At 40.3% G+C, this 288,358-nt stretch overlaps 2 protein-coding genes across 3 annotated transcripts; one reads left to right on the forward strand and one right to left on the reverse strand.

Moving 5' to 3' along the window:
* The first annotated feature begins 82,177 nt into the window (after positions 1-82,177).
* On the forward strand, positions 82,178-101,667 carry PAQR3 (progestin and adipoQ receptor family member 3). 2 transcript variants are annotated; one of them, XM_044225692.1, is made up of 7 exons: positions 82,178-82,446; positions 85,703-85,865; positions 90,493-90,648; positions 93,495-93,692; positions 95,837-95,927; positions 98,830-99,004; positions 101,579-101,667. In XM_044225692.1, exons 1-6 carry the CDS (start codon positions 82,262-82,264, stop codon positions 98,970-98,972), a joined length of 936 nt encoding a protein of 311 aa, XP_044081627.1. In that variant the 5' UTR covers positions 82,178-82,261; the 3' UTR covers positions 98,973-99,004; positions 101,579-101,667. The 2 variants fall into 2 exon arrangements, with proteins under 2 accessions (XP_044081627.1, XP_044081626.1); XM_044225691.1 differs by lacking the exon at positions 101,579-101,667 and having other exon boundaries at positions 98,830-99,060.
* A 5,317-nt stretch (positions 101,668-106,984) lies between these two features.
* BMP2K (BMP2 inducible kinase) lies at positions 106,985-228,460 on the reverse strand. The gene is given in 17 exon segments (XM_044225690.1): positions 106,985-107,746; positions 107,749-108,342; positions 123,597-123,707; positions 130,374-130,531; positions 132,372-132,556; positions 133,328-133,426; positions 134,438-134,634; positions 138,056-138,216; positions 143,113-143,192; positions 145,166-145,269; positions 157,156-157,288; positions 161,288-161,369; positions 163,596-163,717; positions 165,880-166,022; positions 177,886-177,991; positions 181,442-181,560; positions 228,227-228,460. Coding segments are annotated over 17 exon segments (3,270 nt in total). The 5' UTR covers positions 228,396-228,460; the 3' UTR covers positions 106,985-107,039.
* Positions 228,461-288,358: the final 59,898 nt, after the last annotated feature.

A 288,358-nucleotide genomic window follows, 5' to 3' on the forward strand; every position in this document is an offset into this window, starting at 1 on the left:
GTGCTTGTGTGTACACACGGAACAGGGTATAAGTAAACCTTCTCTTGCTAGGATATATGGATTATGTCATAAAAGAGTACAGATAAGCGAATGGAAATCCCTAAAGAAAAAACCTAGAGAACAATCTACCCATTTCTAATATTTTATGTTTCTCTGCACTATTATGTTTCTCGGCACTATTATTGCTCCTGTCATTAGCCCACCTCAAATCTGTTTTAAACACTATTACACAACATAGACCCATGAGTGCTGCACACTGTATGACCTGAAGAGGAACTAGCCACAGGATAAATCACATATTTATATATTTATTTAAATAATAAAGCAACATCCTTTTAAATAAATCAGGGTATTATGATAATATTACATCAAATGATAGTAAAGATTTTGAGGAAAGCAGGCCTTTTAAGAGTATTTATTTATTTATTTGAGATTGAAGATTATTTATTTATTTAATGCTCAACCAATGAGCCACACAGGCACCCTTTATATTCAAAATTGCCATTGGAGCAGGTTGGTGATTGTTTCTTAATAATTCTACATAAAGATATATATATATATTTTTTTAAGACAAAAATACACTTGTTGGGGTGCCTGGGTGGTTCAGTTGTTAAGCGGCCAACTCTCAATTTCAGCTCAGGTCATGATCTGAGGGTCCTGGGATCAAGCACCTGTCAGGCTCTGCGCCCAGTAAGGACTCTGCTTCAGGATTTTCTCTCTCCCTCTGCCCCTCCCTCCACTTGCTCACTTTCTCTAAAATAAATAAATACATCTTTTAAAAAATTATACTTATTAATATTGTTATTGCTTCTATATATATGCTATAACTTCTTTATCCATCCATCTATTGATGGACAACTTAGCCTGCTTCCTTAGCTAGACTACTGTAAATAATGTTGTAATAAACATAGAGGTGCATCTATTTTTTTTTGAATTAGTGTTTTCATTTTCTTTGGGTAAACACCCAGCAATGGAATTACTTGATCATATGGTACTCTAGCCTTTAAAAAAAGAAAAAAAAGAGTAAAATCTTACCATTTGCAAAAATGTGGATGGATCAGGGTATAATGCTAAATGAAGTCAGTCAGAAAAAGACAAATGCCATATGATTTTATTCATATGCGGACTTTTTTTTTTTTTAAGATTTTATTTATTTATTTGACAGACAGAGATCACAAGTAGGCCGAGAGGCAGGCAGAGAGAGAGGAGAGAGCTCTCTGCTGAGCAGAGAGCCCGATGCGGGGATTGATCCCAGGACCCTGGGATCATGACCCGAGCTGAAGGCAGAGTCTTCAATCCACTGAGCCACCCAGGCGCCCCTCATATGTGGAATTTAAGAAACAAATGAACAAATAGAAAAGGAAACAAAAAAAACAGACTCTTAAATATAGAAAACTGGGGGGAGGAGTCAAGATGGCGGAGAAGTAGCAGGCTGAGACTACCTCAGCTAGCAGGAGATCAGCTAGAGAGCTTATCTAAAGAGTGCAAACACCTGCAAATCCATAGGCAGATTGAAGAAAAGAAGAACAGCAATTCTGGAAACAGAAAAACAACCACTTTCCGAAAGGTAGGACTGGTGGAGAAGTGAATCCAAAGCCAGGAAGATAGACCCCGGGGGGAGGGGCCGGCTCCCGGCAAGCGGCGGAGCAACGGAGCACAAAATCAGGACTTTTAAAAATCTGTTCCGCTGAGGGACATCGCTCCAGAGGCTAAACCGGGGCGAAGCCCACGTGGGTTCAGCGTGGCCTTAGGTCCCGCGGGGGTCACAGAAGGATCGGGGGTGTCTGACTGTCGCAGAGCTTGCGGGTATTGGAACGGGAAAGCCGGCTGCAGAGACAGAGCCGACAGTGAGCTCGCAGCTCGGGGTTACCTTGAACCGGCCGCAGGCTCGGTGAGCTCGGAGTGCGGCCAGAGGTCAGGCAGACAGGACTTACTGGGCGCTGTTCTCTGAGGGCGAACTGAGGAGCGGGGCCCCGGGCTCTCGGCAACTCCGGCCGGAGACCAGGAGGCCGCCATTTGTATTCCCGTCCTCCGGAACTCTACGGAAAGCGCTCAGGGAACAAAAGCTCCTGAAAGCAAAGCGGAGCGGATCACTCAGCCCGGCCCCTGGTAAGGGCGGTGCAATTCTGCCGGGGGCAAAGACACTTGAGAATAACTAGAACAGGCCCCTCCCCCAGAAGATCAACAAGAAATCCAGCCAAGACCAAGTTCACCTACCAAGGAGTGCGGTTTCAATACCAAGGAGAGCAGCAGAATTCCAGAGGAGGAGAAAGCAAAGCACGGAACTCATGGCTTTCTCCCTGTGATTTTTTAGTCTTGCAGTTAAAGTAATTTTTTTCTTTTTCAATTTTTTTCTCTTCTTTTGCTACATTTTTTAATTTTTAAAAATTTTTTTTTAATTTTAAAAAAAATTTTTTAAATTTTACCCTTTTCCAGCTCTTTGAAGAATGCCGGTGGAATTTTGATCGGAATGGCATCAGAAGAGACCCCGAATCGCTAAGGAAACATTGAAAAACAAAAATAAAGCTGGCGGCATCACCTTACCTGATTTCAAGCTTTATTACAAAGCTGTGATCACCAAGACAGCATGGTACTGGCATAAAAACAGACACATAGACCAGTGGAACAGAGTAGAGAGCCCTGATATGGACCCTCAACTCTATGGTCAATTAATCTTCGACAAAACAGGAAAAAATATACAGTGGAAAAAAGACAGTCTCTTCAATAAATGGTGCTGGGAAAACTGGACAGCTATATGTAGAAGAATGAAACTCGACCATTCTCTTACACCGTACACAAAGATCAACTCAAAATGGATAAAAGACCTCAACGTGAGACAGGAATCTATCAGAATCTTAGAGGAGAACATAGGCAGTAATCTCTTCGATATCAGCCACAGCAACTTCTTTCAAGATACGTCTCCAAAGTCAAAGGAAACAAAAGCGAAAATAGACTTCTGGGACTTCATCAAAATCAAAAGCTTCTGCACAGCAAAGGAAACAGTCAAAAAAACAAAGAGGCAACCCACGGAATGGGAGAAGATATTTGCAAATGACAGTACAGACAAAAGGTTGATATCCAGGATCTATAATGAACTCCTCAAACTCAACCCACACGAAACAGACAAACACATCAAAAAATGGGCAGAAGATATGAACAGACACTTCTCCAATCAAGACATACAAATGGCTATCAGACACATGAAAAAATGCTCATCATCATTAGCCCTCAGGGAGATTCAAATTAAAACCACATTGAGATATCACCTTACACCAGTTAGAATGGCCAAAATTAACAAAACAGGAAACAACATGTGTTGGAGAGGATGTGGAGAAAGGGGAACCCTCTTACACTGTTGGTGGGAATGCAAGTTGGTGCAGCCTCTTTGGAGAACAGTGTGGAGATTCCTCAAGAAATTAAAAATAGAGCTTCCCTACGACCCTGCAATTGCACTCCTGGGTATTTACCCCAAAGATACAGATGTCGTGAAAAGAAGGGCCATCTGTACCCCAATGTTTATAGCAGCAATGGCCACAGTCGCCAAACTATGGAAAGAACCAAGATGCCCTTCAACGGATGAATGGATAAGGAAGATGTGGTCCATATACACTATGGAGTATTATGCCTCCATCAGAAAGGACGAATATCCAACTTTTGTAGCAACATGGACGGGACTGGAAGAGATTATGCTGAGTGAAATCAGTCAAGCAGAGAGAGTCAATTATCATATGGTTTCACTCATTTGTGGAGCATAACCAATAGCATGGAGGACAAGGGGCGTTAGAGAGTAGTAGGGAATTTGGGTAAATTGGAAGGGGAGGTGAACCATGAGAGACTATGGACTCTGAAAAACAGTCTGAGGGGTTTGAAGTGGCGGGGGGGTGGGAGGTTGGGGTACCAGGTGGTGGGTATTATAGAGGGCACAGCTTGCATGGAGCACTGGGTGTGGTGAAAAAATAATGAATACTGTTTTTCTGAAAATAAATAAATTGGGAAAAAAAAAAAATTTTACCCTTTTCATTTTTAATGTTTTTTAACTAGTTTATCTAATGTATATATATATTTTTCTTTTTCATACTTTTCTTTATTTGTTTTCTTATTTTAATTCCTTTTTTTTTCCTTTCTTTTTTTTGAACCTCTTTTTATCCCCTTTCTCCCTCCTCACGATTTGGGATCTCTTCTGATTTGGTTAAAGCATATTTTCCTGGGGCTGTTGCCACCCTTTTAGTATTTTACTTGCTCCTTCATATACTCTTATCTGACTAAATGACAAGGCGGAAAAATTAACCACAGAAAAAAGAACAAGAAGCAGTACCGAAGGCTAGGGAACTAATCAATACAAACATTGGTAATATGTCAGATCTAGAATTCAGAATGACAATTCTCAAGGTTCTAGCCAGGCTTGAAAAAGGCATGGAAGATATTAGAGAAACCCTCTCAGGAGTATAAAAGCCCTTTCTGGAGAAATAAAAGAACTAAAATCTAACCAAGTTGAAATCAAAAAAGCTATTAATGAGGTGCAATCAAAAATGGAGGCTCTCACTACTAGGATAAATGAGGCAGAAGAAAGAATTAGCAATATAGAAGACCAAATGACAGAGAATAAAGAAGCTGAGCAAAAGAGGGACAAACAGCTACTGGACCACGAGGGGAGAATTCGAGAGATAAGTGACACCATAAGACGAAAAAACATTAGAATAATTGGGATTCCAGAAGAAGAAGAAAGAGAGAGGGGAGCAGAAGGTATACTGGAGAGAATTATTGGGGAGAATTTCCCCAATATGACAAAGGGAACGAGCATCAAAATTCAGGAGGTTCAGAGAACGCCCCTCAAAATCAATAAGAATAGGCCCATACCACGTCACCTAAGAATAAAATCTACAAGTCTTAGTGACAAAGAAAAAATCCTGAAAGTAGCCCGGGAAAAGAAGTCTGTAACATACAATGGTAAAAGTATTAGATTGGCAGCTGACTTATCCACAGAGACCTGGCAGGCCAGAAAGAGCTGGCATGATATTTTCAGAGCACTAAACGAGAAAAACATGCAGCCAAGAATACTATATCCAGCTAGGCTATCATTGAAAATAGAAGGAGAGATTAAAAGCTTCCAGGACAAACAAAAACTGAAAGAATTTGCAAACACCAAACCAGCTCTACAGGAAATATTGAAAGGGGTCCTCTAAGCAAAGAGAGAGCCTACAAGTGATAGATCAGAAAAAAACAGAAACAATATACAGTAACAGTCACCTTATAGGCAATACAATGGCACTAAATTCATATCTCTCAATAGTTACCCTGAATGTTAATGGGCTAAATGCCCCAATCAAAAGACACAGGGTATCAGAATGGATAAAAAAACAAAACCCATCTATATGTTGCCTCCAAGAAACTCATTTTAAGCCCGAAGACACCTCCAGATTTAAAGTGACGGGGTGGAAAAGAATTTACCATGTTAATGGACATCAGAAGAAAGAAGGAGTGGCAATCCTTATATCAGATCAATTAGATTTTAAGCCAAAGACTAGAATAAGAGATGAGGAAGGACACTATATCATACTCAAAGGGTCTGTCCAATGAGAAGATCTAAAAATTTTAAATATCTATGCCCCCAATGTGGGAGCAGCCAACTATATAAACCAATTAATAACAAAATCAAAGAAACACATCAACATTAATACAATAATAGTAGGGGACTTTAACACTAAAATGGACAGATCATCCAAGCAAAAGATCAACAAGGAAATAAAGGCCTTAAACGACACACTGGACCAGATGGACATCAAAGATATATTCAGACATTTCATCCCAAAGCAACAGAATATACATTCTTCTCTAGTGCACATGGAACTTTCTCCAGAATAGATCACATCCTCAGTCCTAAATCAGGACTCAACCGGTATCAAAAGATTGGGATCACTCCCTGCATATTTTCAGACCACAATTCTCTGAAGCTAGAACTCAACCACAAGAGGAAGTTTGGAAAGAACCCAAATACATGGAGACTAAACAGCATCCTTCTGAAGAATGAATGGGTCAACCAGAAAATTAAAGAAGAATTGAAAAAAATCATGGAAACAAATGATAATGAAAATACAACGGTTCAAAATCTGTGGGACACAACAAAGGCAGTCCTGAGAGGAAAATATATAGCGGTACAAGCCTTTCTCAAGAAACAAGAAAGGTCTCAGGTACACAACCTAACCCTACACCTAAAGGAGCTGGAGAAAGAACAAGAAAGAAACCCTAAGCCCAGCAGGAGAAGAGAAATCATAAAGATCAGAGCAGAAATCAATGAAATAGAAACCAAAAAAACAATAGAACAAATCAACCAAACTAGGAGCTGGTTCTTTGAAAGAATTAATAAAATTGATAAACCCCTGGCCAGACTTATCAAAAAGAAAAGAGAAAGGACCCAAATAAATAAAATCATGAATGAAAGAGGAGAAATCACAACTTACACCAAAGAAATACAAACTATTATAAGAACATACTATGAGCAACTCTACGCCAACAAATTTGACAATTTGGAAGAAATGGATGCATTCCTAGAAATATATAAACTACCAAAATTGAACCAGGAAGAAATAGAAAGCCTGAACAGACCCATAACCAGTAAGGAGATTGAAACAGTCATTAAAAATCTCCAAACAAACAAAAGCCCAGGGCCACACGGCTTCCCGGGGGAATTCTACCAAACATTTAAAGAAGAACTAATTCCTATTCTCCTGAAACTGTTCCAAAAAATAGAAATGGAAGGAAAACTTCCAAACTCATTTTATGAGGCCAGCATCACCTTGATCCGAAAACCAGACAAGGATCCCATCAAAAAAGAGAGCTATAGACCAATATCCTTGATGAACACAGATGCGAAAATTCTCACCAAAATACTAGCCAATAGGATTCAACAGTACATTAAAAGGATTATTCACCACGACCAAGTGGGATTTATTCCAGGGCTGCAAGGTTGGTTCAACATCCGCAAATCAATGTGATACAACACATCAATAAAAGAAAGAACAAGAACCATATGATACTCTCAATAGATGCTGAGAAAGCATTTGCAAAGTACAGCATCCCTTCCTGATCAAAACCCTTCAAAGTGTAGGGATAGAAGGCACATACCTCAATATCATCAAAGCCATCTAAGAAAAACCCACCGCAAATATCATTCTCAATGTAGAAAAACTGAAAGCTTTTCCGCTAAGGTCAGGAACACGGCAGGGATGTCCATTATCACCACTGCTATTCAACAGTACTAGAAGTCCTAGCCTCAGCAATCAGACAACAAAAGGAAATTAAAGGCATCCAAATCGGCAAAGAAGAAGTCAAACTATCACTCTTCGCAGATGATATGATACTACATGTGGAAAACCCAAAAGACTCCACTCCAAAACTACTAGAAGTTGTACAGGAATTCAGTAAAGTGTCAGGATATAAAATCAATGCACAGAAATCAGTTGCATTTCTCTACACCAACAACAAGACAGAAGAAAGAGAAATTAAGGAGTCAATCCCATTTACAATTGCACCCCAAACCATAAGATACCTAGGAATAAACCTAACCAAAGAGGCTAAGAATCTATACTCAGAAAACTATAATGTACTCATGAAAGAAATTGAGGAAGACACAAAGAAATGGAAAAATGTTCCATGATCCTGAATTGGAAGAACAAATATTGTGAAAATGTCTATGCTACCTAAAGCAATCTACACATTTAATGCAATTCCTATCAAAGTACCATCCATCTTTTTCAAAGAAATGGAACAAATAATCCTATAATTTATATGGAACCAGAAAAGACCTCAAATACCCAAAGGATTATTGAAAAAGAAAGCCAAAATTGGTGGCATCACAATTCCGGACTTCAAGCTCTATTACAAAGCTGTCATCATCAAGACAGCATGGTATTGGCACAAAAACAGACACATAGATCAATGGAACAGAATAGAGAGCCCAGAAATAAACCCTCAACTCTATGGTCAACTAACCTTCGACAAAGCAGGAAAGAATGTCCAATGGAAAAAAGACAGCCTCTTGAATAAATGTTGTTGGGAAAATTGGACAGCCACATGCAGAAAAATGAAATTGGACCATTTCCTTACACCACACACGAAAATAGACTCAAAATGGATGAAGGACCTCAATGTGAGAAAGGAATCCATCAAAATCCTTGAGGAGAACACAGGCAGCAACCTCTTCAACCTCAGCCGCAGCAACATCTTCCTAGGAACATCGCCAAAGTCAAGGGAAGCATGGGCAAAAATGAACTATTGGGATTTCATCAAGATCAAAAGCTTTTGCACAGCAAAGGAAACAGTTAACAAAATCAAAAGACAACTGACAGAATGGGAGAAGATATTTGCAAATGACATATCAGATAAAGGACTAGTGTCCAAAATCTATAAAGAACTTAGCAAACTCAACACCCAAAGAACAAATAATCCAATCAAGAAATGGGCAGAGGACATGAACAGACATTTCTGCAAAGAAGACATCCAGATGGCCAACAGACACATGAAAAAGTGCTCCATATCACTCGGCATCAGGGAAATACAAATCAAAACTACAATGAGATATCACCTCACACCAGTCAGAATGGCTAAAATCAACAGGTCAGGAAATGACAGATGCTGGCGAGGATGCGGAGAAAGGGGAGCCCTCCTACATTGTTGGTGGGAATGCAAGCTGGTGCAACCACTCTGGAAAACAGCATGGAGGTTCCTCAAAATGTTGAAAATAGAACTTCCCTATGACCCAGCAATTGCACTACTGGGTATTTACCCTAAAGATACAAACGCAGTGATCCAAAGGGGCATGTGCACCCGAATGTTTATAGCAGCAATGTCCACAATAGCCAAACTATGGAAAGAACCTAGATGTCCATCAACAGATGAATGGATAAAGAAGATGTGGTATATATACACAATGGAATACTATGCAGCCATCAAAAGAAATGAAATCTTGCTGTTTGCGACAATATGGATGGAACCAGAGCGTATCATGCTCACCGAAATAAGTCAAGCGGAGAAAGACAACTATCATATGATCTCCCTGATATGAGGAAGCGGTGATGCAACATGGGGGCTTAAGTCGGTAGGAGACGAATAAATGAAACAAGATGGGATTGGAAGGGAGACAAACCATAAGTGACTCTTAATCTCACAAAACAAACTGAGGGTTGCTGGGGGGAGGGGGGTTGGGAGAAGGGGGGTGGGGTTATGGACATTGGGGAGGGTATGTGCTTTGGTGAGTGCTGTGAAGTGTGTAAACCTGGCGGTTCACAGACCTGTACCCCTGGGGATAAAAATATATGTTTATAAAAAATAAAAAAATTTAAAAAATATATATAGAAAACTGGTGGTTGTCAGAGGAAAGATGGGTAGGAGAAAGAGGGAAATAGGTAAAGGGAATAAAGACTACATTTATCATGATGAACACTGAGTAATGTATAGAATTGTTGAATCACTATATTGTACACCTGAAACCCATATAATACTGTATGTTAATTATACTGGAATTAAAAAATAAATGAATAAAAATATTTTTTAAATATTGTAATTATTTCTTTTATCACAACAACATGCTTTTTACCTCTTAATTAAAATAAAATATATTCAAGAATATGCCTTTTTGAGCCAAGTTATAAAACGCATAAACCATGAAAGTATTCATTTACTTATTCATCTGTTCATCCAACATATATTTGTCAAATGTCTGTTTTAAGCCTGGCAACATGCTAAGTACTAAGTACGTAACAATAATTAAAATTCAAACATAAAGCAAAACTAATAAAATTAACAATGAAATTTTTTGTGCAGTGAGACAAATTGATATTAAAGATCAGATTTTAAAAGAAAACATGAAAAATAAGTACAAAAAAATAGAAAAAAGAGCTACTGGGGAATGAGACATGAAAGATTGAACATACTGTTAAAATAAAAAACCGAGACCAGCATTAAAAATTCCTTGAGCAGACAAAACCAGTTTAGTCACACAAGCTTAATTTAGCTTATTTTGCAAGACTAAGTTGGCCTGGACCATGTCTTGCTTAAGCCTCTGAAAATCAAAAGCAAAACATAAACTGTTTCTAAAATTGATATGAAATGACCATTAACCTATTTATTCTCTATTATCTAAGAAAACTCTAATATTATAACTAATCCCTGTGAGGAAGAAAACATCATTGCCTTCCCACCGTATAAGCTTTTTATAGCAATATGCCGCCAAGCTTCATTATTTTGGTTTAAAATTTCCCAGTATGCAAACTGCCTTTTTGGTGTGTGCACAATAAACTTTCTCTAATTACTACTTTGGTGTTTTGTTGGTTTTATTTCTGTTATTTATGAACTTTTTACACACTATAAATAAAACAGGAAGACTCTAGTGCACATAAAGTTAAGAAAGAAGAAATAGGCTCAAATATACATAATATATGTAACATTTCAAATCATTAGTGTACATATACTTTTTAATAAATCACTAGGTACTAGAGAATACATATTTTAAAAATAGGTAGAATATCTAACATCCTATACAAAAATAAACCCTAATGGATCAAGGATCTAATGCAAAAAATGAAATTATAAATATATAAGAGAGCATATAGTAAAAAGCATTCTAACTATGGCTTGAAATTCAGATTCCATAAAAGAAATAGTGATGGATTTTATTATATACACATTTAAGAAAAATACCATAAGCAAAACCAAAACACAAGCAGGGGGAATGGCAGAGGAAGAGGGAGAAACAGGTTTTCTCCACTGAACAGGGAGCCCAATGCAGGGCTTGATCCCAGTATCCTAGGATCATGACCTGAGCCAAAGACAGATGCTTAAGCGACTGAGCAACCCTGTAGGTGCCTCACTAATAAGTAGAATTCTTAAACTCAAGGGAAAGAAAGATTCATAAACCTTACAGAAGAAAGGGCAAAATATACAGATAGACAATTGACCAAAAATATTATTTAAAAATAGATCACAGATATATAAAAAGATGTTCAATGGCATACACATATAACTACACTGAATATTTTTCACATGTCAGAATGGAAAAAATTCAAAAGTCTGATAGCATATTCTTCTGGTGAGGCTATGAAGAAATGGACACTCATATATATTACTTCTGGGAATGCAGAATGGTGTATTGTGGGAAGGTTAGTTTAATAATATCCAAGCAAATTCCAAATGTTTTTGCCCTTTAACATGGCAGTATTCCACATATTAATAAGGAAAGGGAGGGGAAACTGAATGGGAAGAAATCAAAGAGAGATGGACAAACCATGACAGATTCTTAACCCTTGGAAACAAACTGAGCATTGCTGAAGGGGAAGTGGGTGGAGGGATGGGGTAACTGGCTGATGGGCATTAACGAGGGCATGTAATGTGATGAGCAGTGGGTTTTATATGCAACTGATGAATTAGTGAACACTACATCTGAAACTAATGATGTACTGTATGTTGGTTAATTGAATTTAAACTTTTAAAAAATGGCAATAACACTTCTAGGAATTTGTCCTGAAAAATGCACTTCTAACATTATAATAAAACTATATATATATAGTTTTATTATAATGTTATTAGTTATTATATTATTAGTTAGTTATTATATTATTATTAGTTATTAGTTTATTATAGTTTTATTATAATGTTATTAGTTATTATAATGTTAGAAATGCATTATATATATATATATATATATATATAAAGTTATTCACTGTGGCCTTATCTGTAATTGCAACATATGGGAATATCCTAAATGCTCAAATAAAAAAGACCACTGAATAAATGATGATATATCAACACAATGGAAAAAAGAATAAGAAAGATATCTATGAACTTTTAGGAAGAGATTTGTTGTCTATAATGTTGAGGGGGAAAAAGAGTATATAACATACAAAAGTATACAAAACATATAAAATGTGCAGCCTTGGGTAAGAAAGATAGAGAAAGAAAATATACTTGTTTTTCAAAAGGAAACAAAAAGAAGGAAAACTAAAAATCAATCAAATTGGTTACTAGTGAGTGTTGGGAATAGGGGTGGGAACAAGATAAAAGAGATGAAGAGAAAGTGACAATTTTCTGAGTATTTTATTATAGTCTTGATATTTTGAAACATATTAGTGTTTTATGTATTCAAAAGAATAATTAAATCAATAAGGATGAGAGAAACTACCAAAAATTAAATATAAACTTTATTCATTCAATAATAAATATGCAGAGATATCAGCAATATGGCAGAATAATAGGTTCCAGTCCCCAAGCCCCCACAGAATCACTGATTTTAACAATCAACCACAGGTGAGAAAACATTTATGGAAGCCCTGAAGTCCAATGAGAGGATCCAGCAACAGAAAAAAATCTGAGAATAGAGACACTGAGAAGTTAGGAAGTTCATTCATATTTTCCCTCCCCTAAGTCAGCATAACTCTATTCAAAGAGAGACCCCTTCAGGGTATGATTTTTGCCACAGAGCAAAGTAAAACTCAAGTGAGCATGTGACTTCTCCAGCCTTATGGGACACTTTGATAAAGGCCCACTTCTGTCTCACTCTACCAAAAACACATAGAGGATGAACACAAAAGAATAATCTGAGGGTAGCTGGGGGGAAAGAAACAGGGGCTCATAGTAACTCACTGTGGATCTCAGCTATGGATCATAGCAACAGCTCACAGTCAGCACCAAGAACCCCATCTATGAACCTCATAGGATGCCTTAACTATGAACCCCAACAACTAGTTTTTGCTTGCCCCCAACACTCCACATATCTACCCGATAGCCAGAACTCTATGCTCCTCTACAAATAGAGTATGGTAGCCTCCTCAGACAGTGCATGGATATCAGCCGCAACTTGATTCTGTTGGATTGGGAGGCATACAACCTTCAACATTTCAGAGCAAAATAAGTTGAAGCCTCTGGCACCCAGGTTAGTTTCATTGGACTGAAAGAAGGCACACAAGTCTATGACTTACCACTCAAAAAAAGAATAAGAGAAGTGAAGTGGCCACATCCCTGAAGAAATCTGAGAGACCTTCAGAATCTCTAGATGGGCTGATAAGTGAAGGTTTTTCCCTCCAGATCAGTCAGCAGAGAATGGAGGAGGTGAATGCTTTTCAAATGTAAAGTCAGCAACACAAGGAACATAGAGGAACATAAAAACTTAGAGGAACTTAGAACTTAGAGGAACATAAAAAGATCAAGTAAATTCAACACCAAGGGAAAAAATAAAGTTCCAATTACTGACCACAGATAAATGTAAATCTACAAGTTACTTGACAAAACAATTCAAAATAACTGCCTTAAAGTGGGTCAGTAAGCTTTAAGGGGACACAGTATGACAAATAAGTGAAATCAGAAAAATAATAACAAAATCACAGGTTCAACAAAGATACAGAGACCATAAAGAAGAACCAAATGGAAATTTTGTAGCTCAAATATGCCATGACTGAACTGGAAAACTCAAAAGAGAGCTTCAATGACAGATTCAATTAAGCAGAAGGAAAAAAAGTCAGTTAATTGAAGACAGATTACTAGAAATTACCCATTCAGATGAACAAAAAAGAAAAATGAAAGAGAGACTATGAGAGTCATAGGACACCATTAATAGAAGCAATGTACTTATTATGGGATTCTCAAAAGGAATCACCAGTTTCCAATAAACAGGGGACTCTGCTTTCCAGGGCACTACAGGACCTCTTCACAGGACCACTACTTTCAAAAGCAGATGTAGCTAATTTTCTTAACACAGAGAAACAGACACAGAGAAGTAAACAAAATGAGGAGACAGAGGAATATGTTCCAAAGGAAAGAACAGGACAAAACCACAGCAAGAGACCTAAGTGAAATGAATATCAGTAATATGCCTGATAGAGAATTTAAAATAATGATCATAAAGATTCTCATTGGACTTCAGAAAAGAGGAGTCAATGAGCCCCTTAACGAAGATTAAAAAGAAAAAAAAATCAGAGATGAAGAATACAGCATATGAAATTTAAAACACACTAGATGGAATAAAGAGCAGATGAGAGGAAGGAGAGGAACAAATTGGTGACCTGGAGGACAGAATAATGGAAAACAATCGAGCAGAGCAGGTGGGAAAAAAAGTGTGCAAAATGAGAGTAGCGTTAAGGAACTCAGTAACTCCATCAAGCATAATAACTCACACCATTGGGATTCCAGAAGAAGAAGACAGAGCAAAGGGAACAAAATATTTATTTGAATAAATAACAGTTAAAAACTTCCTGAAAAGGGGCAAAGGAAGTAGAAATTGAGATTCAGGAGGCACAGAGATTCTCCTAACAAAATCATCCAAAGGAGGTCCACACCAGGACACACAGTAATTAAAATGGATAAAATAGTAACAAAAAAGAAGATTTTAAAAGCATCAAGAGAAATGAAAATAGTTATATAAAGGAAAACCCATAAGGTTATCAGCTGATTATTCAGCAAAAATGCTACTTGCCAGAAGGGAATGGCATAATATATTCAAAGTGATGAAAGGAAAAAAAATCTGTAGCCAAGAATAGTCTATCCAGCAAGGCTGTCATTAAGAACAGAAGGAGAGGGCGCCTGGGTGGTTCAGTTGGTTAGGCCACTGCCTTTGGTTCAGGTCATGATCCCGGAGTCCCAGGATTGAGTCCTGCATCTGGCTCCCAGCTCTGCAGGGAGTCTGCTTCTCTCTTTGACCTTCTCGCCTCTCATGCTCTCTCTCTCTTAAAAAAATAAATAAAATCTCTAAAAAAAAAAAAAAAAAAAAAGAACAGCTGGAGAGATAAAGAGTTTCCCAGACATACAAAAGTTAAAGGAATCCATGACCATTAAACCAGACCAACAAAAAATGTTAAAGAGGAGTCTTTGAATGGAGTAAGAAACATAAAAGCAGTAAAAATAAGGAAATCTGTAAAAATTACTGAAGGGTCTCACAAAATAAAAAGATGTAAAGTATATCATATGACTAAAACATAGTGGGGGGAAAGGAGTAAATAATGGGTTCAAACTTAAATGACCATCAATTTAATATAGACTGCTATATGCAGAAGAGGTCATATACAAACCTAATGGTGACCACAAATTAAAAACTAGTAATAGATGGGGTATTTGGGTGATGGGCATTAAGGAGTATACATGATGTGATGAGCATGGGGGTTATATGCAACTGATGAATTACTGGACTCTACATCTGAAACTAATGATGTACTATGTGTTAGCTAATTGAATTTAAATTTAAAAACTATTAATAGATATGCAAAAAATAAAGAGAAAGGAATCCAAGTATATCACTAAAGAAAGTCAACTTGTGAGAGAAGCAAGGGAAGAAAAGAACAGACAAGAATTACAAAGACAACCATAAAACAACTGACAAAATGTCAGTAAACACATATTAATAATTACTCTGAATGTAAATAGATTAATGCTCCAATCCAAAGACACAAGGACATGGAGTGGATAAAAAACAAGCCCCATCTGTATGTTGCCAACCACAGACTCACTTCAGACCTGAAGACACACGCAGATTGAAGGTATGGGGATGGAGAAGTATTTATCATACAAATGGAATGAAAGCCAGGGTAACAATAATTCTATAAGACAAAACAGACATTAAAACAAACTATAACAAGAGACTTAAACAAGTACACTATGTAATCATAAAGGGGATGATCACACAAGAAAATAAAACAATGTAAATATTTATTCACTCAACATAAAACAGTTAAAATAAAATATAAAGAAACAAATTAATAGTAATATAATATTAATAGAGGACTTTAATACCCCACTTACATAAATAGACAGATCATCCAAACAGAAGTCAATAAGAAAACAGTGAATTTGAATGACACATTAGAACAGATTGATCTAATAGATATATTCAGAACATTCTATCCTAAACAGCAAAATACACATTTTTTCAAGTTCATATGGAATATTCTCCAGAACAGATAACATATTAAACCACAAAACAAGACTCTACAAACTCAAAAAGATCAAAGTTATCCCATGCATCTTTTCTAACCACAATGCTATAAAATGAGAAATCAACCACAAGATAAAACCTGGAAAGACCATGAATACATGGGAGTTGAATTACATGCTACTAAACAATAAATAGGTCATCCAAGAATTCAAAGAAGAAATCAAAAAGTATGTGGAAACAATGATAATGAAAACACAAAATCTTTGGGATGCAGCAAAAGCAGTTCTAAGAGGAAAGTATATAGCAAAACAGGACTACCTCAAGAAGCAAGAATAAACAACTTAACTTTACACCAAAAGGAGAGAGAAAAAGAAGAACAAACAACACCCAAACCAGCAAAGGGAAGAAAATAATAAATATTAGAGCAGAAATAAATGATATAGAAACTAAAAAAAAAAAAAAAAGTACAGATTTGCACAGATCAAGAAAACCAGGAGCTGGCTCTTTGAAAAGATCAACAAAATGGATAAACCTTTAGTCATATTCATTAAAAAAAAAGAAAGAGAGAAAGACTGAAAGAGAGGGAAGACTCAAACAAATTAGAAATAAAGAAGAGAAATAACCGACATCAGAGAAATACATAGGCTTATAACAGAATATTACTAAAAGTTACATGCCAACAAATTGGACAACTTAGAAGAAATGCATAGATTTCTAGAAACATATAACCTACCAAAATTAAAGCAGTTTTGGATCAGTAATCAAAAAAACTTCCACATGTGTCTGTTGGCCATCTGGATGTCTTCTTTGCAGAAACGTCTGTTCATGTCCTCTGCCCATTTCTTGATTGGATTATTTGTTCTTTGGGTGTTGAGTTTGTTAAGTTCTTTATAAATTTTGGACACTAGTCCTTTATCTGATATGTCATTTGCAAATAACTTCTCCCATTCTGTCAGTTGTCTTTTGGTTTTGTTAACTGTTTCCTTTGCTGTGCAAAAGCTTTTGATTTTGATGAAATCCCAAAAGTTCATTTTTGCCCTTGCTTCCCTTGCCTTTGGCGATGTTCCTAGGAAGATGTTGCTGCGGCTGAGGTCGAAGAGGTTGCTGCCTGTGTTCTCCTCAAGGATTTTGATGGGTTCCTTTCTCACATTGAGGTCCTTAATCCATTTTGAATCTATTTTTGTGTGTGGTGTAAGGAAATGGTCCAATTTCATTTCTCTGCACGTGGCTGTCCAATTTTCCCAACACCATTTATTGAAGAGGCTGTCTTTTTTCCATTGGACATTCTTTCCTGCTTTGTCGAAGATTAGTTGACCATAGAGTTGAGGGTCTATTTCTGGGCTCTCTATTCTGTTCCATTGGTCTATGTGTCTGTTTTTGTGCCAGTACCATGCTGTCTTGATGATGACAGCTTTGTAATAAAACTTGAAGTCCGGAATTGTGATGCCACCAACTTTGGCTTTGTTTTTCAATATCCCTTTGGCTATTCGAGGTCTTTTCTGGTTCCATATAAATTTTAAAATTATTTGTTCCATTTCTTTGAAAAAGATGGATGGTACATGAAAAAGTGCTCCATATCACTCGGCATCAGGGAAATACAAATCAAAACTACAATGAGATATCACCTCACACCAGTCAGAATGGCTAAAATCAACAAGTCAGGAAATGACAGATGAGAAAGGGGAACCCTCCTACACTGTTGGTGGGAATGCAAGCTGGTGCAACCACTCTGGAAAACAGCATGGAGGTTCCTCAAAATGTTGAAAATAGAACTGCCCTATGACCCAGCAATTGCACTACTGGGAATTTACCCTAAAGATACAAACGTAGTGATCCAAAGGGGCGCGTGCACCCGAATGTTTATAGCAGCAATGTCCACAATAGCCAAACTATGGAAAGAACCTAGATGTCCATCAACAGATGAATGGATCAAGAAGATGTGGTATATATACACAATGGAATACTATGCAGCCATCAAAAGAAACGAAATCTTGCCATTTGCTACAACATGGATGGAACTAGAGTGTATCATGCTTAGCGAAATAAGTCAAGCGGAGAAAGACAAATATCATATGATCTCCCTGATATGAGGGAGTGGTGATGCAACATGGGGGCTTAAGTGGGTAGGAGAAGAATCCATGAAACAAGATGGGATAGGGAGGGAGACAAACCATAAGTGACTCTTAATCTCATGAAACAAACTGTGGGTTGCTGGGGGGAGGGGGGTTGGGAGAAGGGGGGTAGGGTTATGGACATTGGGGAGGGTATGTGCTTTTGGGTAAATTGGAAGGGGAGATGAACCATGAGAGACTATGGACTCTGAAAAACAATCTGAGGGGTTTGAAGTGGCGGGGGGGTGGGAGGTTGGGGTACCAGGTGGTGGGTATTATAGAGGGCACAGCTTGCATGGAGCACTGGGTGTGGTGAAAAATAATGAATACTGTTTTTCTGAAAATAAATAAATTGGAAAAAAAAAAAAAAACTTCCACAAACAAAAGTGCAGGAACAGATGGCATCACAGGCAAATTATACCAAACATTTAGTTAAATGCCTATCCTTCTCAAATTATTCCAAAAAATAGAAGAGGAAGGAAAACTTCCAAGTTCATTCTATCAGACCAGCATTACCCTGTACCAAAACGCAGATAAAGATATCACAAAAAAGAGAATTACAGACCAATATCTGTGATGGACATAAATGCAAAAGTCCTCAATAAAATATTAGCAAACCAAATCCAATAATGCTTTTTAAAAAATCATTCACAATGATCAAGTGGGATTCATTCTTGGGATGCAAGGATGGTTCAATATTCTCAAATCTATCAACATTCAACACATCAACATATGTCACATCACATGAACACACATCACATCAACAAGATAAAGGATAAAAACTACATGATCATTTCAAAGATGCAAGATAGCATGTGACAAAGTACAATATCCATTCATGATAAAAACCTTGAGGGTTTTTAGGGTAGGGTTATGGAAACATAACTGAACCAAATAAAGTCCATATATGAAAAACCCAGAGACAACATCATACTCGATGGCGAAAATTGAGTTTTTCACCCAAGGTCACAAACAAGACAAAGATGTCCATTCTCATCTGTTTTAATCAACACACTACTGCAAGTCCTAGACACAACAACCAGGCAAGAAAAAGAAATAAATGGCATCCAAACTGGTCAGGAAGAAGTAAAATTTTCCTATTTGCTGTTGATATGCAATATATAGAAAACCCAAAAGACCCTATCAAAAAACTACTACAACTGATAAATGAATTCAGTAAGGTTGCAGGATACAAAATCAGTGTACAGAAATCTACTGCATTCTGATATACTAATAATGAAACATCAGAAAGAGAAATTAAGAAAACAATTCCATTTACAATTGCACCAAAAATAATAAAATACCTAGGAATAAACTTAACCAAGGAGATGAATGAATTGTACTCTGAAACTATAAAACACTGATGAAAGAAACTGAAGATGACACAAGGGAAAGACATTTCATACTCATGAATTGGGAAAAATATATATTGTTAAAATGTCTACACTACCCAAAGTAATCTACGGATTTAAGGCAATCCCTATCAAAATACCAACAGCATTTTTCAAAGAACTAAAATAAATAATCCTAAAATTTGTATAGAGCCACAAAAGGCCCTGAATAGTCAAAGCAATCTTTAAAAATAAAAACAAAATTGGAGGTATCACAATTCCAGATTTAAATGGTATGGTACCGACCAAAAACATAGACAGATAGATCAACAGAACAGAATAGAATACCCAGAAATAAACCCATGAATATATGGCCAATTAACCTTCATCAAATGAGGCAGAAATATATACTTGAAAAAAAATGTCTCTTCTGTCCCAACTGATGCTGGGAAAACTGGACAGCTACAGGCAAAAGACTAAAACTGGACCACTTTATTACCACTTTATTACACCATACACAAAAATAAATTCAAAATAGATTAAGAACCTAAACATGAGACTTGAAACCATAAAAATCCTAGAAGAGAGCATGGCGGTAAATTCTCTGACATTGGCCATGACATTTTTCAAGATGTGTCTTCTTAAGCAAGGGAAATAAAAGCAAAATAAACTATTGGGACTACACCAAAATGAAAAGCTTCTGCACAGCAAAGAAAACAACCAACAAAATTGAAAGAAGACCTACCAAATGGGAGAAAATATTTGCAAATGACATACCTAATAAAGGGTTCATATCTAAAATACATTTTAAAAAGTATATAATACCCACAAAATGAACAATCTAATTAAAAAATGGGAAGAAGACATGAACAAACATTTCTCCAAAGAAGACATACTGATGGCCAATAAACACATGAAAAGATATACAACATCACTCATCAGCAGGGAAATGCAAATCAAAAAACTACAATGATCTACCAACTCACAGCAGTCAGAATGGTAAAAATCAAAAACGTGAGAAACAACAGTGTTGGCAAGTCTGTGGAGAAAAAGGGACCCTTGTGCAAAATGGTTAAAATGCAAACTGGTACAGCCACTGTGGGTAACTGTATAATGGTTCCTCAAAAAATTAAAAATAGAGCTACCATACAAACCAGTAACTGCACTACTGAGTTCAAACCCCACACTGGGCTTCACACTGGGTGTGGAGACTACCTCAAAGAGAGAGAGAGAGAGAGAGAGAGAGAGAGATGTCTTTAATCAAAAAACAAAAGCTAACAAGTATGGTGAAGATGTGGAGAAAAGGAATTCTGGTAAAATGTTTATGGGAACATAAATTGATACAGCCATTATTTGAGATGCCCCAAAAAATTAAAAATGGAAATACCTTATGATCCAGTAATCTCACTTCTGGATATTTGTCCAAAGGCAACAAAACATTAACTCAAAAAGATATATGTATTCCATGTCATTTCAGCATTATTTATAATAGCTAAGATATGGAAACAACTTACATATCCACTGATGGATGAATAACAAAAACGTGATTTTATATATATAATTTAGCCATAAAAAAGAAGGAAGACAGAAGGCTGTTTGACTACAGACTTAAAGACTAAAGATAACAAGAACCACAAAGAAATCATGAACTCTACTTAGTAGGTTGGTTGTCAATGTTGGTGATGAAAGAATATCTGAAACTACTTTAAGTGTATAATGTGATTATGCAAATAAGTAAATTGAGAAAATAAATTTCTACTTGGAGAAGCCGAAGATCTCACTGTGAAAGAAAAGTGATACAAATAAGGTATGGGAGAAAGTAATGAATAACTCTGTAGTGTTGGATTGGAATTAAGAAGTATTGATGTAATGGAGACAGAACGGAAGAGAAAAAGAAAGATAGAAAAAGATTTTCTAGCTCTTTCTGAAGAAAAAAAAAAGGAGAGGGGATGTCTCAAAACAATGAGACTTCATTATCCATGAGCATAACCATAAGATCTTGGTTTCTAAAAATCATTCTCTACTAAAAAGAGCCAAGGCTCCTTACCATATGAATTTCCAGGGATGTCATTTTGCTCCAGAAAATAAGGAAGTCCTCAAAAACTATGGAAATATTAAACAAAAAAACTTAGGAGCCAGCTTAAAGGGACTCTCATTAGTCAAATCTAAGACAATTTGAGCATAAAAATGAAAAGCAATAATAATTAATTATAACCAATTAATTTTTTTAAATATGTAAGATCAATCTGCTAATTACTTAAGATGATAGAAAAAAAAACTCTTCTTTATTTTAAAATGCCAACTAATAACTATAGAGTGATACAGTCATAAAATTTATTATTTACAAACATCACAGTAATAACTGATACACACAAAAACCATAAGGAGATGCTAAAGACACAAAGTGAAAACTTGATGGGGAGTAAGATATCTAAAGTCGTATATTGTCTCCCCATAGATAAATCATTAATTAAAAAAGGGAAAATTATAGCTATAAAGTACAGAATCTAATGAATGTCACATTAACCAAGCAATCAAACTAGTATCACCAGTAATGGAACCAACTGACACTGTATGCCTCTGATACGATACACTGAGAGTTACACAACATCACTGGTGTTGTATCCGATTTCTGACAAAAATGCATAATGTAATCATGAAAAAACAAATAGACAAACCCCATTTGAGGAACATTCTACAATACAATTGGATCCCCTTAAAAAAAAATGACCATGTTATGACAAAGAAAGTCTGAACCCTGAACATACACTAAATTAAATGAGGCTGATAAGACCTGACTAATGAATGTAATAAGAAATCCTGTACTGGCTCTTGAAATTGGAAAATTAAGAACATTAACTGAACAACTAGTAAAATGTGACTATGCTAGATAATAGCATCATTTCAACATTAAATTTCTTGAATTTGATCAATGTATGTGTTACGTAAGAGAATCACCTCATTCCTTAAAACAGAAATAACTATTTGTAAGTAACTATTTATTTTTAGATGTAAAGGGGGAAGATGTCTGTAATGCATTTTCAAATTGTTCAAGCAAAGACAATAACAACAGTAACACGATCTTTATATCTGTGTGTGTGAGTGGAGAGTGAGTAGTAAAGCAAAAAGGGCAAAATGATAGTAATCAGCAAATCCAGGAAAAAGTTACACAGTAGTTGTTGTATTATAGTTTTTTTTTTACTTTTACTACAACTAAGCTAATTAACACATCCATTACCTCACGTAGTTACTTTATTTAGTTATTTACTTAACTATTCATTTTGGTATATATATGTTCAAATGTTTTTTTTTTTTCAAAATAAGAAATTACTTTCTAAAAGTGGACATTTTTTCTGCACAAAAAGCCTCAAAATCATTCTAATGAGAAAAAAATGTCAATTAAATAATTAAAGATGAGAGATCAGAAAGATTCTAGGAAGAAAGAAGCTGCAACAAGATAGTTATTGCTTTTAATATCCCTTAGACTCCCCCATGAAAATGACACAGAAAATACCATAGCAAAACCAAAAACTCCCAGACAACTTCTACAGCAAAACCAAGTAACATGGAAGCCTCAGAAACCTGAAAATATGAATAGGTATAGACAAACTACTGATCACCGTAGTAGGAGCTGCGAGATGCATGTGGAATCAGAAGCAGTTTAGGGAGAAGCCAAGGAAAAGCAATGGGAATTGTGATAGCTTTAGATTGAAGACTCGAGTTTCCCAGCCCTGTAAATGCAGTGGTGCAACAGAGAACAGCACCTGAAACTGAAAGATGTTCATAGAAGCCAGTTCATGAGTGGATGCAAGGGGACAGCAGTAAGATCTGATAGTGCTGGAATCAGCTCAGCCCAGTACAAGTTAGCATAATGAGTCTCATTTACAAGACAAAATCCCACACCAAGAAAAGAAAAAGGTTGAAGTAGAATTTACTTGAGCAGGACAGAGATAATAGAGGCAAAAGATAAAGGCCAGTGTGGAAGGAGAGCAGAAGCAGAATTAAGGAAGTAGGACTGACCCTGAACGACATGAGTTTGAACTGCACAGGTCTACCTTCACGTAGATTTTTTTTTTTCAGTGAATACAGTATGGTTCTGTAAATGTATTTTTCTCTTCCTTAGGATTTTCTTAATAACATTTTCTTTTCTCTAGATTATTTTAAGAATATAGTATATGATACAAAACATGTGTTAACTAGTTATGTTATCAGTAAGACTCCTGGTCAACAGCAAGCTATTAGTAGTTAAGTTTTGGAAGACCCAAAAGTTATACATGGATTTTCACTGTGCAGGGGGGTAGCACAATTAAACTCCACAATGTTCAAGGGTCAACTGTATACAGACATCACACTATGAGAACAACATGAGAGAGTGCTGAAGCAGTGAAGCTACAAAAGACGTCATGCCCTATCTGATCTCTCAAAATTATGAGAAGACTCATAAAATTAGCAATAGTAAAGAGTCACAGTCAAATTTTATGAAATTATATTATAGAAAAAATAACAATAATCAATAATATAACATCCCTACAAAAATGAAATGAAAAATCCCTACATGTCAGAAAAGATGTATCAACAAAATAGGTGGAAATTATAACCAAAGAGAGCAAAGAGAATTAGAAGAAATGATAGAAGTATAAACAAAAAACATAAATAAGAATTAGAAAAACAAACACAAATGTAGTGGTTAAAAAGGAGGAACATTTGGTGCCTCTAAAAAGAGAGCTAACAGGTCGAGCAATCTATACTTTTAATGCCATTCCGATCAAAATTCCACTGGCATTCTTCAAAGAGTTGGAGCAAATAATCCTAAAATTTGTATGGAATCAGAAGAGACCCCGAATCGCTAAGGAAATGTTGAAAAACAAAAATAAAGCTGGCGGCATCACCTTACCTGATTTCAAGCTTTATTACAAAGCTGTGATCACCAAGACAGCATGGTACTGGCATAAAAACAGACACATAGACCAGTGGAACAGAGTAGAGAGCCCTGATATGGACCCTCAACTCTATGGTCAATTAATCTTCGACAAAACAGGAAAAAATATACAGTGGAAAAAAGACAGTCTCTTCAATAAATGGTGCTGGGAAAACTGGACAGCTATATGTAGAAGAATGAAACTCGACCATTCTCTTACACCGTACACAAAGATCAACTCAAAATGGATAAAAGACCTCAACGTGAGACAGGAATCTATCAGAATCTTAGAGGAGAACATAGGCAGTAATCTCTTTGATATCAGCCACAGCAACTTCTTTCAAGATACGTCTCCAAAGGCAAAGGAAACAAAAGCGAAAATAAACTTCTGGGACTTCATCAAAATCAAAAGCTTCTGCACAGCAAAGGAAACAGTCAAAAAAACAAAGAGGCAACCCACGGAATGGGAGAAGATATTTGCAAATGACAGTACAGACAAAAGGTTGATATCCAGGATCTATAATGAACTCCTCAAACTCAACCCACACGAAACAGACAAACACATCAAAAAATGGGCAGAAGATATGAACAGACACTTCTCCAATCAAGAAATACAAATGGCTATCAGACACATGAAAAAATGCTCATCATCATTAGCCCTCAGGGAGATTCAAATTAAAACCACATTGAGATATCACCTTACACCAGTTAGAATGGCCAAAATTAACAAAACAGAAAACAACATGTGTTGGAGAGGATGTGGAGAAAGGGGAACCCTCTTACACTGTTGGTGGGAATGCAAGTTGGTGCAGCCTCTTTGGAGAACAGTGTGGAGATTCCTCAAGAAATTAAAAATAGAGCTTCCCTACGACCCTGCAATTGCACTCCTGGGTATTTACCCCAAAGATACAGATGTCGTGAAAAGAAGGGCCATCTGTACCCCAATGTTTATAGCAGCAATGGCCACAGTCGCCAAACTATGGAAAGAACCAAGATGCCCTTCAACGGATGAATGGATAAGGAAGATGTGGTCCATATACACTATGGAGTATTATGCCTCCATCAGAAAGGACGAATATCCAACTTTTGTAGCAACATGGACGGGACTGGAAGAGATTATGCTGAGTGAAATCAGTCAAGCAGAGAGAGTCAATTATCATATGGTTTCACTCATTTGTGGAGCATAACCAATAGCATGGAGGACAAGGGGCTTTAGAGAGGAGTAGGGAATTTCGGGAAATTGGAAGGGGAGGTGAACCATGAGAGACTATGGATCTGAAAAACAGTCTGAGGGGTTTGAAGTGGCGGGGGGGTGGGAGGTTGGGGTACCAGGTGGTGGGTATTATAGAGGGCACAGCTTGCATGGAGCACTGGGTGTGGTGAAAAAATAATGAATAATGTTTTTCTGAAAATAAATAAATTGGGGAAAAAAAAAGAAATAAAAGGAAAAATAGAATTTTTAGATTTTAGAATGCTAGAAGGCTAAATTTTAAAGAATGCAGGAGTGAATTAACACATGGACAATGACTTAGTAGAAAATGAAAAGAAGGAAAAGGTTAAAAAAAAACTTAAAAAGAGTAAAAAGGGTCAAGTAAAAAGGTTAGATATAAAAGACAGGAAAAGAAGATCTAATATGTATTGTATTAGTATGTTCCAGCTGCTGTGACAAAATACTATAGCTGAATGGCTTGAAGAACAGGAATGTATTTCTCACAGTTCTGGAGTCTGGAAAGTTCAAGTACAGAATGCTGGCCAATTCCATTCCCAGGTGAGCTCTCTTCCTAACCTGCAGACAGCCATTTTCTCAATGTAACCTCACATGGTAGAAAGAAAGAACAAACAAGCTCTTTCGTTTCTTTCTTTAAAAATAGGACAGTAATTTCATCATGAGGACCATATTCTCAAGAACTTATATAAAACTAATTATCTCCCAAAGGCCCCATCTCCAAATAACATCACATTGGAGGTTAGGGCTTCAACATATGAATATTGGGTAAAGCATATACTAGAAACTATAATTCAAGAAAACTTCCTTGAAGTCAAAGTAACCTGAAACTGTATATTGAAAGGATATAATACATCGCTGCTGAAAAGTCCGATAACAATCTAATTTTTCCCTTACAAATGACTTGTTTTCCCTTAGAAATAATTCATGAATTTCCTAAAGATAATTAAATATATTCAAACAGCAGTCCTGAGGTAGGAAAATAAGACAAAGGAATCTAATTTTGTATCTAATTAGTGACATAATCCCTACAAAAGTGTGACTTTGTATATTTGATGTGTAATTCCTTATAGGTTCTAAGTCTCACTCCTCCCTCTCTTCTTTCTGCCCCACATCTGGGAAAACTAATAAGAAAACCCAGGTGCTCCCTTCTTTGGCACCAGTGGGATGTTCAAAATATGTAAACCCCTATTCATGCACAGGAGCTCTCAGCACTTCCCATGCCCTAACCACAATAAAAATTCCGTATCAGTCTACTTTCCCTACTTTTTCAAGCCATTTTTGGACAATTTAGGGAGGCCTGCCCTTCTCTCCCCAGGAAGCTTCATAATATGATCATAAACCTTTTTGTACTCTCCTAGTATGCATATTGTGTCACCAGTGTCTGTGAACAGGCCATCTTTGAACCATCTCATTTCTGAGGGATGGTCACTACTCACCAAGAAAGTACTAGCCCAAGCAAGATACAAACAGAGTATGTAGTGATGTATTTCACTATGTGATAGATGGTAAACAGGAAAAACAGAAAAATCAGCCAACATAATCCAATACATTAATACAGTAAATGGGGGAAAATCATATAATCATTAAAAAGAAGACAAAAATGAATGATACAATTTAATACCCAATCACGATTTTGTTAAATACTAGCAAAAAGAATAGAAACTTCCTTAATCTGACAGTTATAGTAGGGTAACAAGAAGAAACCGCACACTCAATAAGGTTAATAGAGGAACTACTTATAAAGGTATATTTATAAGGAAACCCACAAAGAATGGCGAGGCACCTCCTAGCTAACAATCAGAGAGAAGAACTGTCACATCCGTGAAAGAACAGTAGGAGGAAACGGTTACTGGACTCTGCAAGACCATGTAGCTACCAGAGTCCTGCTGGAAAGAATTCAGAATGACGGATGAGGGCAGTTACTTCCTCCAGTCCAATAGGGAAGTGTCTGAAAGGGGGAAGACCATGCCTATTTCTGTTTTGACCCTCCTGATTTTCTGCCCCTACCTGTTGTTAACCAAACCCAACCAGAAATCACTAGATAGGGGGTCCAGATGATGCAGTACAAAAAACTGGAGTAAAAATGAGAGCAGAGAAAGATAAATGGTAGATCTGGGGGAGCAGGGAGGAAACACGGAAATTAGCTACAGTACATCTACAGCAAACGTCATATTTAAAATTCTGAAAGTTGGGGTGCCTGGGTGGCTTGGTCAGTTGAGCAGCCATCCAACTCTTGATTCCAGTTCAGATCATAATCTCAGGGTCATGAGATCAAGTCCCACGGCAGCTCCACACTCAGTGCAGAGTCTGCATGGCCCTCTCCCTTCCCTCTCCCCTACTACCGTTCCCTCACTTTTGCATACTCTCTCAAATAAATAAATAGATTTCCTTTATTAGATCAGGAAAACTACAAAATATCTGTTAATTATCCCTTCTATTTAACATTGTCCTGAAGATCCTAACCAGTGTGTTAGGAGAATAAAAAAGTAATAATATATAAGGACAGAAAGTAACAAATGAAACTGTCATTACTTACAGCAGGAATGCCTATATATGTAGAATACACAAAGAATCTACAGGTAAATTATTAAAATAATTTCACTGAATGTAGCAAAGTATTGCTTTGTATGAAATAAGTATTTCATACTTATTCAGTATGAATAAGTATTCAAAAGCAATATTCAACAACCAACTCTATATTATATGCCAGTAACAAGCTAAAGACTACTTTTTTTGGCAATCTAAAAAAAGATATTTAAAATAGCACCAACAGGGGCACCTGGGTGGCTCAGTCAGTTAAGCGGCTACCTTTGGCTCAGGTCATGATCCCAGGGTCCTGGGATCGAGCCCCAAATCAGGCTCCCTGCTCAGTGGAGAGCCTGCTTCTCCCTCTCCCTCTGCCTGCTGCTCTGCCTGCTTGTGATCTCTCTCTAATAAATAAATAAAATCTTTTAAAAATTAAAAAAAATAGCACCAACATTACTAAAATCTAGGAAAAATATCTTAAGGGACAACACATTCATAAAGAGAACTTGCTCTACAAGATATCAAGATTTTTTATAAAGCAGAGGTAATTATGAAATTATAGTATTTGTGTAAGGGTTGATAAATGGATCATGAGAATACATTAGAGAGTCCTGGAAGGACCCACTGTGTAAACATGCACCTGACTTATGACCAATGTGTGATAAACTGCGGGAAAACATCAGTAAGTGGAGCTGAGACAATCATATATCCACATGGAAAAAAATACACCTTACCTTAACCTCATAGCATACACTAAACATTAGTAAATAAAATATAGATGTAGATATGAATGATAAACAGTAAAGTTCCCAGAAAATACTATGAGAGGGTCTCTGAATGTCACATGAGGAAAGATATTAAATAGGGTGCAAAAACATTAATTTTTTTATAAACATGATGTTAAAATAGGAACTTCTGCTCATCAAAAAAAATACCATGAAGAGAACAAAAAAAGCAAACCATGGATATAAGATTATCAACTCCTTTAACTGACAAAAACCTGTGCATATGTACACAGAATTCCTATAAGTAAAAAGTTATATAGCCCAAAAGAAAAATGGACAGGAAGCACAGTATATAGGCCTTTCACAAAAAGACATATCTAAATGGTCACTAAACTTCTGAAAAAATATCAAGCATTAGCAAAGAAAAGTGAGTATTCAGACTCTGGTATATGGTTGGTGAGAATGAAAATTAGTACAACCACTCAGGAAGACCATTCAGCTGTACCTGCTAATGTTAACCCAGAAATTCTATACCTCCGGGTATATTCAACAGAAATTAATGAATCCGTACATCAAAAGACATGTCAAAGAATATTCAAAGCATGATTCACAATAGCCACATACAGAAAACAAATCAAATGTCTTTCAACTGTAGAATGAATCAATATGCTAATGAATGATACCAAAACCTTGGACATACACACGCAATTCACAGAAGAAACTAGACCAGCCAGGAAACTAATGAAAAGATGTTCTGCCTTAAAATTAAAACCATGGTGACATACCATTTTGCACCCATCAGATAGACAAAGAAGGTCAACGTCAGGAAATACACATGTTGGCACAGACACAGAACAGGGGCTGGCGCTCACTGAGGGCAGAAGCACTTACAGGTCTGACCACGTCAGAGGGTAACTGGACTATTTTAAGTGATACTGATAGGAACATACATTATAAACCAAACATTTACTTCTAGACAATCACCCTAAACAAACAACACCTTTTTCACACTTGTGTACAAGGACCTATGTACTAGAATGTAGACGGTACCATCGTTCTTAACAGTGGAAACTGAAAATGTAAATGTTTACCAATAGGAGAATGGAGTTGGGTTTGTGATATGCTTTTACCATGGAATACTATTCAGTGAAAATGAATGAACTAGAGCTATTCAGATTTATAGGCATAAATTTCAAAGAAATCATGAAAAATAAAAATTTACAGAACACATTCAATAATGGTACTATTTATATCAGGCTTGAAATCATGCAAATAATAACGTATGGATACATACATCTGTATTAAAATTATGATGAGCTGCATTAGGATATTAAACTCAAACTCAGGACAGTAGCTACTTTTGGGAATAAGAGGAGAATACAATGGAGGATGGGTTGCGTATTTGCAATATTTTATTTCTGAAAGTGGGTGATGAGTACAAATATATTCTTTAAATCATTATTTTGACATAAGTTACACATTTTACCGTTCGTTTTATCTAAGTGGTGGGGGAGGGCAGGCTATGAGTGATTTAAAATCCAGAAATGTTGTACTTGATGAGTAGGCAATAGGGAGTCACTTCACACCATGATGTAGGAAGATTCGGGGCAGGAGTTAGCAGAGCACCTGAGACAGAAAAAGCTATAACTGCAATAAACTAGACCTCAGGTGACGAGGGTTTTCTCTAAAATTTGAGAAGTGAAAAAGAAGAAAAAAATCAACAGACACTTCATGGCCTCCGACCCTTTACTGGGTGCCCCTGAACTCCGCCTCACATGTAGAAGGACATTCTAGGGAAAATTTGGCCAAGAGGACACTGGATAAACTTCATGTGTCAAAATCCAGCAGAAGGTTTTGTCTTATATCACTTAGGAAAGTTGCCTCGAGGGAATCCTGACAAATATATAACCTTTGCTTCCTCCAAGGTGGGAAACCTCACATTTCAGAGTATACCCTTTTATTCTGGGTACAAATATACTGAGTTTTACTTCTGCAAAGAGGACTTTTCTACTCTGCCAAACACATATTTATTTATTTTAGATCTAACCAGTTGGCAACAAGTTCTGCTCTCAGCATGGCTGACTAAAATTAAGAGTTCACGCAGAGTGTGTCTCTCCCATCCCGACTAGCCTCTAGCATTCCTGCTGTTCCTTTTGAATTCTGATTTTTCGAGAAAATTGTTTGGGTCTTTGCTTTATCTGTCTAGAAAGTACAGATACTTACACGGTTATAATTACATTTGCCAACAAGTTTCTGCTGACAGTGAAAAAGTAGGTTCAAATTTTGTGAGATTTTTACTGGTTGCTTTTGAGATTAAAAAAAAAAGACTTCTCAGGAAGTAGAAATTTTGTTATGTATGTTTGATTTTAAAATTCAAGTCAGTAACGATAGAACTGGAAGCTCACCTCTGTATTTTCTATTATACAAACTGCTGCCATTTAATAGAAACCTGGATGTTGGCAAAGCACGTAGCCAAATAGTAGATTATGCGGACTCACAAGTATGCCAAAATAGGACGATTTTTACCACAGATGAGAAAACCAAAATCCGAAGTGCTTTTTACCACCTGAAATGATAGCCTCCTTCCAACAAAATGAAGTTTTTTTTTAACAAATTCATTTTTTCTAAGATTTTATTTATTTGACAGAGATCACAGTAGGCAGAGAGGCAGGCAGAGAGAGAGAGAGAGGGAAGCAGGCTCCCCGCTGAGCAGAGAGCCCGATGCGGGGCTCGATCCCAGGACCCTGAGATCATGACCGGAGCCGAAGGCAGAGGCTTAACCCACGGAGCCGCCCAGGCGCCCCAAAATGAAGTTTGATTACGGAGAACTACAACGCGTCTGCCCGTCACGCATCTCAGGCCTGCTACGGCTCGTGGCCCCCGCGCCAGGGCTGAGGGCCAGCCCGACCATCGCAGCCGCCGTGGTCTTCCGAGGGGCCGCACGGCCATTGCCGCCCGGTCTACTGCCTGGTCTCAGTGCGCCGCTCTCTCACTTCTCCAGGGAAACCAAGTTACTTACCAGCCTGAAGAGTTTGGAAGGAGAAACGAAACACGACTGGCTTCGCCTCTTCGCTCTCCTCCCTTCGGAAAACAAGACCGGCCAAAAGGAGCGCACACACCCGTCCTCGCAGCACCGTCGGTCAGCGGGGCAGGCCCCGCACGGCGAGGCCCAAGACTAGTTAGTGCTGTCTCTGACCGCCCGTGTCATGTAGTTCCGGGCTTCGGAACCAAAACGTTCCTTACTGGGCGCCTGGGAGGGTCAGTCATTAGGCCTCTGCCTTCAGCTCAAGTCATGGTCCCAGGGTCCTGGGAACAAGGCCTGCATTGGGCTCCCTGATTGCTGCATATTTAAGCCATTTCTCTAAGTCAACTGGTATCAATAATAAAGCTGATATATATATTGAGATATATACACACACACACACACACACATATACATACACACACACATATACACACACACACTTTAAAGTACATATACTTTATACATATGAAGTATACGAAGTACATACATATATATGTGTGTATATATATACACATATACTTCACAATGGATGTTTGATAGACACATACATACAATAATTGTATCATTATATATTATGATCTCTGTGCTCTGAATTGGTCTTCAGGCAAGGAAGGTGGTATTATTCATTGGACTCCTTCAGACCCAGTGTCAGATCACGAGATTTCAGATAGGGAGGAGGGGGAACTCATGTATCGCGCATGAGAGCTGACTCTTTACCAAAGTCTTCTCGGTGAGTGCTCACAATTCTAATACGTAAAAGTGTCCCCATGCATATTTTGCTGCTATGGAAAATGAAGCTTAGAAATGTGTCCAAAGCCACTTGGCTAATAAGAATCAAACCCAGGTTAGCCTACCGCAGAACTCTTTTCCCCTCCTGTTTGAGGCCACCTCAAAACTCATAAAGATAAACAGCACAGTCCTGATTCTTGAGAGTTCCAATTCAGCTGGAAAGGTCTGTTCACTCTTAGGTCCCCAAAACACCTACTTCCTAACACAAACCTAACATTTTAATCTGCATCTTAAAGGCCTGGCATTTCTGGAATGTTCCTAAGAAGCATCCTGACTTAATATGTCTTCATAATAATTTATCTAAATGTCTACTACTAGCTTCATATAAGAGATGTATATGGGAATAATTTTTACTGCACTGGGGGAGGAGACTGGCTATTTAAAGGAAAAATTTTGTAAAGAATTCTTTCTTGATTCAAATAATTGTCCCTTATGTTTTTACAAATGTAAATACTTAAATGAAAGGTTTATTAGAGCATATGAATTTTGTAACTATTTTTATCAAAGATCTACTTTTTAATATTGACATGAAAACCTAAAGAGTTTACACATTTTTTATCTTTAAAATTAGAAGGTTGGACTACAACTGGATGTTTTAAAAGGTCACATCCAGCATGAAAATTAAAGTTTATTTAAATTACAGTTTGCTTTCTATCTGTGTCCTTTAAAGCTGTCAAGCAGATGCTGGAATCAATCAATGGGGGCTCAGGGAATCTTCCAGATAAAAGGAAATATTTAGAGTCTCAAATTGGATAATGTCACTGGTTCTACAAATGACTGTATTTTAGGGGTCTTTTTTCTTAACCAATACTCTAACTAGAGTAGAATTTATTATATAGAGAGAGCTTATTATATATTTTTACATATGTGGATATACACAAACACACACACACGTTATAGGTATATATATATATATATATATATATATATATAAAATAAACTTACTGGATCTTCATATGGTCCAGGTACTGAAGTGCATACTGTACAGAAACACTCAGAATAAAAAATCAGAAGTCAGGTGAGAGGTATGTGCAAAATTATTCATGTGATCCATACCAAAAAAGCTACAAAATTTGAAGAGGATTATACCTAAAATTGGAAGGCACATTACTATATTCTACATGTTTTTTAAATACGGTGTCCCCTGGTGATCTTATGAAAACAGCAGGAATTTGAGGGAACTTTTAAATTGAACTATATAGACAAGCAAAACAGTGGCCAGGGTGTGAACACCCTGCGTAAATCCTGCCCAGCTGAAGACACAGACCACCAGCAGCATCCTGGACATCCCGCAGCCGTGGCTGCGCACCCCACCGTCCCATCACCTCCCCACACCCCAGGAAACAACTATTCTGACCCCTCACAGCACAGCTGCTTTTCAGCACAGGTTTTCAAGGTACATCTTAAACGTGAGGATACTAGGGCTGGAGAAGTGCCGCGAGTCAGCCACAGTCACACAATTCTCCAGCTGCCGGACCCATGCCCTGTCTTCCACTCCACACTGCTACATTTTTTCTTTCCAGTTCCTGTAAAACAAAGGTGATTGTATGCCCTACTTACTACTCATGTCCTTTTAATACTGAAAGACAGCTGCAAAGATTAACCTAAGCAGGGATGTCCAAAAATGTTTTTTTAATAAGAATACTCCACGCAGCAAGACTACTCCTCGTTGTTGCCTTTCCACACTTTTTATGAATGGATTCATACTGAAAAAACAAAATTTGTTAGCAATTTTTAGTCCATATCCCAGAGCTAAATAACTACCTTCGTGTCATATTTGGGCCACAACATTTTTTCCCCAAGTCCTGGTAAAATAACTCAAATTTTACCTAAGGGAGAAAAACTTCTAAGCAAGTAGGTGCAAGAGAAACATAAAACAGTGTCATTCTGATAATTACCAGGTAATAATAAAGTTAGTTGTCTCTATAAAGAAATAATGCATTCCTTCAAAGAAGTTAATACAAGGGGCACCTGTGTGGCTCAGTGGATTAAGCTTTTGTCTTTGACTCAGGTCATGATCCCAGGGTCCTGGAATTGAGTCCCGCATTGGGCTCTCTGCTCAGTGGGGAGCCTGCTTCCCCTCCTACCCTCTGCCTACTTGTGATCTCTGTCAAATAAACGAATAAAATCTTTAAAAAAAAAAGTTAATACAATTACATTTCTAACTCCTTTCATTTTTCTCTGATTACCTGGTATTTAAACTACTTCATCTTACTCTCCAATTTTCCTTTGATTTAGGGAAAAAGAAATGGTCACATCACTGATGACTTTTCAAAGTTATCACCTTATGACTTCCAAGTACTGTAGATTAAACTTGACCCAAAGATCACTGTGAAGAACCGAGATATTTTGTTGAATGTAGAGCAACTCTGTTAATAACGTCAGTATTTTGGTCAACAGATCAGAACCCATATAAACCTTTGTTTTTTAAAAAAAGAAATGATGGCTATTCTGCTAACACATTTAATATAACTAGGGATAACAAGCCCACGATAGCTAAAGACTATTAAGATTATGCAAAAAAAAAAAAAATCCCATCCCTAAAAATGTGGGTAAGCAAAAGGCACCCCTTCCTTGTTAATGTCAGCATTAGAAAGGAACTGGAAAATAGACAAAGTAAAGACAACTTCTGAATGAGGTAATATAGAAACACCATTCTTACTATTGCACTGAATTATTAAAAAATATAATGAAATTCCAGGAAACATCAGATGCTGCAGGTACATGAAGATAATTTTGTTTTTATAACCAATTTCAGGCAGATAAATACTAGAATCCTTTCCAATTTCTCCCCTATGAAACTGAAGTGTCACCAAGATTTACAGCCCCTCAAGTTCCCTTTTCAGAGGAACATTCATTTACATAAACAGATAATCCTAGATAAAAATTTCCATTAGACAAAGGTGAAATGGATCAATTTTCTCTGCCAAGACAAATCTTAAATCTTGAACAGATAGGGTCATTATTACACCAGCCCCATTTCAGAAATAATGTATTTTTTAAAAATCAGCCGATAGCAGCCATTTCCAGCTTTCCAATTATCTTTAAGAAAAGCTTATTCTGTGGACAATAAAGCACATTACTGCACAATATGATACAGTCCATAAAGATCACAGTGTTTTATGAAAGGTTAAAGAAAGCTCAGCACATTTAGGGGAATGTCATAACCCGCAAAGTCTTTCAAGACTCAGCTGAAGCCACGGGCATGCTGTACAAATATTGTGCTAGGCAATGCAGTACTCCTTTTTCAGTATCAAAACAGTGAAGGAGAAAGCATATGCCGGGATGATTCTATCGTGAATCCTGGGATTCCTACAGATAAGACGGGAGAGGAAATCAAATCACGAGACAGACCTCTCCTGCTTTTTGAGGCAACGAGATTCTATGCTGACAAGAAGGCAACTCTATTTTCTTGGTACCCAGTGGCCTGCTTTGTTTTCGCTTCAAGTAACTTTTCTGTGCTGTTCCATTAATATTAATAAAACTACAGAGAATTAAGAAAAGAAGCTCTGATTTTTTTTTCCATTCTTTATTTCAAATGACTAAGGAGGGAGTGATGTGTTCAGAGACAGTCAGTGTTACAATTTAGTTAGGAAGTAAAAAATTCTTGGATGCCTGCTGTAAGATGGGTCCAGTGTAAGAGCAGGGAGAATTTCAGGTCAATCCATATTCCCTTCTATACTCACAAACCACTGCAGGAAAAACAGCTTCAGGGGCTAATTCTCCCTTATCAAATTAAGAGAAGAAGAATTCACTCTGTAGAGTGAATTGATCACCTATTATGGGCCAGGCTACAAAAAGAAAAGGGGATAAAGGAAACCCAGTCTCAGTCTCTCAAAGAATTTATATATACCGACCCGGTGGGGACTGAGGAGGAATTGGATCACTTAGAGGAATTTCATATTCAGACAAAATTAGAATGTAGAATAGGATAGAAGATGATCTAGTCAGATTCACTCACTTTACAAGGGCCCTAAAAACAACATGACCCACCAAACAACCAAAATTATAGTTTAAAATAAATAAAAGCTTCGAAGAAGCTTGACATTGTCACTGATACCTAGTCTACACTCTCCAGGAACGAGGGAAATAGCTGCATCTTTTACACATTATGAACAAGAAAAAAATTACCATAGAACCCACTGAAGTCCGTTACTTTAAAAACCTAGTTTTTGAATAAAATTCAGTTCCCTCATATCAAATGCAATCTTCTAGATTATACGACTAAAACTAGATTAAGTTTAGGAAATAAATTACCCTTCACATTATCATAGTCCGATCAGATATTTATGCTACATTTGAATATTTTATTGAGAGTAAACAGCAGAGGCTGAGCCAAATATGCTCGGTTTTTTCTTCTAACAGGAGAAATCACTTAGGAGATGTGCCTTAATCCATTTGAGCTACTATAACAAAATGCCACAGATCAGACAGCTTATAAACAACAGAAGTTTATTTCTCACCATTTGGGGGCTGGATGTCTGAGATTAGGGGGCCAGCCTGCTTGCGTGAGAGGGCGCTTCTGGAGCACGGACTTCTTGCCCCCACATGGGAAAGGGGTAAGGGAGCTCTCTCGGGCCTCTTTTACAAGGACATTGATCTTACTCGTGAGGGTTTTGTCCTCATGACTTGATTTACCTCTCAAAGACCCCATCTTCTAACACCACAACATCGAATATTAGGATTTGAGTTTGGCAGGGACACATGGCAAGATGTGAAAAGAGCATGAAGGGAGCGAAGAGGAAGAACTACTGTGTTCTGTGTTTCCAGGAGGATCAGCATCTCCATGTGATAAGCCAAAGTAGTAAGGGGAACAGAATTAAGTTTTGTGTTTGATGAAAAAGATTTCCAGGTCAAAAGTAGGTGAGATTGGAGGATGTGGAGAAAGGGGAACCCTCTTAAACTGTTGGTGGGAATGCAAGTTGGTGCAGCCTCTTTGGAGAACTGTGTGGAGATTCCTCAAGAAATTAAAAATAGAGCTTCCCTATGACCCTGCAATTGCACTCCTGGGTATTTACCCCAAAGACACAGATGTCGTGAAAAGAAGGGCCATCTGTACCCCAGTGTTTATAGCAGCAATGGCCACGGTCGCCAAACTATGGAAAGAACCAAGATGCCCTTGAACGGATGAATGGATAAGGAAGATGTGGTCCATATATGCTATGGAGTATTATGCCTCCATCAGAAAGGATGAATACCCAACTTTTGTAGCAACATGGACGGGACTGGAGGAGATTATGCTGAGTGAAATAAGTCAAGCAGAGAGAGCCAATTATCATATGGTTTCACTTATTTGTGGAGCATAACAAATAGCATGGAGGACAAGGGGTGTTAGAGAGGAGAAGGGAGTTGGGGTAAATTGGAAGGGGAGGTGAACCATGAGAGACTATGGACTCTGAAAAACAATCTGAGGGGTTTGAAGTGGCGGGGGGGGGGTGGGAGGTTGGGGTACCAGGTGGTGGGTATTATAGAGGGCACGGATTGCATGGAGCACTGGGTGTGGTGAAAAAATAATGAATACTGTTTTTCTAAAAATAAATAAATTGAAAAAAAAAAAAAGTAGGTGAGATTGAAGGGCCTGTTTCTAAGCCTGAGCCAGTTGGATTGAGTAGAAGCAAATCTCTTCTCTTCTCCTGACCAAACATTTTCATGTAGCACTAGAGAGAAGAAAACAAAACATTTGCATTTCCCCTCTAAAAGCTGTCCATCTCGAACCTCTTGCTGGTATATTTTCCTTTCTTCACCTGCCAGAAGAGGAAAACATCAATAGAAAATCAAGAGAAATTTCCCTTCCATGGCCATATAACCACTGCATGCCTATGAGCAAAATAGTAGAAATAGAAATAAAAGTCTTCAAACATGGAGTAAGATGGGGAAAGTAATTCTATACTTATAATTGGCAACAGAGTCATCATTGGGGGAGTGGGGGACAACACCTTGCTGAGTGCTAAAATAGGAGTTGAGACCTCAGAGGGCCAAGCAGTGCTCTGAGTAAGAGAAGGGGAGAGATGTGTTTGTTTTTGCAGTGATGGGGGGAAGCTAGGGAGGAAAGTAGGTAGGACCACAGAAGCGGCAGACGGCTATAGGGTGTACTATTTGACATTTTCCAAATTTTTGGTAAAACCCACAAAAAGGTCAGCAAATATTGATATGAGTGGGTTTCATATAGAAATCAATAAAGGAGCAAAATAGTAACTTGAAGAAAAACATCAAAGGCACCTTGCAAAGCTGGGGAGAGACTACTAAGCCATGAGCCAGCAACGTGACCAGAAATCTTCAGGAAGCCTAACCTCTTACAGGGCGGTGGGATTGGAGGGGCGAAGCAATCGTACCCTGCTCCCAAGTTTGGAGAGGTCCCTGGTGTCACCCTGGGCTAAGTTTTCCAAGGCACCCTTTGGCTTGCAAAGAACTCTTATAAGTCAATATGGAGAAAATGAATGAGGAACTTGAAGCATCACTTTTACAAGTATACTTTTTGGAGTGTAAGTACACCTTAAATATCATTTTAACTTTTTATGCTTGTGTAAATAGCTATTATTTCAGTTACTGGAATATTAGTCATAACATCTAATGATGTGGAGATTGTTGCCTTATAAAACTCACAGCTGGGTAGCTACATGGCTCAAGGCAAAAGCCTATTTTAAAATCCATTGCTTTAGGAGGAGAATGTTTATTAAAACATTATCTCTATTAAAAAAATATGATGCATCATTGGTCATTCCCTGTGTTGCTGTGCCAACGACAGTTTTTCCAGCAAGGCATTTTAAGTTGATACCTGAAAACCTGGCAAGGTCCATGGCCTCATAATTTACCAGTCCATCAAAAAATAAATAAATCCCAATAACCGGAAAGTAAATCACCAAAGATGCCTGCACAGCAGCCCATAAACTCATGTTTACACAGCCTTCATGGGGATAGCTGTGCTGTCCGTCAAATATTTCTAAGCTCGTAGGGAAGTGAATTTTCAAAAAGGAATGAATGCTTGATCTCTTTGCAACAGACGCTAAATGAATTAATAATAAAGATATGGTGGGTGGGTTTGATTTGTAAAACATAAAAGTGAGACGGCAGAAAAAGGAAAGGCTAACAACTGGGGTGAAAAGGACTTACCAAGTATGTGGAAAGACTGGTAACTCGATGTAAAGTAGTCCTCACGCTGCTACTTAAATTACAGAGGAAAATGGATTTTCAACAACTTAACAAACTAAATAACCTGTAGGGATAAAGAACTTCCAAAGAGAGTCTCCTGACCTTAATGTGCGTTCAATCCATTCTTGCTGCACTTTCATTTAAAAAGATTACTTAATCTCCAGATTTTCTACCACCTAAAATAATCATCAGTGAAGATAAATATTTGGTCTGGACAGAAATATATGTCACACTGAATTTAAGTCCATTACTTGTGTTCATTTGCCTTTTTTTTTTAAGATTTTATTTATTTGAGAGAGAGTAAGAGAGAGAGCAGGGTTGCCGGGCACAGAGCGAGGGAGGAGCAGACTTCCTGGTGAGCAGGGAGTCCTATGTGGTGCTCATTCCCAGGACTTGATCCTGGACTCCATCCTGGACTCGAGATCATGACCTGAACTGCAGGCAGACGCTTAACTGACTGAGCCACCTAGAGGCCCCTATTTTCCTTCCTTATGCCCAATTTTACACAATTACTTTGTTTAATACTATTTCAATCACAGTAGATGAAGAAGGGCAAAGCTGAAAATGTTCTAGGAAGGTAAATGCGAGAAGGCCCATGGAAATGCTTTTCATCAAGGTTGAAATTTGAGATTTAAAATAAGGCTGATCTTTGACTTTCGACTATCTGAATTCTTCCTTCTTCACCCTCTTGGTGATATACAAGCAATGAAAAGGGTGATTACTAGAAGTGGAATTAAGTAATTCAGCAAATACCTTTGTGAAGCCAATGACGCAGAACCTCTAAATCTTTCTTTTGATACTGATCTCAGTTTTGTGCTCTCCCCTTCTCCACACTCATTCACTGATCTGTACAATAGCTCTGGTGTAACCCCAGCCTCAGGACCAAGGCTCTCCTTTCCCTGCTGTCTGTTGTGCTAGCTGCCTGTGGGTCATAGCTGACTCTGGGGACTGTCCTCAGCAGAAGGGAGCTGCCTCACCCCAGATTAACCCCAGGGCAGCCAGACATCCAGTCACACTGGTCATTGTGGGGATACAAAGGCCCAGTCTTCTTTATGTGGTTTTGAAATCTAAGTGACATTTGGCGGGGTGGGGTCCGGAGCTAATGGCCAAGAAAAAATTCTTGAGACGCCTTCGGTGCAAAAAGGTGGCGTTATTAAAGCAAGGGGACGGGACCTGTGGGCAGAATGAGCTGCTGCACCCAGGATTGTGAGGGGTGGTTGATTATATACTTGGGAGTTGGGGGAGGTAAAGAAAAAGGAGGTTTCACAAGGATTTTCATATGTTAAAGAAGACATGGGATATTGGAGTCCTTGCCATTGTCTAGTTAAGGTGGTTTTTCCCTCTAGCGAACGTTAAGACAGTTGGGAGCTTCTGAAAGAATGTCACACATATCACACCCTGGGGGGTGGGGAGAGTGCACAGTGTCAGCGTGTGCTTTGCCCGCAGTTAGCCTTCTGCTCCCTCAGTACCCTCAGCTCAATGCAGGACATCTCTGTGGGGCCTTTCAAGCTTGAGAGCTTCACGTGGGATCAGCTGAGGGCTCTGTTGTAACCCATATTGCAACTGAATTGTCCTTCTGTCCAACCCTGCTTCTCAAATGAGTATTGTTCCTAAGGGAGTCTCCAGTAAATTTCATGCCCATAAATATCTGACTCACAGTTGACTACCCAGAATCCGACCTATAAAAGGATCTTTCTTACCTTACAGCAAAGTTAGACTGAAACCGAGAAAGGAAAAGCCCCACTGAGAACCACCCAGTGTCTGCCCATGGCAGTTGTGCTGTCAGTGACCCCTCCCTATTGCTCCACCAGACCCCCTGTAGCTAACAGTCTCCTGCCTCTACCAAGGGAAAGAAAGCTTACTAAGCTTTATAGAAAAGTGGGATTGGGGAAAGGAGATACGGTCTCAATACAATCTCGGTTCAATACTCAGTGGCCTTTCTGGGGCAATCTTGGTCATATTCCTGGAGCAGGAAGGGAAAATAAAGCTGAAACTGAAGAGCTTATAAGGATTCCCAATAGGAAGCAGATCCAGCCTAATTAATTTCCGCCTCACTGACTCAGTAACTCCCCTGAATGAAGCTTTCCGCTGCAGCCTACTGAGACCCCACAGCACCTAAACATTTCAGACCTTTTTTTTTTTTAACCTCAAAGTGTTGAAGAGTCTAGGTCTCCTCCACTCCCCAAGTCCTTTCGCCAACCACCAAGTGTTAATAGGTAAAACTATTCTCCCGTCCTTAGAGCTGTTGATGCCTCCTTATCCGGAAGAAGAATAAACGTCTTAGAGTGTTTCCTTTGGGGGCCACGGTGTATTACTTTCCTGTTGCTGCTTACTAAATTACTACGAATGCAGTGGTGTGAAACAATAGCAAGTTTTACAGGCTAAAATCAAGATTTAGCAAGGTTGTGTTCCTTTTGGAGGCTCTATGAGAGGGTTCATTTTCTTACCATTTCCAGCTTTTAGAGGCTGCCCACATTCCTTGGCTTGTGGACCCATCCTCCACCTTGGATGTTAGCAGGATAGTCTCTTCAAGCCACCTCCCCAACCCCCAATCCTCTCTCTCCTTCTATCATTATATCACCATTTACTTACTCTGACTTTCCTGGCTCCTTCTGGTAAGTACCTTGTGCTTTTAAATTGGGCCCACATGGATAATCTCTCCATCGCAAAATCTTCAATGTAATCACACCTACAAAGTCCCTTTTGTCATATAAATTAACATATTCAGAGGTTTTAAGCATTAGAAAATGGACATCCTGGGGGAGGGAGGGCTTTACTCAGTGCACCACACATGGGTATTCCTTTTTTCAAGGAAATGCAAAAGAATGATCTAAACCCTCCAGGAGAGCTAGTCTTAAAGTTCCTAACACAGTCCCACCCCATAAATACTGGTTCCGTCTCTTCTCCCCAGTGCTTCAGCTGCATAATCAAGCGTCACGATGCTAACAGAAGCCCATCCATTCAGCTGCCTGGGTTTTGTTAAGTCAGTTGGAGGCAACAAATTCAGTCAAGCTGTATTTGTGAAAATCTTTCCCGGGTGTATGGGGTGGAGAGCTTTAGATGGGCAAAAACTGAAACAACTTTGTGCCTGAAGGTACAGTCAAATATTTTCATGTGTAATTCAAGAATCAAAGAAAATAGAGTTGTAGAGTTGGATAAGCTGCAGGGCTCCTAGGAGACTCACTTAATGAATTCTTTCCCTTTAACAGTGAGAAAACTAAGGAGCAGAAAGATTAAGTCAAGCTCACCAGCCTCTGAGTAGCAAAGCTCAGACCTGATCTCCTTGCCTTCTGCCCTCCTGCCAGAAGGGGAAGAAGACAGGCAGGCAAGAAAGGAATTAAAATGATTTGACCATTCATCCTGTGCCAGACCTCACACAAGTTATTTTGCTGCATATTATTTTATGTCATCTCTACAAATATCTGGGCTGATTGGGATATTGGCTTCATTTTTATCAGAAGCCAACATTCAAAAAGATGTGGATAACTACTCCAGTTCAGACACCCAATTTAGTCAACTTTCCGTTAATGAGGATAAAAGGGGAGAGGAAAGAAAGTCATGTATAACCCAAAACCCTGATTAAAACTAAAACCAGTCAGAACCTGGTACCAAATGAATTTATATAAACATATTTCCTTGTAATTATATCTAATATTTAGGAACACATTTACCACGCCACAGATGTCCAGAATTGTAAAAATAATTTTAGGGCAACTCATTAGGAACACTAAATACCACACGTGTCACTTGATGAGAAACTGCTAAAAACTTGCTAAAATCTCATTTCTATTTGCTTCCTAGTTAATCCTTTTTTAAAAAAACGTTAGAACAAAACAGAGTTGGGCAAAAAGTATTCTTGGTGCTTCAGTCTTCTTCTTCTTCCTTTTTCTCACTTGCTCTCCCCCCCACCCCGGTCTTTACAGTGCTTGAAACCATGGCCCTCCAAATTCTCTGTCTTTACTCAGAGTAAATGACACCTTGCTCTTTAAGGGCCCATTGGCTGAGCCCAGAACCAAACTAATTACCTAGATGGAGGGGTTCGATGGTTACCAGACAGCTTAAGCAAGGTAATTTTAGGTAATTTTTATACTTCATGCATTTTAATGCATCTTCTATTAATCCAGAAAATAGAGAACACAACCCCAAATAATTGAGAAATGACCCTAAGAAGCTGGGATGTGGACTTAGCTTTCCAGGATTCTCAAGCTCAGCTGTTGACCATTCACTGCCGATAAAGCAGGAAACACCGTGGGTATGTATGCAACAGTTGGCTTAAAATCATATACAAATTCAGCAACATTCTGAATTATGCTACAAACTAGGACCTGAAAGCTGTACATGAAGTGAATTTTCTTTAAAAGCATCACAAGTTGCCATTTGCTTTGAAAATATTTAGAGATGTGTTCCATTACACGTCCTACAAATGAGCTTCTCCCCCGTCTGAAATGCTCCTGCAGTTCCTCAGCAGCCACCGACCCTATTACACACACACACACACACACACCCTCACCGGATAACTGTTTTCACCCTTCCTCATCTTCACCAGGCAAGTCTTCCCAGACCCTCCTGACTAGGTTCAATTCCCTCATCCTCTCACGGTCTCTGTAGTGCTCACCACACTTGTCAAGTGACTAATCACTCTTCATCGACTGGAGTAATTTTGGAACCAGGTTCTGGAGCTAGTCTTCCATGGTTCACATTATCAGCTCTGCCCCTTACTAGCTGCAGGATCTCGGGCAAGTTTCTTAACCTTCTGTGCTTCAGTTTCCTCATCCATAAACTGGAGATCAGAGTACACACCTCTGGAGATCATAGAATGGAACAGGTATGACAACTCATGTAAAGCATTTGGGGAAGCATCTGGCACATAGCAAGTTCTAATGCAAGTGTTGTTTGCTGGTATTATCCATGAGCTGTTGGTCTTTCCTCACTACACTGTAAAGCGCATAAATGGCTAGAGCTATCTCTATATTATTCCCCACTATACTTCCAGGACCCAGTATCTGCGTTCAATAACAGTTTTTGAAGAAAAAAAAATGTGTGACAGAGTATCCTCTGTCATCACTAAATCTGTCTACCTCATTCATGGACTCAGCCCCGTTCTCCATTGCCACCACTCTTGGAGCTACTACCACACTGTTACTGATATTTTTTGGTATCTTTAGTTCCGATGGCAATGCACTAGAGTCAGAAAATAGAATGGTAGTTCCCAAATAGAGTCATTCTAATAGCAGCCCTCCTAACAAGTGTTTTGTGAATTCAGTTTCATTTCAAAGTTAACAACCAGGCATTGGTAGTTCAGTGGTAGAATTCTCGCCTACCATTTCAAAGGTAATAAAAAGCTCCAGCTAAGCCCAGGTGACAATCAGGAAGGCAGAAGCTAAAATAGCCAAATTTAGAAACAGACAGTGGAATGGTGGTTGCCAGGGAGGTGGGGGAAGTCAGGAAATAAAGTTTCAGTCATGTTGCATGAATAAGTTCTGAGAAATCTAAGGGACAGCAGGGCACTGTAGCTAATAATGGTGTATTATACACTTGAAATTTGCTTTTAAAGTAGATTTTAAGTGTTTTCACCACAAAAAAAATAAATGAATAACCGTGTGAGGTGATATTTTAATTACCATGATTATGTTAACCATTTCACAATGTATATGTATATCAAAACACCAGATTGTTCACCTTAAATATATATTATTTTCATTGTCAAAAAAATCTCTTAAACTAAAAAAAAAAAAAAAAAAAAAAAAGAATGGCGGGGACGGGGGGGGGAGGCAGGAGATTAAGCTTAGCAAGGACCAAAGACTGTAGAAATCCAACAAATACAAGTTCACAGCCACAAACCAACAGAACAATAATAACAGACACAACAAGGGAAGTACTAAGATCCTTTCCCAGAAGGCAGCATAGCAGAGATGTTATGAGCACAAGATCTAGATCCCGACTCTCTGGGCCCCAAACCAGCACCATCACTTACTAGCTATAAAATGCTAATAAAGTTTCTTTGCTTTTATGTTCCCTAGCAAGAACCCCAACCACAGAGTACAGCTGCGTCTGCCTGTCAACACTCCACGTAGACATTCATCAAGTACCTGGGAGCACTACACTGAAGACTGAGGAAAGTCAGGAAATAGAAGAGGGAGACCCCTGAGGCATATAAGGTCTTCCCTAAATGCAAGCAGCATCCCGATAAAGGTTGGGGTCAGGGCAGAGGAGCTGGAAGAAATTTGTCTGAGAATATCTGAGTTTTCACCTAAGTCAAGACAGTTGCAACTGAAACCAGAACCGAGACAGAAATGAGAGGAATTCCTGGAGGCTTTGTGAACCTTCATTAAGCACAATGCGCTGGATGCCAAAGACTAGAAGAAGAGTGTCAGGAAGAAGAAAGACAATAAAACCAGGGTCAGGAAAACAAAGAGGACTCCCAAACAAACGAAACAGACCAAAGTGTTAAGGGATTTCTAAAATTTTGCCAGTGCTGAAACTATAAGCCCTAATTGATGAAAAAGTGCTGATTCTGTCTCAAAACATTCAAAATCAGTGGCCAGCCAATCTAAAACTAAAATAATAGTCACACATCTCAAACATATATCAGATTCATCAGCCTTCCTAAACTAAGACTTGATAGAAAAATGGGTGTGTCCTTTTCTGGGGTAAATACTCATCACTTCAATCTCTACTTATTTTTTCTTTCACTCAAAATGGCCAATACACAGTTTAAAAAATTATGACATACACAAAGAAGCAAGAAAATGTGAGCAATTTAGTAAGAAAACAGTTAATAGAATCACTAAAGAACCAGGATGTTAAAATTTCCGGTAAATAATTTCATCATAAATATGATAACTATGTCAAAGAATTTAGTGGACAAGTTGGCAACATTCATGAACTGATGGAGAATTTCAGCAGAGACATGGAAACTGTAAAAAGGACCCAAACTGAAATGCCATAAATGAGAATATAGCATCAGCAATAAAAATACACTTATCGGGGCACCTGGGTGGCTCAGTGGGTTAAGCCTCTGCCTTCAGCTCAGGCCATGATCTCGGGATCCTGGGATCAGGCTCCCTCAGCAGGGAGCCTGCTTCCTCCTCTCTCTGTCTGCCTCTCTGCCTACTTGTGATCTCTGCCTGTCAAATAAATAAATAAAATCTTAAAAAAAAAAAAAAAAGAATACACTTATGAACTTAACAAGAGACAATCAAGAGTAAAGAAAAGCAGTAGACTTAAGACAAGTTTATCCCCCAAAAATGAACTAAAAGGGAAAGGAAAAGGTGGAAAAAATGGAACGAGTCCATGATCTGTTGGGCAATATTAAATAGCCTAATAAGCTTCCAAGTGAATTGGGAGGAATAGAAAATGGGTCAAAAGAAATATCTGAGGACATGCTGGCCAAGAATTTTTTTTTTAATTAGTGAAAAAAAATATAATAACTCCAAAAGAAGATAAACACACAAAAAAACCACACATATTACACTAGAATCACAATGCTGAGCCAAAGATGGTTTAAAAAAAAAAAAAGTTAAAAGCAGCCAGAAGGAAAAAAAAAATTACATAGAGAACAATGATTAGAATTACATCTGATCAAAAACAATGAATTCCAGAAGAAAATGGAATGACAAAATTTCAAAATCATAAACAATCACTTTGTTAGGAATACATAAGAATCGTAAACATATATTCAACTCAACAGATTTTCAAAGTAAAGGAAACAAAAACTGATGGAACTAAAGAGAGAAATAGACAAATTTACATTCATAGTTTGAGATTTTAAAATCTCTCTCACAAAAAATTAATAGTATATATAAACCCCAAAATAAGAAGACCAGGAAGTATATAAAATATTTGAACAATGCTATCAACCAGCTTGACTTAACTGACATTTATAAGACACAACACTCAAAAATAGCAGAATACGCATTTCAGCACACACAGAACATACTCCAAAATAAACAATATGCTATTCCTTAAAATAAGTCCCAGTAGTTTTTAATGAGCCAAAGGCAGAGTATTTTCTCTGACCATGATGAAATAAGTTAGAATCAATAACAACAAAATATAATTATCTGGAAAATAAGCATTACACTTTTAACCAACCCACAGATTAAAGAAACAACACATGGAAAATTAAAAATGCTTTGAAATTAAAAGACAAACACAGCATATCAAAACATGTGGGTACAACTAAAATAGTGCTTAAAAATCTGTAACTTAAACAGGTTTTTATTTATTTTTTTTTAAAGATTTTATTTATTTATTTGACAGAGAGAAATCACAAGTAGACGGAGAGGCAGGCAGAGAGAGAGAGAGAGGGAAGCAGGCTCCCTGCTGAGCAGAGAGCCCGATGCGGGACTCGATCCCAGGACCCTGAGATCATGACCTGAGCCGAAGGCAGTGGCTTAACCCACTGAGCCACCCAGGCGCCCCTTAAACAGGTTTTTAAATAATCAGTGTAAAATCAAATATGAAATATTTAATAAACTAGAAAAGAATAACTATCTAAAGTAGATAAAAGAAAATAAACATTATAGCATAAATCAATGAATTAAAAGAGAAGATTAAACAATAAAGTCAAAGTTGGTTCTTTGAAAGGGTTAATAAATATATTCTTAGCAAGTTTGATCAAGTAAAAAGGAGAAAATGAAATTATCACTATCAGGAATTTAAAAAGGAATAGAAGGACAGATCTAGATTTGAAAAAAAATGATACTGAAATATTATGAAAAAGATTTATGTCAATAAACACAGTTTCTTTCTTTTCACAAAGAAAACGCTAAGCAAAGTTTGCTTGACACATACATCCTATTAAATATTAAGGAAGGAAAAAAATACAGAAAACTCCTCTGTGAAATAGCGTCAACATTTTCCAACTCATTTTTATAAGACCAGCATAATTCTGGAACAAAAACCTGACAAAGAATCTGACAAACCTAACCAAAACAAAACAAACAAAATCAAAGGCCAATATTCTGTGTATATCCTGAAAATCTCCTAAAAAACTCAAACCAGCATTATTTTAAAAAATCATGGTCAAATGGTGTGTATGAAGATAGCAGGAATCTGAAGAAATTCAAAGTTGGTTTGACATTCAAAAAATAAATCAGTGTAAATCTGCTTCTCGCCAAGACAGAGTAACCAGGGACTAGATTTATCCTCCCAAGTAAAATGAACAGAATACAGACAAAATATATAAAACAATGGTTTGAAAGTCACTGTCAAATAGAGAACAGAGATTCCTAGTGATTATGGGGGAAGAATGAGGCAAGCTTTAGGATTGGGACATATCTCAAGACAGAAATTCTTATGGGAGAAACCCAAGACAGAGACCAAGAGACACACTGAGTTCGGGAGATAGTCTTGAAGGCCCAAGACCCTTAAGGTAGCAAGAACTTGTTGCAGAAAAGAAAGAGCTACGCAGAGAGAAAACACAAGAGATCCACTATGGGTTACACTTTGTATTCAGCAAAGTACTGATCAGCACAGATGTGAGGAAATTACCCAAGACCGGGAAAAGAATCACTCTTAGGAAAGAGTACCTGGCTGCCACACGGGGCTGTAAGTAGTAATGCCTGTTCCCACCAGACAGACTGGAAAACTTCAAGATTCACAGGGCCTTGGATAGAGTATACAAGAAGGTCTTACCGAAGTAATGGAAAACAGCCTTAAAATGAGCACTGTTCAAGCCCTCACCTAACAAATTTTAAGAGCAAGACCCAAAGGATTAAACTATTTCCAGGTAACTTCATGGAATCCTAAAACAATATTCAGGTATATTTAGAGAAAAAATATCCAGGAAGCAAAAAGGTAAAACTCATACCCAACATGAAATCAAAATTTTCCAGGCATATAAAATAGTAGGAAACAGTTCATTGAATACTAATTAAAAATGGCACAGATTATAGAATTAAAAGACAAATACATTATAAGAGTTATTGTAAATGCATTCCATATGCTGAAAAATTGCATGTAGATGTGCAACATATAGAAAAGATCCAAATCAAACTTTTAGAGATGAAATATACAATGTGCACAGTGAAAAATATACCAGAGAGTATTAACTGCAGATTAAACAGTTAACAGGGAAAAAGTTAACAGTGAACTTGAAGCTATAACTACTGTTTAACATAAAAACAGAGAAAAGGGAATTTTTAAAATATGAGTAGAGCATCCATGAACTATGGGAAACCTTCAAGCAGCTTAGAATATGTGAAATTGGAGTTCACAAAGGAGAGGAGAGAAGCATGAGACAGAGTTTCAAGAAATTATGGCAAAAATTATCTAAATTTGATAAAAACAAACATCTTTAAGATTTAAGTAGCTCAAGAAACATGAACAAACTTAAGCATAAGGAGTATAAAACACTACAACAAGGTCTGTTATAATCTCACTGCTCAAAATCAGTTATATGGAGAAAGTATTAAAAACGATCAAAATAAATGTGCACACACACACACTACAGAGAAAGGTGCAAAAATAAGGTTCGTGACAGATTTTCCATAGGAATCAATAAAGCAAGACAATAGTGAAGCAACACCTTTATTAAAGAAAAGTGTGGATCTAGAATTCTATAACCGAGGTGCCTGGAAGGCTCAGTTAGTTAAATGTCCAGCTCTTCATTTTGGCTCAGGTCATGATCTCAGGGGCACAACATTGAGCCCTGTGTCAGCCTCAAAGCTGGGTGTGGAGCCTGCTTAAGATTCTCTCTCTCCCTCTGTCCCTCCCCCACTCTCTCTCTCAAATAAAGAAAATAAAATCTTTAAATAAATAAATAAATAATAATGAAATAAAATTCTATATCCGACGAAAATACCTTTCAAGAACAATGTGGAATAGAATTTTTCAATACAGAAAAGCTAAAAGAATTCATCACCAAGAGACCCACCATAGAAATATTAAAGAAAGTCCTTCAGGAAGAAGGAAATTGATACCAGATGGAAATATGGATCTATATAAAAGAATAAAGAGCACAGAAAGAGTAACCACTTGACTGAATATGTTAGATATGTTTCTTATTTAAAATCTCTAAAAATTTAATTGACTATTACACAAAAATAATAATGATGTAGCATGCAGAGTATAGCATATATGAAAGTAAAGTATATGCTAACCACCCAAAGATTAGTATTAAATTATACACAATAGAATATTACTTAGCCATAAAAAAGAATGAAATCTTGCCATTTGCAATGATGTAACTGGAGCTTGTATGATGCTAAGTGAAATAAGTCAGTCATAGAAGACAAAACCCCGTATGATTTCACTCACATGTAGAATTTAAGAAAACAAACAAGCCAAGGGGAAAAAAAGACAGAGGGGCAATGCAAAAGAGTTTTAAAAAAATTGTATTTATTTATTAGAAAGAGGACGAGAGGCGGCGGTGGGGGTAGGGGGGCGAAAACCAGCACTCGGGCAACTGAGCCACCCAGGTGGCCCCAAGAAACAGAGCCTTAACTCCAGAGAACAAACTGATGGTTACCAGAGGGGAGATGTGGGATGAGTTAAATAGGTGAGGGAATTAAGGACACTTGTGACGAGCACCAGGTGTTGTATGAAAGTGTTGAATCGCTATACAATAAACCTGAAACTAATATTGCACTGTATGTTAACTAACTGCAATTAAATAAAAACTTAAAAAATAAGAAACAGTGAACAGGTAGAACAAATAGAAAACAAATAACAAGATGATAAGCTAAAACCTAACCACAGTAACAATCACACTGAAATAAATTGTCTAAACGTTCTAGAGTTTGGCAAACTGAAATTTAAAGAAAAATCGAGTCCCAACTAAAATGTTGCCTACAAGAAACACTTGTTGAATATGAAGATATGAATAAGCTGAAAGTCAAAGAAAGTAAAAAGATAAAACTTACTAATAAAAATTAAAGTGGAGTAGATATATTTGTATCAGACAAAATAGGTTTCAGAAGGAAGAATATTACCAAAATTAAGATGATCATTTTGCAATGAGAGTAAAATAATTAAAAAGACACAATAATCCTAACGTTTTATAGAACTAATGACAGAACTTCAAAATGCATGAGGCAAAACCGATAGAATAAAAAAAAAATTTAGACAGATGCACATTTGTAGATAAAGATCTAAATACTCCACTCTCCATAACAGGAAAATTACACAGAAAATCAGGATAAGAATAGAGGAGTTTTGATCATGGATGAATATCAAAATAATTATACTTAATACAAGAAGCCAGACCCCCTCCCAAAAAAAAGAAAAAAGAAAGAAAGAAAGAAGAAGGAAAGAAAAGTTTAAACTATATGATTTTATTAAAGCAGAACTTGGGGGAAAATTAAAGCATTAAATATGTTATATTTGAAATAAAAATCTCTTGGGACAGCTGGGTTAGTTAAGCTAGTTAGTTAAAAAATCTCTTGGGACGCTGAGTTAGTTAAGCATCTGCCTTCAGCTCAGGTCATGATTCCAGGGTCTTGGGATCAAGTCCTGAATCAGGCTCCTGTTCTGTGGGGAGCCTGAATCTCCTTCTGCCTTTTGCTCTCCCTGACTGTGAATTCTCTCTCTAACAAATAAATAATTAACATCTTTTAAAAAATAAGAAAGAAAGAAAGATCTCAAACCAATAATTTAAATTTCCACCTTAAGAATCCAAAAAAAAAATATGAGTTCTAATTAAGTAATTTAAGTAGTAAAAAACAAACGCTAAATATTAATATTAATAATAAACACTAATATTAATATTAATATTAATATTAGCAATGATGTTATACAAATTAAAATAATACTCAGGGAAAATTCTGAACAACTTTATGTCAGTGAATTTATCAAATAAGATGAATAAAACTTCTGAAAAATATAAACTACCAAAACTTACTCAAGAAGTCAATAATCTGGATAGTTATATATTAAGTAAAGAAATTAAATTTATAGTTAAAAACCACTGTCCAAGGAAATTTCAGGCTTAGATGGTTTCACTGGGAATTCCATCAAGCATTTAAGAAGGAAATAGTACCAATGTTACATAATCTCTTCTAGAAAATTGAAAAGGAGAGAATACTTCCCAAGTTACACTGAGACCAAAATAAAAGACACTACAAGAAAACTGCAGATCAATATTCTTCATAAAAATACATAAAATTCTAACAAAATTTTAGCAAATTGAATCTAATAATATATTAGAAAAGGGAGAACAAATGACGTTTATTCAGGGATCCAATGTTGCTTTAATATCTGAAATCTATCCACATAATTTATTATATTAACAAACATAAAAAAAAGGAAAAGAAAATAAACCATATAATCTTTGCAAAATAGGCACATAAAACATTTGACAAAAATCCAGTTTCCATTCATGATAAAATCACTCAACAAAGTAGAAATTGAAGGGAGTTTCCTCAATCTGATAAAAGACATCTAGGAAAAACTTAAAACTAAACATCATACGTAGGGGCACCTGGGTGGCTCAGTTGAAGTGTCTGCTGGCAGTTGGCCATGATCCCAGGGTCCTGGGATGGAGCCCTGCATCAGACTCTCTGCTCAGCAGGAAGCCTGCTTCTCCTTCTCTCTCTCCCCCTGCTTGTGTTCCCTCTCTTGCCGTGTGTCTCTGTCAAATAAATAAAATAAATTATTTTAATAAATAAACAAACAGACAAGAATCATACTTAAAGATGAAAGACTGGAACAACACAAGAATACCCACTCTCCAACTTTTTACTGAAGAGTCTAGCTGATGCAATAAGGAAAGAAAAAGAAACAAAAGGCATACAAATCAGATTACAGAGCATATAAAACTCCTACTCACAGAAAATCTGATCATCTGTATAAATATTTAATAGGACCTAAAGTAAACCTACTAAAAAGTGAACTTAGCAAAGTTCTGGGATACAAAATTAGCATACAAAAATCAAGTGAATTCCTGCATACTAGCAAGTAACTAGAAATTGAATGTTTCAAATTCAAAAAAAATTTAAATACTTAAGGATTTATCACCCAAAAGATGTGGAAAACCTGTACACTAAACCTCAAAACACTATTGAGAGGAATTAAATAAAAACCAAAATAAACAGAAAGATAAAACATCTACATCAGCCGGAAGACTACATATTGTTCAGGTGTCACTTCTCCCAGATTCATCTACAAATTCAAGGTAACTCCAATCAAAATTTCAGCAGGCTTTTTGTAGAAATTGACAAATGGAATTCATAAAACACAAACAGAAATGCAAAGAACCTAAAATAGTTAACAATCTTGGAAAAGAACGGAGTTGAAGATTTAACACTACCTGACAGTAACACTTACAAGTAATCAAAAGAACGTGGTATTTGTATAAATATATACCAGTAGACCAATGAAGAAATGGATCAACACATACATGTTTTTCACATTGATGCAAAGGAAATCTAGTGGAGAAAAAATGGTTTTTTCAACAATGATGCTGGAACAACTGGATATCCCCAGGCAAAAAATAAACTATTCAAACCTTGTATCACATGAAAAAATTAACTCAAAATGGATCACTGACCTAACTATACAATCCTAAAATCATAAAACTTCTAGCAGAAAACATGGGAGAATAAATTCATGACCGTGTGATAGCCAGACTGCTTATTTACAACAAAAGCACAATCTGTGAAAGAAAAAACCTGATGAATTGGACTTATCAATATTAAAATTTTCTGTCTTAAAAAGATGCTGTTAACAAAGTGAGAAGATAAGCCACAGGCTGGGAGAATATAGTACCAAATGATATAGATGAATAAAAAAAAAAAAACCTGTATCCAGAATACATAAAGATCCTCAAAATTTATAAGAAAACAATTAACTCAGTTTTTAAAAGGACTAAAGATTTGAAAAGACACTTCAACAAAACATAAATATATGAATGGCAAACAAGCACATAAAAAGACACTCAACATTGTTAGTAATAAGAGAAATGCCAATTAAAACCACAATGAAATACTCCTATCCACCCATCTGAATGGCTAAAATTATGTATTAAAAGGAAGTAAAGAAAGATTGGTATAGCAAGTGTTGATGAAGGTATGAACTAGAACTCTTATACACGGATGCCAGAACTGTAAAATAGTACAACTTTGAAAAACAGTTTTAAAGGTTATCACAAATCTAGCCATTTCATTCTTGGGTATTTATCCAAGATAAATGAAAGAATATAGCCATATATAGATTTGTATATAGCAATATCTTTATTTTTGATCCCCAAACTAGAAAGAATCCAAATGTCCATCAATGGGTTCATGGACAAACTATGGCATAGTCACAGAATAGAATACTACATAGCAACAAAACTGAATAAACTGATACAAGCTACATCACGACCGAATCTCAAAATAATTATGCTGATGATGACAAAATGAATATAATCTATATGATTGTATGTATACAAAATTCTAGAAGTGCAAACTAATGTACAGTGACCAAAAGCAGATCGAAGATTGTACAGACATAAGGAAGGTAAGGAGGGTTTAAAGGAAGGAGCAATGGAAAACCCTGGAGCACAGCGTATTTCTTATTTTCTTTTTTAATTTATGCATGTCAGAGAGAGCGTGCGTGCACAAGCAGGCAGAGAGGCAGGCAGAGGCAGAGAGAGAAGCAGACTCCCCGCTGAGCAAGGAGCCCGATGTGGGACCCGATCCGAGGACCCTGGGATCATGACCTGAGCCGAAGGCATCGTCTTAACTGACTGAGCCACCCAGGCATCCCACACAATGTATTTCTATGTAAGCAATGGAAAAATAAATATTTTTAAAAGCAGTATCATATAAAACAGCATCAAATAATATAAAATACCTAAGAAATATATTGAAAGCTCTCAAGACCTCTACTCTGAAAACTATAAAACATTTCCAATAAGAATTAAAGATTTGAATAAATGGATATACCATATGCATAGATTTGAATTTTCAACATTGCTATTTTCCATTCTACCCAAATAAATCTATCTCCTCAAAGCAAATTCCTAGGATACTTTTTGGAGGAATTGAAAAATTGGTTCTAAAATTTACATGGAAATACAAATGACCCAAATTACATAAAATAGTATTTTAAAGGGACAAAGTTGCAAGGCTTGCACTAGCTGATAATGTATCAGTGTGTGACATTGTAGTATGACATCTGCAGTGTTGGCTTAGGGATAACATGGACAAAATAGTTCAGAAATACACCCACATGTATATGGTCAATTGATTACTGACCAATGCTGCATGAAAATTTACTGGGAAAAAAATCATTTTGTAAAAGGTACTAGGAACAATTAGATATCCTTGTAGAAAAAAAATTAAACCCCAACTCCTACATTGCTCTATGCACAAAAAATCTAAGAGCTCTTAATAGAACTCCACATAAATACTAGAACCATAGTGTTTCTCAAAGAAAACATAGGACAGTATTTTCCTAATCTTAGACTTGGTAAAGATATCATAAAAAGAACAAATAAAATCACTAACCTTAAAAAAGAACATCTTGACCTTTTAAAATATATAATATTATCAAAAAGTATATATTATTATCAAAAAGTTCCTCTGCCACCATCCAAAATACTGTCTCCCCACTCCCTTCTCCAATATAGTAAGCTCTTCGTTGTTGTTGATAGTGGTATCGGTATTGTGTTATTTGTGGTGGCAGATGCAGTGGTTATAACATTAGTGGAGAGGAGAAAGCAGAACCAGCAGAGCACTAGTAGAGGAGGAGAGGAGAAAGAAAAAGAAAGGAGGCAGAGGAGAATTTAGCTATTTGTTTATTAAAGGACAAATACAATTAATTCCAGTTTCTTGCTACTGCAAAGAAGACAATGAACAGCCTCATGTGTGTCTCATGTGTAAATATATTTACATAACAAGAACATCTTTAGAGGAGAAAAATGAAATCTGATGATCATTAAAAATTGCCCTCAAATGAACACAGGCAGAAATCTCTTCGATCTCAGCCACACCAACTTCTTCCTAGAAATATTGCCAAAGGCAAGGGAAACAAGGGCAAAAATGAACTACTGGGACTTCATGAAGATAAAAAGGTTTTACACAGCAAAGGAAGCAGTCAACAAAATCAAAAGAAAAACAACAGAATGGGGGAAGATATTTGCAAATGACATATCAGATGAAGGGCTAGTATCCAAAATCTATAAAGAACTTACCAAACTCAACACCCAAAGAACAAATTATTCAATCAAGAAATGGGCAGAAGACATGAACAGACATTTCTGCAAAAACATCCAAATGGCCAACAGACACATGAAAAAGTGCTCCACATCACTCAGCATCAGGAAAATACAAATCAAAACCACAATGAGATACTACCTCACACCAGTCAGAATGGCTAAAATCTTAGAAGAGGGAAAGACATCACATATCCTTAAAAGGGTGGCTGCAACTGTTCCTTCAGATGACAGCTGGCTACAGGTTCCCCAGTAACTTCAGGAAAATCAGAGATGCTAGTCAGAGCTGGAAGCTCTTCAGCCAACTTTACATTTTATAGATGATGCATCTGAAGCCCAACCCCAGACAAACCTTCCCCAAACCATAAGCTTATTAAGTAGAAAAACTCAAGGGAAGAATTCAGGTCCACTTATTTTTAGTCTACTATTCTTTTAATTTTTCAGTGCTCCAGAATTCATTGTTTTTGCACCACACCCAGTGCTCCATGCAATATGTGCCCTCCTAATACCTACCACCAGGGTCACCCAACCTCTCAACCCCCTCCCCTCCAAAACCCTCAGTTTGTTTCTCAGAGTCCACAGTCTCTCATGGTTCATCTCCCTCTCCAATCTCCCTCAACTCCCATCTCCTCTCCATCTCCCCATGTCCTCTGTGTTATTTGTTATGCTCCACAAGTAAGTGAAACCATATGATAATTGACTCTCTCTGCTTGACTTATTTCACTCAGCATAATCTCCTCCAGTCCCATCCATGTTGATACAAAAGTTGGGTATTCATCCTTTCTGATGGAGGCATAATACTCCATTGCATATATGGACCACAAAATCTTTATCCACTCGTCCGTTGAAGGGCATCTTGGTTCTTTCCACAGTTTGGCGACTGTGGCCATTGCAGCTATGAACGTTGGGGTACAGATGGCCCTTCTTTTCACTACAATCTGTATCTTTCGCATAAATACCCAGCAGTGCAATTGCAGGGTCATAGGGAAGTTTTATTTTTAATTTCTTAAGGAATCTCCACACTGTTTTCCAAAGTGTCTGCACCAACTTGCATTCCCACCAACAGTGTAAGAGGGTTCCCCTTTCTCCACATCCTCTCCAACACATGTTGTTTCCTGTCTTGTTGATTTTGGCCATTCTAACTGGTGTAAGGTGATATCTCAGTGAGGTTTTGATTTGAATCTCCCTGATGGCTAGTGATGATGACCATTTTTTCACATGTCTGTTAGACATTTGTATGTCTTCTTTAGAGAAATGTCTGTTCATCTTCTGCCCATTTTTTGATGTGATTATCTGTTTTGTGTGTGTTGAGTTTAAGGAGTTCTTTATAGATCTTGGATATCAGCCCTTTGTCTATAGTGTCATTTGTGAATATTTTCTCCCATTCCGTGGGTTGCCTCTTTGTTTTCTTGACTGTTTCCTTAGCATACTATTTTTCTACTACAATGAACTGCTTCCCTGAGGCAACAAGGTTTTATTAAAATAAAAAAGTACTCCTATTGTAATAAATGTCCTTTTATCCCAAATACATTGGGTTCAAATAAATACTACTATTTTCAAACAATATACAAAGATAATTTTTTTGGTGCCTCTGTGGTCCTATAAAATTCTAAAAAGTCTTTGATTCAAAATGGTTTATTGTTAAATATGGTTCTTCAGTCTAATTTTTAAAAACTGACAATCTGTGAGTGCAATGTAGAATAACTCTAGATTTATCAAAATATTATTAATAAGTAGAAGCTTAGTAAACTATTTTTAAATCAACAAATTATATATTGAATATGTAATATACAATATGAAGTGCTCTGGATCATACTAGAACACAAAAGACACTGTAGCTTGGCACCTGTTACCTACTTTGCAGTTTATTTGTGTCACTTGGGGCTTTAACTCATCAGACGTGACACCTGAAATATATAGGTGTATATTCTGGCTCCACTTACTTGCTATGGGACCTTGACCAAATAATCAAACCTCTTTTAAAAGCTTTGATTTCCTCCTCTGTAAAATAAGTAATACTGTCACCCAGTTTATGAGTTGTAGTGCATATTAAAAAAGCAGTCAGAGTACTGCTTGATGCATAGCAAGTAGTCATCACTAGGCATTGGCTGACATCACCATAATCACCATTTTTATCATCTTCATCTTTCCATGATGATCTAGGTGCTTCCATGTCTTAGCTTGGGCTCCTTAGAAAATCAAGCCTGAATCCAGATGAAGTGCTGGTACTTACTCTGGGGCATAGAAAGTAGGGCAGGGAAAGTGAGGCAAAGGGGGAAGAGGCAAGGAAGGACAGAAAGCCATGAGAAGGGCTTGTCATTCTGCTGGCCACGGCTCTGTAATGAGCTGTAGAAAGACACAGCCGATCTTTCAGCAGATGCTGCTTGGCTCTGCAGGGCTTCTTTAGATGTGCTTGTAACTGTGCAGCTGGAATCACCCATGGGAAAGGCAAAGAAGGGGACAGGAGCATTTACTTTCCCCTCCCCTCTCCATTTTCCCATTGGTCAAAGTTGGTTCCATGGGCATTAGCACACCACAATTCTGTGTTGTGTCATCTAGTGCTTTAGGTGGCCACTTGAGATGCCAGATACTGCACCACTACTGTGGGGTTTCTTTCAAGTCTAAAAGTGAAGGGAGGTGTCGGGAACCTCTGAGTTGCGGCCGGGAATCTGACGGCACTGCAGCCATCACAGAGAGAGAGTGTGCAGCACGGCCACACCTCTGACAGCTCGGCCCAGCACTGTCGAGAGAGTCTGAGGCAGGACATATGATCTGTGTCACAGAACACTCTTGTTCTCACATACCAACAGCCTGAAATTAGAGACCTCTCTAAAGGCGTATTCGTCAGGTTTTGCAGCAATAATGCTGCATAACAAACAACTGCCAAATTTCAATGGTTTTAAACAAAAAACTGTGTTTCTCCTTCACACATCGGCATGTCAACAGTGGACTGACTAGACTCAGTTAGGCTTGGCTTGATGCATGCTTAGGTTGGTTTCTTCTGTCCGCCCCTGGGCCTGCAGGCAAAAGGAGCTGTGGCTACTGGTGACATGTTCTTCGTATGGCCAATCGCAGGAGCACAAGAGAGGCCAACGGAAACTGGGCATGCCTCTTAGAGCCTCAGCTAAATGTTGCTACACTGTCACTTCTGTGAAAAACAGCAACAATAACTCACAAAACAAGTTTATAATCCACATCCACCTTCTAAAGTCCCTAGCAACACTGCTAGGAAAACTATCCCCATTGCTGATATTTTCCATTTCTTCAGGATGATCTTTTTATTAACAACATAATCACATTCTGAATCCTCTGAAGTACCTCTTCTTCAAAGTCATCTTTCTTGTACTAAAACTGTTGAACACAACTTGAAGTCTACTTCATTAGTGATACCATTTGTTCCTATTAACACCCTGAGAGACAGAGAACATCTAGAGAATTTCAGGACTCCAAGTCCTATGCATTCATGAACTGGAATAAAAAGTTCCTAAGCAATAGGATTCTTGATACCAAGAATAGCCTTGCCTGTTCCCTAGCCTTCTTCCAAGCCCCATGTGTTTGCCTAGTTAACACACTAAACTTTTTTTTTTCTTTTCTTTTTTTTTTTTTTTTTACTACTGCCAGCATTGCAAAGTCAAAATAGCTGTGGAGGAACAAGCTGTTCTGCCTCATGTCTCATCAACATTCCTTGCTCAGTGTATCAAAACACAGAGAGCATACAGAGCAAATGCAACAACTCCAGAAAGTTCCGTATTGGGGTTTTTCTTACTGTGAAGCCATCCACAGCTGCCTACTCTGAGCATAGAAGAAAGGTGGGTCTCCTACTCAAACCCAAATGAAGTCACAGCAAGCATTCATTTCAACTCCCATGTTGTCACTTGAAAAATAAAAACCTATCACACGATAGGCCTGCATGAATTAATCTCGAGATTAAACTTGCAAACGGGTTTACTTTCCAAAGGACTGATTTAAAATGATAAAGGGAAGTTATACTTCAGGTTGATTTTAAAAAGGGGCCACTGAACCAACAATAACCCAAATCTCCTTAGTCACCAAGGAAAGATTTTAATTTCAAAGAGCAACCATATCACAAGCTGTTCTATATCAAGTATACAAGATAGGTCTATTTAAAGAAAGCTAAAAGGAAATGTTGATAAGATGATCAAAACCATTTCCATTCAGATCACAGTTCAGCTAATCACCTTTAGCTTTTAAAACCAAAAAAGATCAATAAGAGACTAAACTAGTTGTCCACATTTGAACATATGGAAAAATTGAGTATGTAACTTCGAGTCTCTTATTCATGATCTTATAATTAAGTTAATATCTATTCCAATGAAACAGTTCCTGTTTGCATAGTTAAAACAAATGGCATTTTCATTAAACATGAAAATAGTTCAGAGTTAGAATTAGGTTAATATCTAAACTAATATTCAGTACTTAATAACCACTACCTAGTGGCAATGAAAAACAGCCAAAGAGAACATTTGATAGAAAGTGGTGATTTTTTTTTTTTTGAGAAGTTAAGAAGTTGCTGCCTTTCCAATAAAGGCCAAGCTGATGTAAAACACCGTTCCCTGCTCCGGGTGTGTCTACCTTCCGACAGCACAAAGGGGCAAGGTCTTTCCCAGGTGTTCCCAAATGTCCGCCAGGCACAATCTGTGCAGATCTTGGGAAGAGAGCCACACACCCGGAGTTCCAGCAAAGCACTAAGAACAGGGAGAGAAATAGCTGTAAGAGGAATAATACAATAGGAAATACAACAGATCTAAAATTTGAACGGTTCTAAATAGAAAAACTGATAATTCTCTGAAGGTAGACGTCATGCCTTTTTTAAAAAGGCCAATTCGGAGTGAATTATGAGGATTGTTTTTTAATACAGAACTTACAAGAGAAAATGGTACAGAACCAGGTGAGAAAAGAAGAGATTATTAACAAGATAGACCTTATCTTCTCAATATCCTCTTCTTGTTTTAAAGTATTTTACTTATATTTTAGTAATGAGGTATTAAGAGTAACACTTATTTGTGGAGCATAAGAAATAACACAGAGGACATGGGGAGATGGAGAGGAGAAGGGAGTTGGGGGAAATTGGAGGAGGGAGATGAACCATGAGAGACTATGAACTCTGAAAAACAATCTGAGGGTTTTGGAGGGGCAGGGGGTGGGAAGTTGGGCCAGCCTGGTGGTGGGTATTGTGGAGGGCACATATTGCATGGAGCACTGGGTGTGGTGCATAAACATGAATTGTAGTACACTGAAGAGTAATTAAAGAAATAAAATTTTTTTTTAAAAAGAGTCAACACTAGGACTGTATACTGAGTATATAAGAATCTAGTTTGCTGTTTTAGTCATTACGTGGAGAATTCCTCTATTTACTATAGTAAAGGCTATGTATGCAGCTATAATAAAAACATCTAACAATATAATAACTAAAAGAAAAAAAAAGTTTATGTCTCTCATCAAAAACAGTTCTGAATTTGAGAAAGAAGACAGAGGATCATAGGGGAAGGGAGGGAAAAATGAAACAAGATGAAACCGGAAAGGGAGACAAACCATAAGAGACTCTTAATCTCAGGAAACAAACTGAAAGTTGCTGGAGTGGTGGGGGGTGGGGGGATGGGGTGGCTGGGTGGTGGACACCGAGGAAGGCATGTGCTATGGTGAGCGCTGTGAATTATGTAAGACTGATGAATCACAGACCTGTACCCCTGAAACAAATAATACATTATATGTTAAAAAAAGATTTACATTAAAATTTGTCTAAATAAGCACCACTGATACATGAAAAAAAAAAAAAAAGAAAGAAAAGAAAAGAAACAGCTCTCAGATAAGCAATCCAATTTGGTGGGGCAATTCTGCTCCATTCCATCATTTGAGGTTCTAGATTCCTTCCGTCCTATTGTCTGCCCTCCCCAAGGACATCTTTGTCACCTACATGATTAAAGTGAAATGACCAGGAATTCTAGCTACAAGAAACAGGAAAGAAAGTATGAAAAGAGGAATGCCCACCACTTTCAGGACTAGAATGAGTTTAGACACTGCACTTTTCTTCACATTCTATTAGTGAGAATCTAATCACACCCAAATGTAAGGGAATATGGGAAATGTGGTCTAGTCTCATTTCTTTAAAAACACTCTTTTGCTGGGTCTTTCTAATATAGCAACTTATCCTTTTATCCCAGTTAATGACCACACAGAAGAAGAGAACAAATTTTGTTGGGCAACTAACAATCTCCTCCATATTTATAAAAAATGGTATGAAAAAAGATAATTTTATATTAGTGCCTTTCAGAATCTATATATGAAAGATTCTTTCTTTCCCATTCTGGTATAAATCATATGGGAAAATTCAATCGAAGGAATTTTTGAAATTATGTAGTTTAAATTTCTAACACATAAGGAAACTGAGGCCCAGAGAAGAGAAGTTGTCCGTTCAAGCACCTGGTATGAGAATCAAGACTGGACTCCATGTATACAGACTGCCAGCCCAATGTTCTTCCCATCCTGACATGAATTACCTAAAATATACTCTTTCCTAAGTCATTTGACACTCTAGACAATCAAGAAAGTCTGGGCTCCAAATGGATTTTTTCCCTTCCTGAATTAAGTGGTTTGGATTTGTAGTCAGTCCAGAAGTCCCAGATAACTGCTAATGCTCTACTTTCTATTTTAATATAAATAATTTATTTATGTGTAAAAGGAATTGGGAAGTATTTTTAAGTACCTCCCCTAGGAGAGACAGAATAATTTTGATGTAATGGTCAATCTGCCCTACCCAGTATTTCCTTTCCACTGTTGAATCTTTCACCATTCAAAAGCAAGACATTCTGTTCATTGCCTCCAAAGAATTTAACTGCAGAAAACAAAGTAAAAAAGACCTATCTTTCTGACTCTTTTTGTTTCAAGGATCTAAGCCTGGGGTTCGCAACAGTGGGATTACTGACATTTGGGACATCCGTTCTTTGTTCTAGAAGGCTAACGGGTGCATTACAGGATCTTTAGCAGCAGCCTGAGCCTATACCCACTAGGTACCATTCGCACCCTCCCTGCTCCTCAGATGTGACATCTAAAAATGCCTCCAGGCATTGCTAACAACCCTTGCAAATCTGCTGTGGTTGAGAATCACTGATTTAGGCTGTTAGGGAAACAGGAAGAAGCAAGGCATAGATAAAACATCTCATATAAGCAGGACGAATAAGCCAGAATTTGTCCCGCCTTCTCCCCCACCCATTCCCACCTTCAACACAATGCTAGAAAAATACCCCCAGTCTTAGTGATGGGGGAGAGAGAGGAAATGATAACAATATGCATCAGTAGGGAACTCAGTCATTGCTTTGACCAAGGCCCGGGGATGTGGCAATATCCCCAGGTATTGCCACAAAAGAGGCTCAAGAGCAGAGGAAATCTAAAATCTATTGTCCGAGTAAAGTCACGGGAGGGGTCACCACCCCAGAGAAGAAATAATGACCAAACTGACCTATGTAAACCACAGCACGGCATAGGAGCAGCAGAATAATGTCTGGCCATTCGAGAGTGGGCTGGAAATAGTGAAGTAAATGGCAGACCAGAAGGCCCACACGGATGGAAGCAAAGTTCACCTCCACAGCAACAAGTCGGAATGCTGACGGTGAACCGGGCTGGCCATGCAATGGCTCTGGGACACCAGAGTGGCCTGGAGCTGTGAAGGATCTGATAGTCCCCACCTCAACATCACATCTTGCTGATACTTGAGGCAACTCCGGAGAAAGAAGAAGGATTCCCCAACTTTTATTCCCCAGGGTTCATTTTTCTGCTATTCCAATTAAAAAGGGGCCATATATTACTTTCCTAAAATGCCATAATAAATTACCATACTGGGTAGCTTAAAACACCAGAAACTCATTTTCTCACAGTTCTGGAGGCTAGCAATCTGATATTAAAATGTCAGCAGGGCCATAGTCTCTAGGAAAGAATCTTTACTTATGTCTTCCAACTTCTGATGTTTGCCAGCAATCCACATTATCCCCTTATTTGTAGAGCATCTCTCCAACTCTGCCTTCATCTTCACATTTCTCCAGTTTGTGTTCATATTACCTTCTCATTATTAGGGCCCACCTTAACCAGCATGACCCCATCTTAAGTTGATTATATCTGCAAAGACCCTATTTTCAAATAAGGTCACACTCAGATCCAAGGCAGGCATGAATCTGGGGAGACACTATTCAACACAGCTACAGGTTATAATAGAAGTTAGGCACAATTTAGAAAAATAAAATTATATCTTTTGCCTGTCTGAATTTGTGGACTTATAGTTTGTACCCATTGTAGGCAATAAAGAAAAATTTCTCTGCTGTGGTTCTTTTTTTTCCCAAGATTTTATTTATTTTTGCAAGAGAGAGAGGGAGAAAGAGCAAGTGCATGAGCAGGAGGGAGAGGCAGAGGGAGAAGCAGGCTCCCTGCTGAGAAGGAGCCCAACTTGGGACTTAATCCCAGGACCCTGGGATCATGACCAGAGCCGAAGGAAGACACTTAACCGACTGAGCCACCCAGGTGCCCTTCACTATGGTTGTTAAGAAGACTTAGATTCTTCTTTCAGTATAAGACAGCTGTATCATAACATGTGCTAACACATCCACTATAAAGGAAATCACTGTTGGGGCGCCTGGGTGGCTCAGTGGGTTAAGTGTCTTCCTTCACATATATCAGCTGAATTCTGTGGGAAATTCTGATGGAAAGAGCACAGGTTTTGTTTTGTTTTTTTAAATAGTGTTCAGCCTGTTTTGTTTGGGTTTGGTTTGCTTACTTCTCTATTTGCACAGGGCAGGAGGATAAAAGATAGAAGTGCAGAACACAAAATTATCATTCCTCAACCAACAGGCAGCCTGGGTGGTGCCTAACTGAGGGCAGGGAAACTGCTCTCCCCACTCCACCCCGGCCAGCGCATGACTGCTACGTCCACCGTCAAAGACATACATGTTTGCCAATTGCATGTACATAAACTAGATGGATGGGATATAGTTGGTCAACAAATATTTTCTGAGTCTGTACTACGTACTGGGTCCTGTTCTGTACAGGTAAGACGGTAAAAATGGACATCGAGAGTAACAGTGACGTGGGAAAGAATCAGCCAAAGGAGAGGAGCCAGACAAAGCTGGGGGCCCTGCGCCTGGTGGAGACCCTCAGCTCCACATCGATACTGTAGTAAGTTGGCGACAAGAAGACTTAGTGTTAGTGGGGTTAACATTTCAATTGCAAATGAGCTCCACAAATCTTTTTAGGACTTTTCCTCACTTACATCACCCTTGATTATGTCACTGTAGTGTTCTAATCACATAACCTTTTCACTAAAGGGACAAGAAATATAAAGAAATCTAATGGAGGCTTGTGATTGTGTCATTTGCTAAGCCCTAGGTAGGATACTGGTAATATTTAAGACAAATGAATCCAAGGAAGCAGAGTTCATAAAATTTCTCAATCACATTCACCACTTATTTTGTGGTAATCCATCAGTCTGGTGGATTGTTGAAAAATGTGGCAAGCAGAATCAGTTTTTAATACATCCAAACAGAGCATCCAGATCAATTACCACAATCTCGTTTTCTGATCACCCAGATATGTCCTTAGTACCTGAAGTACGAAGTAGTAACCTAAGATAGCCTCCTACTCATAAGGAAAAACATAATCACGTGCTTTATCTATCTATCCAGCAAGACACCCAGACAGACAACAGTACTTATCATCTACTTGTTAAGAGCCAGACATTATCCTTAGCAATTAGGAATATCAAGAAGAAAAGAAATTATCTCTGTCCTCAAGTAATTCATAATATTGTATGGTAGTGTCAAATTTTTTTCTTGAATACCACCAACAGGAAAGATCTTCGAGCACATACACCCAGTACCAAAAATATGCACCTCCTTATTTAAAATTATAAATAACACTGTATTAATAAGGTGTGCATACATTATGCATAATAATATCACCATATTCATATAACTCTACATAGAGATAAATTACATCAGAAAACAATATGCACAAAAATTAAAGTCAAAAGGACTAAAATGAGAAATAAATAGTTCTAAATAGAGTAAGTGAGATCAAAGGGAAGAACCAAACTCTTAAATCAGTAACATCAGGAACTACTGTCCCTGTGACCCAGGAGACAGGCCACAGCTCTCTTGCAAGGGTACTCCTAATGCGTGCTCTACAAAGCACATCAGTGGACTCCCTGTGGTCCCATCTATTGTTTATGCCAGACTTCCCCATTCCATGCAGCAGACAACATTTCCAGGCATAAGAGAGTAATGTCAGTTAGCTTGACATAAATGATTTAGAACACAAACCTTAGGGATAGAGAAAAATAGTTTTGCTTTGCAAAATTCAAGACCACCTTAGTTTTAATTCTCTGTAGAAATTTAAGAGAGATTTCAGAACCCTGACTGAAGCCTAAGTAGAAAATAACATATTACCCACAAGTTCTTTTTTGCAGTCATTAATAACATAACAATGAAAAGCCAAATTCTGCCACATTATTGGCAACCATCCTCGTATCACTAAAAAGAATGATCTTATCATTGACAGATGCTAAGACTCAGTGGTTTGAATCACACCATGTGTTACAAATTAAAAGGGCTAAAATCACAGTAATGTTAATATGGAAAAGAATAGGAAAAAAAAAAAAAACAATCGTTAGGAGCTACAGGACCAACATTTAAAAAGTAAAGTACGTATAACCAACCCAAAAAAGCTGTGCAAAAAATTCAATGACACATTAGTCCAGACAGTACTCTGAGCAAGTCAAGGGTCACTCCACGTAAAGTTTGCCATGAAGGAAAAAGTAGCCATGCTATGTTACGATTTCCACTAGAAAGTAGAGGTAGGTTTATACACAGGAAAGACTGTAAGAATACATACTGAGTTGTTAACATTACTTGTATGTGAAGGGATTGGAATGAGGAAAACTTTTACCTTTTTAAACATCCGTGTCTCTAAATTTGAATTTTATAAGGATAATTTAACTATTATTGTAATCAGGAAAAATATGTAACTATTTTAACAAACAAAAACCTTATTGAAAGCAAGCATAATAAAAAAATACATAATAAAATATAATAAAAAACATACTGAATTAGTGGACTTGGGTTCAAAAAAATCAATGCTGCCACTCACCAGCCGAGAAAGAGGCGGTCATTGGTATTGGTGCTGGTGCTGACGCTGGCGCGGGGAGTGGTCCCGTTACAGCGAAATGCTTCAACCAGCTGACGGCAAAGGAGCCCTTAAATTTGCCCAAGGCCCCTCTCAAGGAATTCTGCCTCTTTCATAATATATTGTGTCCCAGCATTGCCCCCTACCCTTTACATGTTGCATTACAGCCTGCTCAAAAAGATGGGGTTTTTCCCACCTGCGAAAGAATAACACACATACTAACAGTATCGTTTAATGGGTTTTAGCCTTTACAAAAGCCTCTTATATCCCTCCCCTAGACTACAGTCAGAGGATGGGCAAGCAAAACTGCTTGGTGGACGGTGACATGTGTGTACTGAATGGTTATCTCTGGAGAGTGAGAACCACCTAACGGTCTCTCTGCTCTGTGTCTGAATAATTCCTCTAAGCCTGAACAGCTCTGCTTTCTAGTTTTCATCCCCTCTAAATAGTGCAGCACTCTAGACAAGCCCCTTAAACTCTCTGTTTAGGAGAACATTCCAAGCGCATATATAAAAATGAAGCTATCTTTTGTTGCTGTACTGCTTGATGTCACATAAATTAATCTGTGGCTAGCTTCTTGAGTTGTATTTCAACAAACATTTAGCCCATGTTATTATGTGCTAGATAGTGTGCCAAGAACTAGACATCAATAAGATACGGCCCCTACCTTTAGAGTTCCACACAATAGTAACTCAGGTTGGTATATGGAAAGAAAAATAAAAGATATACATAGGCTCATTTCTTCACACTAATGGACAAAGAGCCCAAATACCTAATCCTCAAGGAGCCTACTTGTTATTTGGTCTACATTGGTTTACAGGAACAGAAGTGGGAGGTGAGATTTTTAAAAATCCTTTAGTGAGTCAACACACATTGATTAAGCATTCCCTATGTCCATGCCAGGGATACAAAGGCTCCATGCCAAGGACACAAAGAAGATGAAAACTACTTGATGCGAAACTGATGGGAAACAAACAGATTAAAGAAGGAGGCAGTAAGTGCTTGGCTCTGTAACTGGTCAACCACATATTTCTGGAGGATTTGAGGAATTTCCCCAAGAACAGACACTGGGACAATCTTGAAAGCTCATTTCTTGCTAGGTAAAGAATATAAAAGAAAAGGGATGGCTGGGAATACCACCAGACTAGTGAAAAGAAAGAACAGAAGCAAGCATGAAGTTCTGACTGTACAAGCTTTAGTATAGGATAAACATGCCAGCACTTAGGGTCCCCTGAAGCTAGCACTGACAACATTATTAAAATGCACGGAACTGTGAGGGATTCTCAGATCATCTTTAGTAAATAAAGGCCCTGGGGATAAACTCTGAGGATGAAGAATGTGGGAGAGCCCTTAAGAGAACCCCCAGTGAGAAGGGGCAGCAGTTGGAGACAAGGACCAAATCAGATTTCTGATCTGTGTTTGGGGAACTGTTAGCTCCTAAGAACACTGTCTGTCTTTCAGCAGTTTTCAAACCTTAGTGAGAGAAAGAATTGATGTTGTTTCTTATAAATTATCCTGAGAATCTAGTTCTATGCTTGTGAAGAGAGACAGGTCTAAGGTTTTGCCCTCCTTTTTTTTTTTAATTTATTTTTTTATTTTTTATTTTAAACAAACACTCCCGTAATGCAGATGCAGACCATCAACAGAGCACACTCGAAGCACTGCCTCAGAGCTCCACCAAGGGATCTGAGGAAAGAGAGAAAGATTCCACAGAATTTTTCTCTGGGATATGAAACCTTAAATGTTTCAAAAATGTATCAGAGAACTAGAGGCTGTCACTCATCGTGAATACTGAGTACTGGCCAGCCGTGCAGTGCCACAGAGCTAAGACCGGTTCTGTGCATTTGCCCAGAAGCATCAGGAGAGTCATGTGAGCCGAAAAGCATGTTTTTGCAAATGCCATGAGATAGTAAGAAAGAAAAATGCTATTTTTCTGGGCATGTGGCTCATTCTGCTTCACTCTTCAATCCTGCAGCTGTGTGTTTCCAAAAGGCTGTGGAGATGGTGCCAGCTATGGCCAAGGAGGAAAAGCTATGAAGGAAAAGCTAAGATCTGGGGGGAAATAAGGCTGATGGCCTGGGCTTCCACGAAGGAACAGTTGGCTTCAGCCACTTCCCCAAGGTCAGGCGCATACCCCCCCACCAAAGGAGGAAAACAAGTCAGAAATGAGATAGAGAGGGCGACACAAAATGAAATACAGGGGAAGGGAGGAGCTTTCCATCCACTGTCTGAGCCAAAGACTGCCTTTCAAAAAAAATTCTTTGTTTACTGTTCCTGAGGGAAATAGGACAAAAAATTACCTTCTTTTATGATAAAGATAGAGGTAAAATGGAAAAGCCATTTAAAAAGTATATGAATTGATCACCAAGTTTTCTACTTTAAAAGAACTTTTTATATGTAACTTTCTAGTGGGAAGGCCTATTCTTCTTTAGGAATGTCAATTCAAATACAGATAACATGCTGATTTTTTTTTAATCTTAGTAAGTTGACTCTAAAATCACTTGTGTCTCAGCCCTATCTCAGTGCTAAGACTAAGGTCTCAAGGGGTAACATTCTGCGGGGAAAGAGTGACATCTGCAGGAACACTGTGTTACTACACAGTGAAATCCACAAGAATTCTCAAAAATCCAGTAACTCATCAGCACACAGATGACACACTCAGCCCGCTGCCTGGCATACATTTAACGCTCAACAAATGTTATTGTCGCTTGTGTGATGGTAATGGTATAGCTTTTGCATTGCATTTCTTGAAATTAAAAAGCAAAACAAGCCCCAGGAAAAAAGGGCCAGAGGCTATTCCATTTACTCAGATCAATCTTCTGTTTTTCATAGGAACCCTTCCAGACACATAAGAATCTATCTTCTTTTTAAAGACCTTGTAGAAGGAAAATTCCACAGCCTCCCACATCAGCACTATGGCTCTGTAATCTTCCACAGGGCCAAGCTTAGGGAAACTTAGTTAAGGATGTAAATTTAGTTTAGAAACTCCCCTATCTCTCCTTTCAGAATAGACACCGCCTTCCCATTTTAGAACATACCTTCCTTCATCTGTTCAGTGAACATTTGTTGTGCACCTACTATGTGCCGGGCACTGTCCTCTAACCTGAGTGCAACAGTGAACCAGATACATTTCCTGTCCTTGATGGGTTCACTGTCTGCTGATCATGCAAGATTTCAGGTGTTCCTGCCTCCTTTTCCCTGTCTCCCACCTCTTTTTTTAAAATTTATTTTATTTTTGATAGACAGTGAGAGAGACAGCATGTGAGCAGGGGAAGGGGCACAGGGAAAGAAGCAGACTCCCTATTAAGTGGGGAGTCCAGCACAGGTCTTGACCTTGTGAACTGAGAGATCATGACCTGAGCCAAAACCAAGAGTCAGCACGTAACTACTGAGCCACCCAGGACTCCTCTCGCCTCTTTTTCAGCTCCTCATTTGTTCTTCCTTATAAACACTGCATGTTGGGAACTTCTCACAATCTTCCTCACTCCCAGCAAAACTATCCTACCAAGGCCAACACTCCAGTGGAACACTAAAATAAAAATTATTTTCTACAGGAATAGAAAAAACAAATGAAAAGACTTATGGTTACATCTTGAATGTACATTCATGGCTAACAAGCTATGCATCATTTATAGGGGCTATTAAATATAATTTTCAATGCGCAGCCATTTGGAGATAAAAAATTTTAGTGTAGTGTCTCTATATCATTTGTGAGAAGTTAAACCTCACTATTGTTGTATACAATTTAGCCTAAAAAACCCTGACCCCTAAAGTAATGAAACGCCTATCACATTCAAGCCTTATTGATTTCTGCTCTGTGGTATCTTCCAGTATATTCAGGATGTTCTAAATTCTAAATGAAATGTTCAGAGCAGTTACATTTATAATAGCCCCAAACTGGAAGTAACCCAAATGTCCTTCAACAGGTGTCCGGTTAAACACATGGTGGCACATAAATGTCATGGGACACTACTCAGCAACTGAAAAAAAATGAACTGGTCATACACACAACATCTTGGATGAATTTCTAAGTGATCATCCTGAATGAAAAAGGCCAATTCCAAAAGGTTATATACACAGCATGATTCCATTTATATAACATTCTTGAACTGACAAAATCATAGAAATATCAGACAAGAGAGCAGCTGCCAGGAGCTAAGGAGAGAGTGAGAATAAGAGTGAAGTAGGTGTCGCTATAATAGGACAACAGGAAGGAGTCTGTGGTGATGGAAAGAGTCCAAATCAGGGCCGCATCAATGTAATATCATGATTGTGACAGTGTCACCACTGTGGCAAAGGGCACAGGGCTGTCTCTATATATTATTTCTTACAATTGCATGTGAGTCTACAAAGACCTCAAAATAAAGAGTTTATTAAAAAAATTATACTGAACACCTAAGGCAATGGAACTACAAAGACCCCTTAAAGGACATTAAATACCTGTAGGAAAGAAGGCAATTACCTTGGAGTATGGTAAATTCAATCCTATAGTTTGCACAGATGCCGGGGGACACAGAGGAAAAAGCATTTGAACCTATAACTGGAATAAGGGACACAAAGTTCCCCAGGGGTGTCTGGGCAGCTCTGTCCAGTGAGCACCTAACTCTTGATTTTGGCTCCGTCATGATCGCAGGGGTCTGAGAGTCAGCACCACATCAGGCTCGGCCCTGGGCATGGAGACTACTTAAGATTCCCTTTCTCCCTCTCCCTCTGCCGTGTGTGTGTGCGCGCGCGCACGCACCTCCTTCTCTTTCTCTCTCTTTCCCCTTCCTAAAAAAAAAAAAAAAAAAATAGAAACGTTTCCTAGAAAAGTGATGCTGCAGTAGAGACCTCAAGTGTTAGTGGGAGTGTCCTGGCACAGAAAGGAGAGAAAGGGTCAAGAGCATCTAGCAGAGGGAACAACATGTGCAAAGGAGACTGAAATAATGTGGGGCATTCAGGAAACTGAGTAGTTCAGTATCTCATTTGAGTGGTGGGTAAGGCAGCTGAGTGAGACAGGGTTCACTGTATTCCAAACGCAAAGTCTAGGTCAAGCCCTTATTTTAAAGGGCTTGAAGTAAATCCAGTAGGGTATAGCTAGAAACTACAGGTTTGTCTCTCTGCTCGTTTATAGCAACAAATAAGATTTAGGTTTTAAAGGGCACAGGGGAAGAGACTGGATTGAGTTGAAGATGGGGACCAGAAGGAGCTGGTGAGACACGGCTGAGATTTAAATGACAGCAGTGACGACAGGAATGAAAAGGGGGTAGAACTGAGAGACTCAACAGGGACAGAATCCAGCAGTACACAGCGATTGTCTGAATGTGAGAAGGGAAAATGCAGGAAGATTCTAGCACCCAACTGCAAATGAGTGAAACTAGGATGCTACCCCCAATCCAGGGAAGACATCCCTATTAATAACTGTACTCTTCACAGCTCAAATCAACTCTCCCAGAAGCCCCTACGTATCTATTAGGGTCAGCAAGTAAGTTGTACTTATTTTCTACCTCTTATGTTAGCTGACATCTGAATTTCTAGATGGATGGTGGTACTATCCATAAAAATAGGTGAAACAAGAATTGAAGAGAAAAATTTTGAACTTGTTTTGGTATGTTCCTGAGTCCAATGGTCATGAGAGACAAGTGGAAATATCTAGTAGGAAACTGGATATTGAGGTATGTAGCAAGGGTAGAGATTTGGGTATCAGTACCCATATACGTGGAAATTAAGCCATAGAATCCAGAAGATTAAAGTCTAATTACAGTGTACAAAGAGTGAAGGAAAAAAGGATCAGGAGCAGAACCCTCAGGAACACGGGTGTTTGTGAGACAGACAAAAGAAGTGACCACAAAAGAGAATGAGATAATCTGCTAAGAAAAATAAAAAGAAAACCAGGAGAGCATGGTTGCTGAAATCAAAGAAGGAAAGAAAGGCAAACTGGTTAGAAATAAATGCTGCAGATAGGTCAGTAAAATGAGGATTAAAAAGAACCTGTCGACAGAGACATAAAGAAGACGGCAATGGTGGTCCCATTACAGATTTTGGGTTTTCTGCAATCTTTACAGAAAATTAGAAGAGCTAGAGAGCAAAACAAAAAATACACGAAAAGGTTATAAAAATAAATACATACTATAATATCCCTACAAATCTCAAAACATGAGAAAATCATAAGACTTCGTGTCCTTTTACAGGTATATGTGAAGGAAAAAGCAGAGGGAGGCCACAAGGCAACTGACAGACCGAGAGATATTCATTGGAAGGGATGCAGAACAAATTGAAAGCCACAGCTGAGCCCAAGAGGGACTCTGTCCAGCCCAGGGAACATAAGAGGTGTGCGGGATGACACAGAAGAGCTGGGGCATTCTAGCCCTTACGTATGCTTAAGATTGACCCCCCAAGGCTCCCAGCCAGGACAGAGCTCCCACCCTATTTTGAGAGAGCTTGCCAAGAGCACAATAGAAATTAAGAAAGACAGATATAACCAGACAAAAAAAAAGAAAAGGTGCAGAGAAAAGTGCAAAAGATGAGCTGAGTCAGGAAAGGTCAGGAAAAGCTCTCCATTTTTGTATATAGAAACAACAGCAGAGGGAATTCCAAAAAGTTAGGAACACTGTCTAAAACAAGCAGCCTTCTAAAGTTCAGGAAAAATAAATTTGCATAAAAATGAACAATAAAAAATATAGACATCAAATCCCAAACAAAGTTACTGTAATAAAAAAAAGAGAAGAGGGGCACCTGGGTGGCTCAGTTGGTTAAGTAAGCATCTGCCTTTGGCTCAGGTCATGATCCCAGAGTCCTGGGATGGAGTCCCAGCATCGGGTTCCCTGCACCATACTGAGTCTGTTTCTCCCTCTCCCTCGGCCTCTCTGCCTGCTTGTGCTCTCTTTCTAATATATAAATAAAAATCACAAAAAGAAAAAAAAAGAGAGGGACAGGGAGAGAGAGAAAACCCTGTAGTGCTGAATTTTAATTGGAAATATCAGTATGAACTCGTATGGTATCTAATCTTTAAATATAAATATACCAATGCACCATATTGTAGTCTTGAAACACTATTTTCTACTAAGGAAAACCAAGGCTGTGTTAGATTCCTAGGGCAGCTGTAACAAATTGCCACAAACTTTCTGGCTTAAAAGGGTAGAAATGTATTCTTTCATAGTTCTGGAAGCTAGAAGTCTGAAATCGAAGTGTCAGCAGGACCAGACTTGCCATGAAAGTGCTAGGGGAGAATTACTCCTTGTCTCTTCCAAATTTCTGGTTCCTTCAGATCTTCCTTAGTTTCTGACAGCATAACTACAATCTCTACCTCGGTCTTCACATGGACTTCCCTATGTGTCTGTCTTATCCTCTTTTTTCTCTTACGGGGAAACGTATCACTGGACTGAAGGCCCAACTCAACCCAGAATGATCTCTTCTATCCTTTAATTTAATCGCACCTACAAAGATTACTTTTCCAAGTAAGGTCACATTCACAGGATCCAGAAGGACATATCTTTTGAGGAGCCACCACTCACCACACTAGTTTGCCCACTAAAATTCATGTCCACCAGCATACAAAATATGTTCACTCCATGCCAACATCCCCAAAAGTCTCATCCAATTACAGCATCAACTGTAAAATCTCATCTAAATATCATCTGCCCAAAAACCCCAAACCTCATCAAAATTAGGTATGAATGAGATGCTAGGTATGATCCATCCTGGGACAAAATTCCTCTCCATCTGTAGTCCTGTTAAAGTACAAAACAAATTATCTGCTTCCAAAACACAATGGTAGAACAGGCACAAGACAGACATTTTCACTGCAAAAGAGAGACACTGGAAGGACAAAAGGGGTCACCAGCCCCAAGCAAATTCCAAAACCATAGGTTTCAAGGCCTGAAAATAATCCTCTATGGCACAATGCTAAGCCTCTGAGCCTATGATGGGAACTAGCCAGCCTCTGTGCCATTGGGGCTCTGCCCTTGGAGATATTCTTCCTTTTTCTCAAAAAATAACACATGGGGGCATCTGGGTGGCTCAGTGGGTTAAGCCGCTGCCTTCGGCTCAGGTCATGATCTCGGGGTCCTGGGATCGAGCCCCACATCAGGCTCTCTGCTCAGTGGGGAGTCTGCTTCCCCCTCTCTCTGCCTGCCTCTGCCTACTTGTGATCTCTCGCTCTCTGTCAAATAAATAAATAAAATCTTAAAAAAAAAAAAAAGATAACACATGTTTGCAGCCAAGTAACTCTACTGGGCAGTTTCCTACCTGTAGGATCTTGGAAGTCCAACAGTCTTCCCTCATTTTGTCTCTCTCTGTGCCCTTCAGTCCAACCTGTCAGTGTTTCTGCTAATGTTACATTTTCAAATGTAGCCCCCGTGGGCCCTGGTAGGCCACCTATCTATGTCACTGAGGTCTCCTCCATTAGACAGAAGAGGGTTCTCCCCAGATGTTTCCTGGGTCATCTCATCCCTCTGCTCCTGGTTTCTGCTGAGTTGATTGAGTAAATTCACAAGTCACAAGCCTTTTTTTTTTTTTTTTTTAAAGCAAAAGGCTTCCCAGCTACATCCCTGGCCCTCTCTCTAGAATGTATTTTTCCAACAATGAACTTTCTCATTTTGGTATCCTTGTGACCTAGAGAGTGGGAGAACCTCCCCAAATCATCAGGGGCTTGAATCTTTTTTGCTTAACAGCTCCTTTCTTCCATTTATCTCCGTCCTTCACATTTGAAGCAACAATGAGAAACCAGGTTGGTCCTCTAACACTTCACATGCCTTCTTCTGGATCTCTGTCTTTACATGTTCATCCTCTGGGCCTGCATGTCTAAAATCCTCCTCTCCCTTCTCTCAAAAAGACACAGTCATTGAATTTAAGGTCCACCGTAAATCCTGGAGATCTTAAGCTTAACTGCATGCGCAAAGGTCCTATTTCCAAGTAAATTCACATTCAGAGGTACCAACAATTAGAACTTGTGAATACATCTCTTGAAGGCTACAACTGATCCCTGTGCAAGGGCTTTCTGGGGAAAGGACTGATTACAAATCTAGAGGAGTAAATTCACAAATCCACATGATAAGCCAGGACCATCTTGACACACCAGAAAGAAAGAAGCTATTAAGACTACTACAGTCACGCCATAAGGACTGAGGAGCCAAATCTGCAGAGGTTCCCACTGATCAAAGATGAAACAATTTGAGTATCGATGAAGAAATGAACCATAATGAATTAAAATGATTAAACACCCTTAAATTCATGGGTTCAAGGTCATGTTTTTAATTAAATTGGTCCTTTTGAAGATAACAGGAACCAACTTGCTCTCTTGAAACCTAGGCAAATAAAATGAAAGAATCAACAATCTCACTTTCCTTATTTGACCTATAACACTAAGTAACCAAACAGTAGATAAGGAGAATCTCCTTATGAAAATTATTTCAGTTAACATACGGAAACAAAGTCACAAAATTTTATCATCACTATTTTGCAAACACCATGAATGAATGGATGTAGGCACTGAACATCAATGGTTGATAACATCAAAAAAGAACAAAACCGGATATTAGGTGTCTTCAGGTGAAAGAACACCTTACCACCTATAGTCTTGCCAAAAGGATCAAACAGGAATCTGATCGAGCTTCTGGATCTCACTGGCAGTTTGCAGAAAATACAGAAGACAGAGTAACATATGGAACTGTGCCATGGTTGTACAAATAGCAGAATACAGACTAGGATAAAATGTATTAGTTCTTTCACAGACAAACGGTAAGTAATGAAAGGAATGGAGGAAAACCTGTACATTTAAAAAAGGATTAAAAGATCACGTTTTTTTTAAAAATGGGCGGACTAAAGCTACATGTCAAGGGATGTACACTTGGATAAAAAAACATCAGAAAACCCAAGGGGGTGACTTTTGCCTTTGGTTTTTTGGTTTTTTATTATGTTAGTCACCGTAGAGTACATCATTAGTTTTTAATCTAGTGTACCAAGATTCATTGTTGGACTATAACACCCAGTGCTCCATGCAATACGTGCCCTCCTTAATACCCATCAGCCGGCTCATCCACCCCCCCACCCCTCCCCTCTAAAACCCTCAGTTTAGGTGCCTCGTTAGCACAGTAGGTAGCGCATCAGTCTCATAAAACTCTCAGTTTGTTTCTGGGAGTCCACAGTCTCTCATGAAAAGTCAGGGTTTGATTACTTTAGAGGAAGGTTAAAGACTGTGATTGGCATGAGGAACATGGAATGGATACTGGTGTGACTGGCCATTTTGTTGTGGTATGTTTGTTCCTGTATTTTTATTTTAGAATTAAGAGAGTTTTATTTATTTATTTATTTATCAAAGAAAGAGAGTACAAGTAGGCAGAGCAGCAAATAGAGGGAGAAGAAGTAGGCTCCCCGCTGAGCAGAGAGCCCGATGTGGGACTCAATCCTAGGACCCTGAGACCATGACCTGAGGGGAAAGCAGTCGCCTAACTGACTGAGCCACCCAGGTGCTTCTAGAGGTTTGTTTTGTTTTGTTTTGTTTTTTAAGTGTCCAATGAGTTTAGCATTTCTGGCAAAAGAAGTTTCAATAAAACTGTAGAGCAAAAGTGAGACTGCAGTGAGATAAGGAACAAAAGGAAAGTAAGAAATGGGAACATTTCTGTTGGTAGAAGTGCGTCTGAGAATGGAAGCAGAGAGAGGTGTAAGTTTAAGATGACATAGGGCAAAGAAAGAGGTTTTCTCTTTTCTTTTTGCTCATTTGGTTTATTTTTTTAATAGTTTTTCTTAACATATAATGTGTTATTTGTTTCAGGGGTACAGGTCTGTGACTCATCAGTCTTACACAATACACAATGCTCCCCATAGCACATACCCTCCCCAGTGTCCATCACGCAGCCGCCCCATCCCCCCACCCCCCACCCCTCTAGCAAACCCTCAGTTTGTTTCCTGAGACTAAGAGTCTCTTATGGTTTGTCTCCCTCTCTGGTTTCATCTTGTTTCATTTTTCTCTCCCTTCCCCTATGACCATCTGTCTTATTTCTCAAATTCCTCCTATCAGTGAGATCATTTGGTTTAAAATGAATGAGACTTGAACAGGTTTATGTGCCAAAGAGAGATAAAAAAAAATAAAGAGCAGGACATTGGAGATGCATTTGAGAGAAGGACAAGTGACAGAGCAAAATCCAAGAGGAGACTAAAGGGAATGTGATACCAAAAACAGGTAGCAGGTTGACCCTAAGTAAGAGGCTAAAAGTGGTCATTTCTACTGAGACAATGGAAAGGAAACAAAAATCTGTGGTGAACTTAGAGATGGAGGGCTAACAGCAGAAAGTTGAGGAAATTCCCACTCTCTATTCTCTATTTCCTCTGTGAAACAGGAAAGGGGTTATCTCCTGATATCGGGGGGCGGGGAGGCATAAAGTATTCAGTGAATGTTTAAAATATCCAAAGTGGTGTTAGAAGTTCCACAGAGACGGAAAATGAATTTGTAGTGATAATAACCCATGCCATTTCGTCATTGTCTTCAGAAACCCGAGTGTAGGATTAAAGAAGATATAGTTAAATTGATGAACTCTTTGTTGTTCATTTGCATTTTCAGATCAGCCTAATGAGGCCGGGGAGATGACATCATTGGTGAGGAACTGCTAAAGGTGATGGGGAAAGGCAGAAAGAAAAATACTAATAAAATGCGGCCGGGGAGGAAATAACTCTGAGGCTTAAAACACTGAGTGAATAGGGATAAGATTTAGGAGGTTTAGGAGAAAAGAGAATGAGTTCGTTTTTAGTATTTCAAGTTTCTATGTCCAGTTCTAAATGTGAACCCAGATGCCCAGAAAGGAGATCTGGCCTGAAACTCCAAATGTGAGCAGCATTACCTTATAGAAAATATATACAGTAAAAATAGAATATTTTAAAAAACAAACAAACAAACAAACAAAAAAAAACCTGAAGAAAGAATCCTGAGAAACATTGAGGCTTAAAGATCAAGTAGAGAAATTGCACGTATCAAATTTTCTGGGAGGGACAAGCCAGAGAGGAAAGGGAAAAATCCAGGTGAAAGATGTTCCCTAAAATCCAGAAAGAGAGTTTGGGGGTGCGGAGGGTCAAAATGTCGATGCTGCTGGAACATGGAAAAGACGCCTTAACTCATCTGTTTTCTTCCCGTCGAGGAAAACGTGTGGCGCGTAGTTGGACTCATTGTTGTGCCCATTTCGACACCTGGAAGTCTCACTCCAGCGCCGTGAGGGTTGTAGAAAACGCAGAATGGGTATACAGGAAGGAAGGAGGAAAGTCAAGGGAAAGAAAAGGAAAAAAAAAGAAAAAAATCTCACTCACCCAAATGCTCCACGGCGGTGGCCCGTCTCCGTGCCAGCCCCGCGACCGTCGAGGCTCCGGCACGTGCCCGGACCGTGCAGACGGCCCGTCGCACGGCACAGACCCGCAGCGGCACAGAGCCGGGGCCCGGCCCCTGGCCCAGGCGAGGACGCGGGCCTCCAGCTCCCCCACCACGAGTCTCTCCACATCCTGGGACGCGTCTCCCGGGCGCAGGGCGCGCGGCTGCCACTTTCCCGCTGCGTCTCACTGGGTGGTTCAGTCCCCAGCCCGCCACCTCGGGGGCGCCGAGGTCTCCTGCTGCGGCTGCTGCGGGGGTTGCCCCCACCTCTCCGCGGGAGCCGGAGCCCCGCCGGGGGTTCGAGTCCTGCAGCAGGCCGCTCAGGCCGCCGTGGGCACCGGGGCCGAAGGTCCGGAGGCCTCCCAGAGCCGCCGCTCCCCCGCCCTCCGTGGGGCCTGGCGCCCTTCCCTTCCGGGCTCTCCTGTGTCAGATGCGCCCCACGGCCACGCGGCCGCTGCTCCCCCGCCCCGCGTCTCGCGCTCAGACCGTCCCCGTCTGCAGGCGTCACGCGTGACTGCGGCGCCGTCCGGCTTCGCCCGTCTGCCCGCTCGCCTCCTCCTTCCGAGCGCCTGACGGGCACGAGAGCTGGACGAGCCGCAACCGCGGGAGTGACCCGGAGGGGCCGAGACGGGGCGCAAGCTGTGCGGCCCACGAGGGAGTCGGTCACGGCACGCGGCTGCGGGCGGGGCGGCCGCCCTTCTCGGCTCTTCCCGCCACCGTCCCGCGTCGCCGTCTCATCCGCTGACCTTCTCCGAGCACCTTCTGCTTCCGCTTCAGGCACCGGACCACGGCCCCCTCCCGCGTCCAGCCCAGTGCCCAGGAAAGACACGGACTGCGCAGGCGCGGGCGCCGGGGGGCTCCGTGGGTTAAGCCTCTGCCTTCGGCTCAGGTCGTGATCTCAGGGTCCTGGGATCGAGCCCCGCGTCGGGCTCTCTGCTCAGCGGGGAGCCTGCTTCCTCCTCTCTCTGCCCTTCTCCCTGTCGACATGTGATCTGTCTGTCAAATGAACCAATAAAATCTTTTTAGAAAATAAATAAAAAAGAAAGAGACGAAACCCCAGCGTCTCAGGCTCCCCCGGGCGCCTCGGCGACTTGCCCGCCCCGCCCCGGCGCGGCCCGGCTTTGGCCTCGAGCCGTCGTCGTTCAGCGCGCATTGTGTCACGTCGGAGAACGCACCCGGGACGGCGGCGGCACAGACCCGCTGGCCCGGCCGCCGGGGCTCCTCCGGGGCTGGACCACACTCCGTCGTGGTGCGGGACCGTGCTGCGGTCCGGGACGGACCGGCCGCGGCTCGGAGAACCGGGTCCGTCGACGCTCCCCGCGGATTCCCACCATGCAGCCGGGAGGAGTCCGCTCTCGCTCTCCGTTCGCTTCCAGCGAGCGCTCTCCTCGGCCCCTGAGGAAAACGCCGCCGGTCCTCGTCCGCACGGCCCCGTGCTCTTCCCACAGACCAAGACAGACCCGCGCCTCGGCTTCGCGGGTCGGAAACCACCCGGACGCCCCCGCGCGCGCATCCGTTCCCGCGTCCCGCCGGCCCCGCCCCTGACCCCGCCCCCGGCCCGCTCCCGGCCCGCCCCCCCGGCCCGCCCCCACCCCGGCCCGCCGGCCCCGCCCCAGCCCCAGCCGGCCCCGCCCCAGAAGAGGCCGAGGGGTGGGGCTGGCCGCGGCGTGCTGACGTCAGAGAAGGCTGCGACGCCGCCGGGTGCGCCGGGGCGCAGGCGGCGGGGGCCGGCCGGTGTGATCGCCGAGCGGGGCCTGGGCAGCGGCGGGACCGTAGGACCTCGCGTCGCGTTCCCGGGCTCCGGGGCGGGGGCGGCGGCGGCGGCGAAGCCCCCTCCCCGGGGAGGCGGGGCCCGGACGAGCTCCCCGGCGCGGGGGCGGCGGCGCAGGGAAGGATGCACCAGAAGCTGCTGAAGAGCGCGCACTACATCGAGCTGGGCAGCTACCAGTACTGGCCGGTCCTGGTGCCCCGCGGCATCCGCCTCTACACCTACGAGCAGATCCCCGTGTCGCTCAAGGACAACCCGTACATCACCGACGGCTACCGGGCCTACCTGCCCTCCAGGCTGTGTATCAAAAGGTACGGGGTCGCCGCCGCCGCCGCGGGGGGCGCTGGGGCCCTCCTCCCCACCCGCCCCTTTTGCCGGGGGTCCCTGCGCCGCCCCGAGCCGGGCGTTCCCACCTGGCCGGTCCCTCCCATTCCTTCCCCCGCGTCTCCCCTCTCCTTACCTGTCTTCTTCCCCCGCCCGGTGCTCGGCCCACGGAGCACGAGTGACAGTGAGCAGGGCTTCCGTCGCCAGCGCAGCAGTCTCCCCTGCGGCGCTCCGCCGCCCGTACCGCGTTTGCTGCCGCTGGGAGCCCCCCCGTCCCCCTCCCCCCGCCGACGACGGCCGGGTGGTCCCTGCCCAGCGCACACCCAAGCTTTGTCTGTTTTTGGATGAGCCTTGTGGAAATTCCGGTGGTTTGGGCCCAATGTGACGTGTGATAGGAAATTGTATTAATATATTAGGACACAGGTCACGGTGCCATAGGCATATGCGTAAATATGTATATACATACACGTGCGTGTGTGTGTGTGTGTGTGTATCCAGGTAGATGGACAGATGTCTCAGAGCAGCCCTGATTCATTCATTCAGCAGGTACTGGGAGCCCCTCCCAGGTGCCAGACCCTGTACCAGGCCATGCCCAGAACAGCAGATATTGCCCTGTTCTTGTGAAACTACTAAGGTTTGGTCCGAGTGACACACATTTCAGAGTGATTACTCTCTTGCATAATAACCGCTGTGGAAAACGCTGTGTAGGGAAAGGACGGAGCAGAGAGAAGCTGTCACTGACACCGCCCTGCACCAGAGCACCCTAGAAGCACCTCTGAGAAAGGAATCTCTTTACCATCTAAACCTTTAAAACCTTGAGTCCCTTGAGTGCCTGGATTTTAAAAAAACAAAACCAAAAAATCAGTGTTCTGGTTGTTAGACTAGATTTATGTTAAAACTCACTACATGTACTTAAATATAGAGCCGCACTTTAAGGGAATGAAGGAACAGGTATTGGTTAGTTCTAGGATGTGGTAGTGACACACTGTGCTGGCATGTGGGCTGTTGAGTTGCTCCCGCATCTGATTCTTGGTCTTCTTTTCAGCAAGGGCTTTCCCCAGATCTTTCCGCCCTGCCTTGAAAGTGTTTTGGACTCATCACCACAAGGTGACATCACATTCCGCCCATCCCTACTCAGTGGTTGGCCCACAGGCTTTCACAATTTGAATCCTAAGTACGATTTGCCTCCCCAGTGTCTCCTTTGCATAAGTTATTATACAGGAAACCAGAGCCGGGCCCTGCTATGCAGGTGAAGTTCACAAGGACACAGCAGGTCGTGAATTCCCTTAAGTATTTTATTACCATGTAGCAGTCGTCCTCTGGATTCTGGTGCGAGTGTCCAAATCTCATGGACTGAGAAGTGAAATATGTGTAATGCTCTGGTCTTGGGCTGTGGAGTCAAAAAGTCCCCATCTGCCACTTAACCATTTCAGGACCTTGAACAAGGGCTGACCTCTCTGAATCTTACTTTACCCTTTTGTGAAAACGAGGGTAATCACAATTCCTGCTTCAAAAAGTAGTAAGGATTAAATGAGATTATGTATATAAAATGCTGCACAGGGCATGACCCCTAACAGGCACTCAATTAATGGTGACTTGTTACCACCCTAATTACTGATGTTGAAGCTGAACAGAGAAGCAGAACTTCTCACAGAGTAAGAGTAGATTCTCCACAGGCAGTATTCTTCCAAGTGCTCTTCCCACCAGCTTGGTCTTGGCCAAGTTCAGCTTTTGCCCTTTCTTAACTGTCAGAGTGGCCAGGACAGATTTTGGATGTAAGAAGAGGTTTTGCATGTCACAACTGTTCTGCCAGCACTCTGTTAGTTGGAAGGAGCGTGCCAAGGTCCTGCCTGTCGGTTCAGTCAGTCAGGTCACGCCGAGTCCCACAAAGTGAGAAGTTCTGAGGCAGAGGCAGAGCAGAGTGCTGACCATCGATCTAGTCCTGTAGTTAATACTCTCCTTCACATCCCTGCATCTCCACTCCTGCCCCAGTGTAAGTAGTCCTTACGCTTGATGCTTGTACAGGATAAAGCCCAAAATTCATGATAAAAAGATTCACCTTATTCTTGATGAGCGTTTGCTAGTGTGAGACCTTGTTGTGTTTATGGTGTGTCAAAACGGGAAAATGAGAACCATGGTGATTCCTACAAATTCAGTAGGTTAGAGGGATACATTGATGCTTATTAATAAGGAATGTGAACCAGCAAATGTCAAAGACCTTAATTCAAACAAAAAGATTAGATTTCACAAGAGAAATGCAAGAGAATTTTAAACAATAAATAATCAGTCGCGTTCTGTCTATAGTTAGAGAAACATTTCACAAAGTGAAGGAGCTAGAAGGGACTGGCAGCAGCATCTCATTCACCTCCCTTGTTTTAGAACTGAAGAAGCGGAAGCCAGAGAAGTTAGGTGACTTAAGATTGCAGAGCTACTTTGTGGCCGAAGGGGAGAGTGGAGGGAGGGGCAGTGAGCCTCTGGACTCCTGGCTGCTGTGGTCCAGTCTCCAGCCGCGGTGCCGCTAAGACTGCTCAGACCAGCTGGGCATTCAGTGAGCACACGGTACCAATACTCAAAGTAACCTATTGTTCCTAAAAAGGAGAAACTCATGCCACCTAGGAACTGGTTTGGTTTCACACAACCACAGCAAAGCTGTTCCAGCACGCCTATCGTAAGAGCCTTTCCAATGGAACAGTTTGTATTTATTCTGCTTCTCTCGCGTCTGTTTAGCTTTGCGTTCGCATGTAATGTGTGCTGAAAAGGTATTTTAAGTTTGTGGCTAACCTTATACTTAGCAGGTTTTCAGATACCTGCGTTTGAACATGAAAGTATGATAGCGAACATCCAGTTTTAATCCACACGTTCATTTCTGTAGACACCTAGCGTCCAATCTGAGCCAAGTACTCTGCCGGGGACAGTGGTGCCATAAAGACGGTCGGTGCCAGCTGTAGGGAGAAGATGGGCTGGAGGGTGAGATGGGATCTGTACCTCAGTACCTCAGGGGAGGAAGGAAGTAGTGACTATGATAATAGAGGTGAGCCCCAAAAAGCTCCAAGACCTCAGGACTGGTGGAGACGTGGAAGAACGTAAACTAAGCAAGAAATCCTATTTACAGAGGCAGAAACACGGTTAAGGGCTTCAGTAGCGAGTGTTGGCTAACTGCCCCCCAAACTGTCCCTAACCTTCTAGATGCTGATGGTGAGCCAGCCAGTATGAATCTGAGATGCATGTCTGTTTGTTTTCCAGTTTGTTTATTTTATCGAATGAGACCGTAAACATCTGGAGTCATTTGCTGGGTTTTTTCCTCTTCTTTACTCTGGGAATATATGACATGACATCAGTATTACCTTCGGCAAGCGCGTCCAGAGAAGATTTTGTCATTTGTTCTATTTGTCTTTTCTGCTTCCAGGTAAGTCATTTCAGAAACATTATTACTAGTAAAGAGAGCTTTAGTCAGACAGGCTTGGGCAGGTGATCTTACATCACAGCTACCACTTGATTTAAAGAGCCCCCAAAATAGCACATAGGTTAGCTTACTCATTTCCATAATACAAGCAGCAAGAGTGTTTTTATGAGAGTATATTTGGGCCTTACTGTTAGAGTATACTTGAAATCCAGTAAATTTTAAAGATTGAGAAAATGCCTTTCCTTTTCTCCTTCCCTTTTTAGAGATTTCTGTTTTAAGACTAATAATGGGATCGGCACCTCTGTACTCTATTTTCTGGCTGAGATAGAACACTAGTTACTGCTTAAAACTTTTTTCAGAAGATTTCCCATCTTGTTCTTATTTATATGTCTGTGATTTCTTATTTGTCTTAATTTTATCTTTAAATTTAATAAATTTATGTAATTTATATACATATATAAATGTATCTGTCTTAATTTGAATGTCTTATTTTGCTGGTAGTGATCTTTTCCGTTGCTTTAGTGTTCATTTCCTTTGGTCTTTTTATGCTTGCCTGGTTTCAAATACTTTGTTTCTCCTTTCTACCTTTTATATTTGTTAGTTCCCTAGCACTTCCAGTTTTCTTCAAGGATTGGTAAAATTCCTTTAAAAGTTATATAGAATAGTTTTAAAAACAATTCTAAAGAAGAAAACAAATGTGGGCTGAAATCCTGCTGACATTTTTAAAATTAAAAAACAAATGAAGTGAGTACAGAAAGCATACGCATTTAAAACGGTCACCCCTCCCTGCAAGTGCAGGCCAGCGCCCCCTGCAGTTAACCTGTGGCTCCTGCGCGCAAGGTGCTTCTGTACCAGACTGCAGCTGCTCAGATGTTGCTTTTGTGAGACATCATTTAATTTCAGACCATCATTCAACTCAAGTTCACACTTCGGAGTTAAAGGACTAAGAACACATTGGGAACATCACCCTTCCCCTTTTTTCCTAATTCTAGTTTTTGGAATGATATGTTGAATTTTGTTGAGGGAAAGAATACTGTTGTATCTTCGTTATTATTATTATTTGATTATTTATACTTATAAGTATACACATTTTGTCCTCATTGCAGCCTAAACCTCTCTTAGATGCCATCTCTGGTTTTAAAATGGAAATCAATCAATTTCTTTATACTTTTATTTTTAGATGTATCTTACAGACTAAGATGCTCTTAATAACCATTAATAAGCAAAACTGCTTTATACTCTCCTGTTGAGTAGGATCTCCTTTGATAATCCCACATGTTTTCCTCTACCCCCGGGCCTGCCCTTTATTCCTTTACCATCCAGCCACGACTGACAGTTCAAGGAAAGCATATTAATCTTCATACTGTTTTAAGAAAACAATGCATTGCCGAACTGAAAAACAAATAATTACAACTGCCAATGAAGAAAAACCCAAAATATGTTACAGCGACTTGCTCAGGATTATTCAGCAGGATGGTATAATAGTGCAGTGATCTTTGTTACACACTGCAGAAGTTGCTAAAGGCAGCAAGGTACTAAAGACAGCAGATTTTCCCAACTGAAAACTGCCATCTCCATTATTTTTATTTTATTAAATTTATAACCTGTTGACTCAATTTTCTCAAATTCTTAGAGTCAGCAGGCGGCATGGTAAACCACAAATTAAGATTGATTTACATTTAGGGGCTCCTGAGCGGCTCAGTCAGTTAAGCGTCCGACTTTTGATTACTGCTCAGGTCATGATCTCCTGGTCTTAGAACCGAGCCCCATGTTGGGCATCTGCTCCTGGTGTGGAGCCTGCTTAGGATTCTCTCTCTCTCCCTCTCCTTCTCTCACTTTCCCCTTCTCTCTCACCCCTCGCTCTCTCAAAAAAGGAAGAAAAAAAAATTGATTTACATTTAGTTTTAATTTAAAAGATACATTTTTTTCTCTTTCACTTCTACCATTTTATTATATGCTTAGTACCTTCCCACGAACCAGATTTAATAGAGTACATCCTGAATAGTAGAATGAAATTTCAGGGGCTTTGAACTTTCCTAATTCTAGTTTTTGGAATGATATGTTGAATTTCGTTGAGGGAAAGAATACTGTTGTGTCTTCGTTATTATTATTATTTGTAGAACCCAGGAATGCCTTTCCCTAGATTCAGTTCATTTGCATTAAGTTCCATAATCTACAGCTAGGCATTAAGCTAGGCGTCACGAATGTAGAGCTGAACAAAACCAGCCTGTCCTAGCGACTGAGTCACTTAGGTAGGAGGGCGGAAGGGAGCGTGAGGCAGGGATTTAAGCAGATGAGAGTAGTTTGTGTAAAGGCCCAGAAGCAAGAGACTGTCCAACAGTTTCTGGACTGGTAGGGGTTGGCCTTTGTGGGTGGCTCGTGCGAGAATGAGAAAGATGAGGCTGCAGGGAGGAAGGAGCCCGAGAGTATTTGGAAAGTATTTGGTTATCTTGCCAAGGAGATTAGATGTAGGATGTCGCCCTCCAGTTATCTCTCTGCCTTGATGGAGTGAGATAGTCCGCAGAAGGAAAGTTTCCAGAAAACTTTATTGTCTAAATTCAGTTTGCCAGATCATTTTTCAGTTTTTTTTTTAAGGAATGCTGATAATAACACATTTCTTTTAAAATGGATTTCTTTTAATTTTTAGAACAGATACTAAGTATAGGTTTACTTTTTAAAAACTCAGTGCTCTCTGTTAACACTATGTATTTTAATTTCCTTTTAAAAAGTGTAACTTTTCTCTTTGTTTTCCTTTTCACAATGAAATTAGCCTTATTGTTGTTTCTTACTATTACTGTAAAATATGCTCACGTTGGAATTCAAACAAAACAGTGTATGCAGAAAAGTAAAAGCCATTCCGCTTTGCAGAGGTAGCCATATTTGGCATTTGTGTACACACAGCTGCCTCCCATCTACCTGCCTACCTATTTCTGAGCTGTGATCATCTCTGCTTGCTTTTTTGTGTCACTCAGCATTGTGACAATGAGATCTTTCCTTGTCAACAAGGATACACACCGTGGTGTCCTCTAGACTTAACGGTGTTTAATCTCAAGGGTAATCAGAGAAAACAATAACCCAACTTCCGAGAGTTGTGTTTCATTGGGTCAGCGAACTCGGATCTGTGGCTTCCTAGCCTAAGCCACAGACTGATGAAGACTTCCGACTGTGGACGAAGAAATGACCTTGTGGTAGGTACGTTGTTTTGAGTATTGATATTGGAGCTGTGGGGCCTGATGAGGTTTGTTTAATGACCAGACTATACACTGGCTAGCTGACCATTTTTCTACCTGAGCAGCTGCTTACAAAACATTTATTTGATCTACTTCCTGTCACTTATGCTTCATATTACTTTGTGCCATTTGCCGCACCCCTGCCGTCACTGGCTTAGGAGGCTCTTGTCGTTGCCGGAGCTCCAGGCTACTCCTGGAACCTCCCGTCTCAGCCTTTCTGTAAGGCGGCACTTAAAATCTTCAATAGTATCACACTTTGTCCATAATATTGACGTTAAAACGCTGTCATAATTGTATTATGAGGGGCCACACGACATTCCTTAATGGTTCTGTGTCTCTCAACTCTGCTTTGCCTGTGGCCCCTCCAGCACACACGGGGCCGCCTGTGTTTGTATTTATTCTAGATGACGGATCCCGCTCCGCGGCAGCCCTTCTGTGAAGCTCTTCTTCCCGCCACTTCCCCAACCAAACAAGGGCGCACACACACCCAGACCCAGGCCCCTCCCTCCTCTGTTCTCTCACTGTGACTTCTTAGAGCGCCACTCCGGTTGTCCACTTGTTTCCCCGAAAGTCGAGGTCTCATCCTTGTACCCGCAGGGCACGACTCACAGCAGGTGTGGAATGGCTGGAGGGAGTTCGGCCATGGGAGCCTGATCAATCTTCAGAGCAGCTGCTCCAGTCAGACTGGCTTTGCTCTCAATTTGGCAACCTAAAAAGGCAGCATAAGTCAGTTATTTTTTTTCTTGGACACAGCAAAGCTGTGCATAACCTACATCCCAAAAGTAAACTGTAGACAATGAAATTTCATATGGACACGGAAAGTCTTAAGCGAAAAAAGCAAAATTGTAGAACAGATGTATTATGTGATTCCATTTGATTAAAAAGTATACAGCGTGTGTTTGAATGTGTGGCCTTGTAGATCGTAGGTGTTCGATACCTTCGACGAAGATATCTGGGACACGTAACAGATGTTCTCAGGAGCTGCTGCTGGGGAGCAGCTAAGTGGGAGGACCTTATGGTTTTACATCACACAATCTGATGTCCTTTGATCTTCTAGTGGGTGCTTTTTACTCATTCGTGAATCCAAATAAGCTTCAATATTTTAAAAACATTGACATTATATCATTTTCCCACTGCTGTGCTACTTATTTAAAATTTCATGTTGTAAAACAGCTACCATCTTAAATTTCTTTATTACTGTTAGCCTCATTTTACCCATAAGGAACCTGAGACCTAGAAAAATGACATGGCTGGCCTTAGGGCACAAAGCCAGAATCCAGGTTCAAGTTTGTTTGGCCAGAAAGTCTGGACTTGACCTAACCACTTCACTGAATATCACACATGAGTTGCTTTCATTCCTTTTTGTTTCTCTTCGCTGAGATTTGTTTTATTGTCCATAGGTCTGTATGCTTTGCTCTGTGGGCTATCATCTTTTTTCCTGCCATCGATCAGAAAAAACCTGTCGAAGATGGATGGCATTAGATTATGCAGGAATTTCTATTGGAATACTGGGATGCTACGTCTCTGGGGTGTTCTATGCATTTTATTGTAATAACGTAAGTAACTTAAAACATTTTACATTCTACCTTTCCGGTAGGTCTTCTGTTTTCTTGCCATGGTTCCTTTGAACTTCCGAATAAACACATAATTAACTTATAGAAGAAATATGAGTCTTATATATGTATAAACTCATTTTTCAGAAGGTCCCTGTGATCTCTAATATCTATTACTAGATCCAAACTCATTTAACTGATTTTCCATTGAAATATATATTTAAAGAGTATTTCTGAAAATGGATGTAAACAGTAAGTTATTAATGTTTCCACTAAATCCCTACAACTACTTGATTCTTCAGATGCACATTACATGTCTCTTATGTGTATAGAGCTGAAGTTAAAGTTAGTGCTTGATAAAATGATGAAGCTGCCTGCTGCTTTCCATTTCCTCTGATCCTTTAGTCCTCTCTCAGTGAAAAAAATAAAGGGCTTGTCTGTGAGCGTGTTGACTAAGTTCTTTGTAAGAAATACGTTTTCCTTTCTTAGTCTTCTATTTGGAGGTAAGCATGGAGACAGACCAGCTGGGTGATGAGTGACTTAAATAGGTGTCCCTTCTGAGTTAGAGATCAACTCTGCTGTTGATTCTGATGTCACAAAAGTTACTTGTTGCCCTGTGCAAAGCAGCATTTGAAACACTGCTTTCAGATTATGTTGGCCCAGCAAACTGAGGAATGTAATCCCGTCCCATCATCTCATGTTCCCGCCAAGGAGGTAAACAGTCTTCCCCTGGGCCCGGTACCTCTGAAGGCCTCCCATTCCGGAAGCCCTCATCAGCTCTGTTCTCTCTTCTTCCTGCTCGCCTACCCTTACCCTTTTCGTTTGCTTTTTGTCTTTTAGTTCCCTCCCTTTCAGAGCCAGGACAGAGCTGTGCAGGGGCAGTGTACATTCTGGGTGCTGGTAGTCCTGTTCGCAAAAGACCGGAGCCTTCCTCCCCACGAGCCCTCACATGTAACAGGTGCTCCGAGCCTTCCCCCCGGCCTTCGCGTCCTGGGAAGATCAGCTGTAGCACAGGATCCCTCTGAACTGAGAATTCCTAAGTGGGACCTTTGTCTCTGCACAGTAATAGAGATAACTGAGCTGAAGTGTAAAACTAGCAAAGAGAAAAATCGTGAATTTGGTTTGAAGTAAGAATTATTGATTATAGCTACTTAACATATGAGCCATTTGCTTTTTAGGTCTAATTACTTTGGAACATAAGCACCTAATTAAATATATGTGCAGTTAACCTTGTAAATTGATTTCATTTTAATGGTAAGTTGTTCGTATTTGCTCAGGTTTCACTTACTCATTTTGCAGGAAACCGTTTATATCTTTTAGAAAATTTGGTGTAAGCTGGTCAGTAGGAGCTTGTGCGTGCAGTCATGTCACATTTGAATTGTTTTACTTATTTTCGTCTTTCTCTGAAAGCTGACCTGTTTTCTGTTTACCTTTTCCCACCTGTACCCGATAATTCAGGCGGGTAGTGGGACTAAATCTCTTTTCAGAAAAGCTCAGTTTCCAAGAGAAAAGAGAACCACCAGGGTTAATGATCATTTAAAGGAAAATCATTTTCTTTCCTCTGGTGCCTAATCATTTCCGAATACGCAGCTGCCGTAGCAGCTCTTTATCTTTGAAGGAACGCAGGCTGCTTTGAGAGTGAGATTGAAAACTCTGAACCCCACCCGGGGGGTGTGCACGTGGGTCCAGGTGAACCAGACGGTGCGGTTTCAGGAAGCGCGCTGCCTCACAGCGGGCCTGCAGCCCAGCGGAGGGACTCCGGCCCGTCAGGTGCTGGCTTTTGAGCTTCAGCTGCTCGTCTCCATACCCGAATACTCTGTAAGCCTTCAAACGTAACATACTGCAGGATGCACATTCATGCTTTCCCATCCTCTCTGCGCCACCAAGCGAACACACACTGGCTTATCTGCTCATTCGCTGCGTGAGCAGAAGCCGTGCGCACGGCCTCTCGTGATGGAGACAGCCTGGCCATCCTCCTGCCTTCTCACACATCCCGTTTAGTTTTAAAAAGTCTCCGGACTCTGCTGCTCACATCCGTATTTCCTCGTTCAATGGGAGTCCAAGCCTCCATTCTCTTTTTGAGTCGGTTATTCTAGTATCTTCCAGCTGCTTCCCATCCGCACTTTCTTCTTCACAGCGATGCCCGCGTCACCTAGTCAGTCAGTGTGAGAAGCGGGCCCGTCCTCATCCTGGAGGACCCTGCTCCGGCGCGGTATAACGAGCTCCAAGTCCCGGGCCTCACGGTCCTCCGCCTTGGGCCTCGCTGCTTGAACCGTTCCCGCGGCCCGTGCTGTTCCTTTGCCTGAGGACTCCCCCTTCCCACGCAGTCGTGTGTACTCCTCAGGCGACCCTGCTTAGCCGCCCTCTCTCCTGTGGAGCGTTTATCCGCTGCTGCAGGAGCAAATGCCCCGGCCCCGGCCCCCGGGGCCCTGCAACGCTGTCTCCCTGCTCGGCTACAGTACGTCTCGTCGGATGCTGGTGACCCTGACCGTCTGTCCGCGTCTGTCCGCGTCTGCCGCTCCCACGGGCTGTGAGCTCACCCCCTGGGAGAGGCCGTGTCCTCGTCCGCGTCGCCTGCGGGACTTAAATCGTCCCTGGCATGTGGCAGGTCCTCCGAAAATGCTTTTGTGTGAATCAGTGTGGTTTCTGCCGGCTCTCTGTCGTCCTGAGAAGCCTGGTGGTCGTGGGGAACACGCTGTGTTTTAAGGAAGGAAATTAGTTATGTTTAGAAAGGGGAAAAAAAATATATATATAAAAATAAGTTTGGAATGAGTAATGTAAAACCTGGAATGGCTCTTTTCCTTCTCTTATGTCGCATGACAACGAAAACTCGGTTTCCTTCCTCCCAGTACTGGCGTCAGGTGTACCTGGTCACGGCGCTCGCCATGATCCTGGCCGTGTTCTTCGCACAGACCCACCCCAGTTACCTCACGCAGCAGTGGCAGAGGCTGCGCTCTGTCATCTTCTGTTCCGTTTCGGGGTATGGAGTGATCCCTACGCTTCACTGGGTTTGGCTCAATGGAGGCTTCGGGGCTCCTATTGTACAGGTGAGTTGAGTGTGGTCGATGTTCTTCTTTTTTTTTTGTCCTTTCCATTGTATTCATTTTGGGTAAAGTACTGGAATCAGACCAGGTGGGTGGGGCTCTGTCCTTTGAGAAAATGCATGTATTTGCATATTAATGCCATCATGTTCACGTCTTTATAAATTAGCATGCCTTGCAGGAAAGAGAAGTGTAACTGCTGCTTTTTCCCCAGATGTCTTTATGTGAAATGATAACGTTCTTAGTTCTCCTTCTGCTACCGTGAGGGTGTTAATGCCCAAGTGCTTATCAGTGCAGGGGAACTTCTAAGTTTCCAACTTTGTTAGCTGTGGCAAGGGCAATGCCAGTGAGAACACAAATATGGAATAAGGGATTGATTGATTGATTGATTGAATTGGGGGAGAAAGGGAGCTGGAAAAGATCTTTCCCTGGACCTGTTGAGTTGGAGGCACCTGTGGGACGTAAAGGTGGAGATGAAATTGGAACTCAGGTCACAGCTGGAGACTAGTGATCAAGATTGAAAATCTTGATTTGAAAATCATTACTGTATTGGAGCCCCGAGAGCATGTCCCACCCACCAAGGACAACAGACTGGGAAGTAAAAGAAGAGCTTTTAGAGTTCGGTATTACGGGGCAAGTCGTGAGAATGCCTCCATGTTCTGGAGAAAGGGATTAGAAATAAGACTTAAGATCTCAGAGATCCACATAAAAATGCTTTAAGAAAGCACTTGAGAGTAAACTTAAGAATATGTGATCCTTTTGTATAAAACCTGCAGTTAAATCCCCATATTCCAGAAAAGACCCCATTGCAACAAGTGTATTACTTCTGCTAGATTTCCTGGCATATTTACTGATGTTAAAAATTCCTTTTTTAAAATATATATATATATTTTTTATTTATTTATTTGACAGAGAGAGAGAGAGAGATCACAAGTAGACAGAGAGGCAGGCACAGAGAGAGGGGGAAGCAGGCTTGATCCCAGGACCCTGGGATCATGACCTGAGCCAAAGGCAGAGGCTTAATGAGCTTTAACCTAGGCACCCCTTGTCTTTATTTCTTAAATGGCTTCTTGTGAATTTACAACCAGAATTAAGATCAATATGAATCAATTTTAGCTGACTAATTTTCTTAGGGCAAGGAAAAGCTTTCCAGTTAGAGCTGAGAGAGGGACTGCTTCATCAGTAGTTTCAGGAGGACCACTTATCCAGGTTGGTGAACAGATTTCATTGTTGGACCAAACTTTTTTTTTTTTTAAGATTTTATTTATTTATTTATTTGAGAGTGAGAGGGAGAAAGAGCACAAGCAGGGGCAGAGGGAGAGGGAGAAGGAGGTTCTCTGCTGAGCAGGGAGCCTGACGTGGAGCTGGGTCCTAGGACACTGGGATCATGACCTGAGCTGAAGGCAGAGGCTTAACCGACTGAGCCACCCAGATGCTCCCAACAGTCTTGTGTCTTTTTAACCACAAGACCCTGATCTTCAGTTTTGTTTTTTTGTTTGTTTGTTTTTTTAAAGATTTTATTTATTTATTTGACAGAGATCACAAGTAGGCAGAGAGAGAGGAAGGGAAGCAGGCTCCCCACCGAGCAGAGATCCCAATGTGGGGCTCGATCCCAGGACCCTGGGAACATGACCTGAGCTGAAGGCAGAGGCTTTAACCCACTGAGCCACCCAGGGGCCCCTCATCTGCAGTTTTTGCTTATTCTGCTGGTACCTCCAGTCCCCCTCTAGGTGGGGTGTCCTTAGGACCTTCAACCGTGGTACAGTTCTGGCTCCCTTAGTTCCCGCACCGTTAGAGCACTCCGCTCCACTTCTGCAGGCCATTTCCTACAGGGAGGAAGAAGGAAAGGGAGAGAATCCCAAGTAGACTCTGTGCGGAGCAGGGAGCCCCACAAGGGCTTAGTCTCACAACCCCGAGACCATGACCGGAGCCAAAACCAAGAGTCAGACGCTTCACGGACGAAGCCGGCCCGGTGCCCGTTTCCTACAGTAGCGAGAACAAAATTTCCATAATTGGAGACTGTCTATGATTAAGATTTAACAAGGCTAAATTCCACCTATGACTAATATCTAATCTGTGAATTAGATTCCTAATAAATGAGGAATTCAGTCACAGGAAAAAGATCTGTGAAAAAATGTTTTGCTTTTTAGGACTTTGCACCCCGTGTGGTTGTGATGTATGTGATCGCTCTTCTGGCTTTCCTGTTCTACATCTCCAAAGTTCCAGAGCGGTACTTCCCAGGTAAGTATCACTTTCATGGTGATCTCGCAACTTTCTTCTAAATATATGGTAGAAGTATATGCTTGAGTATCAGAAGTTAGTTTTTTTCAATATTATTGGTTACAGAATAGCTCTCCTATTGTCAAATGTTATCTAAAAGCTCAACTTTCAAAGGACTTTCACAAACTCGAGTGCAGTAGATGAGTTCCCACCATTTCCTGGTTATGAGCTAGTGACAGAGCTCGGAGTCTTCTGACTCCCAAACTCTGCTGCTTTTGTGCAATACTATTATCACTTACCATTGACTTCTTTATAAACCAACTCAACTTAAAAAGTAATTTATGTATGTAGAGATCCACAAAACAAGAAATAAGAAAAGAGAGGAAAATAAGATAACAAAAAGAAGCCAGGGTTAGGATCACTTCACCATATATCCATCCTGAGGTTCTAAAAGTAGATAAAGGCCGCCAATCTGCCTTTCAGCTTCCTAATACCCAGTGCTAAAGGGAAAATAACCTAAGTGAAGGGTCTTCACGTCTGCAAGATATACACAAGCTAGTACCTCAATAGGACAGATTTCCCTGATTCTTCAGTCCAGAAAAAAAAAATCACCTTTGATAGAAAATAACCAAGAGGACACTGGGTAGAATGAATAATGTTGTCCAAAATCTGTCTTTGCTTGTTTAGGAACTTGGGTCTGGAGTCCGACTGCTGGGCTTCAAATCCACGTCATCCTCTTACTAGCTGCGCGAGCTAAAGAAACTACTCGTGCTTTTTCGGGTCATTTCCTCATCTGAGCCTGGAGATCATACTTCCCCTCATGGTGTTATTGTGAGGATTGCGTGAGAAAGTGTACGTGAACCATTTAGCAGGTTCCTCACGAGCAGTAAGCACTCAGTACAAGTCAGCAGCTATGGCGATGGTCCTTCCTCGACCTCAGTCCTGGAAGTGGAGGTTGCGGTTGGGTAAGGGGCAGCGTCATAGAAGTCTAGGGATCTTTGGCTTGAGTCAAGAGAACAGAGTGCGTCGAGCAGTGATTTTTTGGTGTGAGGAGCCAGACGTCGGACGGTGTTCATTTGCAAACCGCAGACTTGTCCCTCCTTCCTGGTTAAGAATGTCTTCCACAGTGAATTGAAGATAGGATTTTGCTACTCATAATGCATGTTGGGAAGAAAAAGGATGAGAAACCCTGATCTAGAGAATGTGTAGATCACAGGCTTTCTAACGTGAGCTTGGTTGTCACCCGTGAGTTTTAAGTAAGAGTAAGACGAACCTGAGGGTAAACATTCCGATTCCAGAGCATAACTGGGACGTGACCCTACATTGAAGACCAGCCCTCCTTCAGGGAGAGCCACAATTTTCCTCAGGAAACGGTTCTAGCAAAATATATTTTTGTGGCACCTTAATAATAATTCTTTTTTTTTTTTTAAGATTTTTATTTCCTTTTTTGACAGAGATCACAAGTAGGCAGAGAGGGGGAAGCAGGCTCCTGATTGAGCAGAGAGCCCGATGCGGGGCTCGATCCCAGGACCCTGGGATCATGACCTGAGCCGAAGGCAGAGGCTTTAACCCACTGAGCCACCCAGGCGCCCCTAATAATTCTTTTATTACTTATTTTTTCATGACAAGTACATGTAGAAAACTGAACCATGTCATTTTTCCACATTACATAATTGTAGCCATAGTATTTTTATGCCAGAACTTTCATACCGGAAGTTTCCAGTTGTCTAATGTAGGATCCCGGTAAAAGGCCAAATGTTACATAACTTTTCTCCCAGATGAGCTTGACTTCAGCTGTGCCCCCACGTAGCTGAGTGTGTGGCGGTGCGGGCACGGCAGGAGCGGCAGACATCTGGAGACCCTACGAGATGAAGAGCTTCACGGATAAAAGTGAAAGCTCAGATGCTCTTGAGGAAGTGGCTTAGAAACCGCGTCTCCCCAGTCCCCATTTGTGACCTGGCGTAGAGGGAGGCGTGCGGTGGTGAGGATGGTGGCCGACGACCACGAAATCAACAGATGGACACCGACGAACTCAGCTCAGTGACAGCTTTACAGATGTAGAAACAGCACAGGGGTATCTGACGGCGTCCAAGGATCCCCACACGTGTCCGTGAACACAATTAAATATATCTATGATATTTATCTGACAATGTGATCGGTTTTCTTTGTAATCCTCTGTGTTTTGTGCTTTTGAAAATGAATCTTTGGGTTTCACTAGACTGTCACAGTACACGTGGCACCAAAAAAAGGCTAGGAAGCCCTACAGAAAGGATTGTGTGGACTTACACTTTAAAATCTACGCCCTGTACTATTTCTCTTGGTAAGGAGAGACAGGGGTGGTGACTGAGAAAGTTTACGTGACGACCACAGAAGCACCGTGAGTGAGGAAAAGAGAGTTAATCTAAATTCCTACAGCTCTGGATTTCACTTATTTTGTTCTTTTTCAAGAAGCTTTCGCATGTTAATTATCTAATCCCCTTGGAATCTAAGCACAAAGAGAAATAGTTTTAAGTTGTGTGTGTGTGTGTGTGTGTGTGTGTGTATGACCTAATCAACCTCCGTAACGATGAAGCCATACTAATTACATTTTGTGGATGAGTCCATGACACATATATCCAGATAAGTAACACAGGAGACCCAGGAGACGAAAAATCAGATTCCTGAAGTTAACCAAATTAGTTTGGAAGACATATTTGGAATAGTATTTCCAGAATTCACCAGTGTCCTTAAAGTGTCCAAATAGGAATTCATTCTTTTAAAAAAAAACCTTTGGGTTTGAATGAATCTTTTGTCAGTCTCCAGGTGCTCTGACGCTGCGAAATCTTTTTGTGAAGCCGTATTTCCAAGTCCAGAGATAAAAATATATTCATATTTTAATATCAAAATATTAGTCAGTATTCTTGTCTCTCTGCCTTCCCTTTAGGACAACTAAACTACCTCGGGTCAAGCCACCAGATCTGGCACGTCCTGGCCGTCGTGATGTTATACTGGTGGCATCAGTCTACGGTGTACGTCATGCGGTACAGACACAGCAGGCCGTGCCCGGACTATGCTTCACGTTTGTGAATGCAGGAATGGCCGCCTGCTGTATACAGTTGGTAAGCAATATGTCGCGGGGAGTTGTCTACCCCACTGTTTCTAAGATTCATGTTAGTTTTTCCTTTATTCTCCTATTTAATATATCATGAGTAGTACTTTATAAAAATGGAAAAATATACTTGGGAATCTATAGTAACTGCTTTCCAGCCCTTCAAACTACTAATTTGCTGCTTGTACAGAAAGTGAAAATTAGTTGACAGTTACAACAATGAATGTGAAAGCAGTGTAGAAATAGTATTAGTTTTGCTTTACACCAGCTTCATTTCCTAGGAAGGGCTTCACCTCCGTTATAAAACGGACTCATCCTGTGTGGTTCCTTTAATAGAAGATACTTACAGTAGTGGATCCAGCTGAAGGGCCTCCTCAAGGCCAGGGTTGCAGTACGGGTTGTGAGAACTGCCACTTAAGGTATGATTGATTTCCTTTAGCTGTAGGCTCCCTTCTCCTTGGCAGCTTTGGATTTGTTAGTTTGCTAGAACAAAAACTTTAAACCTTCCCTCGTCTGAGTTGAGAGAGGCATTAAGAGGAAAAGAACTTGCATCATCATTTCCCATCCCATGAGAATCACATTAAAAACTGATACAATCAGGCAACAAATTCTGTGGTCTAATAACCAAGGCTTTTCAGCTTTTTTTTAAGCTTTTTAATTTCAAGGACTACTACTAAGTTCCATATAATAATGGCACTCTTGCCAGTGGATTACAGATTTTTCGTTCTAAAATTCCTGTAGCAAAATAGAGAGTTTCACCTCTCTGAATTTGCAGTCCTGCTAAATTTCTTGATGGGTGGGGGTTCCCAGTCATATGGGTGCTACTTTCTAGGCCACAGAGTCCAGGTGGCCCAGGGCTGACCCTGAAATGAACGTTAAGCCTTAGAACAAAGTCATGTAGAGGCCCCAGTTGGTGACAGGATTATTGCCCGTACTCTAGTCTTTCCGTGTTCCCGCGCGTGAGAGCATTTTACTGACCGCGCAGAGTGTTGGTAAACACGATCTCATACTCAGGCCCGGAGCACTGGTTTATCTTCATTGTATACGCCGAAGAAACACATCGCACTGCCCCAGCATACATGCTCTTCTCGCTCCTTGGTCCTTTCACGTGTGTGAATTAGATCCCTTTGGACGCATTCACAAAAACATGTTCATCTGGATATAAAATATTATCCAGATTTCTTAATGGGTTCACATGAGCTGCTTTAAATACTGGTGTAGCTTCAGAGCACCGGAATTCGTGTTGATTGAGGGTGAAGCTTACTTCCACATTGCCATTTCTGTATCTGATATTAGGGATGTTACTTTAATGTGCCTCAGTTTATATATCTGTAGAATTTTGGTTTCTTTTCAGTATAGTGTTTTTGGAGTATAAATTCCCCATGCTAGCATCTCAGCACGGAGAATCTTCCCGGTAGGCTAAGGGCACTGTATTGTACCATTATGGTGATGAACACACTACTTTGAAAATGGCTACTTTGCCTCATAAGGCCACAAATTTGATTCCTATGCTGAGTGATTAAAAAAAAAGACTTTGCTGTAATGATAATAGGATGTATTTTCCCCAAAACAACCCTTAGGGGTCTAATGTGGCATTGTTGATTTTAAATAAGATATTTTGTCATTTTGGCCCAATAAAATACACTGAGAATAGTTAGAATTAATTTAAAAATCGAAAAGTTGAGTTACTTTAGGCCTGGTACCATTTTTACTATAAAATCTCAAAATAGAAACCCTGAACTTTAAGCTCTCTTTTCTCTAAATTTTTTAAAAACATTCCTGGTTTTTTGTTCGAGTGTATGAATTATCTAATACTTGCCATCCGAATTAATGGATTAAGAAGGCATACTATGTTTGACTGTTTTTTGTTTTTTTTTTAATTTAAAAGGCCTACAAGTCTGACTGTAGGGAGAATTCTACCATGGGAACATTTCATCTTTTTATGAAAATGTTAAATATTGTAAGAAACCTATCCTATCTCATTTTCATCTTTACTATAAAATATTTTATTATAAAGTAGGAAATGAATGGATGAGTGTGGATTGCTGTCAACTATAAACACTTCTGTATGTCAGCATTTACTGACCACCTACTGTGTGCATACCACTACTGGCAAAATTTGTAAGACATTGTTAACATGAGAGAATATTTAAAAATTGCCTACAAATCTGAGCCTTGTAATAATGTATATTTAAGTTATTTTTGGTTTTATAGATTTACTGAAATAAGATTAAAAGTACACTATTCAGCTACCATACTAAAAAAACTGGTTTTAATTTTACAGTGTGTAAACTAGAAAAGCTCTTTACCTACAGACTTTACACGTGCATTTTAAAACTATCTGTGGCGGTTTTAAATCGTCTATTGTGATTTATAAGGTTGTAGTTAATTCATTGGAGGCAGTTATCTTTCTATATAAAGCCATTTTCAAAAGATAGTGCTTGTCTTTTTTGTTATGACACAGAGTGCAATTCAGTAAGCTGCATGGCAGATACGTGTGATATAAATAAACTGGTTTACTAAATGTATCACGTGCTGCTTGTCATTCTTTATAATACGTAACGGCTTCAAAATCATATTTTAGAATCAGGAGTGAAGACTCAGGGAATCTCTGTCCCATCCGTTGGCATCCTGCCCGAACAGAGTAACCGATTTGAAGATCGTGACCGACTGGCATAAAGCTGTGCAACGCCATTCGGCAGGTACCTCCCTAGAGCTGTCCTTTGCCCTGTAGTCAAGGTCAAGGGGCAAAGCCTGCACTTCTGGGTTCCCGCCAGCTGCTGAGCTGAGCAGATGTGTATCCACCCGAAAGTCGTCATTCTGGGTAGTCCCAGCCCTGCCAAAATGCGTGAAGAAAGAGCTCAGCTATTCGGGGAGGGACGGAATGTCTTTTTCCCAGCATCACTGCAGTTACTGTGTGTCCTCAGAAGAGGTGCAGAGGCCGTTGGTACCGATGTCCCCGGAAATTCCCGATACGTCCTGAGTAGGGAGTGAGGGAGTGACCCAATACCGAAACTACCTTTGAGGAAACACTTTCACAAGGGACAGGTGACAGCAGTAGGTAGGGGTCTCTAGTGAAAAGTGGCAACTCTCGCCTTAGAGGGTAGGAATGGCAGCCCCCAAAGCCCTCGCCCAGCTGCGAAGTCTGGGATGAGAAACTCCGTCCGGAACACGCGTGTAACTGCAGTTGTCCGGCCGTCGCGGCAGAGGCCGCTGTCTGTAAAGGTGCAGCAGAAAACTCCACTGTGAGAATAACGAACTACATCTTACCGATGATGCCCGAGCTGGCATCATTTACATCCTTTACATCGTTTATAACCTTAAAAGGGGATATAAATAGCTCTAATCACGGGATATGTTTTTCTCTAAAGAAGTTAACCATAACTCAGCTTGAACAGTGGTACATTCCACACTTTGTACCATTTGTACCATAAAAAGACCCAGGGCCCTTATTCTTCTGTGTAACTTCAGATGTTACTAAGTCAAAAAAAGAAAAAAAGTTCCTGACAAGACGAATCTTTCCACAAGCCACCAGTCTAAAGGCCCCCGTTTGTGAAACACAACCTAAGATGATGTGGTCTTGACGCCAGACATAGCCCCGACCAGCACCAGGCCAATAAACAGGTTTTCTCTTTAACATCCCAAAGCCTCTTTTCTGATATAATCAAGGATTACAGTATTTTATTTAACCAAGTACTTTTTAAGTTATATATGTTACCAGATTTTAAGAAGCTTCAATAGATTAGACACGATGCAAAAACAATGTCGGACGTTCACAAGGTACTTCAGAGTCAGGCTTTGCCTTACCTTCGTCATTGTAATAATCCGTAATTGTAGTTCCTGAACAGATTGTGCTATGAAGTATTTTTGCTGCAAGAATGCTGGGTTACAATGTTTTCCTACTTAAATCCCACACTGTGAGCTTTACCCTGAGAACAGAAATCTAATCCTATTCATTTTTCTATTCCACTAGTTGGAGAACAATAGGTGCTTTCATGTCTGTAGTGTGAATAAAAGAGCTGAATCGAAGTCTACACCCAAAACATTGAAGACAAATAATGAAAAACTCCAGTCACTAATTACAAAGAATATGCCATCCATTTGGGATTTATTGCATTTAAAGAAAGCAGATTATTAAAACAGTAGGTATGATAAATACAGTAAGAAAATAATTTTAAATTTCAAACAAAACAAAGTGAATGAGGGACAGAATTCAGTCAATAATAAGCAATGTAAAGGCAATAAAGTAGTAAAATCAGTTAGTGCTTAATTAGATGTAGAAAGAAAAAAAAATCGATTCATTCTATCTCATAAACAATTTCCCAGCTAGATTTGAGGACTGAAGTTACTTTAGAAATATAATAAACATGTAAATCAGGTTTATTAAAAGTTAAAGTTATTTGCTTAGTGGTACATAAAAGCCTTCAGAAAATTCAAGTTTAACAAAAAATGGAAGTGTAATCAAAGAAAGTGCACTTAAAGCTGTTTGCCAGCAATTTAAAAAGTAGCTTCCTATTACTATACTGCTTACTATTAGATGTCCTTTCAATCACAAAAAGAGAGTAGTAATAAAAACAATTTTCAAAAGTAGCACAATTTTTAAATAAAAATAACCCCAAATGACAACCCATTTCATTTTCATCTACCTCATTCTTTTAGTGGCTTTTGTAAAACCTCCCTAGGAGTGAATGTTCTTTTAGTAATGATTGTGGTTGCAATTCCATTTAAAATTAAAAGTTCACATTAACTCCACAGTAGAGAGATGTGACATTTGCATGCATGCGTGTGTTTATATATTTTCCTCAATATATAAACACCCTGGTGCCTAAAAGTTTTCAGACATAATTTTTATTCTCACAGTAGATACGTCATCTCATTGTCACAGTAGATCTGTCAGCTCAGTATCAGACCTAACAATGATGAGTGAGTATGCTAAAAGGAAGAAAAAGTTTACTGCACATTCTACACATATTAAAACAAATGTACCAAACTGCTCAGAACTAGTGATACTAATACATGTGTGTACCTTCTAGCAATGCTTATATGAAGTACCAAAACTTGAACTAAGCAGAAAATGGCTCTGCCTGATGAACATCAGAGCAGAAGAGGGGTTCCACCTGACTCTTCTCCACCAGCTGCAGGAGGACAACAATCTGTCACTGTTAGAACAATAAGTGGGTGCGATCAGAAGGTTTATCTGTCTACAACTCCAAAAAAAGTCATAACTGCGCCCAAATACACATGCAGGAGGGCATGGGTCTTCTGAATTTCCCAATCAATACTTCTGAATAATAGTAAACTTTTCATCTGGCCTAAAACCCTTCTTCCTCTACCTAATACATACACCAAGCAACTTTCATGTCTCAGCAGATACATTCTTCAGTGCCATAAAAGCTGATCTTTTAAACACAGTTGTGCTGAAGTGACATTTAAAAAGTTAGCTTAATGGTCCACTTTTAAACAATGGTTATTCAAAATCAAAAGCATTATTAAAGCTGTTAGGACAGAAATAACTTTGGCCTCAGATTTTTGCTAGTTTCATAATTTACTTCCCTTAGTGATGTTCAAGTATTACAGGTTGTTAGGACTACAAAAGCACAGAGGACACCTGATTAATAACAGGAAAAACAATTTCAACTTTCCTTCCTTAAAACGAGCATTGGGCCATCCCAGAACAGTACCAAACGTTTACTGAAAGCTGTGTCCCAGGTATGGGTTAGGCTCTTTCCCGTGCCTTGGGAGCTCCAGTCTCCTAACTCTCATGAGGGAACCACCTGGGCATTGCTTGAGTGGCCTACATCCTAACAGTAGTGGGAGGAGATAATGAAAAATGGAAAGCAACCAAATCCTATACTCCTTGGAAAATGCCTTTACGTCAGCACACAGGAATCTCTCCATTTCTATCCTGTTAGGTCACCTGTTGAATCCTAATAGTTCCTCTGAGCTACAATCTCAAGAGAGGAAAGTCACTGGGCTGTGATACAAGAAACACAAGGATGGGAATATTTTAAACCATGTCAAAACTGCTTCCTTAGAATCCATCCAACTTTGTAAGCCCGAAGCGTCTACATCAGTGTCTAAGTCACTTACAATTGTTCAGTGTATTGAAAAGCAAGTGTAAGCAAGGCCTTGGTATCAGACACAATCTAAGTATTTCATGTTTACATCCCAAGGAGACATTAATCCATCTACTGCCTCTTTTAAATTAAGAAACTCATGAGGTCTAGCAGAGAGCAAGGCCAAGGGACTAAAATAGTCAACATACTGTGTACACATCCACCAACAAATTTTCATTAAAAAAAAAATCTGTTTGATACAAACCTACTATATATAGTTCATGAATTTACTAAATGAAAGAAAAGTATCACTTGAGTCTACCTTGTAAAGTTTTGAAAAATATCTACTTGAGCATTTGCATTAGCAGTATTAACCTGAGAATCGGGGGAAGAAGGTGCAAACATAGTATTTGCCTTTGGCACAAGGACAAGTAATTGGTGCAGTCGGGGCTCCAAAAATACGATTCTTAAGCAGTAACACAATGCTTGGTCTGCCTCTGCTACACTGTGATTCACATATTGCTTCCCTATTTGTCCACAAATTTATATCTGATTTCAAACATCAAAGAAAAAAACAATAAACATGAATATATAGTTTAGTCACATATACTTTGCTTCTTTCCAAGTTTAGAACTGTGAAAACAGGCAAACAGCTCATTCCATCTGGGGCACTATAATTAAGAGATTCTAATAAGATTACTCATAAAATAGACTTTAATTGGGTTCAAAGAAAGTTCGTTTAAGGTATAGCAATCAAGAAGAGTGCCAGTTAATTAGTTTCCACCCCTTTTTGTAAATAGCTTTAACAGTTCTAGAAACTTCTAAATGTTGACAGGGAAGAACAGTTAATCATAACTTAAAATAGCTGGAGACACAGGAAGCACAGATACCGGATTCACATTAATTCATATAGTAATTTCTATCTTATTAGACAATTTCTATAAAATCTCAAGTTTCTAATTAGGATTTGGGGTGTAAAAAAAAAGGCAATTTGGTAGCTGCGTTCTCTGGTCACCGGAGACGGGCGCGCCAGGCCGCGGGAGTGGGCGGCTCGCTCCTCGCCCGCGGAGCCCTGGAGCCGCCCGAGCGTCCGCCGGGTCAGCGCAGAGGTACTTGCGGCAGGACGCGGGGTCCGGCCCGTAAGGCTTCGTGGGTTCCGCCGGCCCGCGCGCTGCAGGACTCGCGCCCGAACCGAGCCGGGGAGCTGCTGCTCGGGACTCGGGGACGTCCCGGGAAGGTGGTACTCAGTACAGTCCACTACTCGATGCAACACGATTTCATGTTGTACACGGCTCAAAAACTCGGGGTTTCGGTACATGTGTTTGTCCTGGAGCACAGTGTCCCTGCAACCCTGTCCTCACTCCCCACGACGGCGACACTGGGAGCAAGAAGCCGTTCGGGAACCAGAGTGTCCTGAAGTTCCCGGTCTCCCTCCTGGACCCCGTGCGCGCCCCGTGTCCCCCGGGCTTGTCGGGGACGCCCGCGGGGTGCTCCGTCCTAATGGCACTTGTCTTGGAAAATGCGACCGTCCGAGGCGCCACAGTCCGTCTCTCTCCTCCGCGACGACGCCGGGGACGGCGCGGGGACCGCAGCTCGGCGCTTCTCCCGAGAACCGGGGTCTACACCGCGTGCGGGGGAGAGACCGAGAGCTCCGCGAGCGCAGCCGGTGCTCGGGCCCACGCGCTCCGTCTTCACGGCCAGACCGTGCCAGGAGCCCGCAGCGCGCACACCCAGGGACGCGCCGCTCGGAGAGGAGGGACCGTCCAGACCCGCTCCGGGGCGACACAGCTGCAGAGGTGGCCCGCGCCGTCCGTGCATGCGGGGGGCCCCGGCTCCGCGCGCAGCCTCCTCTCGCCATTTGGTTCATTGGAAATGGCCTGTTCCGACGGGCTGGGGACGAGTGACACACGGACAGACGCGATTTCTCGCGGACCCACACAACCACCCACGCTCTGGCGACGGGCGTGCGGGCCCGCGCGCGTCCGGCCGCTACTGCTTGGAGGGGAACGGCGCGGCCCCGAACGGGTCCAGCTCGGCCGGCGCGGCCCGCAGCACCAGCTCGGTGAAGGGCACCGCGCCGAAGTCGTCGGTCCGCAGCGCCTCGGGGCTGTGCAGCGCGCCGGGCCGCGAGCTCGCCCTGGGCCGCCCGGGCAGGACGGGGCCGTGGTCGGCGCGCGGGTCGCTCAGGCCCGGGTGCGGCGGGTGGTGCGGGGCGAGCCAGGGCAGCTCGGGCGGACGGAAGGGCTTGGCGCCGAAGGGGTCCAGCAGGCTGTCCTCGGGCTGCAGGCCGCCGCCCCGGTCCCTGCCGTCGGGCATGGCCACGCTGATGTTCTCCTTGGAGTCCGAGATGGTCAGGAACTCGTTGCTGCTCTGGGAGTCGCGGCGGCCCGCCCTGCGGGGCCGGCGCGCGCGCTCGGGGGTACGGAAGGCGGGCTTGGCGGGCTTCCTGGCGGCGGTGGCCGCGCCGTGGTGCCGCTTGCCATTGGCCCTGGCCGCGTCCGGCTTGGGGCGCCGCTGGCGGGACGACAGCTTCTGCAGGCCGCGCGGCTTGGCCCGGGGCGGCGGGGCCCCCGCGAGCTCCTCGAACGGCACGAGCCCGAACGGGTCCTCGCGGCTGCCGCTGCTGCCCGCGGGCGCGGGGACAGGCTGGAAGGGCGTCTGGCCGAACGCGTCCACGCTCCGCGGGCGGCCCGGGCCGTCCTCGTCGCCCCCCCCGGCGGGCCGAACGGCGCCTTCGTGAACACGTCGGGCTCCTCGGGCTCGGGGCGCGCCTCCCCGCGCGGGCCCTGGCGCGGCTGCCGGGCGCGCACCGCGAGGAAGGGGACGGCGCCGAACACGTCCACCTCCGGCCTCGCGGCGTCCGCGGCCCCGTCCGAGGGCGACTGGCCGCGGCCGCCCCGCACCTCGGCGCGCTCGTCGTCGGAGTCGGAGCTGCGCTTGTCGTCGTCGTCGTCCTCCGAGTCCATGAGCAGAGGACGGTGACCCAGGTTCTCCGGCTCCGTGTCGTCGTCGTGGAAATCCCCCTGCTCCCCCTGGAGGACCTCTTCGTCCTCCTGCTCGTCCTCCTCGCTGCTCTTCGGAGACGGCGGGTCCGACTCAAAGTCGCTGTCGGACTCCTCGGTCCGCCGCCGCACCGGACCCCGCAGCGGACCCCGCAGCGAGGGGCTCTGCGCGCTCTTCTTCCCGGCCCGCTGGTCCTTACCCACCGGACTTGCTCGTCTGTTCCTGATCGGGTCCGCGGAGCCGTCTGCGCCCCCCACGGATGAACGCTCCGTTTTCTTCTCCGGGGAACCTGCAGGGTCAAAGAACAGTTACTACGGCATTCCAGCACACCTCGGGACCCAGCTGCTCCAAACCGAAGGCGAGGGCACCAGGCAGGACAAGTCCCTCCTTCCCGCTCACCTACAGGAAACGACAGTTACCTCTTCCCTCGTTGGGCCCAGGTCCTCTAGTGCAGACGCATTTACTTGCCTCCGTACCCTACCCACCACCTACCCACCACCGGCCCTCCTTGATGGCTGGCTTTGACTGATGGTACCCAGAAGGGGCCTCGGACTATAGCACAGGCAGATTTTCTTCTCCCACCTTCGAGGTAAGATTATTCAGCAAATCGCCCCTCCTCAGAATCCCACATTTACCAAACCCCTTTCTGCTTATATTTCAAGGCCGTTACAAAGTTTTCCCAGAGAGATTAACAAGCAGGAAGAGCTTGTCTGCTCAGTCATGTTTCACTGTAATTTTTTAAATCAGCCTCTGGTCATCTTAAGACTTAGGCTAACATGAGTGCAACCCCATAATCTGATCAAAGACAAGGACCAGGTACTGAACTGAGACCGTACCAAGGACACCTACCTTCTCTACAGGCCACATCTTACTTTAACTATCATATCTTCACTACTAAACATTCCACTAAAAGCATGCTACCTTTAAAAAAAAAAAAAAAACTTACCTACCAATATGTTCACTGTACGATGCATAATAAAACTGCATCAAATATAGTGCCTTACGATTTCACTGTATGGCATATAATAAAGACTGCATTAGTGACATGAAGATATCCTGCCACCCCAAGACACTGATGTATTGAATTGATTTTCCAGATGTAGGGATCAGTTTTAACTGATCCAACCACAGGTCACTTTCCTGTTACTAACATGGTCCCTGTGGCATAGGACACTCTGAGTTCTTACCTTCTCGTTAGGAGTCAGTACTACTGTCCTCCTGCCTCCCTGCGTATCCCTTGCGACTCACACACACACAGACTTCTCTTTCACCAACATCTCCCAAGGCATGGATGTTCCCCTGGGTTCAGTCCTTGCCTCTCTCCTTCTGTATGTCCTCCTGTGGTCTTCAATACTTGCATGCTAACCATCACGACTGGCTCGCTCTGCTACTGACCAGGAATACTTCTCTTACTTATCCAATACTTATGAATATGTATCCTCCTATTACTCCAAACTCAGCAATTTCAAGAGAGCGTCTTTCCTCTTAAAATGTGCTCCTCACCAGTTCCTACTAAATCAGTAGACAACACGTCTAACTAGTTCTGCAAATCAACAGAAGTCTGGAAATCACCTTCCTTCCTCACCAAAGAGTGTTTTTAAACTCTTGAATCTATTCCCTCCGGTATGGCATCCCTCAAACTGCTCCTCTATCCTGCCACCAGAATGACGTTTCTGAAACACTAATTATGTGGCTCCAGCCTAAACCCATTCAGTGGCTCTCTAAAGCCCTAACCCTTAGCCCAGGGCACCCTTCTATAGATCCTGTGCTCCCACATCTTTAGCCTCAGACCCTGATGTCTTCCACGAGTATGTAGCTCTACCTGAGTTCTCCTGCTACCCAACCTCTACGTTTGCTATCCGAGACTGAGGAACCCAACAGAGCTGGGTTTCAAGCGGCCCGCTGCTGTTTGACCGTCTTCCTACCGGCGTCCCGCCGCCCCTTGCAGGAATGTCCTTCCAGCACTTCCAGCTGACTGGCCTCGGGGACCGGCTGTGTTTCAAGACCCAGCCGATGCCAGGGCCCTGCAAAGACACCCCTAGAAAAATGCCCATATTGGGGGCTCGTGATGAACTCAGAACCAGCCTCAATGGCACTGTATTACGATTACTGTCTGCTTGCTTGTTTTCCCTCCTCGATTACGGGCTCCCAGACACGGTCCTATTTGTCATCCACCTCACTTAGCACGAATCGGGACTTGTCAAATGAACAGTAGTGACTACTCTGCGCTCAGAAGCACGGGCGCACCCAATACACTCGGAACACAAGAAAGTAAGTCACATTCAAAAATGAACTCTTCACATTTGTAGACTTTTTTCAGCTAAGGATTCAGTCACTGCATTTTTTTAGGTTTAATTAAAAAAAAAATGTTGGTTACACTGAGAATGTTGGTTACCCCAGTCTCTGCCTTCCGGGGTGTACCGTCGAGGGCGGGAGCCAGCGCAAGCACAGAGACAGGAGTGCAAGCTCGCTCCGCAGTAACGGGGCAGGGGCGCAGGTCATGGGGGGGGGGCAGGGGTCCAGACGCCTACTCTGCAAAGTCAGCAAAGGCTTCCCTGAGAGAGGACGGTTGACACTGAGCAGTGACAAGGAGCCAGCCATGCAAAGGACGGGCAGCAAGCTGCTCCGAGGAGCAGCCAGGGCGTGCGTGACGGCGACTGCAAGAAAGCAATGGGCTCGTTCGAGGACAACAGGCAGCGCACGGCCGCGGTGGAAGGGGCAGGTCACGGACGACGCCACGGAGGATGCCATGGAAGATGCCACGGAAGACGGGGCAGGAAACAGAGGGGAAACCCCCGGCCTGTGAAGGTGCCTTTCCGGCACGAGGAGGAGTCTGGAATTCGTCCTAAATTCAGTACGGAACGGAAAGCTGTTAAAATGGGTGTCCTGCTCAGACCGGGATTCAACTGAGCGCTGTATGGGAAACGAGGCCGGAGAGAAGCGAGCAGCTCAGGGAAGAGGAAACGGTAGAAATTCAAGCCAGAGATGCCGGTGGCCTGCACGGTGGCGGCAGGCCAAGCGGACGCGAAGGACGAGAGCCTGAGGGAGGGACCTTGGGGGGGACGGTGGCGCCGTCATGCAGAAGAGAGTAAGAGGGAAAGCGGAGATCATCAAGAACTTGGCTTTGGACACGGGCTTGAGTTGCCGTGAGGCTTTTAGGTGCAAACAGGTGCAGGAGACCAGAGATGCGGGCGTCCCCCCAGGGCGAGGGCGCGCAGAGCTCCGAGTCTGGAGGACTTGACTGAGGAAGTGCGGGGCCGCAGCACGAGCCGCCGGCAGCAGAAGAGCCCGCAGAGCCCACCGCAAAGTCCGGGGAGCAGCACCGCAACCGGCGGGCACAGGGCCCGGGCGGCCGAGAGGGGGGTGCCCGGGGCAGCAGGGAGCATGGAGCCCGGGAGGCAAAGCCGAGAGCGGACAGTGGCACCGGCTCTGGTCAGCCCGTGCAGCTGGTTGGCAGCCGTGACGTGAGGACCAGGGCTGAGGAGGGGAAAGGAGACAGCGAGAACTACCGTCAGCTTCTACTTCAATGTCATCTTCATCCATTATTCATCCACCAGTTCCGTGAAACAAGCCAAGAGCTAAATGCTGTCTCTTTACAAATTTATGACAGGCTTATCTGAAATCCTAACAGATTAAAACCCAATCAGATGCTGATTCTCGAGTTCGACTTCTCCTCCATACCGCTTACTTGTACTCACTAAAAACAGAGATTACTTTTAGATTAGCTATAAAATTTTTGTGAATTTTTATCCAAAAGAAAAAAAAAAAGGGTAACGGCAAAGACTAAGAATCATCCCTCACTGTGGGCAGTTCCTCTAGGATAGAGTTTAACTTACTACTTCAAGCTCCTTACCCACCCAGAGCGCCACCGTGTGTACCCATCACGCCTGCTCATGGACACCTCCGGGAACATTCCAGAATGTTTTCCAACCTGTATCCACAGAACATGTTTCTTCTTACAAGAACCAAACAGCTCTATGGTCTCAGGTACCTGAGTTTATAAAATGCTGCCTTTAATATGCCTCTACCTGGAAAATGCTCACTAAAGGTGCTGCCAAGTCCTATACAAAAAAAATCTGCTTCATCTTGTGAAACCCAGGACTTCCCAAATTTGCTTCACTATAAACACTTTTATGTACAAGTAGCACCTATTAACTTTATAAACGATTTTGCAAAATACACTCTGAAAAAATACTACTACTACAACTTTTTTCTTTTTGGAAGATTGTATTTATTTGAGAGAGGAAGAGCACAGAGGGAGAATGAAAGGGAGAAGCAGACTTCCTGCTCAGCAGAGAGCCCAAGGGTGGGGGGTCTCGATCCAGGACCCTGAGATCATGACTTGAGCCAGAGGCAGATGCCCAACCGACTGAACCACCGAGGCAGCCCTGTTTCTACAATTTCTTAGGGAAATTCCGTTTCTAGAGCATAGAGATCTTCTAGAAAATTTAACATAGGACACAGTCCTTCAGTTGACTTTCTCTTTGTTATTCTAGTTGAATCCCAGTCTTCTAAATTAACTGTTTCCTTTACCCAGCTGGCCACTAGTGCTCTTCCAAGACACATACGTCATTTCCTACTCATTCTGTCCGCACTGTCAGTTTCTTGAAGTTGTTTTAATATAGGCATAGATTTATGTTAAGTGCTATACAGTTTTTTTGTTTTTGTTGTTTGTTTTTGTTTTTTAAGAGAGTGAGGGAGCACTGGCGGGGTGGGAGAGGTGGGAAGGGGATAAAGAGAAAGAATCTTAAGCAGCTGCGCGCTCGGCCCTGCTTGGGGCTCAGTCCCACGCTCGACCACAGCAGGGCTCGGTCTCACGTCACGGATCACGACTGAGCTGAAATCGAGTCAGGTGCTTAACGCACTGAGCCACGCAGGCACCCCCAGTTCCATCTTTTAAATTTTCAGCGTAAATAAAAATTTGTGGGGTTTTTCATGCGCCACTTTTAATGCATGTTCACAGGTATCAATACACTTATTAACTGACAGGAACATGATAAAGCATTGTATGTGTAACATTTTAAGATTTAACATTTACCTCTAGGTTGTTTCTAGTTTTTCAGCATTTTAACTAGAACCATGATCATATACTTTTTCCTTGAGGGGAAAAAGGAATAAGAAAACTCTCCTTTTTTAATATAAATTTCACTTTATGGATTTACTGTTATTCCCTCATTCTACATATTCATTATACATAATTAATACAGAGCTAATGAACTTTAATCCAGTAACAATCTCTGACAAGAACGTAGCTAATACTCTGTACCCTCAAGCATAATATGAGGAAATATACAAATTATCATGCTATGAAGGAATAATATAATTCCAGGTTCTACTCATCAGATTGTTACAAAGAAAGGACTTAGAAGATGGCCCAGCAATCACTCCAGAGTACACGACCAGCACCTCCTCCAGAACAAGGCCGAACTCAATGACTTCATCCCCCAAATTCCACCCTTCCAGGGTCTTGTCTGGACCCAGTGGTCAACAGTGAGTAAAAGTGCAGGGGGAAGGGGGATGCAATTCCTTCTTTCTTTCTTTTTTAAAGATTTTATTAATTTGAGAGACAGTGAGCACACAAGCTGGTGGAAAGGCAGGAGAGGAAGAAGCAGACTCTCCACTGAGCAGGGAGCCCAACGTGGAGCTCGATCCCAGGACCCCAGGATCAGGACCTGAGCCGAAGGCAGACACTTCACCGACTGAACCCCCAGGCACCCCAGAGATGAGTGCAGCTTGGTGCGGCTAATCCAAGAGGCGTTCAGGTCCACCTTAGAAACGGCCAGAAAATGAGTGCCTGGGTCGGCCAGTCAGAAGAACATGTGACTTGGTATCAGGGTGGTGAGTTCAAGCCTGACACTGGGTGTAGAGATTACATAAAACATATATATATTTCTTTAATGGCCAGGAAAAAGTAGGCACACAAATGTATACCCACATACAAGGGTGCATACTGGATCCTAGAAACTGTCTCTGATTTTTAAACAGCTGTAGTTGGGGGCACAGGAGAAGAAACTGAAAAGACCGCTTTCAGAAACCCAAGAACAGACGCACACAATGATCTATTCCATCTTTGCGGTTTCAGATTACAACCCTGGAAAAAGTATGGGCAACGGGGGAAATTTTCTTTGGTTATAGAAAAATGGGTTTTCTTTCTTTTATTGTCTCCCCTTTATAAAACTGAGACAAGCAAGGATATTAATCCAAATTCCTTTCTTCTCCCACATTTTCACAAGAGAATCAGGAGCAGCTGCGAACTTTAACTTTTCAGACAGCATACTAAAAGCAACTTAAATGTTAAGCACCATTATAACAATGTAATTATGTAATTGTAATTACAATTTTAATTGTAATTTACATTATTACATTACAACAGTGTAAATGCATGCGGTCCTCCCTCTCCAGTACCTCCTGCTGAGGGAAAGTTCAATTCCAGGCTGTTTGTTACAGCAATCCTAGAGAAGGCTCTACTTTCTCAGTAAAAGTGATCTACTGAAGCATCCTGTCTTCATTGTGAAACTATAGTAGAACTGAGAAAGAAATGGGAAATTTACAAAATTTGAGGTTATTTCATATTTCTAAGGCTTTTAGTCCTATTCCATAGGCACGGAAGACTGTCAAATTAAGTACTACGGTTATAAAGTTGGTTATCCACTGTACAATGTATAGTACTTTAAAATGTGGCTTCACAGTTAAATGCCATCAACTCTTACATTCTATTTCTTTGCCTAAACACAGTCCTGTAATTGGGAAAAAAAGGAAAAGAAAAGAATTCAGATATTCCGGGCGCCTGGGTGGCTCAGTGCGTTTAGCCGCTGCCTTCGACTCAGGTCATGATCTCAGGGTCCTGGGATGGAGGCCCGCATCGGGCTCTCTGCTCAGCAGGGAGCCTGCTTCCTCCTCTCTCTCTCTGCCTGCCTCTCTGCCTACTTGTAATCTCTCTCTGTCAAATAAATAAATAAAATCTTTTTAAAAAAAAAAAAAAAAAGAATTCAGATATTCCTACTGTTTGCTCCTGGGGCCAGACTGCTTCTTCTAGTTATTAGAGTAAATATTACACATGTGATTTACTATGAAATTTAAATCAGGATTATTTCACTATTTAATTTCCCCAAAGTACAGCCTAAATATGTTTCCTTATAATTCAATATATCTTAAATCCTAATAATCCCTATATTTACTGAGAACTGTATTATTAACATAAAAAATGACCGTTTTTCAAGTGGGTGGAAGGGAAGCGATATTTAGAATAAGCACTAGAAAGATATATTTAAAGAATAAAAAAATGTCTAGAATGTGCCCAGAAAGATACCTCAGTTATCTTTCTCTATGAATCAGTACACTGTACATTCTCATATACTGACTAACTTTTATTCTTGGCTCTGAGTAGGGCATTCTTCTTTCCTTTCCTTAAACTAAATACATTAGAAGACCTGGATGGCTTCTGTTAGGATATTATTTCTGCTCTGTGCCTTGGAACCACAGACTACAAAATTTCAGCTTTTTGAGTAATGCTTATCTTTTGAGGCTGGTCTGATTTCTGCAAATAGCCAAAATCCAATCAGAACAAAATCCTGAAAATAAAGGGAGTGACTAAGACTATGTAGATTTGGATAAATTATTCAATAAAGGGTTATGAAAGTTTTAAATTGTCTTGTGCAGCATGTAAATGGTCCCTCAGGAAAATTCCAAGTAATGTGTTGGGGGGAGAAGTTACAACAGGGACACCTGGGTGGCTCAGTCGGTTAGGTGTGTGCCTTCGGCTCAGGTCATGATCTCAGGGTCCTGGGGCTGGGACGGAGCCCATGTCAGGCTCCCTGCTCAGCGGGAAGCCTGCTTCTCCCACTGCCTCTGCCCCCTCCCCTGGCTTGTGTGCTCTCTTTTTCTCAAATAAATAAAATCCTTAAAAAAAAAAAAAGTTACAACAATGTGAAATCACTAAAATGTCAAGAGAACTAGTATACTTAAACACATAGATCCTGCTGATTAAAGGTATTTCACTGGCTTAATATAAGTCATATACAGAACGGCAAGGTAATAGGTCAGAACTAGCTAGAGCAATGGTTCGGTTTTTCAGTACGGCAAGTATAGCGCTTTTACTGCATATCTAAATGCCACATTAGCCATCTGATAACTGTTTATATAAAAACACATAGCAGCCTTCCCTTCCTTTATCTGCAGAAGACACTGAATGGAAGTGCCCTGTGATGGCCTGGATTCGTGCACTGCCTCGCGGGTCACTTCCCTCATCTGTAGAGTAGGGAGGGCAACAGTATTCGCCTCTGAAAGCTGTAGCAAGGACTGAAGCGAGAACATATGTGAGGGGCTTCCCACACTGCTGGCGGGGACTCAGGGAGGGGCTGAGTCAGGACTGCGGGCGTAGCGCGCCATCGTTTCATGATTATTTATGGAGTGCCCGCCATATGCTGCAGTGACACTGAGAAACGGATCACAGAGGACAGGCACGAACACTGTTAAGCACACGAACGCAGTGCCAAGGGCCTTTCAGACATGGTCTCTTAACTCCCCACCATGAGGCTCGCACAACAACGTTAGGGTGAAAATGCTTTCAAAGGACTGTTACGATCTTTCCACCTTTCTTAGCTACATCTTCAAAAATGCCCCCCTTGCTCTACGTCAGATCACGGTCCTGCCCTCCTGCCACTTCGAAGATCCGCACGGTTACTCTCCAGCTCTCTGCCTGGCTTTCCCTTTTCTCTCCGTTTCTTTCTGCCGGTGACCTTGATCCTATTTCATAGCTGCAACTATATTTGAAAGCAAAAAACTAGAAGGGATTTTTAGAGACGGAGTCTTTTTATGCATGAGGCATATGAAGCTAGGAAGAAGCTGACTAACATCCAAGCTTAAGGCCATACACCCCAACGTCAGAGAGACTTCAGCGGACACTAGTGTAAAACTCTCACCTGTAAATCCTACAATTAAACTACCAGTAGAGTATCTTCACCAGCAAATACTCAACACAGCTCATTGTCAACCCGACAAAATGCAACCATAGACCTGTTCTAAACTTCTTTCGATTTCCTTTACAAAGCTGTGTCTGGGGGGGGGGAAGCCCCATATTGTTTCCACTTCAGCAGACGGTGTTTTGCTGAACTGTACAATACGTATCCTGGGCTGAGTGTTTTATAGTCTGTAGGCCTGAGGTCTAGAACTACTATAAGGCTTCATCACCAAATGAACCAATACTCAACTTTACAAAATCCACAGAAGATAAACACCCAAAAAAGCATCCATTTCCTCATCTATAAAATAAAGGCAATAACGGAACTTACCTGATAGAGCTGAACATTAAATAATATTCACTTTACTTAGTAAAATCTCATTAAATACTAGGGTATGTGTATGTGTACAAAGAGAGATTATATTGGGTTACTGAAGTAATGAACTTACTTCTCAAGGTCCTGTATGGCACACAAAGGTGAACAGAGCATTTCCCGGCTTCAGAAAGCTGACCGTCCGTCCACTTTAGCAGCAGGGAAACGCGCCTGCTCCTCCTGATCCCCGCGATCCGGGAAGGGACTAACCCGGTAGAAACAACTGGGAGGGTCTGAGGAACAAGCCTAACTCACCAAATGAATTTACGGACATGAATCTGCCAAATAATATCAGAACATAATTCCATCCATTTCATGCCTGAGTTTTTATAAAAGGAAATTTCTAGATGTTAAAATTCCAAAAATACCATAGTCTTGCCCAGCCCCAGAGAGGATTCCAAACTCAAAAGTTAAATTTCTAAGGTCAGTTTTCATATATTTATTACAGTATTCTTTCATACTCTTTGGGGAGAAGAGTGAAATCCTAGTTAATGCCACATTATTTTAAATGAATATTGCAAATAATGTATTCTTCAGTCACATAAATTAACCTTCATAAACTATATCAGAAAATTCAAAATATTTAGAAAATGTCAAAAAATGTGGGGGGGAGGTGGCATAGTTTGCATCATACTCTCCTAATCAGGCTTCCATCTTTTAGACGATAGCTCTTTCAGTTATAAAACAGGTGGTACATTTTTAATCATATAAGAAGCTTCCAGCTTCAAGGAAATTTTATTTTGATGTTCTTTTCTTTGCTATCAGATTATAGAGGATGAATGGCTGGAAAGTGCTCTTGTAATTACATGCCTTCTGTTGTCTCATCATTTAGGGTACAAGGGAGGGGCTGTGGGAGTTGAAAGCCCACTCTGAACCGACAGCATCCTGCCTGCCATCACTTCCCAGCAACGCACCATGCCGGGACTGAGCATCAGTGCATTAGGAGGCTTTATCCAAATCTGGACTGTTTCTCCAAAGACAGGCCAAGTGACAAGGCCTGAGTATAAAAAGAGAATCATGCTAGCTGTGAACAGTATTTTCCAGCCAAATTAAAAATGCTACAAAACTGACATTTTTATTATGCAGACTTTTATTTAAAAAAGGCCACTCAACATCTTTGTTTTGCTACTATTTACAGAAGAGAGTTTAGAAGCAGACAGAGCTGGATTCCTACTTATAAACTTAAACTATCTGACCTTAACCAAGTCTCTGCACTTTCTGAGCCTCAGTTTTGACTGTATGTATAAAACAGAACTTAATAAATGGTAACCATTATCACCGACACCCTGGAAGAGCAAAATTCTTGATCTTCAAGAATTACTAGAATCTAAAAATATAAGCAATACATTCATCACTTATAAAATGACACAGCATTTGAACGGACGATCCTGCAACAGTCTACGTCCCAACAAATATCTGCTATACACAATGTGACCTTTCCTAACCTTAACACTCAATTTAGCCTCGTGTTGGGTAATGAGGACCATGAAGTGGACCTGGGATTTGGAAGAGGAAGTACCAAACCCAATTAAAAATGAAATGCAATATATGAAATCTAAAACTTCAGTAACTTAATACAGCCTGTCAACAAAATTCTTCAAATATTCTATGTGTCAGAAGTTGTGTTTATTAAAATCAAGCAGTTCGCACTTCAATTCCCGTGTTGGTATACAAACTAACTGTAAAATGATGCCTGCGGGAGAAGGGAGAGTGTATGGGTTTGATGGGGGAATAGATCCCATGCTTTTAATAAAGTTTTATGTGTGTACTGGTAGTTAATGCTTATATAAGAATAGGAATAGCACTATCCAAATAGTTCTTGGTAGTGAAAACCTTCAAAAACAGACTGTACATGTTATTTCAAGGTACCAGTAGTTAAGAGGATCCTAGCTTATTATTACTGGAATTTTGTAGTACTACTAGCTAGACAGCAGCTACAACTTATTTAACAAAAAGATTTTTAAAATTTAGTAAAGAGTAAACATATTATGTACTCACACTACCAACAACAGTCACGATAGCAACACTGAGAATGTTGTGCTTTGTGTAACTCTCCTCTTTGATTCTTTCAATAATCTCATCAAGTAGCTAATATTATCTCCAGTTTAAGATAAAGAAACCCTCCAAGAAACTTAGGCAACATCTTTTATCACAGGGCTAATCTGGGATACAACCAAGATTTATACCCAGGACTTCATAATTCCAAAGTTGTTTTGGAATTACAGTATTAGAATTCTGATATACCACTCTACTAACAGTTTAGTAACCTGACATAAAAGGTAAATATAATTCCATGATAATTAAAATATCATTTTGGGAAATATGATATTACCCTTACACACAGCACCAAACATATTCTTGATATAATTATTTGATTTCTGCATAAATGGATATGTACAAAATTTAATTTGGCCCATAAAGAAATGTTAAAACAAGAACAGGAAAAGCTAGGTTTGAACAATTTAAGACACGATCTATCAAAATGTTATCTCCACCTAAGTTTCCGAAAAGCCTGAAAACGCGGTAGCAGAATCTAACGCACCAAACGAATCAGAAAGAAGCGTCTGTGTGAACAAATCAAGGTGGTCAGCCGACTGTACCAGCTCAGAAGTACTCGCAGCTGTTACAGAAATGGGAGGAAAAGGTATTCTGGAAGAGATATGGGACCTAGGGTAGGGACACAGAGAATATTCCCACTAATTGAAGCCTTTTTTTTTTTTTTTTTAAGCTGCAATGCAATGAAGCAATACCTCAAAAATTCACAGGGAAAATTACATCCAGTGTAGAATTATTTATGCAAATTATCAATCAAGTGTCAGTTAGGAAAAAAGATATTTTTAGGCAGAAAAGCTTAAAACTTTTCCTCCCACACACAGTTTCTCAAGAAACTAGTAGAGGGCTGCTTTGCTAACAAACCAAGGGAAGAAAGGAGATCCCTCCCACCCCAGGAGGGAGGAGGTGTAGAGGAAGAGTAAGATAGCAGAGTAAGTCTGATGTATTAAATACCAGAAGTGAAAAATCATCTCTACAGAATCTGAACAGGGATGAGGGCATGGAGGCAGCAGGCAGATAAGTGAATTTTTTCATTATAAACTTGTTAAATCTAACTTTTTAAAGTACATAAGTATTTTGATTAATAAAATTAAGTTCAAAAACTAATTTTGTAAACTTCTGATAAACTGAAGAAAAATGAAGCAAAAATTAATCCATCATAACTTCAAAGTTAAGATTAAAAGTTCTCACAGAAATTTTATCTTTCAAAATAAAAAGAGCACAATTCCTAACAAAACCAGTGTAAGGAACACTAGATTTAGGACAATGGAACTTCCTCTTAAACGTACTTTCCCAATGGAGTTAAAACTTGCTGAATTCTTATAGCATTCTGCTTCATGACTAAATTTACTTTATTCTCAAGTAGCATTCTCCATCTGGTTGACCTAAAATAGTTATATTCAGTAATTGTCAACCCTCAGATTGAAGTAAGATGGTTTATCACATACACCTATCATTCTGCATTCTGTGTACACACACACACGCGCGCGCACGCACACACACACACACGCACACACCCACACCCACGCGCACACCCACACGCACACACGCGCGCACTCTCTCTCTTTCTCTCTCTGTCTTATGCATCTCCAGACACTCCCAATATTAGATGGAGTGTATTTTCACTGAGCAGAATTCATTTTTCTTTTTCCAGTTTCTTCCTAAATCTTACAGAAGAAGACAATATTTGTTCCAGTAGATTCGATTATTTTATTATGAGGAAAACGAATGACCCCAAATAGTTTATTGTAACTGAAAAATTATACATAGTGTATCGAAGCTTGATAATAGTTCAGTCAGTGGAAATCTGTTATTTTTAGTTTCAACTTATTACGTACTTTAGATCTGGTGAATACAAATTAACAGTGCTCATTAGCCAAGTGACTACCCTTCCTTCTCTTTCTAGATGAACATCTCACCTGTGACCATTCCATCCTTTATTCCATTCTGTGAACTCAATTCTTCATAACCAAACCATTCCAATGCTCATGGTTACACTAAATCTAACAAGGTTCTTTTGGAGGGGTACTTTTAGGGTAAAGATCATTTCTTTGAGTGCCCAGGTGGCTCAGAGGGTTAAGCCTCTGCCTTCAGCTCAGGTCATAGTCTCAGGGTCCTGGGATCGAGCCCCACATCGGGCCCTCTGCTCAGCGGGGAGCCTGCTTCCCCTTCTCTCTCTCTGCCTGCCTCTCTGCCTACTTGTGATCTCTCTGTGTCTAATAAATAAGTGAAATCTTTTAAAAAAAAAAAGATCATTTTTTAAGGTCACTTTCTTAACACTTACGAGTATGAATTTTTAGGAATAGTCAGAATTTTATCATACACCCAAAAACTGTTATTAGATACTTACTGGGTTGACAACTGAACAGGATTCAAAGACAGACAATGCACGTTTTCCACCCTTGGTAAGTTTAAAATATAACGGAGAAATTAAATGCCTACAGTGAAAAGAAAAACTAACAGTGACAGCAATCAAGCTAAAATCTGTGAGCCTATTTCTAACTATAAAAATCTTAGGCCAACCCCAAAACAAAGGTACCTAAGGAAAGGGCCAATCATTGAGGCTTACTCTAGGCCCTGATTCCAGTCTTCATTTCTCCAGGGTTCTTTCAGAAACTTCTAAAGAACAGGAAAGTTGCAGAGATACGTGCAAACCTGAAAAGGATTATACAACCCCTTCAAGGGCCTAAAAAAGAGCCAGCAGTAAAGAAACCATTTTCAACCACAAACAGATCAATACCTACATTCTTTTTTTTTTTTTTTTTTAAGATTTTATTTATTTATTTGACAGATCACAGGTAGACAGAGAGGCGGGCAGAGAGAGAGATGGGGAAGTAGGCTCCCCACTGAGCAGACAGCCCGATGTGGAGTTCGATCCCAAGACGCTGGGATCACGATCTGAGCCGAAGGCAGAGGCTTAGCCCACTGAGCCACCCAGGCGCCCCCAATACTTACATTCTTGAGAGCTTCTAATGACCATTTTGAGATATTATATTTCATTTGAAAAAAGAAATAGCATTAGCATTGGGGGTGTGAGGGAGTACATGTGTACAGATTAAGTAGAAACAGTAAACTGCCTTCCCTACTCAACTAATGTTGTCATGCCATTCATTAGAAACAATTTGAAAGAAGCAAGCAGAAAATAACAACAAAATGGACTGTTTTCAATAAATGGCAAAGAGTAAAACATAGAACATGAAAATATGTAGACACTCCATTTATTTTTGTGCATATCCTGAATAACCAAATCTAAATACTGAAAAGCTATTAACACTGCCTCGATGTAGTCATCAGAAATCCTGAACACCTATATCTTATTAAACTTCTATTTATAAGTTTTTCTTTTGTTTATAAGGTGTGTCATTTTTTGTTTTCTCACTTGGGTGCATTTTTAAATGACAGTAATGATTTTATTACATAAACATAATGTGCCTGAGTGAGAAATATTAGGAAAAGAATGCTAGAACCATCTGTCGACTCATTATTTCTTCTAATATATCTCCTTTTTCTATGATCAAACTCATTTTTTTCCATTAGAAACACATACACACATTTACAACAAAGCAGGACCCTATTCCAGCCGAGTATCTTTGACGGTGCCAGCTGGGGGATTACTTAGAAAATACTACTATAGATATTTTTTAATGGTAATAACAATATTTAAATTCTAAATTGAAATCAAAGCAAAAAAAAAAGAAATTGAAGTGAGGATATATGAAGAGCAACATGATACAAAATCACGAATACTTTTCAAATACAACTACAAAAGAGAATGTATAAACTAGGAAAATACAGGATTTTTAAGCAAAAGCTGAGCATAAAAAGATCTTTAAATGTATTTTAAATATAGAAAAAGAGATATTCATGCATGGATTTGTTTCACTGATACCCAACAATAGAGAGAAAGAGAGAGTTACGGCTCTACTGTGTATATCAGCATTTTTCTATGTTGCCAAAAGACACACCTGAATCACCCCGTGGGAAGGAAGACTGTGCGGAAGACTGCGGCAGCAAAGGTAAAAATAAGTATCGTTTTCTGCACCTAACACCTAATCCTTACTTTGGCCTTATATTAATAAGGGTTTTTTTTATTGTTATTTTTATTATTGTTGTTTCCGCGTGTATTTTTAATGATGACAATGTTGCATATGTAACTTGCCTGAGTGAGAAATGAAAGGAAGAGAACCAAAAGGATCTTCCGGAGGACGGTTATGTGGAGCGGAAAGTGGGTCTACATTCTTATCTGGGGGTGCTCTCTCCTCGAGCCTGTCTGCGAAAATAAGATGAAACAAAGAAATAAAATAAAAACGGTCTTCAAATTAAAAAAAAAAAGTGGTAACAGTATAAATAAAATTAAACAAAGCAACAGCCTTTTTGAAAACTATCAGTCAGAGCTCATCTGTACTAGGATGAGGGGTAGCCCTGAGTTAACAGATACTTGCTGCTACAAAGGCAAGCTTCACATCATCTCAGCGCCAGATTTCACAAATACCATTAACCCAATAAGTAACTTAGTCTGCTTTATCTAAATCCCCAGTTTTCTTCAACTTGTAACACACTGGACCCTAAACTTAAACGCAGCTTACTAAACAGAGGCATTATTTGGAAGATTTTCTCCCAAAAATACTCAGGGAAAAAAGATTGCAAATGGTCATTTGTTCATAAAATGGGCAAATCTTATTTCTCAACAGCAATAAAAATTAACTATTACACTGATGTTCATTTCGCATATTAAATCATTCACATACACATACACACAGAGACTATGAAAAGCCTAATGACAGAGTTTATACTTCATCCCGCGGATATCTGAGACCCAGCGTGTGCCAGGCACTGTTCTAAGCAATGGGCCGGTGACATGGAACACAACAGAGAGTCCTGCCTTCTTGGAGTTTATATGCTGGCGTGGAGAAACCAAGAGAAAGCAGTGAGCACAATGAGACGTATATATGGAATGTTACAAATCAAGCTACAGAGAAAACTGCAGTCCCGGGGAAAGGGAGTAAGGGAGTGGGCACCAGTCATAGTAATAAACAGAGATTCCGACTGGGACCAGGTGAGAAAAGATGTCAAGGAAGCAGCAAAGGGAGAGCCCAGCGGACCAGGGAAGCACTGGGGCAAAGGCTCGAACTCCAGCAGAAGCCGTCCTGCCGCGTGCGGACAGCAGCCGCGGTACGGATTAGCTTTCTTTGCTCTGACACCGCGTATCACAGGCACTCGATCGGCGGGAACTCCCCGATCTCCGTGAGCTGTCTCCCTAGCCTCTGATTCTTAGCAGTCCAACATACACTATTAGCTGTTTTCACATTCTGCTGTTTTCAGGAATTTTAAGCACTCCCAGGACTACACCCTTCATGTTTAAGAAACTCTATGGGCCAATTACGCTGGTTTCGTTTGAGTTTTAAGACATCGCAGGGAAGGCAGAGAAAATCCAAATATAATTAGAATTCCCTTAAAATGACTTGTAACTTCAGAATGAAGCAAAAAGCCCCAAGTGAAAGCAGCAATCCCTTAGGACAGTGCTTCCAAACTGAAGGTGCGTTCCAGTGAACCGTGCATTTGTTAAAATGCAGACGCTGACTGGACAGCTCTGGAAGGTTCTGAGCTTCGCTTCAAACGCTTCCAGGTGATGTGATACTGCTCGGTCAGGGACACACTCTTGAGAAGGCGAGGCCCTGGTGACTATAATATCCCCAAGACACTGTGATGGACAATTCTTTAAACACCTTTATGACAACGGACATACTTATCAGCTTTTATGGCTAAAACTAATATCCACATGAAATGTAATATCCACATGAAACTTTGGGTTATCTGAAATTTTACTTAAAGTTTCATCGGTAATATAATAAATGATAAACATTTTGAGAAGGCAACATATCTGACGACTGATTTATGCACAAACAGAAGCTCCAAGACTTAAGAGCTGCTTTTCAAATCCAACAGTGTAATGGATAACAATGAAAATTCTGATGTGGACAGAAAGTGAGGACAAAGGAAAGACGAAGTAGGAAAGGACAAATGGAAGAGACTATCTCAGAGTGATAGCCACAGCACATCAATATCCAAGATCCCTCGTTCTTGAAAATCAAGAGAGTATGTGTGGGTACTCAGGTCTAAATTAGGACCAAACTTCCTTTCTAAACCGTCTGCAGTATAATTGCTAGGATTCCTGTATAAAACTCAGTTACCTGGGCACTACACCACAAACCTAATGCATCAGATTTATGAGCAGGGCTTTGGAAATCTACACTTTAACATACTCCCCAGATTTAGAAAAAAACAGCACTGTACCAACGGTTCCCAGCATATAAAAATGCAGTTACCACTAAGGCTCTTTGAATCCTCATGCATTGGTAGATTATCGCTAACAAGTTATGGTTTCAGTTCACATAAATGTAGAACAGCACCGTGTGGTTAGAGTAAGAATACAAACATTACCATGTGGGGATAAACTAACATTTTTTATATAGTGAGTCCCATAATTTTAAAATATGGAGACACTGTTCTATGCAAAGTTCATTCCCCCAATTATTTCAAAATGGGAATCAGAATAAACTCGCTATAAAATGAATCACATTCTCACTGTTTCACAAAACAGAGGATCAATTTATCCAAGGCAGACTTTTGTTAAATCATCTAGATTTCTAGAGTTCACAGGATAATCTGGGTCCCAGGGCACAAAATACAAAATAAATACATATATCAATTTTTTTTAATTATTAATTACCTATAATTAAAAACTAATGAAATGGTATAAGAGCTACTTTTCAAATACAGTCACTCTTAAAATGAATTTAAGTTCCATTTTCAAATCACTGCTTTACTTTAGAGCAAAACCAGAGCCTGATTTGTCCAATATTAAGAGACTTACCTCCCGCCTTCCCAAAAGAACTGTGTTGGTGAATAAAGACAATATCTTTTCAGGATTTTTCATTGATACAGATGGCAAAAAATAAAGGATTTAAAAATCCTAGAGTCAAATTATATTCCACAATATCATCAGAAAATTAAAATATTCTAATAGGGGCGCCTGGGTGGCTCAGTGGGTTAGGCCGCTGCCTTCGGCTCAGGTCATGATCTCAGGGTCCTGGGATCGAGTCCCGCATCGGGCTCTCTGCTCAGCAGGGAGCCTGCTTCTCTCTCTCTCTCTCTCTCTCTCTGCCTGCCTCTCCATCTACTTGTGATTTCTCTCCGTCAAATAAATAAATAAAATCTTTAAAAAAATAAAATAAAATAAAATATTCTAATAAGTTAATTCCGTAGCTTATTTGGATAATGGCTTGAGTAGCCAAAAAGGCTAATGAATAAATTTTATAAGTATAGTCTTCATCTGATACTTCTGAAACTATTCTATTTGAAAAGTTCTGTTATTCTGCACTAAAGGAACAGCAATACACCTGAATTAGCTGTGAGAGTTAATGCTTTACAACAAAGTAATACAGATATTTACATCTATTTCTTTCTGTGGCTTCATAGAAAAAGCAACACATTCAGTAGAATTTGCAAAGCAGCCACAGTCTTTAGGTTCTTCTATTCTTCCTTTCAGTTATTGTGATGCAGTTTGAAAAAGAAACAATCATCATTAAGAAAAAATAATATTCCATGAAGTATTACTTTTAATTAGCATGTAGAGCTACACAACTATTTGAACAAAGGCAAGTTAAAAAGTTTCCCAAAGCAAACACCTGTAATCTAGTGTTTAATATATTAAATTTTATCACAGTGAGATATCTAAAGTTTACATACTAATCAGGAAGTTTTGATATGAAAGACAAAGAAAAATACAAGTTTTTAAACTTTAAAAATGTCATTGAGATCAACTTACATTGATTTAATATTTTGACTTTAAGTAGAACAGATGAAAAATTCTGAACCATAAATAATATTCAATTACACTGAAAGCAAAAGCAAGAATCTGGTTTATTTTATATGTTAAACCCCTTTGCTAACTGGTCTCTGAATGGAATCAACAACTGTTTTCTTAAAGATCACTGAAAAACCATTTTTTGTTAACAATTACTAATATTTTAGAATTCTGGTATGTCAAGATATATTATGATTTTAAGTCACCTTTTGGATAATACAAACATGTAAAATATTTCCTAGACACAATATCCTTTTTCATTTTATTAAATAATGTTTCCCGTCTTAAAAATAAAAACTCAAATGGCAATGTACTCTTCTGAACAATCATTACATGCGCGACGCCTGTATTTTTAAGGACCATACATACAGGTATTGTTTCTCACTGGAGAGCATTTCAGAAACCTAATGTAAATTATTTCAGAAAAGACTCCGGAAAATTGTTGACAAAATCTGTGCTGAGATAAAAGGTAAATTTGCTATTCCAAATGCATCAATAATTATCTTATTCAAAAAAAGTTTTGAAGGACAAAAGAACAACCAGTAATGACCAAAGTTCATTTCCATTACACCGTCAGTCTTCCACCGAGACTCTTACGGTTCCGAAAGACCTTTTTTCATGCCGCAGGTAATTTAGCCCCCATCAAGGGGATCGAATATCAGATGCCTTACTGCTTGTGAATGGAAGAACTGTTTTAAAGATGACTGAACATAGGACAGTTAAGTTACACTTTGGGAAGAAACCTTTCTAAACTACACTCTATATATTAACGATTTCTTTATAAACTTTCATAAAGACATTTCACCTTTTATGAGCACCATTATTACGACTATCAGTTATGAAGGAGAAGGCAGATAATTTCCATCGTCTTTCTTGCTGTCATATGTCACTTCTGCTGTTGATGTCATCCACCCACAAAGCCCCTTCTAATCTGGTTTTCTAATTGCCAGCTGAGAAACCTGATAGTTTAGATACAATTTTTAAATGCCGGTTAAAGGGCAATAACCTTGAGTTGGAGCCTAAAGATTTACACAGAAGACGAGGAACAGGGAAGTGACATTTATGGAGTACCACATTCCTTCAAGACATTATTTCCTTTAATTTTCCTGATCATCTTATGAGATAGGCATCACTATACCCAGCTCGTAAGTGAGGAAGTGAGACAGTTAAGAGACCTATTGAGATTACAACCTAGGTAAATGGCATTGCCAAGGTTGAGAATTCTGGTGCTAGATGTCAATTTAAGCACATCAGCCTTTTGACAGGGAAATGATTTCAATAGCTCGTCTAGACACTTGCCCAAATAGCTGAGTTGCTCCAAGTCTGACCTTCAGAGAAGTTCCTCTCCTGAACTTTCATCTGGAAATTAATATCTTTCCATAATTAGCATGCAATGAAATCTAAATTCTTTGGCACATACATGTGTGAGAGATACACACAAAAATGACACGTTATCTGACCTTGAAGTCTGAAAGCAAATAGCTGGTTAAGAGTTTCACAGGCTAAACCCAATTTTTATGAAGTTATGTATACATGAATATTTTATATGCCATTCTTCCCTATGCGAATTAAATAAAACTTGCTTACCGTTACAAATTCTATGGAGCTTAGAATGACATATTTTTATTTATAAGGTACAAAATAAAATGAATATTTTACCCATTCCATAACTGATGGGAAGAAGAAAAAAAGAGAGAAAAGAAAAAGGACGAGTTTTACCCAAATAGTAGAAAACTGCTTTAGCAAACCCTCAGTTACTATCCTGGAACACATTAAAATGAATACTTTAATTTTGCCTTTTGCTTTCAAAATAACCCTACAAATTATATTGATTTGGTTATAACCCATATATCACCCTGCCATCCCCCCAAAAGAAAGAGATACTTTATTTCCTTTTTTAGAACTTAGCTTTTCAGGCTACTCAACATAAGGTATACTAAAAATGCCTAACAAAAAAGTCGTGGTTTAAAAAAAACTTTCTTTAATAAAATGATGTAAGTTTGGTTTTACCAAAGTTGACAAACCTTTATTAAAGGTTCAAAACTCATGTTTATATATGCATTAATCATCAACTTAAGTTTTCATAGTCATATAACCAATATGTAAAATACAAATTTAAATCTCAAACAACTATTCTTACATGAATTAGGGCATTTATAAATTTTACATAAAATATATATCACTTGGGAATAAAGCAACTCATCTAATAATTGTTCTCATAAAGCCAGCTGCCTACAAGAGAAGAGAAGCTCAGAACTATGATGACAGCCCTTTAGGACCTTCTTCTCACATGCGACACAGGAAAACACACTTGGAGACGCAAGCACATGCACACCCGCACGCGCACACGCGTACAAGGCTCTGAAACCTGAAAATTATCTAGACTCCAGAAGTGAGTTTTTACAACCTCCTCAAAACATTCTACACTTCCCTTTTCCGAGAAAGAGCTTTTCTAAAATGCGTGCGGTAAGGCTTGACATATATTGTAGGTAGTTTAAGAAAAGGCAAAGATTCCAAGTAAAAACATTGAGATATCTGACTCAAAGTGGAAAATAATTTATTTAACTTTTGCCATATCAGGACAACAAAGCAGCCCTTTTATGTCAGCACTCATTAAAAGGGCATTACAGAACATTAACATAATGTAGTAGCCCATGTTTTCTTTCAGGCACTTTCAAAGGGCACCTCAGACCCACAGTGTGTTCTACTGCATGTGCAAGAAAAGAGAGCTGCAAAATGATTAGTAAGCAAGATTCGGATATCTCCCTTTTCATTTAAGTATCAATTTTCCATGTTTTAGAGATATTCTGAATTTAACATTCAAAGATATGCAGTATTTAAGTGCTAGGAATCAGCATGTTACTAGCAATCCTGGGTTTAATCAAGCAATTGATTTCAAAAGGACACAACATAGTTCGACACTATAAGTTAAAGACGGCCTGATTTTTGCCCTCAAATGCGCAAAAAGAATTTTCTATTTACCACCTCAAAACAGTCTTTGGCCTTGCTGAATAATTATAGAGCTGTGATTTTACTGTGAAGCAAAATAAGCCTTCAAGTGTCCCTTACTTGATCTCAGAAGGTCAAATTCTCTATCCAACAGTTCCTCTTCCGTTAACTTGGAGAAATTATCGTCTCCGAAAGGGTTCCACCCCGACATGTCAGGTGGGTTACTGACGTTCCTCTGACTTGGAAGATGTGCAACTGCCTCTTTATCAGCGACTGACCTGTAGTAATAATTAAGAAAGGAAAAGAAGAGAGAAAACATTAGAATTCAAAATTCTCAAGTGCCCTAGTTCATTCTTCCTAACTAACCTGGAAAATCAGAAGCTTTTATGATGACAAAGATGGCAGATCTGGGCACAGATGGGACAACCCCCCTGGGATTTGAACTGCCTTGATGTGTACCCTTGGGCAAGCTCCTTAAGTTCTCTGTCTCAGCTTCCTCATCTGTACAACAGGAGGCACTCAATCTCTCTCATAGGGTTACGGAGAAGATTACTTAATACATAAAAAGCCAAGAGAATGGTGTCTAGAAAAAGAAACCAGCACTTAGTATTATGATGATCCTAGGGAGTAGCCCTAAAGTGATACTCGGGTGCCATGTCAAACAGGATCCGTCTGAAATCACCACGGAATAAAACGGTCCCACGTCCCGGCTCTGCTGAGACACCGTGACAACTCTCTGTTTACAGAGGCGTTCTCTACATAGTTACCAAGGAGTGCTTCATGAATTAGCTAAAACTAGATGAGGGTTATTTTCTACATCATAAATAATTCATTGTATCTTAAGTATCCACATAGTCTGGAGGCCCGAACCTCTTGTTTTATGAAAGTTATCTACTAGGCCTCTTGGCTCTTGAGAGAAGGTGAGAGTCTAATGATTTCTTAAGAACCCCTGGTTAACTCTCTTTCAACCCAGCCTGGAAATACTAGAGTAAGCAAATAACAGGTAGTTTGGCGAATACCAATCTGGATCTTTAAACCAGCCTCTGATCTTATGCCCTGCTCTGCACTTAAGACATACTTGTCCTAATTCCTGCATCTAAATGTTTGATTTAGGAAAATACTTCAATAAATCCATGTTTTCTCCCTTCCTCTCTCCCTGTCTTTCTCTCTCTCTCTCTCTCTCACACACTCACACACACACACAGAGGCTGGGAGGTATACTACAGCAAACTGTATATCTTACCCCCCTCTCAACAGGCTCACTGAATAAGTATGCTACTGATGTTGCACTTTCTCAAGCTTAAGTCCTAGCCGAAGCTTGCAGACACCTTTTCCCAACTAACGTTCATATACTGAAATAATATTATATGAGAACTTCTTCAGCGTTCCTATAATCAAAGTTCTAATACTACTTCCTCCTACATATCTAAAAATATTGGGAAATATTCATAATGGTCAACAGATTTTTCACTATAAAATCCTGAAGCACTCCCCAATTCAAATCTGAATTTGAGAAAATTGACAGCATAGTTCTTTACCGTAATGTGTTCAATATGCATGATCCATGAAAAATAACTCTAACCAATATATCTAAATAACCAAAATACACCAGGCTGTGGTTGTAATAAGCTTGCACGATCTTATAAATGAACCAAATGATACATTACTGTTTTTTGCACCTCTTTGAATTAAACCAAATTAGACAAACTTTATGAGTATTATCAAATTAATTGAAAGTAATAATATATATAAGAAGACAATGCTAAATTAACTTGTCTACAAGGATTCCTTTTTTTAAACTACTAAAGTAGCCTGTTAGGGCTTTGTTTCTATTTAAATTACAAAGACTGTCTTAACATATAAGCCACTAATCTCCTTAGCCTTAAATGCTGCTAGATATTGCGAAGCCTCACCTGCAAATAGCAATTATTAGACCTGACTGATGGAAAAGCAAGGCAGGACAGGGATCCCCAGGGTCAGGAAGAGGCACTAGCGCGAGAAAAGGGGAGACTTAGCAAAAAGACGGGCTCGCAAGTCAGGAGCCACTTGGAGACTCCACTCCGCATTCACACCCACTTCCACGATCACGGCTTCTGCATTCGCCGGAAAGACACTTGCCTGTTGGCACTGTAAGAGGAGTCCACTATGGTTCCAACCTGAGCTGGGAGGGAAGAAGTGTAGGAAACTAAGGCTGGCGGGAACTCCTGAGGGGACGTGAGAAACTCGGGTGAAGCCTGGGGCTGGGGCTGCGGACGCTGAGCTCGCACCTGCTGCTGCAGGAGCGCCTGCTGGTACTGCTGCACCTGAAACGAGAGACGCCGTTCCCCAGACAGGGCTCGAGGTCACTGGAGCCCGGTCAGCACCACCCTGCCTACTACGTTCTTCCCCTTGCACGCCGGCAGCGAAGTCAGCGGCCTGAACAGCAGCGTGCGCGCGGAGGAGCCGTCTGCGACTCCAACAGGACAGCCGTAAACAGGAGTCTATTTAAGAGGCTGCCTGGCTGCGGGTATGGCGGTGATCATTTGCAAAATATACAAACATCAAATCACGACACCGTATCCCTGAAACTAACAGAATGCTATGTCAATTATACCTCAATTAAAAAAAAAAAAGTTGTGAGGTTAGGCTCACTTGACAGGATTCAAAGATCTACCTTTGAAAAGTCTAAGAAAAAGACAAGAGAGTAGTTTATAGCCACTAGTACAGCAATTGCTATAAATTTGCTCTGAAGCAAATGCAATTTCGCACTGAGTTTATTTTTTTATTCAACAGACATGTGCCAAATGAAAGAGACATATGACCAAAAGACCATGGGAAATAGATCATTTCCCTTATATGACGAGGTAAGAGAAAAATATCATCAGTCAGTTACAGTGCTCCAAGTTCAGGTGCTACGGATCAGACCAATGCCAGACTGCTTAAGAACACACTACTGGCTTTGTTAAGAATGTGTTAATTAACTGACTTGAGTCAAATCTGAATAATTAAATTCTGAATAATACCATTCACACTGGGAATTCCCACACTGGAATGTATTCTCAGAGAGAACTATCTAGAAGTTACAAAACACTTACCATTGCAGGATACTGTGATGCAGAAGGTTGCGGCTGATACACGGAATGCAGCAAAACCTGTTGCTGCAGCATCTGCTGCTGCCGCACTGCGTGCTGATACTACAATGAAAAAAACAAAGAAACTCATCAATATCAGGCAAGCCTTTTTTGTGCCATCGGGTTTTTTTTTTTTTTTTTTGGCTTGGGGGATATTTTTTAGTACTGAGCTCACCATCATAACAATGATTTCAGTACTAGGAGTCCAAGCACCAATGTACAAAAACCCTAGTCCATAACTGACTATAACTTACATGTGCTCACTGGAATTGCATTCCCAGTGCACTTTAAGGGTGCTTGGAAGAAAACTAACCCTGAACACACTTCCCCGCTGACGAGAACCCCTGAAATGATTTGGGTCCAGGACTCATAGCAAATTCCCAACCTCTTCCATCTCCCCTTCCACGACGCCTTCCAGCAATGCAACGGCACCCTCCATTTAACTGTTCTGCTCCGGGTCTCTGCATCAAGACCAGGAGAGGGAGCCCCCCAGGTAGAGGTGCCATGCGTTTACTGGGCTCAACACATTTCAGGAAATGATAGAGAGGGAATTGTGACAAGTCATTAAATATGAAACAGCTAAATGAAACTAGAAATTTGCAGGTTCTGATAAGGCAAAGTGCAGAACAGAACTTAAGGTCATTTTTTGTCTACGTCCCTTCCAAGTCTAAATGCCACCCCTCCACACACACACATACACACACAGCCCAACCCAGGCCTGGGAGGGCAGGGGCGAACCTAGAACAAAACCCTGAGACAGTTTTATGTCTGAGAGCCTAAATGCCACCTTTCCAACAATGACATTCTTAAGCTGTTTCTTAACTCAAAACATAACCTGAAAAAGATGACATTCATCGTAAACGGCCATGCTTGTTCAAAATGCCCAGTGGCCAAACATTTCTTGGCTTCATGAAGTCCTGATGCAACCTATTTCAACAGGAGATTCTTAAAGAATCTCACGAAGGCAAGGAAAATGCGTTTCCTTCACTCGTGTGCAAACGGGGCGCAGGCTGCCTTGGAGCCAGAGTCCCCGGTGCCCCCCCCCCCCCGTGTGTACAGAAAGTGGAGCGTGACCTGCTGCCCGTAGGCGTCCTGGAGGAGCTGCGGCGGCGGCTGCGCCGGCCGGTGCTGGAGGTGAAGCTGCTGCAGTCTCCAGTCCCCCTGCTGCAACTGCTGCAGGACGCGGGGCTGCTGCGGGGGCTGCTGCGGGGGCTGCTGCGGGGGCCCCTGACCCAGCGCCAGCTCGGGGCCACGGCCGGGTCTCGGGGCTCCTAAAAGAGGTTTCAAAAACGCAGGTTAACATACTCAAGAGTTCAACAGAACGGCTGCATTTCGTCCCGCTCCCCTGAGCCCCACCGGGCAAGGCCGGTCCCTCTTCCGTCCCGCGTGCACACGAGCCCACGGCCCGACGCGGGGTTTCCGGAGCTCAGGCCCGCGAACGGGCGCGCGTGCGCCACGACCCCGAGCCAGTCGACGTCTTAGAAACGCTGCGTCGTCCCCCTCAGGTCTCGAGCCCACCGGCCTCGTCCCGCTCCTCGCTTCTCAGCTAGCCCCGCGCTCGCGTGCGTCTGCCTTTGCCGCTGCGATTCCCTCCGTGTACGCGGCCCCGGCCGCCGGCCGCGACTCTTCGGTCCGGCGAGCGTCAGCCCCCGTCCCTCCTCGCTGTCCTCTAAGGCCTCCACTCGGTTCACAGGCTTCCTTCTGCCCTGTAAGCGCGCCCTTCCGTCTTGGTAGAGTATTAAAACGGAAGCCCCCAGCTCGGGTCCTCTGCAGGACCCTGACGTCTCGCGCGACCGCCCGCGACCGCGGAGCCCGCCGTGACGCCGACCGCCCGCGCTCCTCACAGACCGCGACTTCGCTCGTCGCCTCAAGCCAAGAGGAGTCCCCGGTTCTCGAGCCAAGGCCACGGAGCACCGAGGAATCCGAGCAGCAGCGGAACGGCCGTCCGTGGGGACGGCGCGCTCGCGTCGGTCATGAAAGCAACACGGATCCCTCCGGGCCCCGCACGGGCCGGACGACGCCGCAGGGCAGCGGCGCGAATTCGCCGGGCACGTCCGAGCCGGACGCGAAGACCCCTTACGTGAATGCGGCAAAGAACTCACATTCAGAAGACGGAAAAACAAAATCTGAAGGGCATAAAACATAAACAGAAACAAAGCGATGTCACAGAAAATTGCGAAAAATACTTCACAGAAGAAAACATGGAAACCGTAAACGTGAAACCGTGGTATGTATTAATCAATAATTAAAATAAAAACACAGATATTTCACCTATCAAAAGGGAAATATTTTAAAAAACCAATACTATCAGGTATTGGCAAAAGTAAGAATCAAAGGACACTCACTGCTGTTGAGAGTGTAAACATCTAAGTCCTTTTGGACGGCAATGCGGCGGCGGCTGACAGATTTTAAATGCGTTTCCTCTTTAATATCTTCCTCAGGAAAACGGTCTAACGTGGAAATCAACAGTCTGTTTTAAGGATGTTCTAAATACTGGAAATGACCTGAATGGTTACATAAACTGGTACATTTACACTGCGGAATATCATCTACCTTTTACAAACTACAAGGTAGATGTGCACGCACTAACGGGCAAAGCTCTCCTGAGCAGAAGAGTTAAAAAAAAAAAAAAAATCAAGTTGCAGAGAACTAGGTATAGTATGAGTCCCTTTACCTTAAACACAACCTAAGTGTTTCGTACCCAGACAGGTGCGTGCAAGAACATAAAATTATACACCCAGGAAATGCATACTAACCTGCTGCTAGTTTTACTCCACGGAAGAAAATAACGGAGACTTTAATATTTTTCCCTGAATACTACCATACCGTCTGAATCTTCTTAAAGAACGTATCCGTGGGTCATTTCTCGTATAATATTTAATGGGGGAGACATGTTAAAAGATGCATACATGGCAGGAGGGAAGGAATATTGCTTTTTCAACTCAAGCTGGAAGCATGACAAGAAGAAACGCAGTCTCTGCCGTGGGAGCAGGCCTGACCCTCACAGCTCCTACTCAACAATTTCAGACGCTCGCTCACGTCAGAGGAGGCTTCCTGTCCCCATGGCGGACCCGGGCAGCGCGACCACTCCGTCACTGCATCTGAACACCGCCAGGTGCAGGAACACTGTCCAAGCCAAAAAAAGACCAGACCTCTCCCAGGTGGGGCCTTGCTCTATGGCTGACTGCTGCTTGCGTGGACACCGAAAAATGTGAGGCTTTGGCTTCCCTCCTTCTAGAGAAGTAAGATTTATCAAAATACCTATGATATCATATTCACTTCCTGACAGCATTCAATCCAGAGCAAAGTCCCACTTCCTTCAAGCTTCCCCCAAAATACCTAAAACAAGCCCAAATCCTTCAGTAAGTCTTTCAAACAGCATCTAACTGAGACACTCCCACAGACTCCCAGGATGTGTGAGTAATAAACCCAATCTGTTCAAATACAAGTGTTCCTAGTGCTCTTTGGCTGGAGGGCACTGATATATGATAGAGAAGACTAATAGGATCGCCAACCCAAAGTGGCAGGAAAGAAAGAACGAACGAACGAACGAACACTGAATGCTTACTACAAAACAGAACCTTCCCAGATGCCCCACACCTTGTCATGGATTTCTTGTAACAGGAAAAACAGCTTTTACTCTCATTTTACAAAAGAGAACAATGAGGCTAAGAAACAGACACAAAAGGTTTCAACTTCCCCTATTTTCCCTTTTCCATGAAACAATCCTCCATCTGGTAAGCCTGGTCATGATAGAAGGATGCAGCAACACATCAGGTAACATAAACATTCCCTTTCCTGAGTATAGAGTTAACAGTAATAGTAGCTAATAGTTAACATTTATTAAGGACATATTATGTGGCAAGGGATTATATTAAGCAGTTATGTAATCCTCACAGCAATGCTATGAGACAGGTACCAGAACTTCTATAACATACATTACTAAGAAATGGGAAAAACAGAACTCATATTCAGGTTCATGAGGCTCCAAGTATGGGCTCTTAACCATTAGAGTATACTAGCTGAAAACACCTTTATTTAAAATATTTTAACATTAAAGCAAAACAGCTATATCATGAAATAAAGTGCAAAACAGTGTTTTCTTGAGATGAGCCTACCGGTTATAACCCCAGACCCTTGACAGGACAAGTTCACTATCTAATATTAGAGATTTTCTTAGGGAATTTTTTTTTTTTAAGTCCTATACTGTATCATAATGCTTTGAAGATATTTAAGATCAGAAAAATAAATCTTCTCAAATCAGATGAGAAGACAGTTTCTGTGTCGTGCTCTCCATAGGACCCAAGACACACTCCTCCACCAGGGTTCTGGACGCAGGGGAAAGACAGACAACTTTTTAAGACAAGAGTTTCAACCCCCTCCAACACAACACAGAAATGTCTATACCCCTGAACCTTATTACCAACCTCAAACCCTACTAGCTGAAGACTCTATGGATAAGCAAAATGGAAGCTTTGTTTGTACCAAACTATTATATTACCAGTAACCGCTTTTGCCTACAACTTTAAGAAAACAATGGGTTGAGTTTATCAGACATCAGTAGAAAGTTTCTTAAGCATTAAGTGACCTGCTTCACAAGAGTAAGCTGCCAGTAATTTACACTCCTAGGAAATCAAGCCATAAGGTTTAGGTTAACTATAAAGGTGACAAGGTTGGCAGGGCTGTTATTACCTTTTGGTCTGTGGTTCCCGAATTCACCAGGAGCAGGGACTTTCACAGGCGTTGCTGAACTCTGAATGGTCAGCACACTGGGAGTGGCAGGAGTGGAGATGGCCTTTGGTCTCTGTCTTGGTGCAATTGAGGTTTCTGTTGGTCCAATGGTATCTGTTATTCTACAACAGAAGAATCTATTTCATTCCAAATCCTGGGATTATTTCTAATTCAGTATTTGTCTATAAAGGCTCTATTTCAGCAGATGCATTTTAATTATTACTGACAATCATATTAGTCCTCTTGGCTTCTTCCTCTCTATTCTCAAGTGTTAAATGTTTAAGAAAGGTAGGAAAGTAAATAAAATAAACCTAACCATTTTCCTTAAACCAGTATGCTCTGCTACCATTCACAGTCCGTCACTGAAGCAGATAGAAAAAGAATACAGGCTTGCTCTTAAAGAGACAAAATAAAGGAAACAAACAGAAACCTTCTCATAAGGTTCTGGACAGAATCAGGAGCCAATTCTCTAAACCAGTCAGAAAAATAAAAAACAAGAAACAAAAAATAACAGTTTCCCTTAGCTTAGACTCTAGATCAAGAAAGAAAAAACTGCCTTCCAGAGCTCACAAAAGAGCCAAAACTTTCAAAGAGTGGAGTACCTGTTCACATTCAATTTCTTGAATCTTCAACATGCTTTACTTAGAACAATGAATGGAAATTATGCAACATTTTCCTCACTAGAACTTAGCTTAGGCCACAGACAGGGATGGTCAAAATGGTAAGCATAGTTTTGAAAGCAAGAACACTAAAGGACACATTTTCTTTTCTTTAAAAAAAAAAAAAAAGCCAGGGGAAATCTTTAACTCACATATTCATCAACTTATTTTTTCTATAAATCCAGTACAAAAATTCAATTACTTTCTAATAGTATCATATGTTCACTTTTCAACAGGATTGCCATAAAATCTCTTCACCAAGTTCCCTCAGCACCTTTTCCAAAGACTTGGAAATGAAAGTCTGCACTCATGATTTACCAAGTTCTATCTGCTGCATTTGGAGAATGTCCGATATACAGTAACCGTACAGATCCAGGGCTCTCCCTTACGTCTGTGCATACCACAAGAGGGAGCCTCTTAACTAGCTTCGTAAGAGAGAAAAGAACTGAAACTGAATCGAAGATTTTAGATAGTAACAGAAATACACTCTATGTGTGCGGTTTTCTAAAAATGACATTTATGTTTAGGATGGGATGGGTTATAGTACAAGTCATGAAGACTGAATTAAAGGCAATAAAATTATCATGTATACATAGAACCAACTGTATCTCATCGTAATGATAATCAAGTACTTACTGAGTTCAAATTACAGATATGACACTAAAACCAATGCTGTACTCCCAAGATCAAGTTGGGGACTGTATATCCTGTACAGTCTTTTCATCTGCCTATCCATTCTTTATTAAGTGGAAAGGATGGGCCAAGCCTCGCCCTGCCTTGCTCCCGTTATAAATTGCTCTGTAGAGATTCACAACACACGAGGGCAGCAAACCTCTAAAAAGCATGTTCAAAGTTCTACAGACTTTAGTGTAGCGTTTCCTAATGTATTTTACCAATGTACCAAGACCTATTATACAATTACTGATATGCAGCAACCATAGCACAATACCATCTTCAGACAATTTACAGTATACCCGGGAAGATATGATATGCCTTCATGAAAATACAATAAAATAAATACAAGACAGTAAAAATAACCAGTGTCAAGCTAGTACAGTCAACAGTTTCATAGAAGAGTAATTCTACCCTTAATCTAATTTGGCTATGAAGGCTTCAGGTAGGCACTGGAGGATAAAAATAAACACACGCTCATTAGACAGTAAAAAAGAAATTAAGCGTTCTGTGTGCAGAAATGGGAAGAAAATGCCTGGGCAGATTAGGCAACATGAAGACACAAACTCGCCTCGAACAAAAGACAGAGTAATCACTGGTAACACCGCCACCATGAGGACTCATCTGCCCTATTACAGTAGACAAAGCTGTTTGCTTCCTGCCTTGTCTTTCCTATTCCCTATCTCCTGAACAATCTCTTAAACACAGACTCTCTCCTCTTAAAATACTTTCGTGTTTCCATCTGCCAGGACCGTAATTCTCAATCTTCCCATGTTCAGACACGAGTCACAAGTCTCCCATGTTTAACAGTCCCAAGAGCAGATGCAGGTTTCAGGGAGGTAGAAAAGAGCTTTTAAGAAAGAAGGAAACCAGTGTGCTGTGTCCCTCAGTAAAGGCGGGGTACATGGAGAATACTCGCAGAAGCTCTAAAACATGTAAATGATGATACAAGCTATTTAAAGATTGCTCCAATCCCCTGTCCCCCATCAAGAAGACTTTTACATGAAAAAAAGGACTAAATTTTTTAATTAGGTTTTATACATATTTAAATTTTTTCAAGTACTTTACTGATTCTGTCAATAAAGAAAAAATTTATATTACTGACCATAAGCACCAGTGAACCTAATTTTTTAATGTAATGTACAGATTTAACCTAACATGGATAGCACTGTGAATTTTAGTTGCACTATTTCATTTGCCTGTAACTGTATAGCTAGGACTTCTGTCATGGTTAAAGAGATATTCAAAGCATCATTTTTGTTCACTTGACTCATGCTTCTTAAAATATCTGTATCTACTTTCTTACAGATTTCATCATTAACACAATAATTACTTAAAAAACCACAACAGGGGCACCTGAGTGGCTCAGTCAGATAAGGGACCGACTGCTGGTTCCAGCTCAGGCCATGATGAGGTCGTGGGTCTTGGGCTGGAGCTGGCAGCCCCTCCCAGCTCACCAGGACGTCTGCTTGAAAGATTCTCTCCCTCTGCCCACCCCTCCGCTCACACTCTTTCTCTTTCTCTCTCTCAAATAAATTGTTAAAAATGGGAGGTTGGGGTACCAGGTGGTGGGTATTATAGAGGGCACGGCTTGCATGGAGCACTGGGTGTGGTGAAAAAATAATGAATAATGTTTTTCTGAAAATAAATAAATTGGGAAAAAAAAAAAAAAGAAAGAAAATAAATAAATAAATAAATAAATAAAATTTTAAAGACCACAGTAAAGTTGAACTGACATGTCCTATGGGAATTCATCGACCCGACTCTAACAGCAGCTGCGAACTACAGCTGTGCCATAGAGGAGGAGACAGTCGGTCACAAGATTCTCGAGGGCGCCTGGGTGGCTCAGTGGGTTAAGCCGCTGCCTTCGGCTCAGGTCATGATCTCAGGGTCCTGGGATGGAGGCCCGCATCGGGCTCTCTGCTCAGCAGGGAGCCTGCTTCCCTCTCTCTCTCTCTCTCTCTGCCTGCCTCTCTGTCTACTTGTAATCTCTCTCTGTCAAATAAATAAATAAAATCTTTAAAAAAAAAAAAAAAAAAGAAGATTCTCGAAAGTTAGATGGAACTTATTCCTTCAGTCTCTTACTCGAGAGAGTATTTTTAAAATTCAAGTGAAGGAAGATAATATTTTTAGACTGAAAGCATTTTTTAAACAAAGTCATTCATAAATGATATTTTAACAATTTACAAACAACAAATTATTTTTTATTATTATAACAACACATCTCACACGAAGTCCCAAATAGTAGAGCGGACTGCAAAGTTGAAAATTCACCGGCTTCAAGGCCCAAGTCCAAATTTTTCAGCGTGACACAGAGACCAAGTTGCTCGGGACGGCGTCTAGCTACCGTTTCCCACCACTGCCGTCTCTGTCCCCTTATGCTTCAGCCTGTCACGTTGACAAAGGGCCTTCTACCTGCCCAAATTGCCTGTCTGCTGCCGTTTCCCTCCCCATCACGTCCACCCAGCAGAAGCCAGAGCCCCAGGGAGAGGCAGCTTTTTCTCTGCTCCCAGCTCTCCCTCCCTCCCCTCTCGGAGCTGCACAGCAGCTACGCGTGCATCTACCTGTGTAACGCACTATCTGTACATGTAACTGTTCTCTTGTCTATCTTCATTAGAATTCGGGCTCCTTGAGAATAAACACTGCTCCTTTTTCTTTGTGTTTCCAGGATCTATCTCTTACATGGAACAGGTGCATAATAAACATATTTTACGTATTTCATGTCAAATAAAATCTTTACCTAAGTAAAACACAAAAAAAGCTCTGAATGGGACACCTGGTGGCTCAGTCAGTTAAGTGTCCAACTCCTGACTTCAGCTCAGGTCCTGATCTCAGGGGTCCTGAGACAGAGCCCTGAGATGCGCTCTTGCTCAGCGGGGAGTCTGAGATTCTCCGACGCTCTCTCCCTCTGCCACCCTCCAACCCCCACAACCTGAGTGTTCATGCTCTCTCTCAAATAAAGAAACCTTTAAGAAAAGGGGGAAAAAAAGCCGTGACCAAGATATCTCCCCACATGCAATATTATCTGACAATCTAAATTATAATCCTGTTTATTAACTTTTATAGACAAAAATAGTATAAAAAATCATTAATTCAGTCACTGATCAGACACACATCTTAACCTACATAATACATATCAAACTTATCGGCACAATAAAAAACTATGAATGATAATTTAAAACATTATACTTCTTTATCAGCCTTAAAAGAATTAGTTATAACCATTCATTGTAAGTTATACATAGCAATACATATTCCAAATATGTATTAGAACACATAAAAGAACATATGAATTTAGAATACTCTAGTTTTCTGTAAGTCATTTCTTTCCTTAAATTAAAAAAAAAAAATACTAGCTATAAACACAATACAAAAATTTCAAGAGAGTTACCGTGTGATGGAATAATGACACCCTTCAAAATGACCCAACAGAACATCACTTGTTGCATAATCACTTCCTAACTGCTAAGGGTGAGCATTTCGAGTAAGATCGATGTCAAACCCCATACCTAATGCAAAAAAGCTCATTTTATAGTTGCTATCTGAGTTATTCATCACATGCAGTAAAGAACATACATTTTTTATGTGTGAAAATGATATCTAACCAACGATACTAGCTAGAATTAAAAAAGGAACTATACACTTCGTAAAAAAGGTCTTTTCCGATCTCAGCACAGCTTTGCCTACCTGGCTTTTATTTGGCTTTTCCTAGAAGCTGCTTCACTAGCAGTCATCGGTTCAGGAAGAGCAGAAGGAACAGAAGAATTCTTGGAAGAAAAAAATAAAACTTTTCATTTTCGTTTTCATTTTAATTGCAGAAAGTCTCATTTAACCAGCATGGCTATACCCTTGAAAAGTACTATCAAGGAAATAGTACTTGCACCTCAGATGCTGACGACATGCTCACAGGTATTTGCCAGATCTAATCTGCAAATATCACTGCACGCTCCCCAAATGTCACTTTCATATTCATGTTCCACAGACACCGTTGGAAAAGAAACAGAACATCATCATCAGATCCACTTTACAAACCGGTAAATATCATATTAAAAGAAGGATTACAGTATACTTGTAAATCAGTGACTATTTTCCAAAGGACTTTGGAAAAAGAAGCGAACCCCAAGAGCGGAGGGAAGTGCGGTTTCTCCTGCAGATACGCTCCTCACACCGCTCGTAAAGGTCACCAAACACATGCTCTCTACTGTCTGTCTTAGAGCAGGCACCCAAATACATATTTGCTGAATGAAAAGCTAAAAATCCACAAATGTCAAATCAACCTACTTTCATGACTAAGTTAGAACTGCCTCACTTTCAGCTTCAACAGAGAATATATTACATTGAAGCTTCAAAAAACAAAAAGAAATAGTACAAACTTCCTTATTTTTTTAGTGGAATGGACGAAGTTTTATACACCTAAAAGACCTATCTGAACAAGAGCCAGAATAATCTTTAAAAGTTGAGACTGGGGGCGCCTGGGTGGCTCAGTGGGTTAAACCTCTGCCTTCGGTTTAGGACATGATCTCAGGGTCCTGGGATCGAGCCCCGCATCAGACTCGCTGCTCAGCAGGGAGCCTGCTTCCTCCTCTCTCTGCCTGCCTTTCTGTCTACTTGTGATCTCTGTCTGTCAAATAAATAAATAAAATCTTTAAAAGAAAAAAAAAAAGCTGAAACTGGCTTAAAGTCAGTGATGAGCACAGACCTTTATTAAAATCGGCAGAGACTTGCCATACAGAGTTAATGTGCTGGGATCAGGTGCACTGTGCAGACGAACTCAAAGCCTCGGAATAATGCTAGCTACCACCAACTCAACACCTTCCAGGATGAAGCACAGGGTTCACATTTATTATTTGTAATCCTCATATAAGTATTATTTTCACAGAAAAAGAAAGAGATAGTAAGTAACTCCCCAAAACATACAAAACCAGTCACTGACAGAACTGAACCCAGGGCTCTCCATGTACAACAGCTACGCTCTTTATACCAAAGGCAACCAGACTTTTTACCGAGCGCTTCACTTCTCAGGAATTTTTCATGAGGCACCTCCCAACGGAACAGAGAGGCCCAAACAACTGAATAAAAGCAGTTTGTGCTGTGTCAAACAGAGGTCACTGCGTGTCCCTCAAAAAGGAAAAAGATCCTGCAGGACCCCAGGTCTGCTGTAGCTCCCAGGGCACCTCGGTGCAGTTTGGCAACTGTGACTTTTTATAAAACACACTGTCAGACCGCTTGTCATAAAACAAGTAATTCTGAAAATGTATGTACCTATACATACAAAATGGGATTTTATGGGGTGCCTGGGTGGCTCAGTGAGTTAAGCCTCTGCCTTCGGCTCAGGTCATGGTCTCAGGATCCTCGGATCCAACCCCACATTAAGCTCTCTCTGCTCTGCAGGGAGCCTGCTTCCCCTTCTCTGCCTATTTGTGATCTGTCAAACAGATAAAATCTTTAAAGAAAAAAAAAAAAAAGAAATGAGATTTTAAATTCATATCCTACTTGAAAAACTACTCACATTTGGAAGGGGAGGTGAACCATGAGAGACTATGGGCTCTGAAAAACAATCTGAGCGTTTTGAAGGGGCGGGAGGGTGGGAGTTGGGGTACCAGGTGGTGGGTATTATAGAGGGCACGGATGGCATGGAGCGCTGGGTGTGGTGCAAAAATAATGAATACCGTTATGCTGAAAATAAATAAAAATAAATAAATAAATGTATATAAGAAAAAAAAAAAGAAAAACTACTCACATTGATATTGGAAACTGGACAATCCTTTTTGGCAAATTTAAATGCAAAATAGGACACTTGAAATATGTCAGGTCTGCGCTCTGGATCTGGTTCCAGCATGAACCCTGAAAGAACAGATTAAACTGGTAAGTTTCATGGAATACACAGAAGCTATGTAGGGGCACATTAAAACAATGAAATGAATATACACTTTTTTCCATTCTAAGATCAAGTGATTCTAGTAGACTTCGCTCGTATTCTAGAAAATATAGAAATTGTTATTTTCTACATGAATCTGAAGCATTAACTGAAGCAAAAATGGTCACGGAAGAGCTCTGCACCAGAAGTATAAATAACAAATAGAAATATATTTGTATAAATAAACAAATAGAAATGTTCTTCTCAGAAAGTGACACAAAACAGTGAGTTTAGTGAACACCAGGGAATTATTCAAGAAAGTTGCAAAGCCACAGTAGAGGTCTTTATTTTATTATCTAAAATACCTCCACTAATTTTCAAATGATCCTGAATCACTGAGAAAAGATTAAGTTGTTTGTGCATCATGTTTAACAAAGTAGTTCAGGGCTGACACAACAGTTTTCCAAACATTCTTTCTTTCCACACTGATGCTAGCGATATTCACCCAAGCTCTTCTTTCTACATATTATTCACATCATGTTCAAAAGTATGAGTAGAGCTTTATGGTTCTATTAGAAACAGATTTCACACCAGTCTTAAAACATTGCTTGAAATACCCGACTTTTTTTCCTAACGAAAATAATTTTCTAACCAAATGACTACTTTTCTATTACATCATTTATTCACAAGTTCACAAGAACGCTGACATCTACACTCAATTCTATAACTAGAAAGTTCATATTTTGTTACGACATCTCCATGTTCTAACTCTGATTCACTGATTAACTCTAAGTTCTTACAATGTTCAAAACCATTTTTTACAACTTATTTATTTTACAGAGAGAGAGTGAGAGGGGGTTGGGGCGAGACACAGGGAGACAGAGAGAGAATCCTGAAGCAGACTCCTCGCTGAGTGTGGAGCCCAACATGGGGCTCAAACCCAGGACCCTCAGATCATGACCTGGGCCAAAACCAAGAGTTAGACATTTAACCAATCAAGCTACCCAGGCACCCCTCAAATCATTTTTAAACCTATTTGGAATAAAAATGCACAGCATCAATTAGATAATCTTCTGAAACTTGTTAAGAAAATTATGTATAGAAAGATCTACGTATATAAATGGGTAAATTAAAATTAGAAAAAAAATTAAATCTTCCTTTCAAATTTAAGTAATATTTGAACAAACAACATATTCTACATCTCCAACAGCATGATAAACTTAGGTTAAAAGCACAGTGTGCCTCAAATGACACTAAGTACAAACTTAGAAACTGATTCAGGAGATTCTAAAAAGTCAGTTTTAAAAAATATTCTACATGAGGGTGCCTGGGTGGTCAGTTGGTTAAGCATCAGACCCGATTTCAGCTCAGGTCATGATCTCGGGGACCTGGGACCCAGCCCCACATCAGGCTCTGCACTCAGCAAGGAACCAGGTTGGGGTCTCTCTCCCTCCACCCCATGCATGCGTGCACACTCTCTTTCCCTCTCTCTCTCTCTAAAAGTAAGTAAACAAATCTTAAAAAGAAAAATACTCTGTATGTAACTTGACTTTATAGACTTACAATAGGTCACTTATAAAACTGATTATTATTTTGTCACCATTGTTAGATGTAAATAACCAAAAACATTTATTTATTTAGTTTGTATTCAACCACATTCCAGAGAAGATTCAGGAATCTACAGGTTTATTTTATCCTCCAAAATCATATTTGATCTTGACACCAACAAATGTTAAATGTTTTAAAAATATAACAGCACATGATGTAGAAATAAATTTAAACAGACTTTTAACAATAAATGTTTATTCATATACTTTTTTAAAAACAAATCACAAGAAACTTATCAAATTCACAAACTTAATTTCTTTTTCTATACTAGCAATTAAGTTTATGTGGTTTTTAAAATCTAATTTCAACTGTAGCTAATTATAAATATTTATTCCTATAAGAGACCTGAAAAAGCATACAAAACTATGAGGTTTGGGTTTGTTTTCTTTTTTCCAAAGACTTTATTTATTTGAGAGAGAGAGAAACAGAGCAGAGAGAGAGAGCATGAGCAGGGAGAGGGGCAGAGGGACAGAGAGTAGCAGGCAGCCCGACGCGGGGCTTGACCCCCAGGACCCTGGGATCATGACCTTAGTCAAAGGCAGACACTGAACCCAATGAGCCACCCAGGTGCCCCAAAACTCTAAGATTTTAAGTATATGAGAAAATTAATACTAATAGAAAAGTAATGACTAAGAGCCCGTGCCCACCCCCACAAAACAAAACAGGGTAATGATGTCAGTGAAGAAGCTGCATATGATTTGGCCCTATAAATGTAAGCCAAAAATTTAGCTACTTTCTTCTAGTCGGCAACATAAACACAGCAACATGATCCATTACAAGAATCACAGTATCCTCAGCACAAAAACAAACCAGGTGCTAAGAAAAAGCACTATTCCTAATATTGATGGCAAAGAGTAAATTCTCCCAAGTGTTTCTAAAGAAAAGTTCATACAGCATGAATAATGTCCTTAAGAAACTGCAATGGGTCGTTCCTTCTGTGATGACTGGTAACATAACACCTAAATGCAGTTCAGCAGAAGAAATTCTGTAAGAGCAGAGAACAGCTCAACACAACAATATACTTTTCTGGCCTGACTTAATCTAGGAAAAGCTTTTTAAGTATCTAGAGTGGAAAAGAATGATCCTTCCGGCAATCCTATATATTTTTTTCTTTCATAGTAATGAAAAGCATTAAGGGCCAATAAACTTGAGATTTTATGTTCTCTAAGCAGTACCTCTTACAGGTAACCCTATCTCCCAAATTAAGCACAGCACAACATCCCCCAATGATTAGGTCAGCAAGCTGTGGAGAGAAGCGGGATCATGTCAGAACCAAACAGAAGGACCTCTCACTCGCAGGTTTACATCTGCTACAGCCAGTCCAGCTTGCCCAACTGTACGGATCCCATTTACGGAACACAAAATCAATTTAAAAGGTCACGACTGTCATTTATTTTACAGACTATAAAATATAGAGTGCATTATTACGGTAAGCATAAGCTATAGTTCATGAAACTTGCCTCATGTGCATGTGTGTACATGCACACACGTGCACCAGGTCATAATTAACATGTACTTTTTACTATGGACCACAGTCAAACGGTGTGAAAAGCACTGTACTAGTTACCTCTCTCTACTACTATAACTCATTCCTCTCCAGGAAGAAAAGAGTGATTTGTCTGTTAGCTAGCAAAAATAAATAAGCACCCACACGGATCAATTTCTGAGACTTTCTTTCAGGATGAGTCTCCAGACAGAAACATTCTCTCTGAAAACATGTTTGGTACACGGTCTGCTTCTCTAGAGGGAATCTGTGGCTTTCCAGCACGGCCTATGGCTAAGTACATTTGGGGACTAAACACAGATCAACAGGCCCATTTGTCTTCAGATCTAAATTTCATTCTGCAACCTGCTTTTTAGTATTCATGTCGACAGTTTTATCTGATTGAGCTCCTGTGTCCCTCTGATTTGGTTCTAATTCAAAAGTATGAGGAGGCTGAAATCCATAGGAAAAACATGGCTACATTTTTATCTCTGAATATTTTTATATTGGATATTACCAGCCATTAAAAAAGAAAAAAGGAAAAGCACTCAATAAGGCACCATGAAGCATTTAATTTAAATAATATGACTTCCCAAACTGTCTGAGAGGACCGTATGCTGCAAAATGTACTCCTCAATAACTGGAGTACAGAGGTTAACAGCTCTAATCCAGCTGAACACCGAGACACATCTGCCAAGAGTGACAACCTCAGTTTTTAAGTAGTTTGCCCATTTTCTCTCATAATAATTAAACCTCAAGTCTAGTGTTCTATTAACTCCGACTTCAAAGACAATAAAACCGTATCACCCATAAAAATATGCTCCTGAAAGAACGGATTAAGAAATACATGTGTTGGGACGCCTGGGTGGCTCAGTTGGTTGGACGACTGCCTCCGGCTCAGGGCGTGATCCTGGAGTCCCGGGATCGAGTCCCGCATCAGGCTCCCAGCTCCATGGGGAGTCTGCTTCACTCTCTGACCTTCTCCTCGCTCATGCTCTCTCTCACTGTCTCTCTCTCTCTCAAATAAATAAATAAAAAAAAAAATTAAAAAAAAAAAAAGAAATACATGTGTCTAGTTCATCCAGAAGTGTTTAAATTCATTTAAAAAAAAAAAGGCAGAGAAATTAGAATACACCCTTGTTTACCCAATTTAAAGTGATCATGTGAATCATCATGAGACAGTCCCATTGACCTTGATTCTACTGAAAATGTAAGATCAACTTTTAAAACATCGGCCACATAGAAATGAAAGGCTATTTCTCTGCTCCTAATTGTGTGAATCTTCCTGTTGATACAAACACCACTTACATAACCCAAGAAAACAAAATGTCTCAGCACTGAAGGTAGTGTATAATTAAACCTATTTCCAACTAAGGTATCAGACATAGCTTATTAGAAAACACTTGTGGGGCACCTGGGTGGCTCAGTCTGCCTTCGGCTCAGGTCATGATCTCAGAGTCCTGGGATCGAGCGCAGCACTGGGCTCCCTGCTCAGCGGGAAATCGCTTCTCCCTCTGCCTCCCACCCATCCAGCGCTGCTCACGCTCCTGGGCGTGCACTGTCTCAAACAAAATCTTTTAAAAAAATAAAAACTGAAACACTTGCCCAAGGCGGCTGACCTGGGCGTGCACTGTCTCAAACAAAATCTTTAAAAAAAAAAATAAAAATTGAAACACTTGCCCAAGGCAGCTGAAATGGTTACATTTATAACTAAGTGTAGAGGAAAGTAAAACATCCATGCCTATGCCAACAGAAAGAGCTGTTTAAGGGGCTGCGGCCCCTGCGGCAGTGACCAAGTTAACACTACAGCTTCACTAAGGACTTAAGCCAAAAGTTACATAAAGGGGTTCCCATTCAAGTTATACAAAATGAAAGATCCATCCCTGGGCCTAAGTAAAAGCCAAACCAGCCTCTCTGATAGCTCAACAAATTTAACAGGAAAATACTTTGAACAGAGGTCTTAAAGAATTTTTCTGCCTAAAATGTTGTTAAATTGTTTTCCTTTCATGAAGAAATTTTTTCCTTCCCAAAGACTTCTATTTATTACTATCCTTACAGTAATACACCTAAAAAGAGAACACCTACTCTGGTTTTACAACTATCAATACTTTAAGCATTAACTTAAACATTAACATTAAACATTAACATTAACATTTTTATCTGTTAGCCTGTGGAAATTATTACAGATCCCACTCGACTTATGATGGGGTTACATCCCAATAAACCTATTATAAATTAAAAATACTGTAGGTCAAAAATACCTTTAATGCGCCTAACCTACTGAACGTAGGCTAGCCTACCTTGGACGCGCTCAGAACGCCTACCGTTAGCCTGCAGTTGCACAAAATCATCTAACACGATGTCCATTTTACAGTAAAGTGTGAGTACCGCATGTAACTTGCTGAATACTGTACTTGAAATGGAAAAAGTGACCACATGGGCACAGAATGCTCGAGAGCATCATCGTGCACCCATGAGCCAGGCAGCGACTGAGCGCTCAAGCGCAGCGCGGCCCCCTGGCATCACGAGAGAGTTAGCGCACTGCACACCACTAGCCGAGGAAAGATGAAAATTCAAGACTCAAAATATGGTTTCAACTGCATGTGTATAGCTTTCACATCATCGTAAAGTTGAAAAACCATAATAAGCAGAACCATCTGTATTAGAAACTTGCATGTTAAGTATACGGATCCTATATAACTTACTCCACGGACTGCTGGAATGAAACCAAATTTAATAATCAGTAATGACCGTGTTCAATCATAAATAACCTAAACACTAAAAGGGCACTACCAATATGCCCGGTTACTGTATCTGGGGGAGTCCTGCTAGCCCCCCCAGACGTCATGGATCAGAGCCCTCTCTACACCTCCCCAAGAGGCGACCCAGCAGCAATGACTGGAAACCTCCAAGGAACTCCTCCCTTAGTCGCTGATTTCTTTCCAAAGGTACAGCAAAATGTCCAAGATTATTTTCAAAAATAATATAAAAAAGAGTGGGTGAGGCTACAGACGAAAAGACTGACCATGAGTTAGTAATTACTGAAGCTGGGGATGGGTACACAATTCACTGTTCTGCCTCTATTTGTGTATTTCTTGCTTCCATAATAAATTTTAAATGTATTAAACAAACAAGTGAGTTCCTGGTTTCCCACAGGAAATAGGTATTAAAATAAATTCATTTACTATTAAAATGATAAGAAGTAACAAGTCTTGGTGGGGACATGGAGAAAAGGAATCGTCTGGGCAGGGGGCGTGAGCAGGCCAACTGAACAGCCGCTCGGGGAAACCGTACGGAGGCTCTCGGGAACATGACGAGCGGAACTACCCTATCACCCAGCGAGTCCACTTCCAGGTATTCACCCAAAGAAAACAAAAGCAGCTCCGAAAGCTATCTGCATGGGGCGTCCACGTGGCTCAGTGGGCTAAGTGTCTGCCTTCAGCTCAGGTCATGATCCCAGGGTCCTGCATCGGGCTCCCTGCTGAGTGGGGAGTCTGCTTCTCCCTCTCTCTTTGCCCATCCCCTGCTCTCGTGTTCTTGTTCTTTCTAATAAATAAACAAAATCTTAAAAAAAAAAAATATCTGCACCCCTATGGTTAGTGCAGCATTACTTAAAATATAAGCAAGCTAAGTGTCCACTGACGGGTGAATAAAAAAAATATAACACACACACACACACACACACTCACTCACTCGCTCTCCCTTACATTATTTGGCTATTAAAAAGAAAGAAAATCTTGTCATGGATGGACCTGAGGGCATTATGCTAAGTGAAATAAGACAAAGAAAGACAAATACTGTATGATCTCACTTATATGTGGAGGAAGGAAGGGAGGGAGGGAGAGGGGAAGAGAGAAACAAACTCATAAATACGGAGAACAGATCAGTGGTTGCCAGAGGTGAGGAAAGGGGAGGGGTGGCCAAAACAGGTGAAGGGTGAAGGTGGTCAAACATACCTTCCAGTTACTGTGAAAGTAAGTTCTGGACACATACTGTACACAGCACAGTGACTGTAGTTAATAATACTGTACTGTATATTTGAAAGTTGCTAATAAGAGTCTTAAAGGTTCTCGTCCCCGGGAGTCGGGGGTAAACTATGTGAGGTGATACATGTTACCTAGACTTACTGTGGTGATCATTTCACCATATATACATGCATCAAATCATTACATTATACATCTGGAATTAATATAATATTGCATGTCAACCATATTTCAAGAAAAAAAATTAAGCCCAATAGATGAGCTGCAAAAAGCAAAGATACAGAACCACAAAGCAACTGAGTAGACCCAAAAGTAAGAAAAACAAAGCTTTTCCTGCTGTTTGTATAAATCACTGCACAAAGCAAGCAGTGAGAAAAAAACTTAGTAGTTACATTTAACAGTGTGTTCTTGAGCATCTAACTTACAGTAAGCTTTTGGTACAGCCACCATTAATCTGCAAGGCCAAGCTCTGCTTTATAGCATCCAAAGAAATCTCTGAGGAAATACATTCTAATGAGTTTCTGAAAGTAAATGCCCTGCCCCTTACCCAGAAAATCAAAACCTCAGTTAACTAGGAAGAATTGTAACAATGATATCAGCAGTAATGGTGGTTATTATAGTAGTTATGATGGTAGTATTAAAGGCCATCTCTTACTGAACACATACACATGCTAAGAAGTATTTTTCCATAATTCATTTAATTCTCACAATAACCTTTAAGAGGCAGGTACTTTGAATATGGTCAGTTTAAAAATGTGATTAGGAAAAATGGAGGTGCCCAATGTTCTGGACCAAGTAAGTGGCAGAGCAGATGTGAGCCCAGGCCCTCTGGCTCAAGGCTTTGTTCTTAACCTCTACAACATACTACCTTAACCACCTTACAACCCAGATGCTAAAAGGAAGGTAAGGCAGCCAGCCCTTTGTCCATTCATCGTCATATTCAGCAAGCCCATTAGTTCTCCTCTAAACACTCTGTAAGTTCTCTTCAACTCTTGGATCCATCATGAAAATGCTTCTCTCCTCATCCCTCAATTCACCTCCATTATTTGTCTACTGGGAAAGTTAACAGAAGCTCAGAAGAAAAATTCTGAGTAATTGATTCTGCTACTTTTAAGAAGCAGGAAAACATAATGAAATTAATAGTTAAACTGAGATTTATTGGGGCGCCTGGATGGCTCAGTGGGTTGAGCCTCTGCCTTCAGCTCAGATCATGACCCCAAGTCCTGGAATGAAGCCCCACATCGGGCTCTCTGCTCAGCAGGGAGCCTGCTTCCGCCTCTCTCTCTGCCTGCCTCTCTACCTACTTGTGATCTCTGTCTGTCAAATAAATAAATAAAATCTTTAAAAAAAAATTAGTTAAACTGAGATTTATGGACAGTAGGTAATAATAATTACCCTTAACAAAATTGGTGATAATTGAAAGTATTTGCAAATTCTTATGTAATCACAAGCCATATAATTTTAACAAAGATCAGGCATAGCCATTTCAAAAGTCCTGAGTCATAGAAAATAGATGCATTAGTAAAAGTGTTAATACTAAAAAGATAAATGTTTTCATTTATCTTTTTATTATTATGTTCAATTAGCGAGCACAGACATCATTAGTTCTTGATGTAGGGTGTGGAGGCAACTACATTGCATGAATAACTGCCAATAAAATATTTCACCTTCAAAAACTATGAGAACAACTAGGCAATTCCCAATTTAATGAAGATTACTCATTATATATTATAAAAACAGAGAGAGGGGTGCCCGGGTGACTCAGCTGTTAAGCATCTGCGTTTGGCTCAGGTCCTGATCCCAGGGTCCTGGGATTGAGCCCCACATCAGGCTCCCTGCTCAGGGTTGGGTGGGGGGGGGGGTGTCTGTCTTCTCCCTCTCCAGTTTCCCTTGGCTTGTGTTCCGTCTCTCACTGTCTCTCTCTCTCAAATAAATACACAACATCGTTTTATGTTTTGTTTTTTGTTTTTTTTTTTAAGCAGAGAGAGAAACCTAAGTGGGATGGCAGAAAACAGGCAAGGTCGCATATGAAAAAACGTAAAGAATAAAATTGCAAAGAATCTAAGTGTTTTCTAAAAAACACTGCATTGTAGGTATGTTCTTGTTTTAAAAATCTCTACTTTGTTAAGCTTTTATTACTCAAGGCAATATTTAAAAAGTAAAATCCATAAAAACCCTTTCACAGGAAATAAAACACCAACATTTAATTGAATGCTTTTATTTTATTCGACTGTTTTGTTCGCCTCTCTGATATAAGTTCAAAGACATTAACAGATGGTCAAAATTATATTATCATTGATAAAAACTAAAAGCTACACATTTATTGGAAAATAACGGAAGCATATGAAAAACAGTTAAGCATCAACGAACTAGGTAGAGTCCAATCAGATCCTAAAATTATCGAAAGTGTTTAGCTTTTCCACCTTCCCATTACACACAAACACCCCTACTCACATACACAGCGAGGGGGAAAAAAAAGTAACTCAAGAAAATAAGGTCTCATTACTATAAGCAAATTAAATCACTAATCAGGGTATATACTGTCCAGTCTCTCAATCAGCATTGTCCACTGAGAATATTCAGAGTTTCTATGACACTGAAAGGTCCCCAACAAAACCCTCAGTTCAGTCGTAATAAAAACATTATACTCAGCAACAAAACTTTAGTCACTGTTACAGTGAAGTACAAGGACCTCAATAAAAGGTTAAACTTCAATTAGCCAGAACACACAAGAGCCAAAGTAAAACCCTCAATCATTCTGGGAGCATTCCCATCAGAGTTCTATCATGCTTTTAATGCCCTAACTTCTGGACAATGAAGGAGGCAAGCAACTGAAGAGAGGGGGTTATGAGTCTATGTTTATTCAGATACAATCTAAAGGTATATTTGCTTTTTTAAAAAAATCACATTCTGTAAAATGGCAGGCTAAAAATAACAGGGATAATGGGAAAAACAGAGCTGGGTCAGACCCCTGAAAAACTACACGACGTCGTCAACCGCAGCACTGACAAAAACCGTAACGGGCACCTGGGAAGGTAACGGGCACCTGGGAAGGTAATTTGACTGGAAGCTGCCGCAAGGATACGAAAACTCATCAAAATAAGACTGGTAAGTGCTAACCAATAAAGATAAAAATGGAACTCTCAGCCAGCACGGGTACTATCCAGGGGGCACCCGTTAGTAGGGAGCCACAGGAAATAAAGGTGGATCTCTCTGTGAAGAAGATCCCAGGTACAAACACTGGTATTTAATGCTCTCCAGTGAGAGCTAAAAGTCTTCACACCGGCAGCACAGCAGCAAAGCTTAGGGCTACGTGCTTTCCCCTATAAATTATACCACCACCTACCCTATCCAGTTACTCTGGTTCCCTTTGCCTAGGAAAACAAATCCACATGAAGCAATGTTAAGTTTGTGTTCAACTGACATACGTCTCCAATTCTGAACATGTTTGAACAAATCCACATAAATAAAAAGGTTATTCTTTAAATAAGCTTGCAAAGCAAGTCTAGCTATTGTTTTACCATCCGTTTTCTCTTGACCACTTTTCTACTAAAGTGTTTGTCCTTTTCTTTTTGATTTACATGAGCCTTATAGATTACAGAAGTTAGCCATTTCTCAGATGTGTAACAAATATCTTTTCCCAATTTATTATTTGACTTTATGCTGGGATTAATAGGGTTTTTTTTGGAGGGGGGGTACTTTTAATGGTTTAAACCTATATGTAATGGATTCATCTTTTCTTTCCTAGTTTCTGAGGTCTAATACCTATAGACTACCCACTCCAATGTTATCAATAAATTCAAGCCTATTTTCTTCAAGTACATTTAACTTTATTTTTTATATTCAGGTCTTTGATTTATTTGAACTTTTAGCATAAAGTCTGAGGTAGATTTTCAGCTTGTTTTTTTTTTGTCCACAAATGCCTAATAATTTTTTGTACTTCCATCTAATTCTTCCCATTGAGTTGAATGACCATCTTTATAATAGAAAACATCAACTACGTTTAGATTAGCCCTCTTTTCTATTGCACTGATCTGTGTGGCTGGAGGCTATGACAGAGGATGTTTAAAATGCAAAAAAGAGATGAGACTTGCTAGAAACATTTTAATTAAAACAATGGTGAGAGGTGCTGTTTAAATACTGCAGCTTCGCAATATTTTAATTTTAATATCTGATAGCCATCCTCCCCACCCTCAATCACCTTTTCAAGAAATTTTGCCATGTATGAATATAAAAAATTAAATTATAACACCATCCAAAAGAAGAAAAATCTCTTAACGGAGGCTAGAAGGAAAACAGAGGCATTCTTTCGGAGTCAGGGGCCCATAGGTCTACTCCTCCTTGATACTACACTTAGGTTGTTTTCCAATAAACGTTTTATAATCAATCAAGAATAACTATTTAAAAGGCTGGCCAAATAAGCTACAGTCTACAACCGGTAACACTTTGATACAAAAGGGCAACAGATCTGGATATTTAGATTTCAAAAAGCAAAGACTGAGCAATTAAATGTTTTACTCTAAGTTTTCCCAGAAATTCGAGCTTCCTTAATTACATAATCTCTAGTTCTACAAAAGCTTATCTAGGGGGCTTAAAAATATCCATGCACTAATCAGTAATTATGCTGCTTTCGTTCCTATAAAAGTCCTGTAAATATTTTTTCATGTTTTTCTTTACAACAGTTTCACAAAATTATAATACACGAAATTAAAAGACTAGGCTTAGGTAAAGAGATGTAAACTGCCCACCCTTAAGTACAGTATCTTATGATTCTTTCATAAATCTTTCCAAGTACTTACTTATCAAGCAATGTATATTCTGGGAGTAGCGAGAATCGTCTGGGATGGTGAAGCTGCCATCACAGATAGCAACCTGACTCTCACCAAAAGGAAGAGTGAAGAAACAAAGTTTATACAGTAAACACCCCAGTGCCTGCAAAACAAACAAGTATGAATATCATCAGAGCTCCAGTAATCAACCACAAGACAAAAACACAATCCCAGACCAAAATCTAAATGTTACTAAAAAAACAAAAGTCTAATGTTTCTAATAATGGATCACTCTTTTCACAAATTACTGCTTAAACCAATTTATGTGCTTAATTTCTGAAAAGATATTTAACTGTATCACTCTCGTATTTTTCTATCACATCTGTGGTTAGTTGGCTGCATTAAAGCTATCATTGAACTCTAAATCATGAATGATGTAACTAAAACTGGAACTAGCTGGCTGCCTTTGGGGAAAAAAATTGTATTTTTATTTCCTTCACAAGAAAAAAATATATTCAGCATAAAACTAGCATATAACCAACAAAGTAATCACAAGGCTTCTTCTAATAAACTTTAAAAAAAACAACAACAACACTGTAAAACATGTTTTAAAATCCTGAGGTTCCAAATATGAGCTAGCCAGCACAGTTAAATTTATCAGACAACCATCAATACGGTTTTATTGATTATTCACTCAACATGTCATTATTTCATATCATAAAAATGACGTCTCTGCTTCCACATATAACCCCAAAATTTTTATTTTAAACATACTCTTCATATTTGTACTTGGCTAATCTGTAAGAAAATTCGCAAAGGAAGGGCTCTGTCCGCTTCACGCGCATGGCTTCCTAGACAGCACAGCACCAATAAATCTGCTTGCTGACAATGAGGACAAAACACCCGAAAACAACACAAACTGCATTCTGAAAAGCAGCACAGGAAATTCCTAGCTACCGAGCTGCTAACAGCTCAAACCTAAAAAGCAGTAATGTTAAAAAAAAAAAAAGGGCAGTAATAAAATGATTTTTGGCTCAAGAAATCATGTTGTTGCTATAAAAAATATCACCTCAACCTTTAAGAGTGTAAAAGATATTTCTAATTCTAAAAAGACTGTAATAAAATTCTCCAACAGGCAGTGCGCAACTCCATCAGGAATACTGAGATTCGGCCCTACCCTATCAGCTCTCCTTTGCTGGACTTTCTCCACCCATCAACGTAGCGCGCTTAACTAACAAATACGCTAAGTTTTATGACCACCATGCAAATCATAATATGCAGAAACACCTTTGTAAGTTCAACAATATTTACAAAAGATTAGTTTCAAAACAGCCTTCTAACACTAAAGTTTTAAAAGTTCTAGAAATTTCAGTCCTAGAAGAGTAGTTCTAGTAAGTTCAAAGCATTACTATGATTAATGAAATGGTAAAGATTCTGAATGGAAATAACCAGTCCCATGTCACTTAAAAATATTTATAATGCTTTTCTCTGTAAGGGAGATACTTTCGGCATTTATGTAACAAATTGAGCTGTAGGCTTCCTTAATAGCACTAAAAAAAAATTCTACCAATGGTGTAATATCTACATTAAATGACACCTTTCTCCTTCCCAGATGACAGTCAAATATGAGAGTTCTGCATCTTCGCCAGTTTTATCTTATAAATCAAACCTTCAGCAACGTGTCTTCTGTTCGAGTAAGTGTTGCAGGAGTCTGCAGACGACAGTTTCAGACAGCAATGCCAGTATACTTAAAACACATAAAACTAAAACGTAAAATACTATGCTTCACACAGTGTGAACACAACTAGGTGTCCTAATTTTTTCAAACCAAATGCATTTTCCTCCTTATCCTTCTGTTGATGAGAATTGTTCAATAAACAGGAGGAAACAAATGACCTGATTTTGGAAGCTAAGTATCATCATCTTTAATTTTCCTTATTAAAAGATAATATGAAGCATCTGTCACTGAATTTCCTAATACTTAATAAAATCAACATTCTACTTCTCAGGATGAAAATTACCTACAATGAAAAATTTCAAGCAAAAAAAAAAAAAAATTTCCCAAAATATAAAGTGCTAAATGAATACTTTAACCTCAATATTATAAGTCCCTGAATCAGTACTACCTGAAATAGAATCAGAAATATAATTCTTAACCAGCATGAACTGAGTATCTTTTTATGGATATTCTTTCCTTCACTCCTAAAATGTTGTAACATACTTCTGCTGCACCTGAGCTAAGACAAGAAAAAAACAGCATCATGAAAATTAAAATTTTATTTCTAACTAGCATATAAACATAAGATTCTATTTTCTATTAATTTTTCTTCTTTTTCATTTTTGGGTAATCTCTCTGTATCTCCACAACTATCTCCAGATATCCATTACAGAAATAATACCCCTATACTGATCTATAAATTGTATGAAGCTTAAACTGATCACAATTTAGTATGCTGCCTGGCACGCATACGAAGTCTGAAAGGTTTCCCTCGTTTTTTATTAAGATACTGGGTAACATATCGCGTGCTTAGAAACTCCTTGCTTCTTTTCCAATCAAGCCTTGATATTTCCAAACTGCAGTTAAGCTCTGCTGTCTGTTGTTTCCTCTGCTGTTGAAATACTCTTAGGTGACATGGATTTCACCAGCCGTCATAAAATTCGGCTAGAGAAGATTTCCACAACCACCTCTTCTAATACCTTTTTATAAATTAAGATCTGATTGGATTTGCTGTGTACATTATACTATAAGCCATTTAAAAGGTCAAATATTAGTGCTGAGAAAAGCAAACTGAATTTGAATTACACAAGCTGGTGATCTACAAGCGGCTATCAAGTTAACTAAATCAAACTTACCCAAGGTTTGATTCAACTAGGCATATGGTTAAAAATTCAACTACCACAAGATTTAAGAATCACTGCTGCAAAAGCATATAGTACAACAGATGAAAGGATATCAAAGACACTCTCTTATTATTACCTTGCAAACCCCTATAAGGAGGAGGTCAGGAGAAAAGGACCAAGGAGATATTCTTTTGGTTTCACACGTTATGCTTTACTACTTTCTAAATACGTTCAAAAATAAAACAAACATGGCTTTTCTTGTAAACTCTAGAACTATTTCCAAATGAATATTTTTCCTCCATCCCTAATATGGTTACTAGAGGTAGATATGACTAAATCTTTGTTGATTTAAATGAATTTACATTTAAAATATAGTTTTATATTTAGCTAGTTTATCAAATATAGCCAAAATATATTTCCTTATGAAACAAGTTCTAAAGAAGAGTTGGCATTCTAACATAAAGTTCAATTATACAGAAACATGATTAATCTTAATAATTCAACCCAGATACACAGTTAACCCTTGAACAACACGGGGTATAGAGGCACCAACCCTCCTATGCAGTTGAAAATCCACATTAACTTGACGCCTCCAGAAACTAATAATAACCTACTATTGACCAGAAGTCTTACCAATAACATAGTTAATTAACACACATATTGTAATACAAATTATATACTGTATTCTTACAATAATAGGTAACTTTTTCTTAACATTTTCAGTATTTCTAGGCTATGTGGTTCATCTGCAAGTTTTTTCACCTCCAAAAAGTTTTCCAATATATTTATTTTTAAAAACCTGCATATTAAGTGGACCCACACAGTTCAAACACATGTTGTTCAAGGGTCAACTGTACATGTTAAATGATAAGATCCTAATTTGTAGAAGTTAGTCAATGGTATGATTTTAATTAGAGAAAAGTTTTACTCCTGTTAGTTTCCATTAAAAAGATCCTAAAATACTTCTAAAGCTACTTAAGAGTTATGACCAGCTGTTCCATTCCATAATCAACCAAACCTATGTTCAATCAAAAAAATATTAACATTCTATGTAATATAAATTCTAAAAAATACTGTGGTAGAAATGTTACATTATATGGAAGTCCTTTATTTACTTTTTTATACCTAACTTTCCAATTCATGATTAAGAAGATAAAATGTTCTATTTGTTTTCTTCTTCTCAATAAGCAGCTCTACTATTTATCACTTCTCTTCTACTTATTATGAAATACCTTTTGGGGGACAAAGGGATAGTAATCAACTGAACTCAGATTTTTTTTTTAATTTGGTTAGAGAAAATGTTAACCTTTCTTGGCCTTACCCAGATATCAGCCTTGGTGGTGATGGGTTTCCCTCCATAAAGGTTGATCATTTCAGGGGCTCTGTATGACAGAGTTGTATACCTGGCAGTAAATAAGTGAAATGGAGTGGAGATATAAAAATAAAAAAAGAAAAGAAAAAAAGAAAGAAAAAGATAGATACTACATTGTTTCTATATAAAATACTATAAAAACTTTTAGTCTCAATAACATTATATAGAAATAATATTTTCAAAAAGCTCAATAAGGTCCATCAAGATTTAACAATACAAAGCATCTACATAAACATTTTTATTCAACAAGTGCAACAGCATGTCTAATTATATAAAAAATTTTCTTTAATAAAAAATCTTAAAGACAATGGATTGAAAATATAGTTTTCTTTGAATTTATTTTAAATAATATGCCTCTAAAATTATTCTTATCAGAGTATTTTAGTCTATTAAAAACAATATTGCTACCCTCTCATAAAATTAATTTATACGTTTATTAAGGAGTTTGTTTTTATGGCTCTAACATAATTCCTGGCACATAGCAGTCAATCTCCTTTAGGTTTATTTTTATCATTATTGTTTTAAAAGTAACCTAGTTGTCATAATCCTAACTACACTAATTAAGAACACTTCTAGAACTGTCATCATAAGCTACTTGGAATGAAAAGATACTGTGAAAAAATAGTTACCAATATAAAAATTCTAAATCCATTATGAACAGAATATTTTAATGAAGTAGTACTCAATTTCATGGCAGAAATTATTAGATAATGGAAGGACTTCCTATATCATGGGTAATTTAAGATCAGTTTTGAGTATTGATATGTTTTGTTTTATATGAAATATCTTAAGGCTCAACATTCTATCATCTTATGTTTTCAAAATCACCCTGACTGGTGAGACACTACAGAGGAGCAACCAGAGAAACCAGAAGAGAAAGTGCATGAGGGCGGGGCTTCTGCTCACTGCCAAGCTGCGGCACCCACCACAGCGGCCACTGCACTGGAGGCCCTGAACAAACGCCTTCAGCTGAATACACGGTTAGACCATTAACTCCTCAGCGGAGCCACGAAGCACAAGAGCCTCACGAGCCTGCGTTCAGCCTGACTGCAGAATTCCACTATACCTAACGTCTCAACAGCAAGAAATGAAACTTTCAGCAACTCAGAGATCCTAAAGCAGGCATTATATATCACAACCCAGTAATTTTTTAATTTTTATATTATATGTATTTATATATACACACACACACGTGTGTGTGTGTGTGTGTGTGTGTATATATCTTGGGGATCTATATATATCTATTTACATAAAATAAAATATATACATAAAGTATATATACATAAAATATACATATATATACATAAAAATATATATATTTATGTAAATAGATATATATAGATCCCCAAGAAACCAATTCATTCTTGTGTAATCATTCTTGTGTTCTCAGGACATTTACATGTTTACTAAGGAGTTAAGTTCTACAGAATCTAATATGATCATCGTAGGCTAAGTTTCCTGAATAGCAATGCACAGCCCAGAAACCCACAGTGTTATACAAATGGGCCACAGTAAGATCAGCTCTCCTTGAGTCACTTCAAAATGTACACTGCAGTTCAAATGATAGCACTTAGTCTTAAACAACTGAGAATTTGTGAGAAGTGAAGAAAGACAACTTAGAAAAGACAACTACACAGAAATTCCTATTCTCACAGATCTTTGGGCATTCTGTATCATTTTACTAAGGTAATCTAAGATTTACAAACAGTTCTATGGTCTAAAACTAGAAAACAGAAAAGTCAGGGAAAGGTACTTACAGGTACTCATACTCTAGCAACCACAGAATGTACAAAATTAAGAAAACATAAAGCAGATATGACCTATTTCTACCAGAGAGCTTTCTAATACACTTCGACAAAGTAACATGTTTTCCACACAGTTTTCAACACATTAAGAGGTCAATCTTCCTCATTTCAAATAACTGTCTTCCTAACAAGCAGTAATCCTCAGTATTAGTAAAAATATGCTTACCTGAACTCAAGAATCACTGAAAACTCCCTTTAATGATTCCACAAATTACTACAGCTTAACAAACTTCTAGATCAATATATTTACAATGTACATGAAAACCTGTATGCATGGTAAAATGTATTTTCTACTGAGCTAGAGCAGACATAAATTAGTCAATGTCTATGGCACAGAAATATTTTAAAGATATCTATAAATTGAGCACCTAAAAAATTTGTATTAGCAGAACTGGTCCACAGACTTAACTAAAATTCTCAAGAGACAAAGCACAATAAAGACAGAAACTTACTTTTTAATTTCTTCTTCTACTAGATTAACTCCATCTTTTTGCGGATTAAGAAATTTATTCGTGGCACTGCCAAAGTCACAAAGTACATAGTTTCCACTATCATTCAACAAAATATTTTCTACCTTCAGAAAAAATAAATAATTAGTAGTATTTTCAAAATGAAATTATGTTTTTACAACCATGTTTTTACAAAATAAACATTGAAAGGTTTGTGCCATTTATAGAGAGAGACACAGGAGGTAATAAAATAAATTATGAGGAAGGACAAATGAATCGGACAAAAAATAAACTTGACTATGTCTACTGTTCCTCTTACTAAGAAAAAAGAAGTACTTTTCCCATCCCAGAATGATTTTTGCAGGGGCCAAGAAGCCTTAAATCCTCTTTAAACCTCTTCTATGAAAGAGAACTAGCAGCTGTCGAAGTCTATACTGCACCTCCATTTTTCTTTTTCTGACACTTCAGCTTATCATAGACAAGTCATAAAAACAATTAAAATTCTACCTGATTGACTACTAATTCCATTTTTTTAAAAGATTTTGTTTATTTATTTGACAGAGAGAGAGAGCGAGAAAGGGATCACAAGCAGGGGGAGTGGGAGAAGCAGACTTCGCACTGAGCAGGGAGCCCGATGAGGGGCTCAGTCCCAGGACCCGGGATCATGACCCAAGCTGAAGGCAGGCACTTAATGACTGAGCCATCCAGGTGCCCCTCTAATTCCATTTTTATCTAAAATGCTCAACTAAAAAACAGTTTTGACTTTACGTGTCAAAGTCGTGCCAAATTATTAGGGAAAATACAAACACCGCATATTCAAAAGTACTGAAATGAACTACACTGGCTAACTAAATAAAAGGACAGAAGTCTGCACTCATGCATTTCAATCTTGGCTTAAATTTGTATCCTATTACTATAGGTTTCCCTAAATGACACTTTCATGGTTAACAACCTACATTTTTTTTTAATTTTATTTATTTATTTGACAGAGATCACAAGTAGGCAGAGAGGCAGGCAGAGAGAAAGCAAAACAGGCTTCCCGCTGAGCAAAGAGCCCGACGTGGGGCTTGATCCCAGGACTCCAAGATCATGACCTGAGCCAAAAGGGGCTCGATCCCAGGACCCTGGGATCATGACCTGAGCCGAAAGCAGAGGCTTTAACCCACTGAGCCACCCAGGCGCCCCAACAACCTGCATTTTAAATGACACCTTCTATTCTCTTATATCTTAAGAGGATTTTATTATCACCTTGCATAAATTTTGTATAATCAGTCAGAACTGGGATTCATTCCTTCATTAAATATTTATTGAGACCCTGGCTATGTGCCAGGCACCATTTTAAGTACTTGGATATATCACTACAAAAGAGAAAAATCCCTGCCCACATGGGAGTTTACATTCTGTGGAAGAGAACGGAAAGTAAACAACAAGCACAACATATAAGCAAGTTATACAGCACCTTCCAAGGTAACAAGTAATAATAAAGGGCAGGGCAGAGAGCAGGACTGTTAGGCTGGAACTGTAAATAAGACAGAAGAAGACAGGACCCACGGAGAGGGTCTGAGCACACCTGAAGCAGGGTGAGAGTTTAGCCATGGGATATCTGAGCATACAGCGTTTTGGGAAGAGAAATTTTTGTAATCTTAGTGTTTGTGGGCATCAAGGAAGACACCCATTGCTTTAAATGATACATTCAATAATATTTTGAGAAATGTGATACCAGGAATATTTAAATCGTTTGGGGACTTTTTCCAGTGTAACAAGTGGGTACCCCATACAAGAGATCAGAGCCCAGAAAAAGCCAAGATGAAACGACCTTAAAGACAATCACCACCAAATTATAGTAAATTACAGAAAACTATAGTAAATTATAAATAAATGAGTAAAAAGACCCATTCAAGTTTGCCTCCCAAATCTCTGGAAAGCATCCTGATGCTTAATACGGATTACAGGAAACAGGAGGAGAGCTGAACTGGGAGAGAAGAGCGTAGAAGGACATAAACCTGCATCACGGAAGTTCACATTTCTGCTCACAAGAAACCTTTTAGAAGCCCACTATGTAAGACAGCAGCAGAGCAGAGGATACAACATCCCCTTCGACAGCCATACTAAAAGCCCTCAGGGTCATGGAAAGCACAGTTTCTATTCTGGCCTCAGGAACTACAGCCTGGGACGGACAGACCCTTCTCAGGGCTGGTAAGAAAACCCAGTGTACAGGAAGATAGTTCAAGACACTGCAATGCTAAAGTTTAAAACGTATTCATCTGTAACAGTCTACAATTCCTACCTTCAAATCCCGGTGAATTATTGGAGTCTTGCACTGATGCAATCTTGCGACAGCTTCGCAGGTATCACAGAGTATCTGCAGCACTTCTGCCTCCGTAAAACCTGTCTGCAGCTTCTTATTCATCTGATTCACTACCTGCCCGGCTAACCAAAACAGAAATTTTGAGAAGACATACTTTTAGTAAAAAAAAAAGACTGCCATCAAGAAATTAAGAAATGTCTATATTGTCTCAGGTAATGGGGAACTGGCTTTTTCATAATGCTCATGTAAGGAGCCTTTCTGTACCATATCCTATTGATTCAGTGACATGCACTTTTTCATATTTTACATCTCTGGAATGAAAACATCTTAAAATAGATGCTACTGGTCATTTTTAAAGATTTTAACATCTCTGAAATCAAGATATAACTTATAATTGATGGCATCATGGACCTGAAGAAACAGTTCTTCAACACTGTGCGAGCCACTGGATCAACAGTGGTGAGCAAAAACGAGGTTTAGATTATTATGGAATGTATAATCTAAAGGCACAGATAAACAATAAACCATATACAAATAAATACATGTAATTATATACAATAAAGATAACATGAGAGGAACCTAAATTCAAATTGGTGAAGGAGGATGGGGAGGAGAGGGGTCAGAGGAGGTATGTCGGAGGAAGTAATATTATGTTGAGACTGTAGGATGATTAGGAACCAACCAGGCCGAGATCTGTGAGAAAAAGCATGCTAGCAACCATAAGCAACGTGTACAAATGCCTCCAGTATGGACAAGAGCTGGATAATCCTGAATAACCTGAAGCCAAGGCAGGGCTGTCTGCGAAGCTGAGAAGAGGCAGAGTGACGCGACACGGGAACACAGCCATCCCTCAGCCATAGTTTGGATTTTATCTTGACAACCAGGGAAACCACCTCTTCTACCTTTTTAAAGGATCTCCTTGATTATGGGGGAATCGCAAGAGTAGAGATGGAGAGCCGGGTTAAGAGGCTTGTGCTCTAATTCAGGTAAAAGACAATGGGCAGAATAACAACTAAACTCAACAGTCATACCAACAAGCCCTGAGAGGATGCTTATATCCTCCATTTACCGAGACAATCAACAGTCTAACGGCAATTCTAAGTTATTAAGAAAAAGCTTACCATCATTTAAGAACACAAGTAAAAATGTAATTCATTCAGAAAGCATTCTAATAAAAATAAGTTTGAGAATTTAAAAAGGCAAACTTACGTTAACTTGAAACTTTCCTTTAACAAGACTAGACAAATGAATACTACTTTGTAATCGGCAAGAAGGTGCATACACACCTGTTCCTTTTATTATTACTGTCCAAAGAGCATGCTAATATATTTTCTGAAACAGATGGGTTTCTTTTTAAAATTTTAAAGCAGAAAAAATATCACATTTTACCTATCAATCCCCAATTCTCAGAACAATCAAGTATATTTGGCTGCAATTTATTCAGAGTATCTCAAGATTGAGGCACCTGACCAGGCAGCAATTTCCTCCATCCTTTTGTGTGTTAGACAGAAACTTGTTTTAAACAAAAACTAAACAGGATGAAAAGTATTTTATTGGTGCTCTTTCACATTCTTGAAATATTTCATAGCTGAAGAAATCATAACCTTGAACTCTTTCAAGAGTTGAGATCCTCTTTCAAACCTTCAGTGTAACGAGTAGAATAAATTTTAAACGTTAATTCTCTTTCTTCCATTCAGAGGTCCTGAATCACAGACCGCAAGTCCCCAAAAAAAGCTAACAGCTGTATTTGAGCTGCATTTCAAATGCAGAAACAAATAAAATTTCATTATGCAAAATCAAAGTACCCTGAAAATTAAAGTTAAGATTATTCTAATGAGAAACAAAAAAAAAAAAAAAACAGATTCAGAAATTTTTTTTTTTAAAAGGTTTATTTGTATATATAGAAGAATACACACTGTATCAGAACAATGTCCCCAGGACAGCTTGCTGTGCCAGGAAAACGGCCGAGAAACGTAAGAACCAGAGTCACCGCACTAGCGGCAAACCGCCCTCCCGCGCACAAGCCCGGCCACCACCAACAGCGCCGTCCCAGCAGCGCAGTCTGGAACAGGTGACTCACTGCTACACAAGTAATAATAAGTGACTGCTGCTTTTTGCTACTGAGTTTGGGATGTTTTGTTATTAAGTAAGAGCCAATAGGTATATTATCCGTGGAAATTCTGTAAAACCCCGCCTGGAAATAAAAGCGCGTGCACGCACACTCTCTCTTTCAAAGTAGACTCCACACCCGCCACCAGTGAGGAGTCCGTCCAACAAGGGGCTTGAACTCAGGACCCTGAGACCAAGACCTAAGCGGAAATCAAGAATCAGGCACTTAACTGACTAAGCTACCCACACACCTAAACATTCTTTTCATACAAAGTAGAAATATGTTCAAATTCAACTCTGATTCTGGAAGTCTGAAGTTTTACCTAAAGCACGTACTCTCTCTTTAACCTACATACATCAGAGTATTAGCAAATGAAGCAGTCTCAAATCACGAACCGACAAAGATCTAACATTGATTACAAAAGATGACTGCAAACATTTCATACCTGAAACCATGATGGGGCATATCAGCTACATAACACATTCTTCTACTTCCTAAAAAGTTTTATCCCTACCTAATCAAAATCAATGTACCTGATCTATATTGGTAACACTGACTGCCTTCCAAAAGTACCTTCATTCTTAAACAATTTTATGCAATATAATTAAACTCTCTCTTTCCCCATGGGGGGGAAAAAAAGGAACATATCTAATTGATTCATCTGAGAAAAAGGAACTGAGCATGCTCTATTCATAGCCTCTGGATCCCTTCTCTAGGATGTAATTACCCACTCAGAGGGTACATTCTGATCTACAGTACATGCAGTAAGCTTAGCTGATAAAACATATGAAGAAAACTTCTAACATAGAAAAGAAGGTGTAATAACAAACAGGAAAAATATCAGAAAAACAAAAACACAAGGAACAGAAGAAAACTTTTTAAAAACTCTAATTAATAACTACAGACAGCAAAAGATTTACACCTAAAACAAGAGCAAGGTGCATTTTAACAAAGAACAATGTTGAGAGAAGAGGAAGAGTTCCTGGAAATTAAAAATAACAGAGCACCAAATTCTATAGAGGAGCTGAAAGATATATTTAAGGAATGCTCCCAACACAAGTAGAATTTGTAAAAAGAGAAGAAAAAGAGAGGAACAAAGAATATGAAGGAGAGGGAAAAACTGCCAAGAAATAAAGACAGCGAAATTGACCCATAACCAAGGCGATGTATCTGAGATTTCAGAATGCTGGAAGATAAAGGGAAGACCCTAACTGTCCAAGGAAAAAAGACTGAAGAATCATAATGCATCAGGTTTCTCAATAGTAGCAAATACTAGGGAAAAAAATGGAATAGAGCCTTCAGAATTCTAGAACAAAATTATTTCCAACCTAGAACACTTTCATCAGCGAAATTAACAATTAAATATAGATGCAGAATAAAAATATTTCTATATATGCAAGGTTTCAAAAATGTTTCCCTCCATAACCCATTATCAAAAAGCTAATGAAAAACGTACTCTCTTCCAAGGAGGTAGTTAAAAACAAGGAGAGAGGCCATGAGCAGTAGGGAGCCCACAACAGGAAGACACAGGGAATTCCCAGAATGACAGCTAAGTGCTGCTCAAAACTACGCAGGACTGAAGTCTCCCAAAAGGACGTTTCTAGGGAAGAAAAACTAAAATTGACACAAGTATTTAAATGTTTAAGCATACTGTGTATAAAGATTTATAATTCCTTTGGGGAATGTGAGGCTAAAATAGTTATATATTGAGAAGGAAATTAGGCAAATGAAAAATGGAGTAATTATTAACTCCAGGAAAAGAATTTTAAAGTACAAGAAAGAAAATGTAATTATAGACTATTACATATCACAGTTAAGTGACAAAATAATTTAAACACCAATTATTAATTTATCTAAAAACAAATTCTAACAGTAAAATCCTCATCTTTACTTGGAGATACTTTCTAAAACATAAAATCAGAAAGAGCGCTAGCAAACTAATTCAAGAGTGTTCTCATGCCCAGAATCCCACACTTCCCCTAATTTTCTAAGTTCCCTCTTTTTCATACCCCAAGGATCTCAGTAAAACTACAGATTCTCCTCTACATAATTAAGTGGAAAAATCTATAAGTAAATATGAGGAGAAATATCTCAAGGATTTTTAAAGTGAATGCCTCTGAGGAGAGGGATGGGGCAAGAGGATAATGATTTAGCCACAACTTAACAAAACCCTTTGACTTTTTAAAACATATATATGAATTACACTTTGATAAAAATAAAAATTTTAAGTCAATCAGCTTGCTAATTCAAACCAGATTTTAAAAATTTAATTTTTTACAACACAAAAGCATGTCTTCCTCAAAATACATCTCAGGTCATACTCCTACTTTAAAATTTGTCCCCGGGAGCACCTGGGTGGCTCATTCAGTTAAGTGTCCAACTCCTGATTTTGGCTCAGGGCATGATCTCAGGGTCGTGATCTCCTCATGACTCTCTCTCTCTCTCTCAAATAAATAAATATTTAAAAATAAAAATTAAAAAATAAAATGTGTCCCCAAAAAACTGAAATTCATTTGGTTTCCCTTTTAAAATGTCTTCTGGATGACTACTAATTAAACTCACCCAATGTTACGATTATGCCAGATTCAATTATCTTCTCTTTTTTTTTTTTCTTTATTAACATAAAATGTAGTATTTCTTTCAGGAATACAGGTCTGTGATTCATCCGTCTCACACAACACACAACACCCGTAACACTCACACTACAATTCCCAGCACTCAGCATAGCGCATACCCTCCTCCGTGTCTGTAACCCGGACACCCAACCACACACCTCCCCTCCAGCAACCCTAAATTTGTTTCCTGAAATTAGGAGTCTCTTGTGATTTGTCTCCCTCTCTGGCTTCATCTTTTTTCATTCTTCCCTCCCTTCCTCTATGATCCTCTGACCTGTTTCTCAAATTCCTCCTATCAGTGAGATCATATAATTGTCTTTCTCTGATCGACTTATTTCACTTAGCATAATTGTCTCTACTTCATCCACATCATTGTAAATGGCAAGATTTCAGTTTTTTGATGACTGCATAGTAGTCCATTGTGTGTGTGTGTGTGTGTATACACACACTACATCTTCTTTATCCATTCATCTGCTGATGGACATCTAGGCTCTTTCCATAGTTTAGTTATTATGGACATTGCTGCTATAAACATCCAGGTACACATGGCCCTTCCGATCACCACATTTGTATCTTTAGGGTAAGTACCCAATAGTGCAATTGCTGGGTCACAGGGTAGCTCTATTTTCAACTTTTTGAGGAACCTCCATACTGCTTTCCACAGTGGCTGCACCAGCTTGCATTCCCATCAAAAGTGTAGGAGGGTTTCCCTTTTTCCACATCCTCACCAACACCTATCCTTTCCTAACTTGTTAAATTTAGCCATTCTAACTGACGTGAGATGGTACCTCACTGTGATTTTGATTTGTATTTCCCTGATGCTGAGTGATGTTGAGCACTTTTCCATGTGTCTGCTGGCCATTTGAATGTCTTTGGAAAAATGTCGGTTCATGTCTTCTGCCTATTTCTTAATTGGATTACCTATTCTCTGGCTCCTGAGTTTGATAAATTCAATACAGATTTTGGATATTAGCCCTTCATCTGATACATCATTTGCGAATATCTTCTTCCATTCTTTCAGTTGTCTTTTGGTTTTGTTAACTGTTTCCTTTGCTGTGCCAAAGCTTTTGATCTTGATGAAGTCCCAATAGTTCATTTTTGCCCTAGCTTCCCCTGCCTTTGGTAATGATTCTAGGAAGAAAGTGCTATGGCTGAGGTCAAAGAGGTTGCTGCCTGTGTTCTCCTCAAGGATTTTGATGGATTCCTGACTCACACTGAGGTCTCTCATCCATTTTGAGTCTATTTTTGTGTGTGGTGTAAGGAAATGGTCCAGTTTCATTCTTCTGCATGTGACTGTCCAATTTTCCCAACACCATTTGTTGAAAAGACTGTCTTTTTTTCCATTAGACATTCTTTCCTGCTTTGTCAAAGATTAGTTGACCATAGAGTTGAGGGTCCATTTCTGGGCTTTCTATTCTATTCCATTGATCTATATGTCTGTTTCTGTGCCAGTACAATGCTGTTTTGATGATGACAGCTTTGTAATAGAGACTGAAGTCTGAGTTGAGATGCCGCCCACTTTGGTTTTCTTTTTTGACCTTCCTCTGGCTATTTGGGGTCTTTTCTGGTTCCATATAAATTTTAGGATTATTTGTTCCATTTCTTTGAAAAAAATTGATGGTATTTTGATAGGGATACATTAAATGTATAGACTGCTCTAGGTAGCATAGACATTGTCACAATATTTTTTCTTACAATCCATGAGCATGGAAGGGTTTTCCATTTCTTTGTGTCTTCCTCAATTTCTTTCATGAGTACTTTATAGGTTTCTGAGTACAGATTCTTCGCCTCCTTGGTTAGATTTATTCCTAGGTGTCTTACGGTTTGGGGTGCAATTGTAAATGGGATCGACTCCTTAAATTTCTCTTTCTTCTGTCTTGTTGGTGTGTAGAAGTGCAACTGATTTCTATATCCTGACACTGTACTGAATTCTTGTACAAGTTCTAGCAGATTTGGAGTGGAGTTTTTCAGGTTTTCCACATAAAGAATCATATCATTTGCAAAGAGTTAAAGTTTGACTACTTCTTTGCCGATCTGGATGCCTCTTATTTCTTTTTGTTGTCTGATTGCTGAGGCTAGGACTTCCAGTACTATGCTGAATAGCAGTGGTGATAGTGGACATCCCTGCTGTGTTCCTGACCTTAGGCGAAAGGTTCTCAGCTTTTGCCCATTGAGAATGATATTTGCTGTGGGTTTTCATAGATGGCTTTGATGATATTGAGATATGTACACTCTATCCCTACACTTTGAAGAGCTTTGATGAAGAAAGGATGCTGTACTTTCTCATTTATTGAGACTGTCAAAGGGTTCTTGTTCTATTAATGTATTGTATCACATTGATTCATGTGCAGATGTTGAAACAACCTTGCAGCCTAGGAAAAAAACCCACTTGGTCATGGTAAATAATCCTTTTAATGTACTGTTGGATCCTACTGGCTAGTATTTTGGTGAGAATTTTTGCATCCATGTTCATCAGGGATATTAGTTAATTCTCCTTTATTGGGATCAAAGTAATGCTGGCCTCATCTAATTAATTTGGAAGTTTTCCATCCATTTCTATTTTTTGAAAACAGTTTCAGGAAAACAGGTATTAATTCTTCTTTAAACATTTGGTAGAATTCCCCTGGGAAGCCATCTAGTCCTGGGTTCTTGTGTGTTGGGAGATTTTTGATAACTCTTTAATTTCCTTACTGGTTATGGCTTTGTTCAGGTTTTCTATTTCTTCCTGGTTCAGTTTTGGTAGTTTATTTGTCTCTAGGAATGTATCCATTTCTTCCAGACTATCTAATTTGCTCACAATATGTTCTTCTAATTGTATTTCTTTGGTGTAGGGTTGTGACCGCTCTCCTCCTTCATTCATTTTATTATTAATTTAGGTACTTTCTCTTTTCTTTGTGGTAAAGTCTGGCCAGGAGTTTACCAATCTTATTAATTCTTTCAAAGAATAAACTCCTAGTTCCTTTGATTTTTTTTTTTTATTTCTTCTTTAATTTCCTGGTTGATCCATTCATTCTTTAATAGGATGCTCTACAGCTTCCATGTATTTGAGTTCTTTCCAGGTTTCCTCTTGGGATTGAGTTCTAGTCTCAAAGCACTGTGGAATGAAAATATGCAGGGAATGACCCCAAAACGAGCTGACATCTGATTTGTGACCCAGGATGTGATCTATTCTGGAGAATGTTCCATAGGCACTAGAGAAGAATGTGTGTTCTGTTGCTGTTGCTTTGGGATGGAATGTTCTGAATATATCTGTGATGTCCATCTGGTCCAGTATGTCATTTAAAGCCTTTATTTCCTTGATGATCTTTAGCTTCTAAGACCTGTTCATTTCAATTGGGGGGGGTGTTAAACTCCCCTGCTATTATTGTATTATTGTCGGTGTGTTTCTTTGATTTTGTTATTAATAGGTTTATATAACTGGCTGCTTCCATGTTAGGGGCGCAGATATTTAAAACTGTTAAATCTTCTTGTTGGACAGACCCTTTGAGCATGATATAGTGTCCTTCCTCATCTCTTATTATAGCTTTGGCTTAAAATCTAATTTCTCTGATAAAAGGATTGCCACCCCAGCTTTCTTTTGATGTTTGTTAGCATGGCAAATTTTCTTCTACCCCCTCACTTTAAATCTGGAGTTGTCTTTGGGTCTAAAATGAGTCTCTTGCAGACAGCATATTGATGGGTCTTATTTTTTTATCCATTCTGATACCCTGTGTCTTTTGATTGGGACGTTTAGCCCATTTACATTCAGGGTACTGTTGAAAGATACGAATTTAGTGCCATTGTATTGCTTGTAAGATGACTGTCACTGCACACTGTCTCCATTCCTTTCTGATCTACGTTACTTTTGGGCTTTCTCTTTGCTTGGGGGACCCCTTTCAATATTTCTTATATGGCTGCTTTTGGAGTTTGCAAATTCTTTTAGTTTTTGTTTGTCGTAGTGATAGCCTAGCTGGATATAGTATTCTTGGTTGCATATTTTTCTCCTTTTGTCCTCTGAATATATTACTCCAGTCCTTTCTGGCCTGCCAGGTCTCTGTGGATAGGTTTGCTGCCAATCTAATATTTCTACTATTGTAGGTTACTGACCTCGTCCCGAGCCGCTTTCAGGATTTTTCTTTGTCTCTGAGACTTTTAAGTTTTACTATTAGATGACAGGGTGCTGAACTCTTTTTATTGATTTTGAGGGGGTTTCTCTGTGCCTCTGGGGTTTTGATACCTGTTTCCATCCCCTAATTAGGGAAGTTCTCTGCTATAATTTGCTCCAATATACCTTCTTCCCCTCTCTCTCTTTATTCATCTTTTGGGATCCCATTATTCTAATATTATTTTGTCTTATGCTGTCTCTTATCTCCCAAATTCTCCTCCTCATGATCCAGTAGTTGTTTATCTCTTTTTCTTATTTTCCCTATTTTCCATCATTTGTTCTTCTAGATCACTAATTCTCTCTTCTATCTCATTTATCCTAGCAGTTAGAGTCTCCATTTTGATTGCACCTCATTAATACCTTTTTTTATTTCAACTTGGTTAGATTTTAGTTATTTTATTTCTCCAGAAAGGGATTCTTTAATATCTTCTATGCTTTTTTTCAAGCCCAGCTAGTATCTTTATTAACTGTCATCCTGAGCTCTAATTCTGACATTTTACTAATGACTGTACTGATTAGGTCCCTAGCAGTTGGTACTGCCTCTTGTTCTTTTTTCTCAGGTGAGTTTTTCCACTTTGTCACTTTGTCCAGAGAATGAATAGATGAATGAGAGAACAAAATGATAAAAGGGTAACAATGACCCCAGAAAAATATACACTAAACAAATCGGAAGAGACCTGAAACCAGAGGGAAACGAAAGGAAAAACAATACACACACACACATATATATACATATGATCAGGTGAATGGAACAGAGCCACACACTTAATTTTGGGTGTATTTTGGTCTGTTAGAAGAAACTGCCTCCCAAAATTTTAAGAAGGGAAAATTTATATATATAAAAATAAGGGTAAATTTTAAAATTTAATTTTAAATATTAAAGCAGGAAATTTTAAGGAGGGAAAAATCTATATATATACAAAAATAAGGGTAAATACAATGAAGGGATGGAATATGACTGTAAAGATGAAAATTTAAGGGGCGCCTGGGTGGCTCAGTGGGTTAAAGCCTTTGCTTTCGGCTCAGGTCATGATCCCAAGGTCCTGGGATTGAGCCCCACATCGGGCTCTCTGCTCAGCAGGGAGCCTGCTTCCTCCTCTCTCTCTGCCTCTCTGCCTACTTGTGATCTCTGTCTGTCACGTAAATAAATAAAATCTTAAAAAAAAAAATCATCTTTAAAAAAAAAAGATGAAAATTTAAAAAGATTTTTAAAAAAGAATTGATACGAAGTTTGTAAGGGAAAAAAAAAAAAAAGGAAAGGGAAAGAATGTGATCAGGCAGGAGAGTAGAACAAAGCCATACACTAGATTAAGGGTATATTTTGGTCTGTTAGAATAAACTGTATCTCAAAATTTTAAAGAAAGAAAAACTTATAAGAAACAGTTTTGTGTGTATACATATATGTTTATATATAAACATATATGTATATATAAACATATATACATATATGTTATAAACATATAATGTTTATATAAACATGTTTTTTACTTTAAAATTTATAAACATAAAAAGTTATATAACATATATACATATAAACAAAAAATAAGGTTAAATACAATGAAGAGATAGAGTATCATTGTAAAAATGAAAATTGAAAAAGATTTTTTAAAAGGTATTGATAAGATATTGGTTAAAATAGGAAAGAGGAAAAATTCAAAAAAAATAGAAAAAGAAAAAATAAGGAAATTTTTTAAAATTTAATGTTGAAAGACTAAAGAATCATGAAGGGAAAGCCATGAATTCTATGTGCCGTATTCCCCTAGCACTGGAGCTTTGCAGTTCTCATTTACCAGTAATCTTGGTGTTGACTGGATGTTCCTGGTGATCTTCTGGGGCAGGGGCCTGTTGCAGTGAGTCTTAAATTATTCACTTCTCCGCACATCCTACCTTCCACAAAGTGGTTGCTTTTCTGTTCACAGAATTGCTACTATTTTCTTCCTTGATCTCCTGTTAAGTTTGTAGGTGTTTAGCATGGTATGATAACTATCTAGCTAAATTCCTGGACCAGATGAAATTAAGGTTTCCTACTCCTCTGCCATCTTGCTCCTCCCAGATTCAATTATCTTTAAAAAAATAGCTGAGGGCTATCTTTACAGGTAACCAAGGGCTACACTATCCAGCTAACAGCACTACAAATGCTAAAACTCAGGAAAGTACGGTAAATAACGTCAATATCTTCTCATTAAAGAGATCACATGTTTTACAGAATGAAATAGAAATAAAATAATCTAATTTTTTATATTATATAGGAAATAATTTACAAGTATAACGTAATAGATATAATAGTGATTCACTTTATTTTCCCCTGTCCTTCCCTCCTTACAAAACTACAGTAAATGAGACTGTATTTTCTCCATCACCATCACCAACCTCCTCTTCCTCCATCACTCAGGAAATGACAAGTGTTCCTAATATAATTAAAAATCATAACTGTCTTACGAGAATCTAAATATAAACCAAGGCTCGCTACAGTCAAAATTGCCAGATACAGTCTGATTTAAAAGAAAAAAAAAAAAAAAAGCAAGTTTACTGGAAATGAATTACTTGCCCCCTCCAAATACATAAAAAGTTTTAAAATTATTAAGGCATACTACACCAGTAAATATTTCTTTGAAATACCATGATATCCAAATAAAATACATTTTTTAACCTTCTGATATTTATAAAAGAACTGCAAGGACTATGTAAGTTTATAAATATTATAGATCAAAATGCAACTAAATTTATTATATTTTATATATATTGAAAATTAACCTTATAGAGTGCTGGAGAAAATCTGACAACACTAATATTGATAAATGATGCTCTCCTTTGTTGGCGTATAAAAGAAACATATAGGGAGGATGATGTATAACTGCTCTTCACCTGCTTGGATTTCTTGTGTAAACCAACAGCATTTTTCTAATTGTCATTTACATGCACCTATCATTACTGCAGCAACGAGGACTAAATTTTAAATATTTCTTAATAGCATTCCTTAATTAGATAATTAAAGTTGGGGATTACAATAAGTGTCTAGATCAGATGACAGCTGTCCTGGGAGAAACCAAGACACCTAGTAAACCATTTTAAGGACAATTTTTTTTTTCATAAAACAAATACAGAAAAATACTTACCTCGACAATATTCCATTAAGATAAGCACTTCCCATACATTATCACTTATTGAATTAACAGCACAGTCCAAATAACTCACAATATTTTTGTGACCAGACAGCTCTTTCTGAAAAATAATAATAATTGAAAAACATACATTTTCAAGCTCTACTAGCAATGGTTTAAAGTCTAAATTAATATATTTAAAGAATTTCAAAAATTAAATTAAGAATAAATATGGAAGCTGACATATTTCAAAAAGGTTTCTACAGTTTCAATGAAAAGTTTCCTTACATGTGCCTGCCATTTTCTAACAGGCGAATATTCAATAAACACTAATTTTTAAACTCAATCAGGACAAAAGAGATGGTTCACTCAAAACCAGCAGTCTCCCAAAGTGTGCATGATAGTTCTTCGGGACTCAAGAATATAATACCAGAACTTTTATTTATTTTTAGCTAAAAATATTTTTTAATTAAGCTCTAATATTTATGAACTAACAAGTACACTCTAATTTGTTTTCCCTGCAACATACTACAATTCCTGTGTACTTAGTTAAGTGGATTTATGAATGTATATACTTTTAACTAAATAACCTACAAAACAAACAAGTGGCTAAAAAAAAATTCTATTAAGAAACCACAGGTTAGGGCGCGTGGGTGGCTCAGTGGGTTAAGCCGCTGCCTTCAGCTCAGGTCATGATCCCAGGGTCCTCAGATCGAGCCCCGCATCAGGCTCTCTGCTCGGCAGGGAGCCTGCTTTCCTCTCTCTCTCTGCCTACCTCTCTGCCTACTTGTGATCTCTCTCTGTCAAATAAATAAAATCTTTAAAAAAAAAAAAAGAAAAGAAAAGAAACCACAGGTTAAAAATAATACTAATAATACAAGTACAAGAAAATAAGGAAAAAATGGCAAATCTGACACTTTTGTTTCTGGTAAAGATAATGATCAGCATGTAATGAGGTTCATAATAATCATCTAATTAGATAGGTCTGGAAATTAAAAAACGATTATCAACAATACTTTTTAAAAATAAATTTACACCCACTATCATTAATAATAAACCCAATTTTAACATGTAACTTGGAAGCTATAATGTGACTGGTTCATAAATACACAAATATAATAGTAGATGGGCACCAAAAAGTTAGAAGACCACTGCTGTAAAGAACGAATCACCCTAAATTCTGTGTTCAAAAGCAGAGAACCTGAGTTTTATTGCTACTGATGATGACTATATTTTACATATCAAAATTACACAAATTTGGGGTACCTGGGTGGCTCAGTGGGTTAAGCCTCTGCCTTAAGCTCAGGTCATGATCCCAGGGTCCTGGGATCGAGCCCCATATCAGGCTCTCTGCTCAGCAGGGAGCCTGCTTTCCCCTCCCCGTCTGCCTGCCTCTCTGCCTACTTGTGATCTCTGTCAAATAAATAATGAAATCTTTAAAAAGAAAAAAAAATTACACAAATTCTATTGAAAGGAAGAACTGTGGTACACAGTACCATTGTCTAAACTCAAGTTCAAGAACTTAGTCTAAGAACGCCAATTATCTTGGGGTAAATCTCTTCACCCTTTCAACTGATAGCTTTTCTAAAATGCTTTTAAAATCCAAGTCTCAAAGCCTAGTCAATTCTAGTCTAACTAGGGAGTAGGGAGAATAAAAGCAGAATCAGATAAATCCTGTTGTATGTATAAGTGTACCTATCGCTGAACAAAAGGGATCAAATTGTATGTTGCTAATGATGTTGATATAAAGTAGGAAATCTCTAAGCAGCTCACAGTAGCAGTGATATTAACAAGCATTTGACATGGACGTGGAAAAACCAGAATCCCACACACTGCTGGTGTGAACATAAAAGGTTCAACTGCTATGGAAAACAGTTCTGTGGCTCCTAAAAGTTAAACACAGAATTACCATAACCCAGCAATTCCACTCCTAAATACAAACTCAAAAAACTGAAAACAAATAAATAAATATATATACACACATATTCATAGCGGCACCATTCACAACAGCCAAAAAATAGAAACAGCCCAAATGTCCATCACTGTTTTTCTTTAGAGTCCTCAAAAGATGAATAAACAAGCTGTGACAGACAGTTAGATACACACATACCAGGTAGATGAACCTCAAAAACATGCTCAGTGAAAAAAGCCAACACAAAAGGTCACATATTGCATGACTCCATTTACATGACATATCCAGAATAGGTAAATCTATGGAGACATAACACAATGGGTGCTTGCCAGGGCCTGGAACAAGGTAGGAATGGGAGCAACTGCTTGCCAGGCAGGGGATTTCTTTCTTTTTTTTTTTTGGAGTGATGGAAAGATTCAGAACTAGGCAGAGGTGGTGACTGCACATCATCATGAATGCACTAAGTGCCCGAACTGTTCACTTTAAAATAGTGGATTGTAATAAATAAACAAAACAAAAGTTTCATTTCAATAAGACAAAAATGTTAAATATATATTAGCATTTGATAAACAGTCGATGAGAGGAGGAAGAGAGCCGAAGGAAGAGAAGGGGAAGAGGAAGAGAAAGAAGATGTGAAGGAAGAGGGGGAGGAAGGAGAGACGGACAGAGACGGATGGGAAGAGAGAAAGGAAGAAAGAAGAAGAGGGGGAGGAAGAAAAGCAGGAGGACAAAGAACATGAGGGGGAGGGAAAGGTAGAAGAGGGGGAGGAGAGAGGATGAGAAAGAAGTGGAGGAAGCAAGGGAAAGATGAGGGGGGAAGGGAGAGGCAGAGGGGAGGAGGAGGACAAAGAAGAGGCGGAGGAAGAGGAGACCTAAGAAAGGATGAGCAGGGGAGAAGGAGGAGGAGAAAAACAAGCCATACAGAGCACTGAGAATAAGATAACATAGAAAAAAAGAAAATTTCTATTTGGTACATTTTTTTAACTGTTTAGTTAACCAAGTGACTGAAATTTCTTTAATAACCTATTAAAATATTTTTTACTTTTCCTAACATTTAAAAAGAATCTTTCCCTTACTGGAGGTTCTCTTTCCATATATTGTGGAGTACACCCCCCAAAAAAAGTAATAACAACAGTAAACTTTATAACGTGATTTTTAAAATGAAAAGCAAAACAAAATGTTGAAGACAAACACACTACCCTGACTGTATTAAACACCATGGGGAAGGTAAACACCAAATTCAAGACAACGGTTCTTTCTGGATGAGAACAGCATGAGGATACGGCTAGGAAGGAGTACACAGAGGCTTCAACTCCATCTGTAAAATTTTAATTCTTAAGTTCAGTAGAGCATAAACTGGTACTTATTACATAATTCTGTAATTTTTCTATTCTCAAAATATTTCATAATCATAATGTATTTTAAAAAGAGGGGGAAAAAGAAAAAGCAGAGTACTTTGCCCACTGAACTACAATAAGAGAGGATAAAGGAGGAGTGGACTACAGTTAGCCCTACGGAGGACTATAGAGAATACACTTCAAAGGTTTTCTAGACCTCCATAAACCAGTAAGCAGCTTGCCTAAAACCTGGCTACTGTTACAGTGCAAAATCAAAAGAAAGAACAGCAAATTTTTCAAATGGAATTACACTTTCACTTACCATAATTGTAATTTCCCTTTTACAAATGTTGAGGTCTGGCATGCTATTCACATACATTCGTTTCAATGCATGGCGGATTCCACCATGTGTCCGCACCAGGAAAACCGTGGAGAATCCACCTAGGAGAACGAGTACCGGTTAATTACAAAGAAGCAGAAACTACTATGCAGTATCACTGAGGAGCTTAATCTCAGAAATAAACCACATACAAGACAAAAATAATAGCAAGCAACTATATTAATAGATTAAAAGCCAAAACATTGGCTTCCTATGACCATCACAAAGTAGTACATGGAGAACAGCATGCTCCTCAAATAAACATGCTTCTCTTTTAAAGGTTAAAATACTAAAATTTCATTTTGCCTCTTACGTAACGTGGAAAATGTCACTATAACTGCATTACTATAGTTTGGCACATATTAGTGACTGTCTAATCACCAGCCTCCTCCTCTCTGTGATAACAAAACACTGATGTTATCTGAGATAGCAACAGAATCAGATGGGTGGGTTCCCCTCCAGTTCCAGGGGATGAACCAACACTGTTATCATGAATCTCATTTCCTCTTGTCAGTATCTGACTTAGGACTAGGTATGTAAACAATTTTGCTATGGGACGGAAGGGGAAAATTGGCTGGGGATTGCAGGGAAGGACTGTCCACCCAGAAAAGAGAGAGACTTGTGAAGAAGGCCAAGCTCTTCTGCTAGCTTCTGGATTTTGTTATAGATGAATATGATGTTCAGACCTACTGTAGCTATCTGTGGTCAGGATGGACCAGACGGGACCATGATGGACCAAAAGGATCAGAGCAAAGATGACCTAAAACACTGACATAGTTAGGCTACTGCATTAGACAACTCTGGAACCATCTCCTTCCAGAAGTCTTAACATGATATAAGTGTCCTCATTATTTATGCCACAGTTATTTGGACAGTCTGTTAACTGTATTTGAGAAAGCAAATCCAAAACACATTGCTCAGTATTCTAAAGAACAATTATTTGTCACATCTACACAAAGACTCCACCTGAAGTCTTTAAAGCTCATCCTGGTAAAGGATATTATGTTGTTTAATGTAGTTTAAAACAAAAAATGGTTGTGTCACTTTTATCAGTTTGATAGCCCTAATAAAACAGCATCCTGAGCAATTATAAGGCAACTGCATTTATTCAACACAAAACAGTCAAAGGAAAAGTAAACTACTGGGGATATATGATAGGGGAAAAAGAGTTCCTAAGATACTCCAGAACCAGTATGGATTCAATCCAGAGTCTTCATATCCCCCAACTGCAATTCCAAGAAACTGTAAAACTCCCACGTCGTAGATTTGGATTTCCATATACACAATGTAGGGAAAGTCAAATCATCCAACTCGCAAGGTGGTTACCAAGAAAGAGAAAGATGGTATTTGGGAAAGGTACTTGAAGTAAAAGCTCTAACAATGCAGGGAATTTTTTTAAAGAAGTTCACTTAGCAATAATTTCATATACAAACATTAAGAAATTAGTAGCACTAATAAAGTACTACTTCAACTATTCAAATTTTTATTTGATTTTTAAAAATTTAAAGAAAATGCTGAAAGTTAGGTATATATGTGGAGTTAGTATGAGTATAGGTCAAGATAAATTATTTAAACAGAATTTGTTCTGAGATATTTTTCTAGAGAGAGAGAAATGAATTTATCTTGAATAGATTTCCAAGTTCTGACCCAAGTCAGAGTCAGAAAGCCTAAGCAGGCCGTGTGTGTGTGTGTGTGTGTCCCCCTACACTTTATATTATTCTACTTAGGTATATGTTCTTATAAATACATAATAATGTAAACTGGTTATTAACTGGGGAATTAGGCAGTAGTCTCCCAGTTGGTTCTGATGTACACCCTAGCTGAGCATCCACTAAACCAGAGATAAAGTTCTTAGAGGAGTCATGGATCCTATATATTCAGTTCTCAACCACCCATTAACAAAGTAACTTTATGCCTATGAATTAGGGAAACTAAGGGGAAAATTTTAATTTTCTTCATAAAACCCATATTCCTTAAAGTTAAAGCTTGCTGATTTCACTAATTTGAAATTAGACCTAAATCCCACCAGACGTTAGGTTTTCTAAAGAGACATGTTCATTAACTGTGATTTATACCTAAACTAGGTTAAAATTGGTCATTAATAGTGCCTGCTTTGAGAATGAAAGGGAATAATTTATTTATATTTCTCCAAATACTATATTTTCCAACAATTTCTGATTGTTAATTAGCTAATATTATTTGCTTGAAGAACACATTCAGTGGTAATTACTTAAGAATTACAGTAATCCAAGAGAGGAGTATCATCTGCTTGCCATGAATCCATCCACACCTACCAAAGTCTTCAACACATATGTTTCCTCAGGAAGTCTTTCACGACCAACCCCATTCAAGTTCATCATGCATCATTCCTTCAGAATTTTTACCTAGAGTTTTGACTACATTATTGTGTACTTCAATTCTCAAATCACCACATACATATATCACAAGATTACTAGCAGTTAACCACAAATCCCCCTTTTTATGTATTTCTACATCCAATTCAATATATGGTTCAATTCCAAGCAAAGGCACAGTTGTTAAATTAAAGCTATATTTATAATTCCAAATTTGGAGCCATAAGGGTATTATAAAGCATTCCAAATGTGTCCCCAAATCCCAAGAGTAAAAAAACTAATGACAGATACGGATCTGACAGAGTAAAATGGGAAATAATGTATATTTACACAATTTAACACGAGAAGGAAAATTACTGAAATCTTTTGTAATCTATAAATCATATAATATAGGCATTCCTTTCCAACTGTGGGTACATATTCTGAAAAGCAATGATTATCAGCCTCCCCCAGTTTGTTTCCAGGTTAGACGTGCAGTTCACATGTGAAACCACTGCACAGGTCGCCAAATTCAAGTATCATCTCCTTTGTCCACAACCCAGCACAAAAAGTATCATATTTCAATGAAGGAGTAGCTTGAAGCCAACCTAAATTTGTTTCAGTTAACAGTGCTAAAATACTGACAATGTAGCTTGCACCTGACCGAACACCGCCTCGGAAAGCACGGCTCTAGAGGCGCCAGGTGCCTTCGGTCATTGTGTATGAACGGAAGGCATGTATTTCTAGAGCCTAACTTTTCCTGATAAACTACTCCTCCTATTAAAAGCCATTATTTTTCCATGCTTTCATTTGTCTTACTTTCCATTTACTGATGGTGCATTTATTTGTAACTCTCCTCGAATGTGTTCAGAAAGATAACATAAAAAAAGGAAAACATGAAAAAAAAAAAGGAAGGAAAACATAAATGACAGAAGCAGTTTCTTTCTTTATCTTCCCTGCATTTCCTCGGGTTCAGATGTTAATTTACCAACTAAGAGTACCCAAAGGAGTAGAAATCCATCAGTAACAAAATAATCCTGAGAACACTACTAAGTAGTCCACTGGGTTAGGTAAACAAGAAAGCAGGGACCTGGATTAAGATACTAGTTTTACATTATAGTCAACCTGAGATAAATCAAAAATGAACAACCTCCATTTAATCTCAAATGCCAGCCACCCAGGAAATCCTCCAATTACCTTGTACTAATAAAGTTTGTTTTGAAGGTATTTTACACAGGTTTTATCAAATAATCTTTATACAAGTGTCTGGTTTAAAACACAGATACCAGGGCACCTGGCGGCACAGTTGGTAAAGCGCCCAACTCTTGGTTTCAGTTCAGGTCCAATCTCAGGGCTGTTGAGATCAAACCCTCCAGGGCACGGCACCAGAGTCTGCTTGACTCACTCCCTCTCCCTCCACAACCACGCGAGCACACGTTCCCTCTTCCCCTCAAATAAACCTTTTTTAAAAAATAAAGTAAAATAAAAAACAAAGCACAGATACCCATATAAAAGATTTAGCCTCTTCCTCCCTCCACTCCTTTTGACAAAAAAAAAGAATCATTTCTAGGGACTATTGTAGTGTAGACACAAGGCTTAACTCATTTTTTTTTCATTTTTTAAAATTATTTTTAATTAACATATAATGTATTATTAGCCCCAGGGGTACAGGTGTGTGAGTCATCCGGCTTACACACATCACAGCACTCACCATGGCACACACCCTCCCCAGTGTCCATCACCCAGCCACACCATCCCTCCCCCATTTTAACAGCTGCAGAGTATGGTATACCATGTAAATACCATAATTTGATCATCTCCAAAGTGATGGTCATTCAGGTTAGTCTGCTGTTTTATCTGTCTCTTGCTATTACGGACAATAAATGTTGGATTAAACACCCTCGTACAATCATTCTTAAAGACTAGCACTTTTGTTCCCGTGGCATAGATTTCCAAGGTAAGTCCCCCACAGGAAAAACACACTGCAGATTCAACACTGCCAGGCTAAACCCTGAAAGGCTGTAGCAACTTTCACCAGCAACAGGAGTCCTTTTCTCACATGCTCACCAGAGCACTTACAATTCTGCCAACCTGATAGGGAAAGACTTGAGGCTCTGTTACTTCTATCTTTCATTCTTCTCATTACCAGTGAAACTGAGCCTCTTTGCCTCTTTTTGCCGGTCACTTGTATCCGCTCTTCCATGACTTGCCTTCCTATCACTGGTCTCTTTTTCTAAAGGGTCCTCTCTTTCCTTCCGTCGTAGGAGAGCATTAGAGAACTCGCCTGACACACGAAGGTGTGCCTATTTGGTCTACCACTTGGCTCCATTTGGTGTTGATCAAGGACACACACCAAAGCTTGATTCAGAATCATATACTGGGGGAAGAGGAACTTAATTTTTTTCTCTTTTTCTTTTTTTTTCAAGATTTTATTTATTTGACAGAGAAAAAGAGTAAGAGAACACAAGCGGGGAAGCATCAGGGGGAGAGGGAGAAGCAGGATCCCCGCCAAGCAGGGAGCCTGGTGCGAGGCTGAATCCCAGGGCCCTGGGATCATAACCTGAGCCAAAGGCAGATGCTCAACCAACTGAGCCACCCAAGCACCCCTAATTTTTTCTTTATATGTCATTGTAGTGTTGGATGTTGTATGGGGGCTGTGTTTTATTGGAAATTTTTAGAGAAATAATGTAGAACATTTCTTTTAAATGAATGAGAAAAGAACTCATCAACTTAAAACAGATAAAGGAAAGGTACTTTCCACCACTATACAGTAAAAGCGGCATACAAAAGAAGTCACACAAAGCCACGAGATTTCCAATAAACATATTGTGATCTCAACGGTAGCATTTACCACTGTACTCCTCCATAACAAAAATAAAAGGATTTTTAAAGCCTTAAATCCATAAGGTCAAAGAGAAAGAGACAAGACATGTCAACAAAATTTTGGAAGATGAAGAACTTAGGGACACATAGTATAGGACTAAACAGAACAGAGAAAAGACCACATCAAGCATTTGACTGGGAGGGAGAGGGAGCAAGAATGAGCAAGAAGCAAGACTAGTCTAATGACATAAACCTGAAAAACTAAAAAACTACAGAATTATGGGGGGCCCTATGAATGCAGGGATAGCAATGAGGAAATAGGAAGACTGGATTAAAGTCTTCATAAAAGCATCAGACCTCTAGATTTCCCACCCCATTCCTCATGGACAAGCCAACACCATCCTCCCACTCCAGGCAAGATGAGTTAAACCAGCAGTCATCTGGGACACTAGGCACCATTTGTAGGCATGCGGACAGAAGCGGAGAGAAAGGTGTAGTCCTAAAAACAGGAAAATTAAATAAAAGTCTACACACCGTGAAAAGACTCTCCACCTCAGTCTGAGACCACTGCTCAGCGACAAGCGCCAGACAGAAAGTACATCCTAGTCGTATCAAAGAAGTTCTCTTCTTGGAAACCGGATTAAAAAAATACAGATACGGAAATTTGGGAGACACAGAAGGAAAACAGAGTGGCTTTCTGACTCATGACATTGAGGTGAAGCCCTGAATTAAGAAAACCCTTACAATTTACACAAAGCCCTTCCAATCATCACTTTAAAGAACCTCACTCAAAAAATAAAAAAGACAAAAACAAAAACAAAAACCAGACATCAAAGGTTCATCAGACACAGAAAGACTCCAACATAAAGAGATGAAAAAAGGCAAACAGGAAAAAAGGAACTCTGAACAGATGCTAGGATCTAAGGAAATCATGCATGAACCTACAAACATGTTCAGAGTGGAAGGAAAATACTGTAGTCATGAAATAAGAGCAGGGTCCTATAAAAGGGATATTCAGAGAATGAGGAATGATTTTTGCAAATTAAAACTAAGAGATCAAAAGGGGAAAACTTCAACAGAGGAGCTAGAAGATAAAATTAAGGAAAATTTCCAGAAATTTTCCAGACAAAATAAGAAAGAAAAGACAGGAACATAAAAGGACCAGTGTAACAGATCTACTATCACAGTAACAGAAGTTCCAGAAAGAGAAAATAAAGAAGAAATAAATAATTAAGAATAATATTTATTCTTTCTTCTTTCTTAATATTTCTTTATAAGAAGAAAAGTATATCGAAGATAGAATACACACACATATATTCCAAACTTGATGTGCATGGGTTTCTGTAAGTAAAAAGCTAACCATATATATAGATATATAGAGTATATCCTATATACACACACACAATGGAGTATTTGTTATAAAAACGAATGAAACCTTGCCATTTCCAACAACGTGGATGGATCTAGAGGGTATAATGCTAAGTGATTAAGTCAAAGAAAGACAAATACCATTATTTCGCTCATATGTGGAATTTAATAAACAAAAACAAACAAAGAAAAAAGAGACAAACAAATGAATTCAATATCGGCAACAACCTAGTGGACACCAGAGGGGAAGTGTGTGGGCACGGGTGAAAAGGTGAAGGGGAGAAAGGGTACACTTATCATGAACACTGAGTGAGGTACCCAACTGCCTAATCGCTACATTGTACACCTGGAACAAACGAAACAATGCGTGTTCATTATACTGGAAGTTTTAAAAAATCAAAATTTAATTAAAGTTTAAATATTAAAAAAAAAAAAAAAGCACTAACCCAGCAAATACCAAGCATGGTGAACACAAACAAAGACAAACACAAAAAAACACCATATCAAGGCTAATCATCAAGAAACTTCAGAAGGTTCAGGATAAAGAAAAAGTCTTTTTGAATGGTTGCACATTTGCTTTAGTTCAGGGTAGATTTGGCCCTATACCCTTATCTGGCCGTCTCACAAGCAGAGAGTGAATGTGTTAGCACAATTAAGCTCATACTACTTTTAAATAAGCATATTATATACGGATGGCATCATTTTACCAGTTTTAGCGTTTTTCCAGCTTCAGGCTGGAGACTGGCCCCAGAAAGACCTACTCCATGGTTAGAGTAGGAACTTTTCAGCCTCCTGTCTCTACTTCCATTCCACCTGCCAACCTCTGAGGAGAAGAGAGGGTTTAAGACACTGAGCACAATCACATGGTCAATGATTTAATCGACTGTGCCTATGTAAAGTGGCCTCAGTAAAAATTCTGAATAACAAGACCCCAAGAACTTCCTGGTTGGTGAACACACTCACATCCGCAGAGCGGCCCACCCTGCCCCCATGTGGACAGAAGCCCCTGCACTCGAGGCCCTTCCATTCCTTATACCCCTGCCTCATGCACCTGTTCAGCCCGGCTGTTCACTGTAGCCCTGGTAATAAAATGGCAATCGTGAGCAGAGCACATTCTTAAATTCTGAGTCTTTCTAGCAAATTATCAAACCTGCAGAGGAATCATGAGAAACCCCAAATTTGCTGTCAAGAAAATCACCAGAAGTGCTGAGGGCCCCCAGGCATCTGAAATCGGGGCAATCATCTGAGACTGAGCCCTTTAAGGCGTGGGTTGAGTCTAGTAGTGTCCGAACTGAACTGATGGGCACCCAACTAGTGTCAGAGAACCGCAGGCAGAATGTAACTGCTTACCTAAAAGTAGTAGTTATGAATGTATTTCATCTTCTACTTGGGAAGATGAGAAGTATGCCATATCAAGCAACAAATCAAAAAAACTTGTAAACCTAACGGTAATTCAAAATGGATTTGGTCTAGAGGCCGACATCAGATATTTTGGAGACATACGATACTAAACTAAGTACTTAATAAATCCTTCTTTGTCTACACAATGAGACGTCCCTACAAGCTATACTGCACTGCTTTCAAACTCTCCCAGCTTCCAGTCCATTCCACAGAGCAGAGTTGATCTTTTCATTTCATTTTATTTTTATTTTTCATCATGATAATTTTATCCTTTTTTTTTGATCTTTTGTTCATCAATCTGCCTCTCCCATTAGGTAGTAAGCAACTTGATGATGATGTCACACAATAATAGATGCAAAATAATCAAAATGTGTTCATAACATAACAGTTCAATCACTTCTGAAGTAACCAAACTCTTCTGAAATGAAAAAAAAGAGGTATTTTTAAATGCCTTGATAAAACTAAGATACACTTTGACAAAACCTGACAAGTTTTGTAGTCACTGTAAGAAATTAATTTCATCAAATAATTTACATTCAGTGAATGTCCCTTAGCTCCTAATTAGCACCTTCTTTCCAGAGAACAGAAAATCCAAGTTGGCAGAGGTTATATAAATAAAGAATTACCACTAAATGTTTCTTATAACAATGGTTCTCAGCCTACTTTCTTGCCCAACACATTGGAAGACACTACTCATTCCCAAAAAGTGACAGAGACTGCCCATGGAGTTGGGAAGAAAAAGTATCAAAATCGAGAAGTACAACACTAAGAAACTGATTCAGTAAGGATCATCTATGCGTGCCCAAAGTTCAATATGAAGTGTGATGAGAAACAGGATATTCCCATGATGCCAAAGTATCACAAGGAAAAATCCCCTTGTAAGGGAGAAATCTGGGAGTCATTAATATTGCATTAATATTGACATTACATGCTTCCTGATTACCTACAAAGTAATTTTGTTAAAAACTTTTCACCTGATAAATCTTAAGGCCCAACTCCAGCGTACATGAAACAGAGGCTAGAAGAATAAGGAACGTGCTAACACAGAGAAACAACCAAAGTCCAAGATACTGACTCTGTCTAGTAGTCTTACACAGTGTTCCACAGGTAGAGTAAAAAAAAAGGAGGGGCAGAGGGTTATTCTGCATTTTTTTTTTTTTTAAGATTTACTTATTTACTTGAGAGAAAAGAGAGAGAGAACACAAGCAGGGGGAGTGACAGCAGGGGGCCTGATGTGGGCTCAACCCCAGGACCCTGGGATCATGACCTGAGTTGAAGGCAAACATTTAATCGACTGAGCCACCACGGCATCCCTATTCTAGATTTAAAAAGACATAACAATGAAATGCATTACATAATCCTTAATTAAGTTCTAGTTTTGAAAGAGACCATAAAACATTTTTGTTGGTGAAAGAAACCAGAAACCCTGTTTGTTGGTGGTGAACTGTCTGAAGGAAGTAATAGGTAGACTATCATTTTACTTACTAGTACGTAATTGCTATTTAAACACATATATGTTCTTAAAATGTATACATTTTCCTCCTTAACCACAGTACCTCTCTCCCACCTAAGAAAATGAACAATAGGTCTCCTAATACACAGCTATTATTCAAAATTATCCACGTGTTTTCAAAAATTTATAAAGAAAGTACTATAAAATGTTACTGGCAGTGAATGTAGCTGAACAACAACATGGTTATTCATTATACTGTTCCTTCAAGGTCTCATAGTAAACTTTTCACGACAAAGTTGGAAGAAACAAGAAACGCCAGATGTTTTTCCCCAGGTAATTGCTCTCCCCCTTGCCAGGCAACAACCACACCACCACCACTGAGAATTATTCTTTTACAAGAAAAGACACTGCCTCTGATGATACGGACTCCAACTTCCCCAAAGGCACCATGAGTCTCTTGCCACAGAAAATGTTTACGGTATCCTAGATACCTACAGCTCCGACATCCTGACACACACAAGCACTTCATGTTTATGAAAGACTGGGCTTTAGAAGGGTTTACTCCTATCGAGTTTGTTTTCCTAGGGAACGGAAGAAGAAAGATGGAAGGGTAGAATTACATGTGGTCTTTCTGTAGCGGGTGTATCATCATCCATCACGCAAATCAACAGGACGGAGGAAATACCAAGCTGTCAGCAGCTTCTGGTTTTAACCATTGCCAAAGAACACAATGTCATCTGAAAACGATCTTCCAGAAGAGTGGAGTAGGCACTTACTTTGCTGTGGGGTATGAGCCAGAAGAATGATCCTCCTACCAACGCCCACTGACCTGTGACACGTCAGGCTTTCATCACTTTAAGTTCGGCAATGACTTCAGAAGTTTCTTTTAAAAGTGAAAATACTCCTAAATAGGCTTACTAAATTAAATGTGTGCCGAAGTTCTCATGTCAGTAAGTGCTGTCTGGTACAAGGCAATGAAAGAATGGGTCAGGGACACTTGACGAGGCAGAAGTAAGGGGCCTTAGAGAAGAAGAGGCAAGCGCGCGGCCTTCCCCCAGCCCTGGCGCCGTACAGAGAACTGCCGGGTCATTACCCCATTTCCACGCACATCACGAGGCAGTTTCACCGACACTCCTGCTGTCCAGACGAGGAATAAAGTCAACACTTGGAGAGAAGGTAAGCAGTTAGTCCAATAACACAAGACTGAGTCTTCCTCCCTCCCCTATAAATCTCGCCTTCTAATGATTTTTACATCCACAGCCGTCCGGTTAGTTGTGTCAGAAGAAAAGTTCACTACATAATGACAAAGGGGAGGACCCAGGAAAAACATGAAAGCGGAGGAGGAACGAAAGGAGAACGGATAAGCAGGAGAAAACGGGCCGTCCGCACTCCCAGGGTTTCCTCGGGGTAGAAACGCAGGGGCAGGCGGTATTTCTCGTAAAGACGGCGCAAGCCAAAACCGTGTTAGACGGGGCTGCTCAGCGCCTTAGCACACATCTCAGATGAAAACCGACGTTTTCAACTTCTCTTAAAAAACTTGGAAATAAGGAAACGGCGGGCCGTCGTTCCTACGCGGCCTCACGCACACGAAGCGCACGAAGCTGCGGGCGGGCGAGCCCTCACACAGGCGCCGCGGGGCCTCCGCCTCTCTCTGCATCTCGCCGCCCTTTCCTCGCGTTCCCGGGCCCGCTTCCCTCCCACACGCCCGCCTGGCCTGGGCAGCGTCGGAGTCTGCCACCCCGACACCAGGAACCTCCCAAAGCTGACCCGCTGCACTATGCACACCCGTTACCCTCATCCAGTCCTGTCTCCTCAACGGCACGTAAATGCCACAAACACACTTCTCTTATCACACTTTCATCCGTGTCTGAGTGCGACCTCGTCCGGCACTCAAATATTGGAGCGCGCGACTTACCATTAACAAAATGGTTCTGCCAAAGTAATTTTAACTGGTAAGTTACAACGACTACACTGATCTTCCGTGAATTAAAAAGCAATGAATCTGATTCATCATTTTCCTTTGCTATTCACTACACTTCTCATTTACAACATAAATTCTGAAAACAGGAATTCACTTCCGCACCATGTCAATCACGCATTCACTCAACAATATATATTAACTGCTCACAAGGTGCTGAGTACTGTACTAGGTACAAGAAACAAGATGACCTGTAAAAAATTCAGAGAAACCCTCTTGCCCTTTGTGAGCTTACTTCTAAAGGGGCTGAAACAAAATAAATAAAATATACACTATATGGGAGATAGTGCTACATCCTGAGAAGAAAATTAAGTTGACATGGACAGCAGACTGGAAACCTGGGTTGGCGGGAGGCGTGAAATTGAAATGTTTAATCTAAATGCATGGGGATGGCCTGGAGTGACTTCCGAGTAAAGATGGAAAGTGAGAGAACGAGCCCACTTGTCCCACTATTGGGAAAAGTACATTCCAGGTAGAGAAAATAGGGTGTGCAAAGGTCCTAAGACGGGGAGCTGATACATTTGGAGAACAGCAAAGGGACCAGAAAACCTAAAGCCAAACAAACAAAGAAGAGATAACAAAAACAAAAAAATAAAAAATAAAAAAGATATCAAAGACATAAAAGGGATCCAGACCATGTAGGGTCTATGTACAGATGAGAGTAAAGATGTTGGCTTTCATTCCAAGTAAAATGAGAAGCCACTGGAGAGTTCTAAGTAGACGAGTGACATGACTGAACTTTTATTTTAATATTACCACTCTGGCTACTGCTTGGGGATTAGAGTGAAGGCAAAATTAGAAGTAGGAAAGCCAGGTAGTAGGCTACCACAGTAACTCTGTCAAAAAATGATAGTGGTATTGAAAAAGGCAATGGGAACAGTGAGAAATGAAAAAATTCTAGATATATTTTGAGGGTAGACTGGACAAGAATTCTTGACAGACTGGATGTGAGATATAAGAGAAAAAGAGGAGTTAAAATGTCTCCAAGATTTCTGGACCGAGGAGTCAGAAGGATGAAATCACCATTAATTGAGACAGAGAAGACTGTAGTGGCAAACAATGCAACACGGGTTTCTCATTTCTACTTACCTTGTGAGTAGAGGCACTAGCTACCTTTGATTTGGACTGTCTTTTCAGGATTGCGTAGTGACAGCTTTAGCAGACAAAGACTATATATTCCTCTGGAGCAAAGAGCAGTTTAGTCTACTGCCTAGCATAATAAAGATAATAATGCCCCCCCATCTTCTCTGGGACAGACTTAATACACATCGTAAAAGATTCCAGTTCCCTTAACTCGGGCATCCTCTCCTGTAATACAATCCACCGTATGCACAGGCATCACCTGGGACCTTTTCCACAGTCCAGTGGGAACTGAGGCTCTGGAAACCGGAGCAAACACTGATACTCTGGCTACAGCTATTGCTGTAATAAAATCCTTCGTCTCGTGTCTTCTGACAGCATCCGTGTAACTATGGCAGGCTAACCCGTCAGATTACAAGGAAGGTAAAATCTCAAACTCTGAATAGTTCTTGACAAACAGCGAAAGTCTGGGGCAGAATATAAGAGTGCAGTTTGGACACATTACATCACAGATGCCTACTGGACTATCAGCTGGAGACATGGAAGTGACAATTAGATTTCCAAGTATAAAGTCCAGAGAAGAGACCAAAGCAAGAGATATCTTCTTGATTATCATCATTTATAGACACAATGAAAACAGCTGTGTTCCCGTATCCAAAAAAAAAAGTTACTTAATAGTAAAGCATCACTATATTTGTTAGCAAGGATGTTCTAAAATTAATAATCTTCTATCATCTTTTTATATGCTCTTGTTGGATGTGGAGATTAGTAAAATATTACCACCATAATCATACATCAAGAGCCTTAAAATATTCCTATTTTTTGCCTCGTGATTTTATTTATAAAATTCTACCACAATGAAATTAGTGACAATATGGAAACCTGTATTTCTATCAAAATGCAAATAACTAGGCAAATAACATTACAAGGGATGACATTTCGTGTAGGCATTACAAAAGTGCTAATATAACCATAACATAATATACTATAAACAAAATAATCTCATTGTCTTCAGGTGTAGCTGAATTCAGGACACCAAGTTTCTTTCAACCAGTAAAACTCCCTTTTGGTAAACTAATTTGAAATGGGATCCTTCTGTTTACAGTTCAGAATCCTAAAGCATCAATTACATTAGCCTTTGGATCAGCCCTTGGAAGCCAGCCAACATTAATGAGATTATTTCTATAGGAATGTAAATATCATGAATTCCTTATTAACTGAGAACTATGTATTTAAAATGCTTCCAAGGTAGAAACTCAGAAACCATCAATGATACTCCTGTGTTTGGGGTATTAGGTAACAGTAAGATAAAGTAGGACAATACCATAGAGAGTTTCCTATAATCCTTAATACCACTTTGGGATCCACTTTAGAATATTAAGCAAAAGAAATTATATATTTGCATAGATATTATATGCCCAGACACTCAGATATGAACACTGTCTCCAAAATTACTGACATGGATTATTCACATCATTGCCATAATTTAACATAGTTCCCTAACAGTTCTGTTTGAAACAGACTACAAAGACCATCATAAATTCTTTTCAGTAACTACAACATGGGAAATTTTCCCCTTTTTGAGACTGGACAAAATTTCAAAAACACTTATAAGTTATTCCTAAACAAATCAAATGAAGAGAGAAAACAAAGTTTTCGATGGGTTTCAAAGGGTTTTGGAGGAAGAAAAAAAAAGTATATGGAAATCGATACAACAGATCAATAAAGCTGTGTATTTTATAAGATGGTATTAAAATTTCTTAAATGACTCCTAAAATGTGTTAAAAGAAATGTCTTTATCAATGGACAAAAACTGAGCTTCTTGATAGAGATCACTTGGCAAAACAATACTCATTTATTTGCGTATTTATCAAAAAGGTGAACTCAGGGAAGCTGGATGGCTCAGTTGGTTTCAGCTCAGGTCATGGTCTCAGGGTCCTAGGATAGAGCCCTGTGTTGAGCCCCACCCAGCTCCACACTTGGCAGGGAGTCTGCCCCTCTCTCTCTCTCTCTCTCTCCTTCTTCCTTTGCCCCTCCCCCCACTTATGATCTCATTCCTAAGGGGAAAAAAAAAAAACTTAAAAAATCAACTTTTTCACAACTCTGAAACTACCCAAAAGTTGCAACAATTTGAGAAGCTTTTATTCAAAACAAAGTGAATCTCAGTAAAAAAACAGTGAGCTTTGCGACATTTTAACTTGTCCTGTTCCTATCATTCTCTCCCAGCTCCATGGTAGTCTTGAAAAAATACACCTTACAACAACAGTAACTGCAAAAACCAGCAGATACTGGCATCAACAAAACAGGCTTGGCCTCACCAAAAAAAACACAAGACCTATCAGGCAGCTCCCTGGAAAAGCTCCATTCTCTGTGCCTGCCTGTATTTGACCTGACTCCGATTCAATGTGCAAAAATCACGATCACCAGAACTTGTGTTGAAAACAGTCAGCAGCAACTAACCACACAACCCTGCGGTGGTCTTGGGCGGCCAGCCGAGTCAGGATAATGAGAGGCCGACTAAAAACACGGGGGAAATCTGGAAATGAAGTATCTATATGGGACGCTGGAAAGCTCCAAAACATTCCCGGGGATCTAGAAGGCCGTCTGCATGCGAAGGGATGAACGTATGCCCAGACAAGATGAGAAGGCCCCACCTCTCCCCCGGGGTGACACTGAGACTCTGAGCAAGAAAAGGAAAGGCTAAAGCGAAGCTGGAACCCACGGTACTGAACACATGCGCACACATAGAAAGGGCCCCTCAGCTACAGCCGAACACGCGCTGGCTGCAGGGGTTTCAGGGAAGACCTGTCCTGTTGTGAGCGGACCACTAACCGAACTGAGAAAAGACTCGAGTGGCTCCCATAAAAAATTCAGACTGTACAGAATCGGTACAGGAAAAGTCACTAAACAAACAGCAAAAACAAAATTCTGGCGAGTGGAGGAATCTGATTTCCAGAGTCACTTCAATAAGCTATTTAAAATGTCCAGTTTCCACCAGAAAATTATGAGCCATGAAAATAGTAAATATGGCCCATTTGGGGGTAGGGGGTAAGCAGTCAAGAGAAACTGCCTCTGGGGAAACCCAGATGCTGGACACACCAGACAAAAACGATGAATCAGCTACTACAAATATGCTCAGAGAACTAATAAAAAATCATGTCTAAAGAACACATGTATGAAAATGATGCCTCACCAAGTAGAGAGTATCAATAAAGAGTCAGAAATTATTTTTTTAAGAGAGATGAAAGTTAAAGGATGGTAAACTATACAACATATAAACAGCAACCAAAGAAAGAGCCAGAATGACTAAACTAGTATTAGATAAATGAGGCTTTATGACAAATGTAATTACTAAAAACAAGGAAAAGCATTCTTATAATAATGAAAAGGTCAATCTATCAATAACATGTAACAATTACAAACATATAAACACTTCAAAAAAGCCCTAAATACATGAAGCAAAAACTGACTGAACTGAAGAGAGAAACAAGACGATTAAACAATGATAATTGGAGAATTAAATACCCCAGTTTCAATAATGGATAGAACAAGTAGGCAGAAGGTCAACAAGAAAAGAAGACTTGAGCATTACTAACCAACTAGACCCAGAAGACATTTGTAGAGCCCTCCCCTCAACAGCAGAATACACATTCATCAAGCACATATGAAACATTCTCCAGGAAAGATCATGTTAGAGCATAAAACAAGTCCCAATATGTTTTTAAAAACTGAAATCATACAAAGAATGTTCTCCAACAACAATGAAATGAAATTAGAAATCAAAAAAGGAAATTTGAGGAATTTACAAATATGTGGAAGTTAAAGACCATACCCATAAAAAACCAATGAACCAGAGACAGAATTACAAAGGAAATGAGAAAATACTTCCAAGATGAATCAAAATGAAGAAACATCATACCAAAACTTATGGGATGCAGTTAAAACAGCTATTGGAGGGAAACTTATAGTTGCAGATAACCACAATGAAAAGGAAGAAAGATCTCAAACCAAAAACTTAACTTCCCATATTAAAAACTAGAAAAAGCAGATAATTTATACTGAAAGAAGGAAGGAAATAATAAATCTTAGAGTACAAAAAAACTAATAGGAAACAGAAAGACTAATAAGGAAAAATTGTTCTACCAACATTACAGAAATAAACAGGATTACAGGGTAAACAAATTTTGCCAACAAATTAAATAACCTGGATGAAATCAATAAATCCCTACAAAAATACAAAATACCTAACTAATTCAAGAAGAAATTAAAAATTTAGACCAATAGAGATTGAGTGACCCAAAAAAACAAACACATGCACACACACACACACACACACACACACACACAAACTTCCAACAAAGAATAGCCCAAGAACATATGGCTTCACTAGGGAATTGTATCAAATGTTTAAAGATGAATTAACACCAATCCTTCATACCTCTTCCAAAAAATAGAAGTAACACTTTCTAATCCATTCTATGAAACAAACGTATCACAAAAAATGAAGTTACAGATCAATATCCCTTATTAATACAGACGGGGACATCATCAAAATATTAGCAAACCAGGGTCTATAAAGACATTTATGGGGGCACCTTGGTGGGTGACTCAGTGGGTTAAGCCGCTGTCTCAGGGTCCTGGGATCAAGACCCACATTGGGCTCTCTGCTAGCGGGGAGCCTGCTTCCCTTCTCTCCCTGCCTGCCTCTCTGCCTGCTTGTGATCTCTGTCAAATAAATAAATAAAATCTTTAAAAAAAAAAAAAAAAAAAGAAATTAGCAAGCCAAATCCAAAAATGTTAACTGAAACAAAAACAAAAACAAAGCAACAAAAACAAAAACAAAAAAAACCCCTTACATTGTGACCAAGTGGGATTGATCCCAGGAATGCTAAGTTCGTTCAACCTTCAAAAATCAATCATGTAATAAAACATATTAATAAAGAAACCATGGGGTGCCTGGGTGGCTCAGTCGTTAAACGTCTGCCTTCAGCCCAGGTCATGATCCCAGAGTCCTGGGATGGAGCCCCACATGGGCTCCCTGCTTGGCGGGAAGCCTGTTTCTCACTTCTCCCACTCCTCCTGCTTGTGTTCCCTCTCTTGCTGTGTCTTTCTCTGTCAAATAAATAAATAAAATCTTTCCCAAAAAATCAATTAATTAAAAAATAAAGACATCACATGATCAGGGTGCCTGGGGGCTCAGTGGTTAAATGTTTGTTTTTGGCTCAGGTCAGAATCCCAGGGTCCTGGGATGGAGCCCCGCATCGGGCTCCCTGCTCAGCAGGAAGCCTGCTTTCCCCTCTCCTATGCCCCCTGCTTGTGTTCCCTCTCTCACTGTGTCTCTTTCTGTCAAAAACATAAAATTTAAAAAAAAAAAAAAAAAAAAAGGCCATTTCAAAAAATACAGGAAAAAAATTGAAAAAAAATATGCCATTTCATGATAACACTCAACAAACTAAGTTAGCAAGAAACTTTCTCAATGTGATAAATGGCATCTACCAAAACACACAGCTAACCATACATACGATGAACAACTGAAAGCCTTCCTCTTGCAATCAGAAGACAAGAATGTTTGCTTTTACCACTTATATTCAATATTGTGTGGAAGATTTAAGCTAGAGTAATTTAGTTAAGAAAAATAAGTAAAATACCATTCAAATTGAATTAGAAGTAATATTATCTCTATTTGTAGATAACATGATCTTGTACATAGAAAAGCCTAAAAAATCCTTAAGAAAAAATTATCAGAGCTAATAAACAAGTTTAGCATGTTATGGGATACACATTTATTACTGCAAAAACAACTGTATTTCTCTATACTAGCATGAACAATCTGAGAAAGAAATCAAAACAATTCCATTGACAATAGCATCAAAAATAGTAAGACAGTAATAAATTTAACAAAAGAGATGAAAGATTTGCATACTAAAAACTACAAAACACCACTGAAAGAAATTAAAAAATGAATATATGGAAAAGCATCCCTCATTCATAGAATGAAATAGCAAATTAAGGTAGTTAATACTCCTCAAATACTCCTTAAATCCCCATCTAAAAATAAAACAAATAAACATAAACCTCCACTATCCCCATCAGATCCGTTTTGTTTTTTTTTTTTTTCTTTTCAGAACTGCACAAGCTGACCTTAAAATTTATATAGAAATGCAAGGGACCCAAAACAAAACAACTTAATAACAAAACAGCTAATTAAAACAAATCTTGAAAATAACAAACTTGGAGGACTCCTATTTCCCAAGTTCAAAACTACCTACAAAGCTAAGGCAATCAAGAGAGTGTCATACTGGCATAAGGCTAGACACACAGATTAATGGAACAGAACTGAGGGCCTAGAAATAAGCCTACACATTTACGGTCAACTGATTTTCAATAAGAGTGAACACAATTCAGTGAGGAAAGAATAGTCTTTCAAAAAATGTGCTAGGACAACTTGATATTCCCATAAATGAATGAGGTTGGACTTGTAGCTCACACCATAGGCAAATATTAATTCAAAATGGATGAAAGACCTAAACATAAGAACTAAAATTATAAAACTCTAAGAAGAAAACATGGGTATATAAATCTTTGTGACCTTGGATTAGGCAACATATTTTTAGACATGGCACTAAAAGCACAAGCAATCAAACAAGAAATTGGAATTCATTAAAATCTAAAATTTTTGTGCTTCAAAGAACACTGTTATGGAAGCTAAAAGATAATCCAAAGAACGTGAGAAGATATTCACAAATACTATATCTGATAAAGATCTAGTATTCAGAATCCATGAAGAACTCTTAGCACTGAACAATAAGAAAGACAACCCAAAGGCAAACAGAATGATCAAAGGCAAACAGAACTACCATACGACCCAGTAACTCCACTATTGGGTATTTACCCAAAGAAAATGAAAACACTAATTTGAAAAGATATATGCACCACTGTGTTTAATGCAGCATTACTTACAACACCCAAAATATGTAATGATCAAAATATGGAAACAACCCAAGTGTCTACCAATAGATGAATGGATAAAGAAGATAACACACACACACACACACACACACACACACACACACACCACTGTGAAATACTACTCAGCCATAAAAAAGAATAAAATCTTGCCATTTGTGACAACATGGACAGACCCAGACAGTGCTCCCCTAAGTGAAGGAAGTGGGAGGAAGACACCTATCCTATAATGTCACTTACATGTGAAATCTAAAAAACAAAACAAACAGACCCTTAAATACAGAGAACTGGTGGTTGCAAGAGGGGAAGTGGGTGGGAGATGAACAAAATAGACAAAGGGGATTAAGAGGTACAAACCTCCAGTTACAAAACAAATAAGTCACAGCGATGAAAAGTATAGCATAGGTAATAGAAAAAAATTAAATTAATTCCAGGATATGTAAATTATATCTCAATAAAGTTCTTGTTTTTTAAAAAATCAGGACATGTCCAAGGAACTACAACTAGCTCCATTAAGCCGAAGCACAGGCTACAAAATATGAAAATGAGGCATGGTAAAGAGTTAGAGATGGTTTCGATCATGAAAGATCATTGCTAAGATCATCATGTTAAGATGTTTGAACTTTGTCCTGCAAAACATGAGGAAACCATAGAAGAATTTTAAGCAAAGGTTTATATTCATCAGATTTGCATAAAAAATAATTCTCTAGTAATTGCATTCCTAGACAAGAGCAACCAAGAGAAAAACAGAAAAAAATAAAGATACCATTTATGACCACAGCGACAACAAAAGCATCTAGGAATCAATTGAGGTACATGAAATGAAGACTTAATGAGAGAAATTATGAAACTTTAATAAAGCTAAAGATACATATATATAAATTTCTTTATGAAAATGAGGGTTCTATATGATAAGGTTTTTAACTTTTCACAGATTGTTTGATAAATCCAATGTAATCCATATAAAAATCCTAGTAGTTTTTCATGGAACTGTATAGGCTGATTCTAAGACTCGCATGGTAGTGCAAAAAAATTAACAATAGCTAACAATGTATTTTTTTTTAAAGATTTTATTTATTTACTTGACAGACAGAGATCACAGGTAGGCAGAGAGGCAGGCAGAGAGGAAGGGAAGCAGGCTCCCTGCTGAGCAGAGAGCCCGACCTGGGGCTCGATCCTAGGAGAGAGCATGACCTAAGCCGAAGGCAGAGGCTTAACCCACTAAGCCACCCAGGTGCCCCAATAGCTAACAATTTTAAAAAGGAATAAGGAGTGGGGTTAGTCTTTTAACCAATTATCAAATTATAAACTCTGATAAGATACATTATCATGGCATAGAGACAAAGGACCACAGAATAATAAAGAAAAACTCAGAAACAGAGCTATTTATATATGAAAACTATCTTAAAAATTGTTAAATGACATCAGAGACTGTATTTCATTGGAAAAGGATAAACTAGTCAATTAAATTTTGCTAAACAAATGGGATGGATAAGGAAATTTGATCTTTACCCCATAACATGTCAAACATAAGTTTGATGGCTTAAAGATACAAGTATGAGGGGCACCTGGGTGGCTCAGTGGGTTAAAGCGTCTGCCTTCGGCTCAGGTCATGATCTCAGGGTCCTGGGATCGAGCCCCACATTGGGTTCCCTCCTCTGCAGGGAGCCTGCTTCCCACCACATGCACCCCCACACCTGCCTGCCTCTCTGCCTACTTGTGATCTTTGTCTGTCAAATAACTAAATAAAATCTTAAAAAAAAAAGATAGAAGTATGAAAAATTAAACATTTAAAGTTTTTTTTATATATTATTTATTTCAATCTCAAGTAGGTAGAGAGGCAGGCAGAGAGAGAGAGAGAGGAGGAAGCAGGCTCCCCACTGAGCAGAGAGCCAGATGCGGGGCTTGATCCCAGGACCCTGAGATCATGACCTGAGCTGAAGGCAGAGGTTTAACCCACTGAGCCATCCAGGTCCCCCTAAACATTTAAAGTTTTAAAAGAAAATGTTGGAAAATGTATGTATGTATGACTGAGGAAGAAAAGAATTTCTTAAATTAGATATTTATAAACAATTCAAAAATATAAAAACTAATAATTTGAGCATGTTAAAATTTAAATTATAATTTGTTTCTACCAACATGGTAGACTACAGATTCAGAAAAAGAAAAAACAAAAACTGAAACAAAAAAACTTTCCTGATACAGTAGTTCTTAAAATGCTGGATAAAGTAATCATGGAGATAGGGCAGGAAAATTCCCTGGAGACAGAAACAAGAAGAAAACACAAATCCATGAAGTGCACTGGAGTCAAAGGCCAACCCTGGAGAAGGAGAAGGGCAGTATGTCACAATGGGACCACCACATCAAGTCTGGACCCACAAAGCACTTCATGCTCAGTGTGAAGTAGAAACCAATCCGCACCCTGCCTTAGACATTAGAGGTAAAGGCCCTGGCCTTAGTGCTGGATGAAGTGGGAGGGCTTCCTAAGACTGTCTGTGCGTGACCCTAACTCTCAAAGACTGGGAATTCAACTACCTGCATGACAAAACACACACACACACTCACTCTCACTCTAAGCCAACAATTTAAAATAGCCTCACGTGGGTATACCCAAAAGTCTAGTAGAGGGGAACTCAAATTTTCTCTAGAGGAAGGCACCCTGACCTCAAAAGACTCCAACCAGTGAGAATCTATGATATGTAAACACATAGTAAAGATTTTTTTTTTAAAGGAAATCACTGGCCATTCAAGAAACTGGTCACCATACACAAAAGACAGAAGAACAACCAACTAACTACACAACAAGACTTGAAAAGACTAAAGAATAGTGGAACACGGAATATAAAACAACACTGGTTCACATATTCAAGGAAACCAAGTAAGAAACTGAAAGTACAGAAACACATTAAAAGGTTATCAAAATTGACAGGCTCAAAACAAAAAAATGGCCAGGCAATTTACATACAAACTGAATTTCTGAAAAGGGTAAACAGCAGAGGATGGCACAGGGAAAGAGAACTAGGAAGACGCCTCTGAATGCAGAGTGCTGATGCCCATGACGTGGACCTAAGTGCAGCACCAAGGGTCAAAGATGGAAAACAGGAATGAAGGTTATGAGACTTGGAGGATACAGTGGGGAGATTTCATACACATCTATCAGCTGTAAGAATTGGGAAGAGGCATTATTAAAATAAATATGGTTGAGAATTCTCCAGAAATTGATGAAAGACACCAATTACCAGGTTCAGAAAAACCAAGAACTATAAAATAACAGAAAAGCCAAACTTACACCACCACAGTGAAAGACTAGAGCACCAAAGAGAAGATATCCAAGTTACCAGTGAGAAAAGGCATATTACCCACAGAGACAATCAGAGTAACCAACAACTTGGCCACAGTAAAAGAAAATAAAAAGGCAGTAAAATAGTACCTTCAAAGTACTGAAAGAAAAAAACTATCTGCCTTCCAGAATGAAGTTGAAAAAAAATGTTCAGGTTAACAAAATGACCTTTACTAAAAGGAACTTTAAAGGGATGTCAAAGTGAAAACAAGTGAGCAGAGATGGCAGGTCTGACATTTAAGAAACGATGATGAACTACGCTATTAAACATGACTTGTAAAACAGTAAGCATTTCTTATTTATGGATTAAAGTGAAAATGGACGCAAACTCCTGGGCGATAACATCATCAGTGACAAGGAGGTTAACAGTGGGATCGAGCCCCACATCGGACTCCCTGCTGGGCAGGAAAGCCTGCATCTCCCTCTCCCACTCCTTGATTGTGTTCTTTCTCTCACTGTCTCTCTCTCTCGTCAAACAAATAAAAATAAAAATAAAATACATACAATAAAACAAAAAAAACTGTTTTGAAATGCACTGAAAGAGTCACTAAGTTTTTAAAATATGTCATCTCCCCAAACATGTTTACAATTTTAATATGTGTTACATTTAGATAATTCTTGTATATAAGCAAGGTGATTCAATCTACAGTCCATAAACAAGTAAGTTGTCTGCCATTTTTTATTTTAGATATTTACTTTATAATACAAATTATATTCTTATTAAACAAAAACAGCTGTTTCAAAGTTCTGAAACCAGTTGTAGTTCAAGCGATACAGATTTAAAATATTAACATGAAATCATCAGAGAAAGCAAAACCCATTTTTTAGAACACTTGGAAATTAAGCTACCTTGACACCAAACAACTCGCACACATAACTACATTCTAGATTTAGTTCGTTAGGGAAGAATTAAAATCACACAAAACAGCCTGTGGTTAGCAAACAAAAACCACTAAAAACTTCATAAATGAATGTGCACGAGGAAGTACAAAGCACGTAATTCTATATCCAACCCAAGTAAGACAAACTTTTTTTGTCCCCGAAGATACAGAGTGTGAACTGGACAGGACTCCTCTCGGCACTGGCCTTTATCACGAAGCGGCCCAGCCTGCCGGCGCTTAGGCAGGCACCCCGGCTAACCGTCTCGAGCGTGCCAAGTAAACACAGCGCCTTCTGTAATGACCTCGGAAGGCGGAGCGGGGGCCCACTGAGAAGACTCGCCGCCCAGAGCCAAAGCACCAGCACAGAGCCAGGATCTATTACTTCAAGGCCTGATACCAAAGCCTTGGCTCAGAAAACAAATACATATTTACACATTCTGGGTATGACTAAGAAAAGCGCACTATACAATGTTTCAAAGCAGCTTATCTTGATGTCCCCAAAGTCAAACAAGAAAGAATAGCCTGTGCAATTCCTCCTTTCCAAACATAGCTCAAGTCTGTTTCTGGATTAATAAGGTTTGTCAGGCCCAGGACAGTTTCTCCCTCTCACCGGCTTCCATGACTCCCCAGGCTTAATACTCCTTTGATCAAATCTGTACTTTAGTAGAAGTACAGATTTAGTCAAGACTAATGGAAAACCCTCCAGTATTACTGTCCAGTCCCGCTCCCCAACTACTTGGCTGGTCCCATGGGAAAATGATGGGAGTCCACCTGCAGTGTGAGATAACCAGCAGGGACACCCCCCACGCCAACGACAGTGAAGCCACTTTGAGGGCTGGGGAGGAACCATCTCGGCATACCTCTAAGCCATCCGTGGTACACGATATGACCACAGCACCTCAGTAAGGAAGAATTTGGTCAAACTCTTCTGATACTCAGAGATAACACTAGATACAGCCCTAAAAACATCGTATGTACTTTTATAGAAAAGCCCATCACACCGAGAAAAAGAAAAAAATGTACATAGAGCTCTTTAAACACACGTACACATAAATACTTGAATCGGTACAAGAATATCCAACAAAAAAGGAAGTAGAGTATACAACTTTCATTAGATTCAGAACAAAATACACAATTCAAAAGAAAATTAAGTTTTACTACTTTCACTGAAACATGCAATAGAATGTTTTCTGAATTCTGGTCCTTAAAATGTCTATGTAACGGGCTTCCACATTAAATTTCAATACAGGAGAAAGTCCTCTTAGCTGGAAGTCTCTATCAAAATATGTCTATATAAAATAATTTAACAATATTCACCACTGATATTTTTACCTGTTAGAATGGTCTATAAAGACATTTATAGGGGCGCCCGGGTGGCTCAGTGGGTTAAGCCTCTGCCTTCAGCTCAGGTCATGATCTCAGGGTCCTGGGACCGAGCCCCGCATCGGGCTCTCTGCTCAGCAGGGAGCCTGCTTCCCCTCTCTCTGCCTGCCTCTCTGCCTACTTGTGATCTCTGTCAAATAAATAAATAAAATCTTTTAAGAATTAAAAAAAAAAAAGACACTTACAATTTCAGACAAAACAAGTACCACTTAAAACATAACAAGTTCTGTCTTAAAAGCACTGATACCCAGTGCTTGATAACTGCAAGCTGAAGCAATCTGATTCAGCTTGTGGATCTTTAAGACATGTAGGTTTACTTCAGAATATATTTTACTTCAAAGAACATGACAGTGGTCTTGTGCACTTTTTAGTTAATAAGAACTTCAATGAAACTCTTTGGTAAGAGAATTCCAGGCACCACTTCCTCAAAAATACTGTCTACCTGGAATGCAAACTGGTGCAGCCACTCTGGAAAACAATGTGGAGGTTCCTCAAAAAAGTTAAAAATAGAGCTACCCTATGACCCAGCAATTGCACTACTTGGTATTTACCCAAAGGATACAAACATAATGATTTGAAGCGGCATAAGCACCCCAATGTTTATAGCAGCAGTGTCCACAACAGCCAAACTACGGAAAGAGCCCTGATGTCCATCGACAGATGAATGGTTAAAAAAGATACTAGATATAACTATAGCTATAGATATATATACACATATAGCACATCCTCTTTACATAAATACACACGTGTGTGTGTATATACATATATATACACATCTACATAATGGACTATTTCTCAGCCATCAAAAAGAATGAAATCTTGCCATTTACATTGATGTGGATGGAACTAGAGGGTATTATGCTAAACAAAATAAGTCCAAGAAAGACAAATACCATATGATTTCACTCATATATGAAATTTAGGAAATAAAACAGATAAACATAGGGGAAGTGAAGGAAAAATAAGACAAAAATTGAGAGGGAGGCAAACCATAAAAGACGCTGAACTCTAGGAAACAAAGCGAAGACTGCTGGAGGGGAGATGCGTGGGGGGGTGGCTGGGGATAATTGGGTGAAGGGCACATGATGTAATGAGCACGGGGTGTTATATGCAACTCATGAATCACTAACTTCTACTCCTGAAACTGACCTAAAAAACAAATAAATAACAATATTGCCCACCTGCACTGCTCTGTTCAGAGACTACTACAAAAAACAGTCATACCTTTGAAAGAACATAATCATAGCTTTTCTAAGAACAAATTCTTTTCAGAGTGAAATGATTTATAAAAATGCAATTTTAAAAAGCTATGCAAAGAAAGAAGATGAGTTATTTCTTCCCTTGGTACAGTTCTATATATGCTAACAATACTTGTAAAATTATTCCCATAACCTAAAAAATATTTAATGGACTGTCCCCTTTGACTTTAAAGGACCCATGTACTAAGATAAGAAAGCCTCTGAAACAGTACAATCTACTTTCTCACAGGCACTCAGGAAGTATTAGGTCCCTTCTCCCTTGTTTCTTTCAAGCAAAATCTTAAAGGATCTATCATTCTCACATTTATAACTTTGTTTTTCCTCTACTGACCTACCTGCATTTGGGGAAACCAGTTCTTTAAAAAAGACCAGACTACAAGATCTTCACAGAGTCCGTGTCTTTTTATAGCTTTGATTCCTCGTGCCTAAGTATTATGAATATACTCCTAAGTAAAGGCAAATTATCTTCTCCAAAAATCAAAAGAAAAAAAAATTGTACTGGTGAGATGGGCAATCCATTTACAACATAATACAGAGCACACAGGACTAAGCATATGAAGTTGCAGGACCGAAATGAAGAAAAACTTCACTAAGAAACATAAAAGTTTTAACAAAACGGACAGACACAGTGTGTTCCTGGAAAGCAACACTCAGCACGCTCAACAGGTCAGTCCTCGCCCCACCTACAACCCCAAGATAACAGAGTCTTCATGGAATGCCGATTCAAATTCAACTGCAGAATTTTATGGCATGCTTATTAAACCTGAAGTTTTCTGGACCCTTCTCTAAACCGAGGATTCATTCTCTGTGATTCAAGTCCAGGAATCTCTTCAATAAGCACCGTATGAAGTTAAGAACCTTTGCATTAGTCCTGTTATCTACTAAAGTCTGACCTGAAGGCCATTAACAAAGCAGATACAGACCATCCCCGACTTACTTGTTCAACGCAACCATTTTTCGGCTTTGCGACGGTGCCAAAGCAAAATGCATTCAGCAGAGACTAGACATCCCACCTGGCACTGCCAACCTCTCCTCGGCGCGAGGTATGTGGTACGATACCCTCTCCTGCCACTGGCAGTGGCAGAGCCGCAGCTCCCAGTCAGCCGAGGCAATCAGGAGGGTAAACAGCCGACACACCCACAACCTTCCCGGACCGCTACATGCCACTCTTTTTTCCCCACTTTCAGGACAGTATTTGGCAAATCACATAATGTTTAATACTCTGCCATAAAACAGGCTCTGTGTTAGATGATCTTGTCCAACAGGAGGCTAATGTTCAAGTGTTCTCAGGACGTTTAAGGCGGGCACAGCAAGCTAGGACGTCCAGGAGGCAGGCATATTCCAGTTTTAACATGATTTCCTCAACTTACAATGGGTTTTGTGGGATGGGACCCCATCAGAAGTCAAGGGAGACCTGTATTCATGAACGGATCTGACCACTTTGGGGGGTATTTTTTCTCCGCATCTTGGGAGACTGGCTAGAGGAGAATGCGACCTGTGGCCACAGCAGCACTGGGCTCCCTGGAAAGCTGACCCCGTGCAGAACCTCATGCTGCATCCAGATGTAGCAGAGAGGAGTGTGTATTTTAATAAATATCCAGATGATTTATATACTTATTAGTTTGATAACCAGTGTGTTAAAGAATAAGGCTCTCCAGAATGGTAATGTTTTAAAAAATTAACATATCTTTAAAAAAAAAAAAAAAACCAGCCATTCAAGTAAAGGGACATTCATATTCCTCTTGAACTTCCCTGTTCTAGCACCAGCCCCAAGGGTCCCTCATCACAACCCGCATTCATGAGACTGCGATGAAGTCACTATCTTTTGATTTTCCTTTATTTCCAGCCATGACATCTTTCCCCCCGTCCTTATCCGCATTTTCTTTCCTATAGTGAAAAAGTCGGATATTAGATGTTTAATGTTTTGGTTTTTTTTCCATAACTGCATTAACTACTTTTTTCTCCCCTTCTTACATTTCAAAACTCCTCCATTCATAAGCCTGGGTCTTAGGGTCTCAATCATCTCTCACCCATTTCACAATTTCATTCTCACCAGAAATAGCAGAACTGAAAAGCACCAAAATTTTAGCCAATTCTTACACACTGCTATTAAATTTGTCTTTTCTTCCCAAATTCAGCATTATACTAACCTCTTCTTGGGACTCTTTGGCTTCGTGAGGGTAAAAACAGAAACCTAATCTTAAACTTTTCCCAGTTACCTCAATAAGGTCTGGGATTCTGCAACTCCAAGACCCATCATCTGCCTTCTCAGGCAGCCTCCAATGGTCTCCTCACCCAACTACCACACTCCTGCACCTCACCTGAACTGCAATTAGCTAACCATCAGATAGAGGATCTTCTTATTTTTTTTTTCCAACAATTTTTTTAGAGAGTACATGTGGGGGTTGGGGGCGGGCAGAAGGAGAGCGAGAGAGAATCTTAAGCAGGCTCCATCTCACCACTTCAAGATCATGACTTGAGCCAAAATCAAGAGTCAGATGTTTAACCAGCTGAGCCACCCAGGTGCCCCTCCAACGAATTCTAGTAAGTGGCTGCGCTAGGTTCTGGAACACATTTTAAGTAGGACACAGTATTGTTGAGTTTACAGTCTCTCGGGGGGAGAAAGACAAAAATATTGTGGCACATTGTGATGAACAATACAGTAAGGGCAGTTGTCAGTGAGGTGGCAAAGGGTTGAAATGAAATTATATTTGATATGCCCTCAATCCAGCCTTCTTTTTTCACTTAAGCGGGCCCTGAAATTTCATTGTTTTAGGAAGACTTTCTAGATAAGAACTGACAACATTCGTCAGGAAATCTATCCCATAAACAGCATCACATATGTAACTCAAGCAAAACATGCAACCACTTAATTCACAAATCCAATTCCGTGGCTCATTTGTATCATCCCACTTAGGATTAGGGATACATAGTAAACAAGCACCCTGTATATTCATTGTTGGAATGTATTACCACTTTATTTTAATACATGCTTTTGTATTGGTTATACTGTACAACCAAATAATACGCATTTTATTTGCAACGTCTATGAATGCTCAACTGAAAAAAGTTCCTCAATCGATCACGGTTCCCAACATGACATGTAGGAAATCCCCCAATTTGTAGTGGATTCTGCTCTGACAGCTCCTATCCACACTCTGGCTTTCAGAGTATTTCCCCACACAAACAATCCTACATCTGATAATGATGTACTCGGGTCAACCTGCTCTCTAGGACGAACAGCGCTGTCGTACCTTCATGTCCCTCTACAGAAAGATCTCTGTGAGAACATTCGGAGCTGCAACGCGAGAAGCCGAGAATGCATCTCACTACACCCTCGCACTGCAGGTTTGGCCCCGGCGACCCCTGAGAAAGAGACTGCCCCAGATCCAAGCCACTAACGTACCCAAGTAACTACAAGCAGCGACTCGAACAAGTGGTGTCCAGTTTCTACAGCGGTTCCTACATTTACTGTGGTCATGTGTCCCTTGAAAATACAATGAAAGCCATAAGCCCCTGCCTAAGAAAAAAACACATGGCTGTCAATGAAGCCCAGGTGAACTACCCCAACTGCGAAGTGTAGCGTCCATACAAACTGCACAGTCCAGACAAGTACTGTCCAATACATGTCCAACAAAATGTAAGACACATATGCAATTTCAAATTTTCTAGAGGACAAACACGGTGAATTTTAATAATACATTTTATTTAATGCAATACAACCAAAATACTATTATTTCAACATGTAAGCAATATTAAATATTAATAGTATCTTTTACATTCCTTTTTTCACATTAAGGCTTTGAAATCCCATGTGTATCTTACATATGTGATACACTCCAATTCAGCTCTGCCACATTTCAAGGAGCCACATGCAGCTAGTGGACAGTGTGTTAGACAGTCTTGCTAAACTATACACCATCTAGCAACTCTTGAGCCCTTTGGGCTCAGGATCCATTACAGACCCAAGAGAGCTTTTGCTCCTATGGTCCTATCAATCCATATTACCATTTTAGAAATTAAAACTGAGAGGGGCACTCAGGTGGTGCAGTTGCTTACGCGTCCAACTCTTGATTTTGGCACAGGTCATGGTCTCAGGGTCGTGAGATGGAGCCTCACATTGGGCTCTGCACTCAGTGTGGAGTCTGTCTGTCCCTCTCCCTCCTCTGCTGCCCCGCGCCACGCTTACATTCAAATGCACTTACACTCTCTCTCTCCAAAATAAATTTTTAGAAATTAAAACTGAGAATTCTTTAAATCTTTACTAACTCATTTAAAATAATAGACATGACTTGTCAACATAAATAAATAGTTGTTATTTCTTAAAACAAAAATTTAGAGAGAAAAATGGCATGCTTCACATTTTTGCAAAGCTCTTTAATATTTGCCTTAGGGTTAGACTGCTGGACTCTCATAATCGTTCCGCAGTAAATCTCCTATCATATGCTGGGGCCCAATGAAGCACATTAACAAAATCTAGCCTCACGCATACACAGAGGGAAAGGTGAAAACTATCTTAATAGTCTTTTCAAATAAGTATAGATATTCTTCTTCGCTATTGCAGCAAAACAAGACAGTAGTTTCTTAAAGGTTAGTTGCAAGTATCACTAAATTCTCGCACTGTTAAACTAAAATCCAATGGTCGGTTTCGTACTGTACATTTGTAACATCATACATTTGGAAAATATACCAGTTCACTAAGTTAAAGAGATCTTCCATTACACAATTTTTTCAAAAGAAAATAACATTTAACATTATCATCTATCTCCTCAGAAAAGCCTACGTAATGGAAAGCTGTCAAGTCCACAATGGCAAATACAGTCTTCCAAAATTCTTATTTTCTTTTGAAAGCTCAAATTCCATCATTAATAACATCTGTCAGGTGTTTTCCTCGAAGTGACAGCCTTACTTAATAGTGAAAATATCTGTCAAATACCCAGATCTAAATGAATCATAGTCTGTCAGTCATTCTTTCAAATAAAAATAGTGTTCTATGGAAAAGCAGCTGGTCTAGGGCACAACTCAATCACCCACACACTTTTCCTGCATCACACCATCATACTTCATTACGCAGCACGTGTTTTGTGTACACTTCCCGCTTCTTCACACATTAAAAAGATGTGTACTTACAAACGGCCAATAATAAAAACATGTAAAGATGTTCAATATCACTTATATTTAGGAAAATATGAATCAAAACTGCAATGATACGCCACTTCACCCATTAGAATGGACTTTCATAAAAAGTTTAAAAACCCAAAATATCAGGTTTTAGTGAGGATGGGAAAAATTGGAACCTTTGTGCGTTGCTGGTGGGAATTTTTAAATAAAAATCCAGCTACTATGGAAAATAGAATGTAGTTCCTCAAAAAATTAAACACAGAAGTATCACATAAGCCAGCAATTCCACTTCTGGATATATACTAGAAAGAACTGAAAGCAGGGGCTTGAAAAGATCTTTGTGCACTCATGTTCACAACAACATTTACAATAGCCAGAAGGTAGAAACAACTCAAATGTGCCCACTGATGGATGAATAAACAATATGTGATATATACATACAACAGAATATTATTCACTTAATGGGAAATTCTGATACATGCTACAAAATGGATGAACTTTATTTCTAAGTGAAATAAGCCAGACACAAAAGGTTAAATATTGGGTGATTCTATTATAAGATGCACTCAGAATACTCAAATTCATAGAGACAGGAAGTAAAACAGTGTTTACCACAGGCTGGGGGAAAAAGGGATATGGGAAACTAGTGGTTAATAAGAAAATAAGAAAGTTCTGGAGACCAGTAGTGGTAATGGTCACATAACAATGTGAGTGTACTTAATGCCACTTACTTAGCTGTAAAGTTAAAAATGATTAAAATGGTAAATTTTATGTTATACACACTTTACCACAATCAAAAAAAAAAAAGATGTACTCAAGCAGCCAAGATTGATAGACCTTTCACAGCTTTATCCAGGATGTTCTTAAGGGAAACTGGCTTTAAAAACAAAAACGGGCACCTGGGTGGCTCAGTTGGTTGGACGACTGCCTTCGGCTCAGGTCATGATCCCAATCCCGGGATCAAGTCCTGCATTGGGCTCCCAGCTCCACGGGAGTCTGCTTCTCCCTCTGACCTTCTCGCTCATGCTCTCTCTCAATGCCTCTCTCTCAATAAATAAACAAAATCTTTTTTAAAAAAATAAAAATAATTAATTTAAAAAAAAACAATAAAAAACAAAAAACTGAGTGCAAACTGTCTTGATTTGTGGTAAGATATTATAAGTTTTACCACCACCACTATTACTTTTGGACCATCAACACAAATGCCAATGCAGTATAAAATGTCTTGGTAGCATCATGAAAATAATTCTGACCTGAAAGCGCTCCTCAAAGGGCCCTGGGGAATCCTTCCTCCTGGGGCCCACAAGCCGTATTTTAAGAACCATTACTGAGCCTGTTCTTTTTGAAAAGCCAATTAATGTTGGGGAAAAAAAAAAAAGAAAAGAAAAAGAAACATAAAAGATCACTTAGTGCTAGTTTTGTTTTTATTTGACCTTTTAAGATGAGAGAAACAAACAGGCTTAAATGCTGAGCAGACATGAGATATAGTAAGAACTTTAAAAACAAGCAGAAAACAAGAAAAATCAGATAGTAAAAAAACAAGCAGAAAACAGAAGAAAAATCAGATAGTTGATAGAGAAAGAAACAGGGCAGATTAGATAAATCAGGGACACAGCCTCTGAAGTTGGGAGTAAAGGAGAAACAGATAATCAGAGGTAGAATGGGGTTGGGAGTATACTTTGATACAAAAACGCTCTAAGGCTTCAAGATGCACTGCAGAGCATGCAAACTGTAGTTAATACTGTATTCTATACTTGAAAGTTGCTGAAAGAGTAGATCTTGGAAGTTTCTCATCACAAGAAAAAAAATTTGTACCTACACTAAAAATGAATGATGGATGTTAACCAGATTTACTGTGATCATTTTGCAATTTGTGCAAAGATGCAATCATTATATTATACACCTGAAACTAATGTTTATGTCCATTATATCTCAATTTTTTAAAAAAAAGCTCTCCTAGGGGCACCTGGGTGGCTCAGTGGGTTAAGCATCTGCCTTCGGCTCAGGTGATGATCTCAGGGTCCTGAGAGCAGGCCCTACAGCAGGCTCCCTGCTTCTCCCTCGGCCATTCCTCCTCCCCTTCTCCCAGCCCCTCCTGTTTGTGCTTGTTCTCCTCTTCCTCCTTGTCAAATAAATAAATAAAATCTTCTTTAAAAATTAAAACATAAAATAAAATACAAAATTTTTAAAAAGCTCTCCTCAGAAAAATCGAGACACTAGATATATGCTTCTTGATAATGATAGGAATAATTGTAGCATTTTATCCAAAAAATTAAGAAATTTTAATATTTTTAAATCATATATCAAGAACTCTTCTGACTTTTCACCTGTATGTGTATAAAAATATGCCACATGTATCACAGAAGCATTGTCATGTCGTTTTTAAGAAAACTGTTTAATGATGCCATAGGCACTCATTTCTCCTGCAAACACTCAGAAGATTAGTATTCCAGGTGTAAGTCAAATGTATTTGTACCATGATCTAATAATATGAAAATCTGACAAAACCTTGTTCCTCTTTATTTTAAATACATGTAGCACAAATTTGTTAAATGAAATGCAAAAAGGGATTTGACATAACAGCACTAAGCCTTAAAGTTCCTAAGTCTGAACTAGCAACTGAAGGAAGTAGAGAATAAGAACTCAGCTATTCTCTTCTTTTCACTTTCCTTGTTTTTTATAGGCAGTTCTAGATGTTGCTATGGTACATTCAACTGAAGAAGCTAGAGTAATGCGATTTTATGCTACTTACTTTACAGTTCACAAATACATTATTTCATTTACGAATGAACATTTCTACGCCGAGACAAGAGACTCATTTTGGGGGAAGCTGCAATTTTATTTAGAGGATAACTGCAATTTTAAACTTTGTAAAAATTTTGTTTAAACTTTGTAAAATGAATCCTGACGTCCTAAACAACTGCAGCGCATGGTGTGATGGCCTCAGGGAAAAGCGAAGGGGGAAAGCTTTAACTCCAAAGGGGCTGGGAGTACCTCCTTCCACCTCAGCCTTTGCAGGCACCCACGAATCCTCTCCAGCTGCCTCCAGAACAGTAAAAGTCCCCTAGTCCCTTAAGCCTCCTTAAAGTCCCCACTCCAATCAAAAGCCAATGCCTGTATGTGCACAGGAGCCAGTTAAGAAGCCACATGTAGTGGAAAGAGGTTGAAGTCACAAGACCTAAATTCCTCCCTCCACAACACTAACAGTGTGACTCTGGGATGCACTAGCATTTTAAAAGAAAGACTGTTAATCCAACAATACCAGTTAGAATAATATTTCAAAATGTCTTCTGAAGGAAATCAAGAAGACCTTACCCTCAATTTAGATTCTTGTACACCACCCAACACCTTCATCCCTGTATTCAGTCTTCCAAAAAACAAAAATCAATGAACTGACCCCACAACATATGGCCATTAGTTCCGTTCTACTTTGAACACTACGGATTCGTACAGCACCTCGCAAACTCGCTTCCAATACTGTGCAAGGACAGAGCACCATCAGCAAAGTGACACAAACACAACATATACTTAAAAAAAAAAACAACCTCATGGATTTGTAACATTTCTTGAGTTGTCACCCCTAACAGCTAGTTTCAGTATATTTTAAAAATGGTGGCTCAGTGGGACGCCTGGGTGGCTCAGTTGGTTGGACGACTGCCTTCGGCTCAGGGCGTGATCCTGGAGTCCCGGGATCGAGTCCCACATCAGGCTCCCAGCTCCATGGGGAGTCTGCTTCGCTCTCTGACCTTCTCCTCGCTCATGCTCTCTCTCACTGTCTCTCTCTCTCAAATAAATAAATAAAAAATTAAAAAAAATCTTAAAAAAAAAAAAAAAAATGGTGGCTCAGTTGGTTGAGCAGCTGCCTTCGGCTCAGGTCATGATCCCGGCGTCCTGGGATCGAGTCCCGCATCGGGCTCCTTGCTCGGCAGGGAGCCTGCTTCTCCCTCTGCCTCTGCCTGCCTCTCTGTCTGCCTGTGCTCGCTCTCTCTCCCTCTCTCTCTGACAAATAAATAAATAAAATCTTTAAAAAAAAAAAAAAAAAAATATATATATATATATATCAATTTGAATTGAGATCCCTACAATTCCTCCTTTGGATTATACAAACAATATTTTGCTAAAAGATAAAAAATTAACAGATTTAACAACCTAGTTAACTATTCACTAGGATTTGAACTAGGCTAGCTGGTAAGAAAATAAAACAAAACAAAACTCTTCGATCTCATTATTGCTTACAACACCAGTAAACTATCTTATAAACTTCTCTTATTGATCAGAGAAGAGACCATTAAAGGCCTATGTATAGAGAGCATATACACATCCTACTTCTGGAAAAATAACTCAAAACATATGTCCTACTGATCATGAGTCAGTGCCATCATTTTTTTATATACAAAGAATAGACCATTAACATTCAGTAGGAGAGATTCTGTTACGCAGGCAAGAGAATGAAAAAGTGGGTCATGGTCAGTGATGCATAATCCCACTCCCTAATAAGAGTCCTGACAATATTCATTAAGTAAAATATTTTACTATATTATATGTAAATCATTTAATACTAATATCTTAATGATTCCAGAATGAATAGTAAAATCTAGACCAACCACACACAATCTCATTCAAAAGAGAATACTTAAAAGTGTAAAAAGCTCCAGCCAGCTCTAACAATAACCCAGGCACAAAAAATTAAGGAAAATAAGTAAACACAGCAATTAGACAGGGGAAGTGGTATGTTGGAAACCTCTCTCCCAAACCAAAGAAGGAACAGAATCTCGAGGGTGATAATGATTAGTTATTAACAGAACTGCATAAAGCCTTGGTTTGCTCCCTCTGGTCTCTTATGCCAGGCTTACAAATTCCCTAATCTAAAAGAAAACTGAAGGTCTCTCTACTGAGAAAAGCACCTCCAATATTAGACATACTAGTTAGAGGAGTCCCGCAAGGTAATAATAGAGTAGTTTCTTCCCCAGGGCACTGAGGATATGAGATCCCCTTCTTCTTCATTCTCTTTCTCTCGGATAGTGGTTCTCCCATTAAGCCTTGGTAACTATCAACCTCTCAAGAGAAGCCCACAGCCAGTTGAGCATTCCCAACAATGTCGCTGTAAGATTAGGTATTTGGAGCACATACTTTAGTCCTGTCTACCCTCTCTGTCCCACAGTAGTGGCTCTCTCTAAAGCCGACATGGGTCAAGGGAACTCCGGCTAGAACACTGTGGAGAGTCACACCTAGTAAGAGGAGCAACGCAGCACCCACAAAACAAAGATAGACGATTTGTGTAATCACTACAGAAATGAAACAGGCCAGGAATCCAGAAATAAATCTGGTAGCATTTTTTTTCATTCATCTAGATAATGCTGTACCTATATTATCAGCAAATATCTCTACTTATTTCAGTTTCTGTAAAAGGACATAACTTGAAAACTGGGGCCAACCTACTCCCAAGCATCAGCCGAACTTGGATATGTCAAATATGTTGTTATCCAATTGTTTTATAGTAGATGTTTACAGGCCTCTGGCTGCTTTTCAGTTCAAAAATTTAATCTCTTAGAAATGTACCAAATACCTACATGAGTACAGCGCCCTAAGAGAAAAGAGATAAGAGATAAGATGGATACAAGTCAAATCTTAAAGGAACTTTTAATCCTGCAGTAGAGGAAACTTTGTATTACACATTGTCTTAGAACAGAACAAAGCTGCGACAAGTAAGGGCAATAGGAGCAACAGTTAAAACACAGAGCCTCTGAGGAAGGCATGATCACCCCCACTTGGGGTTTCATAGAAAAATAAAGATTGCAAGAAAGTAACTGTATTTTAACTGTATCCTACAAGATACATTTAAAATAGAGTGGGGAGGCAGGTGTCTGCATTCCAGGCAATGTAACAACATAAACTGAAAAACAGGTATGAAAAAGCAAGAGCAAAGCACAGGAAATGTCAAGTCCTAGGGTTGGAGTGAGAGAGGGATTAAGACCTGTGTTGGGGCGTTGGGGTCCCACCGCTCAGGGCCTTGAATCCCAGAGTAATGAGTTGGGCAAATGACCAGAAGTCCACTTCAGGAAGACAAACTGGGAGGAATACAAGAGTGGATTTGGTAAGTAAAAGGGGAGGAACAATCTGCGTGAAAACCCAATTCTGTAAGAGCAAGTAAGGACCCAAACTAGAGGGGAGCCTGGGTGGCTCAGCAGGCTGCCTTTGGCTGGAGTCAGATCCCAGGGTCCTGGGGTTGAGGCCCACATCGGGTTCTCTGCCCAGTGGGAGAGCCTACTCTCCCTCTCCCTGCTGCTCCCCCTGCTTGTGCTCTAATAAATAAATAAAAATATATGTCAAATAAAATATATGTCAAATAAATAAGTAAAAATATATATTTTTCTAAAAAGGTGGGGGGGGGCAAACTAGAACTGAGAGCACTGGAAACAAAAGTAGCCAACTCTTCACACCTTAGCACGGGTCAACTTTCAACCCACGAACTAAGAGAAAGTACTGTCGTAGCTCTCCCTTATACATTCTTTCCAAAATAAAACTTGAAAAACATGAAAATTTCTTTACCTCCAGATACCCTCCAAAATATGAATCACTTGGAGAACACAAAGGATTAAAATGATAAAAGAATCTATTAAGGTGGCATATCCTTTGAAACTAAATAGTTCTCTGAAATGCCACAGGATTTTATCTGAGCACCAATCCCCTTATCTTAAAGGGTACTAAATAAGGCAACTTCCTAGAAAGGACTTTTTCACAAGGATTAAGAAATAATTTTATACTGTGGGATAAAAAAATAAATTGCTAATCTATACTTGTCAAAGAACTCAAATACACGATTATCACACATAATCCTTTCATTATGGTCTCAATCCTAAAACTGTTATCTTTATCCCTCCTTTCCCATGCTCCTCTCATATCAGAGAAGCAGTAAGAATCCATTACACAAACAGAATCGGAGAATGCTAAAATGGAAAAAGATGTTACAGATTCATTTTTATCCACTTCATTTTTTTCTTAAGGAGTGAAATCAAAATGTCACAATGCAAGTCAGTAGCGTAACAGAGTATCAGCTGGCCCAGCTCCAAGTTTTGCCCTTTTTTTTTTAATAGCTGCCTCCAAGAAGGCACCGTTTTGAAGATTTAATGAAAAGTTAAAATAGGCAAATCAGCAGCAACAACTGTTTCATATTTTTTAATAATATTCACTGCAAAATGCCTCTCTAAAGGCTACATCCCAAACTATGCCCTTAAACTTTACTGGAATTCTACAAGACAAGAACCAAAAATTCCAAAATAAAAGTATCTGTGTAAAAGCCCAATACAACCACTTTCCTGCAGAGAGACGTGAGCCGGTTAGCAGAAATGTGCTGACTGACCTCATTTGTAAAGATGATACATGCAGACAAAGGACTCTCCAAATTAACTACGTGCCCAACTACTTAAAACAGTTCGGTCATTAACCACTCAACTTCCCAACTCAGTTTCCTAAAAATAGTAGGCTTGTGAGTAGATGGATGATTCACGAGATGGATCCAGGATAAAACCAAGAATAAACAGTCATAGCTCCTTCTGATGAAACCTTTCTATAGCTTTGAAATCACCACTCAGGACTCTTAATTTCAGAATTCCAAGTCAAACCTTGAATCATTTTGATAGCTACCAAATAGGTTCTAATAAATGTTTATGTTCTACTTCAAATTTTGACCCAAAAAAAGGGGGGTAGAGAAGGAGTTAAAGAGAACAAGATAATGCACAAGTAAGACAGTAAAGAACACTAAAGGTCCAGAATCAACGTAAGGACAAACAATTCCACCTCGCAGTATGTTCTGTAATATGAGTAACATCAGGGATCTTTTCCATTTTTCCCTCCTGCAGATCCCATAATGGAAAGATGCTAACAAGTATTAACTTATTTCTACTCTTTTTTAAATAACCAAAGTCAACCTTCCTGAACTGCTCAGCATGACAAAGTCAGTATTAACCGAACAAAGCTGACTGTAGCTAAAAGCAAAGAAATATGATGTTAGTGCAATTTAGCACTTTTTTGGAGATAAATGCATAATTTCCACACTTTTTTCAAAATATTGAAAATTGGGAATTGCTTTAGTGTCCTTGAATAAAACTGCCACTTCTACAGAAAACAGCAATCAAAATTACAACCAAAGAACTATCCCCACAATGATAACATATCGCACAGGCGAAGCGTGTGAGAGTCTATGTAATGTCTTTTGCTACAAATCACTTTCAACTCATCGTCAAAGAGTATGCTGCTATCAAAGTAAAAATTCTATATAGCTGATTGACACTGAAAAGTTATATATTGCTAAATGACATAAAATAATTTTCTAATTAAAATGATTCAAATTTTTTACAAATATAATTCAAGATAAATTCAATTAATTCCTGATAAATACCTACTCTACAAGCAAATTACTACAAATCCAGAAGATTTCACAGAAAGATGATAACCAAATCTGAACCTAAAACTGGCCCACATTTATTGAAAGACGGCATGCACTGTTAAGTACTATCCTACATTATCTGCTTAACAGCACATATTACCTATTAATCTTCATAATAAATATTAACTCCATCTTATAAAAGAGGAAATGATGCTTTCTGAGAGTTTAATTCAACTACAACAACAACAACAAAATTGCAGGACAGAAACTAAAGATACAGAGATAAATGAGAACCTGCCCTCAAAGAGCTCATTGTCAAAAATCAATTATATTACACACAACTGCATGTAACAATACTTTCCTTCTTTAAATTCAGCCACCTTTGCAAAATAAAGAAAAATATGCCAACAGAGAAAGATAACTCTAAGAGGACATTCAGGTTATCTTCCTTTGTGGTTTCAAGGAGGCTAACTAAAATAACATTTAGCCTTAAATGCTGTCTTCAAAAGTTTGTCTTCACTTATATGTGATTGTTGAACCACTATACCATACACCTGAAATTTATATAACACTATATATTAACTATGTCGGAATTAAAATTAAAAAATAAATAAATCCCACATTTTTTTAAAAAAAGAGGTACATCTTATACTACCATGATGCTGACTCCTCCTGTTTCTATTTTTTTGTTTTGTTTTGTTTTTTTAATTTTTTTTTTTTTTTTTGACAGAAAGGGAGAGGACATAGCCAGGGGGAGGGGCAGAAGGAGAGGGAGAAGCAGGCTTCCCCACCGAGCAGAGAGCCTGATGAGGGGCTCCATCCCAGGACCCTGGGATCATGACCTGAGTGGAAAGCAGACAGAAGCTTAACTGACTGAGCCAACCAAGCATCCGTGTTTCCAGTTTTTGGCTGATGAATAAAGGTGCTGTAAACATGCATGTGCAGGTTTATAAAAAAGAAAAAGTCTGTCTTCGCGCAAGTATTCAGGGTCCCCTGACCTAAGCAGAAGACCTCTGATGGGACAAGAACTAAAGAGCCCTCCCTCGGTGCTTTTCGATTTGCGAATTAGGTCTTAAATTCTACGGAAGAACTCCATCTGTGTTCATTTAAAAAAAAAAATTTTTTTTAAAGTAAAAATTTGTTTCCTTTGTAAAGAATTTGAAGGTCCTTAATATGACAAGGCAATTTGTGTGATTTAAAAAGTAATTAATAGACAGTACTTCTAGCCTCAAGAATTTTACTATCTGCTAAGGGAAATGAGACTGGAACAATAACCACCTTAGTATTTCCACGTGCTTACAAAATTGTATCTCAAGACAAAAGATTAAATGTGGTAAGAGGGAAAAAGCAAATAAATAGCTACAAATGTCCACAGGAAGAAGGGAGTGATCCTAACTAGCAGTGAGGCGACTAGGCTTACACAGGCAAAGGTAGTGATAGGTAAGGAACAGGGAACGGCACACGGTGGCTGGAGCAGAGTATTATCAGGAAATAACCAGAGCTCAGATTTAGAAGGTAGGTTACGAACTGGGGTGGGGCGGGGCGCCTGGCTGGCTGAGCCCATGGAGCCTGTGACTCTTGATCTTAGGATTGAGTTCGAGCCCGAAGTTGGGTGTAAAGATTACTTAAAAATAAAATCTGGAAAGAAAAAATAAGTAATAACTAAGCATGAGTAATTGTGAGTGTGTGGCCAAAAAATGTGATCAAGATGACACACAAGTCACTCCCTCCTTTTCAAAGCACCGTGTTCTCCCGGCCCTCTTCATACCTCCCTGCAGCTCCTGTTTACTCTAAATCAGCCGTTCTTGAGGTATGGTTTCTGGACCAGCAGCAGCAGTGAGCAAGTTGTTAGAAATGAAAATTATGGGCCGCACCCAGACATACAGAACCAAACCGTGGGGGCTCAGGCTCAGGAACCTGGGGCTTACCAAGCCCCCCAAATGATTCTGATGAACACTAATGCTGAATACCAGTGTTCTACCAGAGTCCTTCAGCGAGAGACTTCTCATTCTATATTCTCTCCCTACATTATCCTCTCCCGGGCCTTTCCATAACAGCCAAATGTTCACTTATCAAAAAATACCTCTCTCTAAACCCAGACACCTTTGCAGAGCACCAGACCACACATTCAGCTTCCCACTTGACGCTGATTCCCTCCCAGATAGCTCAGCTACACATGTCTGGAACTCCTGGATATCCTCCTAACTCTTCTCCCTCCCCCCAAAAAATCTGTTCCTTCTCTACTCTTCCCCATCTCAGCAAATGGCACCTCAAGCCCAAGAGCTACATAAGTCATTCTTCCCAGTTCCGACAACACCCTCCCCCAACCCAGTCCATCACCAGGTCTTCCCACTTGAGCACTGTCTCCATTCCCACTGCCACATCTTAACCAGTCACCGAATCTGTCCGCCTCTCGACCAGTCTCTATGATCTTGTCAAAGTGCAAATCAGAGCCTATAACTGCCCCAATCCTTCAGTAGCTTCGCATTGCATTTCAGATGACCACTGCATGGTCATCTTTCCAACATCATCTTGGTCCTTCCTCCAAAGGGATTCAATCATTACATTTCCCGGCTCTGGGCATATTTCAGTTCCTGAAACTTCCTCACACAGAGACTTCTCCATTCGTGACATACCCCACACCACCCCCACCTTCACACACTGCCTTTACCTAATTTTTCTCATGCTTCAGATTTCTGGTAAAATATCAAAAAAGGTCTTCCTTGGAAAAAAAAAAAAAAAAAGGTCTTCCTTGATCCCTCAGTATAAACTGAATCAGTTATTTTCTCACTAAACCCTGTGCTTTCTTCTCATGACAACTATTAAAATTATCTACACGACTTGATGATTTTTTGTTTAACCTTTATCTTCTATATTAGGCTAGAAATTCCACAAGGACAAAGAAATATCTGTTTCATTTTCCATTGTATAAATAATAACTACTACAGAGCCTGGCACACAAAAGGCATTTAATAAATAGTTATGGAGTAGTAACAGTTGTCATTATTTTTGTTAAATCCTCCCCTTCTGCTCTCTCTGTCCTCTCTCAGAAACTAACTTACAAGTTACTGGGTAGCCAAGATAATTTCTGCTAATGAAATATCATGCTTAAATCCCTCATTTTCAGATTGATTTATATGGCAAAATCAAATGTCTTTTACTACCTTCCTGTAAAATTAACAGGAAGAAGTGGCTAACACTTAGCCTATATTAACTGACCCTAATCTAAGCAGTTGACCTCAGGAGAGCTACTGAGCTCCTTCCACAGAACTCTCTAGCAATTCCTGGTCTCCCTGTTACCTGCACTGACAGCACCAACAACCCCCATGCCTGTGACAGAAAGTCTCATACTTACCCGTGAAACTGTATGCAAAATACCATTCCTATCCAGACCCGAGAACCTCATAATTAGATGACCTCAACGAATTATGATAGTGTCCCAGGCCCCTGGTTCCACATTTATTTAAGCCCTTTGTACCAAACACATTTAGAACAACACAGAACCAAACACATGGAGAACCTTATCAATCAACATTAAATGCTCTGACTAGCATGTGACCAAAAAGCCAGTCCTATGTTTTGTTAGAAATTAAAGAGTACACTGAAATACATGTGCTTGACACTCTGACTCTGTTTCAAGCTTAAATTTACATATGGCTCTATCAGATTCCTATAGGCCCAAATTCGATTTAGTTAGCATGCACTCTTGAAACTAAAAGTGTTTTTGAAAAAAACATGAAAGTGTTCCACGGTATTAGTTCTCTAAACTTTGAGCAGGAATTAAAAAGGTATAAGGTGTAATAAGCATTTCAAACATACACATACTTAACTAGAGACAATGATACAAAGTACATATTTCAGAGAAGAAACTACTCCCAACAGTTTAAACATACAACATAAGTATATATCCGAGAATCTGCTTATTTCTTTAAATAAATATATAATATATAAATATGTACTTACATGTATACATGTGACCTAATATCTATACTCAGAAATATTATACATGTGTATGTATACATACATATATACATACATACACAGGAGATTGCCACTATTTGGGGACTCCGTATTTGTAAATTCACGTAGTCACTAAAATTTATCTGTATTCCCGAAAATCAATACAATGGCATTTTCAAGATCATTTGCAGACATAAGCATAGTGCTGAAAATTTTGAGAAGGCTGGCTGGACACAACAAGATACCTTTCTGCCTTGTTTATAAACAAGGCCCTTTTTGAAATCTGTTTACTGCCATGTTTTTCTCATTTTTGTGCTTTTTATTGATTTCATTTTTTAAAATGGCCCAAGCATAGTGCCAAAGTGTCATCTAGTATTCCTAGGCTCAAGGAGGCTGCAATGTTCCTCACAGAGAAAATAATGTGTCTTAGATAAGCTTTATTTAGAAATGAGTTACAGCGCTGTAAGCCATAAGTTCAGTTTTAATGAGTCAACAATATATGTTTAAAAAGATCTTTAAACAGAAACCCACATAAAACAAGGTTATATACTGACTGGTGGACAAAAATGTTGTCAACAGGGGCTTGCAGGACCTCACACCTGTATTTCTAAAGGGCAATGGTTCAGTACTTACTCACTGCCCTGTGACTTTATAAAACACAACTACTCTGAACAATGAGAGGCAAGTATGTAAATACAACTACACTTAGAAAGAGGAGAGAGAATATGAGACAGAGAAAAAGAATAGCAGATTTACTGAAGACTCAAAGACACTACAGAGGTCCTTCTGAACAAGATGCCTACGTTTTCAGTAGCATGGCAAAAACACCTCAGGGCAGGGCACAGCATCTACAGTATTGGCCCTGTTTAAACAACAAGGACCCAAAGCAAAAAAAAAAAAAAAAAAAAAGGAACCTACCAAGTTCATTTTTTCATTTTTTGGTCTGTCTTTGTTTCTATTCCTTGCCCCACTAAATGGTATACCTCTGCCCAACTCAGGTACTCTAAACTCTAATGCCTTTCCACACCACTTGCACTAACCTTGTAATTCAGCACATGTATCTGTCAATTATTGAACGATCATTCTTGAGTATGAACCAGACTTTGCGTTTAAACATCCTGTCTAAATTGTCTAAATTATTTGGAAAAGAGAGGATATTAAAGCATTTGAAGTAAGAAGAAACTGTCAGGATAAAAAAGTAAACTGAATACGGGTAATTTCAGTTATACGTGTAAAGAGAAAAGAAATACACAAGGGAAGAAAGTCTCCCCTCCCATCCAAAGACTACGAAATAAAAGTCTAATCCAAGAGCTGGAGTGTCGGGAAGGGAAGTCCCACCTTCCAAAACAGCTTCTTCAGCTCCTGCTTCGTCCTAGCACTTGGTTATGGAGTTTCCCAAGAAAAACGGCAAAATTTATAGCAGAAGCTAGTAGAACACTCTAACAGTGACATTAGTCCTTAACTGCTTTTTAATGTTTTGTGGCTGAATAATCACTCCCTTTGAAATTCTTATTTTCATTTTCCAAAATTACTTAACTTTTCCTGAAAATGACTTGCTTAGGGTAATGATAGGATATGCGTAGGGCAGTGATAGAAGCCACAAATCCAAAATCTAGTTTGATGAAATGTCAATGTTTTCTTTCCACTTTATAAAAAAACCCATCTGGGATTTTGTGAAATGAAGTGACTGTAATACTACTCAAGCCACACTTCCATTAGTCACTACAATTCAAAGAAGTAGTAAGTGCAGCATTAACTTAACAGCCATGTCTTCTTAAAAGCCACAACTCGATCTAAACCAACATTTGACATCCAGGTATAACAAAGAACTAGGAAATTTTACAGCGCAGTAAATCTATCAAAACCAATGACCATATATATTCATTCCTCTGAAAAGCTAACGCTCCTTCCCCCCCCTCTCCAAGGTTTGCCTAGGCTCATCACTAGAGGCAGTGGCTTGTAAAACCACGACAGCCATCCCCGAATAAGTCAGCATTTCTTTCTGTTTAAATATTTTATAGACAAAACCTTCAGATTTTTTTTGCACTAATGCATTATTGTTTATGGCATTTCAGAAAGCCTAAGTGGAATCTCCGTCTGCTGCGTCCAAACCACACCAGCGTCCGACTTTCAGAGCCAGAACCGCTCCCTCCAACTTTTCTCTCAACCTGGAACGTAAAGGACCGCCCGTCGACTGTCTCCTGCGCAACCTTACAAGTCCTCACCGGGTACGATTCTGCGTGCAAACCTCCAAGCTCCGAGGAAGCCTCCGCGCGCGCCGCTCGCACGGGAAACAACACCGGAGCGCGGCGGCGCTTCCCCGGGCGCGAGCTCCGCCGCCCGAGCCCCGATCCGCCGCCGGAGCCCGGGACGGGTGACGAGGGCGGGACGCGCAGCCGGGCGGGCCGGAGTCAGCGCGCCCTCCCGACCCCGTCTCCAGTGCCAGAGACGCCCCGCGGGCACGAACAGCACCTGGTCCGACGCCGGTTCCGGACGGGACGAGCGGACTCCGAGCCCACGCGCTGCTCCGAGCTCCCGCCGACCCACCCCGGGGACAGCGCCGGCCGCACACGAGCCCGCAGAGCGGCGCCGGCTTCCCCGGGGACCCAGCAGCGCGACCGCGGCTCGACCTCGGGGTCCGCAGGGCCCTCACCCCGCAGCGCGGGCGGAGACCGGGGCGGAGGCCGAAGAGCCACCGCGGGCGGGGCAGAGACTCGAGCCGCACGACCGGCCCCTCGGCGAGTCGCCGGCCCCGTCGCGCCCCGCACCGCCCGCGAGGGCGTCTTCCGCTCACCCCCTCGCCTCGCGGGACCGGAGCCCGGCCGGGAGAGCGCGGCCCGCGCCGACCCGGCCCGAGCGCTCGTCACGGCCCCCGCGGCCCGGGGACAGGAGCGGGGAGAGCGCGCCGAGCGGACGAGCCCCGGGCCGGGCGGACGCCGCCAGCCGCCGCCACACCCCGGCCCCCCTCACCTGCGGCCGAGCCCCCGCGCCCCTACCTTCGGCCAGCGACTCCTCCAGGGTGACCTGGTAGCGGCCGACGGCGAACACGCGGACCCCCACGGACGAGCCGCCGCCGCCGGAGCCGGCCCCGGGCCCGCCGGCCGAGCTCCCCGCCGCGCCGCCGCCGCCGCCCTCCGACTTGGGCATCCGCGAGAACTTCTTCATGGTCCCGCCGGCGCGCTGGGGGGCGCGGGGCGCGCGAGGGCGAGCGCGAGAGCGGGTCCGCGGCCCGGCGCGCGGCCGGCCGTCCGCGAGGGGTCGCCGCCCTCGCCCGTGCGAGCGTCCGTGCGCGCTGCGGCCCGGCGGCCTCACATCCCGCGCGCGAGCGCACCGCCCCGGCCCCGCCGCCCGCTCCGCGGCTCCGCTGCAGCTGCCCGGCTCCCGCAGAGCGCGGCGGAGAGGGCGGGGCCGGGGCCGGGGCGGGGCGCGAGGGGGCGGGGCCGGGCGCGGGGGCGACGCCGCCGCCTCCGCGAGCGCCCCGGGCGCCCGAGCCGCCCCTCGACGCGTCGGGAGCGCGAGCCGGGGAGGGGGCAGCGCCGGGGAGGGAGACGAGGAAGGGGCGAGGCGGCCGGGTCTGCGGGGAGTGCGCTGGACCTCTCCGGCCGCGCGCCCCCAGACCGCAGCCCGCGGCGCCGCCGCAGCCGGACCGACGCCGCCCGCCACTCGCGGCCGTTGGCGGTGCGGCGCCGCTGCCAACCGCTTTGAGGCCCGGCGGCCGCGCAGGCGCGCGATCGGCGCCGCCGGAAGTGACGGTTCCGGCTCTTGTCACGTGGAGGGCGTGGGGGCGGGGAGCGGCGGTGGGAGCGGCGGTGGGGGCTGGGGTCGGAGGCGAGGTTGGGGTCCCGCGTCCGGGGTCCCGGCGGCGAGCGTTCGGGTCGGGCTTGCGGGGCCCCGCGTCGAGGTGGGCGGGGAGGCTCCCGTGCGTCCGGGTCCGGGTCCGGCGTCTGGGCGAGGCGCTGCCGCGACCCTCCGGACGCGTAAACCCGCCGCCGGCCGCTTCCCCGCCAGCGGCTTCTCGCCCGTTCGTGTCCCGGAGCGTCCCGGAGGGGCTTCCGCTCGCCGCCCCGCGCGTGGGAGGCGGGAGCCGCGGGGCCGCAGCGGGTTCCCGTAACCCAACTTCGGAAGCGGCGGGCGCCGGTGCTGGGAAGCGCGTCTGCGGCGCGGGAACCGCGGAGGCGCCGTTTTCCGAAGCCCGAGAGCCGCGCGGCGGCGGCCGGACGCCCGGAGCAGGTGCGTGTGCGCGCCGGGGAGCCCGAGGGTCCGGCCGAGGTCGCGCCGGGGCCGTCCTGACGCCCCGCTCCGCGCCAGACCGCGCTGAGGAAGGACGCTGCGAACCGGCCGACGGCCAGAGCGGCGCCTGGATTCTCCCGCCGCCCTTGGAACGGGGGACTCGCCCGCCTTAGAAGGAGGCGGCGGCGGCTCGTTGCCACCTCGTGAGCTGCGGGCGTCTCGGTGCCTGCGGCGGGAGGCCGGCGAGGGCAGCCGGGGTGCGCAGACCGGGGGTGCCGGAGGCCGGGAAGGCGGCGCCCGGTTCTCAGCTTCCCCCCGCTCCCCCTCCGGGACCCCGGCCGAGGAGCACAGGCCCGCTGTGGCCGGCGGAGAAGCCAGACCCTGACGTTGCTCCCCAAGACCGCATTTCCTACCCTGTCCCAACGCAGACCACATGCGTCCCCGGGCTGCCGTCCGTCCTACAGGCCGACGTCCGGAGGCAGAGGGCTCGGAGCTCAGTAGTCAACACTTCCTCCCCTCCGCTATGTGGAGAGAAGCTGTTTCTCCCAGCGCCAGAACAGGGCTCGGGTTTAGGCGGGTTCCCTGCGTGACCCACTCGGCTGGAAGCCTTCGTGCGGAGACCGGGCCTGTAACCGGCCCTGGAAGTCAGGGTATGTCCGTGACTGATGAGCTGCGACAGGGATTTCCATTTAGGAATAAGCTGACCATTTTCCTGACTGTGGACAGTCGCTGCAGAGCCTCCTTCCTACAACATTTGAGTTCTAGTTTTCAAGCAGAGTAATAGGGAAATTGAGTCATTCCATACAATTCAAAACTGGTATCAGCCTCCCATACAGTGTGGGCCTGGTGCACCGACACTTAATCACGATGCAAGAGGACTAAGTAGTCTCCATCGTCGGTCAGGGAACAAATTTACCCCGACTGCTATGGCAAAGAAGCGCCTATAACTTGACTACTAATATGGAAGTTAATAATTAGTTTAAGGCATAACTCCCCTCCTAATACTGGCAATGTGTTCTTTAATTTTTCACCAAAAATGTAATAAAATTTAAATTTTCTCTCGTCTTGACAGAATGTTAACTCCACAATATTCTATGGCATCTACTAACATGTTACTGAGAAAGCGAAAACATCGTGTTACTAATAGCAAGAAAGCCAAACATTTTACACTTTTACCACCAAAAGATGTTGAAATTAACTGTCACAGTGTATCTCCCGACAGCTTTGTGAATTAAGGATGAGTACCCTTAAACCAATGTGTAGGCAGAAACTGAGATACTAATATATACGAAAACCTCTACTAAGAATTCTGGTCTCTTAGTTTTGTACTCATCCCTAAACCATGGTTACAGATGAACACCAATTGGGCTTCCTACTGGAAAATAAAACCTCTAGAAAAAAAATGTATGAATAAGGTAGATCCTGACCCTCTAAAATACTGTCACTGATGTAACTTATAGTAAGTACACAGATACAGAATAATAAAAAGATTAAAATTGCCTCAATATTTCATACATAAGTATTTCAATATTTCAAATGTTTATAGCCATACTGCTATAAAAATAGTTGGAGACTAGCCATATAATGAAGACTTCTTTTTTAATTTTGCGTTTAAATCCAATTAGCATATAGTATATTGTTAGTTTCAGAGGTAGAGGTCAGTGATTCATCAGGCTTCTGTAACACCCAGTGCTCAGTACATCAGGTGCACTCCTTAATGCCCATCACCCAGTTACCCCATCTCCCACACCCACCACCCCTCCAGCAACCCTCTGTTTGTTTCTTATGATTAAGAGTCTCTTAGGGTTTGTCTCCCTCTGAAGACTTTTTTTCTTGAGTAGATTGCTTCAGTTTGTATGGTTTCATGTTACAATATTCTGATAAAGTCAACAGGTTGCTATAGTCAAGCAAAGGATTCCAAATCCTTAAACAGGAAGGATTTTGACAATGGCGGGGGGCGGGATTATTGTATTTTTGTCTTCTAGTGGAAGGCTCTAACCCTTTTTGTTACTTTGACCCTCATTTACTTTACATTAAGTGGCTCTCAAAGATGTGTGGAGTGGGAAAAACTGGCATGGATCAAACAAAATATGTGTATCCCAAAAGGCTTGTTCCAGTGCCATTACTGGCTTCATAAAGCATCTCTTCCAGTGCTTGATTAATCATTTTTTTCCTCACAAGTCAATGTTTTCCTTTAATAAGATACCTTCTATCATTTTTAGACTCCTCATGCTTTACTGTTAGGAGTAATTATTCTCCTTCCCTAACAGTATTACTTTATACCTAGTTAAATGCCCATATCTTGCTTTCCAAAAAAGTAAAAGTCCCAAAGTCCATTAGAAGAATACATACCTGTCTCCATCATCTTAAAAAGTGTTCTTTAATGTCACCAATATTTTATCTTCTCCTAAAACTACCCGACATTATCACTATAGCTTGTCAAAATTTATATACATCTAAGAAAAATAAATCTGACAATGTAGTTTAAAACACCAGGCTGTTCACAAATATTCTAAATAGCGAAAAAATTACTTATTTGACATGAAATTCATTTATGATAGAATTTTGCCTACAGCTTGACCCTGCTTTTTATTTTTTTTCTTTCCACTTTATTTTTTTATGCTCTGTGAGTCACCATACAGTACATCATTAGTGTTTGATGTAGTGTACCAAGATTCATTGTTTGTGTATAACACCCAGTGCTCCATGCAATCTGTGCCCTCCTTAATAAAAACCCATCACCAGGCTAAGTCATCCCCCCCCACCTGCCTCCCCTCTAAAACCCTCAGTTGGTTTCCTGGAGTTCATAGTCTCTCATGATTCCTCTGTCCCTCTGATACCCACTCCCTTCAGACACCATGCTTTTCGAAAAGACTGCAAGTGGTAGGCAACTTCACCATCAGAAGAAACACTTTGATGGCCATCCCAGCTAAATTGGTGGGGGGAGGGGTGCAGTTGGCAGGGAGGTTCCCCTGGATATACAGCACCTCGGGCTCCCATGTCACAGCAGGGCTGTCCTTGTGTCCTTACAATCACACTCTTGGATATGTTCCTGCCCCCGCTCTCCTTGCTACCTTTTGTGTTTCCCTTCCATGGCGTACCTCTACTATCCTGTGATTACCCTGCTCCCAAGTACATTTATATAAAACTTAAGCAGAATATAGAATAAGAACTGCTTCTTTTTGGAGATGTATCAGTGCTATTTTAACGTGCCTTACATGTATTAACTTGGTACAGAAATGATGAGCTCGGAGATTGAGCTTGTATGGTATGATGCCTTCAAATCTCCACCCAGCAATGCGGCTGATGTTATGATCTTAGAAACTTCAGGGAACAGAAAAGCAGCTCTTCTGGTTTGGGAAGCAGGTGAGCAGTTCCCAAGGTAAAATAGCAAATTATGTCCCAGTATGTTGAACCAATGCTGAATCTGTACGCTTGCACAACATTCACATAACACCAGCAAAACTGTGTTCAAGTTACTATAGAGGGACAGAGAAAGAAAGACTTAAAGCCAAATTCATTTCAATGAATGAATTTCATTGTAATTTCATTTCGTTTCAATCCTTTACCAAAATCTACATCTTGTTTTACCCAGTCTTCTGCCAGCTGTAGTAGACTATTTATTGAACATGCGTAAAACAGTATATGAACTGATCTACAGTAAGAACTCACACAGTATCGTAAGAATCATGGAATTTCAGGGCTGGAAGGGGATGTAATCAAATGCAGCATCTCAAAGAGCAAAAGGAACATTTATTGAGCACCTAGTATGTCTCACGCCTTACACTTAGCACTGTATAAATGTTACCTGTGTTTCCTCTAACAAGCGAAGTGAATGTTGTTACTCCCAACTCTCACTCCAGCCACCCCGAACCACCTCCGTTTCTTGCCATCCTGTTTCAGGCCCCAGTGCTGACTCCAGTTAGAATGTCCTATTCTTGCTCACAGTCACCTGGTTTGATGGGTGGCTCTGTGGACCTCCAGGGCCACCTCCCCGAGGAAGCTTTCCTGACCTCTGCCATTGACCAGTCCTGGGTAGAATGAATTCATTTGTACCTCATCCTACTTTTGTAGACTTCCAGAACCACACCTATCAGAGGGTTTCCTTACATGCTTGTCTCCCTCTACTGCATTCTAAGAGGTTTAAGGGAAGGGGCCATATCACGTTGTATTCTCAAAATCTAGTCCCAAGCAATGTATATGACATCTAGTGAGTATTCAATAAACGAATGAATAACTTAGCCTGAAATGTAGAAAGTGGTAGGGTTAGAGGCTTGAGACCAGGCTCAGATCTCAGGTGTGTCTGAAAACCCAAGCTTCTGAGTTTTGGTCATCTCTAAAAATAGGAAGAGTTGGTTTTTCTATTTGTGTGTTGGGGGGTTGGTTTTCTTTTGTTTTTTGGAGTGGGGGCCGGGAAGGGATATGAACTATGATTATTAAATAATATACAATCAATACCAGTGACTGTGCTGGACACAGAGAAATATCAGTTCCTCTTTCTTCTGTCATCTTGCTCAGAGGTGTAGCACACATGACAGGGCTAGGATCCGAACTCCCCTGTCACCGTTTCACCACCGGCACTGCACACATACAAGCTAGATTCTAATTTGGGGTCAGTTTCAGGCTTCTTCGCATTTATTCGTCGTTTTACTTTTTTTTGCTTTGGCTGACGTCAGCCTGCGGTGGTGGTAGAGGGTAACATAAGCAGAGCGGGGATGCAAAGGAGCCTTCTCCTGGCTGAAAGCGTCAGGAGGGTAGGAAAGGTGCCTTCATCTACACATGCCGGCCCCTAGCAAGTGCTTAACAAACGCTGGTGGAACCGCGTACATGGGTCATCTTAAACCTGACGGTTTCTTGGATCTTTGTGAACAGTCTCAAAGGGAGTAATGCAGGGAGTGAAAAAAGCAAATTAACAAAAGAGGAAATAGGAAACCTCTCAGTGCACAGAGCTACAAGAAAGGAGTGAAAAGGGGCGCCTGGGTGGCTCAGTGGGTTAAAGCCTCTGCCTTCGGCTCAGGTCATGATTTCAGGGTCCTGGAATTGAGCCCCACATCAGGCTCTCTGCTCAGTGGGGAGCCTGCTTCTCCTCTCTCTCTCTCTCTGCCTACTTGTGGTCCCTGTCAAAGTAAATAAATAAAATCTTTAAAAGAAAAAAAGAAAGGAGTGGAAAGCATAAGCAGGTAAACTGAGGACAGCACCAGCAAAAGAATGCCCAAGGTAACAGCATCTAGACAAAGACCCGGGAGAGGGGAGAACTGTAAAACCGGAAGCAGATCTGAAAGCAAAGCCTGAGCCTGGAGCGGAAGCCGGGCCCCCAGCACTCACCACACGCAAATCTGCTCGGAGAGGCGTGTTTATTTTCTACTGGCTCATCTCTCTCACCCTTTTCCTTTTGTGCTTGCTGTTTCCCTGACCCCTACACTGTCTTTGCCTGCCCCCCCATCTGCATTAGACATACGCTGTTTCCCAACTCAACTCACCTCCGAGAAGTTCTTTCCCAACTTCCCCACTTCAGAATAACCCAGCCTTTCTCTAAACCACTGCAGCATTTGTGTCTGCATGCGAAGTCTAACACACTGTGTGGCTTAGCCGGCCAGTTATGTGTACGTCTTCACCGTCAAAGGGCATTCACAGTGTATGTCTTCTCATTTTAAAGTAATTCCATTGCAGACAGGGTCCAGTTAGCCACATTACGGGTGCTAAACACTTACTGAATTAGACGGTCAAATACTTGAATAATCAATGCCACTTTGAATGGGCATTTTAGAATACGTCTTTTTAAAATTGCATTTTGGAGTCCCAGAAAGGAATTAAAGACAACTGCATTGAGAAGAGAGTTACAATTGACCAGAGGCTACGTAGACAAAGGTAAATTTGTACTGTTGTTTAGAGGTAAAAGAGAAGTTCCTATTACATATCTTTCCTCAAAAAACTCTTTATGAAGTGTGACTGGATATTATATGAAAGTGATTTCATTATTTGTTTTCATCTGGGTGAATATCAGACAACACCTTCATGCATATTTCAAGCCAAAATGAAAATTGTATTTGTGTACCCACTTCTTCAATTATAAAATTTCCAATTTGATTTGCGTTGACCTTCTTCAATTATGTTATTTGCATGTTGCCCTAAAAATAGTATTCAAGGAAATCATTCTTAAAGGATAAGTATGCTTTTCTTTTTTTAACCTTTTAATTTTTTATACTTCATCACTATACCTTATTCCTCTTCTCTCTCTTATCTGCTGACAGCAGTGGGCCTACTTGCACGGACAGATTAGAAACATTTTTTTTTCATTTACCATGACAACACCCAGCTAATGTTTACTGATAAACTAGGAGCAAGTCAGAGCATCTACAAAATGCAGAAGGAATTCATACTCCTGAGTAAGAACTTTAATTCAGGAGTGAAGGAGATAGTATAGCTAAAGTAAATTCACATGTTATTAACATTTTATTTAAATCCTTGTCATTTTTAATGCAAATAAAATACCCTCTGTTGAGTCCCCGTGTTGTATCCTTTTCATAGACAACCACATTTAAGCTTCAAAATCATAAATTGTGTGTATGTGTTTGTGTATGTAGCAGCTGTGCACTACAATGTTTATTCTGTGTTGACAGATACCAAGTTCAAATTTTGCACATACACATAAACACTTTTGATCTTTGAAAATGTGTCTAATAATACATTTTAATCAAAATAATTATAGAAGTAATAAAACCAGTATTTAGTATCAAGGAGGATTAACCAACTATAGATTTGGCCCACTTAAAATTTAAACTTTCTTATAATAATACAGCAACTGATGACCAAAACTTTGATGACCAAAATCAAGTCAAACAGCTAAAATTTTCTCAAATCATTTCATAGAACAATTTTTGTTTTTGTTGAATTTGTCACTTGTTTTGATAGCATTTACACACAGCCTCAAAGAAAAAGTAACTTTAGCAACTTCACCAGTCCTACATAAGTAATTAAATTAATTAAATAGTCACTGATTGCAGGCCTGTATATACATACACATGCACACAACATTGTACCAGGCACATAGAGAAATACAAATAAGACATAAGATTCAAACTCTAAGCCAAACAAACATTGAAACTAGTCACCGTAGACATGTTTTCTCATGTTCATGATCATCCTATGCATTCTTTACACTTGTTCTGCTTCTGACCAGCACATTGTCTCTTCCATCATTGTTAACTTTCTCACGTATAACCCATAAACTTTCCTATAATATTCATAATGAATTATTTCTGTGTCTCTAATGATTGCTCTATAGTAATTCCCTGCACACCAGGGATAAAATTTAAATGAAATATAAACTGTAGGAACACTTGGAATAAAAATAAGTACCTTTCAGAGAAACATTGGAACACCTGGTTGGCTCAGGCAGTGGAGCTTACAACTCTTGCTCTCAGGGTCATGAGTTCAAGCCCCACTTTTGGGGGTAAAGCTTACTTTAAATTTTTTTTTTTTAAAGAGAGAAACATCAAGGTTTAAGTTCAATAAAAATATCAAGAAAACAGATTCTCTTCTTTAAAAGAGATTTCTTTTAAATTCTTCATCACAAGAATCCGTCATTAGCAATTCCAGTAGAACATCCATTAATATTTCATGTTGTCACATCTCTATTCAAAAAGTAATACTAATAACTAATTCAATCTATCTGAATTACTAAGAATTTTTAGACATTTTCTAATTATGCTCTAACCAAATCTTCAAATTCTTAACCTGATTTTTAAAAAGGAGTAAAATATAAAAACTGCTTGTACTTTCAGTTATATGATTATTTAGGGGGAGTCTTTTATTCATACCTACTGAATGGGATACTTACAGAATGTGCAATCAAAATCAGCTTCGTAGTTATGCTTTATTACATACTGAATGTTGTTTGTAATAGCACTTTCAAAATAGTATGTTATTATGTTCAAGAAATACAACTTCTTAACCAGCAAGTTCTACTGGTTCTTGTCATATAAAGCAGTATGTTTTATGAAAGAAAGAAGAATATAGCTAGATGATTTCTGTGTTTTTTGCTTATTAACAAAAAGAAAAATAAAGAGCGATAATTTCACATAAATCGTGTTTCCTCATATGAAACCATGGTATTATATAAAAACAATAGTGTTAGTTAATTCACCTAAATTCTAAGGTAGAACACTTAATCTAGTAGGTTCTATGGTGAATGCATAATGCTCTGAAGACCTATTTAAATTCTTGATGACACTATTTTGCTTGATTTGTTCGGTATGTTAATATGTGATATTTCTACTAGAAATTCAGCAAAAGCAGAAAATAAAAACCTTCCCCAACGACACATACACCATCTCTCTAGCCCAGTGGACGTTACTAGAGGGAAAGAAAGTAAGTATGGATAGAGAGTGGGCACCCAATATCCACATGTACAGCTTATATTTTTGAAACCTTATATTAAGAGTACCTTTTATAAACAATCTGGATCTTTGTCCATTTGTGTTCAATTTAGTCTTCATTGTTTAACAAACACTTATTAAGCCAACCATTTTGTGTGGTTCTGCAAGGGATAAAATGATTAATAAGGCTCGTTCTCTTTATTAAGGAATCAGAGTTCAATGAAAAGACAGATGTATTCGTATCTAAGACAAGGCAGAAGGCTCAGTGCTGTGACAGGAAGTGCTAAAGGAGCACAGCGGGGGGCGGGGGGGATGCATTTTAAGGAAGGTATCAAGGAGGGTGGGTCTGAGATGAGCCAGGATTGCAACAGACCCTGACGATGGTCCCTGAAGATGGTCGGCCCCATACCTCCCATCTTGTTCCCCTCTAACCTGTTCTGCTTTTCCTTTTCCGCAGTACTCATCCTCTGATTTGTTTATTGTATTTATCTTTATTTACCTAGAATGTGAGTGTTCATACAGGGATCTTTGTTTAGTTCACTGAATTTTCTGGCTCATCGAAGGTGCCGGATATGTAGAATGAATTAACGAAGAAAAAATATAAGTTAACCATATGGGCAGAAAGTTCAAGGTATTTTTTCAAATAATTGGGGGTCCATTAGGACTGGTATGACCATGACAGACATCTTATGGCCACATGATATTAATAGGATGCAATAAAATGGCCTAAGTATTTTTCCAATAAGTAATAAAGCCAATTTCACTCTAGCTCAATTTCTTATCTGAGAAACTGATGGTTGAACTCTAATAATATGCATTTTACAGGGCACCTGGTTGGTTCAGTCAGTTATGTGTCCTTCTGTTGGTTCACCTCAGGTCATGATCTCAGGACAGAGCCCCACATGTAGGGCTGCCCTGCTCAAGCAAGGGTCTGTTCCCCTCTCCCTCTGCCCCTCCCTGCATTTGCACACACTCTGTCTGTCTCTCTCTTTCTCTGTAAAATAAATAAATAAATCTTTAAAAAATATATGCATTTTACAAATAATTGCTGAGTAAATTAAATAAGAAGTTCTAGTTCTGAAGTCTTTATGGTTTTTAACCATTTTAATTTTATGTGCCTATATTTTATCTTTGCTTGTGCTTTGTTGCCCTGAAGTTCAACTCTTTTGCTAAAGTTGCCTCTGTATCATTTCAGCTTATTGTTTTAAAAAAAACTGTAATCTGTAAACTACACGTGCTCCCTCTATCAAATAAAATGATATTAAATGAATATGCCCAAAATTTGCCAAAGTCAGATGATATCTGAATGTAATATAACAGGCAATGTCAGGGTAAGTACATAGTAATCTCAGCTACTGTATCAATTAGCATTTGCTGTTTTAAATTGCATCAACTCATAGAAAAAGGAATTGTTTTAGGAATGGACCCATGTAGCTAGAATCACTAAAATTCAGTCCACGTGATGATAATAGGTTGGTGTCCATTTTGCAAATTTGTCTTACAAATAAATACATACCCTTTCTATCCCTAGAATACACAGAATCATTTGTTTACCCATCTATTCATATTTTTCATCCTGACCATTTTTTACATCAACATTTATTAGTATCACGAACCATTTTGTTCAGTGCCTGTCTCGCTCTTATCCTATAGACTTTCTGAGATGTTCCAAGTGTCCTGAATCTGCACAGTCCTGTATGATAGCCACTGAGCACACGTGGCTAAGCCCTCAAAATGCTGCTAGTGCAACTGAAGAACTGAATTTTCATTTTATCTACCTTTAACTATTTTTTTTTTGCTTTTGACATTTTTTTAAATTTTTTTATTTTTTATAAACATATATTTTTATCCCCAGGGGTACAGGTCTGTGAATCGCCAGGTTTACACACTTCACAGCATTCACCAAAGTACATACCCTCCCCAATGTCCATAACCCCACCCCCCTTCTCCCAACCCCCCTCCCCCCAGCAACCCTCAGTTTGTTTTGTGAGATTAAGAGTCACTTATGGTTTGTCTCCCTCCCAATCCCATCTTGTTTCATTTATTCTTCTCCTACCCACTTAAGCCCCCATGTTGCATCACCACTTCCTCATATCAGGGAGATCATATGATAGTTGTCTTTCTCCCCTTGACTTATTTTGCTGAGCATGATACACTCTAGTTCCATCCATGTTGTCACAAATGGCAAGATTTCATTTCTTTTGATGGCTGCATAGTATTCCATTGTGTATATATACCACATCTTCTTTATCCATTCATCTATTGATGGACATCTAGGTTCTTTCCATAGTTTGGCTATTGAGGACATTGCTGCTATAAACATTCGGGTGCACGTGCCCCTTTGGATCACTACGTTTGTATCTTTAGGATAAATACCCAGTAGTGCAATTGCTGGGTCATAGGGCAGTTCTATTTTGAAAATTTTGAGGAACCTCCATGCTGTTTTCCAGAGTGGTTGCACCAGCTTGCATTCCCACCAACAGAGTAGGAGGGTTCCCCTTTCTCCACTGGCGAGGGCCAGCATCTGTCATTTCCTGACTTGTTGATTTTAGCCATTCTGACTGGTGTGAGGTGATATCTCATTGTGGTTTTGATTTGTATTTCCCTGATGCTGAGTGATATGGAGCACTTTTTCATGTGTCTGTTGGCCATCTGGATGTCTTCTTTGCAGAAATGTCTGTTCATGTCCTCTGCCCATTTCTTAATTGGATTATTTGTTCTTTGGGTGTTGAGTTTGCTAAGTTCTTTATAGATTTTGGACACTAGTCCTTTATCTGATATGTCGTTTGCAAATATCTTCTCCCATTCTGTCAGTTGTCTTTTGATTTTGTTAACTGTTTCCTTTGCTGTGCAAAAGCTTTTGATCTTGATGAAATTCCAATAGTTCATTTCTGCCCTTGTTTCTCTTGCCTTTGGCGATGTTCCTAGGAAGATGTTGCTGCGGCTAAGGTCGAAGAGGTTGCTGCCTGTGTTCTCCTCAAGGATTCTGATGGATTCCTTTCTCACATTGAGGTCCTTCATCCATTTTGAGTCTATTTTTGTGTGTGGTGTAAGAAAATGGTCCAATTTCATTTTTCTGCATGTGGCTGTCCAATTTTCCCAACACCATTTACTGAAGAGGCTGTCTTTTTTCCATTGGACATTCTTTCCTGCTTTGTCGAAGATTAGTTGACCATAGAGTTGAGGGTCTATTTCTGGGCTCTCTATTCTGTTCCATTGATCTATGTGTCTGTTTTTGTGCCAATACCATGCTGTCTTGATGATGACAGCTTTGTAATAGAGCTTGAAGTCCGGAATTGTGATGCCACCAACTTTGGCTTTCTTTTTCAATATTCCTTTGGGTATTTGAGGTCTTTTCTGGTTCCATATAAATTTTAGAATTATTTGTTCCATTTCTTTGAAAAAGATGGATGGTACTTTGATAGGAATTGCATTAAATGTGTAGATTGCTTTAGGTAGCATAGACATTTTCACAATATTTATTCTTCCAATCCAGGAGCATGGAACATTTTTCCATTTCTTTGTGTCTTCCTCAATTTCTTTCATGAGTACTTTATAGTTTTCTGAGTATAGATTCTTAGCCGCTTTGGTTAGGTTTATTCCTAGGTATCTTATGGTTTGGGGTGCAATTGTAAATGGGATGGACTCCTTAATTTCTCCTTCTTCTGTCTTGTTGTTGGTGTAGAGAAATGCAACTGATTTCTGTGCATTGATTTTATATCCTGACACTTTACTGAATTCCTGTACAAGTTCTAGCAGTTTTGGAGTGGAGTCTTTTGGGTTTTCCACATATAGTATCATATCATCTGCGAAGAGTGATAGTTTGACTTCTTCTTTGCTGATTTGGATGCCTTTAATTTCCTTTTGTTGTCTGATTGCTGAGGGTAGGACGTCTAGTACTATGTTGAATAGCAGTGGTGAAAATGGACATCCCTGCCGTGTTCCTGACCTTAGCGGAAAAGCTTTCGGTTTTTCTCCATTGACAATGATATTTGCGGTGGGTTTTTCATAGATGGCTTTGATGATATTGAGGTATGTGCCCTATATCCCTACACTTTGAAGAGTTTTGATCAGGAAGGGATGCTGTACTTTGTCAAATGCTTTTTCAGCATCTATTGAGAGTATCATATGGTTCTTGTTTCTTTTATTGATGTGTTGTATCACATTGATGGATTTGCGGATGTTGAACCAACCTTGCAGCCCTGGAATAAATCCCACTTGGTCGTGGTGAATAATCCTTTTAATGTGCTGTTGGATCCTATTGGCTAGTATTTTGGCGAGAATTTTCACATCTGTGTTCATCAAGGATATTGGTCTATAGCTCTCTTTTTTGATGGGATCCTTATCTGGTTTTAGGATCAAGGTGATGTTGACCTCATAAAATGAGTTTGGAAGTTTTCCTTCCATTTCTATTTTTTGGAACATTTTCAGGAGAATAGGAATTAGTTCTTCTTTAAATGTTTGGTAGAATTCCCCCGGGAAGCCGTGTGGCCCTGGGCTTTTGTTTGTTTGGAGATTTTTAATGACTGTTTCAATCTCCTTACTGGTTATGGGTCTGTTCAGGCTTTCTATTTCTTCCTGGTTCAGTTGTGGTAGTTTATATGTTTCTACGAATGCATCCATTTCTTCCATATTGTCAAATTTGTTGGCATAGAGTTGCTCATAGTATGTTCTTATAATAGTTTGTATTTCTTTGGTGTTAGTTGTGATCTCTCCTCTTTCATTCATGATTTTATTTATTTGGGTCCTTTCTCTTTTCTTTTTGATAAGTCTGGCCAGGGGCTTATCAATTTTATTAATTCTTTCAAAGAACCAGCTCCTAGTTTCGTTGATTTGTTCTATTGTTTTTTTGATTTCTATTTCATTGATTTCTGCTCTGATCTTTATGATTTATCTTCTCCTGCTGGGCTTAGGGTTTCTTTCTTGTTCTTTCTCCAGCTCCTTTAGGTGTAGGGTTAGGTTGTGTACCTGAGACCTTTCTTGTTTCTTGAGAAAGGCTTGTACCGCTATATATTTTCCTCTCAGGACTGCCTTTGTTGTGTCCCACAGATTTTGCACCGTTGTGTTTTCATTATCATTTGTTTCTGTGATTTTTTTCAATTCTTCTTTAATTTCCCGGGTGACCCATTCATTCTTTAGAAGGATGCTGTTTAGTCTCCATGTATTTGAGTTCTTTCCAAACTTCCTCTTGTGGTTGAGTTCTAGCTTCAGAGCATTGTGGTCTGAAAATACGCAGGGAATGATCCCAATCTTTTGATACTGGTTGAATCCTGATTTAGGACCGAGGATGTGATCTATTCTGGAGAATGTTCCATGTGCACTAGAGAAGAATGTATATTCTGCTGCTTTGGGATGAAATGTTCTGAATATATCTGTGATGTGCATCTGGTCCAGTGTCTCATTTAAGGCCTTTATTTCCATGTTGATCTTTTGCTTGGATAATCTGTCCATTTCAGTGAGGGGAGTGTTAAAGTCCCCTACTATTATTGTATTATTGTTGATGTGTTTCTTTGATTTTGTTATTAATTGGTTTATATAGTTGGCTGCTCCCACGTTGGGGGCATAGATATTTAAAATTGTTAGATCTTCTTGTTGGACAGACCCTTTGAGTATGATATAGTGTCCTTCCTCATCTCTTATTATAGTCTTTGGCTTAAAATCTAATTGATCTGATATAAGAATTGCCACTCCTGCTTTCTTCTGATGTCCATTAGCATGGTAAATTCTTTTCCATCCCCTCACTTTAAATCTGGAGGTGTCTTCGGGCTTAAAATGAGTTTCTTGGAGCCAACATATAGATGGGTTTTGTTTTTTTTATCCATTCTGATACCCTGTGTCTTTTGATTGGGGCATTTAGCCCATTAACATTCAGGGTTAAATATTGAGAGATATGAATTTAGTGCCATTGTATTGCCTGTAAGGTGACTGTTACTGTATATTGTTTCTGTTCCTTTCTGATCTACCACTTGAAGGCTCTCTCTTTGCTTAGAGGACCCCTTTCAATATTTCCTGTAGAGCTGGTTTGGTGTTTGCAAATTCTTTCAGTTTTTGTTTGTCCTGGAAGCTTTTAATCTCTCCTTCTATTTTCAATGATAGCCTAGCTGGATATAGTATTCTTGGCTGCATGTTTTTCTCATTTAGTGCTCTGAAAATATCATGCCAGCTCTTTCTGGCCTGCCAGGTCTCTGTGGATAAGTCAGCTGCCAATCTAATATTTTTACCATTGTATGTTACAGACTTCTTTTCCTGGGCTGCTTTCAGGATTTTCTCTTTGTCACTAAGACTTGTAAATTTTACTATTAGGTGACGGGGTGTGGGCCTATTCTTATTGATTTTGAGGGGCGTTCTCTGAACCTCCTGAATTTTGATGCTCGTTCCCTTTGCCATATTGGGGAAATGCTCCCCAATAATTCTCTCCAGTATACCTTCTGCTCCCCTCTCTCTTTCTTCTTCTTCTGGAATCCCAATTATTCTAATGTTTTTTCGTCTTATGGTGTCACTTATCTCTCGAATTCTCCCCTCGTGGTCCAGTAGCTGTTTGTCCCTCTTTTGCTCAGCTTCTTTATTCTCTGTCATTTGGTCTTCTATATGGCTAATTTTTTCTTCTGCCTCATTTATCCTAGCAGTGAGAGCCTCCATTTTTGATTGCACCTCATTAATAGCTTTTTTTATTTCAACTTGGTTAGATTTTAGTTCTTTTATTTCTCCAGAAAGGGCTTTTATATCTCCTGAGAGGGTTTCTCTAATATCTTCCATGCCTTTTTCGAGCCCAGATAAAACCTTGAGAATTGTCATTCTGAATTCTAGATCTGACATATTAGCAATGTCTGTATTGATTAGGTCCCTAGCCTTCGGTACTGCCTCTTGTTCTTTTTTTTGTGGTGAATTTTTCTGCCTTGTCATTTTGTCCAGATAAGAGTATATGAAGGAGCAAGTAAAATACTAAAAGGGTGGCAACAACCCCAGGAAAATATGCTTTAACCAAATCAGAAGAGATCCCAAATCGTGAGGGGGGAGAAAGGGGATAAAAAGAGGTTCAAAAAAAAGAAAGGGAAAAAAAAAAGGAATTAAAAAAAGAAAATGAATAAAGAAAATTATGAAAAAGAAAAAATATATATATTAGATAAACTAGTTAAAAACGTTGAAAATGAAAAGGGTAAAAGTTAAAAAAAATTTTTTTAATTTTAAAAAAATTTAAAAATTTAACAAAAGAAGAGAAAAAAAAATGAAAAAGAAAAAAATTACTTTAACTGCAAGACTAAAAAAATCGCAGGGCCATGAGTTCCGTGCTTTGCTTTCTCCTCCTCTGGAATTCTGCTGCTCTCCTTGGTATTGAAACCGCACTCCTTGGTAGGTGAACTTGGTCTTGACTGGATTTCTTGTTGATCTTCTGGCGGAGGGGCCTGGTGTAGTGATTCTCAAGTGTCTTTGCCCCAGGCGGAATTGCACCCCCCTTACCAGGGGCCAGGCTGAGTAATCCGCTCGGGTTTGCTTTCAGGAGCTTTTGTTCCCTGAGCGCTTTCCGTAGAGTTCCGGAGGACAGGAATACAAATGGCGGCCTCCTGGTCTCTGGCCCCGAGGAGCCGAGAGCCCGGGGCCCCACTCCTCAGTGCACCCTCAGAGAACAGCGCCCAGTAACTCCCATCTGCCTGACCTCCGGCCACGCTCCGAGCTCACGGAGCCTGCGGCGGGTTCAAGGTAACCCCGAGCTGCGAGCTCACTGTCGGCTCTGTCTCTGCAGCCGGCTTTCCCGCTCCAGTACCCGCAAGCTCTGCGACACTCAGACACCCCCGATCCTTCTGTGACCCCGCGGGACCTGAGGCCACGCAGACCCCGCGTGGGCTTCACCCTGGTTTAGCCTCTGGACCGATGTCCCTCAGCGGAACAGACTTTTAAAAGTCCCGATTTTGTGCTCCGTTGCTCTGCAGCTTGCTGGGAGCCGGCCCCTCCCCCCGGGGTCTGTCTTCCTGTCGCTTTGGATTCACTTCTCCGCCAGTCCTACCTTTCGGAAAGTGGTTGTTTTTCTGTCTCTAGAATTGCTGTTCTTCTCTTCGATCTGCCGATGGATTTGCAGGTGTTTGCAATCTTTAGATAAGCTCTCTAGCTGATCTCCTGCTAGCTGAAGTAGTCTCAGCCTGCTACTTCTCCGCCATCTTGACTCCTCCCCTACTTTTAACTATTTAAATTTAAATACTCCCATATGGCTAGTGGCTACTGTGTTGGACAACACAGATCTAAATATCGTCATTTCAGAAGGTTCAATAATGACTATCTACTTTTTTATTTGACATATTTATGGAACAAAATGTATTTTATAGGCTTCCATTTCCAGAAGTATAAAATAGAGATATTTTTTATTACTATTTCTCTATTTCTCCCTGGACTTAAAATATAAAATAAACATGAAAAGACAGAAAGGTGGAAAGAAAGCTGATGAGCTAGGGACTTTGGAACCCGAGAGACAACATGGTGGTGAGTTCGCTGAGTTATCTGTCTGCCTCATATATTCTAGATTCGGAGCGGAAGAAGCAAGCAACCCAGGATGCCAATGGGCACAGACAAAAAAGCCTCAGCAAAAGCCTACTCTCTCAAACCAAAAGAGAGTGTCACCCTAGCCAGAAAAAAATTTTTCAGACATTACTTTCTCTGCTTCCAAGCTTCTCTACTTTTCTGTGGTACCAAACACAACAGAAAATACTGTAATCCTTCCCCAACCCAGACTAGCAAAGGCTGAATGGGGACCAAGACTTCCATCCTTATCAGGCTATAAGGTGGTGCCAATCCCCACGGTGGTGTCGGAAAAGGCCAACTTGGGAGCCAAGCACCTTTCTCCCCACTGGCCTGTAATGAGCCCCCCTTTAGTGTCAGTGGAGGTGACACGGGGAGTTTGGATTTGCATTCCCACTCACCCATAATAAGACCCTCTTTCCTCTCACCACTGAGGTGTCAGAGGAAGTCTAGTGGAGAGTCAGCACTTTTATAGGTTCTCAGCTGGGATAAGGCTACCACCTGTGATGCCAGAGGAGATCATATGGAAAGATAAAAATCCTACTCCTGACAGCATTAATGAGGAGACTATACCCTATACCCCCATCAGATGACAACAGAGGCTAAATAGGGAATATTGATTTCTACTTCCCTCAACCTATACGGACATGGCATCCACTGTTCTCCTGCCTGAGTGATTTCAGAGAAAGCCAATTAAAACAAAGGGTTTAAATAAGATTCAGAGTCTTATGATACAAAAATATTTAGATTTCATTTTTAAAAATCACCAAAACAAAGAAGAGCTCCAACAAATATTGTTTTTCAGAGGTTCAATAATGAATGAACCCCGATTAAATGAGTGAATCCCAAACTCAGATGAAAAAAACACCAATAGATACCAATATTAAGGTGACAGAAATGTTAGAATTATCTAAGAGAGAATTTAAAGCAGCCATGATAAAAAGCTTCATTGAGCAATTATAAACACACATGAAAAAAAAATTAGAAGACCTTGAAAATTAAATAGAAGATATAAAAAAGAGCCAACTGGTAATTTTACAATTTTAAGAAAATTGTAAAAAAGTGTAATAACTGGGGTAAAAAACTCAGTGGATAAGCTCAACAGCAGATTGGAAGGGACAGAGAAAAGAATTCATAAATTGGAAATTAGAGCCTGAATAAAATAGAAAAGACTTATTTAAAAAAAATAGAAAAAATAGTGAACAGAATCTCAGGGGCCAGGGCTGGTGGGATCAAAACAAAAGATTTGTGACATCGAAAGGAGAGGAGGGAGAGAGTGGGACTGGGAAAAAACATAGAGAATAATAAGTGAAAACTCGGAAGAAGCAAAACCTTGGAAGAAGCTGAGCAAAGCCAAACAAAATAAGCCCAAACAAATCCATACCACAGCACATTAACATTAAACTTCTGAGAAAAATGATACTTTACCTCTAGAGGAAAAATAATTGGAATGACAGCAAATTTCTCATCAAAAACCATAGAGAAAGGAAGGAAGTCTTTTAAGGGCTGAAAGAAAAGACTTGTTGATCCAGAATCCTATACCCAGCAAAAATATCCTTCAGGAATTAAGGGGAAATCAAGAAATTCTCAGATTAATGAAAACTAGAATCTCTCACCATTCTGAGAGAAAAGCTGAAGAAAGTTCTCAAAACAGAAGGGAAAAAGAAAAGAAAACTTAGAATATTAGAAGACTATGGTAAGCAAAAATATAGGTAAATACAATAGGTTTCCCCTTTCCTCTTGAGTTTTCTAAATTAGCATTGATGATTAAAGTCAAAAATTATAACACTGGATTGTTCTACACAGGAAATATTTAAGATATTCATATTATAAACAAGGGAGGATAAAGGGACAGGAAGGTAAGTCTCACACCATATATAAAAATTAACTCAAAATGGATCTTGGATTCAAAGGTAATTTTTTAAGCTTTTATTTATTTATTTGAGAGAGAGAGAGAGAAACCAAGAGATAGGGGGAGGGTCAGAGGGAGAAGCAGACTCCCCACCGAGCAAGGAGCCAGAGGAGGGACTCAATCCTGGGACTCCAGGATCATGACCTGAGCTGAAGGCAGACACTTTTCCAACTGAACCACTCAGGTTGCCCCAAATGTAAAACTTAAAACTACAAAACTTTCAGGAAAAAAGTAGGATAAAACATTAGGGCTAAGCAAAGAGTATATAGATTTGACAACAAAAGCATGATCAAAAAAAAATTGATGAGTTGGAATTTTGCTTGTGAAAAACCCTGTTTAGAGTGTGAAAAGATAAGCTCCAAACTGGAAAAAATATTTATAAGCCACACATGCAACAAAAAATTGTCTCTAGAATATATAAAGAAACTTCCAAAATCAAAGTGAAAATACAAACAGTCCAGTGGAAAATGGCAAAAGATATAAACAGACATTTCACCAAAAGGATATAAAAATTCATGTGAAAAGATACACAGTATCATCAGCCATCAGGGAAAGGCATAGTTAAACTACCAGCGAGTATCAATACATACCTATCAGAATGGCTAAAATTAAAAAATAGGAACACCACCAAATGCCGGCAAGAATAAAAAGTGGATTACTCATACGTTGCTGGTGGGATAGCCACTCTGAAATCAGTTCAGGAGCTTTCTTTAAAAGCTAAGCATGCAACCACTATACAACCCAGCAATTGTGCTTCTGAGCATTTATCCCAGAACTGAAGGCTTCTATGTAAAAACCTATGCATGAGTATTTATTCATAAGAACTCCAAACTGAAAACAACCTGATGTCCTCTAACATGTGAATGTTTAAACCAATTGGGGTGGGAACATGGAACACTATGTAATGAAAAGGAAGGCGTTATTTTTAAACTCAACAACGTATATGAATGTCCAGAGACTTATACTGAGTGAAAAAAAAAAAAAAGCCTATCCCAGAAGGTTATGTACTATAATCCTGGAACAAGCAAACAAAGAATCAGAACATTTATAACATTCTAGAAATGACAGAATTATAGAAATGTAGAACATAGTAGTTTCTAGGAGTTGGAAGAGTGGAGATAAAGGGAAGAAAGGATGGCTGTAACAGAACAACAACGTGTGTGTGTGTGTGTCGACTGCATCAGTGTAAATATCCTGGCAATGACATTGCTCTGTGGTTTTACAAGATGCTGGGTAAGGGATACATGTGATTTCTCTGTATTATTCTTACAGCTGCATATGAATTGACAATTATCTCAAAATTAAAAGTTTAATTAAAAATGAAGAAACCAATATACTGCATGAGCCAATTCGTGTTCAGCATTAATATCATTCAAGCTTAGGATTTCATTTAGTAAAATAAAAAGAAACTCTATAATCTTTTCACTTCTATCTAGCAATTAAAAATGGATTCATCTTAGTTTTATCCTTCTTAATACTATAGTTCAGAAGAATGTTTTATTACTCTTATTTAGAAGAACTACTAGTCTATATTGTTTAGTCTAATCTGATAATTGTTGATTAGTTTTCCTCTAGACAATGTTTATTTGAGAAGTGTTCTTTTTCTCAGAAGCTCTTGGAATATATACTGTATTCGAGCCTTTGAAAAATGTTGTGTTCTCTAATTTGTCCAGCAGAGAAAAGAACCACTTTATTAGATGATTTCTCTTCTATCACTACTGTTTTTATTCTTGGACTAACTATTGTGTTCTAGATTGTCGTGCGATTTTATTTCATTCATCATTCCAATTTTATTTTAATAAAAGCAACTGACAGCCTAAGACGGAAAAAAATTATTGCAGTTTCCTCATAAGAGTTGCTCAGTAGAACAAAATTTGCAACCTATTTATTTATTCATTCAGTGAATATTTACTGAGTGTCTATTATGTGCACTATTCTGGAGGATGGGGAAACAGTAGACAGCAAGATAAAGGTCCCCCCTCATGGAGCATTTAGATTCTAGAAGGAAGATATAAACAGATAGTTAAAATATAAAACATGCATGTCGGATGGCAATAGATGCTATCAAGAAAAATAAAGACAGAAAAGGGGACTAAGGAATGTAGGTGGTTGGGTGCATTGTTAAATACTGTCATCAGGGAAACTCGCCTTATTTCTAGGAGCGGGCAGTCACACTGGAGCTGTTTAAATGTAAATGTTCTAAAAGTGATTGTAATTAACAGTGAAAGACTGTGACTACTGAACAGGAATTTGCCACTGTTTCTCCACCGCAATGCTTGTGACTAATGATATTCACGTGTGTCACACACTCCCATAAGTCGACCTGTGGCCAGTGTGACTTCTTGTGTGCTTATGTGTGTATCTGGATATAACTCTGCTTTGCTCTTTCTCACTCAGGAAAATTAACTCAAATATCAATGAGAATGAGTGAGAATGTATGGGATTGTGATAATCTTGAATCTGAATGTGTGTTTAGAATACATCATTTTAAAATTTCAGTACTTTATTGCCTACAATAGACTCCTGATTTCAACACATTTGCATATTGAATCATTGGCATTGAAAGTAATAGTAACTGCATGTGTATAATTATATCTAATAGGTAGCTCACAAGCCTTCTTCCTATTCTTAGTAAATATGCAATTATAACGTTGATCTTACAACCAGGGATGTTGAGACAAAGGGCAAAAATCACGGAGTCAATAGTTTTAGAATAGTTTCAGGTGAACACTCTTTTTTTTTTTAAGATTTTATTTATTTATTTGACAGAGATCACAAGTAGGCAGAGAGGCAGGCAGAGAATGGGAGGAGGAAGCAGGCTCCCTGCTGAGCAGAGAGCCCGATGTAGGACTCGATCCCAGGACCCTGGGATCATGACCTGAGCCAAAGGCAGAGGCTTTAACCTGCTGAGCCACCCAGGAGCCCCTCAGGTGAACACTCTTGATGAATACTTAAACAGAAGCTAAAATTTTGGCATTAAAGTAAGCGAATATTCAGTAGACTGGACGACTGAATATTGCTGCCCGAGTGGGCAGATTTCCGTGGCTTAAAAGTTAAATAAATCAGTTGATAATTTAGTGCTAGTCAGTATTACTATTCACTGGTTCAAAAACATTTCAAATGAGAAAATAGCAAGCAAATAGTTACATCCAGCCAAGCAAACCCCAAGGTAAAAATTCCTTACTATAGGAATTTTTTTCAATGCAAGAAATGTTTGCGAGGGCTCTACTATGGGACAAGCATTGTGCTGTGCACTGGAAGCCAAAGAGAAAATTAAGAAAGGTCTCTGTTTTTTTTATTGATTTTAAAAAGATCTAGTTTTTATTGGTTAATACATAGCCCAACAGTGTGAGCTTTGATATGTCTTACACGGTGGGTCTATCACAAGTCTATGTAATTAGATCTTAGCTTAGAAATTTTCAGGAGGAAAAAAGTCTGGTAAAATTAATAATGATGCTAAATTGGTCATTTCCATTCGAAGGGGTGATAAAATTGTGGGACAAGGATAGAGGTGAGAAATCCGTTGGCCCCATACACAGAGCACCTGTGGAGACCTGCTGGCCATCGGTCACAATCCCAAATTCCAGGTTCACTTTGCGGCTTCTCAAACTGCCAGTGATCCCATCCTTCCTGGTTTCACAAAACAGGAGCTTAGTACGTTGTTGCTGAACAAATGAGGCAATAATTCCAGCGTCCCAGCTGAAAGGTAATTCTCTAAGACCCTGCAACCCAAATTCAAAATTGGTCTGATGCACTCACTTCCAGGATCTCCTGAAAGGATTGCTGGCCCTTCACAGACAACCATGGGAGCCACATGTTCAGGCTTGTGGCCCTCCATGGTATCCTACTTCTTCACAGAGCTCCAGAAAAGCTCCGTTTTATTTGTTAGTAATCCCTACACCCAACATGGGCGTCAAACCTACAACCCAGAGATCAAGCGTTATATGTGCTGCTGACTGAGCCAGCAGGTTCCCCAGGAAGCCCCCATTTTAGAATGAGAAGCCGGAAGCAGAAATGAGAGGTTGAGAGTCACTAGAACTTCTGCAGATGATTTAGCTGCTTGTCAGAGGACTAGCCACCATTTTAAATGAGCAGGTTCATAAAGAATGAAAATAAAGGAAAAGTTTGAACCTCACTTCTTCTATCTCCTTTCAGCCTTGGAAGGCTCACCTGTGTAGATGAAGTGCATTCTGAAAGTCAGCAATACGTCCCAGCATTGCCATCAGGACGTTCAACCTCCCTCCGTGGGTGAAGGAAACTGAGCATGAGCTTGGATCTCTAATTAATGAAGAAGCCTCCTGAAAATTACTAGTCTGTCTATCCATTCTCAGGAGTCGAATTTAGTTTAGTCATGTTTGTTATGCAAACCTAAGCCATGATGGGAAACTACTCAATGTGGTACCTGATTTCCCTCTATATCATCTGTATCTTGGTCTACAAGGTAGATAAGGGCTTCTCGAGGTCCCTACTCCAATGCTTGCCTCTGAAAGGTCTTAGATGGCCTTCCTTAGCTGTTTGGCTTAGAGATATAAAGTTATAATTTATAGATAGATAGATTTCCTAAAGCTTAGAGCTGAGGCCCCAGAACATAATTCTGTTTCTATACCCCTTGACCCTGAAAAAGTAATTTAATCAACTGTGCACCTATTTTCCTTCTCATCAACAGAAGATGCTATGTAGAAATACAAAAGGACTTGGAATTGCTGAGCATATAACCCTTGGGGGTGTGTTCCAGAAGGAACACAAGAGAGCTATCTGCTGAGGTTGATGAGAATTACCTGAAGAAAGCACAATCCTGGGCTTAGTTGGGCTTGGTGGTGGCAAGGGGGTTCAGTAAGGTAAAATATTTTCCAATGTTGGGAGATCGGAAAGATGCCACATGAAAGATACTAATTCTTTAGACTTAGTATATGTATTGTATCTAAATTAGCATATTTGCAGATTTTCATTTCACATCTCTGTTTAACAGCAAGCACACTCAGTCAATCAAAATGTAGCCTGGTGGGTTATTTCCTGGTTAAGCATCTTCATAAGTCTTCAATGTTTATTTCCAGCACAAGAAAAAATGCACATTGGGATGAGCAACATAAAATTAGGGATTCATTCATTTTTTAGTAGTGATTATTTGTTGAGTGTATTGTATATAAAGCATTGAGCTGAAATTAACTGTGTTTTGGAGTCTTTTTTCCTATTTACTGTTCTTTTTTGTCATGGATGATTGAATTGGCTGAAATGTAGTTTTTACTTTGCTGGTTTGATCAGGCTTTACTCTTTGTCTATTTTCTTTTCCTACATTAGCAATAATGGCTATGTTATGTCTTTGGCTTTAAGTAAACATTTCTGAGTGCTAATGATTTGCAAGAATTTAGACTTTTAAGTCATACACTACCCCTAAGTTTTCTCATTTGTTGAAAAGAAGATAAACTTTAAGACTTGTTTTGCCCTAAGCCTCATAGGATTTTATGATGTTAGTTTATAAATGCTGACTATAAGGGAAAACACTTTTGCAAGCAAAGTTCTGGGGAGCCTTGAGCAAAGTTAAGGAGGTGAAATTCATATTCTGTACTTTAGGTCTCGAGCCTTTAGCTCCCATCACTCCCACAAGGGCCCCAGTATGCCTGCCCTAAATGGGAGGAATAAGAAGGACAAATCAGTTCTGTCTCTCATTAACCATGTAACATTGGGTAAGCTATTTATCCCCTAGGCCTGAAAGTCTTCATCTATAATATAGAGATTACCAGAATACATTACTCATATAGTCTTTGTGAAGATTAAATAAAACATTGAATGTGAAACACTTAGCATGTGAACTTGTACACATTTAAAATTAATAAAAATTTGCTAGATTTCAAGTCAAGACATGAAAGAAAAAAAGTCTCCATCTACTATCACAACCCTCTCATAAAAGAAATGACAGAGCACCATTTGAAAAAGAAGACATGATTATCAGAATTGGTAATTTTTATTTTAAAATATACTACCTTGTCCTTGTTGCTCAGATTTCACCATACGTTAATGAAAACTTCATCGTGAATCAACTTGAAACTGCAATCTTGTGTTTGGAAACCACAGTGACCTTTCTAATTCTCTTTTTCCATCAAAATTTCCCTACCATTGTCTCATTCCCTTGAAGCCCAATTCTCTTTCCTGACATTACAACTCATTGGTCTACAGTGAATGCTAAAGGATAAATGTATTCATCTTCTCAAAAACACATTTATATCCTAACATAGGAGGCTTTATCCAAGTAAGTAATTGCAGTGGTGAGAATTCCGCAACACCTGGCAATTCTGGGGATGAAAGATTTGGGTACAAGTGTCCTTTTCAGCACTTGAATGTCCGCCTGCCTTATACATGTATATGACATGGACCCAACTTTCCTTGAGCTTAAGAAAGTTAGAACTGCAGGGCACTGGGAGGCTCAGTCTGTTCAGTGTCCAACTCTTGGTTTCTGTTCTGGTCATGATCTAGTGATGGTGGGATCGAGCGCCACGTCGGGGTCTGAGCTGAGTGTGGCGTCTGCTTCAGATTCTCTCCCTCTGCCTCCTCTTGCTGTGTGCTCTCTCTCTCTCCAAAATATATAAAAAATCTTTAAAAAAAAGAAAAAGGAAAAGAAAAGAAGAGAAAAGAAAAGAAAAGAAAGGAAAGAAAAGAAAAGAAAAAGAAAAGGAAAGGAAAGAGAAAAGAAAAAAGAAAGAAAAGAAAAGAGAAAACAACTCCAACAGATGGACTGGGCCTTTGAATCCTTTGAATGGTTTCCTTAGCACCAGCGAGACACACTTAACCTTAAGTATTACTGTAAATGTAACAATGGTTAGAAGATTTTTCTACTTGTGTTTCAATTTATGCCCCGCCCCGTCTCCTGGTAAAAGCCTATCATCCCTACACCTTTGACCTGTCATGACCCTGATGGAAAAATAACTTCTTTTTGAGTAGGTTTCTTTCAAGGGTTAACAGGAAAGAGGCACACCATACCCCAAAGGCCGGCCTACACAGAGTTGGTCCCGGGAGGTGGGAAGTCATAGGCTTCTCCAGGGATGATGGCAGCAGTGCTGAGATGAGATTCCGTTTCAGCTGTCGCCAGGGTGAATGGACCCCACAGCGCGCAACACTCCATAGTGCAATAGGGAAGCGTGTGAGTCCGGGGTCAGAAAACCGTCATTGCAACCCAAAATGAGATGCTCACCTGCTGCGGAAAATAGTCCATCTCTCTCAAGTTCAGTTTTCTGAAAATGGGTTTAAGAAAAGCACCTACTTTGGGGCACCTGGGTGGCTCAGTGGGTTAAACCCTCTGCCTTTGGCTCGGGTCATGATCTCGGGGTCCTGGGATCGAGCCCCATATCGGGCTCTCTGCTCAGCAGAGAGCCTACTTCCTCCTCTCTCTGCCTGCCTCTCTGCCTACTAGTAATCTCTGTCTGCCAAATAAATAAATAAAATCTCAAAAAAAAAAAAAGAAAAGAAAAGAAAAGCACCTACTTCACAGGCTTATTGGGAGAATTAAGCCAGTGAGGTCGTGTGTAACACTTGAGCACAGCACCTGCCCACGTGAGCGCAGGTTAATATTAGCTTTGTTGTTGTTCTGTGCCTTGTAACGGATGTGCCCGCTTGACTGCTAGCTTCAGTAACCATTTATACTAAGTGTAATTGCTGTTTTAGTCAGAGCACACTCCGAAATCACAAAATATGCAAACTCAGGTCCAGATCTGAACAAATGGAAGGCAGATCTTGGAGTTCCCCTTTTAATAGGTTCCACAGAAATATCCCAGCCTTTGCTCAACTGTAGTTTACTTCCTCAAATCACCTCTCACTTCTCTTTTGTTGCTAATGTCAATCTTGTCTCATGCAGACTGCGTCCGAGACAGAGCTTTCTTCGTTGCTGCTGCTGTGTTGTTTTGGTTTGGCATATCACGGTGGACGGCACATTCTGTAACCACGAGCAAACCTAACTTGGGTTGTCCAGTGGGTGGAACATCTCATCCCACATCGTTTCTAAGGAGTAGCGCTCAACGAGTTGTCTTGAGGCTGTCCGATTTCATAATTACAGTCGATTTTCAATTATCCACAGAAATAAAAAGGGCTGTCAGCACAGATAACAGAAAATTGCAGATTCTGAAACTATGGTTCACCATCCAGCGGCGCTGAGCCACACATCTATATGTATACCCAGTGGCAATGCCAACTGGGTTAGGGGAGTTTAACCTCCCTATAATCTCCTAGAAACCCTGCTCTTTGATGTGAATACTTGGCATTTTCTCAACCTTATGTAAAGGGCTAAGAAATTACAGCTTCGAGTCTTTTTTCCTAGCGAGACCGTAGCTCTTCTATTCCCGTTAAATACACATTCCGAAGCTGGCTCTGTCCTCGGGCTGGGCGTGTCTTGGGCAATGGCTTAACCGTGTGTTCAAGCCATGAGGCATATGATTAATCTCCAACACGTTCAACCCGGAGTGTCATAGCTATACGTCTGGCCTGCCTCGTTTTCCTAAAGCTAGTTTCAAAATAGAAATAGCCTGGGATAGCCTATTGCAACAACGGAACACAGAGATTGTTAGACATTTCCTCTTTACCTAGTCTTCTCTACTTTTACCACTGATTTTTATCCCTTAGGTTTGCACAGGACAAATCTATTTTCCTTCTTTTGAATATTTGGAGAAAGCTATTATAACCTGCCTGACATGGCCACAAAGAACTCTATGTCCTTGGCTAAATTCCTTCATCCCTCTAAGCTTTTTTCTTTTTTTATTCTAGAAAAGGAGGGAATTGGATTATTGGACTAGGTAATTGAAAACAGATCCTTTAATTTTAATATTATACAATTCTATGAAAAATCTCTTTTGATACAGTGTAGAATGGTTTATTCACTTTGTTACTGTATCCTATACTATAAATGTACCTACCATACATATTATCAAATTTAATTCTCAATAATATTCTTATGGAGCAATTATTTTTATTTATAAGTGAGGGAACAAAGGGCCAAAGAAATTAAGTAAATCATGTCCTGAGTTTCTAGTACCAGCTCTCAGCTCTAAGATAGGTTTCACCTCCAGGTTTGGTTTTGTTTTCTTTTTTTTTTTTCCCTTCCCTTCCCTTCCCTTCCCTTCCCTTCCTTTACTTTCCCTTCCCCTCTCCTCCCTTCCCTTCCCTTCCCTCTTCTCTTTTCTTCTCTTCTCTTCTCTTTAAAGATTTTACTTATTTGAAAGAAAGAGAGAAAAAGAAAACACAAGCAGGGGGAATGTCAGAGAGAGGGAGAAGCAGAGACTCCCCACTGAGCAGGGAGCTTGAGGCAGGACTGGATTCCAGGATCATGACCTGAGCTGAAGGCAGATCCTCAACTGACTTTGCCCCCCAGGTGCCCCTGGGTTTTATGTTCTGGAGAAACTAACTTTAAAATCCCTAGGCTTAGTTGTCCAACTGTAAAATGGGTTAAATCACAAAACCAAGGTGACCTTCAACTCAGCAGACGATAAATCATGTCCTGTGGTCATTGCCGCAAGATGTTGTGAGGCTGCAGGAAAATCCAACCAAGGTAAAGATGTGGAGGTTAAGGAGAAATCAGCACCGCAATTCATAAGCAGGTGAGTCTCTCACTGGGGCCTTAAAAACACTAAAGACATTGTATGAAGGAGCTCATTGCGCCAACATTCTGTCACTGGGGCCTTCTGTAAGCCGGGCATTGAATTAGTCACTTTTACTTAATGTTTCTCATTTATTACTCATAATAACTGGAGAGTACCAGTTAGTGCATGTATAATTACCCTCATTTTACATAAGATGAGCTTGACACTGAAGGTAGATAAATGACGTGTTCGGCCAGTAAGTGGAGGATCAGGATCGTAACCAAGGCCTACGTTCGCAAAGTCCCAGACTCCTTCCACCCTGCCAGCATTTCACAGAGTGTTTCCATCCACACTCATTCTCCAAAATGCTGTCCCCAAAACTGTAGCATACCATGGGATCCCGCAGAGATTCACAGAACTTAGCACATTCAAGCTTCCCAGAAAATTCTGGAAAGGGAACATGTTTACCCTTCCTAACTTTTTCCTAAACTTATTTACAAAGGCACTTTTATTTTTATTTTTTAAAGATTTATATATTTATTTGACAGACAGAGATCACAAGCAGGCAGAGAGGCAGGCAGAGACAGAGAGGGGAAGCAGGCTCCCCACTGAGCAGAGAGCCCGATGAGGTGCTCGATCCCAGGATCCTGGGATCATGACTTGAGCTGAAGTCATGTGAGCCACCCAGGCGCCCCACAAAGGGACTTTTCAATCCAAAAACACGTGTTACTATTCTGGGGAATCAAATCCTGTTTCGCTCTTTCTAAGAAGTCCTGTACCATATGCCAGGTAATTTCTACAGAGTAATTTCTACAGACGAAGATCGTCACTAAAAACTAACCTTTTCCTCTTGTTAAAAAAGTATATGTTTTCTCATGGGTTAACCAGTGGCTATCTTGAGATGAGAAGCCAGGTAATTACAGCCATTCGCCAGACTCCCTTGCTATTACCTGAGAGCATAGCGCGTTGCTGTGGAATTACATATATGAGAACGCCGAGCGGAAATACCAAGAAAGTATGTAACCAAGTTTATTACTTATGCTTATGAGACACATTCCATATTTTGAAAGATTTTATTTACTCATGGAAAATACCAGTTGCTCCTTCCCCAAATTTCTGCTCTTCAACATGTTTTGCATTTTTATTCTAATTTGAGTGAAAGAAAAGTGCAATTTTTTAAGCTATCATGGAGAACTTTGTGATTCCTTGAATGCATTAATTAACGATGTTGAAATATTTTAAAACTGGGATTGGAAATCACTGAATAAGGTAATTAACTTGGATTTGGCTATGAAATTAATATTAAATTCGGTTCTTTGTTCTATTGTTTATTTTTAAGATCTGCCGCCAATTCACACTGGTTGTGTGGCAGGCTTTACGCATTTTCAAAAGTAATTTTTTGGTTGGTAATCACGAGTCAACAACAATCTTTGGAATTTCTTGATGAAGTTCATTGTTTAGGACGTGAACTATAACTTTCAGATGACTCTAGCCATAGAGCGACAAAAGCCAGGGGTGTGTATTTTACTGAAAGTAACCAGAAAACAAAAGGGGGAAACACCAAGTGAGTTATGGCCGCAGACCGCAGTAAATACCTCTTGATGTCTGTCATTCACATGCTGTTCCAGTTATCTATTGCTGTGTTACCAACGATACCAAAATTTAGTGGATTAAAATAGCAAAACATTTATTATATCTCACAGTTTTAGGAGTCATGAGGTTTGGAAAGGGGGTCGCTGGGGGATTCTTCTGTTCAATATATTGGTAACTAAGCCAGTTGAAGGATCCAAAATGACTTTGTCTGCATGTCCCGTGCTTTGTTGGGATGGCTGGAGGGCTGGGCCCCTCTTTCTTTGTGCAGGGTCAGGCCTTCTCTGTGTCTCTGTGTTCCAGGATCACTGACTTTCCACTCTTCAGCAGGGTCGCTGGACTTCTCACTCAGCAGCTCAGAGCTCCAAGAGCACGTGTTACAAGACAGACAGTGAAAATGGCTGGCCTGCAAACAGGCATGATGTCACTTCCACTGTATTCGATTAGTCAGAGACTAGGAGAGGGTACAGGCCCATGTCTCAGCAGCAGCATCAAAGAATTGCAGCCACCATTAATCTGTAGCATGGGCTTAGACAGGCAGAAGGGCCTGTGTCATGGAGGAAAATAATACAAACTCTCTTCTGAACTTTTGAACGGGTGAGCCCTCTGATAAGGAAGTTCTTTTGTTCCTAAAGCCAGTGATGCTATAAAAGTGTACACAGTGGGGCATATCTACATCAAGTTGTCTTATTAAAGAACTACATGTTCGTTCTGACTTGTCACTTGAACATCTCCTCTGTCCTCATGGACCCCCTGAAGGCACTTGCAAGAGGTTCATCACTCCTTTGCTATTTTCCCTTGCCTGCTAGCTGGGATAGCTAATGTTTGGAACAATATCTCTGAAGTAAGCACCAAGATAAATAATAAGTTAAAACAAACCTGCTAATACTAATAACACATTGATCACGATGATAATAAACTAATAACACAATGATCATGAAGACAAAGACCAATAACACAATGATCACGATGATAACTGTTCTTCGCCGCTTGGCAATGGTAGAGTTATGCCTGTGCCCCAAGCAAGCTTGGTTTTTGCTCTGAGGTCTTTGTTCTTATCGATGAAGATTTATAATCTCTACACTACTTCAGAAGAGTTTCGGTATTAGGTTTTGTTTAGGTGAGGCAAAGAAGGCCTTGTGGAAACTCTTTCAACTTAAGCCTTTTTCGTTGACTCTTCCCTTCTATGTCCCTTCTGTCAAAGCAATGACCCTTCCTTAGAAGGTCAGTGGCTTCATGCGATCCCTCTCACTTAACAGTTGCTTAATAAAAATTATATCTTAATGCAAAGAATTAATTCACTTTATGTAAACAATGACTTCATTTTAGGAAGATAATTATGTAAACATTCCTCCCTGTATTTTTTCTTTATAATCAAACAGTAAGCCAGAACACGGGTTGGCAAAGGACAGCCTGAAGGTCAAATCCACCCAGTTGGTTCTTTTTGTAAATAAAGTTTTATTGGAACAGAGCCACGCTCGTTTGCTGACCTATCATCCCTTACTGTTTTCGTGCTATAAGAGCAGAGTTGAATAATTGCGCGAAGCCATACGGTCCAGCCTGTAAGGGCAGCTGGAAATATTTTCTCTCTGGTTCTTTCAGAAAAGATTATTTGGTATCTGTGATAGTATAATTACTTTGGAATTTTTTTTAGGAAATTAATTTATTTTTGTTTTAAATATACTTATTTTGTTGTGGGTAATCAAAGATTGAACAAGTCATAGCTTTTTAGTTTCATGGATGAATAGACAAACATACTTTAATAAAATATTGAATTTTGTAGAGATAAAAGATCCCTTCTCAGTACTGTGTTCCAACTCACTTCTTTTGCTGCTGATCTGACTTTTGTAATTTTTTTAAAAAGACTTTATTTATTTATTTGAAAGACAGAGATCACAAGTAGGCAGAGAGGCAGGCAGAGAGAGAGGAGGAAGTAGGCTCCCCGCTGAGCAGAGAGCCCGATGTGGGGCTCCATCCCAGGACCCTGGAATCATGACCTGAATCGAAGGCAGAGGCTTTAACCCACTGAGCCACGCAGGTGCCCCTAGACTTTTGTAATTTATTGAGTAACCTGAAGGCAGCTTCAAGGCTAAGACACAAGAGTGTGCAAGGAACAAATGAGTCAGACAAGGGAAGTTACGGACATGGTGGCCCAAATTATGTTAACTTAGTCCCTCTGTCCTGCTTTTGAAGACTTGGTCTCGACTGACATCATATTCAAACGTAAAGGAAACTCCAGGGAAATCTCTGGACCATTTGGAAGGAAATATATACAGCTATTCACCTCTTGCACTTGTTAGATTATGCCGTGTCTACATATGAAAGAAAACACGTGGTTGATAACGCCCCGTGTTAGCTGCGGCATTGGCAAACCAGTCTTCTTATCACTATCTGGGAGAGTGTAATTTATTTCGAGGTTTCTAAAAGGCTAGCTGTTTATCTTCAAATCCAGTGCTAATGCTTCCCTAATGAAATAATGGAAAGTAGATATACAAATTTATTTACAAAGACATTCATTGCGGCTGTATTTATAATAACAAAACGTTGGCAACAATTTTTACATCAATCATGAGAAGATTAAATGTAGCAGAATAAAGAAAACCTGTGCATAATATTGAGGGGGGAAACGAGTGACAAAACAGTGCATACAGTTTTGTTTAAACATACATGTAATTTATGCATAAGAAAGTCCAAAAGACATACTTTACAAAAGTAATGGTGCTGACACTCCAGAAATGGATTTATGGGTAATTTGATCTGGTTTTTAATTTTTTTTCATATTTTTCAAATTCCCCATAATGAGCATGCATTACTTTTGTAATTAAATAAAATAACAACAAATATTTTTTTAACAGATCATATTAGGAGTTTCTAAATATCTTCAACTTATCAACTGTTTATCCCACCTCACAACTAAAAAAAAAAAAATAAAGAGGCTTTTATTGATTCTTATGGAATTTAGTTTGCTGGCTGAATTCATGTAATTAAATGAGTATTTGTAATTATGTAGGCACAGCCCTGGGTTTTAATTTCTCTGTGTCTCCTAAATATTGGTACCTATTTTTGAGATGGGGTTTTTTCTATGTCTCTTTCCTAAATGCACACATTTTTTTTTCATCTAGAATAAAATGTTTTTCCAGAACTAAAAAGTTAGCCACAGCGTTTCATTTCCTAATAGGAATGTATAATTTAGTATTTGTATTATGTAACTTTTCAGGATGCTCAATTATATTTACAAGAGCGTGATTTTCAAAGAAAAGTAGGAAGATGAAAGACCCAAGAACAGCCTTTCAAAATTGAATGTCTTTTTCTCGAGTGTTGTGTTGATAAAAGTTGGTGCCCCAGTCGCTTGCTTGCTTCAATCAGGACAGGACCAGCTTCCTCTCACCAGGTGAATCAAGTCTATTTCAGTGAAGACTTTTGTCCTGCAGGCTCCTTCGTTCTTTGACCTGGTAGCTAATGCGGTAGAACAGAAGAGGCCAAGAAATGCAATTGTTTGAGGCCAAAACCACGGGCCTGCTCCCTCTGCCTATCACCAGGAACAACTTATGTCCTGCGGAGCCCTGAACAGCTCTGGTGTGTGGAGGCTCAGATGTTTCCTAGCCTCTTACCCTCTTTCGCATTACTTAGCTTACCTCTGACAACTACTAATCAGATTAGTTAGGATTTAACCACGTAGTTTCTATTAATTTAGCTATAGAATTGATTTCCTGCTCATGAAAGACTCCCAGAAGCTGTATGAACTCGAAATGTAAACAGAGTAATTTTCTAGCAACTGTGACAGAAAATAGAATATTTAAACAACAGGTGGTAAAACAGATTGCATTACAGAAAGTATTAGCATTCATTAGAAGAGAGTTAGCCCCAGCTTTGGCCAAAAAGGTACCCGGAAACACTGTGCATAAATGCAAAGTTGTCTACATTCCCTGGCCTGCTAGAAGTCCAAGCAAAAGTTTTAGACTTCGTAGCAGAACTGGCCAAAAGTTTTGAGAATCTCAAATTTTGGGCTATGTGTCTTGTTTTAATTGAAGCCCATTTTTATATTTGCATTGAGAAGAATAAAGCAGTAACCACATCAGGTATTGGTCTGTGCCAGAAAAGGTTTGAAACAAATGTTGATGGACTAAATTTTTAAAAAATTCTCATGTTTTCTGACACCACTTCAAAGCTTATCACAAATGCTCCAAATGACCTTGTGGATTCTCACGTACTCCAAGCCGTTTTTATTTTCGTTTATATTACATGCAGTAAGAACCTCACAGAGGAAACAAAATACTACTGTAAATGTGCAAGGTGAGAGAGCAAATACTAGTCATTTAATTTCCATATATACAGTTGCCAGTTCAGCCTTCTGTCACTGTTTACATCTTGAGCAAATTCTTAGTAATCATATATTTGGTTTTCAATGCATGCAAATAGAGAGAAAGAAGTTTCCTTGACAAAGATCCGTATCAGTATTGTTTCATGCTAGCATCCTGTCAACACGGTGGAGCTTCCCAGTTAATTGTGGTTAACTCAAGAAGTAAGATCTGAGTATCAAAATTATTGCTGCAAATTCTTGGGTTGATTTCTTCGCATAACACCTCTCATGCCATTCAGGAGTTCCGTCAGTAAGAACTGTGGGCCGCCTGCGTGGCTCAGCCATTAAGTGTCTGCCTTGGGCTCAGGTCAGGATCCCAGGGACCCTGGGATCGAACCTCGCATCAGTTTCCTTGCTCGGTGCGGAGCCTCTTTCTCCCTCTCCCACCCCCTCTGCTTGTGCTCCCTCTCTTGCTCTCAGTCTCTCTCTCCCTCTCTCCATCTCTCTCAAATAAATAAATAAATCTTTAAAAAAAAAAAAAAAAAGAATTGTGTGATGGCGGTGAGGATGGAGATAGCACCCTGCCAGGATGGAGCCCTGTCCACGCCGTGTGTAGCCTTCCCTGACACCGACTTTTGCGTGACAGCACCCGGCGCCGTATTTATGTGACTTTCACTTTTCTATTAAGCACAAAAATGTCAAGACCTACTAAAAGCAGGTAATCTTACAAATCCCAGATTCCTTCTGTCCAGCAGATTCTAAACTCTCCGTCTCTCTATCTTAATTTTCACGTCTGACATGTCATCAAAACTTGATGTACTGGAAAACATCTTGTACTGAAAAATAAGACAAAACAGAACAGAACAGGACTTTGCAGTTAGATAACCTTAGGTTTCAATGCTTGCCTCTGCTGTTTTTGGTCTGTCTGAACGAGGGACTGAATGTTTGTCCCCCTGTAAAATTCATACGTTGAAATCTTACCCCCGAGAGAACGGTATTGGGACATGGGGTCTGTGAGAGGTGATCAGGTCATGCGGGCAGAGCCCTCACTAATGGGGTCAGTGCCCTTATAATAGAGGCCCCAGGGAGATCCCCAGAACCTTCCACCACTGAGCTTACAGGTGAAAGCAGCTACTAGGAAGTGGATTCTCACCAGTGGATCTGCCGGCTTCTAATCTTGGACTGCCCAGCCTCCGAAACTACGAGAAGTAGATGTCTGTTGTTTGTAGGCTAGTCGGTTTATGGTATTTTGTTTCAGCAGTCTGAACAAACTGAGTCTGTCCGAGTCTAGCAAGGTTTCACAATACTTAGAGATTTCAAGTGGCTACATGTGGAAGAGTAGTTAGGGCCACGAGAAGAACAGCTGTTGGCGACTGTGGTCTCCAGTCTCAAGCTGGGACAAAAACCTCGGATCAGAAGCATCTTTTTTTTTTTTTCTTTAACGATTTTACTTATTTATTTGGCAGAGAGACAGAGAGAGCCCAAGTAGACAGAACAGCAGGCAGAGGGAAAGGGAGAAGCAGGATCCCCCCCAAGCCGGGAGCCAGATGCTGGGCTCGATCCCTGAGCTGAAGGCAGATGCTTCGTGGCCCCCCAGGCGCCCCTGGTCAGAAGCATTCTAGAGATGGCATTTGTCCTCCTCAGTAAGGAAACACCTCAAGTTTAGAAAGTTTTAAACCAAATCATGCTGCAAAAATTCTCAAATTTAGGAAGACGGTACACATTTAGCATTCCTTTGTTATAATGGGCTCCAACTACGTATGCCTGCCTGGTAACAATGTCACACACATCATTAATGCTTCTCCGTGAAAACTTTCCTAATAGGTTGAATTGGAATCTGGTATATAGAGTCTTGCCTTTTCCTTTGTAAAAGAAACACATTTTACCGAGATTTATTGATTTTCTCATCCGTGTATGTACTCAACAGATAGTTACTGAACCCTTAAAGGGGACAGAACGTTCTAGGTGTCTTGCTAGGAATCCGGCTGCAAATCCCCTAGCTGAGGTAGACAGCGGCTCTTGTCCAGCTTACACTGTGGCGGAATTAGACGGCAGATCAGAACGTTTCAGATAGTGATGCGTGTTACTCTAGAGGAAGTAAAACGTTGACTGGATAGAGAGAAACCAGAGGAAGTTTAACTGACACGGGTGGGGAAGAGCCTAATCTCACCACAGTGGCCTCTTGCTGTGAAGACAGAGAAAGTGGGTCTGCAAGCCAGTTTCTGAATGCGCTGTTATCATTTCAGTTGAAAGAAGACTGTAAGATATAGAATCTTTTAATGCCGACATGTGCAAATAATCCAAAACACACATATCCTTAATTGTGTACTAAATTTGTCCACATGAAATACTTTAATTTAGGTTTATATGCCTGACCCAGAAGAATCATTTGAACTTTCTCTTTCCTAAGTTTTAATTCACTTGATCAGTTTGTAACTTCACAGTTGTTCTTTAGTTTTCGTGGTTTTTTTTTCCCTGATCGCTCTGAAAAGCACCGTAACAGTGACTCATGTTGGCAAAAATTCAGGAAAGACAATAAATCATCAACAAAGTGTCAATTTGTCTCTTTTATAGCATCTTTCTTAAAAAGCCTTCTAATTGGGGTGCCTGGGTGGCTCAGTGGGTTAAGTCACTGCCTTTGGCTCAGGTCATGATCTCAGAGTCCTGGGATCAAGTCCTGCATCGGACTCTCTGCTCAGCGGGGAGCCTGCTTCCCCCCCTCTTTCTCTGCCTGCCTCTCTGTCTACTTGTGATTTCTCTCTGTCAAATAAATAAATAAAATCTTTAAAAAAAAAAAAAGCCTTCTAATTTCAGTATCTGAAAAGCCACCTCTGTAAGAGAGATAAAATGGTGATTTTCTTCCAATTGCTAGATCATTTGGAAATGATTCTTTCCTGTTCCTGTCCTATCAAACTTTTAGGAACTAACAGATACAATGTTGTTGTAGCTACAAAAACTATTCTTGATTTTCCTTGGAAGAGCGAGAAAAGAATACAGGTTGTATATACACTCAGTAAGACTTTTTTTCCCCTAATGACAGTAAAGCATTCACATACTAGATGACAAATTAACTTTTTTCCCCTCTTCCAATTTGTATAGTCTTACCATTTGGGGATTCTCTTCTAGAACTCTCTCAGATGTATATGTTATTTTAGTAATAATAATAATAAATCTGACTTGCTTGCTGTACTGGGTAAGTTACAATTAATCTTGATTCCCTTCTAACTCTTGAGAATGGGAAGAAGTTCTGACATTATTCTCTCTCTCTCTCTCCTGGAAAGTTTAGGATCCAAATAGTGCTGGGACTAGTTTGGACACCTCTGTGACATTTGAATGTAGAGCTCTAGAACCAGTATTAGAAAGAGGGAAGTAAGGCCAAGATTCAAGAAGGTTGAAGAAACAAGGGGAGTTAATCACGTAATTTAAGTGAGTTTAAGGCATTTCATCTTTTTAAGTTACATCCAGATGAATGTTAAGATGTTTTTGGCTACAATTACAGAAATCCTCACTTGAAATGGCTTCAATGATAACAACATTTATTTTCTCGTATAACAAAGAGTCCAGAGGTAGGGCAGGACCCAAATCCGGCTGATTGATTGACTCAGTGATGTCATCGAAGATTTGGAGTCTTGGCATCCCTCCGCTTTGCTGTCCTTGGGAATGGCTTTATCCTGTTATTTTTCTCTTTGCTCGAAGATGGCTGTCAGTAGTCCGTCTTTGGACCACAAATGTTCTTCTATATGTGCAGAAGAAGAGAAACCAATCTGATCTTGGGTTAGGTACACCCCAGACCAATAACAGTCCCTTGGAGAAAGCCGTACACAGAGTTTCTGAACTAATCATGATCAGATGGTGGGGATGGGACTCTGGTTTCTTCACAGTGAGTAGCTGCCTTAGAAAGATGTTATTTATGGATTAAATGGAAATAGGTGTTGGTAGGCAACCATTATAGTTCTGTTTCAAGATACTAAAATAGTTTGCCAATGAGATCATAAGACAGCAAGACAGCAAGCAAGATCACATGACAGCTTCTCTTTGAAACAATCAGAAAAACAAGAAATACTTAAAACTAGAAAGAAGTTGACCTCAAACAACAGACCAGTGTTCTTAATATCAATTTTAGTTCAAATCAAGAACTGATTATGAGGGGCGCCTGGGGGACTCAGTGCGTTAGGCCTCTGCCTTCGGCTCAGGTCATGATCTCAGGGTCCTGGGATCGAGCCCCCAGTCGGGCTCTCTGCTCAGCAGGGAGCCTGCTTCCCCCCCTCTCTCTGCCTGCCTCTATGCCTACTTGTGATCTTTATCTGCCAAATAAGTAAATAAAATCCTAAAAAAAAAAAAAAAGGACTGATTATGAGAAGCTGCAGAGAGGGGTGCCTGGCCGGCTGAGTCAGAAGGGCATGTGACTCTCGATCGAGGGGTTATAAGTTTGAGTCCCACACTAGGTATAGAGATTACTAAACAAAACAAAACAAAACAAACAAAAAACTTTGAAAAATAAATATGTAAAATTTAGTAAAACAAAACAAAACAACAAAAAAGGAGCTACCGTTACCTCCCACCTGTTATGTGACCCCATGAGTTTTTCTCCCTGCCAGCCCCAAACGTCTCATCTCAGTCCCCCAAGGCCCCTTGCCAAAAAACAAGCTCTTCCTCTATTACCCCCAATCTAATACATTCTTCCTTCTTCTGACTCTTTAATTATAAAACAATCCTCCTACCTTGCTCATCTCTTTCCCAAATGCTTTTCTCCCCTTTGTAATCCGAGGTAACTGAAGGAGAGTCCGCTTGTTTGCAAGAGGCGTGTGGGCGCGCATGCGTGCCCGTGCACACGCGCACATGGCTGGGAAGGGTTTGGAAGGGATGACTACTGCCAGTCTACACCCTATCTTTCACCTCCCCCCCCCCTCCCCGCTTGGCCCCTTGATCCGGGCATGCCTGCAGTTTTACCGGCCCAAACCACCCTAAACCCCTGTCTCTCTATCAAGTCAAAGGAATTGGACTGTGGGGGAAAACCAAACCAAAACAAAACAAAACAAAAAAACCAGGGTGAGGTTGAAGATGTAGACCTAGCGAAGGCTTCATGGAGGAGGTGATACTTAAACTGACAGGTACAACCTAAAAAGAGGGAACAGCAAGTGGGGAAGAACTCCATTTCATCTAGCTAGATCACCAGGTAGGAGAAAAGAGATTAAGTCAGACAAAAAGGCAAGGGTCATCGTTGGTGGTTTAAATCCTGGCCAATCCCTACTAATTCTGATTCAATTCATCTGGAATGGGGCTTGGGCTTAGAGACGTTGTAAAAGCTCCCCAGGTGATTCCAATGGACAACTGGCTTGCGAATCACTGTTCTAAAGAGACATTGGATAACTTAAGCAGGACGATGACAGTCAGATTTGGGAGCAGCGCCTAAGGAGAAATTGCAGGAGACGCCCTTGAGGAGTGGTGTGAGAGCTGGAAGGCAATAGTGCCTGGAACTCAAGAAAGAGGGGAGGGCCATCCATGTCAGATTCATTACGGGGTCAGGACTGAGCCAGAAAAGAGACTACTGGATTTTGCTTATTAGCATCATTTACAGGAGTAGCTTCAAATTACTCAGAGAAGAAAGACTGAGAGTCACCTGGGTTGGGCCTGAATAGAAGGTAAAAAGGGGATGTTTGGTTGTAAAGGGGTGATCGCTGCAGAAAATGGGGGGAGGGGGCTTTTCTAACTTAGCAATGAAGTTACCAGAGATATTTATAATTTGAGAGCAATGAGTCTCTTTCACCGCCAGCATGGATGAAAGTGATTTCTGCGTTCTCTACCCCAGAAAGCCCAGGATGAGTGTGTCCCCGATCCGCAGTATAACGTATCCTATAAGAGCATACCAGCACACTTGCCACTGGGGTAAGAGTCCGTCATCCTCAGAACAAGTAGGTTTTCCATTCTGCCTCGGTTCGTTCACACCCAGAGAGCTGAGTTCCACTTGGCCTGTCATTTTTTAACACCTTTTTAGGAGTTTGTCCACAAACTGGGGGTTATTCCAAGGATGGTAACCACAATGTCAGAGGGAATCAAAACCAAGTCCCATGACGGATAGTGAAGGAAACTGGGAATGTTTTCTCTGGAGGGAAAAAAAGATTTGTGAGAACAGAGAATGAAGGAGGTGTTCCCTAATGCTTGGGAGACAATATTTTGGCTGTCACCAAAGCAAAGTTACCCTGAGGCCTAGAAAAATAGGGGTGGCTTTTTCCCAGTCAGATCGGTATGACTTAATAGAATAGAAAGGCAGGGGCCTCTTTGAGAGCCGGGAAAATGGATGTTTTAAACTATAAAGGGAAAAGTACATATAGAACAAGAGAGTTAGTGACCAGTACCAAAAGAATAGCAAAGCACCCCTTCTCAGCTTGGACGCCTCTGTGTTGCTTTAAGCAACTGAAGTATAAAGAACAATATAGATCGAAACAGATCAAGGAGGAGACAGGAATTCCTACTACTAGGTAAAAACTGTGAGAATATGGATTTCACGACCCTACATCCCTATTTTGAGAGGCATCTATATGTAATATATGCTCATTTCAACAAAAAATTCAAACAATACATAAGCATAAAAAATACAAAGAGAATATGATTTTCACATTTGAGGCTTCCAATAAATGACAGTTACTCCTCATCCAAGATCAAGAACAAGCAGATAAACAGTGGAGCAGACAGCCCTCAAAGTGTCAGTTTTGTGATGGTTAGAATTACTGTAGAACGTGGCCTGGGGGGGACGGCAATAGGCCTTGCTACCACCAAAGCCCAGGGTAGCACTCAACGGCCCCAGTCATGGAGAATACCAGACGGCCTCAGAAGGTCCACCTCCGTAAAACTTCCAGCACAGAATGGAAGGGCAAAGGAGTGGGTTCTGTTGAGGTCTGAGTCCCAGCTGAAGGAAAGATATGACCTGACTGAGTTACACCTGTTCACTTCTGCAAACCTACCCATCTGCCTGTGTACAATAGTGGCGTTTCTCTAAAGCCTGCCGCTTACCTGCACGTAAGAGTTGGAGAGAACAAGTTTGCCCATCATATGACCCAGACACCTCCGAGGAGTGGACTAGGGCCAAGAGGTCAGAGGCATAAAGGAAACTCTTCTCCCAGCTAGGGGTGGAAAACGGGGAGTAAGTTGTTTCTACCATCGTCCCCGCAGGAAATCACTGTTAACAAGGTGAAATTGTTGGAACTTATCCTTCTAGACTACTTTTTGCAGATGGATATAAACGACCATTTTTTTGTACAAAAATCGGAACATCATGTGAACTATTTGGTAACCTCTTATTTTTTTGCTTAACGATGTACTGCAGGCATTTTTCAAATAGATACATATAGATCCAGCTTACTCTTTTTAAAAAATGTTTTAAATTTTTAATAAACATATAATGTATTATTAGCCCCAGGGGTACAGGTCTGTGAATCGCCAGGTTTACACACTTCACAGCACTCACCGTAGCACATGCCCTCCCCAATGTCTATAACCCCACCCCCCTCTCCTTACTCCCCAGCCCCCAGCAACCCTCAGATTGTTTTGTTAGATTAAGAGTCACTTATGGTTTGTCTCCCTCCCGATCCCATCTTGTTTCATTTATTCTTTTCCTACCCCCCAAATCCCTGACGTTGCCTCTCAACTTCCTCATATCAGGGAGATCATATGACAGCAACCCACTCTTTTTAAGAATACTTAGAATTTCAGCAAATGAACAGTTTTCCCACTGGCTGTCATTTCAATTCTTCCTAATTTTTTTTATTACTATTGAAAAGAACAGCTCTAGGAAGTTCAATGTGTGTACAGGACGCAGACTTGAATCGTGCCGTTTGAGGTGTGATGCGCTGCCTGGCATGGAATGTGTTTATGGTGGATGATGACTTGGCAGGAATCATCTAAAAACGATGGGCTGCAAACAAGCAGTGAAAGCCCTTGACCTTTGTGAGCTGCCCCGTAGCAGAACTCTGGCAAGTGAAGGAATTGGGTATTATTGGTCGTAAAAGCCCTTCCAGCCTTGACAAGCTGGGGTGCCCCACACGCATCTGCCCAAGTTGCTGGAAAGGGTACCCTTTGTTCATTAATAGACCTTCTCACCACCGCATTTGTATTATCTTTGCTCACGAACTCAGCAAGAGATTTCCTGACCGAGGTTTCCCAGAAACCCAGGGAAGAAATAACAGGGATGCATGAACTTTGAACCCCACATCTCAGCTGTTTTACTGCTTTCTAATGAATTTCCACAGTACCTCTGCATCCAGGTCATCAAGATAAGGGAAAGGGCAGCCAAGATTTGAAAGGCCAGAGCCAACATTACCTTTTGTTTTCAAGTAGGGGAAAGTGTGACTATTTATAATCGCTTCCGAGTGAATGTTTCCTCTTTTTTATTTTTTATTTTTTTTTAAGTTAGCCCAAATGTGGAAGCTTTAAGAATATTAACTCATCAGAATCACCAGGAATTTTTTTTTAATAGGTAGTCAGTAAAAAGAGAATAGTCTACTGACTCTGAAGTTATGTGACTGAAGTTTGCTGTTTTTGAAAAGAAGCTTTATAATAGAGTTTTTTTTTTAATTTTTTATTTGGAAAAAAAACCTTTTTATTTGGAATTAATTTCATTACAGAAAAGTTCCACGACTAGTATAAGAACACCCATGTACTCTTTATTCAGAAACTCTCCCTCCCTCCCTCTCTCTCTATACCAACATACATACATACATACATACATATAATTTCTTCTGAACTTTCAAGAGTAAGTCGTATACACCTAAAGAGAAGAATATTCTCTTACACAGCCACAGTACAGACTATGGTTATAACATTGTCTTTCTCCTTACTTAATTTGATAAGAAATAGATGTAAATGCATGTTTCCAGTTCTCACTCTTCACTCAAGCTCCAGAACAATATTTGAAGGACTTAGCAACTATTTCCAGTTTGTTTTCTACAAGCACTCCAACTTTTGCACATGCCCATGCTCCAAACTTTGTAGATCTCCGTGTTTGTTTGAATTTCCTTTGAAGAAAGAGCCAGAGATAAGGACCTATAAGTGCCGGGGGTTCTTGAATGAGGAGACCTGATTCCACGGGGCCAGAGGAGGGACTGAGGGAGGGAAAGCTGACAGTGGACGTGTGCATTATCAAGGTCAAGGTCACCACTGGGAATGCGTCCCTTGTGACCTCCTGAGAAGCATACAGGAGGGTCGCTCAGAACTGTCCACAGAAGTGAGAGTGCTCAGGAACTAATTTACTCAGGTTGTTACCCCCATCGGTTGACAGTCCCCCTGGGAGGCTCACTGTCCTCCTTCCAAGGCTGAATTTCCGCTAGTGAAATCCCCTTTTGGATTCGATGTTACTAACACGAGTCGCTAGAGGAATTTGTGAATTTTCTTAACAGGCAGAGGCTTTTGCTACAAAGTCGAATCAGTCAGAAAAGAACCAGTTTTGTCAAGGTGGATGCAAATATAAAAGGGAAATGCTTGTTTTCATACTTGCTTCAGTGATAAGAAAACTTTTAAGTATGTTTGGAACAATTTGGGTATGTGAACATACTTTTTCAACTGCAAAATTTATGAAATCTAAATTCACAAAATGTTTCTGACAAAAATTTAAGATCCAGATTGAAATGTACTGTAAATGCAAAATATATGCTCGATTTTCAAGATCTTACATAAAAAAGAATTTACAATATCTAATTATTAATTTTACTCTTGCTTTAATGCTAAAGTGGTATTTTGATGTATTGAATTAAATAAAGCATACTCGTAACTTATTTCATCAGTTTCTTTAACTCTTTTTCTTTAGCCACTAGAAAATTAAAAATCACACATCTGACTACATTATGTTTCAATTGGACAGTGCTATCTCAGAAAATTACTTATGAGAATTAGATAACAATCAAGTAACTCAGTAAGGGACCAGGATATAAAATTAACAATGCAACATTCAAATCCCTTAAATCTCAAATCTCTTAATGCCCATTTACAAGGGGATCAAATAAAGATAAAATATTTAGGAACAGACTTTACAAAAAGTGTTGAATACATATACAAAGAAAGTTATCAAACATTTCTGAAAGACAGACAAATAGACGGAAACAACTGGAAATATGTCCTTTATTCTAGTCTCAAAATCATTAAGATATCAGTTCTGTACCCAATTCAGAATTTTAACGTGATTCCTATAAAAACACCAACGCATTTTTTCTGGAGCTAGACAAGTTGATAGGAAATAAAGCTCATAGGAAAAAACAAACATCCTGAATTTCTGGGAAAATACAGCAAAGTAAGAGCTACTTGGGGAGGGAATAGCCACGTCCGCTATTAAAATACTCTGCAAGACCTCTAAATTAGAACCGTCTGATACCAGCACATATATAGTCAATCAGACCAATGAAATAGAATTAGAAGTCCAGAAATAGACCCAAATGCATATGGAAATCTCATAGATGATAACGATGGGATCACAAATCCCTGGAGCAAAGATTAATAAATCTTATTGAGACAACTGGGCAGCCATTTGGAAAAAGATGAAATTAGATTCATTCCTCACATCTCACATAAAAATAAATGCCAAATGAATCAGAGATCAAAATGTAAAACACGAAACTGTACAAGCACTGGATGAAAACATGGGTGAATCCAACTTTAATGTCAGTGTAGAAGGAGCTTCTAACTATGACTCAAAATTCAGATGTAAAAGTAAGATTCACATAAAAAAACCTTTTTGCACGGGTGCACGGGCAGAAACAAGTCAAATGACGAATTATGAGAAAACTTCTGCAGCTTATATCAGAGATAAAGGTCTAACACTTCTAAATGGAATTTCTACAAATTGATAAAACGTTAAAAATCCTATTAAAAATAGGGAAATGTCATGAAAACTCATAAAAAAGATACAAAAATGCAGTAAGTGATCCTGGGCCAGATTCTGTATAAGAGGAGGGAAGAAATGCTGTAAAGGACATTACCGGGGCAGACAAAACTGGAACGTGGACTATAGATTGGATAAAAATGTGTGTTTATTTATTTTAAACTTCCTGAATTCGATTACTGTACTGTGGTTATTAAAACATATCTTTGTTCGTAGGAAGTACACTCTTAAGTCTTAAGGGTTAAAGTGTATGATACAAATGGCTCAGAAAAGATGTGTGTGTGTGTGTGTGTGTTTAATTCACATTAAAGGTTAAAGTTTGGGACCAGTGGTTTAGAGAAGGGATTAGCAAACTGTTTCTGTAAGGACCTAAATGAATATTTTCTGCTTTGTGGACAAGATGGTCTTGGGGGCAACGACTTAACTGTCGTTTCAGCCATAAAAAAGCAGCCATTAAAAAAAAAAAACCACAAATGAATGGGTGTTCTCTAATCAACTTTATTTTTTAAAAAAGCAGTGGCTGATAACCATCCTTGTTGAGGTGAACATTTTGTAATGTATATAAATGTCGAATCACTACGTTGTACACCTAAAACTAAGATAACATTGTCTGTCCACTACACTTCAGTTTAGAAAAAAAGGAGAGAGAAACAGGTGGCAGGATTTGCTCCCCTAACCCGCATCAGGGTTATACTAAGTTTGGAAGAAAATAAGAAGAGATACTGGGAAAACGGCAGTTTTGCCACAAGTACTTGGCATAGCGCCTCGAATTTAAGTTCTAAGTAGTAGATACTGTTTTTTGTTTGTTTGTTTTCAGTCATAAACTTTTTTTAAGAAAGATTTTAGTTATTTATTTGACACAGAGAGAAAGTTTGTACCTACTAGTGGGGGCAGGGCAGAGAGAGAGGGAGAAGCAGGTTTCCCTCCGAGCAGGGAGCCAGGATGTGGGGCTCCATCCCAGGACCCCAAGATTATGACCTGAGCGGAAGGCAGATGCTTGACTGGCTGAGCCACCCAGGTGCCCATAAATACACTTTCAAAACATTTTTAAAATATTTTATTTATTTAGGGGCACCTGGGTGGCCCAGTCGTTAAGCATCTACCTTCCGCTCAGGTCATGATCCCAGGGTCCTGGCATCGAGTCCCGCATCGGGCTCCCTGCTCCGCGGAAAGCTGGCTTCTCCCTCTCCCACTCCCCCTGCTTGTGTTCCCTCTCTCGCATCTCTGTCAAATAAATGAATGACGCCTTAAAAAAACAGATTTTGATGGCTGCATAGTATTCCATTGTGTATATATACCACATCTTCTTTATCCATTCATCTGTTGATGGACATCTAGGTTCTTTCCATAGTTTGGCTATTGTGGACATTGCTGCTATAAACATTCGGGTGCACGTGCCCCTTTGGATCACTACGTTTGTATCTTTAGGGTAAATACCCAGTAGTGCAATTGCTGGGTCATAGGGCAGTTCTATTTTCAACATTTTGAGGAACCTCCATGCTGTTTTCCAGAGTGGTTGCACCAGCTTGCATTCCCACCAACAGTGTAGGAGGGTTCCCCTTTCTCCGCATCCTCGCCAGCATCTGTCATTTCCTGACTTGTTGATTTTAGCCATTCTGACTGGTGTGAGGTGATATCTCATTGTGGTTTTGATTTGTATTTCCCTGATGCCGAGTGATATGGAGCACTTTTTCATGTGTCTGTTGGCCATCTGATGTCTTCTTTGCAGAAACGTCTCCCTGATATGAGGAAGTGGTGATGCAACATGGGGGCTTAAGTGGGTAGGAGAAGAATCCATGAAACAAGATGGGATAGGGAGGGAGACAAACCATAAGTGACTCTTAAATTCACGAAACAAAATGTGGGTTGCTGGGGGGAGGGGGTTGGGAGAAGGGGGGTAGGGTTATGGACATTGGGGAGGGTATGTGCTTTTGGGTAAATTGGAAGGGGAGATGAACCATGAGAGACTATGGACTCTGAAAAACAATCTGAGGGGTTTGAAGTGGCGGGGGGTGGGAGGTTGGGGTACCAGGTGGTGGGTATTATAGAGGGCACGGCTTGCATGGAGCACTGGGTGTGGTGAAAAAATAATGAATAATGTTTTTCTGAAAATAAATAAATTGGAAAAAAAAAGGAATGAAATTCTGAAAAAAAAATAAAATAAAGAAGGTTTGAACTCTAAAAAAAAAAAAAAAAACCAGATTTTATTTATTTCTTTGAGATAGTGGGAGCATGAGCCTGGGGGAGACACGGAGGGAGAAGGAGAAGCGGGTCCCCACGGAGCACGGAGGCCTGGGGCAGGCTCCATCCCAGGCCCCCAGCCCGGACCTGCGCAGAAGGCAGACGCTTAACCTTTTCACGGGAAAGCCGGGAAAGCCGTCCCCACCGAGGGGACCGTCCCTCCCTGCCCCCCACCGCGTCCGCTGACAAGACGCGGACCCACGAGGAGGGACCAAGGGCTGAAGTAGAAGCCCGGCCGTGTCACCCGGCCTCGGGGGACCTGACACCGGACACAGGAACCTGCTCTGGTCTTGGGCGCGTGCGGCCTCCGGCTCAAGGTCAGGCTGGCTGCGGGGTCGCCGCCTGCTGCTCCTTCCTCGGCGTGGCCAGCCCCAGAGCTCGGAGGACACGAAGCACACGGCGGTGGTTCGCGCCGTCCCTCTCTGCTGCGGTGATGCTTCGTCCGCGGAACCCTCAGCCCGCGATGCCCCCTCGTCCCCCGGGATGTCATCGTAGACACTGTCCACCTTGCCCCGGGCCTGCCCCTGGCCAGTCGGCCTTCTGCCCGCAGCTGCCGCCCCGGCCTTCCTGGGTGACATGGTCCAGCGCCCGCAGCGGGATGGAGGGAACCTGGTGCTTTTCCTGGGATTCCCCGTCCCTGGCCAGAGGGCGACGACCGAGCCTCCCCTGGCCCGCCGCCCCGGCCTTCCCCACACCGCCTGCTGCGGGGGGGCCTGTCCCTGATCCAGTGTCCCTGTTCCAGGAGGATCCACCCATTTTTCTTGTTGTTCCAGCCAGTGCATGAGGAAGGTTCGCATTCTGGCAACCAAAAACCAGAACAAAAGAAACTTAAACGGACAGAAAACTTGCAGGACTCGTGTAGATAACGGCCAGACGCACTGCGTCCCCGGACTCTGTAGGCTTTAAAGATTTTGCCTCCTTCGCTTCGCTCCCCACTCTCCCTCCCGCTCCGTCTCCAGAAGAAAAGGTCGGTTTGCAGGCTCCAAGTGGTGGGGGCGAGTGACCCCGGAGCAGCGGCGGGAAACGGCCCAACGCGCGGTGCTGTCTCAGAGGGACCGCGCGGCCGCTGCCCCCGGTCCGGACCCCCTGGCCGCCCGGAGCGCGCAGGTCACGGCGGTCAGGCTGGACCCCGGGCGCGGAGGCCGCTCCTGCGGGCCGGACGCACCGACGCGCAGAAGGAGCTCGGGTCCCCGACGAAGGCCCCTGCAGACGCGGGCTGAGAAAGACACAGGAATCTGTCCATGCAGTCTCCTATTAACCCGCTTCCACTGGAGGAGCCGAGCTCGACGGTGAGCGACCACATGGAGCTTACGGGTGCGCTGGGGGGTCGGAGAGCCTTCTGGGCCGCACCGCCCTGTGCACGCCCTGGCGCAGGCTTGCCCGCGGGGGGACTTCGGGGGGCTTATTAGTGTCCCTCGGCCCTCGGGCCTCTGACCTGAGCGCCCAACTCACAGCCGTTTCCCCTGCTGACGGGCTGAGCCCCCCAGCGCCAGGAGCAGGGCTGGCGGGTCACAAGCCTGAGGGTGCACATGTTCTGGGTGAAGGCTTGAGGCTCCCTCAGCAAAGCTCACGGATCTGCCCGGGGTTATGCGGTCAGGAAACGGTGGACATACGGTAAGACTCATCTCCTTCCCATGTCTGTGCTTTCCACTTCTTTTGTGCATTTTCTTTCTACAATTTTTTTTTTGAAATTTTACTTATTATTGATTTGCCAGAGGGAGAAAGAGAGAGAGGGCAGGGGGAGCAGCAGACAGAGGGAGAGGGAGAGTCAGGCTCCCCGCTGAGCAGGGAGCCCCGTGCGGGACTTGATCCTGGGACCCCCGGGATCATGACCCCAGCAAAGGCAGCTGCTCAGCCGACGGAGCCACCCAGGATCCCTCCTTCTCTAATTTTAATACTTAACACATTAGAGTTGTCATCTTAAGGAAAATAAAATTTTTGCCAGCTTTCCTGATATTTATTTTCTGTTTTAGTGTTGCTTTTATTTGGATTAATAGAAGGTTGGGGGTAGGCCCTAAAGTCAGTGGAAGCTTCATGCCCTGGGGCTTTCTTGACATATGCCCACCCAGGCCCCTGTGAGTTAGACTTCAGTAATATCACTAAGTGCTGGGTATCTTTTTTTTTTTTTGTAAGACTTTTAATGTAACGTCATGTAACCATATTTTGACCTATGCACCATGCAGTTCCAATACAGACTGAAACTTGGTAACCTCCCAAATATCTTAAAATATAGTTAATTAAGTATAGCTCCAATTGGAACTAACGTGCTCGCAGACCCTAACACATCTCCATAGGTATTACCAGAGGTTCCCCAGAAACTGAAATCCTCCTTTTGGAGTTTTGGGAGGGGATACGATCACGTGTTAGTATTATGTTTGCAATATTCCTTTTCTTTTCTCTCAAGCACAAATTCCTTAATTCCTTAAACCTGTCTTGATCGCATGTCAAAGGTTGTACAGAACACTCTTCTTGCCCAATAGTGACTATGTCCTCGGTGTGCTGGGGGCATCTGTTTGAACCGTAGAGCCTCCGCAGGCTTTTGTCCTGACGTGTCCTTGTGGCACTGACTGCCCATGCAAATATATGTGCACTTGAGTGACGTTAGAGTTCACATTTTATTTCAGTGTTTATTTTATTTTTTGTGACATGTTGTTAACGTTGGAACTTAATCCAAATGGGCTATCGTGTACTTTAAAAACATTTTCCAGTTTTTTGAAAGTGTTGGGCTGATTCCATGTTAAAACCTGTTAAAACCCTAGGGCCTGCCCGGGCCCACTTAGCCATAGCGACTCCATGTTGCCTAGGTAGACATTTTGTTGTTTAATAAATGCCTCAGCAGTTACTGATATCAGTTCCAGGTAACTGTTGCTAAAACACACAGGTAGGAGACATCCAATCAGCCAAAGCCACATACGTAGAGGTCTGTGGTTGTGCCCTATAAAACTAGCCTGTAAGACCAAGAGGGGGTCGCTCTCTTCGGAGGCAGCCCTTCCCGGTCAGTCTGATTTCTAATGCTTTGCATAGAATAAAGCTTTACATAACTTTCACTTTGTCTCAGCCTCATTCCTCGATAACGGACCCAATAGAAGATGTTTAATTTTTTTAAATAAATAATAGAGGCATGAGAGTCAAAAAGCAGAAAGCATGAAATAGGAGATGGTCTGAACATCTCCCTTCTAACCTGCCTTGTCTCCCAAATGCCCACTTTCTAAAAAAATTCTTATTTATTTATTTGCTTTTTAAAAAGATTTTATTCATTTATTTGACAGAGAGAGAGAGCACAAGCAGGCAGAGCAGCAGGGGTGGGGGTGGGGTGGGAAGCAGGTTTCCTGCTGAGCAAAGACACCCCCCCACCAATGCAGGGCTCAATCCCAGGACCCTGAGATCATGACCTGAGCCAAAGGCAGAGGCTTTAACCCACTGAGCCACCCAGGTGCCCCACAAATGCCCATTTTTGTTCCCATCTTCTCTTGGGTTAAAATATATTCTTCCAAACTCATTTGTATGATGTACAAACAAATTCTAATACAGATTCTGATCTCCCTCCCTTTTTTATACATAAAAAAGGCATAGTTAGCATATTGCAGACCCCGTTCTGCACCTTTCCTTTTCTCAGTTAATGCGTCATTCCATATTAGTTCATGGACGTTCAGTATAGAAGAGGGGTTAAGCACACTCATGTTAGAGCCGCTGTACAAATGTCAGAGATAAGATGGTGTTGGTTCTTACATCATCCTCCAAATCCTCTGGAGATTGAACCAGTTATGACTTAAATTATTTGGCTAAAGCAGCAGTTCTGATCCAATCTAGATCCTCTTTTGTGGATCCCGAGTAGTAAGAAGCTGTGAGCCAGATGTGATAAGGAAATAAGGGAGGGCAGCTCAGCTGAGCAGAAATCCAGACCCGGCTGCAGAAGCAAGGGCATCTTCCGGGATTGTATCACAAGGAGTAACTTAATTACTGTACAGGACCAGGGAGCAGACGTACATCAGTTGGTCTCATTGACGTCAATAAAGTGGATTAGAATTTGCCACCCCCAAATATGCCCTTTGGCGTGAGATTATTTTGAGCTGAAGATAACTAATAAATAGCAGACCCAAAGTTCTGCCTGCCCCTTTCTCACCGAGACATGCATTCCCCTTTGTAAAAGTCACCTAAAATTCCCCGATATGAAGCTGTGTTCCCTCCCCTCTCCAGCACCTGGAGGAACAAACCCTTACCGCAGGACCCAAAACGTCAGCACCAAGATGAATCTGCATAAACAAACCTTATTAAAAGGATTCCTATCTTCTTAATTTCTTCCATATATTTACTTTCCCGCAATTTACCACCCCTAGAAACCTCAACCCCTTTTTTTATGTTGATATGTCATCATTTATCACCCAGTGTTAAAATGGTTTATAAGCTCATAGGCCGAAGCACTTCTTTGGGGTTGGGGATGAGAGAAAGAGAGAGAGAGAGAGAGAAACTCACGACTGCCCACAAAATAAACCCTTCTCCTGTTAATCTGTCTTTTGTCAATTTAATTTTCAGCCCTCTCTCACTTGCCCGAAGAGGATAGAGGAAAAGGTTTTCCTCCCCTACAACAAGGCTATCACAAAGAGTTCCCATTAAAGAAAAAAAAAAAAAGATGTAAAGATGCCAACTTGTTCTCTGGCTCAGAATGACCACGCTCGGAGGAACACTGATGCTGGCATGCTGTATTTAAACCTACTAGCTCCAGGGGGTAAAGTTCCAATACTCATTTTGTACACAAAACACCCTGCTTTGAAATTAGAAGCTTATATTTGTTCTGTTCTCTCCCTTGTGAATAAGATACGCACATCTGATACCTTGTTTAGCTTGTTTTCCCCATGGGTCAAGGATAATCGTTGAAAGAAATAAAATCATGGCTTTCATACAGATATAAACCGGATAGGTGCCAAAGGCTTTCTTTAACTCATTAATTAATAAGGAAACCAGTCAGATGTGAAAACCAGTTCAAAGAACAGGTACGTGTTCAGGCAGTTGCGAGTACTGAAGTGAATTTGCGAAAAGAGGCAAAATTGGCTTCTTCCCTTTGGTGGAACCAGCCACGGGTTCACCAGGACAAAGTTCACTTGCATTTCTGTGATGGGAATTTTGTCATCACCATCAAATGTCTACAATTTACAGAGTCGTAAATCCCCCAGACACAATGAAAGGCAGGCCCTGGTGAGGGAGGTTAAAAGTGTGCTAGACAACACCTCCTGTCCCATTAAGAAGACACCTAAAACCTAATTTTTAAATCTGTCCGTCTCAAAGTCTTTCACAAGTGTCCTTAGAGAATGTTCTTGATCTCTCTCTCGCTCTCTCTCTCTCACACACACACACATACACACACACAGAGTCACAGTAAAAGAAACAACCGGTTTTGGGAACGGTCACTTGCTAAGCCCCTGTAAGTGCTAAGGGAAGAGCCCAAGGTTTATTCTCTGCGGAAGAGTCCCATAGATTCCAACAGCTTTATTTATGTCCCAGGTTTTTTTTTTTTTCTTTTTTAAAATTTTTATTTCTTTATTAAAAAAAATTTTTTTCCAATTTATTTATTTTCAGAAAAACAGTATTCATTATTTTTTCACCACACCCAGTGCTCCATGCAAGCCGTGCCCTCTATAATACCCACCACCTGGTACCCCAACCTCCCATCCCCCCGCCACTTCAAACCCCTCAGATTGTTTTTCAGAGTCCATAGTCTCTCATGGTTCACCTCCCCTTCCCATTTACCCAAATTCCCTACTCCTCTCTAACGCCCCTTGTCCTCCATGCTATTTGTTATGCTCCACAAGTGAGTGAAACCATATGATAATTGACTCTCTCTGCTTGACTGATTTCACTGCGCATAATCTATGTCCCAGTTTTTAGTACCCAGGACGCTGCTCTGTTCCGTTGAGTGTGCTGTTAGAGGCGGGTACAGCGGAGTGTGAGCTGCAGTCAAGGCCCGACCCCTTGAGCAGGACAGGACACAGGCTTTGTCCTCATCCTGTCCCACGGTGCTCTGGCGCCCTGGCACTCCAGCAGCCAACCTCAGCCGGCTGGGTAACTGCGCTGTTCCAGACAGGCAGGCCTTGGCTGTCCTTGTACCTGCCCCACACCATCTCCTTTGTCACTTTTTCCCTCCTCCCTACCTTACTTTCTTCAGTGAGAAAACTGCCAACAGTTCTTTCTAAGGCTAGAAGCCTCCTCTCAGCCGGAAGTGGAGGGAAATTCGCAGCAGAGAGAGCTACCAGTGTACAAGCCTCACCCCACCCCAGCTTACAAGAAAAGAAAAAGAAAGAAAGAAAAGAAAAAAAAAGAGTTCATCAAAGATAGAGTAAGGGGTGATTCGCACTCTAAGGGCTCACCTGCGGCTAGCAGCAAGTTCTGTTCAGAAAAATGGAAATTTTCCCATTTCGGGGAAAAATGGGATTCCCTTCTCAAGAGATTAGAGGCTTGGTCTGCATTCGCTTCCTCGTTCACCAGCTCATGTGTCCAGCGACACGCACGGATGTACCAGGCTCCGGGGCCCTCACCGGGCCCAGGCAGACTGTGCTGGACGGACCCCATCGTTGCCCTCTCCCACGGGTCGCCGCTTGCTACTCCTTCCACAGTTGCATTTCTTCATGTCCGGTCACTTTAACATTTGTCTGTCACTTTCAGCAATATTGAAACTCCTGAACGCAGGGGGGTGTCTCATTAAACTTCATTTTCCACAGTCCTTAACCCAATTCTTGGCTTTTGAGGGACCCGCAAGCAGTGTCGAGTTTCCTTTTAACCTGCAGACGGAGTGTGGGGGTCGTGGATGAGAAATCTAGACCATTCTCGCACACCAGCTCCTGACATTAAACATGCGCTGCCTCAAGCCTTTCGAAGTCTCTGGGCCACCTCTCGTGGGAGTCCGGACCGGAGGGAGGCCTGGGGTCCGCGAGACCCTGCTGGGCCAGCACCGACTCTCTCCCGGGGAGCTGGGTCAGCGCGTGTGAGCAGGCCGTGGAGGGAGGCGAAGAGAAAAGCCCAGAGGCTCATTCGTATTCAGGGCTTACCTCTCCCAAGTGTGCTCTCCCTTTTCTCATTTTCCCAAGGACAAGAGGCCGCGGGTCTCCTGCCCGATGTCCGGGGCCGGGGCTCCGTGTCGCACTCAGGGCCCGTGATCGCCCACCCGCGTCTGGAGCATTCCCGACTTTCCACAGCAAAGCTCGCTCCTTCCTGTCCGCAGGGCAGCTCATGCTTTAATTCTGGAGCGAGGTTTCAACTGGCAGCTGCCAATGTTGTTAGTTCATTTTGAAAAGGCGTTTCACTTCATTAAAACATCGTGAAAGGAGCATCGCGTTTAACAGAAAGAAAACGAATAATGGGCGTGTTAAGGGAGTCCCTGCCCCAGGATGAGAACGAGGACAGAAGGCAAAGAGCCTGGGAATTCTGGGTGCTCCCAACCTGAGGATCCCCGTTCTGTGCGTGCGCCCCTAATCCGGAGCGGGGGAGCAGCTTCCTCGTCCCTATCCCCCAGGAGCTTGATAGATGCTAAGAACTCCTCCAGATTTACGGAATAAAAATCTCCATTTTAACAAGAACCCTGGGTGATTTGTCTTCCAGTTAAAGTTTTGAGAAGCTTTGCTCTTATCTGGATACATTTGAATCATAAAAGACTTCAAAGAAGGGCTTTCTGTCTTGCCCTGGAGGAGCTACTCACCTGCCCCCCTCCCCCATTTTGGCTGTGGACTCAGTCACTCTGTGGAGTAGGAAGGGTCACTTTAAATTGAACCAACAATTAAACTCCATCCCAGGAGCCTGGGATCACAGCCTGAGCTGAAGGCAGAGGCTTTAACCCACTGAGCCACCCAGGCGCCCCCCCAACAATTAAAGCACATCAACGCTCAGATGTTGAGAAGCTTCTCGGCCAAGGGGGAAAGACTATATTGTGACACTTCAGCCTAAGAAGAAGTAGGCATTACTTGTTTTGTTTTACAGATAAGGAAATCGGGGCTCAGAGAAGTTAACTAGTTTGTCCGCCATCATCCTGCCGCTGAGCCGCACGGCAGAGGTTCAAGATTTTTCCTATCGTGATGCTTTTGTGGTTGTTATTATTAGCTGTGTTCTTTTTAAACAGTACTTGACTTGTCTTTCCCTTCGTATTATATATATATATATATATTTTTCTTTTTCAGGATAAATTTATACAACAGCCTAAATTAGTGCTGTGTTTCATAAGGTTTAAATTTAGTTATTTGCAACTGCCAACCACCTGGTCCCCCTTCGAGCAATTTTCAACACAAGGTTCTCTAACTGCCAAGGGGGAGGGGAAGGAAACTGAAAGGCGGGGTGACAGAACAAGGCTTCCACTCCGGAAATGACCCCCCCCCCCAGGAGTCCCAGCGATGCCAGAAAGAGAAGGGAGATAAAAAAGCGGAGGGCTCAAAGCTGGAGACAGAGCAGAACTGTGTAAACACACGATTCTGTCAGCTTGGGCGGTTCTGCCTTTGTGGCCTCATCCTGATCCCCCCACAGTTCACGCGGAAGGGACTCAAAGTGTCAGCAGGGACCATGTCAGTGCCAGGATACGGGACACCCTCACCAGAAAGGATGTGGGGCAGTGCCCTGCGCATGGCCGCAGTCCACCGGTTTATGACACAACAAACATGCTTGTGAAATGGGAATTTTTCCACACCCTTCCCTCCTGCAACTCGGGGAGTAAAAGAGATTTTTTTAAAAAGATAGAGGTTGAAAAACAGTCTGAGGGGTTTGAAGTGGCGGGGGGGTGGGAGGTTGGGGTACCAGGTGGTGGGTATTGTAGAGGGCACGGCTTGCATGGAGCACTGGGTGTGGTGAAAGAATAATGAATACTGTTTTTCTGAAAATAAATAAATTGAAAAAGAAAAAAGATGATATACACAGAAAAAAAAAAAAAAAGATAGAGGTTGAGATAAGAATGTGGCAAATTGGAGCCGGCAGTTTTAAATGGCAACTCCTGGCCTAGAATGAAGATTTCCCTGAGAACTTTCATTACTTTATGATGAAATTCTAATACTGGCTTCACTACTTTGAAGCAGACCTGTCCTCCTCTGCACTGCAAAATGAAAAAAATAGCGTACTGCATATTGAACTCTGCAATATTTCCGCTCGTTTTAATTTAAAGAAATGTCAAAGCTGCAGAAAAGTTGAAGCAGTAGTACAATGAAACATGTGTAGCCTTTAGCTAGATATAATTGTTATGATTTTGTCATATTCTCCTTCACTGAACCATATCTGCAACACTCCAATCCTTAAACAGAACCATGTATCTCTAAGAAACAGACATTCTCTGTATAGTTACAGTAACATTATCATATCCAAGAAATATAACATTGATTTAATATCATCTACCTTGTAGCTCATATTCAAACTTACCCAATTGTCCCACATGTATTCTTTATAGCAGTATTTTTTCCCTTTTTTGATCTAGAGTCCAATCTTCATGCATTATCTGTGGTTGTAAGCTCTCTTAAATTCCTTTTAATTTAGACTAAAATAGTCTCTTTGTCTTCCCCCTTCTTTTCTATCACATTTTCAGCATCTAGGGCATTTTCTTATAGAATTTATCACAATCTGGATTTCACTAATTTTTTTCTTCATAATTTGTTTCAGATTTATGTTTATTTAAACCTAAAGTCATCAAACACGATTTGGGCAGGGGGGAGAAGACAGCTCCCAATCTTGAAGTTAAACCTTGGATTCTAAGTCTTTGACTAGACTAAGTGAAATGATCTAGAATCAATGAGGGCAAGTTACTACTTCCCATGGGCCAAATCGGACCCGCCTGATTTTGTAAATAATATTTTACTGGAATTCAGCCATCCCTATTCATTGATCTATTTTCTATGGCTGTTTGGCTGCTTTCCTGTTAAGAAGGCAGATTGAGTAGGTCTAAGAGAGACTGCGCAGCCCACAAAGCCTGAAGTGTTTACTATTTGGCCTTTTCCAGAATAAATTTGCCAATCTCAGGTCTAGAACGGGAAATGCAAATATGACTTTCTCCTTTGACTTTTAGTCAGGACATGCCATCAGATAGACTGTGCAAATCCCCCTGACGATTTTAATGCCTCACTTGGGGGAGCAGAAAGAACTACATTCACCAAGACCATTAATCTTTTGTTTTAAATGTTCTCCCCTTTGAAAACTCTTTTAAACATTGGGGTACAGATGGCCCTTCTTTTCACGACATCTGTATCTTTGGGGTAAATACCCAGGAGTGCAATTGCAGGGTCGTAGGGAAGCTCTATTTTTAATTTCTTGAGGAATCTCCACACTGTTCTCCAAAGAGGCTGCACCAACTTGCATTCCCACCAACAGTGTAAGAGGGTTCCCCTTTCTCCACATCCTCTCCAACACATGTTGTTTCCTGTTTTGTTAATTTTGGCCATTCTAACTGGTGTAAGGTGATATCTCAATGTGGTTTTAATTTGAATCTCCCTGAGGGCTAATGATGATGAGCATTTTTTCATGTGTCTGATAGCCATTTGTATGTCTTCATTGGAGAAGTGTCTGTTCATATCTTCTGCCCATTTTTTGATGTGTTTGTCTGTTTCGTGTGGGTTGAGTTTGAGGAGTTCATTATAGATCCTGGATATCGACCTTTTGTCTGTACTGTCATTTGCAAATATCTTCTCCCATTCCGTGGGTTGCCTCTTTGTTTTGTTGACTGTTTCCTTTGCTGTGCAGAAGCTTTTGATTTTGATGAAGTCCCAGAAGTTTATTTTCGCTTTTGTTTCCTTTGCCTTTGGAGACGTATCTTGAAAGAAGTTGCTGTGGCTGATATCGAAGAGATTACTGCCTATGTTCTCCTCTGGGATTCTGATGGATTCCTGTCTCACGTTGAGGTCTTTTATCCATTTTGAGTTGATCTTTGTGTACGGTGTAAGAGAATGGTCGAGTTTCATTCTTCTACATATAGCTGTCCAGTTTTCCCAGCACCATTTATTGAAGAGACTGTCTTTTTTCCACTGCATATTTTTTCCTGTTTTGTCAAAGATTAATTGACCATAGAGTTGTGAAAAGAAGGGCCATCTGTACCCCAATGTTTATAGCAGCAATGGCCACAGTCGCCAAACTATGGAAAGAACCAAGATGCCCTTCAACGGATGAATGGATAAGGAAGATGTGGTCCATATACACTATGGAGTATTATGCCTCCATCAGAAAGGATGAATACCCAACTTTTGTAGCAACATGGACGGGACTGGAAGAGATTATGCTGAGTGAAATAAGTCAAGCAGAGAGAGTCAATTATCATATGGTTTCACTTATTTGTGGAGCATAACCAATAGCATGGAGGACAAGGGGCGTTAGAGAGGAGTAGGGAATTTGGGTAAATTGGAAGGGGAGGTGAACCATGAGAGACTATGGACTCTGAAAAACAGTCTGAGGGGTTTGAAGTGGCGGGGGGGTGGGAGGTTGAGGTACCAGGTGGTGGGTATTATAGAGGGCACGGCTTGCATGGAGCACTGGGTGTGGTGCAAAAAATAATGAATACTGTTTTTCTGAAAATAAATAAATTGGAAAAAAAAAAAAG

Source organism: Neovison vison, chromosome 11 (genome assembly GCF_020171115.1).
Source record: "Neovison vison isolate M4711 chromosome 11, ASM_NN_V1, whole genome shotgun sequence".
NCBI lineage: Eukaryota > Metazoa > Chordata > Mammalia > Carnivora > Mustelidae > Neogale > Neogale vison.

Coding starts and splice junctions, on each gene's coding strand:
- PAQR3 (XM_044225692.1), top strand. CDS start 82,262: ATGCACCAGAAGCTGCTGAAGAGCGCGCACTACATCGAGCTGGGCAGC. Junction 85,866..90,492: donor TTTGTCTTTTCTGCTTCCAG/GTAAGTCATTTC, acceptor TATTGTCCATAG/GTCTGTATGCTTTGCTCTGT. Junction 95,928..98,829: donor TCCAGAGCGGTACTTCCCAG/GTAAGTATCACT, acceptor CCTTCCCTTTAG/GACAACTAAACTACCTCGGG.